General features: G+C 37.6%; 1 pseudogene; it reads right to left on the bottom strand.

Annotated features, from left to right (window-relative positions):
* Positions 1 to 143924: 143924 nt before the first annotated feature.
* On the bottom strand, positions 143925 to 270469 carry LOC120878836 (annotated as a pseudogene).
* Between the last annotated feature and the right edge of the window lie 17889 nt (positions 270470 to 288358).

Below are 288358 nucleotides of genomic sequence, written 5' to 3'. Positions count from 1 at the left end.
AAGCTATAGAGGATTTGACTAGCATTCTATAGCTTTCCTTTTAATTTCTTTTATGATGTGCTGCTTCATACCTTCCCTTTATGAATAATGTAGCCTTGGATATAGTTCTTTTAAATCTTTCATGCTTAAAAAAACCTTGAAAATATATCAGATCATATACAAATTGCTATCTGAAAATGCTTCACAAGCTCTTCTCTTATGAATGAAATGAAATACAGGAGTTGATTCATGTTGACATAAATGAAGAATATTGACAGTATAAAGTGGTTTGAATCACCATGAAATTATAGAATTATAAGATAATAAAACTATAAAGGCCTTGAGAAATCTTCTGTTCAATCTGCCTGTCTTTAGACAGGTAAATGTCTAAAATACTTTTGATAACATTTTTTTTTAGACTCTTTCTGAATATCGCCAAGCAGAAAAACTCCAAAACCCACCAGAGAACCTCATTAACTGATTTTGATTACAAAAGGGAAAAACAAAAAACAGAACTTTTATATATAGCAAAAATGTCTCCTAATTTCTGCTACATGACTATTTTTTCCCCTTTGACTAAAGGAACACAAATGTTTTCATACTTCTTAAGACTTCACTATTATTTTTTTATTATTATTTTTTACTTGTCACTATCTCTTTCTAGTTTTTTCAAATAGAATAGCCAAAATTGAAATTTTTACTATTCAATTCTTGTAGAGTGATGTTACACAGTAATATTGCTCAGTCAGTGTGCATTATGGTGATTCTGAATAAAAATTAAGCAAGTTTTGCTACTTTATATATTCCTTCCAATTTTTGTCTAACCTTAGTGTTCCCACTATACTAACTATTAGAGCTGAAATGCTCTCAGGATAACTAGACTTCAGTGGTGATAAAAAGTTATTTTGATCAAAACCAAATTTGTCTAGTTACCGTCACATCCTATGTATTTTTTACTGTCTTTAGGATGCTCACCTATGGCTTTATCAGAATATAACATCGAAATGGTTAGAATTTGCACTTGGAGAATGACATAAAAAATGTGTTACTAACAGTGACACCCTCAATTAACATTCTAAGTCTTGTCACATAAGTTTAATAACATTCTTGCTTCTGCTTTATGTTTTGTTTTTCTTTCTTTTTTTTTTTTTGGTTTGTATTTTCCCTCCTCTCACAAATTGACTTTAGCAAGTTCCTGTTGAATATTTCCAAAAAGTTATTACACAGCTACCTCAAAGTCAACAAATTCAAAACTAAGCTCACAATTTTCTTCTGAAAATTATCTCTTCATCATGTGTTTTGCTGCTTAGCTGATGGCATCATCAATCTTAGAAGTTATGCTTATTTTCCTTTTGGTTCCCAAGTTTAAAATCCTGGGAAAAAAACACCATGTCAAATTTCATAAAGTGTACCTAGGGTCAATTAGTACAGTCAAGACATGGGCTATAAAAATATGACAGCTGTCATAAATTTGAAATAGGCAGTGGGGTAATAAATGATATTCCCAGAAGTTGGGAGTGGAATCAGGATGATAAATTAATTAATGTCATCTGCTGCTGAAGTCCCGATTGATTAATTTCACCAAGGTAGGAAAAAGAGTGAGTTTAAAGGAAAGATGCTAAATGTAGTTTGGGATAAGTTGAACTTTCAGTTTCTGTGAAAACACAGATGGACATGTCTAAGAAGACACTAGATATTTAGAATTCAAACATTAAGGATTAGGATTTGGGTGTTAAAAAGAGTGAAAACCTTCTAAGTTATGTAAATTAGACTGTGCCAGAAGTTTATAAAAACCCAGTGGGAGAATCACAGGGATAGTCAGGACTCAGAAACATCTAGAATCCAAACACAAATGCCATAAGCATTCTTATCATCCATATTCCATCTCTTATTTGTATGAAAGTCATTCTGTGGAAGTTTTCTTTCAGTTCAGTTCAGGTCTGTCGCTCAGTCATGTCTGACTCTTTGCAACCCCATGGACTGCAGCAGGCCAGGCCTCCTGTCCATCACCAACTCCCAGAGTTTACTCAAGCTCATGTCCATTGATTGAATCGGTGATGCCATCCAACCATTTCATCCTCTGTCGTCCCCTTCTCCTCCTGCACTCAATCTTTCCCAGCATCGGTCTTTTCAAATGAATCAGTTTGTCTTGCCAACAAAAGTCTGTCCAGTCAAACCTATGGTTTTTCCAGTAGTCAAGCATGGATATGAGAATTGGACTATAAAGAAAGCTGAGAGCTGAAGAATTGATGTTTTTGAACTGTGGTGTTGGAGAAGACTCTTGAGAGTCCTTTGGACTGCAAGGAGATTCAACCAGTCCATCCTAAAGGAAATCAGTCCTGAATATTCATTGGAAGGACTGATGCTGAAGCTGAAACTCCAATACTTTGGCCATGTGATGTGAAGAACTGACTCACTTGAAAAGTTTTCTTTGGCAGATTGTATTTTTCAAAATCTACTTCCATATTGAAGTAGATCCCAACTTACAAGGTGTTTTTTTTTTTTATATATAAAGTTGATGCCTGCTCATCAAAAAGTATATATTCCCTCATTTTGAACATAGCTGACCTTTGCAACTGTTTTGAATAGCAGAATGGAATAAAAATGAGACTGTATTATTATATAGAGAGGGTAGGTCACAGAGCTCCATGTGAAACATTCCTGCTCTCTTTCAAAACACACACCTAGGGAATTTGGAGCCACATGAGTATGGTTTCTATATTGCTGATCCTGTTAATGATACCCACTGTCTCGTTGTTCACAGAACCCAGGGTAGGAAATGCTAGAGATAAGAGGCTGAAAGAAAACAGGAGGAGCAGTAGGAACTGCAGACACGTTCAGTCTCTCCTGGCTGACACAGCAGCCGTAGAAGCAGCCACAACACAACCACAAGAGAGCCACGACGTACCCTCATATAACACAGCCGTGATGCTGCGCCAATGTCGCTCCAGCGCAGCAGCAGCCAGGGCTTTCACAGTGAAGCTCATCCAGGCGAACCTCACAAAGCAGCCGGTGAGCAAGTGAGAACCTCGTGGCGTGCATGCGCAGTGCTGCACGTGATCTCAGCTGTGACATCACGTTATCACAGAATGTGGAGCGAGGGAGAGCAGCCGTGGGATGAGGCCGTCTGATGATGCCATCTTGGCTAATTTGCTCCTTCCCTACAGCTACCCTGATGCCATAGTACTTGAGACATCTGCATTTCGGAGAGAAATACAGGGAAACTCGGCTGTTCCAATATTCTCAGACCAAGTTCCAGACGCGGGACAAATCTTTATGATGAGCCCAGGAATGGCCGCCATCTTCAACTCATGAGAGACCCTGAGACATTCGTATGTATTTACTCTCTTGCAGGTAGAGTGTGTTTCTGACATCACCAAAATTTCTGCTTCCTCTGGTTTCCCACTGCCCTCTAGTTTCATATCTATTGAGCACTGAGTGGTCTTCATTCTTTTCTGACTGGGGCAAGTATAGTGGTTGGTGAGAATGCCTTAAAAGCTGAACAATACCAAGTTCCCCTCTGACAGGTATGAGGATTTTCTGGAAATGTAGTTTGAAAACTGACTTGCCCATTGAATTCATTTTGTTTGGGGGAATTCCACTGGATAATATGTAAAGTCAGAAATCTTGTACTGATATATAAATTTGGATTTTGTTTCTCTTCTGATTTTAAGTAAATAAGAAGGTATGATATTATAGATATGAGTTCTATCTATAATTTTCCAGTTTAAATGTGACTTGTTTTATCTTTGAGTATTAGAAAATAAGATATGTAGATGTGAAATAAAGCTTTTTTTTTTTTTATAGAAAGCTACTCCTGAGTAATAAGAATAAGGTGCAAACTGGAGATGCTAGATCGGCATATGTAGAACAGAACACATTCTCAATTTCTCTGACTCTTCCAAGGTAATGAACACATTTAAAGTTCTAATACAACATTTCTTGCTGGGCAAATCACCCTTCCCAGCACAAAAACAAAACAAATAACAAACAAAAAAAACATGATGTTTTTTCTTTTAACCTTCAACAGTCATTGATCCTCAGTTATAGACATAAAATAGCTTCACAAAAATGGTATATGCTCTCTTAGCCTGGTATTTTCCATCTATTTCAGATGAATTAACTATATTCTTTGATATTGTGTTATAGCAGTTCTATTAAAAGCCACATAAAATAGTTACTGTCATAGAGTTTCAACTTCCATGAGTGTGATAAATATCAAAAGATGTCCCTTTTACCAACTGCTAACATAACTTTAAATACTGTACTTTCTAGTACATAGGCATAATAATAAGTATTTACAACAATAAATCAGCTGACTGCCAGATTTAGTGCTATTTAATATAAATATATCAAATGACTGAATTTAGTCTATCTTACATCATAAGGCATGAGAATTATTACTATGCTAATTAACAAAGAAAGGAACTTGGGTTTGTCCAAAGTAAAATGGCCAACAATCCTGACTTACCCAGTACTGGGTAGTTTCTCAGGACGTAAGATAGTCAGTGCTAAAACTGAGACTTTCAATGGCACCCTGATATGGCTTATTGGTATATCAGTAGTTTATGCAGAGTGAAAAACAGCTTTACTGAATCCAAAGGCCAAGAATGCAATTACTAGGCAATTTTATTTCCTAAGAGATGTAAGGATAGTCACTATTCCCCTTTCATTTTGAATTTAATCATTTATGAAATTTTTATCATCTCAAGTGAAATTTTCTGATTCCAGAAGCCAGTTTCTCTCTCAGGTAGGATTTGCTGTTGCCAGTAATCAAAACCCAACAAAAACGAGCTTAATTCAAGGAGGCTTTAGTATTTCATCAATACTGTTAAATACTAAAAAGAAACTAAATGATATAATATCCAAGATTCATTGAAATATTTAATTAAGCATTTACAAGAGTGATTTTTTAAACTTTAACTTTTGAGTCAACACTTTGTCAAATAAAAAACAGTTGAACCTCCAAATTAATAATGATTAAACTTGCAATGATTTTGCTCAATAAATATTTTTAAAAGTTCCCAGTCAGTGGTTATAATCTCCCAGTTTTTTTTTTTGTTTTTGTTTTTTTTTTTCCCTCAGCTCAGATTCCTGTTCTGATATTTTCTATTTTGCCTGGAAATTCTTTAAGCTTCCCCAGTGCTGGTTTTACAGAGAAAATACAACTGGAGGGAAACAACCTTCCCTGACCCAATCCAGACATTGACAGAAGTTTAGCTACTGAAGCTGGGAAAGGGGAATTACAGCACATGGGGATTAGATCTCAGTTATTACTTCTCACAAAATCTACTGGGCATGTCCAGTTCAAAAATGTTCCCCACTATCCTAGCTTTGCCCTCAGCTATGACACGCTAGAGTCCTGCTCCCGTTCAGTTCACAGTCTTTCTCACATTCCCTGCCCTTGAGGCCCAAACACCTGAGTAACCTACAAGTCAGTTATCCCTTCTACAGTGAGACACCCAAGGGAAACACCTCTTTATCATTATATTGTTACTTGCCTCACCAACTATCTTTCAAACTAGATTATCCTTTAAATATACAAAAAGTTCAATAATGTATTTTCAAAATTAGGGTTAGACATCACTCAAATTCTGCTTTTCACAAGACGAATTTTAAAATTTCTTATAACAGGAGGAAGATAAATTGCTTTGATTTTGGTGAAAGCAGCCAGGGAAAGTAAAAAGAAATTGGACTACACTTGCAAGAAGCTTGGCTTAGATAAAAAGCATATAGATTTGGCATTGTCTAACAGGGGATACGTTTTTATTCAAGGTTTTTTTTTTTTTTTCTCCTTTTCTTTTCTTGCTTCTTTTCTTCACTTTGAAATATATGGGAGACATAAATTATATGTTTAAGTTAAAGACAGGAAAGTACAGAATGTGAAAAGTGAAGTAAAAGTGAAAGTGTTGGTTACTCAGTCATGTCCAACTCTTTGGGACCCCATGGACTGAAGCCCACCAGGCTCCTCTGTCCATGGGGATTCTCCAGGCAAGAATACTGGAGTGGGTTGCCATGCCTTCCTCCAGGGGATCTTTCCAAGCCAGGGATTGAATCCAGGTCTCCTGTGTGGCAGGAAGATTCTTTACCATCTGAGCCACCAGAGAAGGCCAAGAATATTGGAGTGGGTAGCCTATCCCTTCTCCAGGGTATCTTCCCAACCCAGGAATTGAATGGGGGTCTTCTGCATTTCAGGTAGATTCATTACTGGCTGAGCTACCAAGGAAGCCCAGGAAACCCTATGTAAATACATATATGCCACCTCCTTATAGAACCTGCATGTCATACAATTATAAAGCTTGTTTCCATGAATGAACTCTAAAGTTGTCAATCAAATTTTTGGGTCATATTATAAAAATCACTGTTCTGACAGAAAATATCCTCCATTGAAATTATTACCTATTAATGTGATATAATCATTTGGAAAGTCAAATGCAATCAACATTTTGTTAGTATACTTTGAGTTTCAAGTAACCAAATCTCCTGCTACTAAAGTATTTGCTCACAGCATTGTATTGTTAGGCAGAAGGGCTCCAAAATTGAAGAATTCAGCACTCTTTCCATTCAGTCATTCTCAGCATGTCAGTTCAGTCCTCAGAGACCAAGTTCCTTTAGCAGATTTATTCTTCTCTCAGATTTTACTCTCTGAATTTGGGGATATGATGAGACTCTCACGAAATGCAAGTCTCTATGAAAAAGGTGTTTATCTCTGGAAACCTGCTGTTATGCTGGAAAGATGAAGGGAGGGAATGTAACTTGGATGAGAAGATATCTTTTTTGCCAGCATCCAATCTGTAGAATTGAGAATTTGAGTAGCAGCTGATCCAAGAAATAAGACAATTGGGCAAATAGAATGCAGGAAGACTGGAAATAGAATATTTTGTATGGGACCAGAAGCAAGAAGCATCCAGGAATTCCCTAGAAGTCTTTAGTTAATGGAATGCTTTATACAAAATTAAAATGGAAAGTATGAAAACAAAAAGCAGGAAAAAACAACAGAAACTTCAGAAATAGAGATTTGACCCACCATCATCTGAGATAAAGTATGTTGAATATTGGTTGATTGATTCATATAAGAATAGTGAGAATAGTACAGGAGCAAGTAGCAACATAATTTAAGAAGCCGGAAAACAGATGGAAGAATTTTAAGTGGCATTTTAAGTGGCATTTAAATTTAATTAAATTTAAATTTAATTCTTTTAAATTTTAAAAGAATTTTAATTTTAGAAGACCTAGAAATATAAACTATAAGAGTGAAGAAAACCAAAATTTAACTTTTCTTTAAAAGAGAAACCTCAACAGGTTTGGTAGCTGACACTTCTGGATGATTCCTGAGAGGGTATAGGGAGAGTGCTAAAATTAGGATAGCTCTTTTAACAGCTACTACTTAAGAACTTAAAGTCTTAGATTCCCTTCTACACTTTGGTGGTTGGTTTTTCCTCCTTCATGGCAGTAGAAGTCTAAATATTTTTTCCTAGTAGAGGATAATGAAGGAGGTCATTGGGCCCAGGACACCATCAGGGACTTTGAGAAGTGAAAGTCGCTCAGTCCTATCCGATTCTACATGACCACATGGACTGTAGAGTCCATGGAATTCTCCAGGCCAGAATACTGGAATGGATAGCTGCTCCCTTTTCCAGGGAATCTTCCCAACTCAGGGATCAAACCCAGGTTCCCTGCATTGCCGGTGGATTCTTTACCAGCTGAGCCACCAGGGAAGCCCAAAAATACTGGAGTGGGAGCCTATTCTTTCTCCAGCGGATCTTCCTGACCCAAGAATCCAACTGGGGTCTCCTGCATTGCAGGCGGATTCTTTACCAACTGAGCTATCAGAGACTTTATATCATATCAAAAAATTTTTTAAAAATCCCACAATAAAGGACATACATTTCCAGGTATTGGTTGTGGTGGTGGTTTGGTCGCTAAGTCATATCCGATTCTTGCGACCCCATGGACTGTAGCCTGCCAGCCTCCTCTGTCCATGGGGATTTTCTTAGCAAGAATACTGGAGTGGGTTGCCAGTTCCTTCTCCAGGGCATCTTCTTGGCCTAGAAATCGAACCCAGGTCTCCTTCATTGCAGGGAGATTCTTTACCAACTGATCTACAAGGGAAGCCCTTCCAGGAATTAGGATGTCCAACATAGGAAGGGCTTCCCCTGTGGCTCAGTGGTAAAGAATGTTCCTGAAATGCAGGAGATGAGAGTAGACCCTGATTCAATCCCTCGGTTGAAGACCCCCAGGAGGAAGAAATGGCAAACTACTCCAATATTCTTGGTGAGAAAATTCCATGGACAGATGAGCCTGGTGGGCTACAGTCCATAGTGCTGCAAAGAGTCGGACATGAGCGAGCAACTGAACAGAGCCCAGCACACATGGGAGAGAAAAGAGGGCTCTCTAGGATGGTAACCGAAGGGCTCTTTAGTATGATTGGGTCTCCATTACTCTGTAATAAGAAAAGAGGCCAGCCTGTTCTGTTTAGATAACATCTGTTATAAAACAGGTTTGCTGAAGGCTATCTTCACATTGCCTTCGTCATTATATGTCAAATTTGTAACATAATTAAGTTAGGAGTTTGCATTCACCAAAACAGGGAGTAAATAAAGACAAAGGCGAGGATAAGGTCCAGAAAAACAAAAACAAAAAAAGGAAAAAAACCTCTCATTTAGGGAAGAGAGAAAGGAAACTGTTCCAGAATGATAGAGAAGGAAATATTGTGACACCATATTTATAGCAGGCCTGGAGAACAACAGAAGTGCACAGAAGTAGAATGCAGTGTACAGGACGATGTCTCAGAGAAAAGAAAGAAGCTGTAAAATGCCTGATGGTATTTCCCTTAAGGAGGAAACTGCTGAGAAACAAACAAGGGAGGGAGTTACAAAGAAGGATAGTGATGGAAAACAAAAGAATTATTGACTTTAGGAAAAGAAGACTTCTACTAGGATGGATATTATGAGTGTAACAGCAAGAAGTGTTAGTAAGAATGCAGAGAAATTGTAAACCCCACAGGATACTGGTAGTGATGCAGAAGAGTGTAGTGGCTGTGAAAAACGGTTTATTATTTCCTCACAGGTTAAACATTGAATTATCATATGACCAATAGCAATTCCATGCCTGCTGCTGCTGCTGCTAAGTTGCTTCAGTCGTGCCCGACTCTGTGTGACTAAAATGAATTATAAACAGGTGCTAAAGCACACAGCTGTACATGAATGTTCATAGAAGCAGTATTCAAATAGTCAATTTGTAGGAAAATAATGTACATAAACAGCTAAATAAATAAAATGTGATACATACACATAGAACATTACTGTTTAATAAAAAGATCAAAGTACTGATATATGGCACATCATGAATAAACTGCAAAAACATTATGCTAAGTGAAATAATCCAGACAAAAAAGATCACATATTTTATGATTCTATTTATATGAAATAGAATAAGTAAGTCTATAGAGACAAAAACCAGACTTGTGGTTTCTAGGGATCTCAGTAAGGGAGTGGGAATAGTCATTAATTGCTTAAGGGGTACAGGATTTTCTTTGGTGGTGATAACAATATTTTGGAAATAGTGGTGGTGGTTTCACAATCTTGTGAATATACTAAAACCGCTTTTTAAAATCATCCATTTTGTGTTATATGAATTTCAACTCAATTTTTTAAAACGGGAAAAAAAGAAAAACAGAAAACAAGAAATAAATGAAATCATGATGTGCTACAATCTAAGTATGAATCACAATGTTTGTACAAATATAAGTAATAAGAGGCCAATAGAAAATTTCTAAAAATAATGATTAAAATGGTAACAGAATCATGTTACCAGAAATTTAGAGGTGCATAAATGCACTAAAAAGTGAAAATGATCCATCTTTTGGGGGAACTTAGGGGAATGTGAAGGAATGGAGCAGAAGCTGCTAGATTTTCTATAAGCTTTTGGTAATATATGATTTTCTATATAATGCACATTTATTATAACAGTAGTAACAATTAACATTGTATTAATCGCTAAATTATTAACTTTATGTAAGAGTCATAATGTTGACATCATAGTGTTTTTAAGCTAAAGCAAAAGAAAAGCACCATAAAATTATAACTATTTTGAAAAAGACTAATATCCTTTGTGATATTAGTTCACATAAAAATTCAAAGCATTGAACATGCAATTCATGGAGACACATTTCAAGTCATCAAGCTGTGAAAATCTTCTCAACTTCTCTGACAATTAAATGAGTTTATTTTGTTCAATGATGTGGAGCTATAACTGTTTGGAATACTACAAAATGAAAGAAATATTTTGAGAGAAACTGGGTAATATCTACTAAATCTTTGTGTGTGTACGTGCTAAGTTGCTTCAGTCATGTCCAACTCTTTGCAACCCTATGGACGGTGTAGCCCGCCAGGCTCCTCTGTCCGTGGGGATTCTCTAGGCAAGAATACTGGAGTGGGTTGCCGTGCCCTCCTCCAGGGGATCTTCTCAAGCCGGGGACAGAATCCACATCTCTTGTCTCCTGCATTGCTAGGTGGGTTCTTTACCACTAGTACCACCAGGGAAGCCCATTAAAATCCTTAACATCTTCAAACTTCAAACCACTTTCTAAACTGAATCTCAGTTATACATGCAGTCCCTTATAAACAAATTCTACACCTTCCTTCAAAGTCCGTGAATACTGTCTTACAAGTAGATAAACCCTTAAAGATAAGTATTTTTTTCAATATTGTTTTGTAACAGGGTACTGATTAAAGTCAATCATTCAGTAGACTACCGTGCAGTCATTTCAAGGATGCTCCTTAAATGGATGTACTGACAACAGAAAGTGTGAAAGCAAGTTACTCAATAATACCTATTGTATGAGTCCATTCATCGTGTCCAACCCTTTGTGACCCCATGGACAGTAGCCTGCATCAGGCTCCTCCATCCATGGGATTTTCTAGGCAAGAGTACGGGAGTGGGTTGCCATTTCCTTCTCCGGGGAATCTTCCCAACCCAGGGATCGAACCCAGGTTTCCTGCATTGTAGACAGACGCTTTACGGTCTGAGCCACCAGGGAGTATTCATGTACATAATGCCATTTAAATATTTTTAGATAATAGTGTAAAGAAAAATGCAATTAACAAATGCTACTTAAAAGGGACAGGCTATGAAGAGATTAGCAAATTTTCCATACAAATTTGCAAGGTTTTCCCAATGACGATGTGTTGGTTTTCTCAGTGAAAACAAAATAGCTATGGAAAATAAATTATTCATGTTTCTTAAGTCAGTCTTGGAAAGCTCACAAGACTACATCACATAGATATGAGCAATTAGTCTGTATTAATGTACATTTAGTTCATATCGATTACTTAATAAATGTGATCACATAGAAGTAAAGGTACAAGGAAATTAATTGACTGCTTGTTCCAAGAAAGCAGAAAACCATAGTCATGAAGTGAATTTTCAATTACCAGGTTAAACAGAAGCAGCACAGTTCACATCCTCACATACTCCTGTCACAGTTTTTGGATCTATCTTTTTATTTTTAACTTAGATTCCTCTGATGTAATTAAATCATTGACCTAATTTTGACTTATTTCCCTTAAGTCTCCCCACCAGAAAAGCAGTTATTTTGTTCTTAAATAAATACCGGAAACAAATATTACATGCGGTGTCCCATTTTCAGATTATTTAAAAATTTCAAAGAATCTGAAGGCTCCGAGGATGTTAGTGACTAAACATCACCTAAGACAACTATTCCCTGTTACCTAAAATCAGAGAAATAATATTTCTTGAAACACATTTTGGCTGGTTTATCTCATCACAAATATTCATTCACTCAGCCTTTATTTGTCTTCCATTTCTCACACCATGTGTCTCCAGTGCTTGTGGAGAAATTGATCAAATGATCTCAATTTTACATCAGAAATTTGGGGTACTGGTCTTCTATAATCTCAAAAATACCAAGAGCTGTGTTGCTGCTGCTGCTGCTAAGTCGCTTCAGTCATGTCCGACTCTGTGCAACCTCATAGACAGCAGCCCACCAGGCTCCCCCATCCCTGGGATTCTCCAGGCAAGAACACTGGAGTGGGTTGTCATTTCCTTCTCCAATGCATGAAAGTGAAAAGTGAAAGTGAAGTCACTTAGTCGTGTCCAACTCTCAGTGACCCCATGGACTACAGCCTACCAGGCTCCTCCATCCATGGGATTTTCCAGGCAAGAGTACCAGAGTGGGGTGCCATTGCCTTCTCCGAAGAGCTTTGTTAGGGAACCTAAAATAATTGACTGGGAAATTAAAAGTTTCTAAACTTACATAACTGGTTATAATAGTTACCAGACAAAGAAATAACAATTTGAAGCAATCTTTTTTTATTAAACTTAAAACATATGCTCAAACCACCGTGATTTGCTTTCTAGTGCTTTGTAAAAACAAATCTGCTTTCTCATGGATATATAAGCCAGCAGAATAAAATGCTTTTCTTGGTCAGAAGCCTTATGTAATATTTCAAACTTATTCTCTGTTGTACACCCAGCCCTGTTACAACACAACTGTCCTCTTTTGTTCATACTCAAGAACTCCTAGTTCTTATTCAGGAAACCAGCCTTGAAATAACTTATGACAGTTCTAAGGGTTTTGACTATAGGTGGAGTTAGGCTGTTTTGACTTTTAAAGGCTAAAGTTGATGTCGTTTTGGAGAAATGCTTTGAATTTCAGCTTGTTTTCTCTAAGCCTTCTGTCTTTGATTATGCACAAAATGAAATAACTAAACAAACTCTTTTATCTGTGCTTCTCCTGAAACAACGCAGGTTTATATGTGTGCATGTGTGTGTATACATATCTGGCTTCAGTCTAACCCCCATCCCTCAGTATTTCTTTATAATTAGAACAGAAAATAGAGATAAACTGATATAAGGTGAGACTGAATCAACAACATTGTCAGTCTACCCTTTGGCATTTATATTCCATTCATTCCAGTTCATTTCCGTTCTTCTGGCAATCAACAGTATTCAGTAAGGTTGTGCCTACCGCTTTCTAGCTTTTAAAGAGCAATATACATTTTACAATTTCTATGCTTCAGACCTTTCTTATTTAGTATCTTTTCAGATTAGGTTCCTTACTAATTGAACATAATTATTTCTTGTTCATTTTAAAGTTCCAAAACTCTTCTAAAAAATTAGATGCGATGTTTGTACAATATATAAATAGTTTTAGAAGACAATTGGTGTACTTTCCTGTAAAATGCAATTTTCTAGCTTTCTTAATTTAATTTTGATTCCATTAGAATATATATTTGAATATATTGAATTTAATCACTAAATTGAAGTCAAGAACTTTCTTCTTTTTTTTTTTTTCTAGATGAAAGTCATTAAAACCTAGTCATAGAGTCATTTGGAAAGGCATATTAAAAAGCCGAGACATTACTTTGCCAACAAATGTCCATCTAGTCAAGGCTATGGTTTTTTCAGTGGTCATGTATGGATGTGAGAGTTGGACTATAAAGAAAGCTGAGCACTGAAGAATTGATGCTTTTGAACTGTGGTGTTGGAGAAGACTCTTGAGAGTCCTTTGGAGTGCTCCAACCAGTCTGTCCTAAAAGAGATCAGTCGTTCATTGGAAGGACTGATGTTGAAGCTGAAACTCCAATACTTTGGCCACCTGATGCAAAGAATTGACTCTTTGGAAAAGACCCTGATGCTGGGAGGGATTGGGGACAGGAGGAGAAGGGGACGACAGAGGATGAGATGATTGGATGGCATCACTGACTCCATGGACATGGGTTTGGGTGGACTCTGGGAGTTGGTGATGGACAGGGAGGCCTGGCGTGCTGCAGTTCATGGGGCTGCAAAGAGTCGGACATGACTGAGTGACTGAACTGAACTGAACTGAACTGCATACAAATTTAAAGGAATCCATGAAATTATAAGAACATTTGAGCAGTTTCCATAAGTAATCTTGATACCTCAGAGGTCTCAAAATGCGTTAGCATTTTAAAAATTTGAGAGTAGATGGCTGCAAAATCTAAATGTATCATATGTTTCCCACTACCCTATTTTACATGGGCTTAGTATGATTTAAATATATTTTTGACCTGAATCCTTGAAGAATCTGCCAAGTTCTTTTTTAAAAACAAATTATTTGTTACAAAACACTTCATCACTTCCTCCCCCTTAACATCATTTTTTATTGATGATCTATATAACTTGAATCTCCGAAAATGATCTTAATAATCACGTCTGTGATTTGTTTTACATCATCTTTTTTTTTCCTAAAAAGGCTTTAGAAGATGTGCTTGATCCTAGATATGTAATAGTCCTTTTTTTACAGTTTCATCCACTTATGAGCTACAAAGAAAATGAATGTGAAAGGCGTGTACTTCTGCTGGCCAGATGTCAGAGTGTGGTGGAGATAAGCTTATTGGTATGATAAGGATTTCCATTATTTTTTATTCACATATTTCACACATCCTTAGATACTTATATAGGCAACATTTCAAATGAACCATATTTGAAACATGTACCTTAGGCAATCAAAAATTTTGACATTGGTTATAAAATAGATATCATTGATTCCACTTTCGGACATTAAAGAGTTTCCAATGAAATAAAAATCAGTTTGGACTTGTGGCTTATCTAACTACTGGCAGTGCTAAACAAAACAAAACTCCCCATTCTTGATTTTTCTTATGTGCAAATGTTGTTTGTCTAACACAATGTTTCTCAAAAGATGGCACTGTTTTCAGAAACATCAACATCATCTGAATCTTACTAAAATACAAATTCTGGGACCCCACCACAGCCTGACTGTATCAGAAATTCTAGGAGTGGGACACAGAAACATGCATTTTAAAAGCTCTTCATGTGATTCTAATGTACACTTCAGATTGAAAAACATTATTATGATAAAATTCTTAAAATAGATTTTAGTTTTCCTAAATATTCATGCGAAGAGTTGACTCATTGGAAAAGACTCTGATGCTGGACGGGATTGGGGGCAGGAGGAGAAGGGGACGACCAAGGATGGGATGGCTGGATGGCATCACGGACTCGGGCATGAGTCTGGGTGAACTCTGGGAGATGGTGATGGACAGGGAGGCCTGGCGTGCTGTGATTCATGGGGTCACGAAGAGTTGGACACGACTGAGCGACTGAACTGAACTGAACTGAACTGAAATATTTATTGGGAAGCTTCCTGGAAAAGACATGCTAAAAGAGGATGATGTCACACACCTAAAATCATAGGTAGCATTGGTAAAGAAACTGTTTTTTCACCACAAATATATCTCCCCGAAGATAGAAGTTTAGATACTCCAGATACTCTGTTTACAGTTTGTGAACTGATTCACTGAACCAGAAATTTTGGAACCATTATATTTTAAGTGAACAACTATGGCAGTGAATGATTAACTTGTAGTGTATAGATATTTCAAACTGCAGATTGCATTTTACATGCATGTTTTTTGTTAAGCTGTAGAGGCTAAAAATTTATAACTATTTTCAGACATCTTGATAAATTATCATACTGAAATTTATTAAGTACAAAATGCTATGACCCAAAAATATGTTTCATGTCATAAATAAACATGGGAACAAAATTTCTAAATCATCATTTTTCAAAAGCTTAATCCTTCCCTTTTATATATATATTATATTCCATCATAATCCATATAATCAATGACTTTATTGCTCTGAAATAGTTTGTGTCCATTTTGGCAAAATAAGCTATGGAAAAGAAAATAGTTTTTCCATATATTAAAATATAGTTCCATATGAATCTTTAATCTTATCAGTATGTGAGCTGTCAATTTAATTGAATTTGTCTCTAGCTATCTCATTTACTTCTTCAGTAAGAAATACAAGAAATCACTGTGTGAATCTGCATGCTAAAAATGTATATCACAGCATAGTAGTATTTCTACTAACATATATTTGAACTATTAGGTTTTGTAATAGCAAAAGTTTCATTTTCAAATACATAATACAATTTTGAAATTGCATTTACTTTGAAATTGGCTTTATACTTTGAACACTGAAGGTTTAGATGAATATGTATTCATTTATTTATTATTTTTATTGGAATATAGTTGATTTGCATAGAACTATTGGTTTTTAGTAGATCAGTGATTAATGTGAATTAGTTTAACAAATAATCTTTGCACCAAATAGTAAAATATTGTTTAAATAAGTGTTTCATGTTTTATTAGGTAAAAAGACCTATAATTCCAATGTATATTTATTAATGTCCCTAAATCTTGACTTTAGAATAGACATAATATACACTGCCAGGATTATTATAAAACTTGATCAACAGACTCGAGATCCAATGAATATGAGTTACATCAGTTCTATTCAGTTCAGTTGCGTCCGACTCTTTGAGACCCCACAAATTGCAGCATGCCAGGCCTCCTTGTCCATATAGTATATTAAAAATGGTTGAGCACATCACATAATGCTGTAAAATAGTGATGAGTGGAAGCCTGCAAATGTATAAAATAACAGGGCAGATAATCTATTCAACAATGCCAAAAAATATTGAGAAATAAATAATGTGTCTCTGAAAACAAAGGTGTGTATATATAATAGAGCTAAGCATATAACATTAAAGAGGGAGGCCAGGGAGTTTGGACGGTAAAACACAAAAATAAACATGGGAAACAGAAATGAAAAAATGGTAGAAGAATGCAGGTGTGAATAATTAGTAGATGATTAATCGATGTTACTTTATATTAGCAGATGATTTTATAATTCGCTAAGTGACCGAATGGTTACCAAGATGTGAGATTTGTTGATGTTATGTCTCAGTGGGAAAGGAGATAGTCAGAAGGGAGCCAACTGTTTATTATGTAAGGATGAAAGGATTTCCAACTCTCAGCCATTTGTGAGGTCTCTATTTTTAAGCCTTTCTCTTCTGTTTTTAAAGTCTCTGGGTTGATGTTATTCTTCCATTTGGGTTTCTTAAATAAAACAACCACAAAGAATAAATCTTAAAAATAAGAGACTTATTTTAGGGTGATGAGAAAAAAATATTGTCTCAGCAACTATACAATGTATTCGTGTAATCAAGGTGTTATTCTTATCCCTAAATATCTATTTTTTTATTTTTGAATGATTACTAAGGTCTATATTTGTCCACATTTCATGTGATGGACAGTCATTGAGGATGGGAGGCTGTGTCTTTGTTCGCTGAAGAACTGGATCTCAATTCTCGTCACAGTTGGTTCAGAAACTACTTTTAAGAAGTCTATGCTTCAGCAACACTTTTTTGAGCAGAACTGGGCTTGCCATTATTTCATGAAATGATTTGATCATGTCATCTGGTTGTTCTGCTAAACACTAACAAGCAAGGAGCAGGAAGTGGAGTCATCTTTTGCTGGATGGCAGATATCAGAGAATACCATAAATTGTTGGCCGTCTGGTTTTAAATTGGTCGCCCTTGGAATCTTCTAGTGAATAGAGGCATGTATGAAAACAACTGCTTGTATTGTATCTCTGCTTTCATCTTTGATAGGTAACATAAAATAAACCTTTGGTTTGAGACGTCAGGAGACTTGCTACTAACATTGTCTACATATTAAGGAAGGGTAAGAACCTAGAGCTGGCTTCCCAGTGGTGGCAGTGGTAGAGAACCTGCCTGCCAATGCAGGTTAAATGTAAGAGACACAGGTTCAATACCTGGGTTAGGAAGCTCCCCTGAAGGAAGGCACTGCAGCCCACTCCAGTGTTCTCGCCTGGAGAATCCCATGGATAGAAGAGCCTGACAGGCTGCAGTCTGCAGGGTCACACAGAGTCAGACATGACTGAAGTGGCTTCGCACACATGCACGCAAGGACCTAGTGCCACGAGTGGCTCTCTAGGAGAAAGTCTAGGGGAGAAGCAGGGTGGCAGATGGAGGCAGAAGTGAGGAAGAAGGCAAGACAAATAGAAATAAGTGTCGGAAAAAAACACTTTCTTACCATCATGAGGGTCTTGGGTTAGTGAACAGTAAGTTATTATTTAATTTTTCCAATTTAATTTTATGAAAGAAAAGAATGGAAAAAAGTTGAAAAAAGCAGACTTCAAATTTCTTGTACCCCTGTGTTAAGAAGGCAGTGCTGAACTGAGAAAAAACTCTTCTGTAACTTACGTACACCACTAAAAAGTTAGTAGATTCTCTAATCCTCGATTTCTTCCATTGTATCTGAGTTCATATACTTGTTGTGGGAGAACATGAATAGATAATGTGAAAAACTTAGATCAGTGCCTGACACTTATTACTTAATAAATGTTTATTACTATTTTTCTCTTATATATTTAATTTATCATATATTCACTACCTATAATGGCACACTGTATGAACACAACAAATATTAATACCTTTGTCTCAAGATAGGTTTCCCAGAAAATAGATGTGGTTGAAATTTTATATACAAGAAGATTATTGGAGAGTATATTTAAGTATTAAATTATAAATAAGTAGTACTGTTCACAAGGACCCAAATATAGTATTGCTTGCCTCAAGTGTATAGTAGGGTCATGCAAGTGACCAGATGATCAGGACCAGTTACCCCTATCAGATGCGATTTCATTTCTTCCCTTTTGGTCTCTTGAAACAGACGGCTAAAGTGACCAGTAACAACCATAGCTTACTTAAAGTTTAGAAAAAGTCTTGCTGCAGTCCCTGGTGGGAAGAATAAGGAACTCTAGACCGATAGAGCCCGGAGTTTCAGGAAGCCTAAGTTCGTCAATTAGATCATCGTTAATAATTAAGTGGAGCCATTCCTATTTCCAATCCTTGGTTACGAGATATGAGTGTTGTACCCATGGGGACACACACAAAATAATATCATCAATTTAGAGTATATTGTTTCATAGAGGATGGTACCCCGTCTATACACTGATATTCCCAACCGGAAGCCCTAGCTTTGCCTTCAAATAGCTATTCCGTTTAACTGTCAGGCTGGCAATTTCTGAGTGGTGGAGTTTGCAATGGATCTAAAGCAGGGGTTCCCAGCTTCCAGATCATGGCCCGTGAGGAATCCAGTCGCACAGCAGAACTGAGCAGTGGTGAGTGAGCTAAGCTTCACTTAGCTTTAAGTGTATTTAAGCTGCTCAGATCTCTAGTGTTAACCGCCTGAGCTCCGCCCCCTGTCGATCAGCTTTGACATCAGATTCTCCTAGGAGCATTAACTCTGCTATGAATTGCACACACAGGGATCTAGGTTACTTGTTCCTATGAGAATCAAATGCGTAGATGATCTGAGGTGGAACTAGGGCAGTGATGCTAGTGCTGGGGAGCGGCTGCAAATATTAATTATCATTAGCAGAGAGGTTTGACGGCAAAGAGACCATAATAAATCAATTCCTTGCAGACGCATATCAAAGCCCAATCAGGGAAAGGCAAGTGGCAATTAAACTACATCTGGTGACAGGTTTTATAGCAGCAAGCGAGTTGATGGACTCAGTTGTACAGCTGCATCTGGTGGCAGGTTTTAATTTGGAATGCAACACTTAGTCTGTGCAGAGTCCATCCACTCTTTTATTTACTGGTTCCATCTGTGCCTCTTTCCTGCACCATGCACTTATCTCAGTAACCATATTCGTAAGCCTGTAAGCTAACCGTGGCCAAAATGATTAAAAAACAAACATCACTGGAGAGCTTCTTTGAAAGGGGGGAAGATCCATTGATGAGACAGCAAAAGACTCTAAAACTGCCAACAAAAAGAAAGCTGCATTTAAAAGAACATACAGAGTCCTACTTAAGAGTTCATTCCAACAGGTGATTCCCATTCCCCAAGCCAGCTTGTATAATCTGTGGTGACCAGCTATCCAACAAAGTCATGAAACCTTCAAAACTGCTCTGTCAAATGGAGACCAAGCACCCTGTGTTAAAACATAAGCCTTTGGGGTTTTTTCAAAAGAAAAATATGTGAACATCAAGAACAGAATCACTTATTGAAGGCCACTATTTCAACAAATGTGTCTGCACTGAGAGCATCATACTCACTGGCTTAAAGACACTTGCCCCTTGAAGGGAAAGCTATGACAAACCTGGACAATGTATTAAAAAGCAGAGACATCACTTTGCCAACAAAAGTCCGTATAGTCCAAGCTATGGTTTTTCTAGTAATCATGTACCGATGTGACAGGGGGTGAGGGGTATAGTCACCTCATTGTGTCCAACTCTTGCAACCCCATGGACTGTAGCCTGCCAGGCTCATCTGTTCATGGGATTTCCCAGGCAAGACTACTGGAGTGGTTTTCCATTTCCTTCTCCAGGGGATTGGATCATAAAGAAGGCTGAGCACTGAAGAATTGATGCTTTTGAATTGTGGGGCTGAAGAAGACTCTGGAGCATCCCTTGGACTGCAAAGAGATAAAATGAGTTTATCCTAAAAGGAAATCAACCTTGAATATTCATTGGAAGGACTGATGCTGAAATTGAAGCTCCAATACATTGGCCACCTGATGCAAAGTGCGGACTCATTGGAAATGACCCTGATGCTGGGAAAGATTGAAGGCAGGAGGAGAAGGGGCAAAAGAGGATGAGGTGATTGGATGGCATCACTGGCTCAATGAACATGAGTTTAAGCAAACTCCAGGAGATAATGAAAGACAGGGAAGCCTGGTGTGCTGCAGTCCATGGGGTTGCAATGAGTCAGACAGGATTTGTGACTGAACAACAGCAATTGACCACATTGCTAAAGTTAAGAAGTCCTTTACTACTGGCTTAGAGCTGAATCTGCCTGATTCTAGGGACATTTGTTGAAAACTTTTAGAAGAGGCTGCAGTTCAAATGGTGGCATGTATTCACCTTTTGGTTGGCACCATTATTAGATGAGGGCTTCCCAGATGGCAATGGGTAAAGAATCCAGCAGCAATACAGGAGACAGAGGAGACTCGGGTTTGATCCCTGGGTTGGGAAGATTCCCTAGAGGAGGAAATGCCATGCCACTCCCATGGACAGGGAGGCAAAGAGCTGGGCATGACTGAGTGACTAAACAGAACAGAATAATTAGGTGAGTTAATGAAATAGGAGAGAATAGTGGGGCACAATTGCCAGAGAGGACTATTGAGTCACAGTGACATGCAATCCAGGTTGCTGGGTCTATGGATGTTGACAACAAGGCAACAATGCTGGGGTTTGTGAGCTCTATTTTCAGGAGGATGTGCAGGAGGAAATGTTATGTGCACTTTCGTTGCCAACTAATACCACAGCTGGAGAGCTACTCAAATCTTTAAATGATTACATATCAGGAAAACGGAATTGGTCATTTTGTGTTGGTATACGCATGGACACAGTGGTGGTTATGACTGGATAGCTCTCTGGTATCATTCTTTGAATCAAAGAGGTCACTTCTGAATGTGAGTCTATGTGTTGTATCATCTATAGGGAAATGTTGGCGAACCACAAAATACCACCTGAACTGAACAATGTCTTGCAGGATGTGATTAAAATTTTCAACCGCATTAAAGTCCATGCCTTTAATTCAGTCTGTTTGTGCAGCTCTGTGAAGAAATGAACACGGGGCACGCTTCTTGTCTTGTATATAGAAGTGAGATTGCTTTCTAAACGCGTATCACCGGCCAGAGGTTTTGAGTTAATGAGAGCCACTCCAGAGATTTCTTTTAGAAAAACAATCACCACTGACGGCAGATTTCAGTGGCATAGATTGGGTTGCAAAACTTGCTTACTTGTGTGACATATTCAACCTGTTCAACGAGCTCAGTCATTTCAGGGGAGAACAGCTGTGTTCAAGTGGGCAGATAAAGTGGCCGCACTCAAAGCCAAACTGGAATTATGGGGGCAACGAGTGAATATTGGGATTTCCAACACTAGCAGAGATTTTGAAAGAGGTTGATCCAGTGAATTCTTTCTCCCAGACAGTGCATGATCACCCATCTCAGCTTTCAAAAGAGTTTGAGCATTACTTCCAAACAGTAAAGCGTCTGTCTACCATGTGGGAGACCTGGGTGCGATCCCTGGGTCAGGAAGATCTGCTGGAGAAGGAAATGGCAATCCACTCCAGTGCTATTGCCTGGAAAATCCCATGGACAGAGGAGCCTGATAGATTACAGTCCATGGGGTCGCAAAGAGTCAGACACGACTGAGCAACTTCACTTTACTTTCACTTTCCAAACCACAAAGACCTTCGAGTTGGGAAGAAATGAATCCATGACCCATTTGAATCCAGGTGAATCAACTCTATCTGTGTTAGAAGGGGATCAACTGCTTGAGATCACAAATGACAGTTTCCTGAAAATTATGCTTGAGACAATTTTAAATCTCCATATGTTCTGGATTAAACTCAAGGCAGACTATCCTGAGACTGCCACAAAAGCCCTGAAAAGCCTGGTTCCATTTCCAACATCGTATATTTGTAAAGCAGTGTTTTCTCTAGTGACAGCAACCAAATGAGATTATGGAGTGGATTGGATTTAAGAGGCACACTTTGCGTGTCACTGTCTTTCCTCACCCCCAGAGGGGACGGTCTAGTTGCAGAAAAACAAGCTCAGGGCTTCCACTGGTCTGCATTGTGATGAGTTGTATAATCGTGTTTTATGTCACAAAGTAATAATCATAGAAATTAAGTGAACAATAAATGCAATGTGCTTGAATCATCTTGAAACCTTCCCCCAAGCCTGGTCTGTGGAAAACTGCCCTCTACAAAACTGGCCCCTGGTGCCAAAAATGTTGAGGCCACTGAGCTAGAGGAGCTCTTGAGTGTATACTCACTGAAGTCTGCTGCTGCCAAAAAGTAGGACCCATGGTCTGATCTAATATTGAATTGGATACTACATTGGCAAATCTGATGCTCTAGAAAGTAGTTCAAATATTCTTCATCCTATTATTCTGAAGCAAGCTGAGAACTTGCAGGCAAGGAAGGTAAATTTATTTGTAAATATATGTGGCTTTCCAGTAAAAAATAAATCTTCACCTCTTCTAGGAATAAGAAAGGTTCAGTTTGGGGAAAAATGGATACATGTATATGTAGGAATGAGTCCCTTTGCTGTTCACCTGAAACTACCACAACATTGTTAATCTGCTACACTCCAATAGAAAATTTAAAAAAAAATTTTGAAGTTAAAAAAAGACTTGATGTAATTACTCAAGTGCTTAGTATCTTCCAGAGGTGGTGCCATACTTAGGACTCAGCATAGGTTTCTTTTGGGGCTTTCCTGGTAGCTCAGCTGGTAAAGAATCTGCCTGCCATGTGGGAGACCTGAGTTTGATCCCTGGGTTGGGAAGATCCCCTGGAGGAGGCATGGCAAACCACCCCGGTATTCTTGGGCTTCCCTTGTGGCTCAGCTGGTGAAGAATCCACCCGCAATGCAGGAGACCCCGGTTCGATTCCTGGCTCAGGAAGATCCCCTGGAGAAAGGATAGGCTACCGACTCCAGTATTTTGGGGCTTCCCTGGTGACCTATGATGGTAAAGAATCTGCCTGCAGTGTGGGAGATCTGAGTTTGATCCCTGGGTTGGGAAGATCCCCTGGAGGAGGGCATGGCAACCCACTCCAGTATTCTTGTCTGGAGAATCCCATGGACAGAGGAGCCTACAGTCCATGGAGTCGCAGAGTCAGACATGACTGAGCACCTAAGCACAGCATAGCATTTCTTCTGCTAGTAGTTGGACTTTCAGCTATGGAAGCCTTGCAATAACCTCTATCATTTCCACTGCAGCTGCTCTATTAGTCTGACCATTTACCACACTGGAGTTGGCTCATGTTAAACAGCAAAGTCATTCTGTCTGCCCGACTGTTCAATGTATCAGCACAGAATACGCTCTTTGGTGAGTGCTAACATGTGAAGCTTAGATTTTCTCACTTCATGACCAAACCCATATGTTCATCTACATATTTCTTCTTTGAAACTCTTTATCCCTAGCCTTCCAATATTTTTCCTTCGAAGACTCTGAACAACCAGCCAAGGCATTAGTCACTGCTTATGAAACTGTATATATTTTTATTTAAAGCCAATTCTCTTTCCACACCAAGTAGACGATGAAATATACTTCCTGAAGTTTGCCGATTAAGAAGATGTTCCTTCTTGCTGATCTTTGAGCTCCTTTTGTGGGGGGTCTAATAGAGCAGCAGCCTGTTATTAGTCTGGACACATACACCTAGTTAATGAAGCCTTTGTGAACCCAAATCTGAATTTTCCTTTTCTGCTGACAGACCATAAGAAACCCTCCCTACAGCAATAAGCATAGAATGAGGGCTACTTGTCAGTGCAATAGTAGTAGATGGCATGAGAATTCATGCCAGCTTAACTTATCTGTGCCTTCTGATCCTGTTCATGCTTAATCTATATGTGCACCAATTTCATCTTCACTATGTTGCTACTGGGCCTGCATGACCTTATGACTTGGTGGTTCAGACAGAGGGTAGTGCTTCATTGGTACTTGGTATCTTGTAGTTAGCTGCTCCATTTCTTTGCGAGAAGTAGAATGTCAAAGTCAGTTTCATATTACCCTCCTAATATAAACTCAAATTAGGTTTATTTGCCATTTTGTATATCACTGAACTTTGCATTTAGAATTGTGAAAACTGGCCTACAATTTTCCTCTCTTGTACTACTTTGTCAACTTAAGACTGAAGTTATGCTTGCTTATATACTCTTGGGAGTTTGTATAATTTCTTCCTTATTCTTTGGCAGAGTTCACTGCTAATGCTATCTGGACCCAGATTTTCTTCTGGGGAAGAGTTTTTATTATAGCTTTAATGTATTTAATTGCATAAGAGTAATCAGGTTTAAGAGTAATCAGGTTTTCTATTTATATTTTAGTCACTTTAAGAAGTTGTGTTTTCCACAATGAATTACTACACTACAGCAGTCAGAATGAAATCATTAAGAAAATCTACAAATAGCAAATGCTGGACAGGATGTGGAGAAAAGGGAAACATCCTACAGTGTTGGTGTGAATGTAAGGTGGTGTAGCCACTATGGAAAACCGTGTGGAGCGTCCTCAGAAATCTAAAAGTTGAGTTGCCATACGATCCAGAAAAAGCATCAGCTTCCCTGGAGGCTCAGATGGTAAAGAATCTGCCTGCCATGCAGGAGACACGGCTTCAGTCCCTGGGTCTGGAAGAGCCCCTAGCGGTAGAATTTCTCTTCCTCTTCTCACTCCTATCCTTGCATTAGCTCATTGCTCCCCGGAGCTTCTCTAGGAAATGACTCATGTGATTCTTTTCTTCACTTCCTGTTTCCTTCAATCCAGTCTCGAGTTTCGTTTTTATTTTGTTCTTTTGGGACATAAATTGGATCAGTTTGTGATGTGAATGAAATTATCAATTATCACCAAGTACTCTGAAGTTTGTTGCTGTCAGTCCCTAAGTCATGTCTGACTCTTTGTGACCCCAAGGACTACAACATGCCAGGCTCCTCTGTCCTCCACTATCTCCCAGAGTTAGCTCAAATTCAAGTCCATTGAGTCGATGATGCCATCCAACCATCTCATCCTTTGCTCCCCGCCTTTCTCTTTTTGCTTTCAGTCTTTCCCAGAATCAGGATCTTTTCCAATTGGTTCTTTGCATCAGGTGGCAAAAATATCAGAGCTTCAGCTTCAGTCAATAACTCTAGTAATTGCTTGCTTTGACTTTTCTTACTCATGGAATCAGGTCTCTCATTCACCTTAAATATTTTGGATAGTGTGGACACTTCATGCGAAGAGTTGACTCATTGGAAAAGACTCTGATGCTGGGAGGGATTGGGGGCAGGAGGAGAAGGGGATCACCCAGGATGAGATGGCTGGATGGCATCACGGACTCGATGGACATGAGTCTGAGTGAACTCCGGGAGATGGTGATGGACAGGGAGGCCTGGTGTGCTGCGATTCGTGGTGTCGCAGAGTCGGACACGACTGAATGACTGAACTGAACTGAACTGAATTGAATAGCATTTAAAAAATATTTTTCACATCAGTGTGAAATATATTCTTGCAAGAACACCAACTTCTTGCCTCTCTATCCCCATTCCATTGTGCTTCTCACACTTTGTATTACTGTGAAAATGAAACTTTAAATGATTGTCTGTCTAATATTTTTTGCTAAGAAAAATTTCCACGAATATTATAACTTCAGACTCCTTTCACTTGAATCTATAGATCCTTTATAGAATGTTTACTACTAAACTTTGTCATAAAACCTTTCGATTATGTCAAAATCAGCACAAATTTTCCTGAGAAATTAGACTGATAAAATGGGTTTGAGTGGAAGATATTCTTCATACAATTTTCCCTCAAAATGGACATATCTTTTCTTTGCTGCTTTTCCTTGCTATGAAAGCTGCATCCTCAGTCCAATTACTTGGTGGCGGACACTTACATTACACTTGAATAAACCATGTAAATTCAGATAATTAATCTAGCCAGCTTATCATAATTTTTAGTTATTATAATACTCAATTATAGTTTGAGAAGCATGCATGACTTCAGTAACAGAATGTTTAGAAAAGTCCTAGTGTTTTTAGACTTTTGAAACTTTCTAGAAAATCTTCCAGACTCTAGGAAGATTGAAATCGCAGTTAGTTTTCCTTCACTGGTTCACTCAACACATATGTGTAACAGCTATGTATTAGTAACTGAATATGTGGGGGTAAGCAAAACTTCAGTGATACTTGACAGAAGATAAGAGGTATCATAGACATTTCATGAGAAAATAAATAATTATAAATCTTAATTTAATTTCTTTTTTTAAACTTACTTTAGTGGTGTGGTCCTGAGTTATAGGGAATGGCCTTAAGCTGTTCCTTCAAAAGAACTGCTAAACATAGTCTTGGTGCGAGCATGCTCAGTTGTTTCAGGCTCTGCGACCTCATGGACTATAGCCCACCAGTCTCCTCTGTCCATGGGATTTTCTAGGCAAGAATATTGAAATGGGTTGCCATTTCCTTCTCCAGGAGAAAATGGTCTACACTAGACCAACTCAGTTTCATTCAATTTATGCCCATTAGTAAGTGGTTACTAAATGTGTTAGCCACTGTACAAAGCTATGGAAGTCATTGCTGATATTACTTAAGCTCTTCTAGTGTTTTATAACTGCATAGAACTGAGAACACTTTAAGAGGCATTTATGCTTATCTGCAGGAAACTTCATAAAGGCTCTCAGGATTAAATTTAGAATTGCACAAGAAAGACTGTATGAACTGAACTGATACCAGACAGCTATCTCAAGGAAAGAATTTTTATTGTTTAGTCAGTCATATACAACTCTATTTCAACCCATGGACTGTAGCCTGCCAGACTCCTCACACTGTGAGATGTTCCAGGCAAGATTACCAGAGTGTGTTGCCATTTTCTCCTCCAGGGTATCTTCCTGACCCAGGGATCGAGCCCACATCTCGGAGTCTCCTGCACTGCAGGGGGATTCTTTGCCTCTGAGTCACCCACCAGGGAAGACCAATAAAATATTAATTATATATATATATAATATATATATATACACTTGAGGGAAACTGGTCTGGAATCAATATTTATAGAAATAAAAGGCAAGAATAGAATGAGAAAGACAGTTTCATAGAAAAACAAATATTAGAAATCATTAAGCTTGACTATGGGAATAAGGGAATATATATATATTATGCTGTTGTAAACTCAAGGAATGAAAAACGCAATGTTCCCACATTTCTACCACATTTAATATTTTTATTCAATCAGCTTGAAGACAGAGTTTGGATTTAATTTGCTTTATGGGAATTTGTGAGTCTTAATTGTAAAAGACATAAAAAGAAAGGGGCAATTCCTTTGTATATATTTGATTATGTAGGAATGATCTTTCAGAAATGATGCATTTCCAGGGAAGGCTCAGGGCCAAGAAAAGAAAAGAGTTGGTGGTTTGAGACAGCTGGTTATATTTATCAAGCCTGGGGTTCCTCTTGTGTGGTGGCCTTGCCCGAGTTTTTAGTTGTGTGGTTAGCTAATAATATGAAAACACAATATAATGGGAAGGCCAAAAATGTTCATTCTATAGCCAACAAATGCTATACTTGTGCCAAAAGATATAGCTTTTTTTACATCATACATTATAAAAATATGATATCATTTCAAATAAATAGTGTGGAAAAAAAAAGAAAATGCCTAATAACAGATCTTGATGACACATACAAGGAATATTTCTTTATTAATGAAAGCCTGTGCTTAGAAAAAAAAAAAGAATAAACCATCCATTATTTTTAATCACTGAAAATTAGTCACAGAGAAAAACAAATTGGTTTTCTGTCTACATATACATTTTTCATTATAATCATGGAACATATATTTTTTTCACTAACAGTTTGATTTCACTCAAGGCCTGCAAAATGCCTTAAAACAATTTTTATGAGTTTTTTCCTACAAGACATGTATGTATGTGAGGGGGGATGTATGTGATAAATGGCCACATTGGGAGCTTCAGCCAGGGGAGAAAAGATGAGGAGGATTCTGAAATCTTGGTCTTTAATGAATAGGTTTGATTTCATAAAAGAAAAGTTACACTGTAGCAATTCAACCTTGTCATGCAGGGTTTATAACTCATGTCCACTTTTTATCTTCCAACACTTACTTTTGTGGAGGAGTGCCCTGGATATTCTCTGTTGGTTCTAAGAACATTTACAACCCATCTGTGATTTCCTGAGTATTAGGAGCTGAATGTCTGTAATACTTCCAAAAATCTTTGCCTCCAGTGTTACATGTACAGTTTAGGTCACACCAATAAGATGCATTCACAGGAAGTGTGGTGGGCTGAAAAGAAACAGACACCACTTTCTTCCTTCTAAGGCCGTAGGCTGACAGTGGGGAAGCTGTGGTGCATCAAATCGCTGACCCCTCTGCAATAAATTTGAAGTTGGTGGTAGATCTAATTTTTACAACTTGGAATTCTCCAGTGTGCAACAATTTTCTAAATATCTAAATGCTTGAATAACATGCCTTGCTTTGTTAAAATCAGAGATCATTTCTCTATTACAAATTGAGCCAAGAGTGATAGATTTGCCTATCAGTTCAGTTCAGACGATAAGTCATGCGTGTCCAACTCTTTGCAACCCCATGGTTTGCAGCATGCCAGCCTTCCCTGTCCATCACGAACTCCCAGAGCTTGCTCAAATTCATGTCCATCCAATTAGATTTGACCATAATTTTACATAAAATTAAAGAAAGTCAATGTAGTATAGCCAGTCTTTAACCTCAAATATAAAAGCCATTTATGAATTAAGGCTAGTTGAAAGTTGAAAAACCACAAATAATTTCTACCATATTAAAGATGTGTCAATAATCATGTCATAATATATTATCAGCTTTTTAAAAAAATCAATTCCTGGTTATATGCTGTATGGAAAAGTTTTCATTACTAAAATGCATTTGAGTTGTCACTTTGGAAGACACATGGTAAGTTATTTACTATAAGCTATTTTTTATTTTTTAAAATAAAGTAAAACTAAAATATTATTGAAACATTTTATGCTTTCTTAATATTATGTTTTGTTTTTAAGTGAAAGCAATTATATTTAATTATAGTGAATACAAAAAGTTTGGTTCTAATATCTTTGTACTCTCTGGCATTTAACTAATATAAAAGCTGACTACACTATGCCAGAATACATTATTTGCATCACTAATATAAATACAATAGCTCTGAAAAGAGAATATCTTTACCTGGAATGGATGTGGGCCATGTGAAAAGAACAAATTATATTAAGTTAAAAATAGAATACATTTAAAGTACAAAAACTGTGTCTGTACAAGAAGACAACAGTCTAAGAAATATAACTGCGCTTACTATCTCATGTCAGAAGAATAATTACAAATAAGAACTTCTAAATATGCTGTTGTATTCACAAAAATATGTGTAAATTGTAGTTCTCCCGAAAAAGAGAAGTTATCATTCAGAATCAGTGGGAAGCTTGATCTCCTAGAGACTAAAGGAAACATTTAAAATTTGGGAGCAATTTTTAAGTGAAAACTGTCTTAACTCAGGCTTCAATAATAAAACCCCAGACTAAGTGTCTTAACACGCATTATTTTTGAGCAGTTCTGGAGGTTGGGAAGTCCCAGGTCAAGGTGCCAGCAGACTGGAGTTTTGGTGAGGGTTCTCCTGGTGGGCAGACTGCCATCTTCTCAGCATATCCTCAAATGATGGCGAGAAGGCAAGCTCCAGACTCCTCCTCTTCTTATAAAGGCCGGAAGCGCATCATGGCAACCCACCTCCTCTAAATCTAATGATTTCTCAAAGGCCCCACCTCTAAACACCATCATATTGGGAGTTAAAGCTTCAACATATAAACTTTGGGGAGACAAAAACATTAGTTCACAGCCACATGTCTACTTACAAAGTGGTTACTAAATGCAGCTATATTTTTAGTGCCGTCATATGAACTTCAGAATGCATATTTAGACATAAATTATGCTATATCAAATTATTTGCCAAGGATGACGCAGGATGAAGAGACTGTTAAAGAATACAAATGGGCTTCCCTGGTGGCTCACTGGTAAAGAATCTGCCTGCCAATTCTGGAGACCTGGGTTTGATCTGCCTGCCAATTCAGGAGACCTGGGTCTGATCCCTGTCCGGGAAGACCCCACCTGCTGTGGAGCAACCAGGCCCAAGTGCCGCAACAAGTGGGCCAGCAAGCGCTCTAAGGCCTCGGACCAGAGCCGCAAATCTGAGCCCATGAGCTCCCGCGTCTAAGAGTCTCCCTAGAGTCAGGGCTCCACGAGAAGCTGGTCCATCGCAACTAGAGAATAGCCCCCACTCTCCGCAACAAGGGAAAAGCCCGAGCAGCAGTGAAGACGCAGCGCAGACACACATGCATAAACAAATTTTTTAAAGCAACAAAAAACGCTTTTAAAACAGAATACATTTACCAATAGATCTCTTACGTTTACATTGGTGAATGGTGTTTTTTAAAGCATTTTTTGTTTGCTTGCCTTTTTTTGGACATTCTGTGTATTTGTTTATGCATTTTTGTCTGTGCTGGGCCTTCGCTCTCTAGTTGTGGTGCGCAGCCTTCTCTCCTGGAACGCTGGCTGTACGGCCTGCGGGCTTCCGCGGTTGTGGCACACGCGCTCAGTAGCTGCAGCTCCCGCCTCGGGAGCGCTGACTCCGCAGTTGTGACTCACTGGCTTGGCTGTTCTGAGGTGTGTGGGATCTTCTCGGATAAGGGATCAAACCTTTATCTCCTGGGTTGGTAGTGTTGTGTGAAAGTATAAAGTTTAATTATGTTGAATTTGTTCATAGTGCTTTTCAGATCTACTATATCTTCCTACTTTTAAGTCTAGTCATTCTACTAATTTTTGAGAGCTTGATATTGAAATTCTAACCAAAAGTCTTATCTATTAAAAATACTGGTTATATATAGTGGAACTGTATGTAACTTTGTTCTGTATTTCCCAAGTCTCTTGTAAATATGTTATCATACTTTCGTAATTTAAAAAAAAATTGTAATAGAAAAGAATACGAACATGTATTTAATATGTAAACAAACACCTGGAGAATCTTATAAAGTATAAAAAGGTAATGCATTTGAAAAGGAACCACTGATAATAAAGTTTCTTCAAAAGGAATGTAGGAGATGGGGCCAGTTATAATATCACCACATTTCTCTAATCACATTTCATTTCTTCGGCATGAGATTGTAGGAATTTTTTACACCATAACGTCAATAAATTGCTCAATTAAAAAAAACAAAGCAAGATGGTAGTCTTCTGGATGAGCTTTTATTTCTAGTGCTTTTGCAAGGGAGACAGAGTAGTCCTTATTTTCCTTCTTTCATTTCTCTTTATTTCATTGTCCTGTCCGTTTTTGAATAGATGTAAAAATAATTAAACACATATGTTTAAATGGTTATTTGTTTTCAGAATATCTATTTCAGTCTGTTCTGGTATTTTGTCATTTTCCCTTTGGGTGTTATTCCTTTATTTGAATACTTTCTTTTTTTGGTAAAATGTGTTATCAATATATTCTTCCACTGTGTGACTTGTTTTACTCTTTACGAAAACTTACAAAGAGATTTTAATGTATCATTACTTTTTTGTTTAGCGTTTCTTAGACCATGTTTATGAAATCTCTGTAATCATACAAATATTCTTTATGATACATTCTAAAGTTTTATCATTTTACTCTTTATATACATCAATCTATATATTTATGTATGTATGTGTATATAATATCTATCTCTTGATATTTTAATTTCCTAATCTTTATGCACTTTGAATTCCTGAGAAGTAACCAGTTTTATCATAATGCCTCTTATCATGTGGTATTATGGCGGGCCACTAATCTAATGGTGTCCTTGGAAAAGGAGAAATTTAGAGACAGACGCACATGAACAGGGAGAATGCCAGGTACAATGAAGGCAGAATCGGGTGATGCGTCAACAAGCCAAGGGCCAGCAAAGATTGCCAGCAGCTACCAGAGGCTAGGGGAGAGACAGGGGGTAAATTCTTCCTCCCAGCCCTCAGAAGAAACCTTCCCCTCCCTGCAGGTGGCAAATCAGCTGTCACTCCAACCACAGCTCATTTGAAGAGAATTTATATTTTTCCTCAGAGTGCTTTAGAAAGTTTTCTTTTTTACTTTTCCTGTAGGAAGTTTCACTATGAAATGGTTAGACTTGTATTTCTCCTTACATATTTGATTTGGGTTTCTTTGGACTTCTTAACTTTGTGACATAAGGCCTGTCATCAGTTATGGAAAATTTTCAACTTCTATCTCGTCAAATATTTTATTGGAACCATTAATCTCCTTCTTCTGAAATTTCAATTAACTAGTCCTTTGTCCTATGCTTGTTTTGTCTAAAATATATCCTGCATTGTCCACTTTTCCCTCATGCTGAATTCTGGATTATTTATTTTAATTTATTTTCTAATTCAGTAATTCATTCATTTAAGTATTTTTAACCTGCCTTTATATCCACCAATTGAGTTTTTAATGTTTATTTTAATTTTTTTTTACTTTTAGAAGTTGTATCTTATTCTTTACCACTTTTCCTATGCTGCTTGTTTTAGTTGCTATTTCCTATTTTTAGTTTAAAATGTATTCTCTATTTCTTAAAACATATAAAATGAAGTTATTTTGTAGTCTATGCCTGATTCCAATATATGAAGTCTTTGCAGGTCTATTTATGTTGTTTTCTACTGAAAAGTGAAATTCATTCAGCCGTGTCTGACTCTTTGCGATGCCATGAACTATATAGTCCATGGGATTCTCCAGGCCAGAAAACTGGAGTGGGCAGCCTTTCCCTTCTCCAGGGGACCTTCCCAACCCAGTGATGGAACTCAGGTCTCCTGCATTGCAGGCAGATTCTTTACCAGCTGAGCCACAAGGGAAGCTTAGCTTCTGCTAGTTATGTTATTATACTAGGTATGTTTTTATACTAGTTATGTCATTATATGTTTGCTGTGTTTGTGAATATTTTTACTAGATATTGACAGTTATGAATAGTTTTAGAATTAATTGATAGCTAGAGTGAAGATAACTTCCTCAAGAAACAATTTGTGTTACATTCTTCCAGAAGAGCTTTAAGACATATACCTTGAAAGATGCCCGAGTTTCAAATCATGTGAAAACTTCTCCATTTCTTATCTACTCTCAACCTCAGTGTATTTTTGTAGACACAACTTATTGTGAGAGCACGTCCTCTTTCACTCGTTACCTTTCGTGAATAAATAGCTTTGATGTTTTGACCCATTCACTGGTTTAAGGTTGTAAAAATAAAAGTTCAGAACTTTCAGTTCAGCCAATATGTCGTGGGAAGAGTACTTTTTTTTCCTCATTTGTATCTATCTCTGAATTCTCACTTCTACCTCAGGATAAGTTTGGTGATTTCTTACAAATATCTGACCATTAGAGGCTCTTAAGAATTTTTTCCTAAATGTCCTTTAAAACAAAAAACTTTGGTAACTAATTTAATCTCTTCTCACAAGAAATGAAAATCTCCCTATTAATCTTTTTAATGATGCAATTTAAGGTTTTGAAGGAGCAGCTAGGCACATTTTTACAACTGGGATAACATTTTTTTGCACAGGTATCAAAGATTAATATGTTTTGTAGTAGACATTAGAATAAGTAGATTTCCCCATTTAATGACTAATTTTATAGTGAAAAAGCCCTTTGTCTTATGCATTTTGTACTTACCTCTTTGAATAATACTTCTTCTTCTCTAATGTAATTATTTGCTTGCGTGTTGTACAAGGCACGTAGCCCTCTAGGGAGACCTATGTTTTGTTCTTGTACAAACTATAGCAAAGTGGCTATGTGCACTACCCTGGAGGTAGAACACTTGAAATCTAACACTTTCACTGAGCCCTCTGTGACCACTTTACCTCTCTAGGACTCAGTTTCTTGTTTATGAAATGAGAATGCAATTTATCATGTAAATAGTTGAGGATTAAATTGATATAAGTGGAGCAGTGACATCTCCCAATCATATAATAAATATCAATCATCATTATTTTAAGTATGTTCTTTTATAGAACACTGTACTTTTGGAAGAATGTTCAATAAGTACTTGATTAATGATAGATCAGCTATAATTATTCTAATACTGCCAAGCAATTGCATGGTGGAATGCCGTGCGTACTTTTTGAAGAGCAGAAATTTATTCCTGCAAATTGAGACAGTCCTCAAGGAATGGTATTGAAAGCAGTTAATCTATTTTTAAAGCTGGTAACCTAAAAAACAAGTTACTGTCAATGAATGCTAAAGAACATATTAGAAACCCATGACACTGATAGAAGTTTTCTTAAATTGCTTATGCATGTAATTAATGATATTCATTTTTGGATTGTAAAAAGAGCTCATTGAAATATATTGCAGCCCTCTTCCATTACAAGATTCACAGGATGCCAGGAAGTCTGTTATACTTAGGACTGCATAGAAAGGTCTGATTTCATGTAGCTAAAGTTCACATCTGATAAGCAGAATTAATTTTAGGCAATATCATACAAAACTTTTAAATGGGCATTTTATAATTTCCTTACCCTAGTACAGATATGTCTCAGGGAAAACAAAGAGAAGACCTTTCTCAGCACAAGTCACTCCTAGCTATTGTCCCATGTTAAGCACAAGCCGTTCTCTTATCTAGTCAAACTATTTTTGGTCAAATATGGAAGTTTAATTAAAAATATATAAAGAAAAATGACTATCATTTTTTAACAAAGCACCCAGCCAGAGGGAAATTTTATCATTTTTGCAGAGAGGTAAAGTAAAAGAAGACGAAGAAACAGATTTTGACCATATCCTTTCTCTTTTATAAAATAATCCAAACTGATACCATGTCATAACTGTGGTCCAATTTAATTTTATTTCAGCTTTTATCTAACTTAACATCAAATCCCCAAGAAGAGAATATCTAGCCTGCATTTCCAAATCATACATTTTAACATGGAATTCTTTTGTTCCAATTGAATTTTTCTTAAACATGTATTAAGAAACTCAATGTAGAAATTCACTATTATTTGTTTGAAATAGATGTTCACTTTTGTGGTGAGGTAACTTCCTCATTCTTATTTTTCTAAAGGTTTTGTCATTATAAGTTTACTTTATTTAACCTGCTGCCATGATATATTCTTATTAGACTGATTAATTCAAATCCCCATTGAGTTGAATTTTTTATTTTGCTCATGTTAGATTATTATCTTAATATTCAGTTTAATTGAATTTAATATATTTTCATTTGTAATACTCTTTGGATCTTGTAGTTGAGGGCTGTTTTACATATTTTGGTATCAAGATGCTACCAATATTGGAAAATGCATATGAATATTTGAGCATTTTTTCTGTCCTTTAGCTCTTATCTTGGACTTTTAGAAGTTTCTTACAAAAGTAGTTTTCAAATTACTGGGTCTGTTATATGAGTGAGACAATTTTTTTTTTTTCCAGTAACAGTTGAAAAATTCTGAAAACAGCTTCTTGGTAAACACTGAGGAAATTTTAACTAATTACAGTATTTTAAGTAAAATAGGTATTTGTTAAGAACTGTGAAATATCTTTTGAGATTTTACCATGCTTGTAAGCTAATTTAGTCTTCTAGAATTTCATGGATGCTGAAGGAAGACACAAGACCCCAGGATCAAAGACATAGGACTTATTACTCAAGGCATGGCAGGCAGAAGGAACTCCGTTTGTATTACTTGCCTCTGCCTATAAAATCCAATAGGAACAATGTGGAGCAGCCTAGATGGGTGTATACACTCAGTGGGTCATGCCACAGCTGAGTTTAGGGAAATTCTAATTTATGAAGAGTTGCTGACAAATGTGCCCCAACTTTGTCTCAGAGGGAGACATCTTTTTTATTTTGGAAATCAAACACGTCTGCCTTTTGCCCCACTGGGAAATACTATCTCTGTCCCTCATGTGCTATGCTTAGCCACTCAGTCGTGTCCCTTTCTATGACCCCATGGACTGTAGCCCGCCAGTATCTCTGTCCGTGGTGGTTCTCCAGGCAAGAATACTGAACCAGATTGCCATCCCCTCCTCCAGGGGATCCTACCAACCCAGGGATCGAAGCCAGGTCTTCCGCGTTGCAGGTGGATTCTTTACCAGCTGAGCTACCAGGGAAGCCCCATCTCTATCTCTCCTACCCATTCACTATAAAACACATTCTCTAAAAAACTGCCTGTTCAGTGACTTAGAAGCAACTCAAAAGCTCAGAAGGTGGGAAGAAATGCCTATGGATAACTATCTTAGAATAGTTGCTTTATCGCTATGTTTCCAAATATATCTTAAGTTTTGTCTCCAGTATATAAACTACCCTTTGCTTATGTCTTTTATCATTCTTGCATTTAATTTGTTGCTTTATGACTATTTCATGATTAATGCAATCTAATTTCTCTTGTTTATGCAGAGAACTCAATGCTCAATGAAAATTTTGCTCACCATTCTGCTGAGTGTCACCTTTGTGTATATCTTGTCTGTGCATTATCTATTTCTTTGTATTCTAGAAAGTACATTTTTACTTCTGAAACACTGTTTTCCTTTTTATCTTATGGTATTTTAAATTAGACAGCTTATTAATTTCCTCTACATTAATAACCAATAGAAATCATAAAATTAGTTTTCTGGCCCACCTACAGAAAGATGAGTGTCTTTGTGTAATGCTTTTAAATATTTACAAATAACTTCAATTTGCTCTTAACCTTTGGTTTTCTTTCCCCTTTTCCCCCTGTGTGGTGAGACATAAGTAGGCTAATAATTATTGATATCTGACTTTAGTGCAGTGTAACAAAATAGTGTAGCATGCAAAAAATCCTCTAAGCACTGGTAGGAACAGGATAACAGAAAATAAGGTCTTTTCCCTTGCAAAGTTTGCAAAATGGTGTATATCCACCATAGAAGTTTTTAAAATTGCAATTTTGCAAAATTTTCTGAGGTTAGTATGATTTTCATTAAGATGTTGATTTTCAATATTGTGTTAGTTTCAGGTGTAGAGCAAAGCGTGTCATTTATATACATGAATATGTATATGAATATATATATTCAGATTATTTTCCATTATAGGCTAATATAAGACATTGAATATAACTTTGTTACACAGTAAATTCTTATTGCTTATCTATTTTCTGTATAGGCATTTGTTATCTATTCATTTTATTCCATATTCCTAATTTATGCCTGCCCCCTCTTTCCCTTTTGCTAATCATAAGTTTGTTTTCTATGTCTCAGAGTCTATTTCTATTTTCTATATAGATTCATTTGTATTACTTTTTAGAGTCCGCATATAAGTGTTATTATTTTTACTATTTATTTTTTAACATATTCTTCACTGAACTGTAAGCTCCATAAGAACATTGACTATACTTCTACCCACACATTGCCAAAATGTAATTCTATATCCTTATAACACATAAAATTAGAACTTCTTCGTATTTTAAATTATTTAAGTTTTAGTTCTTCAAACAAAATGGCCTTGTTGCCTCAGTTTCTTACAGCTTAGCTAATATATTTGGCAAGCTATTCCCAGTTTTCTTAAAAGAGAGTCAGAACTTCTCTGAGGTGGAAACATGCCAGAACAATTATCACACACATAAAAATATTACCCCTCAACAATCATTTAGTTTTGCAAGATTAATTTGAGTCTCTTTTCTTGCTCTTAACTCATTATGACTACTCAACTCACTTGGATTATTTCTTGGGAATATTATTTATTGCTTGGTAACCATAATTCTGTGTTTTTTAAATAAATAATATCATGTGATTATTTTAAAGACTTGGGCATTCCTTGCCCATTACTATATTTCATTCCAAGGACAAAGTTCAAGATTGTCTACATTAAACTCCATACAACTTTCTTGAATCAAAGCACCACTTCTGCAGCTATTCTACGTGTACCTTGTGCTCCAGCCACTGATGGTAATTTTTACTTTTTAAAATTTATATGTTTTTTATGCTTTCGTGTTTTTGTCCAGAAGAGATGACAGGGAAAGCAAGTTAACCAAAATAGTGTAATTAACAACTGTTATAGTGTTCAAGCTTTTATTGCTCATCACAGAATAAGCCAGTAAATCAAGAGATGAGGTGTTGGGCCAGGAATAGCACCTTTATTTGGAAAGCCAGCAGACCAAGAAGATGGGGGACTAGTGTCCCAAAGAACCATCTTAGCCAAACTAGAGTCCAGGCTTCGTTTTTACTAAAAGTGGAGAGGGTATGGCTGGTTGTCAGAAATTTCTTGGTGTCAGAATCCTTTGTTCTTGCCACTGTTCACAGGGGTCTGGTCATATATTGTTCTCTGCTCTGAATGGAAAAGGTCAACCCTGGAAAGCAGAGCATTAACAAAGTGCTATTATGTATGAAAGTGAAAGTGAAGTTGCTCAGTCGTGTCCGACTCTTTGTGACCTTAGGGACTATACAGTCCATGGAATTCTCCAGGCCAGAATACTGAAGTGGGTAGCCAGTTCCTTCTTCAGGGGATCTTTTCATCCCAGTGATCCAACCGAGATCTCCAGCTTGGCTGGCAAATTCTATACCACTAAGCCCCCGGGGAAGACCCACTATTATGTATATTTGGGGCTATAAACCACATTCTTTTATAAAGGGGTAGAGTAAGCATGACTAAGCAAGGAAACAGAGCACAAAAGAGCTAAAGGAATAGGTCTAAGGTGGAGTCCTTTGCTCTTCTCTGTTACAGAACTATAGTAAACAGGCAAATTGAGTGATATAAAGTGAAAAAGTGAAGAGTGAACGTGCAGTCACTCAGTCGTGCTCAACTCCTTGTGACCCCATGACTGTAGCCCTCCAGGCTCCTCTGTCCATGAAACACTCTGGGCAAGAAAAATGGGTTGCCATTTCTTCAATTAATGGAATACACATAGATAGCCTTTGTAAATAGGTTAAAGGAAGATAAATAATTGCTTACATTCACAGAAATAGGAGGATTCAAAGAATATTGAATTCCTTGAACTGTCTGGAAACCAAAGAACTAAAGCAATAACCAGAAAGAAGAGATGAAACAATGTAAGTAACAATTATTAAAATGTTAAAAAAGTTATTCCCAAGAGCTATTATGAAAGCTGTAATTTGAAATTGGGCACATAGCCATGAGTGTGGAAGCAAGATTCCCTAGGTAATTACAGGAATTCACCATCAAGTTCACAGGATTCCTGCTGTATAAAATATAAGTTGGAGAAAAATGCAGAAGGTTATTTTGTCTTAAAAAGAGAAAGAAGTGTCAACTATGGCTGCCTTTATATATTACTTTCAAGCAACTTAGTGCATCAAATGCTAAAGCAAATCAAAAGAACAGGGTTATATTGTGATCATCATTTATTACTTAGGAACACTTTCAGCCACAGTATATTCTTTGAAAAAGTAAAGCATTAAAATGAGTTAAAAAATGGAGAATTAAACATTACTTTTATTAATTTAATAAATATAGGATTGCATTATTTTCAGTCAGTTTATCTTGAAAAAATAGGCCAAATATGTTGTCACTATGAATAGTACTGAAAATCTAAGCTATCTTTTCTAAAGATAAGGCATGTTGAATGGGATGCAAAATAGCATAACAGGGAAGAATAAATCTGACTCCATATTTGATCTCTTACTTTTACTTTACCTTTATGCCTTCTTGCCTTAGTCATGCTAGCTCTGTGTGTTTTCTAAAAGAATATGGTCTGTCAGTTCAGTCGCTCAGTCTTGTCTGACTCTTTGTGACTCCATGGACTACAGCATGCAGGCCTCCCTCCATCACCAACTCCCAGAGCTTACTCTAACTCATGTCCATTGAGCCGGTGATGCCATCCAACCATCTCATCTTCTGTCATCCCCTTCTCCTCTCACCTTCCATCTTTCCCAGAATCAGCGTCTTTTCAAATGAGTCGGTTCTTCGCATCAGGTAGCCAAAGTATTAGAATTTCAGCTTCTGCATCAGTTCTTCCAATGAATATTCATGGCTGATTTCCTTTAGGATTGACTATTTGGCTCTCCCTGCAGTCCAAGGGATGTTTGAGAGTCTTCTCTAACACCACAGTTCAAAAACATCAATTCTTTCATGCTCAGCTTTCTTTATGGTCCAACTCTCACATCCATTCATGACTACTGGTATAACCATAACTTTGACTAGATGGGCATTTGTTGGTAAAGTAATGTCTCTCCTTTTTAATGTGCTGTCTAGATTATAACATTATAGGAAATGAAGATCTTTTCTGTAGAGTTCTGTGTATTCTTGCCATCTCTTTTTAATATCTTCTGCTTCTGTTAGGCCCAAACCATTTCTGTCCTTTATTGAGCCCATCTTTGCATGAAATGTTCCCTTAGTGTCTCTAATATTCTTGAAGACATCTCTAGTCTTTCCCATTCTATTATTTTCCTCTATTTCTTTGCACTGATCACTGAGGAAGGCTTTCTTATCTCTCCTTGTTATTCTTTGGAACTCTGTATCCAAATGGGTATATCTTTTCTTTTCTCCTTTACCTTTCACTTCCCTTCTTTTCTCATCCATTTGTAAGGGCTCCTCAGACAACCATTTTGCCTTTTTATGTTTCTTTTTCTTGGGATGGTCTTGATCCCTGTCTCTTGTACAATAGCATGAACCTCCATCCATAGTTCTTCAGGCACTCTGTCTATGAAATCTAATCCCTTGAATCTATTTCTCACTTCCATTGTATAACTGTAAGGGATTTGATTTAGCTTCTATCTGAATGGTCTGGTGGTTTTCCCTACTTTCTTCAGTTTAAGTCGGAATTTGGCAATAAAGGGTTCATGATCTGAGCCACAGTTAGCTCCCTGTCTTGTTTTTGCTGACTGTATAGAACTTCTGCATCTTTGGCTGCAAAGAATATAATCAGTCTGATTTTGGTGTTGACCATCTGGTGATGTCCATGTGTAGAGTCTTCTCTTGTGTTGTTGGAAGAGGGGGTTTGCTGTGACCAGTGCATTTTCTGGGCAAAACTCTTTTAGCATTTGCCCTGCTTTGTTTCGTATTCCAAGGCCACATTTGCCCGTTACATTCCGTGTTCTTCTGAAATATTGCTCTTTACAGCATCAAACTTTACTTCCATCACCAGTCACATCCACTTCCATCACCAGTCACATCCACAACAGGGTGTTGTTTTTGCTTTGGCTCCATCTCTTCATTCTTGCTGGAGTTATGTGGTCTATGGCCTAAAGTATATAGGATAGCCCATTTCTCAAGACTTTGACCTTTAAAAGTCCATTCACATAGAGATAAGTTGCCAAACAGAGAATAACATTCGTTGTGTTGTAGGTAAGCGTTCTTGAACCAAGACATTTACCACAACTAATCATGTTCTGCATTCACCATGCCTTTAAAAATGCTTTGCTGGAACTCTTCTGGGAGTTCAGGGTTTGGGGTTTTGGAGCATTGAACCCACCCTTTTTTCTTTTTTCTTTTTTTTGCACAACCCTATAATAGAACCTTCTCTGCTCCAAACTCTGACTGTAGGTTTATTTGGCCTCACTAAATATCAAACACATGAACTTGTGTTTGGTAACAATAGTACATTCTAAACAAGACAGTAGGCTACCTAATTGACTCAAGTGTTAATTTTGATCATAATCTTCATGGGATATCTAGAGAAGAAAATAATAACTGATTGAAAGATGCATGTGACACAAATATAGAGCCTGTTTCAAGGAGGAGTCAAAGTAAATATTCAAGTAGAATCTCATTTCATTAAATTTTTTGTTCCTAGTCTCTAGAGCCTTAACACGTACCTGTTGATTAATAAGTATTCAGTAATACCTGCATAAATGTTGGTTGAAATAAAACTCAGATCCATACTCTTAAGAGTTATAATATATTTATTTGTGGTTTGCACATTGAGTGTGTTATTTTTGTGGAGTAAATGAGTTCACGACTAATAATAAGCACTATTAAATGTATGTACATCCATTTCTTTTCTTTCTTCTCTGTCTCTCCCTTTGCCTTTTACTAGAGAAAGGATTTGCAGCAATTTTCAGAGAAAAGAGAGAGTTTTGCAGAATTAGATAACAAGTGTCTGTTTCACAGACACTTCCAGTGTAAGCCTGATTTGCTCTAAGCCTTAATATGATACCTTCATCCTATAATGTTATAATATATACAACTACATCAAGGCTGTATGTGACTAGCAAACAAGGAACAAAATTAGCATTCAGAGTTCTAGCACCCTTTACTTTACTCAATGCACTACTACATATTTATACATATATATATATCTTAAAATAATTTTATTATTCAGTTTGTAAAAGGTAATCTAATTTTGATTTATTTTAAAAGCAGAAAAAATGGAGCAATGTCTTCAAAATAAATTCTTCATCACAGGAACATTAAATTAGGGGTTTTAAACAAAGTAGGATATGACAGAGCATACAACTATGAAAGAAATTTACATTTTACCAGAGTCCTATTCTTTGCATCCTCTCCTATAGTTCTGTTTAAACAGATGTATCACAGATGTGGAAACATCTGGCAGGTCAACACAATTCTGCCATGATCATATACAAGTTAGGATTGTGCATTTTTTGATATCTGATTATTAGTAAGTTCCTTTCTCTGGACAAATTTTGGTACATTGCATCAGGTGATATATTTCCACTTGGTTTTCCTTTCTTTCCAGTATTTTCACATGTGTTCACTGGAAATGTTTCGGTGGCCATGGTTACTTATTATTTGTTTTAGAAGTATATGTATAATTCTCATTGACCTTTAAGTAATCACCTACTCAATTGTTAAGAATAGGCTGGATTATAATCGATAGATTTTAATTTTATTTTTTATTCTCCAAAGACTTTTGTGGACCTTCTCAAATTATAAGGAAATTGCTTCAATTGTGCATGATTAATTATACCAATCCATCAAGTTCTTGAGTATTCCTTCTTCACTTAGACTGCATATGTTAAGGAAATGAATGAAACTTCTTTTAACCTTATACATATCCAAATAAAAGCCTTCACTTTCTTTCATTAACAATATAGAGTATCGAGTATATGTATATGTGGTTAGTGTTTATACTATATGTTTGTAACTTTAGGAATTTTTTTTTTGGTAGAGAAGAGGATAAAAATTAGAAGATTATAGATTTTGAAATTTTATTTTTGTAGTACACATTTGTAAGTCCCACAATAAAAATTTACAATGCTTGCTTTAAATTATCTGCTTATTTTTATGAGCCAAGAAATATTTATGAGACTAAACAAAATATTTTACAAAGTTCAGGGCCTAAATATCTATAGCATTTACCCAAATCAGAACAAACTAATAAGACTGAAAGCACTTTACAGAGAGTGTAGATCCTGAGGGGAAAAGCAGGTTGTACCATTTGGTCCAGTGCTGGCCATTTGGGGGATATATGGTGGCAATAAGAGCCTTTTCCTTCCTGAAAGGACTGAGGCTGTGTGACCACAGGGAGAAGCAAGTACCGTGGGATGCTTGAAACCCCATCTACTGTTTATCAAGATGTGAAATATATTGCAAACAGCCCAAAATCATACACCACAGAAACAACTTTAGCCTGGGAATAGAAAAGAAAAACAAGGAAAATATGATAAACTAGGTTTTATGCTATATTTCTCAGCTCTATTTCTATCCGTTTATCAACTGTTTCTTTATTTTTCTAGTTACTTTAGAATTCCTTGTTGAAGAAGGTTTATTTTCAAGTGCATCATGAAGTATCAAAATTGAAAGGTCTTTGTTTGATCATTGTCCTTCAAAATATGCATTTTTCCTAAAAAGACGATTTTATTTGTGTGTAAAATGAACCACTCATCTACATTTTAATCAGGTTATTGTCATCTTAAATATGAACTCTGAATATTAGCTCAGAAATTCATGACCACCCCACATCTGCTTGGAAGACCAACAAACCTAATAAAGTGTCTCCACAGGACAAGAGCAGCATGAGGGAAGGTATGAAGTTCTGAATATTCTAGTCTCCTAAAATGGTCCATTATACATATTCATTGAAAACCTTTTTTTTTTTTTTCATGCAACCAGAATATTGTTACAGAGTTTCACTAAAGAGGTCCAGAATTCTCACAAAACTATCTGCATGGCAACCAGCCTACAATGGGCTTCTGATTCCTTCACCAGCGAGGCCAAGCCTACTTTCAAGTTTCCAACCACGGTGTCTGCAACGTGCCTCCTACTTTGACAGCTGTTGAATGCCACAAGGGTTACAATAGCGTATGCTGGTAGGACTCCAGATGTCTTCCCACAGTGGTGGGTCCATTTCTCATAAAAGACAATGAGAGAGAAAGACTGACATAATATTTATAGAAACTTCTTAATCTCTGGTGCGTTGTAAATGTTTACAGCTCAAGGTGGTGAATCTGGCTGCTTACCAAATGTATTCTTTCACCCTGGAGTTTAACATCAGATTCGATTTAAATATTTCTAGTCCCTATCACTGTCCGTATTTAAGTCTCTTTCTCAATTCTGAATCAGTCTCTTTCTCTTTCTCCCTCTCTTTCTCTTATTCTATAAATATTTACTGTGCCATTTTTTCCAAGCTTTATTTAAACTCATTTCTGCCTATCTTGGGCAAATAAGAGAGTTTCCATTCTTTGCACCTGTCTTTGTACCAAAAATACTCGACTGACTCAATCCAACATTGGCACGGTTTCTAAATTATTAAACCATATGGAAAGAAGCTTTATTGAAATGCTGAAGCAATTTACTTCCTAAAGAGTACTTTCCATTGGACCTATTTGATTTTGAACACAACCCATCTGTGTAGAGATGTTTCTTTGGTCTTGCCCTCCTCATACATTCTAAGAGGTGAATGAAGAGAGAACTGTTTTAGTCCAATTGTTTAATTAAAAAAAAAGAGGAAAGATAAGAAATTAGTAAAAGATGCTGAATAAGTTGCAAATTTATTTTGAGAAAGTGGGAAGTGGAGTTCTGTCTCTCTTGTAAAAGGAGAGAATTCAATGATTTTCTTTCTTTCTTTCTTTTTTTTTTTACAGTTTCTTCCAGTTCTAATATTTACTAATCTGTGGTCCAAATTTTTCCAAGCCCTCCTGCTTTCTACAGCTCTCATGTTACTCCTCCACTTTAACATCTGATGTCATCTTTCATTATTTCTTTAAAAATAATCTTGTCCCCATGAACTCGCTTTCCTTCAACCACATCAGAAAATGAAAGTAGAGAGAAAAAAAACTGATAATAAAAATTGAATAAATTTTGGTAGATCATGCTATTTTCTAGACTGAAATACTAAACAAGGAGTATCCTTTGACAACTTTCTTTTGCAGTTTCAACATTTTCTTAATTACTCAGGACAGAAAAAGCTACTACATGAAAAATAAGCAAATTGTGCTTTGATTTTAGCAGCAAAGTCTATTAAAACAGCTAAAGAAAAGTTTAAGTAGAGCAAAATTCAGATTTATTGCATATGCTACTAATTTGTATTTATTTTGATTAATGTTAACACAAACGTTATGGCTTTCCTGGTGGCTCAGATGGTAAAGAAACTGCCTGCAATGCAGGAGACCTGGGTTTGATCCCTAAAATGGGATGATCCCGGTGCAGAAGGGAATGACTACCTAATCCAATATTCTTTCCTGGAGATTCCATGGACAGAGGAGCCTGGCGGGCTATAGTCCATAAGGTCACAAACAGCTGGACACGACTGAAGCACTAACACACACAACATATAAATTAGTGAACGGTTAGAAAACCATTAACTAAATGGTTTTCTTTTGCTTAATAAAAGCTATTTTGTTTTAAATTTAAGTATAGTTGGAAGTACACATTCTTCTCTTGTTTTGCTCCTTCGTAAGATTTTTCAACTCAGAACTGCTCCATAAGAATGATGACTCAGCCACCACTTACACATTAAGAATGCTTTGTGATTTGTATTTTAAGTAAATAGGCAAGGTACTTTACTTTCTAAAAATCTTTCTCTACCACTTCTTTTGTTAAATGCTTTGGTTATGAACAGTAGATCTGCCCGTTGGTAAATTAAGTATCTAAATTTGAAAACTCATGCTATGACATTTTAAGACAAATATACAATTAGAAGAAAATCTAGCTAAGTATCTAAATTTGAAAACTCATGCTATGACGTTTTAAGACAAATATACAATTAGAAGAAAATCTAGCAGTATTAAATTTTTGAATGGGGAACAACTAAAGTCTAGTCTCTTAGCAACTTTGTAACTGGTAATAGAGTTGTCCTTCATTATTGAGGGTGATTGCTTGCCAAACTCCCTTGGATAGCAAAATTTAAGAACTCTCAAGACCCTTTTTAAAAAAATGGTATAGTATTTGCTAGTAAAAGCCGAATTTAGAAAAGGCAGAGGAACCAGAGATCAAATTACCAACACTCCTTGGATCATAGGGAAAGCAAGGGAATTTTGGAAAAATCAGCTTCATTGACTATGCCAAAGACTTTGTGTGGATCACAACAAACTGTGGAACATTCTTAAAGAGATGAGAATACCAGACTACCTTTCCTGTCTCTTGAGAAACCTGTATGCAGTTCAAGAAACAAGAATTAGAACCAGCCATGGAACAATGGACTTGTTCAAAATTGGAAAGGAGTACAATAAGGTTGTGTATTGTCCCTCGGTCTATTTAACTTATATGCAGAGTACATCCTGTGAAATATGGGGTTTAATGAATCACAGGCTAGAATTAAGACTGCAGGCAGAAAGTGAAGAGGAATCAAAGAGCCTCTTGATGAGGGTGAAAGAGGAGAGTGAAAAGCTGGCTTAAAACTCAATATTAAAAAAAAAAAAAACTAAGATCATGACATCCAATCCCATCACTTCATGGCAAATAGATGGGAAAAAGTAGAAACAGTGACTGGTTTTATTTTCTTTGGCTCCAAAATCACTGCAGATGGTGATTGCAGCCATGAAATTAAAAGACGCTTGCTCCTTGGAAGGAGAGCTATGACAAACCCAGATAGCTTATTAAAAAGCAGAGATATCACTTTCTGACAAAGGACTGAAAGGTTGCTGCTATGAGCCATGTGCTACGCCAGGATTTGTGACCTCTGGAGAAGAGGATTTTGACCTGGAGCCAGAGATGAGGCTTGACGACCAAAGCTCTTTGTGTAACAGAATTTTATTAAAGAACAAGAGAGAGAGACAAAGCTTCTGACACAGACATCAGAAAGGGGCAGAAAGAATGTCAGTTTGCTAGTTTTTAGCAAGGTGTTTTATGTCTGTTGGCGAGCTGCTAATCAGATAACAGAGACACCTCAAGGCTGAGGGAGTTTCACCAGGCCCCTCTCCCACAAGATACATTTTTGAGAGAGAATGGCACTCTCTGGCATGCCATCCCTTGCCATAAAACAATGGACATGGATAGTGGTTTGTTGAGTCGTTATCAACCCAAGGTTTGAGAAAAGAAAATAAGGTTAGTCTTAGGCAGAACCTGTTTGAAGAAAGGCAGATTCCAAAGCAAATCCATAGTTTCATTAACATAGCTTAAGAAAAACATTTCCATAAGGAAAACCATATTGATTAGCTCAAGGCAGAACCAGGTGCCATCAACACAGAATTAAAAGAAGCCTCTTTGAATTCTGTGTTGGGAAGAGGAAAAAAAAAATAATGTCTGCCACTTACAGCTTATTTCCTCCAAAGTTTCGGTTCTTCTGGTCGTCATGTCTGGATGTGAGTTCATCAAGAGGACTTAGCACCCAAGAATTGATGCTTTTGCACTGTGGTGCTGGAGACGACTCTTGAGAGTCCCTTGGACTGCAAGTAAATCAACCAGTCAATCCTAAAGGAAAAAAATAAAAATAAAACCCTGAATACTCATTGGAAGGACTGATGCTGAAGCTGAAGATCTAACATTTTGGCCACATGTGTGAAGAGTCGACTCACTCGAAAAGACCCTGATGCTGGGAAAGATTAAAGGCAGGAGAAGAGGGCTACAGAGGATGAGATGTTTAGACAGTCTCAAGTACTCAATGAATAAGAATTTGAGCAAATTCTGACAATGGAGGACAGAGGAGCCTGAATTCTGAAGTCCATGGGGTCACAAAGAGTTGGACATGACTTAGTGACTGAACAGTAACAAAATAGTATTTGCTTATAACCTACTCACATTCTCCCATATACTTTAAGTTACCTCTTAATTTTCTTATAATACTGAATACAGTGTAAACACCATGAAAATAGCTGTAAATACAATGTAAATGCTATGCAGATAGTTGTAAGCTTGCAGGAAATCCAATTTGTTTTTGTTTGTTTTGAATCTTTCTAGATAATCATTTTCAATGAATGTTTACAATCAGCAGTTGGTCAAATCCTTGGATATGAAGCCTGCTAAGATGAAGTTTCAAGGGTACAGTATTGTGGACTATCGTCACTATACTCTGCCTAACCCTCCAGGATGCATTTATTAAGTAGCTCTAAGTTTGTCGCCTTAAACAGTATATCCCCATTGTAATTTGAAGAAATTTAAGACATGAGATGAATTAGTTTATCCAACATTGGAAGTATAAGAATAAACATGATTCTAGACATCTGTATCTCTTTTGCTGTCTCGCATGCTTGGGGTTGGTGCACTGGGATGACCCAGAGAGATGGTGTGGGTCCCCTCCCACCTCCCTCCGTACACCCGTGGCGGATTCAGGTTGATGTATGGCAAAACCAATACAGTATTGTAAAGTAAAAATAAAAAAATAATAATAAAGATTAAAAAAAAAGAATAAACATGATTATTGTTTAAAAAAAAAAAAAGAGAAAAAAAAACCCGGTAGGGCTTCCCTGCGGCTCAGTGGTAGAGAATCCACCCGCCAGTGCAGGAGACGCAGGTTCAATTCCTGGTCCAGGAGGCTCCTATATAATGGAGGAGCAACTGAGTCCACATGCCACAAGTGTTGAGCCTGTGCCCTAGAGCCCAGGAACTGTAACTGCTGAGCCCAGAACTGCAATTACTGAAGCCCCAAGAGAAGCCTGTGTGGGGCCGAGAATAGGAGCACTCTCCCCTCCCACTCATCACAACCAGGGAAAGCCTGAGTGCAGTGACCTCACACAGCCAAAAATAAATAAATAAATATTTTTATATGAAACTTTCTGAAGAGTATCTTTTAAAAAATAAAGGTATCTGAGCCGACCTTTAAGGCTCCTATTTAGAACTTAATTTAAACAAGGAACTGAATTTAAGGCAGCTTCCCAATGGAAAATCACTTCACCATAGCCAGTAGCCAGGAATCTAATATAATAAGGAGCTTAATATTTTGCTTGGACTTGCCTGGTGGCTCAGATGGTAAAGTGTCTGCCTACAATGCGGGAGACCCGGATTCAATCCCTAGGTCGGGAAGATCTCCTGGAGAAGGAAATGGCAACCCACTCCAGTACTCTTGCCAGGAAAATCCCATGGATGAAGGAGCCTGGTAGGCTACTGTCCATGGGGTCGCAAAGAGTCTGACACGACTGAACGACTTCACTTTAATATTTTGCTTGTCGTCTGCCCATGCTCTCCTCCACTTTCCAGGAGTGGGAATTCTACCCTGGGGTAAGAACAGGATGAAGTACTGATGTCTAGAGGTAGATTATAGTACAAAGATACAGAATTAGTGGGAAGAAAAAAAAAATTTTATACAACCCATTTGAAATGGGGTTTATTCCCTATACTAATTAATTTTTAATAATTTGTATTTAATAATCCAAAGCAAATTGCTTTATTGTTGTTTTGCATTGATTATTTATACCATCTCCAATAAAACAAGATTAGAGTTCAATAAAAGCTGGTCTTTAGTGTAGAAGGCAACAGTAGGAATAACAGTTGGAAATTTCTCACTATTAAAATCACTGTTCAGACTGAAAGAACAGATATTTAACATGGATGCACAAGCTGAAAAGTGGAAATTCCTAGATCTTTAGACTACAAGTTTGAGAAGCTGATGACTAAGAGCTGATTAGAAGTTATCTAGTTCAACATACTTACATTATTGTAAAAGTATTGTCAGGAAATGGGGAATGATTTTCCTTAAACCTATATCAGATAATTATCTTCTGCAAAAACTTTTATTTAGTAGACTGCTGGAGTTCATTTAGCAGAATGACTGGCTTTGTCATCATCATTTCATCTATGATCTCAACAACTTCATTACCCTAAGTAATTCATTAAGAAATAGAGGAAAACAACAGATTGGGAAAGACTAGAGGTCTCTTCAAGAAAATTAGAGATACCAAGGGAACATTTCATGCAAAGATGGGCTTGATAAAGGACAGAAATGGTATGGACATAACAGAAGCAGAAGATATTAAGAAGAGGTGGCAAGAATACACAGAAAAACTGTACAAAAAAGGTCTTCATGACCCAGATAATCATGATGATGTGATCACTAATCTAGAACCAGATATCTTGGAATGTGAAGTCAAGTGGGCCTTAGAAAGCATCACTACCAACAAAGCTAGTGGAGGTGATGAAATTCCAGTTGAGTTTATTCAAATCCTGAAAGATGATGCTGTGAAAGTGCTGCACTCAATATGCCAGCAAATTTGGAAAACTCAGCAGTGGCCACAGGACTGGAAAAGGTCAGTTTTCATTCCAATCTCAAAGAAAGGTAATGCCAAAGAATGCTCAAACTACCGCACAATTGCACTCATCACACATGCTAGTAAAGTAATGCTCACAATTCTCCAAGCCAAGCTTGAGCAATACGTGAACCATGAACTCCCTGACGTTCAGGCTGGTTTTAGAAAAGGCAGAGGAAACAGAGATCAAATTGCCAACATCCGCTGAAACATGGAAAAAGCAAAAGAGTTCCAGAAAAACATCTATTTCTGCTTTATTGACTATGCCAAAGCCTTTGACTGTGTGGATCACAATAAACTGTGGAAAATTCTGAAAGAGATGGGAATACCAGACGACTTGACCTGCCTCTTGAGAAATCTGTATGCAGGTCAGGAAGCAACAGTTAGAACTGGACATGGAACAACAGACTGGTTCCATATAGGAAAAGGAGTACGTCAATGCTGTATATTGTCATCCTGCTTATTTAACTTATATGCAGAGTACATCATGAGAAACTCTGGACTGGAAGAAACACAGGCTGAAATCAAGATTGCCGGGAGAAATATCAATTACCTCAGATATGCAGATGACACCACCCTTATGGCACAAAGTGAAGAGGAGCTAAAAAGCCTCTGGATGAAAATGAGAGTGGAGAGTGAAAAAGTTGGCCTAAAGCTCAACATTCAGAAAATGAAGATCATGGCATCTGGTCCCATCACTTCATGGGAAACAGATGGGGAAACAGTGGAAACGGTGTCAGACCTTATTTTTTTCGGCTCCAGAATCACTGCAGATGGTGACTGCAGCCATGAAATTAAAAGACACTTACTCCTTGGAAGGAAAGTTATGATCAACCTCGATAGCATATTCAAAAGCAGAGACATTACTTTGCCGACTAAGGTCCGTCTAGTCAAGGCTGTGGTTTTTCGTGTGGTCATGTATGGATGTGAGAGTTGGACTGTGAAGAAAGCTGAGCGCTGAAGAGTTGATGCTTTTGAACTGTGGTGTTGGAGAAGACTCTTGAGAGTCCCTTGGACTGCAAGGAGATCCAAGCAGTCCATTCTGAAGGAGATCAACCCTGGGATTTCTTTGGAAGGAATGATGCTAAAGCTGAAACTCCAGTACTTTGGCCACCTCTAGAGAAGAGTTGACTCATTTCATTGGAAAAGACTCTGATGCTGGGAGGGATTGGGGGCAGGAGGAGAAGGGGATGACCGAGGATGAGATGGCTGGATGGCTTCATGGACTCGATGAATATGAGTCTGGGTGAACTCCAGGAGGTGGTGATGGACAGGGAGGCCTGGCGTGCTGTGATTCACGGGGTCACAAAGAGTCGGACATGACTGAGCGACTGAACAGAACTGAAATAAGGATAATGATAGCTCCTACTTTGTAGAACTGACATTAAGCTTAGACGTGTAAAGAATTTAAAGAGTTCAGGTCAGTTCAGTTCATTCACTTAGTCATGTCTGACTCTTTGTGACCCCATGGACTGCATCAGGCCAGGCCTCCCTGTCCATCACCAACTCCCGGAGTTTACTCAAACTCATGTCCATTGAGTCGGTGATGACATCCAACCATCTCATCCTCTGCTGTCCCCTTCTCCTCCCGCCTTCAATCTTTCCCAGCATCAGTGTCTTTTCAAATAAGTCAGCTCTTCACATCAGGTGGCCAAAGTATTGGTGTTTCAGCTTTAGCATCAGTCCTTCCAATGAACACCAGGACCGATTTCCCTTAGGATGGACTGGTTTGATCTCCTTGCAGTACAAGAGGCTCTCAAGAGTCTTCTCCAGCACCACAATTCAAAAGCATCAATTCTTCTGGCACTCAGCTTTCTTAATAGTCCAACTCTCACATCCATATATTACTACTGGAAAAACCATAGCCTTGACTAGACAGACTTTTGTTGGCAAAGTGATGTCTCTGCTTTTGAATATGCTATCTAAGTTGGTCATAACTTTTCTTCCAAGGAGTAAGCATCTTTTAATTTCATGGCTGCAGTCACCATCTGCAGTGATTTTGGAGCCCCTCAAAATAAAGTCTGACACTGTTTCCAGTGTTTCCCCATCCATTTCCCATGAAGTGATGGGACCAGATGCCATGATCTTCGTTTTCTGAATGATGAGCTTTAAGCCAACTTTTTCACTCTCCGCTATGTAGGTTGGTCATAAAAGAGTAAAGCATAATAATTTTTTGAGTAAAACAATAAGTGTTGGTTATAATTAATCCTATTAGAATGTATATTCAAATTTTTTTAAATTTATTTTTTATTTTACCTTACAATTCTGTATTGGTTTTGCCATACATTGACATGAATCCACCACGGGTGTACATGCATTCCCAAACATGAACCCCCCTCCCACTCATTTAAAATAACTTGTTTTAATTTAAATTCAGTTAATTATGAATGGGAAATAATATAAAGTTCATAAATGCCAATATTCTTATAGTTGAGGCAACAAAATCCTAGAGCTGTTTACACTCCCAGAAAATCCAAGATATACATATAAAGCAGTGATGATATGGGCAATTATTTTCATTCTGCCTACTAATATTTCAAGGAAAAAAAAAGCCCTTTACTTGTTTAATGCCATATTTAAATATATTTACTTTAATTGGGAATTTTTCTTCCTATTCATCAAACTACATTGGTCATTTTAAAATACTATTATCTTTACATTCATTTTTTTAAACTTTATTGAAAATTTTGCAGCATCTTCAGTATATTTCCAAATTTTCATGTTTTTTTTAAACAACTGGTAATACACTGATAATTATATTCAACCCCTTTATTAAATTCAAAGCAAACCAAAAACTCACTGTTTTCTAAATGGGTGCTTTTGTTTCATTTTTATACTAAGTAAGAATAATAATAGCATTCTGAATTTAGTACTTCTTTTTAGTAACCTGTTTGTTTATGATGATCTAAAATTTTCTTTATTTTTAAAGTACATTTACATTTTTAAGTCATTCTTTGTGCAGAAGCAGATGAGTTGTTTTGCTTTCTACCCTCTTAAAATTGTTCTTGTAGTACACTTCTTGAAATATCAAACCTATCATCATACTTTGGATTGATCTCTGTTTGCTTTGGCCTACCACAGCTTAAAACAGGAATTCAGGTTCCCGCCAGAGACTTAAGTTAGGCCAATGCAATGAGAATGCTGAATCCTAACCATTAGACCTCTAGGGACCAGTGTCCAGTGGTGAGGCCCTGGCCTGTCAGCTCTGTAGAAATGAATTTTTACATGGAGACAGGAAGTAGTGAAACGGTAAAGTATTTATCAAGAGGAAAAGGACGCATGTGGATAGACATATGGGCGGGTTCAGAGAGAGGGATACGCCCCTGTGGTAGTTTGAGTCACTCATATGGGGCATTTCTTCCTGGTTTCCTTTAGCTGGTCATCTTGCTTTGCCTGGTTCTAAGCCCATATTTGGTTTATCTACGGCGGCTTCCCTGGTGGCTCAGAGGTTAAAGCGTCTGCCTCCAATGCGGGAGACCCCGGTTTGATCCCTGTGTTCTTGCTTGGAGAATCCCATGGAGGATCCCATGGACAGGCAGGCTGTAGTCCACGAGGTCGCAAAGAGTCGGACACGACTGAGCAACTTCATTTCACTTCACTTCACTTCAACCGTCCTCCATGTGTGTATGTACATCACTTGGTCCAGATGGATTCTAGTGAAGAATGGGTAGGGTAGGTTGGCATCACTTATTTTAGGTAACCTGCACTTTAGTAGGCAGGTTGGTGCCCCCTCCCTTTTTGTCCTCCAAGGAGCCTTTTCGAAAAGTTCTCCTTGAAGTCAAGAATGAGGAAAATGTGGCCTCTATATCTTATACTGAGCGACTTCCCTTTCACTTTTCACTTTCATGCATTGGAGAAGGAAATGGCAGCCCACTCCAGTGTTCTTGCCTGGAGAATCCCAGGGACGGGGGAGCCTGGTGGGCTGCCGTCTATGGGGTCACACAGAGTTGGACACGACTGAAGCGACTTAGTAGCAGCAGCAGCATATCTTATCTCTGCAGAGCTCCCCTCTTGCTTCTACTATCTTCAGAGTGTCGGTCTATAGGTAACGAACTCCTGATACTCACCCCAGGGGCCCATCCATATCATGTCTCAAAATAATTTCAGTGTTGACAGTTTAGGGGGAGCACTCATACTACATCAGTGAATTATTGAGAGACAAGATGTCGGATATCTGTTGTAATTTAAGATCCACTTTTTTGTCACATGTTTTTCTATAAAGCTGCAATAGAAGAATGAAAAATCCTGGCCAAAACAAGTCTTCAAACAAATGCTTCTGGTAATACAGAAATATTTTTTGTTCTATTAAATGATTCTTCAATAGCAAAGTAGATTAAAATTAAGCTACAGTTTAGATTGTAATCAAACTTTAAAGAATTTTAAAGTCAAAGCATATTTTGCAAGAATAGGTTAAAGGATTCATCACCTAAAGCTTGGAGATTAGAGGGTATTCTCAATAGCTCAGTCTGGTTCAAGTCACTCTTTCAAAAACAATTTTCTATGGCCAAAGAGACTTCTCTGATGGTTCACACAGTAAAGCGTCTGCCTACAATAAGGGAGACCTGGGTTCAATCCCTGGGTCAGGAAGATCTCTTGGAGAAGGGAATGGCAACCCACTCCAGTATTCTTGGTCCCCCCCCCAAAAAAAAAAAAGAGAAGCAAAAAGCAAGGAGAAAAGGAAAGATATAAGCATCTGAACACAGAGTTCCAAAGAATAGCAAGGAGAAAACAACAATGCAAAGAAATAGAGTAAAACAATAGAATGGGAAAGACTAGAGATCTCTTCAAGAAAATTAGAGATAGCAACGGAACATTTCATGCAAAGATGGGCTCGAAAGGACAAAGGGACAGAAATGCAAAGGACAGAAATGGTATGGACCTAAAAGAAGCAGAAGATATTAAGAAGAGGTGGGAAGAATACACAGAAGAACTGTACAAAAAAGATATTCATGACCAAGATGATCATGATGGTGTGATCACTTATCTAGAGCCAGACATCCTGGAATGTGAAGTCAAGTGGGCCTTAGCATCACTACCAACAAAGCTAGTGGAGGTGATGGAATTCCAGTTGAGCTACTTCAAATCCTGAAAGATGATGCTGTGAAAGTGCTGCACTCAATATGCCGGCAAATTTGGAAAACTCAGCAGTGGCCACAGGACTGGAAAAGGTCAGTTTTCATTCCAATCCCAAAGAAAGGCAATGCCAAAGAATGCTCAAACTACTGCACAATTGGAGTCATCTCACACGCTAGTAAAGTAATGCTCACAATTCTCCAAGCCAGGCTTCCATAATACGTGAACTGTGAACTTCCAGATGTTCAAGTTGGTTTTCGAAAAGGCAGAGGAACCAGAGATCAAATTGCCAACATCCACTGGATCATGGAAAAAGCAAGAGAGTTCCAGAAAAAAACATCTATTTCTGCTTTACTGACTATGCCAAAGCCTTTGACCATGTTCAATTCAGTTCAGTCTCTCAGTCGTGTCCCACTCTTTGCGACCCCATGAATTGCAGCACGCCAGGCATCCTTGTCCATCACCAACTCCTGGAGTTCACTCAGATTCACGTCCATAGAGCCAGTGATGCCATCCAGCCATCTCATCCTCGGTCGTCCCCTCCTCCTGCCCCCAATCCCTCCCAGCATCAGAGTCTTTTCCAATGAGTCAACTCTTCTCATGAGGTGGCCAAAGTACTGGAGTTTCAGGTTTAGCATCATCCCTTCCAGAGAAATCCCAGGGTTGATCTCCTTCAGAATGGACTGCTTGGATCTCCTTGCAGTCCAAGGGACTCTCAAGAGTCTTTTCCAACACCACAGTTCAAAAGCATCAATTCTTCGGCACTCAGCATTCTTCACAGTCCAACTCTCACATCCATACATGACCACGAGAAAAACCATAGCCTTGACTAGACGGACCTTAGTCGGCAAAGTAATGTCTCTGCTTTTGAATATGCTATCTAGGTTGGTCATAACTTTTCTTCCAAGGAGTAAGCGTCTTTTAATTTTATGGCTGCAGTGACCATCTGCAGTGATTTTGGAGCCCCCCAAAATAAAGTCTGACACCGTTTCCACTGTTTCCTCATCTATTTCCCATGAAGTGGTGGGACCAGATGCCATGATCTTTATTTTCTGAAAGTTGAGCTTTAAGCCAACTTTTTCACTCTCCTCTTTCACTTTCATCAAGAGGCTTTTTAGTTCCTCTTCACTTTCTGCCGTAAGGGTGGTGTCATCTGCATATCTGAGGTTATTGATATTTCTCCCGGCAATCTTAATTCTTTGACCATGTGGATCACAATAAACTGTGGAAAATTCTGAAAGAGATGGGAATACCAGACCACCTGACCTACCTCTTGAGAAACCTGTATGCAGGTCAGGAAGCAACAGTTAGAACTGGACATGGAACAACAAACAGACTGGTTCCAAATAGGAAAAGGAGTATGTCAAGGCTGTATATTGTCACACTGCTTATTTAACTTCTATATAGAGTACATCATGAGAAATGCTGGGCTGGAGGAATCACAAGCTGGAATCAAGATTGCTGGGAGAAATATCAATAACCTCAGATATGCTCTGAAGAGAAGCTAAAGAGCCTCTTGATGAAAGTGAAAGAGGAGAATGAAAAGGTTGGGTTAAAGCTCAACATTCAGAAAACGAAGATCATGGCATCTGGTCCCATCACTTCAAGGGAAATAGATCGGGAAACAGTGGAAACACTGTCAGACGTTATTTTGGGGGGCTCCAAAATCACTGCAGATGGTGACTGCAGCCATGAAATTAAAAGACACTTACTGCTTGGAAGAAAAGTTATGACCAACCTAGATAGCATATTCAAAAGCAGAGACATTACTTTACCAACAAAGGTACATCTAGTCAAGGCTATGGTTATTCCAGTAGTCATGTATGGATGTGAGAATTTGACTGTGAAGAAAGCTGAGCACCAAGGAATTGTTGCTTTTGAACTGTGGTGTTGGAGAAGACTCTTAGGAGTCCCTTGGACTGCAAGGAGATCCAACCAGTCCATTCTGAAGGAGATCAGTCCTAGGTGTTCATTGGAAGGACTTATGCTGAGGCTGAAACTCCAGTATTTTGGCCACCTCATGCAAAGAACTGACTCATTGGAAAAGACTCTGATGCTGGGAGGGATTGGGGGCAGGAGAAGAAGGGACAACAGAGGATGAGATGGCTGGATGGCATCACGGACTCGAAGGATGTGAGTTTGAGTGAACTCCGGGAGGTGGTGATGGACAAGGAGGCCTGACGTGCTGCGATTTATGGGGTCGCAAAGAGTTGGACACAACTGAGTGACCGAACTGAACTGAACTGATGGCCAAAGAGGCAAAAGAATCCTAAGAATACAGTGAGGGAAGGCACAATTTACTGAAGAGGGGTGGTTTTGTTGTTTTGGAAGATGAGATTGATAGAAAACAAAAATTAATAGGACTAGTCTACTCTAGTCCAATGTTTGACTTCCCAGCAAACACACATTTACATACAAACTGATAGAAACTCCCTACAATATTTCCAAAAATACTCTCACCCAACATGATGCAATGTGCATCACTTTTTCAAAGTGAGATATCCCAAACTCATTCCAAGCTTAAATCCTTGTGAATCAGTGATTTGATATCCCAGATTTTCTGACATTCATTTAAGTTTATTTTATACTATTCAATAGTATGGGTTAGGGACAGGGAAACCTGGTGTTCTGCAGTCCATGGGGTTGCAAAGAGTGAGACATGACTTGGCAACTGAACAACAAAGTGCTATTCATCTTGGGCAATTCCAGACCTTACTTCTAATAAATTCTGCAACTAGTGAGCAATAATGCAACTAGAGAAATCCTGAACACACTTGACAATATAAAAAAAATGAAAAATATGCATTAAATATTTATATGCTACTTCATATCCTCTCAAGTAAGTCGTACCAGAACGCAATTTGCAGTAGAAATTGATTCCTCTGATTCATGAAGGAGTTTCTCTATGTCTCCTTTCCTTATCCAAGATCCTACTATTTCCTATTTTACTCATTAACTTTAGGATCTGACAAAGAATCTATCTTCTGCAGTTAAGTAAGGTGTAAGTCCTTAACAGCTGCACCTTCCTTGTTTCAGGCAAACATGTCCCTGAAAAACTTACATGCTTATTTTCCTCTTGTCTCTCTGCTTTTAAATATACCAGCTGAGACACGAGCTTGTTCCTTTCTTGTAATATCTCAAGAAAGTTACTAGAAATTTGTTGAGCACTACTCCCCAGTTTTCATGATGTATGGTGTTCCTTGCACACTTCTGTACCAGCTCCCAAAGAAGAGATGGAATAAGGAACCACCTCTGATGCATTTGTTCATTTGGGTGAAATAATCTCCTAATGACTTAATGGCTTAAGCATTAGGAGATTGCTTTCCCTCGTTTCCTGTCCACATCAACTGATGGAAAATGCAGACTAGGTTAAGCTGCTACAAATTCAAATTTCTTTTCTGGTAGGTAATTCCAGCATCAACAGTGGGACACAAAGCATTAGTAAATGTCGTCTAGTCATCACACTTAGCTGTACTCTGTCATCCAGGCTTAATAAGAAGTAAAGAAAACATTTGTCTTTTTTATCTAATGACTATTTCGTATTGTCTCATATTTGATTCAGAATTTACGCAAGAAAGAGAAGTGGTATTTATGGGACTCTCAAATACTAAAATTTGAAGGAAATTTATGGAAATATTTAAGCAACTTTACTGAGGGTTTGGGATATCAATTCCACTAGTTTACCTAATAGGGGCTTTCCAGGTGGCATTATTGATAAAGAAACTGCCTGCCAGTGCAGGAGACACAAGAGACACGGGTTCAATCCCTGGTTCGGGAAGATTTCTTGGAGTGGGACATGGCCACCCAGTCCAGTATTCTTGCCTGGAGAATCCCATGGACAGAGGAGCCTGGCAAGCTTTAGTCCATAGGGTCACAGAGAGCAGACATGACTGAAGCAACTGAGCATAAGCTTAACTAATAGGTACCGATCATTGTCTCTGCACAGCAATATATAGAGAAAACTTATTCAAATTACGGATACGACTGAAAATTAGGGAAATATTTTCTTTATTCTCAAATAGAACTCATATTTTCTGTTTGGGGGTGAAGCAAGAGAAAAAGTTTTGCAATGCTGGAGGCGTTTTTTAATCTGTCTCAATCTAAATAGTTTGATTGTAAGCATTTTGCTTCTATTTCCACTCAAAGGTCATTTCATTTGTCCATTACATTTGGAGGTAGAAGTGTGGATGGAAAAAACTAGAAGGTGGAAGACCAGATATAGAAGAAACATAACACTATTACAGTTCCCCTTTTCATGTAAAATTTGCCATTTTACTCTTTCTTTGTCCCTTTGAGTTCTATTTTGGTAATGTAAGACAATTTTATGCATGAGTATAGTTATTTTCCTTTCATTAAAATCGATCTAACACTTGATCCATGCATCAGTTTCATCTATAATCATGACTTCAAAGAAAATTGGAGAACAAAGTCAATTATTCAAATAATCTAGAATCACATTTTTATACTCACTGTCAAGATAATTGACAAAAGCATCACAGACTTCAATTACCTCGAAAAATGTACATTGATTCTCTTCGTCATTTGGGATGTTGTGATGTGGCTTTGCATTTAATCCATTTTATTTTTATTATTTTATTGTTATTTTTAAAACATATTTTATCATTGCTTTTTATCCTTTTGTGAATATGTAAGCATCTTTTGTGAATGTTTTGCCTGCTGTGCTTCTAAAATCCAAAATGAGTATAGAAACGACAGGTCTGTTATAAGAAACTTTAGATTTTTTAGTGCACTTATTTTTTCTTTCTTAAGGTTTTCTGCAATTACAATGAGTCACTATTCTCCTACTATCCCCCAAGTGTCTATTTTTCTAGTGTTACATCTACCAAGATGAGGCAGAAAAGTAAAAAGGCAAAAGAAAATTATCCATAGAGGCGCTTTCAGGAAAGGAGCAAAGAGGAGACAGTGTTTCCATCAAGGTTCAGTCTCTATGAATCAGTCAGCAGGAGTGAGAAATCTGAAAGAAAATATATATTGGTTTTGTTGCCATATTTAAAAATCTTATTTCAAGTACTCATTATTATCAAATGAATGAAAAGGAAATGACTGAGAAATATCCGCCTTCCAACAGAAAAGAAGGATAGAGAAGATATCATTCTTTGAGGGCAAAAGTACACAATTTTGCAGGGAAGTAATTACTTTCACTTCAGCCTCAGGGTCTGACACCAGCTCTCCTCCAACGGCACTAAATAGCAACAGTGACTCCATCATGCAATGCTGAAAATAGCTCTGCCCCCAAATGCTCCTTCCGGTGAATGCATGACACAGAGCAGTAACCAAAATTTTGGTGGGGGTTTGTATCCCCCGCATATCTTGCACATCACTGCTGTGTTAGTACCAGTGACAGGACTCCTGCAGATACAACAAAAGTACTCATGGGATCAGTTTCCGTATGGGCTGAACATGACGCTTCCTGAGGCCAGTTGCTGAGACACAGTCACATGTTTGCATATAAGGCATCATTTTCCCTCTGGCTCTTCACTTAGTATAAACAGTCAAGGGAATTGTTTGAGCAATAATGAACTGAATCTCTTGCCTTAGCAACACTCTAGATTTTTTAAAATAAATATCAGTATTCTACTTTTAATAATAATGTGAGTTTTTTTTCTTCTGTTTTCCTTTTAGTCTGCCTATTCTGAAAAATCATGTTTCATTACTATAAATCATAAGAAACTGCTTTACATCTCTCCTGCATTAACATTTCAAGAGTAACAGTATGACTGTGTATAGAATTTCAAATGTTGCTATCTGAGTAAACTGGACATTGCTTTAAGGAAACATTACAGTTTGTATAATACAAATCCCGGGACCCAAGCTAAATAAGAATATGCCACTACTCATACTAACGGTGTCGAATAATTTACATTTTATGCTTTTTATTTATCCTTTTTTTTAAATTTGTTTGTGTTCTGAGGTCTTTTGAGGGAGCAGAACTCCATCAGTACAGCCCTGACTACCTTTAGCTGTGTGAGTCTCTGAAGGGCTCAGTTATCCATTTATTGCCTTTGGTGGAAAACAGTGAAAGTGGATAAATTGCAATGATGCAATCTTGAAATAAACATGTATCACATGACATTATAAGATATACTTGATCATGAAGAAAGTAAGCTATCAAAAAATTAAGCTATCAAACAAAGTACAAGCTATTATTTTGGAGATGTTCAATTATTTTGTTTTATAACAGATACAACCTTTTAAAATAAAACATTATTAAAATTAATAACTCTTTACCCACTTTCCTGACATTTAAAAAAACAATCTTATGTTTAGTTTTAATAATGAAACATCTTTGTTCAGTTAATATAATATTATCAGTCTTCTAGAGGAATATAGATTGAGGTGTTAGATAACATTGAGTAACTGAAGGGAGATGGAATTTAAGATTTAGATGAGGTCAAAGCAAATTCTGAAGACAAATTGAAAATTTTAACCAAGTGCTTGAAAGAAGAGAAAATTTTACAATAACTATAACTGTAGTCTTTTCAAATAGAGGTTACTACTAGTTACAATTAAATTTTTCAAAGACTTAACTTATATATCACAGAATATAGAAACAGAAATGACCTCAAAATAAGTCTAAGCAAATGAGTAAATCAAAGAAACTTTCTATTAGAAAGAATTGAAAGTGTCTATATCTTTTTATCAGCATCACCTTTTGCCTACAAATAATTTTTTTTTTTTAATTTCAGCATCCTAACACCATCCATTCTTCATGGAGCTGTGGTTTCATGGGGACTGGCAGTTCCCAAAGCCAGAGAAGAGATCCTAATCCATGTAGACACTCATTCCAGCTCCGTTTCCCTTTACCTGTGGATGGCTTAGAACTGGGCGTGGACTCTAATTGTGGCCAGCGGTGTGAGAGGAGAATTTTTCTTGGGGTCTTTGAAAGTATATTTCTTTATCTTCCAAAAAAGCTAAAAGAAAAACTCTCTTCTTCTTTGGAGATTGCTGTCCTGGGAAATGTTATCTAGAACTGTTGTAGCTATTTTGTAACTCTTAGAAGAAGGAATATGAAGGGCAAATACTTAACACAGTGACAGAGTAGAGACAGGAGGTAAAACAGGATTCTCAGTGTTATTAATAAACTTCAGATTAGACCAGGGCAAACGCCTGCCTTAATTCTGGTCTTTTTCTTTAGTGAGATGAATAATGATGATAATAATATTGTTCTAGACAACTTGAAGTCATATTTCTCTCTCTTGTCAAAATACTCCTAAAATATACAATTTCTTACACATACCCACACATACACACTGTCTGGTGACTTGCAGGAAAGTCACCAGGCAGGTGACTTTTAATTATAAACATAAAAGGACTAAGAATTCACAAAGTGAAAGAAAAGAAACAATACTGAGACATTAATTCATGATTGTTTGGTTACCCCACGAATAACCTAGTACTCGTATTCTCACCCACTTATATGCACAGCCTGGAAAGAGAAAAGATCTAATTTCAGAATCTTTCCCCAAAGCATCTGGTAATGCCAAAATAATTAGTTACTTTGCTGGCATTTGTATAGGAGCATTTATATAAATTTATATCATGCAGACCAATCAGTATATTGTTTTCATTCCAAGTGTTTTGGCATAATGGGGAATAATCTAGGAAACTTTTGAAAGTTTGAGACAAGAATTTCATTTCTAGTTATCCAGTGAAAGATATTGATTGTGTATATCATATCTCATATTGTCTGAGAAGTACCAAAACTAGAGAAGTGAATAAAACACAGACCCAACTGTAAAATCCCAACATGTAATTCAAGGTGTTAGCACCAATAATATCTCAGGTCTCTCTCCAAGGTACGGATAAAAGAAGGTGAAGTAATTCTCCTACACTTATTTCAGATATAATCTGTGTTTCCAAAGCAACAATCAAAATGGAAGATTTTAAACTAAATATGTTTACCATCTAGGTTTTTGGAGAAAATAATTTGTACAGAAATCAGTTAACAGGGCTATTGCAGGTGATCTAATTAATAGCATGATTGTTTAATTTCACTTTCTAAGTCTTTTTTAATGTCTAATAGAATAGACATAAAAATCTAATTCAATCATTTGTTTTTATTAAAAACCCACTGCCGAAAAAGCTTCTGTCTTCATGTTATCCCATAGCATCTGAAGATCCATTTTGGCTCACATAATTTTAGCACAAAGAGCTTGAAATGCATTTCAAATAAAGTGTCCATGGTATGTCAGCATTAAAAATGTTAGACTATTTATTGTTGTGAGGAGCTCAAATTTGAAAGGGACAGCTGATAAAGATGTAATTAAAATCTTGCCTGTTAAGGAATCTTATGAATTATTAAAATCCAGATTCTATTCTTCCTTCTTAAATTATTCTTTTCAACTTCTTGTTGCCACATGCACCACCCTCCCTCCAGTCTTAAGCAATTACCCTTTCTAAGGTCAAAGAAGCACCTATAGGGCCCGTCTGGAAAGCTGAGATAAGGGCCTGTGGTTCAGCTGAAATAGCTGTTGGACTGAAACATTACAATCAGGCTGGGGAGGAAGCCATTACCTTGGGGCTCTCAGAACAGCTAAAAGAGATTTATTCGAGTACACTTTACATCAATTCTTGAATGTCTGTCTTTATATTTATACAGCTTCATTTTCATCTAGCTACAAAGTGTTGACTTAGTATTGATTTATGTGCAATGCTAGACTGAAAATTGGAGACAAATTTTTAGACTTAAAAATATATTTTATGAAAGATGGATTAACTGTCTGTTAATTTCATTAAAAATGTTCAGTAGAAATGATCCTTATTCAAACTGTTCATACTTGAGGTTTATTTTAAAGCAAAATTTCTTTCATGTATTTATTTTTTCTTCTGAAGAAATTTTCTGTGCATTTCCAGAGGAAAGTTTTATTTAATCAATGCTTGAGTTTAAAAATACTCATAAACATTCCATCAAAGGAATTTGCTGGGTTAATGTTATGATTGGGTCTTTATGGAATCAAGGACACAAATATTTATATTATAAATCTGTTCTGTTCTTTTATCTATAACACTGAATGTTTGCAGGGACAAGTTAAACCTTGGTTTCTGGCCTGTTTAGACAGAGAGAGTCATGTCAGCACCTTCACTGATGCTGGATTCTTAGATGCTGATGATAGATCGTCAGCCAGGGTGGAGTGGGGACAAGCAGTGCCACTGCACGACCACAGCAGAAGTTTATGAAAGTAAACATTTTGCTCTGGACTCAACCCTCCATCAGAGTAATTATAAAGAATCACTAACAAGCAGTTTTGATTTTCATCATACATGGGTAGCAGCAGAAACATTTCTAAGTATTCCAGAGCTAAAGCAGATGGGGCTAAAACACTTCATTATGCCTTCAGCTGGATCAAAGCAAGAAGAGAGGTGGTATATAAAATCACTGGTGAAAATATGCAATACATTTACATAGTCATCTGAGCATAGACCTTACAGATAAATGCTAATATGATAGTGTGGATTATTATTTTTTTTTTAGCCAAAGTCCCAAATCTGCAATGGCTGTTTAAACCATTGGGCTTCCCTGGTGGTTCAAGTGGTAAAGAATCGACCTGAAATGCGGGAGATCTGGTTTTGATCCCTGGGTCTGGACGATCCCCTGGAGAAAGGAATGGCGACCCACTCCAGTATTCTTGCCTGGAGAATCCCGTGAATAGAGGAGCCTGGAGGGCTACAGCCTATGAGGTCGCAAAGAGTTAGGCACAACTGAGCAACTAAGCACATTTAAACCATTATGCAAGAATTCTTTAGACGTGCACTACTAAATTTTCATCCGTGTGTATACTGTTTATTCTGTTATAAAAATATATGGCACTTAGAACAAGTCTTAGTGAGTTACGCAATGCAACAGGGAGCAAGAATAAATTTATATATACATAATTCTCTCTATATATAATTTCATATATTATTTTGATATATAATTTGTGGGTTATGTATATATACATTTATTAATAATTTTCTGTATCATGCCAGGCACTGAACTAAACATTTTCATGTATTATCCCATTTAATATTCTTTAGAATGTGTAGAAAATAAGTAATGTTATCATTACTGTTTTTCAGAGTGGAGTCTGGGTAGTTTTAAGTAATGTTACATTACATGGCTAGTAAGCAGAGGGATTATGATCCTTACTCTTGCAACAGAGAAAGTTGTATATTTTCTGGAATAAGTGAGTTTTGTCTTCTACTTACCTGTGAGGTCAGTAATAAAAGAGGAACCATGTAATCATGTGATATTTATTAATAAATTTAAATACATTCTAAAGCAAAATAGTCATGATTATATCATAATGATTGTTTCCTTTCTTCTTTTTTGTTTTTAATTTTTTAAAGGGTGTTGTCATAATTTCAAAATCTAGTGTGACCTCTTCTAGTTCCTCTAGCCCAAATTAGACACTAAAAGATCCGCATTTACTTATTTTAAATTATTCTATGTATGAGCATAGAAAACTTGAGGAGCTGATTTCTTCTTTAATTTGGGGGATAAGGGAAGGCTGTTGAAAGTTCTTGCAAAACAAATTCATATCAATTCATTTATCAATTTCAACTCTTCATTTGTCATTCAAGGAGAAAGATAAAGAATCTTATTTAGGAAAAGAAAAACTGGCTGAATTAGTTCAATTGTCTTTACAGAGTTGAAACCATGCCATAATCAAAATCTGAAATGAACATTCTCAGTGTCTTACTGATAATAAAAATGCCATTGCCATTCTGCTCATAATCCATGTTGTTTGAGAGAAAAGTAGGAAAGCTTTCTAAAAGTAAATAACAGTAATGTTTACGGAAATAATTACTTCATGAAAGGACAGAGCCATATTTTGGGGGGCCTGAAAGTTATAAAATATGGAAGCCTTTTTAAAGAAAACACATACAGCATTCCACAAATTATATAATCACGGTCAATTCAACAGCCCTGGATGTGAGAAGTCATATACAGAATGCCCTTCTTTCGGGGGATTGGGCACTTCTAAGTAAAACGCCTAGATGCTTAAACTCCAAAGGCTTCAGGTATATTTCTCTTTGACTGAAGGTTTAGACTCTGCATTGAGCTTATTTAACCTCCATATCAAAAAAATGAGAGTGGAAACTGAGGCCTGGAAGGACTGAATAAGCTCCCCAAGAACCAAAGATGCCCACTCGTCGTTCAGATGCCAAAACACATGCATCTGACTCCTCTAGGTACTTTCTGTAGATCTTATCAGTATCTGCAAATAAATTTTATAAACAGCGTGGAGAGAAAAGGGACAGTTGGTTAACACTGGTACTTTCATGAAGGCTCTGAAAATTGTGTATTTTTATGTTATTTTTTCTACCGAGATTTATTTACACTGTTCCCCAAAGTAAACAGTTTGTTGGCATCAGATCCTGCATTATGGTAGTAATGTGTTAGTAACAACAGCAAAAAGAAAAATCAAATGGAACCAAGAAATGTTTTATAGAACAATATGATAATTGTCTGAGGAATGGAGACATTTTCACATTGAGAAGAAACTAAATCTTAAACGTATATTATTACGTTTATTATTCAGTATGAAGAGATATGGAAGGTCATAAAAACCTGATATTTTTTACATGGAATATTTAATAAATAATTATTTATACCACTGTATAGATAAACAGGACAAAAGGGAAAATAGTAATGCTATGAAGAGATGAAGCCAAACAAGGAAAATAAAATACCTCTTATTCTTTGAAGTAGTGGGAGGTAAAATAATACAATATGTTATCCTAGGAAAGGGATTTTCAAAATGTTTTCATTGGAGTTCTAGGAATTTCAAGACATTCCTGAACACTGCCTCTCTACCTCAGACACATCTCCACCAATATCATGTATTTTAGACACACATTTTTTTTAAAGAAAGTAAAGAAATGGAAGCAGACTGTGTTTATGGAGGAGACCCAGGAATCATGTCCTACAGGTACAAGTAAGGGAAAAGAATAACTTGCTGCTTTTAGAGGTTTATTGATACATGTGGAACCAACTAAAACCAAATCAACACAAGTTTTTCTTATACAAATAAACCCCTACTGGGTATGTGTGTAATGGACCGATGGTGCTCTTAGGAAACCTATATTCAGGTCAACCAGAATGAAGACTAGTTCATGAGGAAGAAGTCCTATGATGGTGAAACATCTTTTGAGCTTAGAATTGAAACAACTGGAAAATTCTCAGACATCAAAATTTACTTTCTAATACCTTATCAAGTTTGAAAGTTTGTTCTTAAGTCTTGGTTTAAATGTGACGAAAGAATACTAAATCACTGCCACTTACAATAAGAGTAGAAATGCTAGTCCAAAGCAGGGGAATGGGAGAGCACAATAATGTTAACTGAATGAATAAATTAATGATTAATTAAATCAACTTACCTATAGGGAAAGTGCTATTCTTTCCTTGAAATTCACTGAGAAAGCTTAGTAACTGTGGCAAGCATAGATAGCTTCATAAACACTGACTTTTGAACTATGATTCCAAGATGTCACAGAAGTGATTTTTACATTACTTTGAAGAAGCCTGGGGGTCTAGGAGGTGTGGTTGGTTGGTTGGTTTTTAATGCTGATGAAAGATTTAAACTTGATTTAAACTTTTCAAAGAATCCATTGTTTTTTAATATTTCATGAATTTGCAACTCTAAGTAAAATTTCAACATAGAAATATTTATGTCTTAAAAGATGAAAGTCACCATCCTAAGATCCTTGAGTACATGTGTGATAACTGCAGAATCTCATTAATGGGGTAAAGAAGGAGTTTGCAAGGGGAATGAGGGTACTATAATCGCAAGTAAAACCTTAACCAGCTTAACCAGCACACGCGCTCTATTATACAAAAAGCAGGTAAGGCCTGGGAAGTTTAGATTATCAGAAAGATGCAGTTCACTTACTCTTCCAGGTTTATGGATGTTGAATGCCGCATAGTGATATGTGGCGGTGGTACATATCACATATCTGAAGCCTGTGGCAGAAATTAGTCCTTGGGCTTGAGTACAAGGTATTCAGTGAAACTAGAAGAATTACTTCTGAAACTAATTATAGCCACAACATGCTGCTATTATTAAATTTGTAGCCATTTATCTGTAAGCTCGAGAAGCTTGGTCCCGGTTAACTGCGTGAGTGAACGAGAGCAAGGAGTATCAGGGTACCATACTCTACCTTCCATGGCCTTACTAGAACAACTGTGTGTACACATGAATTGCCTTTTGAATTGTGGTGGGCCTGCTGAGAATTAGGTTGGGGAGTGAGAGGCATTTTGCCTCCGTACACACCAAGGTTCTCACAATATTTAGCTTTTAATAAAGCAAGGAAAATTAAACCACAACATGAGTAAAACTTCTGTAGAATTTTTATTTAAAAAGTGATCCTATTTTCATTCTTATGGAAAAGGAAGCTATTCAATGCCTTATGGGTCCCACACAATAATAGGCAGAATCCTGCAGAGAACATTGTAACAACTTGCAATTTGATATTTACTGAGCACAGAAACATGTCGGACCCTGCCTACCGGCTGAATTAGATGAACCTTTTGCTTAGAGAGGTTATAAAATAAGTTAACACACATTTTAAGAGAAAAGACCTAAATGTGCATGACTTAGTATATCCATTGTCCAAGCAGAAAACGGCTCTTATTTTTCCTGTTGAGTTCTGTGTTTTATAACAAAATATCAAGTTCTATTTTGAATATTATGTTAAGTATATTAACATTAATGGCACATGTTAGGTAACCATGAAATATGATTTAGTCATGTTTTGTCAAGGTATCCCAGATGAGTAGTTATGTATTCAGAAAATACTGGGTGAGTGAATGTTTAAATTAAGGAATAAAAATTTTTGACTCCTTCTTTTCGTTTAACATTATCCTCAAAAAGATCTTACACGAACTTTGTAATTTAAAAGGTGCCAACACACATTAGTGTGTAAATGTAGTCATATACATATGTCCGTCTTGTGTCTGAAAGACAAAATTTAATTATTTATTAAGATCTTCACGACTCAACCATTTAACTGAATTGATTATAAAACACATTATACTGAAATACGCAAAAGATTCCTAACCAATGTTTCCATATTCACAATATACAGTGTACTATAGGAATGTGCATAGACTGTGAACTTAGGAAAGGTACAGAAAATTAATAACAGAAAATGATTCTGTTTTAATTCCATTTCAAATATAAAAGTTACTAAAGAGATACTATATACTGAACATCATGTAATACCCTAAGAATCCAAGCTGTGATGAAATTGTGAAGTGATGATATCAATAAAGTTATGACTGTCAAGCAATGAACACCTCAGTCACTCTGCAAAGAGAATACTAAGGATCTCTAAGCATTGTGTTCCTGAGGTTAAATTCTTAAAAAGAGGTAGAGGCACTTGCCTCCTTCAATGCTGATAGAAAGTTCAATTTAAAAAACTCTGTTTACTTAAAAACTGTGTTTTCATCAAAGAAAAATGAAAATTGAAAACCTTTTATAAAGACCTATACTCACTACCTTGGTTCTGTTCCAGTTGCTCTGCTTTTAATCCATCAAACCGTTCTCTTTAATATTCACTTATTATATCAGTTTTTGAGTCCATTTAAATTAAAAACAACAGAACAATCTTCCATAAACACTTAAGCACTGTGTCACTAAATAGATCTATATTTGTTCATGGTATTTTCTGATACAAAATCAAAATAGAGTAAAATGCTTGAGTATATATTCTCAGTAAAATGTTTTGAAGATACCCAATACTAATATAACATCCAAAAGTGCTCCCTTTTACCACTGTTTCTGCCCTAATGCCCACAAATGACTGTTCTGATAATTTCTCAAGATAAATTTTGCCCGTTCCAGGATATCATAAACATGGAATTATGCAGCTTATTTTGTGTGAAGTAAAATTTGCTTAGAATAGCATCTTCTAGATTCGTCCACGTTTTTGCCTATATCAATATGTTATTTCTTTCTTTCTTTCTTTTTTTTTTTTTTTTTTTTTGCTAAGAGAGAGTATAGATATTAAAAAGCTAGTTTTTGCTGTTTTTCTGATGACTATCTGGGTTGATTTTTATTACAGCTATTAGAGATTAAACTGCCATGGAACTCCTTATACAAGTCTTTTTATCCATACATGCATTTCTAGTGTGACTATGTCACTTTGTGTTTGTCCCACAGTGCATGAGTGATCCAGTTTCTCCACATTCTCAATACACTAAAAAATAAATTAGCTATTCTGGCTGCCTCTGAATGTCATTTCTAAACAATAGTCTGACTTTTGATATTGCTCAATTCTATTGGCATTCTATTGACCATCCTCAGTTTAGTTCAGTTCAGTTCAGTCGCTTAGTCATGTCCGACTCTTTGCGACCCCATGAATCACAGCACACCAGGCCTCTCTGGCCATCACCATCTCCCGGAGTTTACTCAGACTCACGTCCATCGAGTCCGTGATCCCATCCAGCCATCTCATCTTCTGTCATCCCCTTTTCCTCCTGCCCCCAATCCCTCCCAGCATCAGAGTCTTTTCCAATGAGTTAACTCTTCACATAAGGTGGCCAAAGTACTGGAGTTTCAGCTTTAGCATCATTCCTTCCAAAGAAATCCCAGGGTTGATCTCCTTTAGAATGGACTGGTTGGATCTCCTTGCAGTCCAAGGGACTCTCAAGAGTCTTCTCCAACATCACAGTTCAAAAGCATTAATTTTTCAGCGTTCAGCCTTCTTCACAGTCCAACTCTCGCACAGTCCAACTCTCGGAAAAACCATAGCCTTGACTAGACAGACCTTTGTTAGCAAAGTAATGTCTCTGCTTTTGAATATGCTATCGAGGTTGGTCATAACTTTTCTTCCAAGGAGTAAGCATCTTCCAATTTCATGGCTGCAGGCACCATCTGCAGTGATTTTGAAGCCCCAAAAAATAAAGTCTGACACTGTTTCCACTGTTTCCCCATCTATTTCCCATGAAGTGATGGGACCAGATACCATGATCTTCGTTTTCTGAATGTTGAGCTTTAAGCCAACTTTTTCACTCTCCACTTTCACTTTCATCAGGAGGCTCTTTATTTCCTCTTCACTTTCTGCCATAAGGGTGGTGTCATCTGCATATCTGAGGTTGTTATTTCTCCCAGCATTCTTGATTTCATCTTGTGCTTCCTTCAGCCCAGCATATCTCATGATGTAGTCTGCATATAAGTTAAATAAGCAGGGTGGCAATATACAGCCTTGATGTACCCCTTTTCCTATTTGGAACCAGTCTGTTGTTCCATGTCCAGTTCTAAATGTTGCTTCCTGACCTGCATACAGATTTCTCAAGAGGCAGGTCAGGTGGTCTGGTATTCCCATATGTTTCAGAATTTTCCACAGTTTCTTGTGATCCACACAGTCAAAGGCTTTGGCATAGTTAATAAAGCAGAAATAGATGTTTTTCTGGAACTCTCTTGCTTTTTCCATTATCTGGCGGATGTTGGCAATTTGATCTCTGGTTCCTTCCTCTGCCTTTTCTAAAACCAGCTTGAACATCAGGAAGTTCACAGTTAATGTATTGCTGAAGCCTGGCTTGGAGAATTTTAAGCATTTCTTTACTAACATGTGAGATGAGTGCAATTGTGTGGTAGTTTGAGCTTTCTTTGGCATTGCTTTTCTTTGTGATTGGAATCTAGAGAGCATATTAAAAAGCAGAGACAATTTTGCCAACAAAGTTCTGTCTAGTCAAAGCTATGTTTTTTCCAGTCATCATGTATGGATGTGAGAGTTGGACTATAAAGAAAGCTGAGTGGCAGAGAATTGATACTTCTGAACTGTGGTGTTGGAGAAGACTCTTGAGAGTCCCTTGGACTGCAAGGAGATCCAACCAGTCCATCCTAAAGGAAATCAACCCTGAATATTCATTGGAAGGACTGATGCTGAAGCTGAAGCTCCAATACTTTGGCCACCTGATATGAAGAACTGACTCATTTGAAAAGACCCTTATGCTGGGAATGATTGACGGTGGGAGGAGAAAGGGACAACAGAGGATGAGATGGTTGGATGGCATCACCCAATGGACATGAGTTTGAGTAAACTCATGGAGTAAACTCCAGGAGTTGGTAATGGAAAGGGAAGCCTGCCGTGCTGCCGTCCTTTGGGTTGCAAAGAGTCAGACATGACTGAGCAACTGAACTGAACTCTCCACTTTGAAAGTGCATATTTATTCTGTGACTGTATGTTACATTATTTGCTTATTGTTACACCTACTACTACCACTAGAGGGCAGGAATCTTGTCTATCTTCCCCACTGTATTGCTTCTGCCTACTGTATAACACCTAATGAAAGTGAAAGTGAAAGTCGCTCAGTAGTGTCCAACTCTTTGGGATCCCATGGACTGTATAGTCCGTGGAATTCTCCAGGCCAGATTACTGGAGTGGGTTGCCATGCCCTCCTCCAGGGGATTTTCCCAACCGAGAGATTGAACTGAGGTCTCCCATACTGCAGGTGGATTCTTTACCAGCTGAGCCACCAGGGAAGCCCATAACACCTAACAGAAATGCATAATTATTTAATGCTAATATGCTTTCTAAATGTGTTGATATCTTGAAATGCAATTAATAAATATATGATTTATATTTTAAAAATAAGTGTTTTAAAATCATGTCAGAGTATGCTATAATATTTTTGTGCATTGGCTAAACTCATTTTTATCACATGTACAAGAGTTAGAAAGGCCTGAGTTAACTCCTGCTGGGTTTTTTAATATCAGAGAAAATTATATTCTTGCTCAAAAGAAAATCTTTTCTTCTTTAAAACATTTCTAGGAAAAACCATTTTTTAAAGCTCTAAAAATCAAATCTTTACTACCAATAAAAATAACTCTTTTCTATAATTTCATGTTTTATAACTCTGGTAGAAAATTTTTAGAGTAATTCAATATCCTTTATTTCAGACACAGTACAGAAAAAGTTCCCCCAAGAAGGACTTAAATCATACTTTAAATTTTTCAATGAAAAAGATTGAATCATCTATGTATTACTCCCCATTCTTAATTTGTGATCCATTATACATATTTGATTTTGTCCATGCCTTGCCCCTATGTTCTTGCCCTACTCTACCACAAGGCAGATTCTTCTTAGCACATGTGTTTTTGCCTGAGTAACTGCCCTTGCTGGTAATGTCTCTTTGCTATTTATATAATAGACTAGTGTTGCTAGAGAATGAACTCTGAATGTTATGCTCTTACAGGGACTGATGGCAGTGGTGTAAGAACATTGGCTCTCAGAACTCTCCCAGCAGGATTAAGCTCTAGGAACCAACAATGCACAATTGCTTGGAAAAAAGCACTTTATTAGCAGAATTACTTTCTCTCTCTTACTTTCTAATCCTAACAACTGATGCTCTTTGGAATCACCTCCAAAATAAATAACTTGGATTTTAATCTTTTTCTCAGGGTCTCCTTCTGGGGGACCCAAATGTAGAATAAAATCCCTATTTGGATTAGAAAATGATAGGTTTTTGCTATCCAAATATTCCTAATTCTCATGAATGTAGCACAGCGAAGTTAATGAGTGAGCTGGACTCTGCCAGGTGCAAATAGAAAGCAGTGTTGTTATTTTTCTCCCTCACTACAACCCTATTGAATTTATGTTGCCAGTTCTTCCTCATCTCTACATAAAAGTTTGTGAAATTCTCATAACTCTTGTGTTCACTTTCAAGTTTAATGAATAGTGTCATATTTAATATTAAAGTCTGTGATTTTTGCAACACTAACTAGAAATTGATTAGGCTCAGAAATAAGCATTAGAGAAAGAGGCAAAATTTTTTTAACTGTTTATCTGCTATTTGGGAGCAAAATTTGCCACCCCAAAATACCATTACTAGTAGTTGCAGCTTGTTCTGCTCACTGTACAACAGGCCAATGAATCTGAGAGACAAGGTGTTAATGCAAGGAAAACAACTTTATTCGGAAAGCTGGCAGACTGAGAAGATGGCAGACTAATGTCTCAAAATAAACAGATTGTTGGGGACTGGTGCCAGGTTCTTTTATAGAACCAGAGAGAGAAGCAGTGAGGAGCTGAAGACAAAATAGAGAGGGAGAGGCAGTGAGGAAGTAAAGTAAAAAGGGTCATCAATCTTGCAAAACATCTCCGCGAATGGCCAGCATCAGGGAAGGCATGTATTAATCTCTTCTTTCTTGCAGCTATTCACAGGTGGGCAGGGATTTATTATCTCTCTGTGAGCTGAATGAAGGTACTTTAGCAGTTAGGCAGAGGGGTGAGTTCCTCTGAGGCAGGTCATTATGTATGATTAAAATAACAACAGCAATGAAAAGCAAGTCAAATAAACAGTTCCAACATGGAGTCGGAATTGGTTCTTCTCTGAAACAATATGTCTCTTTGGCATGTTAAGAATTTTAAACTGGTTATTTTATAAGAAACAATAGGCATGGAAAAAACTCTGAAAACTAAGTAGGGGTTGCTGCTGCTGCTGCTAAATTGCTTCAGTCGTGTCCGACTCTGTGCGACCCCATAGACGGCAGCCCACCAGGCTCCCTCATCCCTGGGATTCTCTAGGCAAGAATATTGGAGTTGGTTACCATTTCCTTCTCCAAAGTAGGGGTTACCCTTTAGTAAAATATATATATATATATATATATATATATATATATAGAGAGAGAGAGAGAGAGAGAGAGAGATCTATAGATACATCTACATTTTGAAGGGAAATCATTTCATAAGGGTATTCCCACACTGTATCAGGAAGAGGTTGACCAAATCGCTAGGAACATATCAATGTAAAGCCTTTGACTTAAATCTTCATAAAAACCTTACCCTTGTTTACTGGGCTTTTCTTGGTAAACTCCCATAACTGCCTCCTCCACCTTCAACATCCTCATTTGTCTTTAGCTGGAGGATGGTATTTAAGGTGAGGACTTTGGCCATTTTGGAGAGTTCGTGCGTTTTCCTGGGCCTCTTCCTTGTATGAAGTGAAAGTGTCATTTGTTCAGTCATTTCTGACTCTGCAACTCCACGGACTGTAGCTGACCAGGTTCCTCTGACAATGGATTCTCCCAGCAAGAATCCTGGAGTGGGTGGCCATTCCCTTCTCCAGGGTATCTTCCTGACCCAAGGATCAAACCCTAGTCTCCTGCACTGCAGGCAGATTCTCTACCATCCAAGCCATTGGGGAAGGCTTCTTCCATACATACATACTATTCAACAGTTATTTGATACGTTTCTTGTTTATCTGTCTCATTCAGTTTACTTCTTAGACCAGCCAGAGGGATTTAGGGGAGTAAGGAAAAAGTTCTTCCTCCCAGCCACCATATTTCTCATCTCCTCCTCACCTTCCTCCTCCTCCTCCAGTCACTGTGCTGTCTCTGGCTCCTCGGGGTTGGAGCAGAGAAAGAAGAGAGAGGACACGGACAGAATGCTATAATCCAGAAGGGTGTGGCTAATGCTTTAATGCTGGCTCTTTCTCTTCTTGGCGCTATGGAGGGTGGGAAATTGCCCCATCTTTGCTGCAGATCTTGCTTAGTACTAGGGCCTGAAGTTAAGAACGTAGTCCCCAGCTGGGACTTTCCACCTTTGCTGGCTGCTTCTGCACTGGCCACTACACCCCCGACTCTTTCAGCCAGGATCATCTTTCCTCAGGAAGAGAGCCCTTGGGTTTTTCAAGACTAGATAGCTTCTAGAGCTCCATGAAGTCTCATGCATCCCTGCCTGTGGTCAGCGAAAATTGAATTTGCTCCCACCAAAGCCCCCTCTGCAAGCCCACCAGTCAGGCAGCTATAGGCAGCCCAGTCCCTTGGAATCAGACTTCTCCAAGAAACAGTCAACACCAAGCATGTTCCCCCAACTCTGACAAACCAGGTCAAAGACTAAGGGTGTCGGGGGAGTGTGTAACTCCCTCCATTCTATCTCACTGCAACAAAAAATTGAAACGGCATATCAGCGTTACAGTGTATAGCTCTGTTACACTTCATAGTTTTATTTCCCAAAGTACACCCTTGAGGCATGAGGGTGGGCTGTCCCCAAAGGAGAAGCCCCAGCTGGTCTTGGCTTCCTCTTTTTATACATTTTGTCTCCTCAACCCTGAGCTTGCCATATGCAAAATAGGGCCAGCCAGAAAGGAGGTGTTTGTTGCACCTCAGGTTCTCACTCAGGTCCACGAATTTTTCCTTTGTTCCCTTTTTGCGGGCTTTTCCCTTTATCTTTAGCCACTGTCATTTTGGACCCCTTTTTCCTATTCTAACGACCTAACAAGGGTCTCTCCATGCCATTGCCCAACCTACTGATGATAAACACGGCTATGCTCCCTGAAGGGATTTCTCAGTTTCCTTACTGGGCTCCAGATAAGGAGTAAAAAGGAGAAATGTACAACTCTTCCCACAGAGACCCATTTCTTATGATCTTGGTGCTTCCCTTTATATTGCCTTGAGGAAGCTCATAGAAAAGTGTTTATCCATCTGTCTTTTGGGTCACCCCTTAGCAAGTTCTATACAGCTGGTCTGGTACCTCACTTTCAAATTAGTCAGTATTCAACACCCATTCTTCTAATCTTTGTGACCTCAGCTAAAATTTTGAGATAGCATAGGTCTCAAAATATAATATATTTTATATGTAATATGTAGTGTCTCAAAATATAATCCTGCTACAGCTATAATTAAAAATCTAAGTAAAGGAACTGAAATTTTTAGGGCTCACATTAGTCCAAAATTTGTCCTACATCTTGATCATACATTCAGTCCAGTTCAGTTCAGTTCAGTCACTCAGTCCTGTCCGACTCTTTGTGACCCCATGGACTACAGCATGCCAGGCAACCTGTCCATCACCAACTCATGGAGTTTATTATCCTGTTATTGACTTATTTTATATATCATTTGATCATTTTCACTAGTGACACCCAAGTTAAGAATTTAATTTACAAATATTTTCTACCAAATGAATTTTTAGACATTGAGACTAATTTATGAGGATTTATTGGGAGAGTATATTTATTAAAACACCTGGGCATTTGCAGTTATTTTCAAGAATTGATAAAAAATGTCTTACATGTAAAATATACTATGAATTCTAAAATGACAAAGGAAATATTGCATGTCATATTCTGTAAGCTCTCATTACCCAAATTAATTACAGATTCAACATCAAATATCATTTTAAAAGTCTCCCTTCTATACTTTTCTATATTTTCAATAATGAACATATATTGAGTGTGTTTGAAAATTACTTTTAGAAGTGAAATTAGCTAAATCAGAATGCAACTGTGTTTTAAGAAATCTTCAAAGAGTTGACATTCTTAAAGCCAGCTTTGCATTAGGCAGATTAGTGAAGTGAAGTGAAAGTTGTTCAGTCCTGTCTGACTCTTGTAACCCCATGAACTATACAGTCCATGAAATTCTCCAGGCCAGCACACTGGAGTGGGTAGCCATTCCCTTCTCCAGGGGATTTTCCCAACCCAGGCATTGAACCCAGGTCTCCTGCACTGCAGGTGGATTTTTTACCAGCTGAGCCACCAGGGAAGCCTCAGGGAGAAGAGTTCAGTTCAGTCACTCAGTCGTGTCTGACTCTGTGACACCATGAACTGCAGCACGCCAGGCCTCCCTGTCCATCACCAACTCCCATAGTCCACCCAAACCCATGTCCATCGAGTCGATGATGAAATCCAACCCTCTCATCCTCTGTTGTCCCCTTCTCCTGCTCTCAATCTTTCCCAGCATCAGGGTCTTTTCAAATGAGTCAGCTCTTCGCATTAGGTGGCCAAAGTATTGGAGTTTCAGCTTCAATATCAGTCCTTCCAATGAACACCCAGGACTGATCTCCTGTAGGATGGACTGGTTGGATCTCCTTGCAGTCCAAGGGACTCTCAAGAGTCTTCTCCAGCACCACAGTTCAAAAGCATCAATTCGTCAGTGCTCAGCTTTCTTTATAGTCCAATTCTTACATCCATACACGACTACTAGAAAAACCATAGCCTTGACTAGACAGACCTTTGTTGGCAAAGTAATGTCTCTGCTTTTCAATATGCTACCTAGGTTGGTCATAACTCCTTTCAAGGAGTAAGCGTCTTTTAATTTCATGGCTGCAATCACCATCTGCAGTGATTTTGGAGCCCCCCCAAAATAGTCTGACACTGTTTCCACTGTTTCCCCATCTATTTCCCATGAAGTGATGGGACCGGATGCCATGATCTTAGTGCTCTGAGTGTTGAGCTTTAAGCCAACTTTTTCACTCTCCACTTTCACTTTCATCAAGAGGCTCTTTAGTTCTTCACTTTCTGCCATAAGGGTGGTGTCATCTGCATATCTGGGGTTATTGATATTTCTCCTGGCAATCTTGATTCCAGCTTATGATTCCTCCAGCCCAGCGTTTCTCATGATGTGTTCTGCATATAAGTCAAATAAGCAGGGTGGCAATATACAGCCTTGACGTACTCTTTTTCCTATTTGGAACCAGTCTGTTGTTCCATGTCCAGTTCTAACTGTTTCTTCCTGACCTGCATACAGGTTTCTCAAGAGGCAGGTCAGGTGGTCTGGTATTCTCATCTCTTTCAGAATTTTCCACAGTTTCTTGTGATCCACACAGTCAAAGGCTTTGGCATAGTCAATAAAGCAGAAATAGATGTTTTTCTGGAACTGTCTTGCTTTTTCCATGATCCAGCAGATGTTGGCAATTTGATCTCTGGAGAAGAGTAGCATCAGTTAATTTAGTTGGTCATTATTTAACATTATAATTACTCTAATTACTGGACAAAAACAGTTGGCTATTTTACTGTTAGGGTTCACTTCATGATTTTTCTAAACCAATGAAACATCTGTAAGATGTTCATATTTTATTTCAGGCTGAAATAGTGATCTAAGATGTGGTTGCAAAGACATTGGATCCAGAGGCATAGTGTTTTTGTGCAGATATTAAGAATAATGGTTTTCATAGAAACTCATAAACTAGGGATACATGCATCATCTTTTTCTCTTATCTCAAGTTTGGAAACAGCTTTTCTTAAACCAGAAGACTATTTAAGTCATTCATCTCACTGAAAGTCAAAATGATTATTTGCCCAAGGGGAATTCTGCTTTATAATAAATAAATATGGGCTTCAGAGATTTACAGAATTTGAGGTGGCACTTGGTAGTATAAATTTTCCCACTTTCTTTGAAATAAGAAATTTCTCGAGATGCTTAAAAATCAATTAATTTTAGACTGTAGTTTGCAATAGTATTAGAATTTATGATATTTTTCTGCAGTGGAAACTTAAATTGTCCTCTTAGTTGTAGAAATTAAATGATCCTTAAAAAACACTCTATTTAAAAGGTGTTATTGACTTATTACATACAAATGATTAGTATGTTTTTGCTGAAAAGCAGAATCATATGCCTTTAGCCAGTCAATAACATTTCTCTGTTTGCAAATAAAAAGTTTCCTTTTCTCATGGCAGGCAGTGAACTGAACCTGAATTCTAAGAATCACTCTGCACTTTTTCTCATTCACATCACAGTAGTAGCAAGGTTCTGGAGTTAGAGCTCAGCGGACAATTTGGTTAACGAATGCAGCACAAAAAGACTTTTGATTGCTCTTAAACATCTGCATCATCGGTTTTCTATAGTATAAGCAGCATTTAGCTTTTCTTCAGGAAATAACCTAAAAATAGAGGAAGGAACTTAGATAATGATGGCCTCACATTTAAGATGTGTGCTAACATTCTCAGGGTGATACACAATGAGAAAAAAACAAAAACCAGGAAGAATGGGAGGCAAGAACTCCTCCAAGGCTATATGGGGAGGGTGAGTAGTCCTAGCCTGGATCTGAACAGCTTAATAAGGATAGAAGGAAGAGAACGCACATTGCAGGGAGAAAGCCAATTTTGATTCCATGTTAGAAACTTTTTCTTTGACTTGCTTCTCATTGTTTTTATTATAGTCATACTTACTAGCTTGGCTCAGAGGACCCTGCCTCTCTTCTTAACTGTAAATGAAAGTGCCTTTGTTGAGCTCATAGAGAGATAATTTGTCCCTGATTGATGATTTTGAACTGTGGTGCTGGAGAAGATTCTTGAGAATCCCTTGGACTGCAAGATTTTCCTAAAGGAAATCATCCCTGAATATTCATTGGAAGGACTGATGCTAAAGCTGAAACTCCAATACTTTGGCCACCTGATGTGAAGAGCTGACTCATTTGAAAAGACCCTGATGCTGGGAAACATTGAGAGCAGGAGGAGAAGGGGGCAACAGAGGATGAGATGGTTGGATGGCATCACCGACTCAATGGACTTGAATTTGAGTACACTCCAGGAGTTGGTGATGGACAGAGAGGCCTGGTGTGCTGCAGTCCATGGGGTCACAAAGAGCTGGACATGACTGAGCAACTGAACTGAACTGATATTAGAGATTCAAAATAACCATGATTTATCTAAAAAGAAAAAATAGATAAAATAAAAAGATAAAATAAAATTCATTTTTCTTTTACATAAGTTTACTAATGGAATGATTAGTATCATTATATTTTAGATGTTAAAACTAATTACTTCAATGAGCAACAGATGTTATTAAAAGATGAGTTTGTTTCCATTTTAATACCATCATAAATTTCTAAAATAGTCTGGGCTTCTCAGGTGGCTCATTGGTAACAAATCCACCAGCCAATGCAGGAAACTTGGGTTTGATCCCTGGGTTGGGAGTGTCGGGGGAGTTTGTAATTTCATCAGTTCTGTCTCATCAGAACAAAAATTTGAAGCAACCGATGGACCAGTGTCAGCCCTCAGAGGGACCAGGGTTGCAGCTCAGTTTTATTTAGAAAGTAAAGGAAAATACATCCTCGTGGCATGAGGGCATGCCGACCCAAAAGACGTGAAAGGAAGAGAGGCTCCCAGCCTAATTTTGGTCCTCTTTTTATATGTTTTTTTCTCCTCCCCCTGGGTCTGCCCTATGTAAATTGGGCGAGCCAGGAGGGCTCTTTGTTTTACCTGAGGTCCTCACTCCAGTCCTCGGATCTTCCTTTGTTCTATTTTCACGGGCTTTTCCCTTCCTTTCTTTTAGCCACCACCATTCTGGACTCCTTTTTCGTATACTAACTACCTAACAGGGAGATCCCCCGGAGGAGGAAAGGGCAACCCACTCCAGTATTCTTGACTGAAAAATTCCATGGACAGAGGAGCCTGGAGGGCTACCGCCCAAGAGGTTGCAAAAAAGTCAGCCATGACTTAGTGACTAACAACAACGTGGATGCACTGTTGTTACCGAGCCCAAGCTCGCCTTGCTCAGTGCTCAACAGGCCAGTGAATCTGGGAGACGAGGGGTTGAGGCAAGGAAGAGACTTTAACTGGGGAGCTGGCAGACCGAGGAGCTGGCAGACTAGCCCCTCAGAGTAACTACTTATTGGGGTCTGGACGCCAGATTCTTTTATAGGTCAGAGGAAGAAGCAACGAGGAACTAAAGTCAAAAGGCAGAATAGAGAGGGAAAGGTAGTAGGGAGGAAATTGAAAGGTTCTTCACTCTTGGCAAAGAATCTCCTAAGGAATGGCCTGCCTTTCAAGGCGGTGTGTTAATCTCTCCTGTTCACAGGTAGGCAGGGACAAACTATCTCTGCATGAGCTGAACAAAGGCACTTTAGTTTACAGTCAAGCAGAGGGGCACGGTCCTCCAGGCAAGCCATTCTTTATGATTATAATAACAAAGCAATGAAAAACAAGTCAAGGAAACAGTTTCCAACATACAGTCAGAATTGGCTTCCTCCCCGCAACATTACGGAGAAGGCAATGGCACCCCACTCCGGTACTCTTGCCTGGAAAATCCCATGGATGGAGGAGGCTGATGGGCTACAGTCCATGGGGTCGCTAAGAGTCAGACACGACTGAGCGATCTCACTTTCGCTTTTCACTTTCATGCACTGGAGAAGGAAATGACACCCCACTCCAGTGTTCTTGCCTGGAGAATCCCAGGGACGGCAGAGCCTGGTGGGCTGCCGTCCCTGGGGTCGCACAGTCGGACACGACTGAAGTGTCATCGCAACCAGTCATTTATATCACCTTGTGCTGTGCTGTGTTTAGTCGCTCAGTCATGTCTTACCCTTTGTGACCCCATAGACTGTAACCCGCCAGGCTCCTCTGTCCATGGGGATTCTCCAAGCAAGAATACTGGAGTGGGTTGCCATGCCCTCTTCTGGGGGATCTTCCAAAGCCAGGGATTGAACACAGGTCTCTTGCATTACAGGTGAATTCTTTACCAGCTGAGCTACCAGGGAAGACCTTATGTTGCCATAGTACTGAGAAAAATTAATTTCTGAAATGAAACAAGAAAAATAAAAGCAAAGCCTACTTTTCATCCATTTGTATTAGTATCACATAGGAACAAGCTGCACTGAGAATAGTAACTTGCAATGAAATCAATTGCAACAATTTTTTTTTTTTTTGGAGGATGTTAAAAGGTAATATGAGTTCTTGGCTAAATGGGCATAGCAATGTATTTTTAAAGTTTTATGAGAAACTGAAGCTCCACAAACACCTTAATAGACAAAAATAATAAAGTAATTCTTAAAAGTTAAACTTTAATAAGAATAACTTGTGATTTGAAAAAGTATAAAGAGACAGAATAAGAATAAAGTATCTTGGGAGACATCTATTCAATTTTCTTTATCTGCTGGTAGAGAAATAGCATGTTAATACTGTAATATCAAGATGCTAATTACATCTCAAAATGAATAAATCACATTGTATAGAGAATAGTTTTTCTAAAGGTAGCTGGGGTTATGACATTCTGGGTTATTCAGAACACACCTGAACATTAAGTACAATTTTGGACACAGTAGCAAAAAGGCATGTTTAAGCTGGAGCACTTCCAGAAGAAAATAAACCAGCAAGTGAAAGTCAGACTGTGCCAATTTGGAAGCCAGAACTGTGGCCTCTTGGAGATAAACATGTAAGAAATGTGGCAGCTGTCTTAAAATACCTAAAGGTTATCAGGGTACAGGAGAGTAAACCTAGTTCATGTAGTCTCAAGAGACAGTACTCAGGCCAGGCGAGGTTTTGGTTCAATATATAGTCAATATCTTTCTAATAACTAGAGCTTTTTGGAAGTAGAATTGACTTCATCAGTAGGAAGTGAATGACCCACCACACAATTGTACCTTCACAAACCAAAGCTTCCCTGGTAGCTCAGTTGGTAAAGAATCTGCCTGCAATGCAGAAGACCCTGGTTTTATTCCTGAGTCAGGAAGGTCCCCTGCAGAAGGGATAGGCTACCCATTCCAGTATTCTTGGGCTTCCCTTGTGGCTCAGCTGGTAAAGAATCTGCCTGCAGTGCTGGAGACCTGGGTTCAATCCCTGAGTTGGGAAGATCCCCTGGAGAAGGGAAAGGTTACCCACTCCAGTATTCTGGCCTGGAGATTTCCATGGACTGTGTAGTCCATGGGGTCACAAACAGTCGGACACAACTGAGCGACTTTCACTTTCATTTCAAACCAAGGGTATATTTTCTAGAAACATTTCTAGAGAAGACTTATGTCTGTTCTTAGATGTTCTCTAAGCCTCTTTGACCAATCACTCTTATAATACTTTTAAGTAGAGCATGAATGACACATTCATACATGGCATCCTTATTCATTGATTCGTACTATTCTACTTCTCAGGTTTTGGGGATGCTGCATTCTTTTAGCCAGTACATTAGGAGAATTCTGAAAATTGCAGAATTTTAGCTAAGAAAAAAAGGTATGTTTTGACTATTACTGGTGGTAACTCTATGATGAAAAATATATCTTATTGGTACCCTGATGTTAAATATAACACTGAACTCAGGACCTCAAGTGAAATGGTGTTAACATGATAGCCGTACCATTCATTCTCACAGATCCTTGCAGGATTTCCTTCTTTCCTTGAAATAAGAGTGACTAAGATTGCCAATTTGTGATTGCCAAAAATACACCATAAAATTCCTTAAAAAAAAAAAAGAAAAAAGTAAGAGAGAATGTCTTGTGGCTCAGATGGTAAAGAATCTGCCTGCAGTGGAGGAGACCCAGGTTTGATCCCTGGGTTGGGAAAATCCCCTGGAGAAGGGAATGGCAACACACTCCATTATTCTTGCCTGGGAAATCCCATGGACAGAAGAGCCTGACCAGCTACAGTCCATGGGGTGGCAAAGAGACAGATGCAACTGAGTGGCAAACACTATCATTTTTTTTCACTAAAATCCCTAAAGTGTTATAAGAAGGAGGACTCCTGAAAATGAGGAATGCATTGTGTAATAGGTAGGATCTGTTTTGTTTGAAATAGCTCCAGCTCAAATGGTTAGCTTCTATAATACCAGTGTTCACATCAAGAGAAAAAAGAAGCTAGATAACACATACACACATACACACAAGCAACAGAAAACAAGGAAAAAAGCTGTTTGAAGGCCTTGGAAGAACAAGAAAGCTAGACTTAAAGGACTAAGATGTCAGGAAGAAAGGAAATATCTTATGGTGAGTCTCAAAGTGTCTGTTTGCCCATCCGGAAAACGCTGAACAAGGAGAAAACTGCATCGCAGTGTCTTCCAGAAGTCCCATGTGAGTGGGGAAATAAGAGCAAGAATTCATGACCTTCCAAAGAAAATGGGCTCTGGTAATCAAACCTAGATTTTCAGTTGAGACTTTTAAAGGACCACACCCTACCACTAACAGCAGACCAAAATAAAGAAACCTTTAACAAGGAACCATCATCTCCCACTAATTTAACTGTTTTCCAAAAGAAACATAGATTCTCTCTTAGGAAAACTGGCATCATTCAAAGGCTAGATATATTTTTATGCACAATGTCTGGGATTGATGTACTTGGTACTTTAGAATAAACTTTTTTTTTTTTTCCCTATGATGACTGCTGGATGGTATCTCAGATGCTTTGAAACAGAAATGAAAATTTGTGTGATTCCTTTGAATGAGCTCTGAACTCTAGGCAAAAATTTTGTCTAGTTTCATATTTGATTTTTATCTATTTCAGTTCAGTTCAGTCAGTTCAGTTCAGTCACTCAGTCGTGTCCAACTCTTTGCGACCCCATGAATCACAGCACGCCAGGCCTTCCTGTCTATCACCAACTCCCGGAGTTCACTCAAACTCACGTCCATCAAGTCAGTGATGCCATCCAGCCATCTCATCCTCTGTCGTCCCCTTCTCCTCCCGCCCCCAATCCCTCCCAGCAACAGAGTCTTTTCCAATGAGTCAACTCTTCGCATGAGGTGGCCAAAGTACTGGAGTTTCAGGTTTAGCATCATCCCTTCCAGAGAAATCCCAGGGCTGATCTCCTTCAGAATGGACTGGTTGGATCTCCTTGCAGTCCAAGGGACTCTCAAGAGTCTTCTCCAACACCACAGTTCAAAAGCATCAATTCTTCGGTGCTCAGCCTTCTTCACAGTCCAACTCTCTCATACATGACCACTGGAAAAACCATAGCCTTGACTAGATGGACCTTTGTTGGCAAAGTAATGTCTCTGCTTTTCAATATGCTATCTAGTTTGGTCATAACTTTTCTTCCAAGGAGTAAGTTTCTTCCAATTTCATGGCTGCAATTACCATCTTCAGGGATTTTGGAGCCCCAAAAAAATAAAGTTTGACACTATTTCCACTGTTTCCCCATCTATTTCCCATGAAGTGATGGGACCAGATGCCATGATCTTCGTTTTCTGAATGTTGAGCTTTAAGCCAACTTTTTCACTCTCCTCTTTCACTTTCATCAAGAGGCTTTTGAGTTCCTCTTCACTTTCTGCCATAAGGGTGGTGTCATCTGCATATCTGAGGTTATTGATATTTCTTCTGGCAATCTTGATTCCAGCTTGTGCTTCTTCCAGCCCAGCGTTTCTCATGATGCACTCTGCATAGAAGTTAAATAAGCAGGGTGACAATATACAGCCTTGACATACTCCTTTTCCTATTTAGAAAACAGTCTGTTGTTCCATGTCCAGTTCTAACTGTTGCTTCCTGACCTGCATATAGGTTTCTCAAGAGGCAGGTCAGGTGGTCTGGTATTCCCATCTCTTTCAGAATTTTCCACAGTTTCTTGTGATCCACAGAGTCAAAGGCTTTGGTGCAGTCAATAAAGCAGAAATAGATGTTTTTCTGGAACACTTTTGCTTTTTTGATGATCCAGCGGATGTTGGCAATTTGATCTCTGGTTCTTCTGCCTTTTCTAAAACCAGCTTGAACATCTGGAAGTTCATGGTTATCTATTTAGTGAATATAATTAGCTCACCAAGACTAAATCAAAGACATAAGGGAAGCATTTCAACCAGAGAAAAAGTTATATTGAGGGGTGAATGTGACAGAAATAAAGAGAGAGAAAAAGAATAAAGGAAAAGAGGGCTGGAGGGAGAGGAGGAGAGAATAAAGCAGCCTTAATGTGAAGAGATCCCGATAATAGCTAATACAGGGAAAATATCTTCAGTTTCTTTAAACTTAAAATGTCACCCAAAAGTCATTTGGGGAGTTGTTTTGCCAGTAAATGTCATTATCTGTAAGGAAAAAGACTAATAGACTCTCTGAACTGTAATGGCCTCAGTAAAATATATAGTCAATTTTTATAAGACATAATACATTTATCTCAAAATTATAGTGTTTCTGATAAATAGTTCACTTACTTTTGTCTTTGTTACAGTATTTAATACTCTGTATATTGTGGGATATACACCAAGTTTACAAGACTTGGGTAATGAGAATTGGTAAAAACCTGAGGCTAGCTTTATGATCCTATTTAACATTTTCATTCAGGAGGGATGCATGCAACTTTGGCACACAGTGCAATGTCAAAAGGCAGATACATCCATACAACCCTTATCTCTTTTATCACACATCTATATGGAAATGAGGGTCACTGAGGCACAGTGGTCCTGAGATTCCAAATTCAATATATATCCTCAAGTCTCCTGGAGAGATTTCAACTTTTCAGATCCAGTAGACTGGCCACTGAAATCTCCAGGCAGTTATTCTTTAAATGGAATATCAGTGCCTCAGCTTAGGCAAAAAATTTTGATGAGTTCTCAGAGATAATTAATCTTCAGTTTTAATGGCATCATCAAGAAACAAATATTAAGGGACTAACTGTACAGGAAGTACACTGAGATAATTATTTCAAATTGCTTCTCTTTAAGAGCTTATACCACACAAACAGCAATATGTCAATGGTAGATGGTAAACTCTTATTTATCTTCCAGTTATCAATGGAAAGGTCACTTGTACAAAGATGTATTTTTGTATTTTCCAAACTAATATGAATCCCCTACTTAAAAAATTCTCATAGCATAAGGTCCTTCTAGTTTCCTGTAGGACTTATTGCATTGGAATTTTACCCTTATTTCAATAGTTACTGGATAAATATCAGTCTTTGACAAGTACCATAAATGATGTGAGGAAGGGGAATATGTCTAATTTTGTCCACCTTTGAGTCCCAGAGAAGTGTTTGTGCTACCACATAATGGATGTTGAAAACTATTTACTGAATGAATAAATCAATGAATGGAAGATTTAATAAAACAATAGCCAATGAAAGAGAGTGAAAAGGCTGCCTTAAAATTCGACATTCAAAAAATGATCATGGCATCCAGTCTGATCACTTCATGACAAATAGATGGGGAAACAATGGAAACAGTGAGATTTTATTTTGGGAGGCTGCAAAATCACTGCAGATGGTGATGCAGCCATGAAATTAAAAGACACTTCCTCCTTGGTGGAAAAGCTATGATCAATCTAGACAGCATATTAAAAAGTAGAGATATTACCTTGCTGACAAAGGTCCATCTAGTCAAAGCTTGGCTTATCCAGTAGTCATGTATGGATGTGAGAGTTGGACTATAAAGAAGGCTGTGTGCCAAAGAATTGATGCTTTTGAACTGTGGTGTTGGAGAAGACTCTTGAGAGTCCCTTGGACAGCAAGGAGATTGAACCAGTCCTGAATACTCAATGGAAGGACTGATGCTAAAGCTCAAGCTCCAATACTTTGGCCACTTGATGTGAAGAACTGACTCATTGGAAAAGACGTTGATGCTGGGAAAGATTGAAGGCAGGAGGAGAGGGGACGACAGTGGGTGAGATGGTTGGATGGCAACACCAACTTGATGGACATGAGTTTGAGTAAGCTCTGGGAGTTGGTGATGGACAGGGAAGCCTGGTGTGCTGCAGTCCATGGGGTTGCAAAGAGTCAGAAAGGACTGAGCAATGAAATGAATAAATTATAGAAGGCGTATAGTTATAAAAAGTATCTAAATGCTTTGATTTGGGGAATATAATCACAATAATCTTTTTTTTAAATGCACTTAATCAGATTGTTCAATGCATTTAATTAAAATATTACAAACAATCCTTTGTTAGGAATTTTCTTTTTTTAACGTTCCTTTTAAAAAACTTTTATTTTGTATCGAGGTAGGAGAAGGAAATGGCAACCCACTCCAGTGTTCTTGCCTGGAAAATCCCAGGGATGGGGGAGCCTGGTGGGCTGCTGTCAATGGGGTTGCACAGAGTTGGACACGACTGAAGAGACTCAGCAGTAGCAGCAGCATAGCTGATTAACAGGGCTTCTCAGCTGGTGCAGTGGTAAAGAATCAGTCTGACAATGCAGGAGACACAAGAGACATGGGTTTAATCCCTGGGTCAGGAAGCTTCCCTGGAGGAGGAAGTGGCAACCCACTCCAGTATTCTCACCTAGAAAATTCCATGGACAGAAGAGGCTGGTGGGCCACAATCCTGAGTGTCATAAATAGTTGGACATGACTGAGTCAATGGCACACATAGCTGGTTAGCAAGTAATGTTGTGATAGTTTCAGGTGAGCAGTGAAGGGACTCAGTTATACATATACGTGTTTTCAGTCTCCTCCAAACTCCCCTTCCATCTAAGCCCCCACATGACACTAAACAGAGTTCCCTGTGCTTTACAGCAGGCCATTGTTGGTTATTCATTGTAAATATAGCAGAGTGGGTATGTCAGTCTCAAACTCCTTGGCAACCACAAGTTTGTTTTCTGAGTCGGTGAGTCTATTTCTGTTTTGTAATATAAGTTCATTTCTATCATTTCTTTTTAGATTCCACATATAAGGGATATGACACAATATTTCTCTTTCCTGTTTGGTTTATTTCACTGAGTGTAACAATGACTAGATCTATCCACGTTGCAGCGAATAGCATTATTACATTCTTTTTAATGGCTGAGTAATATCCCACTATATATACAATATATACCACATCTTCTTTACCCATTTCTCTGGATGGACATTTAATTTGCTTCCATGACTTCGCTACTGTAAACCATTCCACCTCATACACTGGGGTGTTTGTATACTTTCAGATCATGCTTCTCTTTGGCTATATGCCCAGGAGTGACATTGCAGGGTTATATGGTAGCTCTATTTTTAGCTTTTGAAGGAACCTCCTTTCTGTTCTCCATAGTGGCTGTACCAATTTGCATTCCCACTAACAATGTAGGAAGGTTGCCTTCTCTCCAAACCCTCACCAGCATTTGTTGTTTGTGGAGTTTTTGAGGATAGCCATTCTGGCTGTTGTGAGGTGATATCTCATTGCAGTTTTGATTTTCACTTCACTAATAACTAGCAATGCTGAACAACTTTTCACATGCCTCTTGGCCATCTGTATGTTTTATTTGGAAGATTTAGTAAAATAATAGCCAATACATTACAGAGGACCTAACAGATTTTCAAAAAGTAAGTATCTAAATGCTGTGATTTGGGTAGTACAATCAAAAGAATCCTCTTTAAAAATATACTCAATCAGATTGCTCAATGTATTGAATTAAAAATATTAGAAATAATCTCTCCTTAGAAATTTTCTGATAAAATGCAATTATCCATATGTGAAGTCAAGGCTATGGTTTTTCCAGTGGTCATGTATAGATGTGAGAGTTGGACTGTGAAGAAGGCTGAGCACCAAAGAATTGATGCTTTTGAACTGTGGTGTTGGAGAAGACTCTTGAGAGTCCCTTGGACTGCAAAGAGATCCAACCAGTGCATCCTAAAGGAGATCAGTCCTGGGTGTTCATTGGAAGGAATGATGCTGAAGCTGAAACTCCAGTACTTTGGCCACCTCATGCGAAGAGTTGACTCATTGGAAAAGACTCTGTTGCTGGGAGGGATTGGGGGCAGGAGGAGAAGGGGACAACAGAGGATGAGATGGCTGGATGGCATCCACTGACTCGATGGACCTGAGTCTGAGTGAACTCCAGGAGTTGGTGATGGACAGGGAGGCCTGACGTGCTGCGATTCATGGGGTCACAAATAGTTGGACACGACTGAGCGAGTGAACTGAACTGAAGATACTGCATTAGATATTAATTCTATTGCTGGGTTGTTTAGGGTCAATATTTCGAGATATGTCAATGAATGGGAAAATTTTCACAGGTGTTCCTTTTCAGGTTAATCTTCATGGCCTGATAATAAAGAGAATGAGTGAATGGGTATGTGAGGGAGTGTGGTAGGAAGGGAGGGAAGCAACGAAAGAGCAGAACTTGGCACAAACATAGTGTAGTGGTTTAGATCCTGGCATTAGCTCTAGACGATTGGAATTTATAAACCTCTCTCTAAGGTGGGTTCACTCTGTGTCTTATGCAACGTTTTAAACCTCATAAGGGACTCAGTTTTTTTCAACTGAGGTCTTATTAACGTGCCTATACTGTCAGGCAATCAACAGGATAATTACAATAATGTATACAAAGTGTCTAAAATTGTGGTAATCATCACCTGTAGGTGCTATGCAAGCATTCACAATTAAGTTTTCACCCTTCTCAAACTTAATATATTTCAATCCCAGAGGGATATTGTTGCATTTTTCAGAACCTTAACTCTTTAGAATTTGACCTTCTTAGAATATAAATTTGTGGTCCAACATTTAGGAAATACTGTGTAAGGTAGTTTGCATATAAATATTCCTATTGACTTTGCAGCATTTGTATTTCATGTAGTAAACACTAAAATGTGTTAAGATAGAGAGCAAAACAGAGAAAGCGATTTGATTAAAAAATTTTTGCCACATTTCTTTTCCTATGTTCCAAGTATTCTATATCTATATTTATATTCCTTAAAGGATAATTTAACAATAAGCAAGAATACAGATGCTATAATTTTTTAAACCTACATATCTACACACATACATACACACACACACAAGTGAAGATTAGAATCTCTAATACAAGCTGTATCTGCCTCATTACCCTTTATGGGATCAGAATAGCCCCCAGGTAGCACTTGGATTTCAACTGATAATGCAAATTAGATAAGGCATCTAACTTCCACCAAAAGATTATTATTTCGATGGGAACACCAGACCACCTGACCTGCCTCTTGAGATACCTATAGGCAGGTCAGGAAGCAACAGCTAGAACTGGACATGGAACAACAGACTGGTTCCAAATAGGAAAAGGAGTATGTCAAGGCTGTATTTTATCACCCTGCTTATTTAACTTATATGCAGAGTACATCAAGAGAAATGCTGGGCTGGAAGAAGCACAAGCTGAAATCAAGATTGCCAGGAGAAATATCAATAACCTCAGATATGCAGATGACATGACCCTTATGGCAGAAAGTGAAGAGGAACTAAAAAGCCTCTTGATGAAAGTGAAAGAGGAGAGTGAAAAAGTTGGCTTAAAGCTCAACAATCATAAAATGAAGATCATGGCATCTGGTCCCATCATTTCATGGGAAATAGATGGGGAAACAGTGGAAACAGTGTCAGACTTTATTTTGGAGGCTCCAAAATCACAGCAGATGGTGACTGCAGCCATGAAATCAAAAGGCATTTACTCCTTGGAAGGAAAGTTATGACCAACTTAGATAGCATATTGAAAAGCAGAGACATTACTTTGCCAACAAAGGTCCATCTAGTCAAGGCTATGGTTTTTCCAGTGGTCATGTATGGATGTGAGAGTTGGACTGTGAACAAAGCTGAGTGCCGAAGAATTGATGCTTTTGAACTGTGGTGTTGGAGAAGACTCTTGAGAGTCCCTTGGACTGCAAGGAGATCCAACCAGTCCATTCTGAAGGAGATCAGTCCTGGGTGTTCTTTGGAAGAAGAAACTCCAATACTTTGGCCATCTCATGGGAAGTGTGACTCATTGGAAAAGACTCTGATGCTGGGAGGGATTGGGGACAGGAGGAGAAGGGGACGACAGGGGATGAGATGGCTGGATGGCATCATCGACTCGATGGACATGAGTTTGGGTGAACTCCTGGAGTTGGTGATGGACAGGGAGGCCTGGAGTGCTGCAATACATGGGGTCACAAAGAGTCAGACATGACTGAGCAACTGAACTGAACTGAAACCTTGCTATAGTGCAGAAGAGCTTTATCCCCTTTTACCTGTCTACACATTTGGAGGTTCCATAAACTGAGTCTTTACTCTACAGTCAAATTAATGCTCAAGTTCCCCAGCGTGCTCAGTGGTAAAGAATCTGCCTGCCAATGCAGGTGCTACAGAAGACACAGGTTGTTCCCTGGGTGGGACGATCCCCTGGAGGATGAAATGGCAACCCTCTCCAGTATTCTTGCCAAGATAATCCCATGGACAGAGGAGCCTAGCGGGCTACAGTCCATGGTGTCACAAAGAGTCAGACATGACTGAGCACACACGCACACACTTTTAAATACAGTTTTAATCATATATGCATATTGGTTCTATTGCAATACAAAAATTATTTTGTTTTCATTCTGTAGCCCCAAATGCTTTTAGGAAAGAAATTGTCTTCAAGATATTCCCAAGATACCACCAATTTTAATATCAATTCTCCTATATTAAAATTGAAGGGAAACATCATCATAAAGCTTAAAATTTTAAAAATCAGGATTAAAACTTTCTGTACTCATGTTATGCTTTCTATAGTCATTTGTTTTTAACATTAAAGGATGTGTTATTAATATCCATCAATGTTTACTATGATTTTCTAAAATCTAAATTATCCATAACCTCTCTAAATCTTCCACATTCAAATAGCAAGCCTGGTGTAAGAGGAGCATGGTTCAGTAAATAAGAAAGGAGTCATAGAGTCATAAAGCAAATACATTGAACTTTCTGTTTCAGGATTGAATCAATCTGAGGAAATTTTCAAATGTTAGAAAATGCCAGTATACTAAAATTATTAAATAAGGCATAGGCATTAAAAGGATAATTCATTCTCAACAAATACTTTATACCAATCCAAAAAGCATACATGATTCAAGGCTTAAATTTATTGAAATTTGTCTGCATTTGAAACTAGGCAACTGCATCTATCTATCTATGATAGATAGAGTGCCTGATGAACTATGGATGGAGGTTCGTGACATTGTACAGGAGGCAGGGATCAAGACCATCCCCATGGAAAAGAAATGCAAAAAAGAAAAATGGCTGTCTGGGGAGGCCTTACAAATAGCTATGAAAATAAGTGAAGTGAAAAGCGAAGGAGAAAAGGAAAGATATAAGCATCTGAATCCAGAATTCCAAATAGCAAAGAGAGATAAGAAAGCCTTCTTCAGCGATCAGTGCAGAAAAATAGAGGAAAACAACAGAATGAGAAAGACCAGAGATCTCTTCAAGAATATTAGAGATACCAAGAGAACATTTCATGCAAAGATGGGCTTGATAAAGGACAGAAATGGTATGGACCTACCTGACAGAAACAGAAGATATTAAGAAGAGGTGGCAAGAATACATGGAAGAACTGTACAAAAAAGATGTTCATGACCAAGATAATCATGATGGTGTGATCAATCACCTAGAGCCAGACATCCTGGAATGTGAAGTCAAGTGGGCTTTAGAAAGCATCACTATGAACAAAGCTAGTGGAGGTGATGGAATTCCAGTTGAGCTCTTTCAAATCCTAGAAGATGATGTCGTGAAAGTGCTACACTCAATAGGCCAATAAATTTGGAAAACTCAGCAGTGGTCACAGGACAGTAAAAGTTCAGCTTTCATTCCAATCCCAAAGAAAGGCAATGCCAAAGAATGCTCAAAGTACCACACAATTGCACTCATCTCACATGCTAGTAAAATAATGCTCAAAATTCTCCAAGCCAGGCTTCAGCAATACATGAACCATGAACTTTCAGATGTTCAAGCTGGTTTTAGGAAAGGCAGAGGAACCGGAGATCAAATTGCCAACATCCGATGAATCATCGAAAAGCAAAAGAGTACCAGAAAAATATCTATTTCTGCTTTATTGACTATGCCAAAGCCTTTGACTGTGTGGACCACAATAAACTGTGGAAAATTCTGAACGAGATGGGAATACCAGACCACCTGACCTGCTTCTTGAGATACCTACATGCAGGTCAAGAAGCAACAGTTAGAACTGGACATGGAACAACAGACTGGTTCCAAATAGGAAAAGGAGTATGTCAAGGCTGTATTTTATCACCCTGCTTATTTAACTTATATGCAGAGTACATCATGAGAAATGCTGGGCTGGAAGAAGCACAGACTGGAATTAAGATTGCCAGGAGAAATATCAATAACCTCAGATATGCAGATGACACCACCCTTATGGCAGAAAGTGAAGAAGAACTAAAAAGCCTCTTGATGAAAGTGAAAGAGGAGAGTGAAAAAGTTGGTTTAAAGCTCAACATTTAGAAAACGAAGATCACGGCATCTGGTCCCATCACTTCATGGGAAATAGATGGGGAAACAGTGTCAAATTTTATTTTTTGGGGCTCCAAAATCACTGCAGATGGTGCCGGCAGCCATGAAATTAAAAGATGCTTACTCCTTGGAAGGAAAGATATGACCAACCTAGACGGCATATTCAAAAGCAGAGACATTACTTTGCCAACAAAGGTCTGTCTAGTCAAGGCTATGGTTTTTCCACTGGTCATGTATGAATGTGAGTGTTGGACTGTGAAGAATGCTGAGTGCCGAAGAATTGATGCTTTTGAACTGTGGTGTTGGAGAAGACACTTGAGAGTCCCTTGGACTGCAAGGAGATCCAACCAGTCCATTCTAAAGGAGATCAGTCCTGGGTGTTCTTTGGAAGGAATGATGCTAAAGCTGAAACTCCAGTACTGAAACTTCACCTCCTGTGAAGAGTAGACTTATTGGAAAAGACTCTGATGCTGGGAGGGATTGGGGGCAGGAGGAGATAGGGATGACAGAGGATGAGATGGCTGGATGGCATCACCTACTCGATGGATATGAGTTTGGGTGAACTCCTGGAGTTGGTGATGGGCAGGGAGGCCTGGCGTGCTGCGATTCATGGGGTCGCAAAGAGTGAGATACAACTGAGCGACTGACCTGACCTGAACTGTATCTATAGTTCTTTCATTGCATCTTCAAAAATATATTAAAGACCTACTCTCTGTCCATCAGAGTTCTATATTTTGGGGATAGAAAAGTTAAAATGAGGTCTTAGTTCATAAGTGACTTACATATGTTAGGTTCCATGGATATTGGTCAATAAACAAGTAAAATAATTCTGAAAATTGTAAGTTATATAAAGCAGAATTCCCAAGACAGTCAGAGGCCAAACTTTTGAAGAACTTATATTAGGATAAGATATGCCTGACGAGGAGTAAAAACCTGCATAAAGTTTTACAGGGAATAGTTATAGACAGAAAAATCACCCAGTGCCAAAGCCTTGGCAAAGTAGATACCTGGGTTTGGCATGTGTGTACACCAACAAGAAAGCTTTTATGGCTGGAACTCAGAATATATTTATTAGAGAGAGAGAGAAGTAGGCTAGGACTAGACAGTAAAAATCTTAGGAAACATTGGAGTACAGCTTAGACTGTCTTTATTATCATCAGTGTATGATCATAACTGATCAGGACAGTGCCAGAATCTGAATTGCAAGATAACTTTGGTTGCTACTGAAGCAATTTAGATGGGACATAATGTTAGATTATAACGATAGCAGTAAAGGTTGAAGGCTAAGAAAAGGAAAAGGTTGAAGGCTAAGAAAAGGAAAACGTTATGGAACAATGGCAAGGTTTTGATTTAACTAATTGAGTATATCAAAATAAGATTTACTAAGGAAACTTTGAAGAAGAATACAATTGGGGAAAATCAAGAATTTTACTTTTACCATGTTATATTTCAAATTACTATTAGACCTCCAAATTTAATTTTTAATTAAATCAATTAGATACATAGCTCTGGGAGAAAATCTAAAATGGAGATACACATCTGAAAAAGTCAGAATTGGAGATGCACACATATGGAACTCACTAGTTGATGGAGAAGAGCAAAAGCTTCAGTAGCAATATCAAGGTCATGCTGACATTGTTGCTTGAGCAGATGAGTAGAACCTTGTAAAAGGGAAAGGGGTTGCCTTTATGGTATGAGTTGTCTGATAATTGGCCTTGGGGTAATTAGGAAAATGAATACTGGCTTTGAGTTTAAGAGTCCTATAGGAGCCTGATACAGGAAGTGTTTGGGGTATGGGGTTTGGATTTATTGGTTCGTGAAAGGCACGTTCACAGAGGAATCATTTTTTATCTTTAGGAATTAATCAGCCCTGGAAGGGGCAGACTATTCTAGATGAGTAAGGCCTTAAGTTATCAAGACATCAAATGATACAGAAAATGAAGAACACGGTTAATACATAAAGTTTCCTAAGTATAAAAGAAAATAAGGAAAATGTGATATGAAAGAAAAAAATGAAATGGCAAGAAATAAGGAATTTTTAGTTATGTCAAAAATGACTGAGAATAGACAAAGTTGAGAAGAGGAAAGTTACCATTGACATAGTCAACACAGATCTTCCGATAACCACAATAATAACAATCTCAAAAGAGCTGTGAGATCGAAGCCTGTCAGAGTGAGTTGAGGACTCAATGGGGGCAGATGAAAATTTTGAGATAACTCTTGGTAAGAAGAGAACAAAGCAATGATACATAAGATCACTTAATTTTGTTTTACCACTCAGGTTTCAAATTTGCTTGGTGAATTCCATTAAAGAGGACCTTGATGTTGCCAAATGAATGCTGAATGCTGAACTTGCTCCCAACTCTTTTTGCTCTCTCAGTTCTCAGAATAGACAAAAGAGCCTTAAAGTTGAGGCTACATATTGGAGTTTTCCAGACAAAGGGGAAAGACCTAAAGATAATGGCATTTCGTTCTCTGACAGATGGCCTCCTGAGGTGATCTTACAGTGGAGCTCAGATTCATAGTTGAAGCTACAATATCCAGAGCTTCCAAAACAGAACATTCATGATTCTTTCTTTATACAACCATGTATGATATTTCAATGGAAATAAGAGTTTATGATATTCAAGATTCTAGATTTCAGATCTACACTGTCTGGATTAAAAGCAAAACATTATTACTATCTCTGTGGGTACCTTGGGTAGTATATTTAATTTCTTTTATCTCTATAATGAATACTATTTACTTACTACTGCATAGAGTAACTAATAAGCAAATAGGAAAGATATTCTTAGTAAGCATTATATCAATGCCAACAATTCATGTTATTGTTTTATGACTATGAAAAAGAGTGAAAATGAAAGTCACCCAGTCGTGTCTGACTCTTTGTGACCCTATGGACTATACAGTCCATGGAATTCTCCAGGCTGGAATACTGGAGTGGGTAGCCTTTCCCTTCTCCAGGGGATCTTCCCAAACCAGGGATCAAACCTAGGTCTCCGCACTGCAGGCGGCTTCTTTACCAGCTGAGCCACCAGGGAAGCCCAAGGCTGGATAGCCTATCTCTTCTCCAGCGGATCTTCCTGACCCAGGAATTTAACTGGGGTCTTCTGCATTGCAGGTGGATTTTTTTTTTACCAACTGAGCTACTAGAGGAGGTGATAGCAAAAGAAGAAGACAAAGAATGAAGTTAGATAAATATGATGGCAAAACAAAAGGATAATGAATGAAGATATATAAATAATAGTATTGAGTAAAAACTGAAAATAAAATTACTCTAATTTTCTAAAAGATAAGACTGAATAAAAACAAAAAAAACCCATAGAAATATTGGAAGATAAAGCTGAGAAAATATTAGAAAAAAAAAAGTAGCAGAGAGACAATGAGACAGTACAGGGGAAAAAATTAAAAGAATTGGAAAATCAGTTGAGTAGGTTCAATATAAATTTCTTCTCTGGCATCTTAAATAAAGAGGATGCTGAGAAAGGATATTTAAAAATCATGGAAGAAAGGAAATGATCAACAGAAACATACCAAGTGATTTCCCAGATATGAGGGGTTTGAATTTCCAGAATAATAATAATAATAATAATTAAAAAAAGCTGAGTTTTGGGCACAGTAGATGAAATAGATCCACACATTATTCTATTGTAACAGAATGCAATTTTCACACACATGTGAAAAACTAAATTTTAATATGTACATTTCAAAATTTGAGTTTCAAAAGTGAGAAAGGACTTTACCTTGAGTAAAATCAGTAGAAACTTCACGAGTAAGGCTGTAGTGAGTATGAATAGAACATGAATAAGGAAGAAATAGAGGCAGATCTCAAAATTCTACAGTCATTGCTCATTCCTGAAGGACAGTCCTCAGTAGCTCCTGAACGGGAGTTACTGCTAACAGGAGATGGACATGTACAAGATGCAGGAGATCGACATGTACAAGACGCAGGTGGGGATGGATATGTGAAAGTGCCCTGGGTCACCGGCACTGATACAGGTTAGTCAAATGGAGTCTTCAGATGGGCAAGCTTCTTAAAGTAAACACATAAACATTTTGTGTCTATGTCAATCAGCACTTTCCAGGGAGACAGAACCAGTAGGAAGTATATTGATCTTTCTTTTTTAATGTGAAGTCTTATGAGCTCTAAGCAAGGATCTGTGCTTTGGCGTTTTCTAACTGCTAGAAATTGCTTTCGTTGCTTGCCCCTCTGCACCTCCAAAGCCAGTTATGACCAGTGGAGTCAGGCTCACATCGCATCATGGTGACACCGACTATCCTGCGTCCCTCTTCCGCACTAAAGGACCACCGGGTTACACTGGGCCTGCTGCACTGTCCAGGACAGTTTTCTTCTTTTAAAATAGGTTGATTACCAACCTATTTCCATCTGCTGTTTTAATCCCTTTTTGTCATGTAATGACAAATACTCAGAGGCTCTGGGAATTGGGATACAGACATCTTTATTCCACCTATCACAGCCATGATCTCCTACAAACAAGCAGCAGCTGCTTTTTAGACAGTTCACATGTACCCTGCAACTCTCAACGAGTCCTTTCCCACTCATTTACAAGTTACTAAGAGTTGACTCATTGGAAAAGACCCTGATGCTGGGAAGGATTGGGTGCGGGAGGAGAACGGGACAACAGAGGATGAGATGGCTGGATGGCATCACCGACTCAATGGACAGGAGTTTGGGTAAACTCCAAGAGTTGGTGATGGACAGACAGGGAGGCCTGGTGTGCTGCAGTTCATGGGGTCGCAAAGAGACAAGACTGAATGACTGAACTGAACTGCACTTGGTCTTTATGGGTATCTGAGGCTGAATTACTTGTTATAAACATGTATGTGTTTGTGAAAGGCATAAAGCTATTTTTTAGAAACTAGATGATTATTCAATTTTCATGAGCCCAGAAATTAAAAAAATCTGGAGTGACTCCTACATTTCATTCGAAGACTTGAGTCCCTTTTCTCTTTCTAGTTGACCACAGTCCAAAAATGTCATCACTGATAAGAAATCTAACATTTTAAAATAACTACTAGGAATTAGCAACTCTGCTAAGTGCTTACATGTACAATCAGAAAATTTTGGTTGACTTGAAATGGATTAAGATTACTTTGCCACAAAAGCTTGCAAAAGATTCAATTGAAAATTGAGTTGTATCTTAGTTCCAAAGCTGAGAAGACATTAATATCAAAGAATAGGAAATGTTTTCAGATGTAATTTCATTCAACTACCAAACTGAGAATAGGCATGAACAAGTTCTTTGTGAGCAATGACCAGACATCATCTTTTGTGGTAGAGATTGAAACAATATCTATTTTCATTTTTTTTCACTTTGTTTTGTTGTGTGTGTATATATAAGTTTTCCTAAATTGTTTATTTGTGTTATAGAGACAAAACATTCCAATATCTTTTCATAGTCTGTTAAATCTGGGATCTTGGGAGGAGAAATGTATCCATATGCAGAGACACAGAGAGGAAAGAGAAGAATAAATACTAAATTCTCAGGATCACCCCCTGCTAAGGGAAAGCTAAACTTCTAAAATTAACACTTATTTTGCTGCAGAGCAAGGAGCTGTGTAATTCTGCTAATCTGGAAAATTTCTAAAGCAGTCAGGACAATGTACATGTTCTTTTCCAATGTCATTATGTACAGCAGGGACAGAGGAATGCATTGTGGAACCATTAAGCTTAAATTAAAATTACACCTTAGAGTGAAATTCTGCACTAATGTACATTATGTTACTTGAGGGTGCCTTTGCTTCCTCCTCTCTTCGTTGAGTTAAACATGAACTTGGTTTCATTTGGAGATCTAAGGAGGGAAAAAAAAACCTCATTACATTACCATTTGTATTCTGTTTTGTGCAGGGCAGCCTTGGGGGCCTAACATTTTGTGAGGATTCTCTTTGGGTCTTCTGCCTTTGTTCCAACTGTGTAGGTTCTAGGAGGTAAGAGAAGGAGTTGTAACCTGCTGTTCAGTATCTCCTTTAAAAGGCAAAACTGTAATGTAATATACTTGAAAAAGTCTTTCTCTCATGATGCCTAATTACAAAGGAAATTTTATGGAAATATGTGGATTATTTAAAGTTACTAAGCATATGGTCCAGATTTCCTTTCTGTATGATTCAATCTGGAAGCCTACATGAATGATTTCCTTTGAACCATATTTTACAATGAAATATAACATGCTGTGTACTCATATTATATACCTCATAGTATATAGTAAGTAGAATGACATAGTAGGCAACATGAATAAATATTCCATGTATTTGGGAGGTTTCAGCCCTTAGCTATAGTTACCTAGCATTTCTTCCTCATATGTCATATCTGCATGTAAATATATATATATATATATACACACATACATATACATATATATAATATACACAAATGAATACTTTTATGTACGTATATACATATATGCTTTACACATGTGAATAATTTTACCAGCATGTGTAGTTCGATCTCGTTTATTTCATAGGGAATAGCCTACTCATTTGCAGGTAGCTTCTCTGACTTGCAAGTGTTTTATTCAATAATGGTCCACACTAAACTTATTTTAAAAAGGAATTTTACTATTGAACTAATTAAATTTTTTTTCTTTAATGGCCAAGATCTGATTTTACCTGTTCCTCAACTTGTGAAACTATTGTTCAAAATTTTACTTTTACTAATAGAATGAAATTATGGCTACTTTTTTGTGAAAGTTTTTGAATATGTCTTTATTATCTCTCCTCATTTAACTTATAAACCTAGTTCTATGTGAAGAACTGAATGAGAGAAGTAATTAGAATCATTATTTCTGTATATGATAAAGTTTTTTAAAAAAATCATAATATATCTGCTAAAAAAGTATTCAACATATATAAAACTTAAAAAAATAATTTTTAAAAGCAAGCTTTTAAAAATATCTACTGTTAACTATCATCAGCAAGGAACCAGAAAGCTTAGTTAGGGCCTATTTGGCTTTTTGTAAAAATCTACAAAACGTAGGGCAAAAAGTATCCTTTTTAAACTTGGTCCCTTCTTTGAAACCCAAGTCCCTTCTTTGAAACCCAAGTCCCCGAAAAGAACTATTTAGGTAACTGGGTTTTCCTCCCAGCTAGAATCCCTATTCTTTCCCCTCACTACATTTCATCTTCCATCCTGAAGAAAATTCATTTCCTAAAAACAGATATAGTATATCAGCTCTTGTTTTATAGCATTGGTTTACCCTGAGGCTTTTCACTGAGGTAAGGCAGAACTGTACGAATATGTCAGTGTTAACAAAAAAGCCTTTTGTACCTCACTTCCTATCATCAGATAGGCTTGAGGTCATTACCACCCAAATGGGACACATGTGAGGGAAAAATTAATAATTACCCTGGGACAACAGACAAAAGCTATGGTTTTTCCAGTAATCATGTACAGGTGTGAGAGCTGGACAATAAAAAAGGCTGAGCACCAAAGAACTGATGCCTTCATACTGTGGTGCTGGACAAGATACTTGAGGGTCCCTTGGACTGCAAGGAGATCAAACTAGTCAATCCTAAAGGAAACCAACACTGTAACATTTATTGGAAGGACTGATGCTGAAGCTGAAGCTCTGATATTCTGGCCATCTGATGTAGAGAGCTGACTCATTGGAATAGACCCTGTGCTGGGGAAGATTGAGTGCAAGAGGAGACAGCGGGGACAGAGGACAAGATGGCTGGATATCATCACTGACCTGATGGACATGAGTTTGAGCAAACTCTGGGAAATAGTGAAGGACAGGGATGCCCAGCGTGCTACAGGTCTTGGGGTTGCAAAGAGTCAGACAAGACTGAGTAAAACTGAACAACAACAGGCAAATTGGAAATGTTTGCTGAGAGTTTGCAGTCTGTTGCATCCAAAAATCAGGGTTAAAAAAAGAGAAAAGTCCCTTTATGACTTATTTAGTTTTCAGCTAACTGTATATACATTTACTCAACAAACATTTGTGAATGCTTACTCTATGCCAATCATTCTGCCAGGAGCTGTGACTACAAAGATGAGCAATTTTCAATGCCTGTCCTTCAAGTTAAGGACAAGCACTTGAAAAATTGCTGCATTAATGGCAAAGTCCCAATCACTTTCTTTACACAGGTCTCTCAGAAAGTACCTTACACTCTGTGGAATTGCCTTACTCCTTCTGCTGGCTTTATTAAATTTTGGGGCAACGACCTCAAATTTCCTTTGTGAACACATTTACATAATGAGTATTAACCCTCAATATTTCATTTTAGCCACTGATAAAGTCAAGAAAACACACCTAATTATACTTTTGATGGTATAGGCAAAATGCAGTGACAATTGAATGACTATTTTTGAGGGACGGGAAATTCAATGCAGTTCAATCGCTCAGTCGTGTGCCACTTACGCAACCCCATGCACCGCAGCACACCAGGCTGCCCTGTCCATCACCAAGCCCCGGAGTTCACTCAAACTCATGTCCATTGAGTCAGTGATGCCATCCAACCATCTCAACCTCTGTCATCCCCTTCTCCTCCCGCCTTCAATCTTTCCCAGCTTCAGGGTCTTTTCCAATGTGTCAGCTCTTCGAATCAGTTGGCCAAAGGATTGGAGTTTCAGTTTCAGCATCAGTCCTTCCAATGAACACCCAAGACTGATCTCCTTTAGGATGGACTGGTTGGATCTCTTTGCAGTCCAAGGGACTCTCAAGAGTCTTCTCCAACACCACAGTTCAAAAGCATCAATTCTTCGGTGTTCAGCTTTCTTCACAGTCCAACTCTCTCATACATGACCACCGGAAAAACCATAGCCTTGACTAGACCGACCTTTGTTGGCAAAGTAATGTCTCTGCTTTTCAATATGCTATGTAGGTTGGTCATAACTATTCTTCCAAGGAGTAAGCGTCTTTTAATTTCATGGCTACAGTCACCATCTGCAGTGATTTTCCAGCCCCCTAAAATAAAGTCTGACACTGTTTCCCCATCTATTTCCCATGAAGTGATGGGACCAGATGCCATGATCTTTGTTTTCTGAATATTGAGCTCTAAGCCAACTTTTCCATTCTCCTCTTTCACTTTCATCAAGAGGATTTTTAGTTCCTCTTCACTTTCTGCCATAAGGGTGGTGTCATCTGCATATCTGAGGTTATTAATATTTCTCCCAGCAATCTTGATTCTAGCATGTGCTTCTTCCAGCCCAGCATTTCTCATGATGTACTCTGCATAGAAGTTAAATAAGCAGGGTGACAATATACAGCCTTAATGTACTCCTTTTCCTATTTGGAACCAGTCTATTGTTCCATGTCTAGTTCTAACTGTTGCTTCCTGACCTGCATATAGGTTTCTCAAGAGGCCAGTCAGGTGGTCTGGTATTACTTTGCCATAAAAGATCTATCTAGTCAAAGCTATGGTTTTTCCAATAGTCACGTATGGATGTGAGAGTTGGGCCATAAAGAACTGATGCACCAAAGAATTGATGCTTTTGAACTGTAGTGTTGGAGAAGGCTCTTGAGAGTCCCTTGGACTGAAAGGAGATCCCACCAGTCAATCCTAAAGGAAATCAGTCCTAAATATTCATTGGAAGGACTGATGTTGAATTTGAAATGCCAATGCTTTGGCCACCTGATGTGAAGAATTGACTCATTTGAAAAGACCCTGATGCTGGGAAAGATTGAAGGTGGGAGGAGAAGGGGACGACAGAGGATGAGATGGTTTGGTGACATCATTGACTCAATGGACATGAGTTGGAGCAAACTCCAGGAGTTCACGATAGATAGGGGAACCTGACATGCTGCAGTCCCTGGGGCTGCAAAGAGTCGGATATGACTAAACTACTGAAATGATGATGAGTTCATGATGGCACAGCATTGGTGGCACTGTGAAAGTTAGCGTGACCCTTTACGGCTATAGTTAGGTAATAGTTTGTGTGACGTCAAAAATGATAGCATGAGTGAACTTTTGGGAAGTACGTTTGCACTCTAGACAAAAATTGATTGTGACATGATACTATAACTTTAAAAAAATATCAGTCATGTTTCTTGAGATAGGCTTGTATTGCTGTAAATTTCCCTTTTGGCACTGCTTTTACTCCATCCCACAGGTTTTGAGTTGTGTTTTCATTGTCATATGTTTTCTAGGTTAATTTTGATTTCCTTTGTGATTTCTTTAGTGATCTATCAATTATTCAGAAGCGTATTGCTTAGAGTTCATGTTTTTGTGTTATTTATGGAATCTAGAAAGATGGTACAGACAAATCTATTTGCAGGGTGGAATCGAGATGCAGACATAGAGCACAGACTTGTGGATACAGTGAGTGAGGAGACAAATTGAGAGAGTAGCATTGAAGCATATATGTTACCACATGTAAAACTAGATAGCCAGTGGGAATTTTCTGTATGATGCAGGGAGCTCAGATCCGGTGCTCTGTGACAGCCTAGAGGGGAGAGATGGGATTGGAGGTGGGGAGGAGGTTCGAGAAGGAGGAGACATCTGTACACCCAGGGGTGATTCATGCTGATGTATGGCAGAAACAAGTCGTTGTTGTTGTTCAGTCACTCAGTCGTGTCCGACTCTTTGTGACCCCACAGACTGCAGCAACCCAGGCTTCCCTGTCCTTCACTGTCTCCCAGAGTTTACTTGAGCTCTTGCCCATTTTGTCGATGATGCCATCTAACCATCTCATCCTCTGTTGTCTGCTTCTCCTGCCTTCAATCTTTCCCAGCGTCAGGGTCTTTTCCAATGAGTAGGTTCTTTTTGTCAAGTGAACAAAGTATTGGAAATTCAGTTTAAGCATCAGTCCTTCCAATCAATGAATATTCAGGATTAATTTCCTTTAGGATTGACTTGTTTGATCTCTTTGCTATCCAGGGACTCTCAAGAGTCCTCTTCAGCACCACAGTTTGAAAGCATCAGTTCTTTGGCACTCAGCCTTCTTTAAGTTCTAACTCTCACATCCATACATGACTACCGGAAAAACCACAGCTTTGACTATACAGACTTTTACTGGCAAAGTGAGGTCTCTGCTTTTTAATACTGTTGAGATTTGTCATAGCTTTTCTCCCAAGGAGCAAGTGTCTTTTAATTTCATGGCTGCAGTCACCATCCACAGTGATTTTGGAGCCCAAGAAAATAAAATCGGTCACTGTTTCCACTGTTTCCCCATCTATTTGCCATGAAGTGATGGGACTGCATGCCATGATATTAGTTTTGTGAATGTTGAGCTTTAACCCAGCTTTTTTACTCTCCTCTTTCACCTTCCTCAAGAGGCTTTTTAGCTCCTCTTCACTTTCTACGATTAGGGTGGTGTCAACTGCATATCTGAGATTCTTGATATTTCTCCCTGCAATCTTGATTCCAGCTTGTGCTTCATCCAGACCAGCATTTTGCGTGATGTACTCTGAATATAATGAATAAGCAGGGTGACAATTTACAGCTTTGATGTACTCCTTTCCCAATTTGGAACCAGTCCATTTTTCCATGTCCAATTCTAACTGTTGCTTCTTGACCTGCACACAGGTTTCTCAGGCGGCAGGTAGGGAGGAAGAAACCAATACAAAATTGTAAAACAATTATCATCCAATTAAATATAAATTGATTTTAAAAATAACAGTCAAATACATACAATTTTGATAGGTTAAAGAAGACTCTGCTGCTGCTGCTGCTAAGTCTCTGCAGTTGTGTCCGATTCTGTGTGACCCCCATAGACAGCAGCCCACCAGGCTCCCCTGTCCCTGGGATTCTCCAGGCAAGAGTGCTGGAGTGAGTTGCTTTTGCCTTCTCCCAAAGAAGACTCTATAAATTAACAAATAGTTGTCTACATCCACTGGCAAAATATACTCTTCAGAGTTGTAGACATACAATGTTTTGATTTAGTTGACATCTCCTTGCTTAGTGGGTGAGGCCTGGAAAGACAAAACAGACTCGAAGGCAGGATTCAAATTCTCAGCGAGCTTATATTCTTAAAGCAAAAACAATACCACCAATAAGGCAATACTCAAAAGCAACACTTACAAGCAATACTTGTAAGGTGACCAAACAAAAAATGAGAGCGATATTACAAAACTTGAAGGGGGATACCCCCAAAATAGCATCATTGAATGGTTAAATTCGCATATATATAATTTTTATTATTATGGATATGACTTTTGAATTTCCTTTGTAACCATTATGCAAATTATAAGACTATAATATTTGACCTCAGACGTATTTCTCTTTTACTGTAAAATCTTGCACTCAAAAGCAGTGAAAAAGGTACTTTCTTATTTAATATCTAGTGCAGAGAAAAATAACATAAAATGAGGACACAGAGAAGTCTTCCTTCTTTCTTTGCAGCTTTGTGATTATTTTTAAAATTACACCATAGATTTTACCCTTATTTTAAATTCTTGTTGATTTAAAAACATATAATAGTTTTAAGCGAACTGATTAGAACAAAGATCTAACTGTATATATCAAAATAAAAATGGATAGTTTTTATAACTCTTGAGTTTGATGGCTTCCTGAAGACACCTTTGAGAGGAAATCCAACAATATACCAATTCTGATGCTCTTTGTTTTAATAGTTGCAAACTCCACAGTTTCCACTGATATTTTGCAGCATTTCCAAAATGTTTTCATAAGATAAATAGCTCCTTTGGATATTAATAAATATTTGTTTGCTATCATTGTTCTTGTTTTTATCCCTATGAGTAACAAGTTTGGGAAACATTGGGATTTACATAGTTAAAAATACTTCTTTACTACAAGACTTTTTTAAAGTTTTTAAATATTTTTTCAACCCTTCTAGAAGGTGATAGGATGCATTATTCCTCAAAATTAGATAACGAAGGAACCCATTCTTACTGTGACTGGGGAGTTGGTGTCCAGTGGGGAAATTTTTTCAGGGGGCAAAACTATCTGGGAATTTTACTTTGAAATACACTTACCTGAGTATCAAAGAACATGCTGAGCATACTTAGTTATTATTGACTTGGATACAGCCAAAATCTACTATAGTGTCTCAGTCAGAATGATGAGCATGATTAATGGATGATCCCCTTGATTATTTTTTGATAATTTGGCAACTTCTTACAATTGAAGAATAGTTTGTTTACAATGTTGTGTTAGCTTCAGATGTACAGTGAGGTGATATATTTATTCTTATTCAGGCTGTTTCTATTATAGGTCATTACAAGATAATAAGTATAGTTTTCTGTGGTATACAGTAGGTCCTTGTTGTTTTCTATTTTATATGCTTTAGTGTGTACTGTCAATCCCAAACTCCTAACGTACCCCTCCCCGACATTTACCCCTTGGTAACTGTAAGTTTGTTTCCTATGTCTGTGAGTCTGTTCCTGTTCTGTAACTAATTTCATCATCTTTTAGATTCCGTAAATAAGTGGAATATAAGTGGATATAAATGGATATAAATAAATGGATAAGTGGATATAAAAATATCATGTGATCATTTTTCTTTCTCTGACTTCACTTAGTATTTCAGTTAGTATGGCAATCTCTAGGTCCATCTTTGTTGCTGCAAATGTCATTATTTCATTCTTGTTTTATATATACTTCGTATATATGTTTATATCATGTATTCTTTATCCATTCCTCTGTAGATGGACACTTAGGTTGCTTCCACATCTTGGCTACTGTAAACAGAGCTGCTATGAACAATGAAGTGCATGTATGTTTTCAGATTAGAGTTTCCTTTGAATATGTGCCTGGGAGTAAGACAACTGGGTCATACGGTAACTCTACTTCTAGTTTTTTAAGGAACCTCTATACTGTTTGCCATAGTGACTGCACCAATTTATATTCTTGATTTCCTTTTCTGATCTGTATTTCCTTTTGCTGTTCTGATTGGATGATTTCAATTATGTAACTTCCAGGTTGCTATGGATTCTACTGTATCACCTGGTCTGCTGTTAATTACTTCTGGTGTGTTTTTTTTTTTTAGTTACTATATCTTCAACTCTGATTGGTTCTTTTTTATATTGTCTATTTTTCTTGCTAAAGTTCTCATTGTGTTCATCTATCATTTCCCCTAATTCGGTTAATCTTCTTATTACTAATGCTTTGAATTCTTATTTGGTAAGGAGTTTTTCTGACAGTCTTGTTAGGTTTTAGTGATGATTGTTTCACTAGATATATTTTTGATACGTTGAGTGGGGAAAAATGAGTTCTACATCCTCCTATTCCTCCTTGATCTCTTCCCCAATAATTTGGAAACTTTTACACAGTTATCATATTTCTTCATGTTATAAATGGCTTACATTATTTCTAATTTCAGCAGGTCATGTGGTCTCTTTTAGATTTCATTTGAAATTATGAAAATATTCATCTGAAAGAAAATTCAGTAAAGTGTATAAAATCATTTTTGATGCTTATCAGTTCCATCTAAATGTTATACTTTAATTTCTTCATGGGGTAAGAACACACACCCATGCATTGCTGAGATATTTACTTAATTTAGAGTTACTACTAAATAGAAATTTGTGATTGAAATTATAACAATACATCTGTAAGGCAATCATTCTATCTGACAGAAGAAGGTATTCAATCAAAGTAACTATACCAGAATTGCATCAGCTATAACAACCTCCAAGAATAGGAATAGTTATATTTAATACTAATACTAATTTTACATAAATAATTTACCTTTCCACCTAGTCAAGCCTGTATATTTGCAAATGTTCCTGAAAAGGCTATTTATTATATTTGCCTTTGTATTTTATTTTGGTGGCATAAAGTAGTGCTGTAACTCAATTTAAGAATTTAAACAAGAAGAAAATATATAAACAGCTAAGTTTAATAAAATAATAAATACAATATGACTATTATAAAGAGTCACTGTTCTGCATATTCAAAACATATAACTATGTGATTTCTAAAAACATTACTATGACACTGTATCTCCTTTCTACCATATCTAATTTATGTTTCTATGCAGAGCCATGATATTATGAAGGATCAGTGTTCTTGTTTGGATTGGTCTAAAGATAATGACAATTTTACTACCCACATCTCAGAACTACAATTTCCAAACTATCATTTCCTCACAAAAAATTCCTTTTTGGAAATGGTTTCTTTTCATTTTCTTTTTTAAAATCATCCATATACCATATTTATTTTGAGCACATGTTTCTTCTTTTTCATATGTTTATAAGCAATTGAGAATTCTAATTCTGTACTCAGGATAGATAGTAAGGCTTTCTAGAAAATAATAATAATTAAAAACATAAGGCATAGAGAAATTTCTCTATCACTTAAAAGGGAGAGAGCAGAAAATGTACTGTTGAATCCAGTTTGAAAATCTTTCTGACAAAATGACCTTTAAATCAACTACTACTGTATAATTGATCTTTCCTATTGACCAGACCCCAAGGTCTTTCCTTGATAAGATTCCACTTCAAAGCATGAAGTCTAAATTTTCTTTTAAATGAAATTTATACTTTATTTTACTGTGCAAGTTGTTTTTAAATTGTCCTGATCTGTATTGTGCTTTATGACATATCTGCTCTAGCTGCATTCAGCAACAGAATTAACAGGTCCAGATTCATAAAAGAAAATAACTCCTAAGAGCATAGTATTAAAATATTTCAGGTTGTAAAATAATTAAAACACTTTGCCCATTAAATGAGTATAAATAATGCATCAAATTTGAATCTATCTGAAATGGGGTGCATTGGGAAATAACCTAGGTGTCTGTTTATTAACTCTTTTCCACATGTTCATTGGTTTTCTAGTTATTAATTTTTTAGCAAACAAGATATTATTAGGAAGAGAGCATAAAGTCAAAAGTTTGGTAAACTTATATATAGCACCACTTAAGAGTCACCAAAAATCCTTACCCACTCAAATCTTGAATAAGGGTGCTTACTGTTTCTTAATACTTGATTTTTGCTGAATGTCATGAATTGCTCTCCAAAATGTACCTATAATTTTGGAGTAAGGAATTATATCCCTCAGTTCAGAAGAGAAACATATCTTCTTCATTTATCCTCAGAAACAATGGCATTTTGATTTTAGCAAGATTTCCTGACTTCAGCTGTACTTGCCAACAATAAAGTCAGTTAAGCTATAACTTAAAACTGTTAAAGTAATCAGGAGCAAGAGCACAGAATAGATTTATCTCAGAGAAAGGTTAAGAATATAAAGCAATTTCTTTTAAATAAGCAAATGAATTAACTAGCAGTTATTCTGAGAGTAACATGAAATGTTTACACACCTAACCAAGGCAAATAGAGTATATATCCTTTAAAGTGTCTTTGTACATTTGTAAGGTTTATGGTCCATCTTATTAAGTTACTAAATTGATATGACTATCAGTAAAAATATTATTTTTCTTGTCAAGGTGTTAGTCACATTACTAACTACCAGAATTCTGAAAATAAATAAAAGCTATCATATGAACACATCTTAACATCTTAACATATGATTTAATTTAATCATAGGTCAAATTATTTCTGATCAACATGTATTGATCATCATTTGATCAATAAAGTAAGTGTGAAAACACCAGCTGGTACTGCATCCAGTGTCATTTCAATATAGTACTTTACTCTTAGCTTGATAATTAACAATAAAGTTATACTTTTTACCACCAAAGAGATAATTATTGCTATTAGACTAAATAAATGAGAAAACTTACTATTTTGCACGAGTTCAGTTCAGTTCAGTCAATCAGTCATGTCCACCTCTTTGTGACCCCATGAACTGCAGGATGTCAGGACTCCCTGTCCATCACCAATTCTTGGAGTCCACCAAAACCCATGTCCCTTGAGTCGGTGATGCCATCCAACCATCCCATCCTGTTGTCCCCTTCTCTTCCTGTCTTCAATCTTTCCCAGCATCAGGGTCTTTTCCAATGGGTCAACTATTCGCATGAGGTGGCTAAAGTATTGGAGTTTCAGCTTCAGCATCAGTCTTTCCAATGAACACCCAGGACTGACCTCCTTTAGAATGGACTGGTTGGATCTCCTTGCAGTCCAAGGGACTCTCAAGAGTCTTCTCCAACACCCAGTTCAAAAGCACCAATTCTTTGGCATTCAGCTTTCTTTGTAGTCCAACTCTCACATCCATACATGCCCACTGGAAAAACAATAGCCTTGACGAGAAGGACCTTTTTTGGCAAAGTAATGTCTCTGCTTTTCAATACACTGTCTAGGTTGGTCATAACTTTCCTTCCAAGGAGTAAGCATCTTTTAATTTCATGGCTGCAATCATCATCTGCAGTGATTTTGGAGCCCAGAAAAACAAAGTCAGCCACTGTTTCCACTGTTTCCCCATCTATTTGCCATGAAGTGATGGGACTGGATGCCATGATCTTAGTTTTCTGAATATTGAGCTTTAAGCCAACTTTTTCACTCTCCTTTCTCACTTTCTTCAAGAGGCTCTTTAGTTCTTCTTCACTGTCTGCCATAAGAGTGGTGTCATCTGCATATCTGAAATTATTGGTATTTCTCCCAGCTATCTTGATTCCAGCTTGTGCTTTTCCAGCCCAGTGTTTCTCATGATGTACTCTGCGTATAAGTTAAATAAGCAGGATGACAATATACTACATTGACGTACTCCTTTTCCTATTATGGAACCAGTCTGTTGTTCCATGTCCAGTTCTAACTGTTGTTTCCTGACCTGCATACAGATTTCTCAAGAGGCAGGTCAGGTGGTCTGGTATTCCCATCTCTTTCAGACTTTTCCACAGTTTCTTGTGATCCACACAGTCAAAGGCTTTGGCATAGTTATAAAGCAGAAATAGATGTTTTTCTGGAACTCTCTTGCTTTTTCGATGATCCAGCAGATATTGGCAATTTGATATCTGGTTTCCGCTTGATGAGGAAGAAAGATAATCCATTGAGAAATGATCTCCTATGGGTCAAATAGCAAATTATCTCTGAATTTCAATCAACTTTAAATTCTGTTTTTGTTGCTGATGAGTGCAAAACAAATTGAGGATCCCATGGATTGCTTTGCCTATTCATTTCTTGAAATGTTAAGATACTTCGAGATTATGATAAATTGAGAAGTTTCACTACTATTGTCCTCAAACTGAAAACATACAACCTTTGGTAAGTTGCATGCCACTGATGCAGTAAGAATACAATTAATTTTAAAATTTCCTGGCTGATCACAAAAGAATTCTAAGGTGATCTATCAGTTCTCTCTTGTAGGAAAACTGACCTCTCTGCAGGGAAATTCACTGCCTTCATGAAAGAGTATCTTCAGCCCTGAAAAATCCTGTGTCCCACCTTTATTTTTTAAGATTGCACCATGACCGACCAGAATTGCAAGTCAAAGATTTATAGTTTATCCATGTGGGCAGTGTGTATTTTTGCATGTAAATATACTTCATTATTTTACCTAAAAAGAGTACAGTAAAGCAAACCATGAGAAACAACCTCTCTTCTACCATTTTTATCTTAATTAATGCAACAACAAAAAGCAAGATAATGTTGGTAATTAACACCATTGGGGGGTGGTAGTATTTTCTAGCAATTAAAAATACTTCAAGAATTTCTGTATGAGGACTTCTCATGGAAACTGAAAATGATCTTTTATTTAGAGATCATCTTTCATTACACTGAAAATGAATATATTTCCAGCAGTGCAGAGAAGAAAACTCAGCCTTGACATTTATAATCCTTGTCTGTATTATTATTCTGTGGAGGGGTAAAAAGAGTAGCTGTATTGCACTGGGGAGAGAATTATCATATTTTGTTCTATATTCAAATAGACTTGCTATATTTGATACAAAGGCTCAAATTTACCCTGAAATGAAATTTAGGGTCCCTGCTAATTTTACATGATGTGTTTTTCAATAATCCACTTTATGATATGCAAACATTTAGTATCATTTTCAAATAGAGCTTTCTCTAGGGGAGAGCTGAAACTATGACCCCTGAAGAATAAATCCCCTCCACTCAATGGTCACTTAGATGTCACTTCTCTCCCAAATGATGCAGCTGTAAAAAGGTTTCTGTTTTCCTTGGCAACAAACTCAAATTGTACCCAACAAGGAATTAAAAAGCATTTAAATGGGAACTACAGATGTGTGAGCCATTTGGAGAAATAACTTACACTGACTTAAGTGAAACTTATGGAAATTTTTTGAACTAACTTGGAACCATTTTAAAAGTTTAGATCATAGTTGAAATATCTTACCACACTATTTTATATTACCCTCTTTGGCTGCCTTTTGATTTCCATAAGTACGTTTAGTCCCTGTGAAGTTACCAGAAACTCATTCCTAGGGATAAAAGACTACTCAAAGTGCAAACAATAATGTAAAGAAAAGAAATATTTTATTCTGTTCAGGTTTTAGGTATGCATATAATTTGTATCTATCTATAAGTATATACAGACATAGTTAAGTATATATATTCTTTGGTGAAGAATTGGTGCTTTTGAACTGTGGTGTTGAAGACTCTTGCAAGTCTCTTGGACTGCAAGAAGATCCAACCAATCCATCCTAAAGGAGATCAATCCTGAGTGTTCATTGGAAGGACTGATACTGAAGCTGAAACTCCAATACTTGGGCCACCTGATGCAAAGAGCTGACTCATTGGAAAAGACCCTGATGCTGGGAAAGATTGAGAGCAGGAGAAGGGGATGACAGAGGATGAGATCCTTGGATGGCATCACCGACTTGACGGACATGAGTTTGAGTAAGCTCTGGGAGTTGGTGATGTACAGGGAAGCATGGTGTACTGTAGTCCATGGGGTCACAAAGAGTTGCATGTGACTGAGTGACTGAACTGAACTGAACTGAAGCAAGATATGGCAAGTTTGAACATTGACATCTAAGGAATCAGTGAACTAAAATAAATAGGAATGGTGAATTTAATTCAGATGACCGTTATATCTACTACTGTGGCAAGAATCCCATAGAAGAAATGGAGTACCCCTCATACTCAACTAAAGAATCCAAAATGTGGTACTTGGATACAACCTGAAAAGTGACAGAATGATCTCAGTTCACTTCCAAGGCAAACCATTTAACATTATAGCAATCCAAGTCTATGCCCCAAGGACTGATGCCAAAAAAGCTAAAGTTGATCGGTTCTGTGAAGGACTACAACACATTCTAGAGCTAACAATAACAACAACAACAACAACAAAAGCTCTCCTTGTCATCATAGGGGATTGGAATGCAAAAGTAGGAAGTAAGGTGATGCCCAGAATAACAGCCAAGTTTGGCCTTGGAGTATAAAATGAAGTAGGGCAAAGGCTAGAAGAGTTTTGTCAAGAGAACTGCTGGTCATAGCAAACAACCTTTTCCAGCAACCCAAAAGATGACTCTACACATGGACATCACCAGATGGCCAATATAGAAATCAGATTGATTATATTCTTTGCAGTCAAAAATGGAGAAATCCTATAAACTCAACAAAAACAAGACCTGGTATTGACTGTGGCTCAAATCATGAGCTCCTTATTGTGAAATTCAGGATTAAATTTGACAAAGTAGGGAAAACCACTAGGACATACAAGTATGACTTAAATCCCTTATGATTATACAGTGGAGGTGACAAATAGATTCAGGAGATTAGAGCTGGTAGACTGCCTGAAAGACTGTAGACAGAAATTCATAACATTCTACAGGAGAAAGTGACCAAAACCATCTCAAAGAAAAAGAAATGCAAGAAGACAAAATGGTTGTCTGAGGAATCTTTACAAATAACTGAGGAAAGAAGAGAAGCCAAAGGTGAGGGAGAAAGGGAAAGATACCCAAGTGAATGTAGAATATCTGAGAATAGCAAGGAGAGATAAGAAGACCTTCTTAAATGAACAATGCAAAGAAATAGCAGGAATCAATAAAATAGGAAAGACTAGAGGTCTCTTCAAGAAAACTGGAACTATCAAGGGGACATTTCATGCAAGGGTGGGCAAAATAAAGGACAGAACCTGTAATGACTTAACGGAAGCAGAAGAAATTAAGAGATGGCAAGAATACACTGAAGAACTATACAAAAATGGTGACCCACATAACATGATGGTATGGTAACTCACCTAGGGCCAGACATCCTGGAATGTGAAGTCAAGTGGGCCTTAGGAAGATTTGTGAAAAGTGAAATTGTTAGTCACTCAGTTGTGTCCCCCTCTTTGCAAACCCATGAACTGTAACCCATCAGCCTCCTCTGGCTATGGAATTCTCCAGCCAAGAATACTGGAGTGTGTAGCCATTCCCTTCTCCAAAGGATCTTCCCAACCAAGGGATCAAACCTGGGTCTCCTGCACTGCAGTCTGATTCTGTACCATCTGAGACACTGGGGAAGACCTTAAGAAGCAATACTAGGAACAAAGCTAGTTTAGGTTACAGAATTTCAGCTGAGCTATTTAAAATCCTAAACGATGATACTGTGGAAGTGCTGCCCTCAATATGACAGAAAATTGGAAAAACTCAGTAGTGGACACAGGGCTGGAAAAGATCAGTGTTCATTTCCATCCCAAAGAAGGGGAATGCCAAAGAATTTTCCAACTACCATACAACTGCACTTATTTCACAGGCTAGCTGAAAATTCTTCAAGTTAGGCTTTAGCAGTATGTTAACCAAGAACTTCAAGATGTACATGCTAGGTTTGGATGAGTCAGATTACTCAGAGATTAAATTGCCAACATCAGTTGGATCATAGAGAAGGCAAGGGAATTTCAGAAAAAATCTACTTGTACTACATCGGCTATGCTATAACCTTTGACTGTGCGTCACGACAAACTGTGGAAAATTCCTAAGAGATGGGAGTATCAGACCACTTTTCTTATTTCCTGAGAACCCTGCATGTGGATCAAGAAGTAGCAGATAGAACTGAACTTGAAACAGCTGACTGGTTAAAAATTGGGAAAGGTATACAAAAAGGCTGTATTCTGTCACCCTGCTTATTTTACTGCATAACTATTTCTGCATAATTATTAATAATTTACTGCATAATTATTTCTGCATAATTTATATGCAGATTCCCTCATGCAAAATACCAGGATGGATGAATCACAAGCTGGAATCAAGATTACTGGGAGAAATATTAACAATCTCAAATATGCAGATGAAACTACACTAATGGTAGAAACTAAAGAGGAAGTAGAAACTATGTCTCTTGATGAGGGTGAAATAGGAGGAAGAAATAGGAGAAAAAACTGGCTTGAAACTCAACATTAAAAAACTAAGATCATGGCATCTGGTTCCATCACTTCACAGCAAATAGAAGAGTTTTAGTGGAAACAGTGACAGTTTTGATTTTCTTGGGCTCCAAAGTCACTGCAGATGGTGCCTTCAGTCATAAGATTAAAAGACACTTGCTCTTTAGAAGGAAAGCTATGACAAAAACCTAGACAGTGTATTAAAAAGCAGAGACATCAGTTTGCCAACAAAGGTCCGTCTAGTCAAAGCTATGTTTTTTTTCAGTCAGCACTCATGTACAGATGTGAGATTTGGACCACAAAGAAAGCTGAGTGCTGAAGAGTTGATGCTTTCAAAGTGTGGTGCTAGAGATGACTCTTGAGAGTTCCTTGAACAGCAAGCAAATCAAACCAGTCAGTGCTGAAGGAGATCAACCCTGAATATTCATTGAAAGGGGTGATTCTGAAGCTGAAGCTCGAGTACTTTGGCCACCTGATGTGAAGAGCTGACTCTGGAAAAGATTCTGATGCTGGAAAGATTGAAGGCAGAATGAGGAGGGTGTGGCAGAAGATAAGACAGTTAGATAGCATCACTGACTCAATGGACATGAATTTGAGCAAACTCCTGGAGATCATGGAGAACAGTGGGGCCGGGCATGCTGAGGTCCATGGGATCACAAAGGTTTGGACATGACTTAGTAACTGAAAAACAGGAAGTAACAAAAAGCATGGTTACTTTTTGAAATTATGCCAACATTCTTAATTCTTCCTAATGATTCTATCCCTCTTTCTCTTGTATGTCCCAGTTTGAGTCTCAGTTTCTCAGTGGATACAATTGAATCAGGTGAATTGTGGTCATGTAACCTAAAACCTGACCAGTCTAAGAACCAAAGTCTAAGAAAGTCCGAGGTCACATGCTTTCACCATTTGTATTTTGTCATAATCAACGTGCTATGAAAATTGTTTGAATAGGCATATGTTGGCATTAGTGGATGAAGTCGCTCAGTCGTGTCTGACTCTTTGCAACCCCATGGACTGTAGCCTACCAGGCTCCTTTGTCCATGGGATTTTTCAAGCAAGAATACTGGAGTGGGTTGTCATTTCCTATTCCAGGAGATCTACCCAACCCAGGGATTGAACCCAGGTCCCCTGCATTGTAGGTAGATGCTTTACCACCCATCTGAGCCACCAGGGAAGTCATTATGTCAGCAGTAATTTTTATTTTTGTTAAGACCTACCAAAGACATCAGGAAGGAAGCAGAATCAGGTTTAATTTTTTGTTTGTTTGTTTTATATTTGGCATTAAACACTGGCCAATAAGTGAATAAAATTTATAGTCTCTTTTTTTTCTTTCTTTTTGTAATTATTTTTTAATTGAAGGATAAATGCTTTACAGAATTGTGTTAGTTTCTGCCAAACATCAACATAAATCAGGAATTCTTTTTTTTTTAAATTTATTTATTTATTTTTAATTTTTACTTTACAATTCTGTATTGGTTTTGGCATAGATTGACATGAATCCACCACAGGTGTACATGCGTGATGTTCATAATCTTTTTAGAGTTTCTGGGGTTATGCTTCCCTTTAATTGGCTTTTCTTTGTCTAGACCAGCTATATAGAATTGGGTTATCTGAAAAGAGAAAATAAATTATTTCAATAACTTTGAAAAATGATTGCACACAAATGGAAAACATTCAGCACTTTGTAATCTAAATAGGGGCCTTCCTGGTAACTCAGTGGTAAAGAATCTGCCTGCAAATGCAGGAGATGTGGGTTCAACCCCTGGATCAGGAAAATATCCTAGACAAAGAGATGGCAACCCACACCAGTAGTCTTGTCTGGGAAATCCCGTGGACAGAGGAGCCTGGCTGGCAACAATCCATGGGGTGGCAGAAGAGTTGGAAATAACTTAGAGACTAAATAAGAACAAATAATCTCATTATTATGGGACACTCCTATGGATGAACAGTGGCAAATTTCTAGTTTATTATATCTATTTTTTTAATTGATTTATATGCAGACTTAAATTATAAGAAACTGAAAAAGGATTTTTAAATAGACAAGACTAATGTTTGAAAACAAGTCAAATATCAATAATCTAGTGAATTCTTTTATAGTTAAATCTATATTATTTAACAGCAGGAAACCTAAAAAAATCACAATTTATTAAGCTGAAAGTGATAAATATCATAGCTTATAATGAAGGTTTTTTCAGTTAATTTAGGTTTTGGATATGTTTTGAAGCTCACATTCTTTTTTAAAAAAAAATCAATTATTCATGACATTAAATTTAGGGCTTCATGTATTTTAAAATACTATGGTAACTTTAATACCCCAATAGTAATTTTGAGGAAAAGATTATTGGCAAAGCACTTAGGCAGCAAGGAGATCAAACCAGTCAATCCTAAAGGAAATCAACTCTGAATATTCATTGGAAGGACAGATGCTGAACCTGAAGCTCCAATACTTTGACTACCTGATGCAAAGAGCCAACTCTTTGGAAAATATCTTGAAGCTGGGAAAGATTGAGGGCAAGAGGAGAATGGGCCAGTAGAGGATGAGTTTGTTGGATGACATCGCTAACTCAACAGACAAGACTTTGTGCAAGCTCCAGGAGATGGTGAAGGACAAGGAAGCCTATCGTGCTGCAGTCCATGGGGTCACAAAGAGATGGACACTGTTTAGCTATTTTTAATGAGAATTAAATATTAACGTTAAAAGAAGTAGACAGAATTTTATCTACCAGAGTGCCTACTCACTTACTACCTATTTCTCATGGCAGCGAAGATGCATAATTCTCTTTTTGTTTTTATGAGGTAAAGAAACAATTTTAACTTTCCTTGGGGAAGTGGAAAGCAGATTTGAAGATTTATAGTGACTATTTCTTAAAGGCCTTCGAGGGTTATGTGCACTTTGCTGCACTCTGCATGATTTGCTAAGTTTTGTTTCACCTACTGCTTTGCTTCCTCATTTCTCAGGAAGAAGAACTCTATGTTGCAGTATTCCATCATCATCACGCTTTGTGTCTTTTCTTTGAGTATTTCTTCTTGAATTTTATGAAGTTGCCTTATTTTTATTTTTAACTCTTAAGCATCTGGAAGATCAATGATTAAATAGTCATATAAAAAGAGAATGAAAAAACTCTAAAAGCAGAGATTTGGGGTAGTCAAAAAGTACAAAAATGTTTACAATTAATTCAATAATGGTAACAAATGCTTTGGCCATCTGAGGCAAAGAACTGACTTATTGGAAAAGGCCCTGAACCTGGGAAAGATTGAATGCAGGAGGCAAAGGGGAGGACAGAGGATGAGATGATTGAATAGCATCACTGATTCAATGGACATGAATTTGAGCAAGCTTCAGGAGTTGGTGATGGACAGGGAAGCCTGGCATGCTACAGTCCATGGAGTCACAAAGAGTGGGACACAACTGAGAGACTGAACTGGACTGGACAAACGCTTAATTAAGACTTACTATGTACAAGGCAATTAATGGGTGCTCTATTAATGTATTTAATTCTCCAAAAAAATTTTTCTTTCATTTAAAAGACAAGAAAACTGATTTTAAAGCCTAAATAGTTTCCAACAGTCACTTGTAAATACTTTTATACATATAAGTGGTCAATTATATATTGTCTTTGCCTATATAGCTCTTGAAATATGGGAATTTTCATTTAGTATTTGTAAAATAAATACAATAGTTAACAAATTAATAAACTTTAATCAAGTTTAGAAATCAGAGGATAGAAGCTATTGAACTTTATAAATGGAATGCTGACTTTATTATTAACAAAATTAAAGGAGCATTCATGAAATATAGCAGTAGTGACCTTAGAATTCAGCATTTGATGGTAAAGTGGGTAGAATAGAGCAAAGTGGAAAGAAGACTTTCAGTTCAGTTCAGTCGCTCAGTCGTATCCGACTCTCTGCGACCCCATGAATCGCAGCACACCAGGACTCCCTGTCCATCACCAACTCCCGGAGTTCACTCAGACTCACGTCCATCGAGTCAGTGATGCCATCCAGCCATCTCATCCTCTGTCGTCCCCTTCTCTTCCTGCCCCCAATCTCTCCCAGCATCAGAGTGTTTTCCAATGAGTCATCTCTTTGCATGAGGTGGCCAAAGTACTGGAGTTTCAGCTTTAGCATCATTCCTTCCAAAGAACACCCAGGGCTGATCTCCTTCAGAATGGACTGGTTGGATCTCTTTGCAGTCCAAGGGACTCTCAAGAGTGTTCTCCAACACCACAGTTCAAAAGCATCAATTCTTCAGTGCCCAGCTTTCTTCACAGTCCAACTCTCACATCCATACATGACTACTGGAAAAACCATAGCCTTGACTAGATGGATTTTGTTGGCAAAGTAATGTCTCTGCTTTTCAATATGCTATCTAGGTTGGTCATAACTTTTTTTCCAAGGAGTAAGCATCTTTTAATTTCATGGCTGCAGTCACCATCTGCAGTGATTTTGGAGCCCCAAAAAATAACAAATAAAATAAATAAAATTAAAAAAATAATAAGACATTACAATGAAATCAGGAAATTTAGATTAATGAATGCAGAAATGCTTGCTCCTACATTACAGTCACACAAACATGAACTTCTAACAGATTGAAGACTTAAATGCAAAAGCTAAAACTATGAAATGAATGGAAGAAAATATGGGATATACCTTAATGGGAAAAATAGGAGAATATCTTCTTGATATAAACATATTTCATAATAAAAAAATTTTGAAAACAAGCTATGAGATAATTTGCTGGATTAAATTATATCAAATTTAAGGATTTTTAAATATTTTTTATGATAATGGTCACTATCTACATATCCATCAAAAATTTCCTAGCCTCTCCTGTAGCTAGATTTGGGAACTGTGTCTTATTTTGGGCAATGGGCTGTATGCCAAATTAACATGTGTTACTTCTGTTAAAACACACTTAGAAAAGAGTATGGTTAAACCATAATTTCTATCTCCTTTTCTCTGTATCAGTGGAGATCATATTTAAAATGGTAGTGCCAACAGATGGAGACCTCTTAAACTCCTAAGTCCCCACTCTGAAAGGACTCTGCATGGCCAGAACTATCACAAACTTTGGATGATATTCTATGTTAAAACACTTAGATTTTGAAATTGTTCATGAATAGCCTACTCTCTCCTGACGATTATACCCACCAACAAAGGCTAGAAGATGATTTTCTGTCTGAAACCAAAAGAAAAAAAAAATGTAATATAAAATGAACTCCTAGAAGTCAACAAGAAAGGAATAGGAAATATAATAAAACCAAGGAACAAAGGACAGTAATATAAAATTCAAAACACAGAATAATGAAATTTCTAACAAATATTTGATTCTAATTCACTAGGAAGTTTATCATTGTGAATTTTAAAAATGGTAATGCTGAAGACAAATATTGGATTGTAAGTGTTAGGTGGAAGAAATATTGAAAGTTTCATATACTTCTATTGACAGTTTAAATAGTTACAGTTGTTGTAGAAAGTGCTTTTTCAGAACTTAGTAAAATACTATGTGTATAATTTGGTGTCCAGAAATTCCACTCCTGGGCATAGATTCCCACTCTGTCCAGTAACTCCTTCTTGTCTGTTTGTAATAGAAGATTCTCATTCTCTATGGAATGGATTAAAAAATGTAGCAAATGAAATAATAGAATATTGTTAGTAGGTAGAAACAAACACTATATATCTGTGTGTATGTATATAGCAAAGTCATAAAAACATAATATTGTTTGAGAAATGAAATATTTAGATACAAATATCAATAGCATTTGTGTTGATTTTAAAATATGTACAATAGTATATTTAAAGGCATATATCAAATAATGAGCATATACCTATGTGGGAGGAAGCAATGGGAGTATGGCATAAGAATGAAAGAAAAGATTTTTTTTTTCATCAGTGTTTTATAGTTTTCTATATATAGGTCTTTTGTTTCTTTAGGTAAAAATTTTCCTAGGTATTTTATTCTTTTCATCACAATGGTGAATGGGAATGTTTCCTTAATTTCTATTTTCTCATTGTTAGTGTATGGGGATGCAAGGGATTTCTGTGTATTAATTTTATATCCTGCAACTTTACTATAGTCATTGATTAACTCCAGTAATTTTCTGGTGGTGTCTTTAGGGTTTTCTATATAGAGGCTCATGTCACCTGCAAACAGTGAGAGTTTTACTTCTTTTCCAATCTGGATTCCTTTTATTCCTTTTTCTTCTCTGATTGCTGTGGCTAAAACTTCCAAAACTATGTTGAGTAGTAATGGTGAGAGTGGGCACCCTTGTCTTTTCCTGGCTTTAGAGGAAATGCTTTCAATTTTTTTTGCCATTGAGGATAATGTTTGCTGTGAGTTTATGGCTTTCATTATGTTGAGGTATGTTGCTTCTATAACTGCTTTCTGGAAAGTTTTTATCATAGTGGGTGTTGAGTTTTGTCAAAGGCTTTCTCTCCATCTATTGAGATAATCATATGGTTTTTATCTTTCAATTTGTTAATGTGGTGTATCACATTGACTGATTTGCAAATACTGAAGAATCCTTGCATCCCTGGGATAAAGCCCAGTTAGTCATAATGTTTAATCTTCTTAATACGTTGTTGGATTCTGTTTGCTAGAATTTTGTGAGGATTTTTGCATTTATGTTCATTAGTGATATTGACCTGTAGTTTTCTTTTTGTTGTGGCACCTTTGATTTTGGTATTAGGGTGATGGTGGCCTCATAGAATGAATTTGGGAGTTTACCTTCCTCTGCAATTTTCTGGAAAAGATTGAGTAGGATATGTGTTAGCTCTTCCCTAAATGTTTGGTAGAATTCACCTGTAAAGCCATCTGGTCCTGGGCTTTTGTTTGTTGGAAGACTTTTGATTAGCTTAGATTTCTGTGCTTGTGATGGGTCTGATAAGATTTTGTCTTTTTTCTGGGATCAGTTTTGGAAAGTTATAATTTTTTTTAATTTAAATTTATTTGTTTTAATTGGAGGCTAATTACTTTACAATATTGTACTGGTTTTACCAAACATCAACATGAATCTGCCATAGGTATACACACGTTCCCCATCCTGAACCCCCATCCCACATCCCTCCTTGTACCATCCCTCTGGGTCATCCCAGTGCACCAGCCCCAAGCATCCTGTATCCTGCATCAAACCTGGACTGGTGATTCATTTCTTATATGATATTATACATGTTTCAATACCATTCTCCCAAATCATCCCACCCTCTCCCTCTCCCATAGAGTCCAAAAGACTGTTCTATACATCTGTGTCTCTTTTGCTGTCTCACATACAGAGTTATCATTACCATCTTTCTAAATTCCATATATATGCATTAATATACTGTATTTGTGTTTTTCTTTCTGGTTTACTTCACTCTGTATAATAGGTTCCAGTTTCATCCACCTCATTAGAACTGATTCAAAGGTATTCTTTTTAATGGCTGAGTAATACTCCATTGTGTATATGTACCACGGCTTTCTTATCCATTCATCTGCTGATGGACATCTAGGTTGCTTCCATGTCCTGGCTATTATAAACAGTGCTGTGATGAACATTGGGGTACATGTGTCTCTTTCAAATCTGGTTTCCTCAGTGTGTATGCCCAGCAGTGGGATTGCTGGTTCATAAGACAGTTCTATTTCCAGTTTTTTAAGGAATTTCCACACTGTTCTCCATAGTGGCTGAACTAGTTTGCATTCCCACCAACAGTGTAAGAGGGTTCCCTTTTCTCCACACCCTCCCCAGCATTTATTGCTTGTAGACTTTTGGATCACAGCCATTCTGACTGGTGTGAAATGGTACCTCATTGTGGTTTTGATTTGCATTTCTCTGATAATGAGTGATGTTGAACATCTTTTCATGAGTTTGTTAGCCATCTGTATGTCTTCTTTGGAGAAATGTCTATTTAGTTCTTTGGCCCATTTTTTGATTGAGTTGTTTATTTTTCTGTAATTGAGCTGCAGGAGTTGCTTGTATATTTTTGAGATTAGTTGTTTGTTAGTTGCTTCATTTGCTATTATTTTCTCCCATTCAGAAGGCTATATTTTCACCTTGTTTATAGTTTCCTTTGTTGTGCAGAAGCTTTTAATTTTAATTAGGTCCCATTTGTTTATTTTTGGTTTTATTTCCAATATTCTGGGAGGTGGGTCATAGAGGATCCTACTGTGATTTATGTCAGAGAGTGTTTTGCCTATGTTCTCCTCTAGGAGTTTTATAGTTTCTGGTCTTACATTTAGATCTTTAATTCATTTTGAGTTTATTTTTGTGTATGGTGTTAGAAAGTGTTCTAGTTTCATCCTTTTACAAGTGGTTGACCAGTTTTCCCAGCACCACTTGTTAAAGAGATTGTCTTTTCTCCATTGTATATTCTTGCCTCCTTTGTCAAAGATGAGGTGTTCATAAGTGTGTGGACAACTTGGAAGAAATAGACAAATTCTTAGAAAAGTACAACTTTCCAAAACTGAACCAGGAAGAAATAGAAAATCTTAACAGACTCATCACAAGCACAGAAATTGAAACTGTAATCAGAAGTCTTCCAACAAACAAAAGCCCAGGTCCAGACGGCTTCACAGCTGAATTCTACCAAAAATTTAGAGAAGAGCTAACACCTATCCTACTCAAACTCTTCCAGAAAATTGCAGAAGTGGGTAAACTTCCAAACTCATTCTATGAGGCCACCATCACCCTAATACCAAAACCTGACAAAGATGCCACAAAAAAAGAGAACTGCAGGCCAATATCACTGATGAACATAGATGCAAAAATTGTTAACAAAATTCTAGCAATCAGAATCCAACAATACATTAAAAAGATCATACACCATGACCAAGTGGGCTTTATCCTAGGGATGCAAGGATTCTTCAATATCTGCAAATCAATCAGTGTAATATACCACATTAACAAATTGAAAAATAAAAGCCATAGGATTATCTCAATAGATGCAGAGAAAGCCTTTAACAAAATTCAACATCCATTTATGATAAAAACTCTCCAGAAAGCAGGAATAGAAGGAACATACCTGAACATAATAAAAGCTATATATGACAAACTTACAGCAAACATTATCTTAAATGGTGAAAAATTGAAAGCATTTCCCCTAAAGTCAGGAACAAGACAAGGGTGTCCACTTTCACCACTACTATTCAACATAGTTTTGGAAGTTTTGGCCACAGCAATCAGAGCAGAAAAAGAAATAAAAGGAATCCAAATTGGAAAAGAAGAAGTAAAACTCTCACTGTTTGCAGATGGCATGATCCTCTACATAGAAAACCCTAAAGACTCCACCAGAAAATTACTAGAGCTAATCAATGAATATAGTAAAGTTGCAGGATGTAAAATCAACACACAGAAATAACTTGTATTCCTATACACTAATAATGAGAAAATAGAAAGAGAAATTAAGGAAACAATTCCATTCACCATTGCAACGAAAAGAATAAAATACTTAGGAATATATCTACCTAAAGGAACTAAAGACCTATATATAGAAAACTATAAAACACTGGTGAAAGAAATCAAAAAGGACACTAATAGATGGAGAAATATACCATGTTCATGGATTGGAAGAATCAATATAGTGAAAATGACTATACAACCCAAAGCAATCTATAGATTCAATGCAATCCCTATCAAGTTACCAACGGTATCTTTCACAGAGCTAGAACAAATAATTTCACAATTTGTATGGAAATACAAAAAACCTGTAATAGCCAAAGCAATCTTGAGACAGAAGAATGGAATTGGAGGAATCAACCTGCCTGACTTCAGGCTCTACTACAAAGCCACAGTCATCAAGACAATATGCTACTGGTACAAAGACAGAAATATAGATCAATGGAACAAAATAGAAAGCCCAGAGATAAATCCATGCACCTAAGTTATACTTTTCTAAGAATTCATCCATTTCTTCCCAGTTGTCCATTTTATTGGCATATGGTTGCTGACAGTAGTCCCTTATGATCCTATTTATTTCTGTTTTGTCTGTTGTGATTTCTCCATTATCATTTTTAATTCTGTTGATTTGATTCTCCCCACCCCCGCCACCTTTTTTTTTTTAATAAGTCTCGCTAGCAGTTTTTCTATCTTGTTTATCTTCTCAAAGAACCAGCTTTTAATTTTGTTGATTTTTTGCTATAGTTTCCTTTGTTTCTTTTTTCATTTTTTTCTGCTCTGCTTTTTATGATTTCTTTCCTTCTACTAACTTTGGGGTTCTTCATTTCTTCTTTTTCTAGTTGCTTTAGGTGTGAAGTTATTTATTTGATTTCTCTGGTTTCTTGAGGTTAGCTTATGTTTCTATAAAACTTCCACTTATCACTCCTTTTATTGAATCTCATAGGTTTTGGGTTATTGTATTTTTATTTTCATTTGTTTTTATGCATATATTTTGTTTTTTTATTTCTTCTGTGATCTGTTGGTTATTCAACAGTGTTTTGTTTAGCCTCCAAATGTTTGTATTTTTAATAGTTTTTTCCTGTAGCTGACATCTAATCTTACCACATTGTGATTAGAAAAATTCTTTGAAATGATTTTCATGGATTGGAAGAGTCAATATAGTGAAAACGAGTAGACTACTCAAAGCAATCTATAGATTCAATGCAATCACTATCAAGCTACCAACCTTATTTGTATGGAAACACAAAAAAACTCAAATAGCCAAAGTAATCTTGAGAAAGAACAGAACTGGAGGAATCAACCTGCCTGACTTCAGACTATACTACAAAGCTACAACCATCAGGACAGCATGGTACTGGCACAGAGACAGAAATATACATCAATGGAACAAAATAAAAAGCCCAGAGATAAATCCAAGCACGTATGGACACCTTAACTTTGATGGAGGCAAAAATATACAATGGAGAAAAGACAATCTCTTTAACAAGGGGTGCTGGGAAAACTGGTCAACCACCTGTAAAAGAATGAAACTAGAACACTTTCTAACACCATACACAAAAATAAACTCAAAATTGATTAAAGATCTAAATGTAAGATGAGAAACTATAAAACTCCTAGAGGAAAGCATAGGCAGAACACTCTCTGACATAAATCATATAAATCCTCTATGATCCACCTTGAGTATGGAAATAAAAGCAAAAATAAACAAATGAGACCTAATTAAAAGCTTTTGCACAATGAGACTGTAAGCAAGGTGAAAAGATGGGAGAAAATAATAGCAAAATGAAGCAACTGACAAAGAACTAACTCAAAAATATACAAGCAGGTCATGAAGCTCAATACCAGAAAAATAAATGACTCAATCAAAAAATGGCCCAAAGAACTAAAAGACATTTCTCCAAAGAAGATATATAGATGGCTAACAAACACATGAAAAGATGCTCAACCTCACTCCTTATCAGAGAAATGCAAATCAATACCACAGTGAGGTACCATCTCATGCTGGTGAGTATGTCAGCTATCAAAAAGTCTACACACAATGAATGCTGGAAAGAGTGTGGAGAAAAGGGAACCCTCTTACACTGTTGATGGGAATGCAAACTAGTGCAGCCACTATGGTGAACAGTGTGGAGATTCCTTAAATAACTGGAAATAGAACTGCCATATCACCCAGCAATCCCACTGCTGGGCTTGCACACCGAGGAAACCAGAATTGAAAGAGACAAGCATACCCCAATGTTCACCACAGCACTGTTTATAATAGCCAGGACATGGAAGCAACCTAGATGTCCATCAGCAGATGAAAGGATAAGAAAGTGTGGTACATATGCACAATGGCATATTACTCAGCTATTAAAAAGAAAACATTTGAGTCAGTTCTAATGAGGTGGATTAAACTGGAGCCTCTTATACAGACTGAAATAAGTCAGAAAGAAAAATACCAATAGAGTATATTAATGCATTTATATGGAATCTAGAAAGATGGTAACGACAACCCTATATGCAAGACCGCAAAAGAAACACAGATATAAAAACAGATTTTCGGACTCTGTGGAAGAAGGTGAGGGTGGGATGATTTGAGAGAATAGCATTGAAACATGTATATTATCATATGTGAAATATATGACTAGTCCAAGTTTGATGCATGAAACAGGGCCCTCAAAGCCAGTGCACTGCGATAACCCAGAGGAAGGGGGTTGGGAGGATGGAGGAGGGACACATGTACACCCACAGCTGATTCATATCATTGTATGTGAAAACCACCACAATATTGTAAAGTAATTAGTCTCCAATTAAAATTCAGTTCAGTTCAATCGCTCAGTCAGGTCTGACTTTTTGCGACCCCATGGACTGCAGCATGCCAGGCTTCCCTGTCCATCATCAACTCCTGGAGCTTACTCAAACTCACGTCCATCGAGTTGATGATACCATCCAACCCTCTCATCATTTGTTGTCCCCTTCTCCCCCTGCCTTCAATCTTTCTCAACATTGGGGTCTTTTCCAATGAGTCAGTTCTTCGCATCAGGTGGCCAAAGTATTGGAGTTTCAGCTTCAGCATCAGTCATTCCAATGAACATTCAGGACTGATTTCCAGTTAAAATTAATTAATTTAAAAAAGAAAAAGAGAAGTTCTTGACTTAAATAAAAATGATAATAAAGTATGAATTGGAAAACATGGTTAACTAAACACTCTGCAAGTGAAGCCAAAGAGAAAAGAGATAATAAAGTACTGGGGAAATGAGAGTAATAGGAAGAATTAAGAAATTCCCAACTGTGACCTTCATTGAAACGTTTGATTTTTTAGGCTTATGAAAATAATATGAAAAAGAATGCTAATGAGTGCAAAATCAGTCAAGAAAATAAGCCCTATTTGACCCAAATTCTTATTCTGATGTCTGAAGCACAAAAAGAAAGTCACTTATTATTCCTTGTAGTTCTATGTTCAATAATTTTATTGAATTAGGCTTCAACATTAGGAAAAGTCATGAAGAAATATTTCTGGTCTTTGAAGTGTTTCTCTTTTTTCTTGTAAAATCACAACACCAAGAGAGAGAAAAATATTTTTAATGCCATACAAGATAAACTGGTATTAAACATAGCTTTCTTTGGCAAGGCTTATTTGTAGTAGATTTTCATATGTTTATTAAAATGGAAGTACAAATCCTACAGAGTCACCCACACAAAATAAACCAGCTTGCATGATGACATAAGGAAATACAGTATGAGACAGTACGTGGGTATAATTTTGTTCAGACATTCAGTAAAACAATCACCACAGAAAGTACAGCTGAGATTGGAGTCCAAGTTCATAAATCCTCAGGCTTCCTAATGGCATCTTAAATAGTTTGCATACTAAGTAAAAATAAAGGGACAAGCCCATATTTTATAACCTTTTGTGAATCTAACATTGCTTATGTGTTGAAGTAAATTTGTGACAATTTTATGGACAATACACAGTAAGATTTGTGACAACAGTCAATAACAAAAGTTTTTATTCTAAACAGTTTGCTGATTTTTGAACGTGAAACTATATATGCTCATTTCTGTTCAGCTTTAGGTCAAGAAAAGGTCATTTTATAGGAGTTATGGTTGATTATATGTTAACATTCACAGGAAACAGACTATGGCTATTTTAGAATCAAAATGACAGCTATATGAAATGATAATGTAGCTATATTGGGAAACATAATTAAACTACCTTTGTGCTTTGAATGATAATTGCAATGAGACTGCTTGGTGAAAATTTGATGATGAGACATGGAAGTTGAAATGTTACTGACTCCAGTCTTATTTAGAAACACAAAATTTAATCCAGTCTGGTGGAAACTATATGATTCTAAGTGTTAAGTGAGACACCAGTTAAAAATTGTTCTTTCCTCTTAAGTCAGCAAACTGTACTGTGACAACTGCCCTTCTCCAGACTAGAGAAGAGTTTCTTTTTGTACAATTGAGCCAACAGCAGGTCAAATTTTTTGCCTCATATATACCATTCTTTTATAGACATTAGGCAGGAAACCAGAGCCCGGCTGCTAAGCACAGTCTAAAAAGGGCCTGAAGACCCCAGAAGACACTCAGGCTGCTTATAGCGAAAGGCCAGGTGGCTCTGGAATCAGAACAGCCTCACAGGGTGCTGCCCTTGCATGTGAATTTTTTCATTGACTTAGGATACTGCAAGCTACTTCTGTGGATTTCCTGAAGTTAAACCGCCCTGCATTTCTGGAAGAAGACAACTTGCAAATTGTATGTTGTCAAATCAATGATGTATATTTTAAAACAATTTATTACTTTTAATTTAATACATCTTGCATGCAATGAGACAATTGCTTATTGTTAAGTTTGAAACAGTTTTCTTTATTCTTAACATGTTATGGGAAAACTCAAATGGACTTTTTGCCTAACACAATAATTCAATATAAATGCAAAGATTACAAGAATTGTACTGTAACTCCTTGAATAGATACTGTTATATATATATCATTCCCTTCTCCGGGGGATCTTCCTGACCCAGGAGTTGAACCTAGGTCTCCTGCATTGCAGGGGGAATCTTAACCATCTGAGCCATAAGGCAGGCCCTAGTTTTATAGTTTTTTTTTGGTACAGGGATGTATATGTGTGTATGTATGTGTGTGTGTGTGTATACAGCTTTAGGTATATAATCTTTTTTCACTGCCATTGCATCAAAGTGGATTATTTTGCTCTAAACATTTAGATATAACAATTTATACTGCATGTTTGTTTAATTTCTCTAGCAGTCAAGTTCTGCTTCCATCTCAAGACTCTGATAATCTATATAAAGTGGATCATATCTCTTCTACAGCTATCATCTTTCTTGATCATTTTTTACTCTTGCTATTTCTTTTTTAAAGAACTTCTCTATTTCCCAACATCATTGATATAATTTTCTATTATATAATGAAATGCTTTCTTTCTTGGTAACTTATAATGAACATTAGTTTGCTATTGTATTTTATTACCTTTTTTTCATTATCTCTGTTCACCCCTCTTAATTTAATTGTATAACTCAAAAAGAAAGTTCCATTCACATATCAGTTTTTTTTTCTATTTAATATGTTTTTGTTATTTTATTATACTGAAGATATATCATATGTATTGAAAACATTCTTTTGTTTTCTGTAGAAATCCTTTATATAGGTATAACTTCTTCTGCAACTTAAGGTCAGTAATTTACTTTTTACTGTGGTTGTCACCTAACTAAAACTTTTTCCTTCGTTATTCATCCTTGAAAGAAAGATGATCTATACTGCTTAATGTTTCTCACCAACAGGTATGTGTAATCCCTTTGAACCATATCACAATCACAAGAAATACCTTTGTACATATTTTTGTCTAGAAGATAACTGTCAGTGTAGTTCTCCTGGTATAGCCAGATATTTCCTTTTGCTACCAGTTGCTAGTCCTTGGAGTTTAATGAAATGAATTTTTATGTAGATTATTTGCAATAAGTTATAGTTATCCATGGTGCCTCAGATGGTAAAGAATCTGCCTGAAATGCAGGAAACCTGGGTTCGCTCCCTGGGTCAGGAAGATCCCCTGGAGAAGGGAATGGCTATTCACGCCAGTATTCTTACATAAAGAATTCCATGGACAGAGGAGCCTGGCAAGCTATAGGCCCTGTGGTCACAAAGAGCTGGACACGACTAAGTGAAAAACACTTTCACTTTCATAGTTCTTCTTTAGAAATAATGCATTAAATAATACATTAATTCCCAGAGTATACACTATTGCAACTCTCTTTGTAAACCTCTGCTTAACTTTACATCAAAGATATGTTCTTTTTACTAAGGATGTATCACTGAATTTTCAAGAAAGGATAAAGAATCTCAAAGTTTTTATTTTTAATTCTAAACTTTATCATTGGAAATTTTTAATATAATAGGATATTTAAGTTTTTAAATTGGTATTGGTTTGCTCATAGTCAGTCTCAAAAATGAAAGGAAGGGCTACATTATCAGTTAAGGCCTGATGTCATAAAATATGACCGACATAAGATTTCACTCATCTTTGAAGTGTCCCAGTCATTCTTTGCATTTAAACAATGGATAGTTTTTTGTCTAAGAAAAACAACATTATTAAATTATCTCCAGTAATTGAAAAGGAAGACTATCTGAGTTGCAGGAAGTCCAGAGTAAAATAAAATCATATGAAGTAAACTAAACTTATCTTATAAATACCATATGTGTAGACTCTGACAATGGCTTTTGTTGATTTAGTATGAAAGTAATAGAATAGGAGTTTGAATCATTGTCTGAAACAGAAAAAGTTTGAAACATTTTGCAGAATTAGCTTTTTATTTTTTAATCCTACACTTCACTTAAAAAGCACTCCCTTTATTTTTTAAATGGTAACTTAGTTGGAATAATAAGAGATCTGACCAAGTTTTTGTTGTTGTTCTTGGATCATTGTTTGGAAGCTCGTGGAAAATCCCTTTACCTCTCTGCCAGAATTTAGATTTCTGTCCTTGGTATATTCCTGCAATGACCAATGGCGATAGTTACTGCAAAACTTGGAAAGAGTTGTCTTTCACATGTGTGGAAGTTAATGAATCATATTATCTCCAGGGAAGGGATACTAAACACTGAGACTCTGGAGGTAAATTTATTTTGTATTTTGAATTTTGAACACTTTCAGTGTCTACATTGATTATCTGTTTGTATGGCCAACTCCTGAGATAATTAGGAAAGGTAATAAATTCATTTCTGAAGTCCTTTCTTGACTCTTTCTGAACTTTTTCTTTTCTTTTCTTTTGTTATAGCCATATTCCAGGGATTTGGTAATTTCAAAATTTCCACTTCTCTAATCTCTCTGTCAGAAGAGAATATATAACAGTTAAGTAAATATTAGCATCATAATGTGAACTTTTTCAGTGATAAATTCCCTACAACCATTCTCTGCAGTTCTTTTTGAGAGTTATGAGAGTTACATATGTCATGTAGGGGAGAAGGTGAAATAAAGCAGACCTGGATCAAGATTTAACATTTTATTTTTATAGGATGAAACTTAAAAATTACTTCAGTTTTTCCATCCTCAATTTTTAAATTAATGATTTCTGTAATTAATATCATAAAAATTAAGTGATGAAACCATATAAGGGAAGTAATTTATTACTTAATAAGCACTCAAAACATGTATTTATGTATAAATGATGTGTAAATGTAGAGCTAGAAAACCTGAAAAGAGAATATTTGAACATATAGGTAATTATATAATCTTATGTGTAGTGTCATTCTCACTTTTAAAGACTGTGAATCCTAAGCAATTATTTTAGGAAAAAAAGGATCTTTCCATGCTCTTGCTACTTACAAAATAAAAACTTGTATCACCTTGGGAGTATTTGAAAAGTGATTTCTTCTTTTCCTTTAATTTGCTCTTCCCATTGAAAATAAGTGACAGAGATTTATTTATTCAGATAAGTTATTTTGGTGCTTTTCCTTAATTAACTAGATATAATAAAACAGTGACACCATCATATTACAAGTCTTTCATGAATAAATAGATTCTGGATTGGACAAGGTCAGTACTTTTAAAATATTTCAGTTGCAAATAGTTTTTTTTTTTTAAATATGAAATATTATGTGCAAACATCCTATATAAAACAGATAAGAAAATGGCTGGATAGTTTGGGGTGTGAGGAGAGATAAGCATATCACTGCACTGATAGGGTTTCAGATTGTGCATTGCAGCTTTTAAGAAACTTCCACTTAGTAGTTTTGATATAGCATCAAATAAAGGAATCCAGTTATTAAATAAAATTCCTCTCTTTTCCAAGTACATACTCTCTGAGGCTGGATTATATGGAAATATTGTTGTTGCTATTCAGTGGCTCAACCGTGTCCAACTCTTTGTGATTTCATGGACTGCAGGGCACCAGGCCTCCCCATCCAGCACCAACTCCCAAAGCCTACTCAAGCTCATGTCCATCAAGTCAGTGATGCCATCCAACCATCTCATCCTCTGTCGTCCCCTTCTCCTCCCACCTTCAATCTTTCCCAGCATCACGGTCTTTTCCAGTAAGTCAGCTCTTCTCATCAGGTGGCCAAAGTGTTAGAGCTTCAGTTTCAAGATCAGTACTTTCAGTGAATATTCAGGGTGGATTTCCTTTAGGACTGACTTGTTTGATCTCCTTGAGGTCCAAGGGACTCTCAAGAATCTTCTCCAACACTGCACTTTGAAGGCATTGGTTCTTTGGTGCTTAGCTTTTTATATCGTCCAGCTCTCGCATCCATAAATGGCTACTGGAAAAACCATAGCTTTGACTAGATGGACCTTTGTAAAGAAATAATGTCTCTGCTTTTCAATGTCCAGGTTTGTCATAGCTTTTCTTTCAAGGAGCAAGTATGTTTTAAATTCATGGTTGAACTCAATATTCACAGTGATTTTGGAGCCAAAGAAAATTAAGTCTGTCACTATTTCCATTTTTTCCTCATCTATTTGCCACGAAGTGATGGGACTTGATGTCATGATCTTTGTTTTTTGGATGTTGAGGTTAAAGCCAATTTTTTCACTCTCCTCTTTCACTTTCATTAAGAGGCTCTTTAATTCCTCTTTACTTTATACCATAAGCATGGTGTCACCTGCATATCTGGGGTTATTGATATTTCTTGATTGCATCGTAGATTCATCCAGCCCAGAATTTTGTATAATGTACTCTGCATATATGTTAAATAAGCAGAGAGACAATACACAGCATTGACATACTCGTTTCCCAATTTTGAACCAGTCTGTTGTTCCATATCTGATTCTGACTGTTGCTTCTTGACCTGCATACAGGTTTCTAAGGAGAGAGGTGAAGTGGTCTAGTATTCTCATCTCTTTAAAAATTTTCCACAGTTTGTTGTGATCCACACAGTCAAAGGCTTTGGCATAGTTAATGAAACAGAATTAAATGTTTTTCTGGAGTTCTCTTGCTTTTTCTATTATCCAACAGATGTTGGCAATTTGATCTCTGGTTCCTCTTGCCTTTTCTAAATACAGCTTTTACATGTGGAAGTTTTCAGTTCACATACTATTTAAACTCACCTTAGAGAATATTGAGCATTACTTTGTTAGCATGTGAGATGAGTACAATTGTGCAGTAGTTTGAACATTCTCTGGCATTGCCCTTCTTTGGGACTGGAATGAAAACTGACTTTTTCCTTCTCTCTGGCCACTGCTGCATTTTCCAAATTTGTTGGCATATTGAGTGCAGCACTTTCACAGCACCATCTTTTAGGATTTGAAATAGCTCAGCTAGAAATACATCACCTCCACTAGCTTTTTTTGTAGTGATGCTTCCTACGGGATCTTCCTATGGATGCTTCAGCTCTGGGAGTTGGTGATAGAACAGGAATCCTGGCATGCTGCAGTCCATGGGGTCACAAAGAGTTGGACATGACTGAGCGACTGAAATGAATGGATGCTTCCTTAGGCCCACTTGAATTCACACTCCAAAATGTCTGGCCCTAGGTGAGTGATCACACCATTGTGGTTATCCAAAACATTAAGATCTTTTTTTGCACAGTTCTTCTGTGTATTCCTGCACCTCTAACCTCTTCTGTTTTTGTTAGGTACATGTTGTTTCTGTCCTTTCTCGTACCTATGTTTGCATGAAGTGTTCCCTTGGTATCTCTAATTTTCTTGATGAGATTTTCTAGTCTTTCCCATTCTATTGTTTTCCTGCATTTCTTTGCATTGTTCACTTAAAAATGCTTCCTTATCTCTCTTTGCTCTTCTTTGGAACTCTGCATTCAGATGACTGTAACTTTCTTTTTCCCCTTTGCCTTTCACTTCTCTTCTTTTCTCAGCTATTTGTAAGGCCTCCTCAGCAACCATTTTGCCTTTCTTTTTCTTGGCAGTGGTTTTAATCACTGCCTCCTGTACAATGTTATGAACCTCCATCCATAGTTCTTCCAACACTCTATCAGATCTAATCCCTTGAATCTGTTTGTTACCTCCACCGTATAATTATAAGGGACTTGATTCAGGTCATACCTGAATGACCTAGTGATTTTCCTTACATTCTTCAGTTTAAGCCTGAATTTAAGTATCTTTTGCCTGGCAAAGCAATAAAAGCTATTCTTTTCTCCTTCACCAAAAACTCTGTCTGTGCATTTCTCTTTGGCAACAGTGAGCAAAGACATTTTGGCAGCACCATTTGCAACCATTATAGCAGCGTTCATAATGGCTGCTACACAGCTCCGTGCTGGTATCAGCTTGTTTGCTATGTCTACAGTGACTAATGTTTCCTGCAGTGAAGACTAACTAGCCTCCAGTGAGGGCTATGTACCGTTCACCCAACTCATGCAGGAGCCACCCCAGCACCTGTGATATCCCACTTTATGTCCCGACACCTGTAAAACCTTTCAACTCCCTTAAGTTATGGATAACCGCTTTACTCTAGGGATGTCAGTATTTGTGTCTTTTTAACCAGTGAGGCAGATGGATGGTTGTAGTTCCCATTGTTACTGTTCAGTCCCTAAGTCATGTCTGACTTTGTGACCCCATGGACTGCAGCACACCAGGCTTCCCTGTCCTTCACGACCTCCTAAAGTTTGCTCAAACTCATGTCCATGGAGTCAGTGAAGCCATCTAACCATCTCATCCTCTTCCACCCTCTTCTACTCTTTCCTCAATTTTTCCCAGCATCACGGTCTTTTTCTCAATGAGTTGGCTTTTCACATTGGGTGGCCAAGTATGGGAGCTTCGGCTTCAGCATCAGTCCTTCCAATGAATATTCAGGATTGATTTCCTTTAGGATTGACTGGTTTGATCCCCTTGCTATCTAAGGGAATCTCAAGAGTCTTCTCCAGCACCACAATTCAAAAGCATCATTCTTCAGAGCTCAGTCTTCTTTATGGTACAACTCTCACTTCTTTACATGACTACCAGAGTAACCATAGCTTTGATGATATGGACATTTTTCTGACAAAGTGATGTCTCTGCTTTTTAACATTTGTTATTAAAATCATATTGGCTATTGTTTTTATTAAAAAGTACCTTTCCTGGTGGCACAGATAGTAAAGACTCTGCCTGTAATGTGGGAGACCTGGGTTCAGTCCCTGGGTCAGGAAGATCCCTTGGAGAAGGGAATGGCTACCCACTCCAGTATTCTTGCCTGGAGTGGTCCACAGACAGAGGAGCCTGGTGGACAACAGTCCATGGGTTCAAGAAGAGTCAGACAGGACTGAGTGACTAATACTAACACTTTCCACCTGGAGGCTTCATTATCTCCCAGCCTCGTGTATAGAGCTCCCCTGTTCCCTGAAATCCCTAGGCCCCCTCCAATCTCATTTTTTGTGAATAGATTATTAAGAAAAAAATTGCCTTCTAGTGTATGCCAGACAGAGGAGGTCTGGCTCTGGATTGGTTAGTTTGCATATCAAAGCCATACTGTGGGCCTAGTCCTCTGCCATCTCTAAGAACTGGTTAGCCCCAGGAAGGGCAGTCTCTTCCCTGCCAGAAAGGTTTTTTAAGATGTCAAAACATCACAGTACACAAAAAATTAAAATATATGCAGTACTGTTACTGAAAGGTGTGTGCAGTCTGGCTGCTCACTGCTCAAAAGCAAATAACCAGACCAGGTTGGTACAAAGGAAAGTTTGGTTTATTTCAGATGCTGACAACTGGTGGTGAGAGTGGGTGAACATCTGTCCAAAGATCAACCTCTCCCCTCTGGCAACAAGTGGGGCAAATCCTTTTATAGAGAGAAGGTTGAGGTGATAGAATTCCAGCTGAGCTATTTCAAATCCTAAAAGTTGATGCTGTTAAAGTCCTGCACTGAAAATGCCAGCAAATTTGGAAAAGTCAGCAGTAGCCACAGGACTGGAAAAAGTCAGTTTTCATTCTAATCCCAAAGAAGGGCAATGCCAAAGAATGTTCAAACTACCAAACAACTACACTCATTTCCCATGCTAGTAAGATTATGCTCAAAATCCTTCAAGCTAGGGGTTCAGTAGTACGTGAACCAAGAACTTCCAGATGTACAAGCTGTATTTAGAAAAGGCAAGAGGAACAGAGATCAAATTGCCAACATTCACTGGATCATAGAGAAAGCAAGGGAATTCCAGAAAAACATGTACTTCTGCTTCTTTACACTAAAGCCTCTGACTGTGTGAATCACAACAAACTGGAAAATTCTAAAAGAGATAAGAATACAGACCATCTTACTTGTTTCCTGAGAAACTTGTACGCAGGTCAAGAAGCAAGTTAGAACCTTACATGGAACAACTGACTGGATCTAAATTGAAAAAGGAGAACAACAAGGCTGTTTGTTGTCACCCTATTTATTAAACTTATATACAGAACACATAAGGCTGTTTACTGTCACTCTGTTTATTAAAGTTATATGTAGAGCACATCATGTGAAATGCCAAGCTGGATGAGTTACAAGCTGGAACAAGATTGCTGGGAGAAATAGCAATAACCTCAGATATGCAGATGATACCACCTTAATGGCAAGAAACAAAGAGGAGCCTCAAGAGCCTCTTGATGAGGATGAAAAAGGAAAGCTTAAAGCTCAGTATTAACAAAACTAAGATCATGACATTTGGTCCCATCACTTCATGGCAAATAGAAGGGGAAAAGGTGGAAGCAGTGACAGATTTCCTCTTCTTGGGGTCTAAAATCACTCAGATGGTGACTGCAGCTGTGACATTAGAAGACAATTGCTTCTTGGCAGGAAAGCTATGACAAACCTAGAGTGTATTAAAAAAAGGAAAGACATCATTTTGTCAACAAGTTCCACATAGTCAAGGTTATGGTCTTTCCAGTAGTCACATATAGATATAAGAGTTGGACATTAAAGAAGGCTGAATGCAGAAAAAATTGATGCTACTGAATTATGGTGCTGCAAAAAGACTCTTGAGAGTCTCTTGGACTGCAGGAAGATCAAACCAGTCAATCCTAAAGGAAATCAGTCCTAAATACTCATTGGAAGGACTGATGCTGAAGCTGAAACTCCAATACTTTGGCCACTTGATCCTAAAAGCCAAAGCCAACTCACTGGAAAAGACCCTGAAGATGGGAAAGATTGAAAGCAGGAGGAGAAGTAGATGACAGAGGATGAGATGGTTGGATGGCATCACCGATTCAAAGGACATGAATTTGGGCATACCTCAAGAGATGGTGAACGATAGGGAGGAAGCCTGGTGTGATGCAGTCCATTGGGTCGCAAAGAGTCAGACACAACTCAGTGACTGAAAATCAACAATAACTGTATAAGTTTAAAATGTAGATCTTAATGATTTAACTTATGTACATCATTAAGTCATTGCTACTGCAATTTTAGTGAAAATCCATTATTTCATACAGATTCAAAATTAAAGAAATAGAAAAATATTTTTTCATTGTGATGAAAACTCAGAATTTACTTTCTTAACTTTCATATATAACTTACAGCAGTGCTAATTATGTTAATCGTGTGTGTGTGTGTGTGTGTGTGTGTTAGGGTCTAAACTATATCTCATCCAAAATTCATATGTTGAAACTCTCATGATTAGAACCTCAAAATGTGACTAATTTTGAGAAGAGGCCTGTTATACTGGAATGTTATACTGGAGCTAATCCAATTTCACTGGTGTCCTTATAACAAGAGGAGATTTGGAAATGCATAGTGACACATCAGATGCTCATGAATAGAAACAAGACCATGTGAAGTTATAGGGATAAGGTAGCCATCTGCAGCCAAGGAGAGAGGTCTTAGGAGAACTAAAACCTGCCAACACCTTGATCTTGGACACCTCATCTCTGGGCCTTCTCAAGTGGATTTATAATTAATGGGTGAAAATTTCATCATGGAATACAAAAGAGTAATAGCTTTATGAAAGCATGGATTAAACTTTCATTTTCTCCTGTGTTTCAATTTTTGTCATTTTATGATTTTTATATTTAATTTGTAAATGTGCTTTGCAATTCCCATGCTAAAATTCAATAAATGGCTTGTTGAAGCACATATCACAAGACTATATAGTAGAAGTGTCTACTAAAAGTAGAAAGAAGCATCTTAAAAAGTTCACATATTCAACATTATATATTTGCAAAACTTCACACTTAACATTCCATCTACAATTATCTGCATCATAGTGAAATTCCTGTATTGATTTTGGATAATTCTTGATGCAGAAAAGAAAAGGAAAAATCAATACTTTGAAGAAAAACTAGATACAACTATAAATACTATGGAAAAATTTTTGGAAGACCTAGTTAAAGAAAATCCTAAAATCTCAAGTAATCTGGAATTTTCAAAATTTCATTGAACTATTAAATAAAGAATGCTAGAAATCCTTACATAGTAATTCTTTATTGTCTCTCTTACATGGAAAACAGAATGGTTTCATTTCATGTTGTAGAGAGAAATTTTTAACAGGTAAGATTTCAAATACAGTTATGACAGGATGGGGTCGCTAAGAGTCAGACATGACTGAGTGACTTCACTCTCACTTTTCACTTTCATGCATTGGAGAAGGAAATGGCAACCCACTCCAATGTTCTTGCCTGGAGAATCCCAGGGATGGGAGAGCCTGGTGGGCTGCTGTCTATGGGGTTGCACGGAGTCAGACACAACTGAAGCGACTTAGCAGCAGCAGCAGCAGCAGCAGGAGTTAAGCAACACGAGAGGGCGAGGGTGGGATGATTTGGGAGAATGGCATTGAAACATGTATAATATCATATGTGAAATGAATCACCAGTCCAGGTTCGGTGCATGATACAGGATGCTCGGGGCTGGTGCACTGGGATGACCCAGAGGGATGGGATGGGGAGGGAAGTGGAAGGGGGGTTCAGGATGGGGAACACATGTACACCCATGGCAGATTCATGTCAAGGTATGGCAAAACAATGCAATATTGTAAAGTAATTAGCCTCTAATTAAAATAAATAAATTGATATTTTTTTTTAATTTAAAAAAGTTAATTACTTATAGGACACCCTCTTAAAAACAGGCACATACTAAAGTGTGTTTTCATATTTTAGGATATTGATTGGAATGTATTTAATGTCAATATATATAAGCAGTTGAAGTGCTTAGTTGACCCATAGCCTGTTTCCTAGAGGCAGAGTTAAAAATTAGAGTTAGAAGTCTCTTCAGTCTTTCTCGTATGCAGCCCACTGATGAAGAGTAAGTTTTGGAACTTAGGGCCATAGTGCATTATATTAATTTTTCCATCCTCTGATGTTGTTTCTTCTTTTTATATATTGCTGTCCCCATATATTAATAATAAAGACAATCTCAGTAGCATCAAAATCCTTGCTATCACTTATGCAACTTTTATTACTCAGTATTCAGAAAGAGGAAATTACATTTCATCATACTTAATCTAAACTGGTAATAAAATCAAAGCATGTAAATTACTATACTATGTGAATTTTTATGACCTTGATTTGAGTTAAAATACTTATCTTTCTCTAATGTACCATAATGTTTCATTAGCTAAAACTTTTGCACTCTTCTTGCTTCCCTCTTAAAAACAGGCCTCTCCTTTCTTTATTATTTCTTTTTCCATCATCAAAAAGAAAGTTTGGAATGGTTTAATGTTCTTCTGGTTCCACACTGCCTATCAACTACTATTCTGTTCACAGCACCTCAAGTACTCCCACTTTGTATCCTTGTCACAATTATCTATTAACTTTAGAGTCTCAACTTGATATTTTACATAGAGTATTACACTTGACTCACTTTCTTATCAACTTCATAGGCTACCATCATCAGAATATCCGTATGCACTACTATCACCATTGTAGCCAGCCATATGGTTAGATCCCGCCATTTAATGTTTTTTAAATCATTTCTCTACTTTGGAAGAATTTTCATATGACTACAAACTGGATGAAGGCTTTCACACTATTTTCCACATATTGAAACTTAAAATTTCTCTCATCAGATCATCCTTCTTTTACCCTCTTTTCAATCACTGCATTGAATTCAGTCTTCAAAGCTATTCATTACATCTTCTTAAATATAGCCATCTTCTAGTTACTTTAAGCTTTCAATTGCTTTTTTTTCAGATGTTTAGCTCATTCTCAACAGAATCTCATATCCCAATTCTTTCAACTATACTTGCTTTTGCCAGCTTCTAACTGTAGTTCTAACCAATGGTCTATTTGCATTATCTGGATAAAATTATATAATCTGGAAAACCTGATAGTTTTTAACCTGAAATAAACCCTCAACTGCTGCTTAGTTGTCTTTTCACTAATTCCTAGTTTGTTAAATTTTCTGTTTTGCTCTGTGGCTAATCTTAGCCACTTCCTTTCACTCAGTGAAGCAAAATGAAACAAACAAACAAAAAAAACTGTGCCATTAAAAAATGAACATATTTGAGACTTGCTCAAACACAACTATAGGTTCACTATTCATAGAAAATTTCTCCACAGCCTCAGAAAATAAAATGTGCTCCAACTCCAGCCGAGGCATTCATGTCCATTTGTACCACTACCACTGCATCTGAAACTCACAGCCTCGTTATCCTTTCCTTCTTTCCACCATCACCACTTGTCCATCTCAGTAATCCTAAAAATGTTCTCTGTCCAAAAGAAGATATTAATTTTTAAAATTCTCCTTTACTTGGGAATAAAGTAAGGAAACATGGCAAATCCTACATCAGCCACGAGACCAAGTTCAGAATCAGCTGTCATAAACCACTTTGATAGTACTATGTAACACTGATATGATATGATGAAAATGACAGTTTTACTCTGTGATTTACATTCCCTTAAAGCATAATCCCAGTCTACTTTTGAGAAACTCTGCTCCTCATACTGCAAGTTCATCTTAAACAATAAAAGTCAGAGAAATTATCACACTAAAAGAAGACTAAAGAGATATAAGAACTAAATATGATGTGGTACTCTATATGAAACCCTGAAAGAGAAAAAAATTAGGTAAAATAAGCAAACGTGTGTGTGTGTGTGTGTGCTCTGTTGCTTAGTCGGGTCTCTTTGTGACTCCATGGACTGTAACTCACTAGGCTCCTCTGTCCATGGAACTTGCTCGAGGGCACCTTGGCAACCTAGGGATTTAACCAGTGTTTCTTGAAGGCCCTCAACTGGCAACTTGATTCTTTACCAATATGCTACCTGGGAAGCTCAAACAAACCTTCTCCAGGGGATCTTCCTGACCGAAGAATTGAACACACATCTCCTTCATTGGCAAGTGGATTCTTTACTCATGAACCACCAGAGAAGCCCCAAATACCACCCCACACACACAAACACACAGGTTAATCAATTATTAATATATTGCTATGGCAATTACTCACAGTTGATGAATGAATGACACATTTTGTTAAATAGAATTTAAAGTTTATATAAGGAAACCTGAATAAGCTAAAAATTCTATTTAATAAAAATGTATCAATATTATTTCATCAAATATAAGTAAGAAATGTAAGGAGAAAGGGAAAGATACCCCCAAATGAATGAAGAGCTACGGAAAATAGCAAGGAGAGATAAGAAAGTCTTAAGTGAACAATGCAAAGATAGAGGAAAACAATAGAATGGGAAAGGCTAGAGATCACCTCAAGAAAATTGGAAATATCAAAGGAACATTTCATGCAAAGATGGGCACAATAAGAGAGAAAAATGTCAAGGACCTACCAGAAGAAGAAGAGATTAAGAAGAGGTGGCAAGAATACACAAAAGAGTGTACAAAAAAGATCTTAATAACCTAGATAATCATGATGGTGTCATCACTCAGTGAGAGCCAGATACCCTGGAGTAAGAAGTCAAGTGGGCCTTAGGAAGTATGACCACAAACAAAGCTAGTGGTGGAATTCCAGTTGAGCTATTCAAATCCTAAAAGATGATGGTTCAAAATTGGGAAAGGAGTACGTCAAGGCTGTATGTTGTTACCCTGTTTATTTAACTTATGTTTAGCGTACATTATGTGAAATGCAGGGATGGATATTTCACAGGCTGGAATCAAGGTTGCTGAGAGAAATATCAACAAACTCAGATATTCAGATGATACCCCTTTACTGGCAGAAAGCAAAGAAGAACTAAAAAGCCTCTTGATGAAGGTGAAAAATGAGAGTGAAAAAGCTGGGTTAAAACTCTACCTTCCAAAAAACCATGATCATGACAACCAGTCCCATCACTCCATGGCAAATAGATGGAAAGAAGTGGAAACAGTGACAAATTTCATTTTCTTAGGCTTCAAAATCACTGCAGACAGCAGTGATGAAATTCCAAGACGTTTGCTTCTTGGTAGAAAAGCTATAACAAGCCTTGTCAGAGTACAAAAAAAAAAAACAAAACCAAAGACATCACTTTGCAAACAAAGGTCCATATAGTCAAAGCTATGGTTTTTCCAGTAGTCATGTATGGATGTGAGAGCTGGACCACAAAGAAGGTTGAGTGCTGAAGAATTGATGCTTTTGAACTGTGATGCTGGAAGTCTCTTGAAGGTCCCTTGCAATAAGAAGAGATCAAACCAGTCTATCCTAAAGGAAATCAACCCTGAATACTAATTGAAAGAACTGATGCTAAAGCTGGACCTTTAATACTTTGGCCACTGGTTGAAGATTCAACTCATTGGAAAAGATCCTGATGCTGGAAAAGACTATTACCATGATGAAAAAGGAGAAAAGGAGGATGAGATGGTTGGATGGCATCACTGACTCAATGGGCATGAGTTTGAGCAACCTCTTGGAGACAATGAAGGACAAGGAATCCTGGCATGCTGCGGTTCGTGGGGTCTCAAAAAGTCAGACACAACTTAGGGACTGAACAAAAACAAGGGAGTTTACGGGGCTTCCCTGTAGCTCAGCGGTAAAGAATCCTCCTGCCAATGCAGGAAGTGTGTGTTTGATACGTGGGTCAAGAAGATACCCTGGAGAAGGAAATGGCAACCCACCTGCAGTATTCTCACCTGGGAAATCCCATGGACAGAGGAACCTGGTGGGCTACAGTCCCTGGTATCACAAAGGAGTGGGCCACGACTTATGGATTAAACAGCAGTAGCAGAAGATAGATGGTAAATTCTTTTACTATCTGTATATTTTTCATTGTTGTAAATATGAAACTGTGCTATAAAAATCAAATCTATTAAAACAAGGAAAGCCAATCAGGATTTAGGTCAATGGAGATGATACAATCACCTGTTTTGATAGTAAGCCTCATACTCACCTTTGGAATTACACCTTAATTGAATACCCATTATGTATCTCCTGACTCTAACCTGCAGAATTTCTCAGAATAATGAACAAACTGATGATTACCATGAATAAAATTGAGGCTTCTCCATGTTGAAGTACCTCTGTAAATCTTAACAGCATGAAAGGATACAATTGAGCAAACCAGAATTGCTTACTCTCTCTGGACAGCTGGCTCTCAAGAGTTAAGAAAGTGGTCTTGTTTTTACATGTCAGCTTCTATTTTCAAAGATAACACTGAAATTCTACAGAAGAGGGTGGAATGAGAAAGTTTATGGACACGATCAGGATTATATCTATTTGAGGTCTCTTGTTACAGAAACAAGGGCAGCGTGGGATTTCCGTCTACGACTAAATCAGAGGACTAATCAGAGAAGAACCCCATCCAATGTTCTAGTGTTATAAAATCTTATCTCTGGAATATCCCAAGAGGCTTTCTGATGTGCATTCAGTTTGCAAATCCTGAACAGCAGAGACAGCATGCTCTGAGAGGTGTGAAATTCACTCTTAGAAGTACAGTCCACATCAAGCCTGTGGACACCAAACTTCTTAGAAGACAGGTCTTGCACATCAGCTCACAGTCTGAAACTGTTCCAAGACTAAACTGCCAAGTTTTTCTTTTCATATAAGAAACTATTTTTTACTTATTTTTTGAACAATGTATTTTTTCAGTTTATAATAATATGTTTATTGATGATAACTCTAAATTTAGAGAAAAATTAAAAGTGCAAAAGTGAACAGAAACTTTAATTGTAATCTGACCACCACAGTATGATCAAAACTAAAATATGGACCTTTTACCACATATATGCCCCCCCTAAGTTTACATGCTGTCTAACCTTATTTTTCAAGCATAGATACATTTGTAAATGTAAGGTTTCCAATTCTGTTTCTCTAAGTAACTTTTGGGTTCAATACATCCAGCTTTTTTCGCCCACCCACCATTTTGTCAAAGTTGCTCTTATCAGGATAATCAATAACACTTAGATTGCAAAATGTATTAGGTAATTTTAATCTCTTGTAATATTTCTGCACCACAATAATACTGGTGGTGGTTTATTCATTGATGTATATAATATATATAATCTATAATAATATATAATATAATATATATTTATTTTTATATAATATATATTATATATAATATATAAACTATATATTATAAATTATAATTTATTGGTAATTTTGTATTTTATTTATATTTTATATTTTATTTACTATAAATAGATCCAATTTACTGTGTTTAATCTATAATTTTATTATGGACTATACTTCAACATAGACTAGATTAAATATTAAGAATGTATATAATATTCTATATTTAATCTTTGTAAACATTTTGCCATACTGCATTAGTAATGAATTCATAATACAGTATTTGAAACACTGTTATTTTTTAAAATATGGTAGAAAACATTTTTAGAGCTTCATCAATTGCTGACAGTGCATTTTTTGATGTTGCAGTATCTTTGGGCAGCATCATGGATGTAATGGTCCTGTTTCAATGCATCAAGGGAGGCATATGCTTTGTCACATATACTACTTACAAGGGAATACTTATTTCTTAGTGCTGGTGCCACATATCACCTGTCCACTAGAGATTGTTCCTACATGAAATGGATAAAATATTTATTGATGGCAAAATATGTATAAACAAATACAAAATGGATTTTGCCATTCCTTTTGTTCAGATAGTACATCATTTTAAGAATGAAAAAAAAAAAAGCCTCAAGTTCTGCATAATTTGACTCTTACCTCATTTTCTAACTTTAACTTTTATAACAGCCCATTTGTTCTGTGTTCCAGGGCCTTCTGTCTGTCATGACCAGATTCTTACTTCTGCTCCCATGGGGCTTTTGCACATACTACTTAATTCTCTCTTCTTCAAGCCTGCCCTTGATGAACACAAGCAACAATTTTCATCTTTCTATCATTAAGTTATTTCTTCAAGGAAGCTTTGAATGACTCTTTTATTATGTCAAATTTTTTTTACTGTATGTTTAAGATATAATGTGTTGCTCTTTCTAGCATTAACCAAAGTTGTAAATACGTGTGACTTATGATTACTATCTTTCTCTACTACTAACTTTTAAGCTCCATGACAGCATAGACCTTGTCTACTTTGATTCACCATTTCATTCTCAGCATTTAGAATTATTATTCAATCAATATCTGTAAGTGAATGAATCAGTCCAAGAATAAACAATAAATATACAAGATAGGATAATTCTTATTTTACAAATGAGAAAACTCATTTAGAGAAGTGTGTTATTTTCCATAAAATCATGTGATTAGTAATGACACATTTGATCCAGGTTTATCTGATTTAAAATGTGCACCTTTCCAGACAAAAAGAGATAGGCAGTAATGATAACCATAGAAATGCATTCAAGACAGAACAAGCAGTTCAGTCATCTATAATACTTAGAAAAGACATCTGAACTCTTCTTTATATATAGGTTTCATTTCTTAGAGAATTGAAACAACTAATCTACAACAAGTCAGCCAAGTGGAAATTGCCTGTTTCAAGATATTGTCAACTTTGGAATACAAAGTACAGGACAAATCATACATTTTTCAAAGTAGATCTTTAAACAATAATCTCAATTATTTTCCCATTGCAGCAGCTGCTGCTGCTAAGTCACATCAGTTGTGTCTGACTCTGTGTGACCCCATGGACTGCAGCACAGCAAGCTTCCCTGTCCATTACCAACTCCTGGAGCTTGCTCAAACTCATGTCCATTGAATCAGTGATGCCATCCAACCCTCTCATCCTCTGTTATCCCCTTCTCCTCCTAGCTTCAATCCTTCCCAGCATCAGGGTCTTTTCCAATGAGTTGACTCTTTGCATCAGGTGGCCAAAGTATTGGAGCTTGAGCTTCAGCATCAGTTTTTCCAATGAATATTCAGGACTGATCTCCTTTAGGATGGACTTTCAAGAGTCTTCTCCAGCACCACAGTTCAAAAGCATCAATTCTTCAGCACTCAGCCTTCTTTATTGTCCAACTTTCCCATCCATACATGACTACTGGAAAACCATAGTCTTGACTAGATAGATCTTTGTCAGCAAATTAAATTTTAGGAACTATGAATTGAATTATCAATGGAAATAAATTGTTCCCACTTATCACTGTAAATACTTTGACAGATCACTTAATTTCATTCTTTATCCAGATAGCTTTTTTTTAGGTCTAGCAGTAGCAATCAGCCAGCCATTCTTTCTCCCAGGTATCCTTTGGCCCTCTGTTGTCCTTATAATCAAATTTTAAAAAGGTCTTATGTGCTTCTGTGTCTTCTACATTTCTAACTTTATTCTATTTTTCTAATTTTTAAAATTCTCAGAGTTCATGCTTGTAGAATATGAGAAATTATTCTCATACTTGTTCCTTGATATCATTCAGTTAGAAAACAGTGAAGGCATAGAATATACATTTTTCCTACTGAATTTAGTGTATTTGTGGTAGCACAACAGTAAGGCTCATCCTATTTTTCATTCATGGTTTTCTCACTTTGTGCCAAGTTTTTTCCTTGGTTGAACTTACTCTTCTTGGTGTCTATCCCTTTAAGCCTACACACCATGTTCCACGTATTTAACAAATCCCTTTTCCCACTGACACTGTGACTTACATTATTCACAGCCTTGCTACTAAAAATACCACTTCCTCTGCCTTATTTCTCTCAGTTATTAAATTGAAATACTTTCCATTTCAACTGTACCACCAAAGATAAAATCAACTAAGAATATTGAAGTACTTCAAAAGATATCAATTCATCTAATATAGCTACTATAACTGCTGATTATTCTCAGGGAGTTATTTTCTCAATAAAACTTAACAAATTAAGTGCAGACTTACACTCTGTGTCTCTACTCTGAGACTACAAGTGTCTTTGAAATACTGAACTAAGTCGAATATAATTAGAAAGTCAGACTTCTCTTCAAACACCCAAGAGCTATTTCAGCTTCAGTTATAGGCATCTCTGACTGGTTTCTTTTTAAAGTTTGTGTGTGTGTGTGAAATATAATTGATTTATAATGTGCTGGGTGTATAGCAGATTGATTCAGTAGTGTATGGCCATGTTATTGTTCAGTTTTCTAGTCATGTCTGACTCTTTGCAACCCCATGGACTGCAGTACACCAGGCCTCCCTCTCCCAAAGTGTGTTCAATTTCATGTGCATTGCATCATTGATATCATCCAGCCACCTCATCCTCTGACACTCTCTTTTCCTTCTGCCTTCAATCTTTCCCAGCACTGGGCACTTTTCCAATGAGTTGGCTGTTTGAATCAGGTAACCAAAATAATGGGGCTTCAGCTTCAGCATCAGTCCTTCCAATGAATATTCAGGGTTGATTTCCCTGTAGATTGACTGGTTTCACCTCCTTGCTGTCCAAGGGACTCAGGAGCCTTCTCCAACACCATAGTGTGAAGGCATCAATTCCTTGGTGTTCTGCCTTCTTTACAGTCTTGTGACAAACCTAGAGGGTGTGTTGAAAAGCAGAGACACTACTCTGCCAACAAAGGTCTGTATAATCAAGGCTATGGTCTTCCCAGTGGTCACGTACAGTTGTGACAGCTGGACAGTATATATATAGATGTATATATGTTTATGTATGTTATTATAATATATTAAACATAGCTGCCTGAGCTGTATGGTAGGTCCTTGTTGTTTATATAGCAGTGTGAGTCATTAATCCTAAAGTGATAATTTATCCCTCTGCCACCTTTCCACTTTGATAACCGTATTTTTTCTACGTTTGTGAGTCTGTTTATGTTTTGTAAGGAAGTTCATTTCCATTTTCTTTTGATTTCACATATAAATGATTAGCCTATGATACTTCATTTAGTATGATAACCTCTAGGTCCACCCAAGTTGCTGCAAATGGCATTGTTTCAGTATTTTTCATGGATGATTTCTTAAAGTCTACCCCTGTCAATCATCATATTCCACTTGGAGTGTTCTCTGTGAAACACAGACCTGAACTTCTCCTGGCCCATGTATCCTTCCCATATTCAAAATATTTGAATAATTTATTGTTGCTCCGAGGTCAGGGGCAACGGCCGAGAGGAGCAACCCCATGTCCAAGGAGTGGTGGCTACGCGGGTGCAGGAGGGCCGAGAGGAGCTACTCCACGTTCAAGGTCAGGAGGGGCAGCTGTGAGGAGATAGCCCTCGTCCAAGGTAAGAGAAACCCAAGTAAAATGGTAGTGTTGCAAGAAGCCATCAGAGGCCAGACACACTGAAACCATAATCACAGAAAGCTAGTCAATCTAATCACATGGACCACAGCCTTGTCTAACTGAATGAAACTAAGCCATGCCATGTGGGGCCACCCAAGATGGGTGGGTCACGTTGGAGAGGTCTGACATGTGGTCCACTGGATAACCACTGGCAATGGCAGGGGTCCAATGGCAACCACGTCAGGATTCTTGCCTTGAGAACCCCATGAACAGTATGAAAAGGCAAAATGACAGGATACTGGAAGAGGAACTCCCCAGGTCAGTAGGTGCCCAATATGCTACTGGAGATCAGTGGAGAAATAACTCCAGAAAGAATGCAGGGACAGAGCCAAAGCAAAAACAATACCCACCTGTGGATGTGACTGGTGATGGAAGCAAGATCCAATGCTGTAAAAAGCAATATTGCATAGGAACCTGGAATGTTAGGTCCATAAATCAAGGCAAACTGGAAGTGGTCAAACAGGAGATGGCAAAAGTGAACATCGACATTCTAGGAATCAGCGATTAAAATGGACTGGAATGGGTGAATTTAACTCAGATGACCATTATATCTACTACTGCAGGCAGGAATCCCTTAGAAGAAATGGAGTAGCCATCATGGTCAACAAAAGAGTCTGAAATGCAGTACTTGGATGCAATCTCAAAAACGACAGAATGATCTCTGTTCATTCCCAAGGCAAACCATTCAATATCACTGTAATCCAAGACTATGCCCCAGCCAGTAATGTTGAAGAAGCTGAAGTTGAACAATTCTATGAAGATCTACAAGACCTTTTAGAACTAAAACCCCCAAAAGATGTCCTTTTCATTATAGGGGACTGGAATGCAAAAGTAAGAAGTCAAGAAACACCTGGAGTAACAGGCAAATTTGGCCTTGGAATACATTGGAATGAAGCGGGCAAAGGCTAATAGAGTTTTGCCAAGAAAATGCACTGGTCATAGCAAACACCCTCTTCCAACAACACAAGAGAAGACTCTACACATGGACATCACCAGATGGTCAACACCAAAATCAGATTAATTAGATTCTTTGCAGCCAAAGATTGTGAAGCTCTATATAGTCAGCAAAACAAGACTGGGAGCTGACTGTGGTTCAGATGATGAAATTCTTATGGCCAAATGCAGACTGAAATTGAAGAAATTAGAGAAAACCACTAGACCATTCAGGTATGACCTAAATCAAATCCCTTATGATTATACAGTGGAAGTGAGAAATAGATTTAAGGGACTAGATCTGATAGATAGAGTGCCTGATGAACTATGGATGGAGGTTCGTGACATTGTACAGGAGACAGGGATCAAGACCATCCCCATGGAAAAGAAATGCAAAAAAGCAAAATGGCTGTCTGGGGAGGCCTTACAAATAGCTGTGAAAAGAAGAGAGGCGAAAAGCAAAGGAGAAAGGGAAAGATATAAGCATCTGAATGCAGAGTTCCAAAGAATAGCAAGGAGAGAGAAGAAAGCCTTCCTCAGTGATCAATGCAAATAAATAGAGGAATACAACAGAATGGGAAAGACTAGAGATCTCTTCAAGAAAATTAGAGATACCAAGGGAACATTTCATGCAAAGATGAGCTCGATAAAGGACAGAAATGGTCTGGACCTAACAGAAGCAGAAGATATTAAGAGGTGGCAAGAATACACAGAAGAACTGTACAAAAAGGATCTTCACGACCAAGATAATCACGATGGTGTGATCACTTGTCTAGAGCCAGACATCCTGGAATGTGAAGTCAAGTGGGCCTTAGGAAGCATCACTATGAACAAAGCTAGTGGAGGTGATGGTATTCCAGTGGAGCTATTTCAAATCCTGAAAGATGATGCTGTGAAAGTGCTGCATTCAATATGCCAGCAAATTTGGAAAACTCAGCAGTGGCACAGGACTGGGAAAGTTCAGTTTTCATTCCAATCCCAAAGAAAGGCAATGCCAAAGAATGTTCAAACTCCCACACAATCGCATTCATCTCACACACTAGAAAAGTAATGCTCACAATTCTCCAAGCCAGGCTTCTGCAATACGTGAACCGTGAACTTCCAGATGTTCAAGCTGGTTTTAGAAACCAGCAGACGAACCAGAGATCAAATTGCCAACATCTGCTGGATCATGGAAAAAGAGAGTTCCAGAAAAACATCTGTTTCTGCTTTATTGACTATGCCAAAGCCTTTGGCTGTGTGGATCACAATAAACTGTGGAAAATTCTGAAAGAGATGAGAATGCCAGACCACCTGACCTGCCTCTTGGGAAACCTGTATGCAGGTCAGGAAGCAACAGTTAGAACTGGACATGGAACAACAGACTGGTTCCAAATAGGAAAAGGAGTACATCAAGGTTGTATATTGCCACCCTGCTTCTTTAACTCATATGCAGAGTACATCATGAGCAATGCTGGTCTGGAAGAAGCACAAGCTGGAATCAAGATTGCTGGAAGAAATATCAATAACCTCAGATATGCAGATGACACCATCCTTATGGCAGAAAGTGAAGAGGAACTCAAAAGCCTCTTGATGAAAGTGAAAGAGGAGAGTGAAAAAGTTGGCTTAAAGCTCAACATTCAGAAAACAAAGATCATGGCATGTGGTCCCATCACCTCATGGGAAAGAGGTGGGGAAACACTGGAAACAGTGTCAGACTTTATTATTTTGGGCTCCAAAATCACTGCAGATGGTGATTGCAGCCATGAAATTAAAAGACACTTACTCCTTGGAAGGAAGGTTATGACCAGCATAGATAGCATATTCAAAAGCAGAGACATTACTTTGCCAACAAAGGTCCATCTAGTCAAGGCTATGGTTTTTCCAGTAGTCATGTATGAATGTGAGAGTTGAATGGTGAAGAAAGCTGAGCACCAAAGAATTGATGCTTTTGAACTCTGGTGTTGGAGAAGTTGATTGAGAGTCCCTTGGACTGCAAGGAGATCCAACTAGTCCATTCTGAAGGAGATCAGTCCTGGGTGTTCTTTGGAAGGAATGATGCTAACGTGGCTAAAGCTGAAACTCCAATACTTTGGCCACCTCCTGCAAAGAGTTGACTCATTGGAAAAGACTCTGGTGCTGGGAGGGATTGGGGGCAGAAGCAGAAGGGGATGAACGAGGATGAGATGGCTGGATGGCATCACGGACTCGATGGACGTGAGTTTGTGTGAACTCTGGAATTTGGTGATGGACAGTGAGGCCTTGCATGCTACAGCTCATGGAGTCGCAGAGTTGGACACAACTGAGCGGCTGAACTGAACTACTGAACTAATTGTTGCTCTGAAGTGAAGCAAAACATACTTAATATCTCAAAGTATGCATTCCATGTGGGGTCTGTCACATGATCCTTTTTCAGTTATTGAATATCTGTCACTCCTTGCCACAGGGCCTTTACATATGTTGTGTTCTGTTTTTGAAAGGTTTTTTCCTTTATTGTCACAATTTATGCAAGATCACTTTCTCTTCCTTCAGATCTAGTTCAAACTTAACAGTTATATAAGAAGGTGTACATAAATAGCTTTATTATCACATTGTGTTCATTTATATGCTCTCAGAATGCCACAGTTAATATCTAGTCCTTCCACTGGAACCATTGTCCACCATTAATTATCCAGCATAATGAATCATGTGTGGCTAATGAATAAATAGAAAATGAGTGACTAAATTTGATTACAATGCCATTTATACATAGAGAGGGAACAATCAATAGCACTCACAAATCACAAAGAGATAACTGATAGCTGGTATAATAACGCAACTAGTACAGCCACTATGGAGAACACTGTGGAGATTCCTTAAAAAACTGGAAATAGAACTGCCTTATGACCCAGCAATCCCACTGCTGGGCATACACACCGAGGAAACCAGAATTCAAAGAGACACGTGTACCCCAATGTTCATTGCAGGACTGTTTATAATAGCCAGGACATGGAAGCAAGCAACCTAGATGTCCATCAGCAGACAAATTGATAAGAAAGCTGTGGTACATATACACAATGGAGTATTACTCAGTCATTAAAAAGAATACCTTTGAATCAGTTCTAATGAGGTGGATGAAACTGGAGCTGATTATACAGAATGAAGTAAGCCAGAAAGAAAAACACCAATACAGTATACTAACACATATATATGGAATTTAGAAAGATGGTAATGATAACCCTCTATGCGAGACAGCAAAAGAGACACAGGTGTGTAGAACAGAATTTTGGACTCTGTAGGAGAGGGAGAGGGTGGGATGATTTGGGAGAGTGACATTGAAACATGTATACTATCATGTAAGAAACGAATCGCCAGTCTAGGTTCGATACAGGATATAGCTGGTGCACTGGGATGACCCAGAGAGCTGGTGCACTGGGATGACCCAGAGAGATGATATGGGGAGGGAGGTGGGAGGGGGGTTCAGGATTGGGAACCCATGTAAACCCGTGGCAGATTCATGTCAATGTATGGCAAAACCAATGCAGTATTGTAAAGTAAAATAAAGTAAAATTAATAATAATAATAAAGCTAGGACTATGGAGCTTCTGTAATATGTACCATCTTACAGAAAAACTAGAATGAACTTTTGGTCAACCCAAAATTTTTATGCAATTCTAGCATCTGGCTAGTTCTTCTGTGTAACTAAGCTTGTTCTTTATAACAGGAGCATGGTAAATGGAATTCAGCTCATCCCAGATTTATGATCATGATCAAGAGCATTTAATACATGCCTTTAAATTTGCTTTTAGGGACTTCCCTAGTGGTCCAGTGGTTAAGACTCTGCATTCCTCATGCAGGGATCACAAGTTCCATCCCTGGCTGGGGAATTAAGATCCCCATGCCCATGGTGTGGCAAAAAAAGGAAAAGAAAAAAAAAATTTGCTTTTGTGTCCATAATGTACAGTGGCAATTTAACTTTTAGCAAGTATTTGATATGACACAGGAAGAAATACTACTTTATACATAGGCTGTGTTGTATAATATAAAGAATAAAGAAAGGGCAATTCAAGTTTATCCTTGACTTCTGAGTTGGAAACATATGAAGTATTCGCTAGGTGACTAGGAATGAACCATGTTACATTACCTATCTGATGCAGTTATCGATAGTGGTAAGGAACCCACCTTAAGAGACACAAGTTAGGTGCCCTGGGGCCCGGAAGACCCCATGGAGGGCATGACAACCCACTCTGGTATTCTTGTCTGTAGAATCTCATGAAGAAAGGAGTCTGGTGGCTACAGTCCATAGCATCGCAGAGTCAGAAAGGACTGAAGCAACTTAGCATGCACGCACACACTGTTGTTAAATGTTGATATGATCATGATGACGATATGCTCCTCTTGCTGGTATTAGCACTGGGTGAAACAAGATCGTCTTATATGCAGAATAGAATATTTCAACAGTACATGTTATCCAAAATAAACAATTTAAGATATTACCATTTTGTATACAATTGATTTTTTAAAACATATTTCCTACATGGATTTGTTTCCTTATAACTGAAACACTCATTATTTTGTTTATGTATTTATTTATTCATTTTTATTTAGGGCCACCATGCTTCCTCATGCGCCGGGTACCAGCCGCAGGATCTGTAGGAAGCACAAGGGGCTCGGCGCCAGCAGCAGAGAATCCGCTAGCTCACCGCAGGCTGGTGGCCGCCCTCATCGTGACTCCCCACTCACTATTTTAAATGGAGATTTCCTTCCCTTTTTTCCCACCAAAGACATTTTCTCTGGATTATGGAACTATTGCAACCTCACCAGTTTTCTGATTAATCAGGAAAAACAAGTGATCAATACTGAGTAGCTTAAAAAAAAGCAATGAAATTCATTAAAATCAATGTTTTTAATTTGCAATCATTTACACTGCATGTTTACAAAAAAAAAAAAAACAAAGCTTAGTTCATTGAAGCTTCCACTGAAGTCAGGAAAAATTGTGTGCAGGAATTATTTAGTTTCATTTCATTTTATTATTTTTTTAAATTTAAATTTATTTATTTTAATTGGAGGCTAATTACAATATTGTATTGGTTTTGCCATACATGAACATGAATCCACCACAGGTGTACATGTGTTCCCAATCCTGAACCCCCCTCCCACCTTCCTCACCATACCATCCCTCTGGGTCATCCCAGTGCACCAGCCCCAAGCATTCTATTTAAATGTGGAAATGGAAACAATTTTTTAATTTATTTTTAAATGAACAATTTGTTCTACTTTAATTATAAGTATATTAAAATATTTCATTGAACATGATTTCAAAATATGCATATATTAAATTAATTCTGAACTTGTGAAAAGTGGGATATATGTTTTCTTGAAGGTAATAGACCAATTGTGTATTTGTCATTTTTATTTTAAATTTGAAGTGGATAAATATTATGATACATATAAACCTTCAGTTTCATTTTTTCAAAAGATCTGAGAAAACAGTGTTAGATGGGAAGAAAAAGTGGTAGTTTCTATCAAAAACAAAGTAAAATATAGAAAATAACAGGTAAAAATATTTATGAAATCTGTCTTGAGAGAAGATTAGGTAAGTTTTTGAAGTTTCACCAAATTAGCTATGAAGCAAGGGAAAGATATACCCAACTGAATGCGGAATTCCAGAGAATATCAAGGAGAGATAAGAAGGCCTTCCTCAATGAGCAATTCAAAGAAATAAAGCAAAAGAATAGAATGGGAAAGTTTAGAGATTTCTTTTAAAAAATTGAAGCTATCAAGGGAATATTTCATGCAAGGATGGGCACAATAAAGGACAGAAATGGCAAGGACCTAACAGAAGCAGAAGAGATTAAGAAGACATGGCAAGAATATGCAGAACAATTATACAAAAGAGGTTTTAATGACTTGGATAACCACGGTCGTGTGATCACTCACCTAGAGCCAGACATCCTGGAACATGAAATCAAGTGGACCATAGGAAGCATTTTTATGAACAAAGTGAGTGGAGTTGATGAAATAACAGCTGAGATATTTAAAATCCTAAAAGATATTGCTGTTAAAGTGCTGCACTCAATATGTTAGCAAATTTGGAAAACTCAACAGTGGCCTCAGAACTGGAAAAAGTCAGTTTTCAACCTGATCCCAAAGAAGGGCAACGTCAAAGAATGTTCAAAGTATCATTCAATTGTGTTTGTTTCATGTGCTAATAAGGTTATGCTCAAAATCCTTCAAACTAGACTTCAGCAGTATGTGAACTGAGAATTTCCAGATGTACAGCTGGGTTTAGAAGAGGCAGAGGATCCAGAATTCAAATTGTCAAAATTCACTGGATCATAGAGAAAGTAATGGAAATCCAGGAAACAAAAATCTGCTTCACTGACTACTCTTAAACCTTTGACTGTGTGTCACTACAACTGTAGAAAATTCTTAGAGATGCAAATAGCAGACCACCTTACCTGTCTTCTGAGAAGCATGCATGTGGGTCAAGAAGCAACAGTTAGAACCAAACATGGAACAACAGACTGGTTCAAAATTGAGGAAGGAGTATGACAAGGCTGTATATTGTTATCCTGCTTATTAACGTATATGCAGAATATGCCATGCAAATCCTGGGCTGAATGAATCACAAGCTGGAATTCAGATTTTTGGGAGAAATATCAACAATCTCAGCTAAGCAAATGACACCGCCCTAATGGAAAAGAAAAAAAGAAGAGGAACTAAAGAGCTTCTTGATGAGGGTGAAAGCACAGAGTAAAAAGCTGGCTTAAAACTTATCATTAAAGAACTAAGATCATGACATCTGATCCCATCATTTCTTGGCAAACAGAATGGGAAAAACTGGAAGTAGTCACAGATTTTATTTTCTTGGGTTCCAAAACCACTGTGGACATTGACTGCAGCCATGAAATTAAAAGATGCTTGCTGCTTGGAAAGAAAGCTGTGAAAAACCTAGGCAGCATATTAAAGAGGAGAGACATCATTTTATCAACAAAGGTGCATATAGTAAAAGCTATGGTTTTTCCATTAGTCATGTACAATGTGAGAGTTGGACCATAAAGAAGGCTGAACACTGAAGAATTAGTACATTTGAACTGTGGTGATGAAGACTCTTGAGAGTCCCCTGGACTGCAAGATAAAACCAGTGAATCCTAAAGGAAATCAACACTGAATATTCATTGGAAGGACTGATGCTGAAGCTGATGCTCCAATACATTGGCCACATGATGGGAGAGCTGACTCATTTGATAAGACCCTGATGCTGGGAAAGATGAAAGGCAAAAGGAGAAGGCAGTGGCAGAACATGAGATGGTTAGATAGCATCACTGATTCAATGGACATGAACTTGAGCAAACTCCAGGAGATACTGGAGTACAGAGGAGACTTGAGTGGTGCAATCTATGAGGTCTATGAGGTCACAAAGAGTAAGTCACAACTTAGTGACTGAACAGCAACAAAGTTGTGAGGCAAAAGAAAAGACACTGTTATCCTTCTTATTAGTCATAATACTCTTACATTTGAAAAATACTTCAAATAATCCAGATGCTTTAACACACATGAACAAACTTGATTTCTTTATCAACATAATGAAGTTAGCAAAAGAAGCCATTATCACCTCAAAGAGGTTAAGTAAGATTTTGAAATTGTGATAATTTGAACTAAGTGGCCAAAAGCCCTTCTTTATTCACTGCCAATCTAGTTCTCATCCCATGCTACTACAAATCCTCTAATATTTTGTATGTATATATTCAGTTCAGTTCAGTTCAGTTCATTCGCTCAGTCGTGTCTGACTCTTTGCGACCCCATGAATCGCAGCACGCCAGGCCTCCCTGTCCATCACCAACTCCCAGAGTTCACTCAGACTCACATCCATTGAGTCAGTGATGCCATCCAGCCATCTCATCCTCGGTCATCCCCTTCTCCTCCTGCCCCCAATCCCTCCCAGCATCAGAGTCTTTTCCAATGAGTCAACTCTTAGCATGAGGTGGCCAAAGTACTGGAGTTTCAGCTTTAGCATCATTCCTTCCAAAGAAATCCCAAGGTTGATCTCCTTCAGAATGGACTGGTTGGATCTCCTTGCAGTCCAAGGGACTCTCAAGAGTCTTCTCCAACACCACAGTTCAAAAGCATCAACTCTTCGGCGCTCAGCTTTCTTCATAGTCCAACTCTCACATGCATACATGACCACAGGAAAAACCATCGCCTTGACTAGAAGGACCTTAGTCGGCAAAGTAATATCTCTGCTTTTGAATATACTATCTAGGTTGGTCATAACTTTCCTTCCAAAGAGTAAGCATCTTTTAATTTCATGGCTGCAGTCACCATCTGCAGTGATTTTGGAGCCCAAAAAATAAAGTCTGACAGTGTTTCCACTCTTTCCCCATCTATTTCCCATGAAGTGATGGGACTGGATGCCATGATCTTAGTTTTCCTAATGTTGAGCTTTAAGTCAACTTTTTCACTCTCCTCTTTCACTTTCATCAAGAGGCTCTTTAGTTCCTCTTCACTTTCTGCCATAAGGGTGGTGTCATCTGCATATCTGAGGTGATTGATATTTCTCCCGGCAATCTTGATTCCAGCTTGTGCTTCTTCCAGCCCAGCGTTTCTCAGGATGTACTCTGCATAGAAGTTAAATAAGCAGGTGACAATATACAGCCTTGATGTACTCCTTTTCCTATTTGGAACCAGTCTGTTGTTCCATGTCCAGTACTAACTGTTGCTTCCTGACCTGCATACAGATTTCTCAAGAGGCAGGTTAGGTGGTCTGGTATTCCCATCTCTCTCAGAATTTTCCACAGTTTCTTGTGATCCACACAGTCAAAGGCTTTGGCATAGTCAATAAAGCAGAAATAGATATTTTTCTGGAACTCTCTTGCTTATTCAATGATCCAGCAGATGTTGGCAATTTGATCTCTGGTTTCTCTGCCTTTTCTAAAATCAGCTTGAACACCTGGAAGTTCATGGTTCACATATTGCAGAAGCCTGGCTTGGAGAATTTTGAGCATTACTCTACTAGGTGTGAGATGAGTGCAATTTTGCGACAGTTTGAGCATTCTTTGGCATTGCCTTTCTTTGGGATTGGAATGAAGACTGACCTTTTCCAGTCCTATTAATATTACATAATTATATGTTTATATGTTTTGTAAATACATTTAATTATATTATAGTATATAATATTTAATATTAATGTAAATTTAATTAGTACCTAATACACACAAAGAATTTATATTTAAGCTGGTGAAAAATAAGTACAGTATTTTCCATATTTTCTTGTGGGGGAGGAAATTTGAATTGTGACTTTGAATTTATCAGTAAGAAATATAGTAAAATTTACTGAAAATTCAAAATTAATTTATGATTCTGGATTCAAAACAACTTTAAATCTGTAATTTGATACTTTTAACTTGAACTGCTCTCCTCTAGCTGCCATTGCCAAGGAGGCTTACACAGAGGGAGTGGAAGCAGCTTATGACTACTGCTCCCGCACCTTGGGCCCAACTCCACATACGGGAGGTCACAGACTGTCATTGAGCCCAGGAAAAGCCCCACCTCACACATGACTCTAGCCCTAGCCCCTGCATCTCTAAAACCTCCATCAGTATGGTAGCTGCCAGCACACCCTAGAGAAAAATGTGGCTTGTGCTCACTTCAGACCAGCCCTCCCACCAAAAGGTACTGGATATGTGCAGACTTCATAGGGATGGGCCACACACGGACATCACCTCAAGACTGGGATAGGCAACCTTTTACCTAGTTACTAAAAGGATCTTGCAGAAAGTACCAAAGGGTCTTCTTTAATTGTAAGAGAAAAGAAGAAATTATGGGAAAGGAAAAAGCCTGCTAGTAAAGGCAAATGTACAGTAAAGCCTGTACACTAGATGCTAGTACAAAGATTACAAGACAAAAATTATAAAATCATCAATAACTACAATAAACAGTCAAGAGATAGAAGATGTGAATTTGACATCAAAGAAACAAAGCATGTGAGAGAAGAATAAAAAATGTAGATTTATTAGAATGTGTTTGAGTTTAAACGCCCATCAGTTTAAAATATGTGGATCCAGTTATAGGTCAACAACACGAACTCCATGATCATCACACATATTTTGCAAATGGAAGCAAAAGGAAAGCTGAGGTATCAATCCTCATATCAGCTAAGGTAAAATTTAAAGCAAAGTCTATATTAAAAAGATAAAGACAGGCATTATAAAATGATAAAAGGATCAATACAAGAGGATATTAACCTTTTTAACTTTTATGTATCTAGTATCAGTTCAGTGAAAAAAAATATGAGTGAGACTACTAGCTCTTGAATCTAGACTTTGTAGTGAAGAAAACTGGCTTATTCTCTGGATTTATGCAAGTATATTCTACTTCTAGATATCTGACCAAAGAAATAAGGCATCCCTTTTCTCAAGAGACAAGTCTGACTGACACTGCAGTATTCTTACATATCTCACATGGTGTATGTCTCTTTGAGAGGGCCTTCTGAAAAGGCATCAAAGAGATACTCACTTTCCTGGCCAATAGGACACAATGAAAAACCATTCTACAGTTACATAGTGTACTTGAGAAATAAAGAGTTAATTCAACCTGTAAGAGCTGAAGTAGCATTTTAGATCTGTTTTTGATGTAACTTTGGGTATATTTATTTCCATAATCATTTCATAGAGTAGTTGCTCAATATAGCCAGATTTCAGACTTTCTCTCTTGCTTAAATGGTCCAATGAATTGATTCAATTTATCCCAACAAAGGTTTGAAGCTATTTTATTTTCCTCTGAATGACTAGTTGATTTTTGTCTTGATGGAAATCTCAGTTCAAAAATATTTCTGCTGAATCAGTATCACCACTTCCTTTAGTTAGTCATGAAGCTAATTTCAGCAGAGGTTTGGGATTAAGCAAGAAAACGTAGTGTACTGACAATCTGGCCCAGACCTTAATTTATAGTCTTGTTTAAAATTAAGGTTGGCTTTGCCTTTGGCCTCAAGACCAGAGACACAATTCATGCTAGGTCTATCATTAGGTCAACCAAAAGAATGTAGCTAAATTGCAGCTATATTTGTCCTTGGAATCATTCATTTTCTTTACTTCTCCATACTGCCTGCTCCTGCCTATACATAGGTACTTTAGGGTTTCGTTGTACATGTTTCAAATCCATAGTGGAATGGACCTCTCCAGGCTCCTCTCTTCTATCACTGCCTCTATGTTAGAACTTTTCTCCTACTTTCCACCAAGATGTATTTGCCCAAAGAAAATTATCTCAAATAATTGCAAAAAATGCACTGCTTTTCAATCTAGAGAAGATTTTAAGAAACATAAGCTGAGATAGAATTTTAAGTACAAGAGGTAGGATTAATACTTGAAAAAAGAAGGGTAAGGAGGTAGGATTAGGCAGGGAAAGACATTTAATTGAAATGAAGGCTGGACAACTTCAGCTGACTCAGCAGGAAACTCTGGAAAAAACACTGCCCACAAGAGCTGTGCTGCACTGGGCCTAAATGACCAAAGTCCCATCACTTCATGGCAAATAGATGCAGAAACAGTGGAAACAGTGTCAGACTTTATTTTTTTGGGCTCCAAAATCACTGCAGATGGTGATTGAAGCCATGAAATTAAAAGACGCTTGCTCCTTGGAAGAAAAGCTATGACCAACCTAGACGGTGTATTAAAAAGCATAGACGTTACTTTGCCAACAAATGTCCATCTAGTCAAAGCTATGGTTTTTCCAGTAGTCATGTTTGGATGTGAGAATTGGACTATAAAGAAAGCTGAGCACCAAAGAATTGATGCTTTTGAATTGTGGTGTTGGAGAAGACTTTTGAGAGTCCCTTGGACTGCAAGGAGATCCAACCAGTCCATCCTAAAGGAAATCAATCCTGAATATTCATTGGAAGGACTGATGCTGAAGCTGAAACTCCAATACTTTTGCTACCTGATGCAAAAAATTGACTCATTTGAAAAGACCCTGATGCTGGAAAAGATTGAAGGCAGGAGGTGAAGGGGATGACAGAGGATGAGATGGTTGGATGGCACCACTGACATGATGGACATGATTTTGAGCAAGCTTGGGAAGTTGGTAATGGACAGAGAGGCCTGGCATGCTGCAGTCCATGGGGTAGCAAAGAGCTGGACATGACTGAGCTGAACTGAACTGACTGACCAAGTTTGTACCTCCACCTTATTTAATTACCATCTGCAGTCTCCCCTAGGAGCTGTGAACTTGTGTATAGCACTGTCTAGAGCTGTCAGTCAGAGGCAGTGTGCTGACTGCACTCTCCACGGCTGTATAGAAGTCTGTGTACCTCCATGAGCCTGCTCAAACTCATGCCCATTCAGTCACTGATGCCATCCAACCATCTCATCCTCTGTAATAACCAGAGGAAACAAAATGAATATTTCCCAAATATATGTATTTACAGAAACTTTAATTTTCTTCCAATAATGTAGTTAATATCTTTCAGAACATTAATAATTTGGACTATCATATTAAATAAATAGCTGCTAACTATTTGGTGAACACTTAGTGAAATTTTTCCTCAAATTAATCAAACCAAAATAATATAATTTTATTTTAAATTGTTATTTAATTGTGAGATTAATATAATGTAAATATTGTTAAATATTTGACAGATATAAGCTATCCTAGGTAATAGATTTTCTGGTGGGTTATATGACAAAATATTGACTGATATTAATTTTATTCTGTAAGATCCTCTGTTTGAATAATTTCCTAAAATTTTTGATTAATTTTTGATGCTCAGCTGGAGAAAATGTTACACTGATATGGCACTGAGCTCTATATTTGATCTTATTTTTATAAAATAAAATAAAATACCTATTTTATAAAATAAATAGTTATAAAATAAAATACTTATTTGGTATTTCTATCAGTAACTTTAATAAAAACATTGATAGCATGCTTATCAAATTCTCAAGCAATGTAAAACTAGAGGATTGAGTTTATGTACTGAAATTCAAAATCCAAATTAGAAATAAGCACTATAGCTAAATGTATGGCCACAAACTGAGATAAATTTAACAGGAATATACAATAATCTGTATATTATTTTCCAAATTCCTTGCTCAAGTATATGCTGGATATTATCAGAATTTAATAAAGCTCATATGCAAAAGATTGGTAAGATTTAGTAGATTACAAACACTATATTTCAACACCTTAATAACTGTTTTAAAGGCTCACACAATTACTACATGGAGATAATAGAATTGTTTTCTTCAGAGATTAAATTCAGACATACTTTACTTTCCCTTGGATAGCCCACATCTGGAATATGTTTAGTTTTGGTTTGCTGTTTTAATAAGGGGTTGACAAACTGTAAGTCTTTGAGGTACAGAAACCAAGATGTAATTATATGACATCAAAAATGTTGAAAGGAACTGTTGATTTTAGCTTAGAGAAGGCCAAACTAAAAGTTGAAGGTAGGCACTGGATGAACTGTCATATGAGGAGGGAGTAAACTGATCATGTGATATTCCAGAGGAAAATAAATAAAGAAAGCTATTTTTGTATGGTTGAGTATTAACTTTCTTGGACTACCGTAACTAAAATTTTTACAAATTTGGTCACTTAAAAACAATAGAAATATATTTTCTCATAATTCTGGAGGTTAGGAGTCCAAAACCAAGGTGTCGAGAACGCCGTGCTCCCTCTGAAGACTAGGGAAGAATGTTTCCTCGTCCCTTCACTTTTGGCGGTTGTCAGAAACCTTTGAATTCTGTGACTTGTGGCTACATCACTCCTATCTGTCTCCATCATCACATGGCATCCTCCCCTCCTGTGTCTTCATGTGGCCTTTTTAAAGGACACCAAACAACATCTTAACTAATTACACCTGCAAACACCTGATTTCCAAATAATGTCACATTCTTCAGGTTTCAGGTAAACATACACTTGAGAGGACAAGATTGACCCCCGTATAGTCTGCCCACCTCCCAGTTCACATCTGTCCCATAGGCAATGTTCACTCTATTCCAATAACCCCCAAAGTCTTCAGCTATTTCATCAAAGTTACATGTCTCTCCATCAAAATCGCACAGATCAGGAGTGGGTGAGACTCTGGATATGATCTATCCTAAAGCAAAATTCCTCTTCATCTGTGGACTTGTGAAACTAGAAAACAAGTTATCTATCTGCTTCAAAATGCAGTGGTGAGACATCAAGAATAGATATTCCCAGGGAGTAAGGGGAAAGATGGAGCTGTGTCATCCCAGTCTGCCTTCTGTGATCACAGGGCTACCTTCTCTTTGCGTCTCCACATGTCCTTCATGTAAAGAGCTTCCCTGGTGGCTCAGAGGTTAAAGCGTCTGCCTCCAATGCGGGAGACCAAGCATACCAGTCATTGGATTCAGGGTTCTCCATGGCGGCAGAGCTGGTAGCTTTGGAAATAAAGAGATGGAAAAACTGTAATTTTCACAATCACTTTAAACATATATTTTTAACTGTGCCAGTTTCAGATCTTGGTGAAAAATCCTTGGTCAACATGTTTGTATTTTCTGACCACAAACATACCTTGTAGTTTTCATTTCAAGGTGACTTTCACTTTGTGGGTAAGGAGTAGATGTATTTTTGAAATTTGCTGAAAGGCATGGGTTAAGCTAGAAATGAGCAATGATTTCCAAAGAAATTGATGCCACTGACAGAAAAGTGTTCCTGACATAATGGATGTTAAGGAATTGCTACTCACAGTTTCTGTCTCCTTTTCATCAAGTATTGACTATTCAGTGTAGAAAGATGATAGAAAAAAAACTTGGACATAGTATATAGCTTTTGTTCATTTATTTGCCCCCTTCTTGTGTTTGTCCATGCAAATCTATCCTGAGGAATCAACTGCGACTTAGAAGAGATTTTTTTTTTTAACCTAAAACAGTTGGATATTTCTGGGGGAAAATCCTCTGAGTTAAAGGATAAAATGAATAGAAACTAATTATGAATAACCTCCACTCAGGATTTACTTTTATAAATCCTCAAGTTTTACAAAAATAAAAATCAAAGAGACAGGTGCTAGCTAGGGAATGCTACCCAATCCAATAACTAACCAAATTCATCAGTCCTTAAATCTATTGGTAATTTTGCATAAGAAAACACCCAAAATTCAAACAGCTTGTTTTGTTTATGGATTATCTGGATTAAGTAAATCACTGTTCTATTTTACTTTGACATTAACATGTACTCCTTCTGTGCTACTCTGAGGAATACTTAGATTCCAGATGAGTGTAAATGGTGAAGCTTTAAAATATATGCCACAAATATCCCTTTAACAGAGAATATTTTATTTATGGAAAAGAAGATTAAAGTTGTACATGATACCTATCATTTAACACCTGAAAGATGATCATGACAAAAACAATTTACATTATGGCCTGAGAAGAAATCAAAAGTTCTACAAATTCTGGGATCATTGCTTGTTTGTCTGTTTCCTAATGTACCCTTAGGACCTAAACTGTGATTGGAATATGATATTCACTCAATCAACGTGCTGCCTGGCATGTTACAGTTCATAGGGTTGCATAGGGTTGCAGTTCATAGGCTTGCAGCATTGGACATGACTTAGTGACTGAACAGCAACAACAATCACTCAATATTTGTTTGATAAATGAACAAAACCATAAGGTCACACTTCACTTTAATGTGAAGATGTTTTTTTCATAGGCATGTTCAAAGTTAGAAGTAAGCTGCCTATTACTGGATGAGTTAACTATTGAAATGGTTGACCATTTGGCTAACCAATATTTAAATATTAAATGAGCAGTTCCACAAAATACACCTACAGTTAATTTCAAGCAATTTGTGAAAGTATGTCATTTTCAAATACTATTCCCCAAAGATGACTTAGATTATATGACAGGTATCATTGTACAGTACAGGAGAGTTTGGAGTAGTTGCTGACGTCAATGGCTGAAGAACATGTAAGAGGAAAGAAATAGATTGTCTGTGACATCTGAGTAAGAAGACATTAGTTTAATCATTCAGGTAAAAAAGTGTCAAAGGAGAAAAAAGAAGGGAGAGAGGGAGGAAGAAGGAAAATCAAAAGAAAGGAAAGAAAAGAGAAGGAAAGAGGGAGGGAGGAAAAATTATATGAGAAAGTGTGCAGTGTTTATCTATGTAGATCAGAGTTGATTCACATAGTTCCAATATTTTCTGAACCCACAAAAATTTACATTTCTCCCAGTTTCCTTACCTATATGATGAAGATAAGAATACTAAATACCTCAACAGGTGGTTTCATGCATTAAATGAGATAATTTATAGAAAGAATTTAGAAGATGTTCAGTTCAGTTCAGCCACTCAGTCATGTCCGACTCTTTGTGCCCCATAGACAGCAGCAGGCCAGGCCTCCCTGTCCATCACCAACTCCTGGAGTTTACTCAGACTCGTGTCCATTGAGTCAGTGATGCCATTCAACCATCTCATCCTCTGTCATCCCCTTCTCCTTCCGCCTTCAATCTTTCCCAGCATCAGGGTCTTTTCAAATGAGTCAGCTCTTCACATCAGGTGGCCAAAGGATTGGAGTTTCAGCTTCAGCATCAGTCCTTCAAATGAATATTCAGGACTGATCTCCTTTAGGATGGACTGGTTGGATCTTCTTGCAGTCCAAGGGACTCTCAAAAGTCTTCTCCAACACCACAGTTCAAAAGCATCGATTCTTTGGTGCTCAGGTTTCTTTATAGTCCAACTCTCACATCCAAACATGACTACTGGAAAAAAACATAGCTTTAAGGGCCCTGGCTGCAGCAGACCCAGGTCACACAAACATGTGGCATAATCCCTCTTGGGGGAGGTCTCCATCAGCCCCACCATAAAGCTGCCAAGCAGACTCCCACAAACTGCAGAACAATTATACCAAAGAAATTCTCACACTGTTAAGAAAGTTCTAGGACCCACAACAGATTCTCCAGCCTTGGGATCCAGCAAAGGGACTGAAAACCCCCAGGAAATTTGATTCTGGACGCCAGTGGGATTTGATTACAGAACTTCCACAGGACTGGGGAAACAGACTCTTGGAGGGCACAAACCGAACCTTGTGTGCACTGGGAGCCAGGAGAAAGAAGCAGTGTCCCCATTGGAGACTGAGTCAGACTTGCCTGTGAGTGTCTGGGAGTCTCCAGTGGGTCAACAGTTTGGCCTCAGGCCAGATAAGAGGGAGGGGACACAACCCTGCTCATCAACAGAAAGTTAGAAGATTTACTGAGCATGGCCCCGCCCATCAGAACAATATCCAGCTTTCCCCACAGTCAGTCTCTCCTATCAGGAAGCTTCCATAAGCCTCTTTATCCTTATTCATCAGAGGGCAGACAGAATGAAAACCGCAATCACAGAAAACTACCCAAACTGATCACAGGGACCACAGCCTTGTCTAACTCAATGATCTGAGCCATGCCACGTAGGGCCACCCAAATGGACAGGTCATGGTTGAGAGTTCTGACAAAACGTGGTCCACTGGAGAAGGGAATGGCAAACCACTTCAGTATTCCTGTCTTCAGAACCCCATGAACAGTATGAAAAGAAGATCTTCAGATATAGAATATATATATATTTATTCAGGTATAGAATATTCTGTAAATATTCATTGTGAACATCAGCAGTATAATGTGTTCATTTTCAGGAAAGTAACGGGACATGGACATTGGTTTCTGCTTTCCCACCATAACAGCAGAAGGCCAGGTGGTTTCTGCGACCACCTGACCACAGACCAAGGGAGCTGGACCTTCTGCACTCCCAGCTCTGGGAAAGCCTTGTGTGCATGGACTGATGGAATAAAGATTTCTTAAATTTTACATGCTATTGATTTTAGTACATTGACAATAATTCCTGTTCCATGTTTCAACAACTTGTTTTGTTGAGTTGAAATAATAATAACGGCATTATAGAAACTACTAACTATGAAAGTTGGAGCTTTGGTCAGAGTTAAATTTTAAATGAATAATTTGAATTTCTTCTTCTTCCTTATAATAACCTTCCAATGGTTTCATTTTCTTTTGTGCTACAGTGCATTGTGAGAGACAAGCAAGTTTTTCTGTGTTTATACCATCCAAGCAAATAAAAGACTTTTCCCTCTAACATTTGAGGTTGCACAAAATACAACTATCTTTCTTTTAATTTTACAAGTATCTTTTTTTTAAATTAAAAATCCTAGTATATGCTATAGGAAGTGTATTTTACATCTAATGACTGATCGATATTCAAACCATCATTTGGTAAAGCTGCTTGATATTATTTTTTGGATAATTTTATGGTGACTTTTTAAAAATGAATGCACTTTTGCTAGTCAGAAATTAATCTGAACCCTCAAGGCTCAATTTCAGATTTGAATTTCAAATTTCAAGGTTTGATGTCAGCCTTGCAAATTTCATCCCTCAGGGTCTATCTGCATAAACCATTTATACTACATTATATCCGAGCAGATCCCACGTAAAGAAAGATTATGGTTCTTAAGTTGTCAAAAAAAAAAAAAATGTGCTCTCAAAAAAGACTACTTAAGATTCTAGACTATTATCTCATAATAAAAGTCATGGTATTTCTTTTTTCTTTTTTTACTGTGATTTTCAATAATAAACACCTTTCATGTTTTGTTATTGTTTTTCTCCTTCCCTCTCTCTCTTTCAGACACACACAAACATGTAAGTAAACAAAGCAAAACAATAATGAAACAATACTTACATTTACAAATGTGCCTTTAAAGGTAAATGTGCCTTGACATTTTCTTTCTATTTTTATTTTGTCCTATATATTCGATTCTACTGCAGTCTTTTCTATTTAAAATAAAACATGTATCAATGCTCACCAAATTGGATTTATGACCCATTTATGGTTACAATAGGCAATGAAATGTGAGAACACCAAACAATTTTTCAGAAATTACAGCTAAGTAGTGACCAATCAGTTCATCCCATGCTTACTGCCAGAAAGAGGAAAGTCTCATTCTAAATAACACTGAGCAACAGAATGTCTGTTGTTAGAGCGTGGGTGGCAAATTTCTTAGAGGCCAGATTCTTTTAGAGATCTGCACTCTTCCAGGTATAAGGAGGAGATAGTTTTGGCTTTTTCCTGCTGACACCGATTTAGTCCCAACCAATTTAGCCTTTTTCAGTATTTTTCACTTTATGAAAGTTTTATAATTAATGCACCATAGTTGTAACAGAAAATCTTCTGAAATGGATAACATAATGGATTAGATTTTTCAAGAAGATTTACATAAATCTAAGATTTTTACTTAACATAAATATTTACTAATAATTTGAAGAACATAAGCAATTGAAAATGTATGGGTTTTCCAATGCAGTTCCCCATGTCTTTTTTTGCTACTGCTAAAATACAGTCTCAATATACAGTATCTTATACAGAAAAAGTCATTTTGGTCAGAAACATCTCCATTCATTCTCACATAATTACATATTTTCTGTGACATTTTTCAGGGAATCATACTCTGTAAAACTGTAGATTCCAGATTTGTTTTCCAAAGTAATGCTAAATAAATGAGATTTATCCAGTTAAAAGCATTCTAAAAGTAGAGACTCTCCAGAAAAAAAAAAAAATTATTTACCAGTAGGACTACATTGCCATATTTTATAAGGAGATTTGTCGGGGTCAAATTCTTTCTCTCTTGAGAATGCTTCTTCCATTTAAAAGAAAGTATAGATTGTGGTTCAGCATGCTAATCATTTACTTCTCAAATATTTTTGATAAACCTCCATTTTGCATCTCCAGGTTCTGCCACAAATGTGAGATGTATGTGAGATGTAATGGGCTTCAGTTTAACAGGGGGAAAACCTACAAAGGAAATTGGGCTCACTTTCTTGATTTGACCCATTTAGCATCATAACTAACACTTCCCTTTCAAGAATGGCTGTTCAGATACTCATCAGCACAAATAGGTCAGAAAAGCTAGTACCTTCTGGTCTTTAGTGGGACTAGGAAGCATTCAATGCTGCTGTTCCTTCTGACTCTTTGAGTGCCAGCTAATTTTACTGTGGCTTATGCCTACCCATCAGACGAACAGAACTGCCATCCCCATTGTCTGTGTGGTCAGTCAAGAATGTGTTGGGTATATGGGAATTAAATGTTGGGCAGTCCTGTCTTAGACTGTATCTACATTATCTTGCTACAAATATTTTGTCAGATATTCCATAGTTAAAATCTAAATATCTTTTATTTTCATTAACATTTTATAAACTTTTTATGCAAGAATAAGCCTTAAAACTGCATGTTTAACTTTAAAATGCAAAATTTTCATTTCTAAAGAAAATTGGTAATGACTGTGTGATTTATGTAAATTGTCTGTCATCATTAACACATTTAATACCCACTAAAGTGGGAGGGAGGAAGCATGCTAGCATCATGTACCACGTGAAGGCAAAATTTAAGGAAGATGCATTTGTATCTAATTGAAAAGTTAGTAAATATTTTAAGAAGATTATTAAGGGAGAGAAAGTACAGGTATACAATTCATGTTTAGTAATACTCTGTGAAGTAAGAATTTTATTTAGCTCAAATACTATTTTAAAATTAATTTTGTTCCTTTATAATGGATGAACAATATGATTCTTCATTAGCAGAAAGCAACATTTACATGATACACACTTTACATTCATGTCATTAGATGCTTCAAATAAAAAATCTATTTAATATTGAAAATTGTTCATTTTTCATCAAATTTTAAATCAAATAAATCTTTTGGTATATTATTCTATTTATGTTAAATGCCTAATATTACTGCAATTATGATTCTATAGCAGATGATTGCTTTTCAATAATAAAATTTTTGGTGATCCAGTTTCATGGTATAAATAAGATTATTAATAAGTTAAATATAAACTACTAATTATATGTCAAAAGTCAGCAAAAGTTTACTAATTGAAATTAAGGCCACTATATCAAAAATTATATGTTATATATATATTTATAATAATTAAACTTCAAAGCTAAACTACGTTAAGAAATTGATGCTGAAAATAAAAATAACTTCAGGAAGAGCAATACTGCTATGATTTTTTTCTTTCTTTGCTGCTATTTATCAGTTAAGGCATAGATATGTTTGAATCTTTGAGTAATTTTGTAAGTCAAAATGTCTTATATGTCTTCTAAATTTTTATGTCTTGTTTATGTATCTCCTAAACTGTATATAGTTTCTAAAGTTTAGTCACATTTGATCAAATGAATTGGAAATTTGCAACTAAAGTAATCCAGAAAAAAGTAAACCAAATTTAAGTTTTTTTAACTTTAACCAAATTCAGTATCTAAACAATATTTGAAAACTGCAAAACACTCAAACTTATCAAAAGGAAAACAGGGACCTGAAGAAATTAAATCATGAATTCTGAAATGGAATATACATTTAATTTGAATTTCTATAGTTGCACTCCAGAATATTTTGATTTTATGAGGAAAATCTGTTAGAGCACTTAGTTTTAAGTGTATACATTGATCATTGACACTGGAAATGAAAAACATTGAGAAAGTCTATGATTTTTAAGCATCTACAACATTGAAAAGAAATGCAAACAATAAAATATTTCATAAGATCATTTTTTTAAAAATTGTCAAGAACAGTTACTCAAATGGTGACCAAAAAGAGTACCTACAAAAAACATTTCACCTAAGATATTTACACATTAACTACAAAATAAAATTACAATTTATATAAATTACTTTTAGAAGAATTTCCCTTGAGTTTTCAAGGCATATAAAAAGTATAATTTCCTTAGAAATGTCACAGTTAACAGAAAAAAATCAATAAAATATTTCAATAATTTCAAATATATTACTCACAAAATGTAATTATGAAAAAATGTGTAATTTCATAAATGATTTTAAAATAATGACACCATATTAAAATACATTCATAAAAGACATTAGAAAAATATAGCTAATAAAATAATCAAAATAATATGAATTTGAATGAAAAATAATTTTTCTATTGTATTTTTTAAAGTACAAATAATGGGTAATATGAGAGGTGTTTTACTACAATGTCTTTGCATATACATTAATTTTATTTTATTAATAATGTAAGTTTAAAACTCATTATTGAATAGAATAATTTTATAGGTCCACAATAAAAACAAACTTGTTGGTTCAGTTCAGTTCAATTCAGTTGCTCAGTCATGTCCAACTCTTTGCGACTCCATGAACCGCAGCACGCCAGGCCTCCCGATCCATCACCAACTCCCAGAGTTCACCCAAACCCATGCCCATCGAGTTGGTGATACCATCCAGCCATCTCATCCTCTGTCATCCCCTTCTCCTCCTGCCTCAATCTTTCCAGCATCAGGGTTTTTTCCAATGAGTCAACTCTTCGCATTAGGTGGCCAAAGGATTGGAGTTTCAGCTTCAACATCAGTCCTTCCAGTGAATATTCAGGACTGATCTCCTTCAGGATGGACTGGTTGGATCTCCTTGCAGTCCAAGGGACTCTCAAGAGTCTTCTCCAACACCACCGTTCAAAAGCATCAATTCTTCAATATTCAGCTTTCTTTATAGTCCAGCTCTCACATCCATACATGACCACTGGAAAAACCATAGCCTTGACTAGACGGACCTTTGTTGGCAAAGCAATGTCTCTGCTTTTTAATATACTGTCTAAGTTTGTCATAACTTTCCTTCCAAGGAATAAGTGTCTTTTAATTTCATGGCTGCAATCACAATCTGCAGTGATTTTGGAGCCCAAAAAAATAAAGTCTGACACTGTTTCCACTATTTCCCCATCTATTTCCCATGAAGTGATGGGACCGAATGCCATGATCTTCATTTTCTGAATGGTGAGCTTTAAGCCAACTTTTTCACTCTCCTCTTTCACTTTCCTTAAGAGGCTCTTTAGTTCTTCTTCACTCTCTGCCATAAGGGTGGCGTCTTCTACATATCTGAGGTTATTGATGTTTCTCCCGGCAATCTTGATTCCAGCTTGTGCTTCCTCTAGCTGAATGCTTCTCATGATGTATTCGGCATCAGTTCAGTTCAGTTCAGTTCAGTCGCTCAGTCATATCCGACTCTTTGCAACCCCATGAATCGCAGCACGCCAGGCCTCCCTGTCCATCACCAACTCCCAGAGTTCACTACAAATTAAATAAGCAAGTATGTGTTGGTTAACCAATTAATATTTCAAAGTAATATTTATTTAAATGCCTTCATTCAATCCACTTGGAATATATATATATAAATGTTTGTGTGGTTTGTGTGTTTCAGTCACGTACAGCTCTTTGTGACCTCCTGAACTGTAGCAAAGCAGGCTCCTCTGTTCATGGAATTCTCCACGTAAGAAGAGAGGTGTAAGCAGCTATTCCCTTTTCCAGGGTATCTTCTTGACACAGGTATCAAACCTGGGTCTTCCATATTGCAGGGAGATTCTTTACCATCTGAACCACTATGGAAGTTTCTTATAACATGTTTCTGTGGTATATCCTATGGAAAATGTACTTCAGAATAAAAAAAATTGGAAAGAAATTTTCTTCCCTTGAAGATTCACAATCAGAATAATATGGTAATTATTCTGAGAAACTTGTAGCAATTTATTAAATTTGAGTTAGCCAAGACATCCCAAAATACATTTTTGAACAAAGATATAATTGGGTCTATGTAAAATTTCTGGAATCTGTTTTATAGAATATTTTGGAAGCTAGAAGAGCATGCTATTTATCCACTTTAGCTAATCAACCCACTGACAGAATTCCTTTACATCTTTGAACTTTAGCTAGGAAATTTAACCAATAATTGCATTCATCCTAGACAGCATATTAAAAAGCAGAGAAATTACTTTGCCAACAAAGGTCCATATAGTCAAAGCTTTGGTATTTCCAGTAATCATGCACAAATGTGAAAATTGGACCATAAAAAAAGCTGAGTGCCGAATAATCGATGCTTTTTAACTGTGGTGCTGGAGAAGACTCTTGAGAGTCCCTTGGACTGCAAGGCGATCCAACCAGTCCATCCTAAAGGCAATCAGTCCTGAATATTCACTGGAAGGACCGATGCTGAAGCTGAAGCTCCAACATTTTGGCCACCTGGAGCGAAGAGCTGACTGTATAGAAAAGATTCTGACCCTGGGAAAGATTGAGGGTGGGAGGAGAAGGGGACGACAGAGGATGAGATGGTTGCATGGCATCACAGACTCGAGTCTGATGTCGAGTTGCCATCACTCGACATGAGTTTGCGGAAGCTCCGGGAGTTGGTGATGGGCAGGGAGGCCTGGCGTGCTGCAGTCCACGGGGTCGCAAAGAGTCAGACACGACAGAGCAACTGAACTGAACTGAAGAGAACAGTTATAAGGGTGTATTTTGAGATGATAACCTCTGAGAGAAGAGGACTTAGGTTTGGAGGTTAGTTTCTATCATCCTTCCTCTTTTTCTAGTTTTCCATAAATCCTTTTTGGGTCAGTTCACGGGCTGACTTACATAGGTTCTGTGTGAGGCAGTTTGCTTCTGGTCAGTTTCCTTCCCACCCACACCATGTGAGATGGGTCAAATCTGTTAGCATTCTTGAATGACACTAAAAATGAAAATATATACTTGATTAGAATAGAAGTATTCCTAGGTCAAATAATGACACATAGATTATACCCAGATTTATAAATTAACAATATTCTGGACAAATACCTGTATGTTATGGTGAGAAATCATTGTCCTAAGGAAGCTTTAGTGTGTGTTCCATTTAGTTTCCTAACAGGTTTTAGTGAGACAAATGGTCCCCCCATCTTCCTCTATCACAGCCACCAGTCTGCTTGTCATTTTGACCCTCACTTTTTTATTTGCAGGATACATTATCTGTAGGGAGTAAGAAAGTCAGGGCTAAGGCAAGTGTCAGGTTATTCAAGGGGACAAGAGTTAATTGGGGACCAAATAAAAGCCTGTATCTCTCTAAGGCCCCAGTTACCTCCATGTTTTTCTCATCACCATATCCCTCCTCTGCTCCCCCCATTCTGCCCTGTGGACTCTTTCGGGTGAAGGGATGGGATAAGAGGTCTTTCATTTCTGTTCTTTCATGTTATTCGTCTTTATCAAGGAATGCAAATGGCTAATTGCTTGAATAAGGAGTGATTGTGGGAAATTGTAAAGGAAAAGTAGAGAAGAGTGAGGGGAAAAGTGTAGTATCAAGGCCAAAAAAAAAAAAAAACCCATGATTTGATACCTTTTAAATTTTATCTTGGTCTTAAGAAAAGGAAATGTCTCCCAAGCAGACAAAATATGCATAAAGGTACTTTGGAATGGAATAGATGTTCTATTTAGAGTTCCATAAATTTCAGATTATTTTGACTATTTCACTAACAAGTGATGGCAGGACACTTAGACTTTATTCTAAAAATATGGAATATTACTCAGCCATTAAAAAGAATACATTTGAATCAGTTCTGCTGAGATGGATGAAACTGGAGCCGATTATACAGAGTGAAGTGAGCCAGAAAGAAAAACACCAATACAGTATACTAACACATATATATGGAATTTAGGAAGATGGCAATGATGACCCTGTGTGCAGGACAGCAAAAAAGACACAGATGTGTATAGCGGACTTTTGGACTCAGAGGGAGAGGGAGAGGGTGTGATGATTTGGGAGAATGGCATTGAAACATGTATAATATCATGTAAGAATCGAAATGCCAGTCTATGTCTGATGCAGGATATGACACGCTTGGGGCTGATGCGCGGGGATGACCCAGAGAGATGTTGTGGGGAGGGGGGTGGGAGGGGGGCTCATGTTTGGGAACGCATGTACACCTGTGGTGGATTCATGTCAATCTATGCCAAAACCAATACAGAATTGTAAAGTAAAAATTAAAAATAAATAAATAAATTTAAAAAAAAATAAAAATAAAATAAAAATAAAATAAAAATAAAAATATGGAGGTATTAGTGAAGTTTTTCAAGCAGAGAAATCATTTTTGTTTTGAAAGATCACTCTGGATGCTGAGTTGAGAATATATTGTAGGAGGGTAAGAACTGAGGTTAGCACTGTGGCTATAAATATTTTTTAAAAAATGTGGTCTGATTTGAGCTATATATTGATGAGAGAATCTAAAAGGACTTGCCTGGTGAAGTGGATGTGAGATGTAAGGAAAATGTAGGAATGAATAATAATTTCTTATTTGATACCTTTCCCGAGTAAATAGAGAGAGATGGAAATGGAGATACTTTGGAAAAAGTAGATTTGGGTGTTGGAAATTGTATTCCATTCAGAAATGTAACATTTGCCAATGGAATTGAGAATCTACATGAAGATGTTGAGAGAAATGCTTGATATTCATTCAGAAGATACAAATATAAGGGACATCAGCATATAAGCACTATATGAAGTAATACAACAGAGTAGCTCACCTAAGGGGAAAGCATAAAAAGAAAATAGAAGAATCAAGGACAAGACTGTAATAGAAAAGTAGCTGGTGAAAAAGCCACCAAAATAGAAAACCAGATGATATTATGTATTCAAGAATTAGGGAATATTTAAACTATCAAAGTTGCAAGTGTAAGTAAGAAAAGGACAAGAAACTGGCCATTCATTTTGGCAAGTTGGAGGTCATTGGTGAGAGTTTTCAGAGGGGAGAGAAGAAAGAACAGCCAGAGTTATTAATGAATAGATTGAGATGGCACCCCACTCCAGTACTCTTGCCTGGAAAATCCTACGGATGGAGGAGCCTGGTAGGCTACATTCCCCTGGGTCGCAAAGAGTCGGACATGACTGAGCAACTTCATTTCACTTCACTTCAGGTTGAGGAGTAAATAAGATATGAAGAAGTGTGTAAAGGCAATACCACCTAGGAGTTTCTTTGAAGAAGAGTTGAGAAATGGAGAGTAACTGCAAAGAAATGTAAGAAAAAAATAAGATGGATAACATTCATGCAGAACAGCAAGGTGATGAGAATGTTCTAGAACATGGAGAAATAACTGAGGCTAATAGCAAATTGAGTTCCTGCTTTATGAAACTGAAGTTAATTCAGAACTTAGCCAAAAAAATAAAAGACTGGTGATTAAAACTTTTTGATGTCCCTTTATGAACTTTTGTGGCATTTAAGAATGATTTTCATTACATCTTGACATCATGGGATATTTTCTAACATTTTACAACTGGAGAGATAAAGATAGAAAAATATGAGAAGACTTAATAGACATCTGTCACTCTAAATATCACTTGAGTTTTTTTTTTTTTAATCAAACCTTGTAAAAATCCTCGAAGTTAATAGAACATTACAACCACTTCTGAAAGGTGAGGTGAATTTAATGTCTCCTGCCTTAAGAGAACAGCGGCTGATGATAGTATTTGAAAATCTCAGAAAATGCATTTCACAAAATCAAATGGTGAAATATAAAAGCCTTGCTATAAACTAATGAAGGACTGAGAGTTGAAGCTTAGGGCCATTTAAGGGGGAGGTGAAGCTTCTCGCTCATGCGTGCCTTAAGCCATGTGCATCCGTGGATCTTTCCCGAGAACTGGCCTTTCTTTAGGTCCCGAGCTAATGCATACACAGCGCAAAGTCTTACTCATGGAAATACTTTTCTTAAGCTCTATGTTAACGATTATAATTGTTACAAATCTTGCGTGGGAACCTGTCTCTCAAGACTTGTACCCCTGATGACACAGCAGCAGTGTATCTGGACCAGAGAAGTTTGCTCAGAACCCATTCTCCCTGGTTAATCTTGTGGCACAGTTATCTCAGGATGTATGCCTTTGGAAGGGGTCTGGTGGAACTTTTACAACCTTGAAGTGTTCTTTTTATCTATTCTCAGCAACCAGTTGAGGAGTATATAAACCTTGCTTAAGTTAGTGAAGCAGGTACTCTCCTGCCCCCTACCAGTGTCTCTCTCTCTCTCTCTCTTTTTAAAATGTATTTATTTAAATTAATTGAAGGCTAATTACTTTAGAATATTGTAGTGGTTTTTGCCAAACATTGACATTAATCAGCCACAGGCACACATGGGTTCCCCATCCAGAACCCTCCTCCAGTGTCTCCTGCTGCAAGCTTTCTCTAATTCCTGTTACTTTAATAAAATCAACACAAAACTCTGAGTGACTGAGAGTATCTTTGGTCCTGGGGTTAAATCTTTCCCTTTGGAGACCATGAATCCAGCGGCACGTCAACTGTAAGCTAAGATCAAGCCTTGGGAAGTTGGAAAGACTTTTTTTAGTAGTAGATTATTAGTGTGTGCAATTGGCTACTGAAGAAAGCAATAAAATCTTTAACAATGAACACACTGAAAATGATTTATGCACTTGAGTGTACAGTTGACAGCCTTTAAACATTAGTTGTGCAAGTGGAAAGATCATTAAGCACCATATGGGTTCTTTCTTTGAAAAAGCCCTATTTCAGAACAGCAAAGGATGGAAAAGAAACAGGATTTCTGTTTCAAAGCACAAATTACTTTCTTCATTTTAAGACAAGGAAAATATTAAATGAGTAAAATCTATTTTTATAGTAATCAAGGTAATAGTGGAAACAAGTTAGCCAGAAGAACTTTCATCATATCCTGGATTAGTGAAACATGATCTGCTTGCAGTAATCCAAGGCCAAGGAAGGAAAAAAGTAGTGTTATTCAGGAAACTGAAGGACTATGGAGCAGTAGCATTTTACAATGACGATGATAATATGGATTAGCCGAGCTTAACTAAGTATTCCGGAGAAGGCAATGGCACCCCACTCCAGTACTCTTGCCTGGAAAATCCCATGGATGGAGGAGCCTGGTGGGCTGCAGTCCATGCGGCTGCTAAGAGTCGGACACAACTGAACGACTTCACTTTCACTTTTCCCTTTCCTGCATTGGAGCAGGAAATGGCAACCCACTCCAGTGTTCTTGCCTGGAGAATCCCAGGGACAGGGGAGCCTGGTGGGTTGCCGTCTATGGGGTCACACAGAGTCGGACACGACTGAAGCGACTTAGCAGCAGCAGCAGCAGCAACTAAGTATTCAGCAATTTTATCATGATGCAGGTTTTTTCTCTTTTTTTGGACATTTATAAATGTGACAGCACAGAATGCTGACAATACCTTCTTATACACTTGCAGACTGAAGAAGACTATAAAGGAAAATAGTTGAATACTCAAAGCCCCCCAAAGCCCATTATCTATAATATCCAGGTCGTTGAACTAAACTGTGCTTTATTTACCTCTTGCTGATAGTTACCATGCTGCTTAATACTCCTCAATATTAATCATCCATGAATTACCACCAGCTTCCAGTTCCAGTTCCTTTTATTTTATTAAAAAATAAAAAGTTAGATACAAGGGAATCCGTACAACAGAAGAAAAACATATTGTGCTCATCCATTGGCAAACATCTATTCCAATATCACGAGGCTTTTCTAACAAATTAAATGCTAAAGTCACAAGGCTGTGTAATTTTGATACCTCTGAGGGCTTGTTAACATTCTGATTTTTATGCTATAGAAAATATTTTCTGCTCTAGAAATATTTTAAAATTGGCTTTTTTACTGGAGAGAAAAAGCAAGAGCCCCTCCCCCTTTTTTCCTTTACATTGAATAGGATTATAATATTAAGAAAGGACTTACAACCATATTTCCAAAGAATTCGTCTGATTGAAACACATATAATCTCACTTAACCAACTACCCAAAAAAGATGTGGACAAGAAATGTGCTGTGCTTAGTCACTCAGTCATGTCTGACTCTTTGCAACCCATGGATTGTAGCCCCCCAGGCTCCTCTGTCCATGGGAATTCTCCAGGCAAGAATACTGGAGTGGGTTGCCATCTCCTCCTCCAGGGGATCATCCCAATCCAGGGATCGAACCCAGGTCTCCTGCATTGCAGGTGGATTCTTTACCAGCTGAGCCACCAATGGACAGGAAGTACTCAGGATCTCATCATGACCTGTGATAAAGCCGAAAGACAAAGCTCAGTGTAACTTAGGTGTCCAGGCAATAGAAATAGTGCAAAAATAGACCTTCTGATACAATAGGGTTTGATTTGCAGATCAACTCACACACCATAATAAATTTAGGTGTGATGTCAAAGTAAAGTGGAAGTCACTTAGGTTCACATGGATTTCTGTTTTCTAGTTAGGATTGTGGAACAGGAAGTATTCACACTGAGCTAAACCTAACAAGCCGTGAAGGAGAACTATGTCCACAGATGGCCATTCACCTCCAGTGTTTGGGCTCAATTCAGTAGTGTGTTCTGTCCAAAAAAGTTTTATTCTGTGCTTCTTTCCAATTTGGGGGCATTTAGGGGCATCCCCTGCATTTCCATAGTTCAATGGCCTCAGCCCTTCCTTATACTGCTTTCCAGTGAGCCACAGTCATCTTTTTTGAAAAGATAAATTTCTGCATTTATTGTTGTCTTTATTTATTAGAAATTTAATACATCTTTTTAACTGTGCTAGTGTTTTCATTGATATATTATGTTAGCTGGGACTCTGATTAGAACATCACTTAGGTTCTGAAAGCTCTGTCCTTGATTTTATTTATCCCATAAGCTAAATTATTATCAGTGTATATGCTTTTTAAAAAAGATATATATTGCCACATATCAAAGTATCTGTAATAATATTTAGACTCATAAGATGGAACACTAGAGATAGAAAAAAAAAACTCATTGCCCTTGGGACATGCCCTTCTTTCTGAGTCTCTTTTAACAAGAGAACAGGCAAGAAGGTCAGGGTATCCACATTCCTCTGATAAGTCTTTGATTTAAAAAAAAAAAATTGTGTACGTGTCTGTGTGTGTTGGTGGGAAATAGAGATAGAGAGAGAGACAGAAAGACAGAGAGACAGAGATAGAGATATAAACAGAGGTAGAAAGAAAGAGACAGAGAGAAAATTTTGCTTCAGAGACCCAGGAGCTAAAATACATGGAGACATTAGTTCTTGCTATTTTAACCCAAACAATCACATCCTGTTTAATCAACATTCAAAGGTTGCAAATATTCACAAAAGAACCAAGGTTTTGAAGATTGGGAAATCAGGCCACATTTAGGCATTAAAATGTGGTCTCATATTCAATCAACTTTTTAAAAGAAATATAAGCGAGAAATGCCAAGTTACTTTTACAAATATGTTTATATATGTTAGTGGAGGAGAGTCTGGAGACCTCACCACACATGAAGTTTAGTTTTGGGTAAGGAAAGATGCAAAGAAGAATCTAAGGTCTTATCTGTTGCAAGAAAGTTTATTGATGATAAGCAAAGAAATAACAGAGAGAACACCTCAAGAGAGACGTGGGCCATGCCAAGGGAGGCAATGGCCCTGCAGGGCTGGAGTACATGGTATTTAAGGCAAGGTCATTTGCGTAATCCTGTGGGTCCTTGATTGATAGTCTTGACTGACAACTGCAGGTTATATAACAAGATGTTCTACCACGCATGTCCTTCCCATAATTCAGTCTGTTATAATTTGATGCACATGTTCATAGAATATTTATGAGCAGCTAATGAGTCCAATGACCACCAAAGGTTACTTTAGTACATGATAATGTGTGGTATGGACATATACTAGAGTAGGGAAAATCACCATCCGTCTACCAGTAGGGAATTTTTTTGGCCCCCTGACTATCCCAGATGTTTAGCTGAAGGGGCTATCTCTCATCGCTCTCATCTAACTTTTCTGCCTAATATATACAGTTTGTAAAAATGAGAACATGCAATTCAGTTAAGGAAGAACCAAGAAGATTGCTTTGTCTCATAAAGTTGCAACAATTGAATATTATCTTTATTCTTTATGTCTAACTGATAGAAACAGAGGAAAGGGACAAAATAGGTGATTACATAGTTAATCTTACTCGGGGGTTATAAATTTAAAAACATAGGCGATCCCTGTAAGCTAATAATTATTCAAGAAAATAGGTTTGCTTAACCACAAAACTATGCAGGCTTGCTTAGCAACAAAACCATGAAACACGAGACACAGCCCCAAACAACAGAACAACGGTTGCATGAGACCCGCATGCTGCCCAGTGAGCTCAGAAAGATGATTCTTAGGACACACTCTCTGCACACACAAGAAACAATAATTTGTGGACCTAGCTTGACAGCACAGGGACGAGAAAACTCCCCTTCTCAACCTGGTGAAAGAGCGGATGATAGAAACGTGACATGACATCCACTCAAAAAAGAGCAAAAAGTTGTTCTCTTAACCCAACTTTTTCTTTGATTATAAAACTGTAGCCCAGTATGTTCCGAAGGCATGGCATCCTCTCACTTGTCTGCTTATAAGCCTCAGAAGAGTTCAACTCTAATAAATCACTTTTTATCTATCACTTTGCCTCTCATTGAATTTTCCTTGCACGGAGAAATAAAGGACTGTTACCAGAGCTCTTCAGAGCCTCCGGAAATGATACCAATCTGTTTCAAAACTTTGTTGCTACCATTCATATATCACATCATAGATATCCTCTTAATATCTGCCTTTCCCAAAAGGAATTTGAGCCATTTCAGAATGGGTAATATGCCTTACACATTTTTGTATCCTTAACACAATGGTGGTGGTGGTGGTTTCATTGCTAAGTAATGCCCAACTCTTGTGACCCCATGGACTGTAGCCCACCAGGCTTCTCTGTTCATGGGATTTTCCAGGTAGGAATACTGGAGTGGGTTGCCATTTCCTTCTCCAGGGGAAGCTTCCTCACCTAGCAATTGAACAAGCGTTGTACTCAGATTCTTCAGCACCAAGTCACCAGGGAAGCCCTAATTTCACAGAGCTTAGAAATCAAAGGCTTGTTGAGAGAACAAATAAATTAAAATATTTTTGATACAAATATTGATCTCTTTCTCATAACTTTCAAATGCTAATTTGAAGTATCAGGACCTTACATACTATCTGCAAAAGACATCCCCCTCCATAGTATTTATTACTACTTCTATTAATAGTACTTATTATGGATAATATTCTATTGCATGTCCTTCTTCATATGCCCACTATTATAACCAGATAGGGAACTTTGGAAGATATTTTTGCCTTCTTTTTTTTGACATATAATAGATGGTCAATAAATATTTCCAGAATATAATGTATTATTTGAAGATATTAGAGACAAATATATATATAAATTATCATAAATAAAAAATTTCACTAATTTTGAAATGCAGAAATCATATTCTAATATTTGAAATGATCTCTAGATGAAAGACTATTTTAGTGAGGGATTTCAAGATGCAAATAAACTGTAAAGAACTTTTTAAAATACTTTAAATCATAAATAACTCACTAGTTACAAAACTAATACTTAGCTTCAAGTTTTTGAAGATTAAGAAATAAATGGAGACATTTTCTTAAGACAGCTTGCAATCTAAAATACCAAAAAAGAGATTTTGGACTGCTGTTTTTTAGAGTGCCTAAATTCTCAGAGGTTGGAATTATTCAACCATGCTTAAAAATGAAGCACAACTAGTGGAAATAAAAAGATGAAGAAAATTTTGATTGAAAAACAAATTTATGCTGTGTGCTATGACATGCTGCAATTCAACACGAGGCAATGTTGATGTTGGTTTTCCCTTTGTATTTCTCTCTGCTCCTTTTCTCTTTGTTCTTATAATTACAAGCTTCAGTGATGTATACTGGGGGTATCAAATCACAGGTTTTGAAGCAAAAGTGCTACATTGGAACAGTCCACTCATTCACAACATCTTCTGGTTACAAAGAAGTGATATTGTTTAAAAAAAGAAAAAAGGAGGAAAACAACAACAACAAACCTCTCAACACCACTTTAAAAGGAAATGCCTTAGTGAAGGGCATGTCCTATACTCTATTAAAAAGGTTGAAACCAGTCATCTTGACTTCTAAAAGATCCACTTGCTGAAATGCTTCTACTCTCTGTTAAAGCCAGCTAAGTAGAGAACTCCACAAAGAAGTGTATGGTAGTCCTGGCCATCTCTGGTATGCGAACAAGTGCCCTCATCAGCTTCCTTGCCCCTGAAGCTTAAGTTTCATTTAAGCTTTTTGGTGGTGGCATAGATCAAGCTATTCATTTTTCCCAGTTTGATTGAGATATGTTGAGACATTATGTAGGTTTAAGCACAGTGTGCTGATTTGATACATGTATATATTGCAAAATAATTACATTTAGTTAATACTTATATACATTTAGTTAATAATTACATTTAGTTAATACTTATATACAATACTTATATACAATACATTTAGTTAATACTTATATCTCCTTACTTTTTTGGTGTGATGAGGACATTTAATATTCTACTTTTTTGCAACCTTCAAGTATACATTATTCTTAACTATAGTCACCATGCTATATTTTAGGTCCCTAGAACATGTACCTATAAATTTGTCCTCTTTGACCAACATTCTCTCTTGATAACTGCCATTCTATTCTCTGCTTCTATGAGTTGTTTTTGTTTGTTTGTTTTTTTGGATTTGATGTATGTATAGTGAACTCATACAGCATTTGTCCTTCTTTATTGATTTATTTCATTTAGCATAATGCCCTCAAGATCCGTCCATATTGCCACAAAATGGTGGCATTTCCTTTTTATAGATGAATAATATTATGTTGTAAATATGCACTATATTTTCATTATGCATTCATCTACTGAATAGTTGAGCTGCCTAAAGATTTGAATGTATCAAATAGAAACACCATGCCTCATGACCAAAAGGACAAAACACAAAAAGTAACAGAAACAATATTGCAATAAATTCAATAAAGACTTTAAAAATGGTCTGCATCAAAAACCATCTTTTTAAAACAAAAAAAAAACAAAAATATTCTATTTTCAAATAAAAATGAATACTCAATAAGCCTCAGGAAAACTCTCTATAGTTTCCATATATCAAGAAGGTAAAATATTTTTATTTTTATTTTTATTTTTATTTTTTTTTTTCAAGAAGGTAAAATATTTTTAAAGAAATTTAACAAATGAAATTCTTAGCTATTGGGGTTTTGCATTAACTATATAGGAATCAATTCTATGGGTATGTTAAGAAATATACCAATTCTCTACACTGAAGCTGAGCTTCCAGTTTCCCTAAGATTGCCCAATTTGTACTAGTTTCTTCCTCAAAGGAAAAAAGGCCATCATTGCAAAGTGATTTTGTCACCTACTAGATAAAAGTGTTCCATAAATTTGGATTCACCAGTGTGAGGCTATAATGGGGAAAGCTGCACACAGTTATTTATGTACTTCCAACTTTATACAATGCATTACAGTGAACATAAGCCACTCTTTCTTACTTAAATACTTCACTTTAAGTTATGAAGCAGTTCAAAACCAGAAGGCTTAAAGACATTGAAAAAAGTACTTTTTGCTTCTTCTTCTTCTTCTTTTTTTTTTTTTTTTAACATAGCAATTTGCAAGCTTTACCCTCAGCAGAGATTCAGACAGGATTGATGTAGTTTGGGCATCAGTACACTTTTAAAGCACCCCTGGCCATTCTAATGTGTAGTTAAGATAGAGATCATTGTTTCATAATGTATCATTGACAACATTTTCTACAAATCTGAAAGATCAATGTGATTGATTGATCACTATTGAAAAATCAGTAATCTATGTGACCTTTAATAACAATGTTTTAAGTCACCAAATAAATTTGCTTGATTACAAACCTTTTTCACTATTTTTTTAATTATTAAATCATATTAATACAATTATCCATATGATCAGGTAGATCCCTGATTACTCCCAGGCTTCTACACTCTCCATGAAAGTGAAAGTGAAAATCGCTCCGTTGTGTCCCACTCTTTGCGACCCCATGAACTGTAGCCTACCAGGTTCCTCCATTCATGGAATTCTCCGAGCCAGAATATTGGAATGGGTAACCATTCCTTTACTCCAGGGGATCTTTCCAACCCAGGGATCGAACCAAGGTCTCCCACATTACAGGAGGATTCTTTACTGTCTGAGCCACAAGGGAAGCCCACATTCTCCACAAAGCCTCATCTAATCAAGAGATGTTCAAAAGGCACATACGTGTATAGGTATGAGGAAGAGAGGGAAAAAATTTAACTGCAGTTAAAGGACATCTTATATTTTATGCATGATTTGTAAGAACATTTCTTTAAGAAAAAGAATCTGAGGAACTCAAATCCTTTCTCATCTGAGAAGAAAAAATAAAGGGTTTGTATAATTTTAAATTAAAGTATAAAAATGTCATAGATTTATACTAATTCCTCTTGCTATCTGTAAGATTAAGTTTCATCAGATAACAGAAGTTTTTTTGTAGTAAGCTGGAAATGCTATTGTTCAAAATCACTAGGAAGTTCTTAGTTCTATTTCCTTATTTCTTGTTTCTTATGTTTTTTTTTTTTTTTCCTTGCAGGCACAGGCTGCAATGATGAAGTAGGAAGGAAAGAAGAAAAAGAGAGAGAGAAACACATTGGAAAGGACCGTACTGTCCCTTGTTGATCTGAAGCAAATGGCATGCTAGGTATTTCTTTAGCAATGATGGATTTATTCAGGATCAACAGTGAATTTCAATTCGGGATTTGCAAACATGGCAAGCCACCTGTGAGTCTCCGCAGAGCCAGAAAAGGATAGCACGTTTATAGAGAGGAAGAGGCAGTTGGGAAAGAAAAGCCCATGGTTTTTCTTGGCCAAACCCTTGCCAGGAAAGAAGAGGAGTCTTTCTTTTTCCTGGTGGTCTTTCTTCTTTCTTCTTTTCTCCTGCTGTCTTCACAGGGCATGAGGAATTCCAATTTTCTCTTATCTTTTAAGGTTTGTTTACTTAATATTTGATTAAAATTTATTTTTATTATTTTTTACAAATTCTGTAATGCTTTTACAGAAACTACAAACTTGAAAACTTTACTCCTTGTGTCTTTTTGTTTGTTTGTTTGTTTATATCAAAAGAGAAGTAAGGGCATCACATTGAAATCAGTTTCCTATATCCCCAAAGTATGTTGCAAATATAAATAAGGAAGGTTCATCTCAGTTGTCTCTCATCATGTCTGACTCTTTGTGACCCCATGGACTGCAGCACGCCAGCCCTCCCTGTCCTTCACCAACTCCCAGAGCTTGCACAAACTCATATCCATGGAGTCGGTGATGCCATCCAACCATCTCATCCTCTGTCGTCCCCTTCTCCTTCCGCCTTCAATCTTTCCCAGCATCAGGGTCTTTTCCAATGAGTCGACTCTTCGCATCAGGTGGCCATAGTATTGGAGCTTCAGCCTTAGTATCATTTCTTCCAATGAATATCAGGACTGATCTCCTTTAGGATGGACTGGTTGGATCTCCTTGCAGTCCAAGGTACTCTCAAGAGTCTTCTCCAGCACCACAGTTCAGAAGCATCAATTCTTCAGCTCTCAACCTGGAACAGAAACTAATGTCAGCTACCACCAATACATTCCAATTATATAACACAATAAAAGAAAACATAGCTGCCACAAATCCCAATCTGTAGATGATCATGAGGCCTAAACTGAAATCGCAATTCCTCTCTTCTACCGTATAGTCGTGTGCTCCTTATCCTCTTCCAGCACTTCAACTGGTTTATTTATTTATTTCACTTAGTGGAGCAAAATCTTCATTCTCATTATTCTTTTCACTCAAAAGCATGTTAAGGGGGTTCAGGATAGGGGACACATGTACACCCATGGCTGATTCATGTCAATATATGGCAAAAATCACCACAACATTGTAAAGTAATTGGTATCTCATTAAAATAAATTACTTTTTAAAACTCAGGTAAATACTTTTGTAAAAATTGGCCAAATAAATGATTGAATGTTTATTGAACTCTTCACATATACAGTCACTGTAACAGAGCTTATTATCTTTTTAAACCTTTTAAACAATCCCAATATTTTCCATTTTTCATATGAGGAAGCAAGTTATGAATATTTTAATAATATGTAAAAGTTTCTTATCTAATTTAGTGGCATATATGTCAGCAACAAAGAGTCAAACACAACTGAGCAACTTTCACTTTCACACTTTCATATCAAAAACAACAAATTATCTAATTCAAGAACTGACTCATTTGAAAAGACCCTGATGCTGGGAAAGATTGAGGGCAGGAGGAGAAGGGGACGACAGAGGATGAGATGGCTGGATGGCATCACCGACACAATGGACACGGGTTTGAGTATCACGGGTTTGGTGATAGACAGGGAGGCCTGGTGTGCTGCATTTCAAGGAGTCGCAGAGAGTTGGACACGACTGTGCGACTGAACTGAACTGAACTGAACTGAAAGCCTACCGCGTTTCTCATGACCGATAGAGCTTTTGGACTCTCACATACCCCCTAGAAAAACATGTTTCTTCTATTTTGTAACAATAAAAAGCAAGCACAAATAGTACTCAGATTATAAGATGACATTAATATTGCATACATGATTAAACTTTGACAATAAAAAACTGGATATTCATTTCTTTCTATACATTCTTGTAGGGTTATGTGAGCATTTGCTAGAGAATTCCAGAAAGACAACTACTTCTGCTTCATTGATTATGCTAAAGCCTTTGTGTGGATCACAACAAACTGTGGAAAATTCTTAAAGAGATAGAAATACCAGACAACACTCCCTGCCTCCTGAGAAACCTGTATGCAGGCCAGAAAGCAACAGTTAGAACCAGACATGGAACAATGGACTGGTTCAAGATTGGGAAAGGAGTATGTCAAGGCTATATATTGTTACCCTGTTTATTTTACTTATATGCAGAGTATATCAAAGGAAATGCTGGGCTGGTTGAAGCACAAGCTGGAATCAAGACTGTTGGGGGAAATATCAATAACCTCAGATATGCAGATGACACCACCTTTATGGCAGAAAGCAAAGAGGAACTAAAGAGCCTCTTCATGAAGGTAAAAGAGGAGAGTGAAAAAGCTGGCTTAAAACTCAACATTCAAAAAACTAAGATCATGACCTCTGGTCCCATCAGTTCATGGCAAATAGATGGGGAAACAATGGAAACAGTGAGAGACTATTTTTTGGGGCTCCAAAATCACTGCAGATGGTGCCTGCAGCCATGAAATTAAAAAACGCTTGCTCTTTGTAAAAAAGCTACGACCAACCTAGAGAGCAAATTAAAACCAGAGACATTGCTTTGCTGGCAAAGGTCCACATAGTCAAAACTATGGTTTTTACCAGTAGTCATGTATGGTTGTGAGAGCTGGATCATAAGGAAAGCTGAGTGCCGAAGAATCGGTGCTTTTGAACTGTGGCGTTGGAGAAGACTCTTGAGAGTTCCTTGGACTGTAAGGAGATCCAACCAGCCAATTGTTTGTGCAAGCTCTGGGAGTTGGTGTTGGACAGAGAAGCCTGGTGTGCTGCAGTCCATGGGTGCTCAAAGAGTTGGACATAAGTGAGTGGCTGAACTGTGCTGATACACATATAATATTATCTAGCCTTAAAAATAAGGAAATCCTGTCATTTGGGACATGATGAACCTGGAAGGCATAGTGCTAAGTGAAATAAGCCAGATGAAGACAAACACTGCATAGTGAACGTATGGAATCTTTAAAAAATTTTTTAAAAACCAAATTCATAGAAGCCTAAAGTAGAAAAGTGGTTGCCTAGGGCTCTGGAGGGGGAGAAATGTGAAGAGGTCAATAAAAGTGTACATACTATCTTTAAGTTATAAAATAAATAAGGCCTGAGGATCTAATGTTTAAGCTGATAACTATAGCTGATAACACTGTTGTATAACTGAAATTTGTGAAGAGAGTAGAAAAGTGTTCTCACTGATAAAAGGAAGAAATAATATTTTAGAAATATAACTCTCTCTCTTTCACACACACAGACAGTTTTGCCATCTTATAGGAAAAGAGGAGATATAATGAGACCATAAACATGGAGCTCACTTGTTTTCTTTATTCTATAACCCAGGAGCAACTGGTTTATCCCACTAATTATATTGGGGAATAGGCTTTTGAATGATCAACTAAAGTGCCAGCCCAGGAAAAAAACCTGGGAATCTGGAGCACTTTGTGTTGGCCTTTGGTACCTGTTGTGAACCCAAAGCTGTTAAGTGATTACATGTCTCCAGTAGCTAAATAAAAGGGCCTTGGAATCAAGGTCTGAAGGAGGATGGAACCATGTGTCCTAGTGACTTACTCATAGAATTTGTGCTTCTAATCCGTTCTTCCTTAGAGTCTTCTGGATTCTTCTGGAGCTCCAGATACTAAAGCGGGGAAATGTTTCCTCTAAGGGATACAATAAGAGTCTTCCTAAATTGGACATTGACTACATCTGCTTTATGGGATCTTCACTCCAATATACTCACAAAAAAAAACACTGACTAGACTAGATGACAAGGATGGCTAGAAAACCTAACTGACCATAATAGCAAGACAAATCAGTATGCAATAGGGACCAGGATAAATGTGTCTGGAATAAAGAGGGCTCTGTTGGCATTGCTTGTTGCTTCCATGCCTGGTAAAAACTGTGAACAGATCATGGGAGCAACCACAACATCACAAGGGCCAGTTAAACAAGGCCCAGACTCCTTATGTACAAAGATATGGACCATCTTGCTAGACATTTTAAAGTAAAGATCATGAATAAATAAAAAGATTTTCCAAGGTCAGCTGCAGCAGGGATGATTCCACTTCAGTTTGTTTGATTGTTTTGCTAACTAACCCACTTTAAAGTTTTTTGGGGGGACTTCCTTGGTAGTCAGTGGTTAAGACCCTGTGCTTCCACTGCAGAGGACATTGGTTTGATTCCTGGTCAGGGAACTAAGATCCCACATGCCACATGATGTGACCTAAAAAATAAATAATGGCCACTCTTTGAAGAACTTTACTTACATTTCTCCTCTCCAAGAAGAAAGAATATTCTGTTTTCATAAGTTAGTGTGAACTTACTGGAATGGCTCAGGGTGTATACTACAGCAGGTCCAGTTTCTGTGGGTCTCCAGGTCCACTTAGACCTACCTTCTCCCAAGATCTTGGCTTCACACTTGGAGCTTCCCAACAAAGGAATGGATGTGAAAGTTGGACTGTGAAGAAAGCTGAGCGCTGAAGAATTGATGCTTTTGAACTGTGGTGTTGGAGAAGACTCTTGAGAGTCCCTTGGACTGCAAGGAGATCCAACCAGTCCATTCTAAAGGAGATCAGCCCTGGGTGTTCTTTGGAAGGAATGACGCTAAAGGTGAAACTCCAGTACTTTGGCCACCTCGTGCGAAGAGTTGACTCATTGGAAAAGACTCTGATGCTGGGAGGGACTGGGGGCAGAAGAAGAGGACGACCGAGGATGAGATGGCTGGATGGCATCACCGACTCGATGGACATGAGTCTGAGTGAACTCTGGGAGTTGGTGATGGACAGGGAGTCCTGGTGTGCTGCGATTCATGGGGTCGCAGAGAGTCGGATATGACTGAGCGACTGAACTGAACTGAACAAAGGAATGGCAACCCACTGCAGTACTCTTGCCTGGAAAATTCCATGGATGAAGGAGCCTGGTAGGCTGCAGTTCATGGGGTTGCAAAGAGTTGGACACAACTGAGCGACTGCACTTTAACTTTTCATTTTCATGCATTTGGAGAAGGAAATGGCAACCCACTCCAGTATTCTTGCCTGGAGAATCCCAGGGATGCGGGAGCCTGGTGGGCTGCCTTCTGTGGGTCTCACAGAGTCAGACACGACTGAAGCAGCTTAGCAGCAGCAGCAACAAAGGAATGATGTAGCATCAAGTAATAAACAGAGGTAAATTTATATTTCTATCATACCATCCAGCAATTTCATACCTGAGTATTTACCTACAGAAAATGAAAACAAAAATTAGAAAAGATAGGGGGAGAGTGGGAAGGAGGTCCAAGAGGGAGGGGATGTATGTGTACATACAGCTGATTCACTTCCTTGTGCAGCAGAAACTAACGAAACACTGTAGAGCGACTATACCCAAATACAAAAGAGGCATGCACCCCAATGTTCATAGCACTCAGTATTATTTACAATAGGCACGATACAGAAGCAACCTAAGTGCTCATTGACAGATGAATGAGTAAAGAAGATATGTTTATGTATGTGCATATATATAGAAGTGGACATATATATATGTCTTCCCAGGTGGTGATAGCGGTAAAGAACCCATCTGCCAATGCAAGAGATATAAAATATCTGGGCTCAATCTCTAAGTCAGAAAGATGAAAATCCCTTGGGAGGGCTTGACAACCCACTCCAGTATTCTTGCCTGAAGAATCCCATGGACAGAGGAGCTGGTGGACTATAGTCCATAGGGTCTCAAAGAGTCAGACACAACTAAAGCAACTTAGCATATGTGCTTAAGTTAGTAAAGCTAACTGAGTCTTGAAAACTGGTGAAACCGTGTCATATGTGACACCATGGATGGACCTCGAGTGTATCATGATAAGTGAAATAAGTAGGATAGAGAAAGACAAACACCATATGTTTTCACGTGTATGTGGAATCAGAAAAATCAAACAAATGACTCACAGATACAGAAAACAAAATATTAATTACACAGAGGAGAGAGATGGGGGAAGGGTGAAATTGATTTAGGGGATTCAGGGATATAAACTGCCAATTATAAGATAAATAAGCCTAAAGCTGAAACTCCAATACTTTGGCCACCTCATGCGAAGAGTTGACTCATTGGAAAAGACTCTGATGCTGGGAGGGATTGGCGGCAGGAGGAGAAGGGGACGACAGAGGAGGAGATGGTTGGATGGCATCACTGACTTGATGGACGTGAGTGTGAGTGAACTCCGGGAGTTAGTGATGGACAGGGAGGCCTCGCATGCTGCGACCCCTTTATGGGGTCGCAAAGAGTCGGACACGACTGAGAGACTGAACTGAACTGAAGGATGTAATGTACAGCACAGAAAATATAGTCAATATTCTATAGTAACTGGATAGAGTATAATCTCTAAAATTTTTGAATAACTACAGTATGCATCTGAAACAAATATAATATTGTAAGCCAGTTATGCTTCCATTAGAAAAAAAAGTTTATCTCAGCCTTCCCCACGTATATGGATTAATGCTCACCAACACCTCTATCAGGATATTCTCAGTGGAAGCCCCAATAATTCCAGTATCCCAAACTCATGGTTAGCTCTATCATCTCAGCAACTGCCTAATATAGCCAAGTAATACAACCTAGAAGTGGAGAAAGCTCAAACCCTATAGAAAAATTGTTGACCACTGAGACACAAGAGACAATAAGAGACCTGCAGACCAACTGCTCAACCATGGTCTCCATCCTGATGTCAGTGCATTGAATTATGTGACTGATTAAATACCTGAGTGTTCTTGTAAGGATGTGATCAATTTGGTAATACATAACTTAATTTTGGCTTTCTCTCCATCTCTGCCTCATCTTTCTCCCATTCTTCTCCCATACTCTCCCGGATTATAACCCCCCAATAAAGCATTAGTAAATAAGCATAGTCTTAGTCTATTTTCTAGAGAACCCAGGGTCAGAAATCTTCCTCAGCAAGTCCTCTGACGTCTATCCCTAACCCTTGTTGCCAGCAGAGGTAGCCGCTGAACTTCAGTTAATGGACTTATGAAAATATTTTACCTGTGTATGTTTCTTAAAGAACACTGAGATCTACCTAAGGATGAAAATCATAAAGAGTCTCTAAATTCCTTTTTAAAGAGTCTTATTGAACTTGCTTTTCAGCAAAAGAAAAAAAAATTAGTTTCAAACAGTATAAAATTTTGTGCAGATGTATGAGTGCTTGGCATACATGTTTGCCAAAGATTAAAAAAAAATCAATAGGTGAAAAGAGGAAGAAAAGTACATTCAGTTCAGTTCAGTCACTCAGTCGTGTCCAACTCTTTGCAACCCCATGAATCACAGCACTAAAGGCCTCCCTCTCTATCACCAACTCCTGGAGTTCACTCAGACTCACGTCCATCTAGTCAGTGATGCCATCCAGCCATCTCATCCTCTGTTGTCCCCTTCTCTTCCTTCCACCAATCCCTCCCAGCATCAGAGTCTTTTCTAATGAGTCAACTCTTCGCATGAGATGGCCAAAGTATTGGAGTTTCAGCTTTAGCATCAGTCCTTCCAAAGAACACCCAGGATTGATCTCCTTCAGAGTGGATTGGTTGGATCTCTTTGCAGTCCAAGGGACTTTCAAGAGTATTCTCCAACACCACAGTTCAAAAGCATCAATTCTTCAGTGCTCAGCTTTCTTCACAGTCCAACTCTCACATCCATATATGACCACTGGAAAAACTATAGCCTTGACTAAACGGACCTTTATTGGCAAAGTGATGTCTCTGCTTTTGAATATGCTAAGTTGGTCATAACTTTTCTTCCAAGGAGTAAGTGTCTTTTAGTTTCATGGCTACAGGCACCATCTGCAGTGATTTTGGAGCCCCCCAAAATAAAGTCTGACACTGTTTCCACTGTTTCCCCATCTATTTCCCATGAAGTGATGGGACCAGTTGCCATGATCTTCATTTTCTGAATGTTAAGCTGTAAGCCAACTTTTACACTCTCCTCTTTTCACTTTCATCAAGAGGCTCTTTAGCTCATCTTCACTTTCTGCCATAAGGGTGTCATTTGCATATCTGAGGTTATTGATATTTCCCCCAGCAATCTTGATTCCAGGTTGTGATAGTTCCAGCCCAGCATTTCTCATGATGTACTCTGCATATAAGTTAAATAAGCAAGGTAACAATATACAACCTTGACGTACCCCTTTTCCTATTTGGAACCAGTCTGTTGTTCAATGTCCAGTTTGAACTGTTGCTTCCTGACCTGCATACAGGTTTCTTAAGAGGCAGGTCAGGTGGTCTGGTATTCCCATCTCTTTCAGAATTTTCCACAGTTTATTGTGATCCACACAGTAAAGGCTTTGGCCTAGTCAAAAGCAGAAATAGATGTTTTTTCTGGAACTCTCTTGCTTTTTCAATGATCCAGCGTTTGTTGGCAATTTGATCTCTGGTTCCTCTGCCTTTTCTAAAACATCTGGAAGTTTACGGTTCATGTGTCAACATAATGCCATAGTAAACATTACTTGATTAAGCCTCATGTATATGAGAACAATAGACCTTTGTTGTGAAATATTTAAACAACATATGAGAAAAATAAAAATGAATGGGTAAAGTATAAACTTTTGAAAAGTTTTGACAGAAGAGTGTCAGATACAGAAAGTGAGAAAGATAGAGAAGGAAACACATGGCATAACAATGAGTATCAAAAAATTTAGAACATATTTTTATAAATAATATATAAAACTTATTTAATAATTCATTAGCTCCTTTTTCCCCCCTCACACCTAGCTTCCTAGATCCTCATTTTCTCCCTGTAGAGTTGATAAATTTGGTGATTTGAATATAAAAACTGTCCTGCCAAGCAACGGATTTGCTTTGTAGTCACTATCAGTCAGCACTAAAAATTCTTGCATTTATTCTTATTTAATGTAAAAATATTCATTCTTATTAAAATTAAACTATGTTTTTAATATTAATGGCAACCATTTTAATATGCACGTATAAAGATCACAGGACTTTGACAAATATGTTATTTTATAAACCGTCGTTTAGTTTTTAGGAAGAACATGAAGCCAAGAGTTTGACTTGCTCAAAAACACAATTACACAGCAGATCTACTCATAAGTTCTGATCGACAGGCTACAGTTTCGCCATCATTTTACATTTCATACGCTTTTCCCAGGTTGGTCACTCAGTCCTGAGGCTGTTACTTATTCTCAGTTCTATGTATAAAGACACTGAATTCTTCTTCAAAAAATCAACATTTTGTATTAAAATAGAAACTCGAAACATCAATCTTAGTACCAGCTTCTCCTTGCCCTGCAGAGGCTATTAATCTTTTTAATTGCAGATAATTACATTAGGAGAAACAATGTCATATAGCACAAGAATTACTAAGAAGCAACATCTTTAGTGTAACAATTTTTTGTAGAAATAATTTAAATTAATATTTTTAAAAGAATAATACTACTGGCAAAAGAATTGGCAACATATTTTTTGACTCTCAATCAACATCAACTATAGATGTTAAGATTGTAAACGTAACTTTTTCTAAGTGTTTATTCATTAATACCTCAAATATTTACTTACTACATGCTAGGAATTAAGCTTGCTGCTGAGGATATAAGAGCAAAGGAAGCAGGTTTGTTACATTCACTCAACAGACACTGATAGGATGGTATCAGGAGATAACCGTTACAAAAGAACCAGAAGGAACAGCAGTTTTCATAACTGCTGTAAACTTGGGACCATGATTTAACACATTCCAAGAAAAAGATATCATTTTTTGGGTAGTGTTTCTAAGCACAGTTTGGACAATTTTACTTAGCGTCACAAGTCAGTCCACTGGCACAAGTTTTAAGAGGTAGACAGTCCCAAATGCGTTATTAAAGGAATATGTAAGGGAACTAGGTACAAGTCTCAGTGGCCAAAACAGGAGCCTCATCTATGGATTGCTTAGCATTTGTCCTGTGATCCACCAACTGATCTCAACTGCTTTTAAGACTTGTGTGTGCTCAAGGTATACTATTAAGTGAGAATCATTAGGAGAGGTAATTCACTCTCTCTCAAAGAACTGGAGATTACGAAGGAAAATATCTATCAGGCTAAATAAGTGTTTTGTTTCTTTACATCCTAAATATTTTTGCCTAGTAGTGACTTACAAGAAAAATACGAGATTTGATTCTGATAGGATTTACATTTGCTAAAATTTATCTATTTACTTTGTCTTTTATTGAAAAGCATTGAGATTGCAGCATTTGATAGTTTAACATAATTTGCTTTGGCTCAAGTGTTAAAGAATCCACCTTTCAATGCAAGAGACACTGGAGATGAGGTTTTGATCCCCTGGAGGAGAAAATGGCCACCATTCCAGTATTCTTGCCTGAAAAATCCCATGGGCAGAGGAGCCTGGCCTGCTACAGTCCATGGGGTTTCAAAGAGTCAGACACGACTGGGCATGCATGCATGCAGGTATCCAAGAACATCTGAAGAGCTCTTGTTCATGCCTTCAGGCCAGGACTTCAGTTCTCCTACTTGCTCAACTTCTGGAAAGCTCCATTAATCTAAAAAGAAATTATACAAATGCAGTTACCAAACAGAGACTCACAGATTCGAAGAATGAACTGATAGTTGACTGAGGGGAGGGTGTGGGGAGGGCAGGAGGGAAGCATGCGGGGAAGGGATAGTTAGGGAGCTTGTGATGGACAAACACATACTGTTATATTTAAAATGAATCACGCAGAACAAATAAACTGTCAGACATTTTTCCAGTAAAGACAGATCTATTCAGGATCAGCAACAAATTGAAATTCAGTATCGGCAAGCATGTCAAGCCATGAGCAAGTCCCCCCAAGGCAATGGAAGGAGAAAAGCTTCTAGAGAGATGAAAGCAAGTTGAGATTTAGAGTTAAAAAAAAATAATTTAAGATGGTTTCTGTTCATTAATTTTTCATGTTATAAAACAACAAGAGCAAGTAACAACAGTAAGTAATAATACTCTTTAGATGTATATAAGTCATCATAATACATAAATTGTTAGATATATGAAAAGCCAGAAATATATATCCTATTCTCAAAAGAAAAGACACAAAATGAGGTTCAATTTCATGACAACTCTTATCTGGGAATGAACACCCTAGGATCTAAAGCAGCTATTATAAATACACTCAAAGAAATAAAGAAAATTATCCTTGAGCAAATTAAAATATAGGAAATCAAATCAGACAAATGGATATTTTAAAAACCCAATGGAAATCTCAAAAGGAACATATATAATATAATGAACCAAAAAATGTCACTGGAACAAATCAGGAAAGGCAAAGATAGATCCATATAGAGTATCCAGTCTGAAGAAAGGGGAGAAGAAAACATTGGGAAAGCATGCAGCATATTGAAATGTCTTCAGTATTTGTAATTAGCTTCCTGGATGGACAGGGAATGAGAATGGGATAGAAAAATTCTTTCCTAGTGTGTGAAAACAACAAATTTGGTGAAAGACATAAACTTGTAGATTCATCAAGTGAAGTAAACCCCTAGCTCGGTAGCCTCCAAGAAGGATGGAATGAAGAAACTTAGGTCTATCACATTACACTCAAACTGCTAAAAATAAAAAAATAAAGATAACTTACTGAAAGCACCCAGAAAAAATAGCATGCTACATAGAGGGAGTAGCAATTTTAAATCCCTATCCTTGCATCAAAAACTCTGGAACCTACAATACAGGTGGCGCTAGTGGTAAAGAACCTGCCTGCTAATGCAGGAGACTCAAAAGATGTGGGTTGGATCCCTGGGTTGGGCAGATTCCCTGGAGAAGGAAATGGCAACCCACTCCAGTACTCTTGCCTGGAAAATCCTGTGGACAGAGGAGCCTGATGGGCTACAGTCCTTGTGGTTGCAAAGAGTTGGACACAATTGAACACACACACACACACACGAATATTCCATTTTAGAAATTCTGGAGCCTGCAATACAATAGAACAACATCTGTAAAATATTAAAAGCTTGCAATTGTGAGCTGTGAGCTATGCTGGGATTTGTGACCTCTGGATGTGACCATCTCGATCCTGAGTCAGACGAGGCTTGATCACTTGAAGCTTTTGTGTAATAAAGTTTTATTAAAGTATAAATGGCTAGAGGAAGCTTCTGACATAGACATCAGAAGGGGGAAGAAAGTGTCACCCTTGCTAGTCTTTAGCAAGGAATTATATATCTGTTAAAGACTCACCTCAAAACTGAGAGTTGCATCAGGCCCCTCTCCCACAACATGCATTTTGAGATAACTCTGGCACAAGGCGAGTCATCCCAGGCCATAAAACAATGGACATGAATCTTAAAGAAAGGCAATTTCCAAGCAAATGCATAGTTCCATTAACACAGCTTAAGAGAACATCTCCAAGAGTAAGAAATACTGATTGTAGAGCCACTTTTGGTTCATGCTTTGCCAATGATTTGAAAAAAAAGTAGATTCTAAGGCAAATACATAGTTCATTAACGTGTCTCATGCACAGAGGAGCCTGGTAGGCTGCAGTCCATGGGGTCGCTGAGAGTTGGACACGACTCAGTGATTTCACTTTCACCTTTCACTTTCATGCATTGGAGAAGGACATGGCAACCCACTCCAGTGTTTTTGCCTGGAGAATCCCAGGGATGGCGGAGCCTGGTGGGCTGCCGGCTCCAGGGTCGCACAGAGTCGGACACGACTGAAGCGACTTAGCAGCAGCAGCAGTAATGTTACTTAAGAAAACCTATCCATAAGAAAAATGTATTCGTTAGCTCAAGGTTTGAGAAAAGTTAAGTTCAGGCAGAACCAGGTCTTGTCACAACCACACGGAATTTAAAAGAAACCTCCTTTTAATTTTGTCCAGAGGAGGAAAAAACAAACAAACGTCTGCCACTTGCAGTTTGCTTCTTCCTGCCACTTAAGAGGAAAAAAAAAGAAAAATGTCTGCCACTTGCAGCCTATCTGCTCCACGTGGGGACCTGTAGCCTTCCTACCTGTTAGCTTTTCACTATATAAACAAACAATAACAAAAAAATCCTGTCAACCAAGCATTCTGGTTTATGTGGTCTATGAGGGCATGGCAACCCACTCCATTATTCTTGCTTGGAGAATCCCCATGGACAGAGGAGCCTGGTGGGCTACGGTCCATAGGATTGCAACTGAAGCAACTTAGAACACACACACAAACACACACACACACACATGAGCTCAAATAGTGTGGGGCTTTCCTGACTTATGCAAATTTATGTATGCATATTAATTATATATCCATGGCATTAAATAATGGTTCATGAGAAAAACTCTGCCTTTAAAAACCTTAACATTTAAGTGAGGGGGCTATAGTAACTTAAACAATTGAATGCCCAGGACAGAGATACTCTCATTGGAACTAATCTGTTCCAAAGAAAGAAGTCCCAGGAAAAAAGGTGTCTGGCATAAAGGGAAGCTAAATCTATCCTTGGAGAACACTTCTAATAAGCTGAAGCAGGCACAGAACATACACGGCTCACAGACATAACATAAGTTATGAGATATCTGGAGAGGAAGAGGACCCAGCTCCAACTCTGAGAGAGAGAATGAGATAGAAACGATTAAGGAGGCTATATACGAAGTGGGTGGTGGGGGAAAGAACAGGAAGTATTTAGGGGAAAGAGGGAGAGGTAGGTAGAGAGAAGGAGTTGCCTTTATGTTAAATTTTATTGTATGTTTAGTTTAAAAAAGATTCATTTCATCCCGCAGTGTCAACGTGTTTTGACAAGCTTTTTTACTTCTTCTGTTGAACTAGGGACTTAGCTAGCCCAGCACTTTAGCTTCAGTTTCTCCTTTCCTGCCTTGTGGACTCTGCCACAACTATTTTCTATATCAGCTAAGCCCACAGTCTGACCCTGGACCTGGGCACAAGCTTAAACCTTCTCTTACTGTTAAGAAAGTTTTTCTTATCCCATAACCTCACCCTCCTATCACATGACCTCAAGGAGAGAAATAGTCGAATTATTAGATAGGACCTAATAAATGCCAAGTCAGTGATTAAATAAAATTCAAAGAAAGACTATTGGTACCTCGTATTTTAGTTGTATTAGGATTCTTCCGTGGCTTCCCTTGTGGCTCAGCTGGTAAAGAATCTGCCTGCAATGCTGGAGACCTGGCTTCAATCCCTGGGTTGGGAAGTTCCCCTGAAGAAGGGAACGGCTACTCACTCCAGTATTCTGGCCTGGAGAATTCCACGGACTGTATAGTTCACAGAGTCACAAAGAGTGGGATATGACTGAGTAACTTCCACTTCACTTCACGTCAATGAATGTCAAGTCAGCTATTAAATAAAATTCAAAGAAAGATTATCAGTACCTTGTATTTTAGTTGTATTAGGCTTCTTCTAATTTCTGTTTAATTATATCTGGGTTTTCAATCATTTAAGCGTGAGATTTTATGAAGAGTGGCATAATCAGATGTTACAAAAAGGTCAATCCAAGCTCTGGTGGCTACCTCAGGTGGTTTTGTGAGTAACGTGTGTGCATGCATGCTAAGTTGCATCCGTCCTATCTGACTCTTGGTAACCCCATGGACTGTAGCCCTCCAGGCTCCTCTGTCCATGGGGACTCTACAGGCAAGAATACTGGAGTGAGTGGTTGTGCCCTCCTCCAGGGGATCTTCTTGACCCAGGGATCAGACCCACATCTGTATGTCTCCTGCACTGGAAGGCAGTTTCTTTAACCCTAGCATCAATTGGAAAGTCCTTTTACGAGTGAGAGAAGCATTCAACTTGTTACTTTGCTAATAGGTGTAGTTAATATTTTGTATATATTAACAGTGGAAGCAAATTACTTCACTAAACATTGAATTAAATTGCACTTGTCATTTTGGATAGGATTGGCAGAAGTCTGTAATAATGAAAATGTATGTATATGTTTGTATATACACACAACTCTAATAAAATATATTTCTTTAATGTATTTTTATTAAACCAAGACTTTATAACAAAATTAGCAATTTTGGATAAAACCTAATGCTCTTTTTCAAAGTTTATACTATCATCTCATACATCTTGCTATATCAACTTTCATATTTTCATCCACTGTCTCTATACCCATTGGCTTTTTTCCTATCAACATTCAAATATTTTGAAGTCTCTGAAAAAATAAATAAAATGTCCCATAAATTAATCTCTCCATTCAAACAACAATAATTTGTGTCTACTGTGTACCAAACACTGAACTAACTTTAGGACAAAACAGCATTAAACATGAATAATATGATCCCTTATGACCTTGTTGCCTAATAGGGAAAACTGAAATCAAACAAATATAAGACACGATGCTACTGAGACATATACCACGGTTACCCATGTTCCTTCCATATATAACTCTTAATTCCCCTCGCTTTTGTAACCAAATTTTTTGAAAGAAATGCCTTTACCTACTGTCCCCAGTTCTTCTCCTTCATATCACTCCTCGTCTGACTATAATCTGACTCCTAGCAAACCATTCAGTTGGGACTGTTTCACCAAAGTCTTAAAAGACTTCTTGTTTCTAAATCTCACAGACCTAAATTAAACAAAATGATTGAGTCTGGCATGGGATGATCAGGGAAGGTGTCACAGATGACGTGAAAATCCTTCTAAATGTAAAAATTAAAATCTCCTACCAACTGTTAAACAAGATGAATAGAAAAAAAAGTCATTAACTTAACCAAAGCAATAAAAGCACTCAAAATAAGAAAGATAAATCCAAGACCTCTCAATCTTCCAGAGAAAAAATGAAAATAACAATATATTCACAGAAGAAAGAAGAAAACTGTCACCAAACTTCTGATCAGTGGGACGGTGCATTCATTTTCTCCGAGGGACAATGATTTAAACTAGAATTTTAATCTAACTATTACTTAGAAGGTGATAGAGAATCAGATGGTTGGATGGCATCACCGATTCAATGGACATGAACTTGGGCAAAGTCTGTGAGATGGTGAGGGATAGGGAAGCCTGGTGTGCTGCAGTCCGTGGGTTGTGAAGAGTTGGGTGTAACTTGACAACTGGACAACAATAAGATGTGAAAGTAGAATAAAAATATTATCAGGATTCAGAGATCTTTCTCACTAATGAGCTTGGCGATATAAGCCAGTAAAATGCGAGAACAAAATGGAACGAAACAAAAAATACATATGATTTAGGAAATAGCTAACAGAAACCAAGAAAGCTTTGAGGGAAATTCCAAGACATCTACACTCTTCCTTTTATAAAAGTAAAAAGTCAAGATTTTGTAAATGGGGATGGGGAGATTTAGGAGTGTGTCTTCCAAGGCCAAAATAAAAGAAAAAAATGCGTTTTATAAAATAAAGATTCAGGGAAACATTTAAGCTATGGTAATGACACAAAACAGCATGAAAAGGAGAAAACTGAAAACAATCAGGTAAAAGACACTTTGTTAAATGGCAGAATCCTGGATGGAAGACGCCTGAGTCGCCGAATCATCTGATCAGGTATACCTAAGTTTGGTTGCTGCTAAGAAGCAAACTATTATATAAGTTTCTAAGATTTGGGTCGTATCTGTTACAGAAGCTAATGTTTCTTTAGCACTTTGCTCTGTGTAATGCTTTTTTTTGGCCTAAATTTCACCTTGTGTGATACTTCAACCCATTTCAATTTTTACCCATTACTGCTTTTTTGCTTCTCACTCTTTATTTTTATCAATTCCGCTCTTCTCTCCTCTGCTTTTTCCTTTCTCCTTTTCTTCCTCCTCCTACTTCTCATCCTTGTTTCCTCACTATTTGATTTGTCTTCTTTAACTTTTAACTCCCACTTTTAAAACTCACTTTTGTTTTGGATTTACCACTGTGCACAATAAAAAATCTGGGGTTTTGTATAGTAAAAAAAATAAAGCTCTTTATTTTAATAGATGAATATAAACTTATTTTTATTAATATAGCAATTCTGTTCTTCAGTTGGACATGACTGAGTGACTGAACTGAACTGATTCTGTTCTTATATATTTCTTCATCATTGAAACTCTTTATTATGTGATATGCTTTCTGCTTTACCTCTCTGATATTTTGAATGGTCTGCCTTTTCATTTTAGATTTACCTTTGTAGTGAAAACTTAACCTCCATATATTTCTCTTATCCTTTATATGTAGTATCTATTATTTCCTTAGTAAGAACAATATTGAAATTAACACATCTTTTCTTTTTCCCATCCTCTCATTTTTTCTACTATGAAATTTTATACAGCAATATTTTCTTCTATTGTCTTTATCCTTGTATTACCAATGATTCTATTAGAAATATGTTGAGTTACTTGATCTTTTTGCCTAGTTGTCTAAAGTATTATCTATCTATATTTGAAGATTTGTATTGATAGCAATAGTGTATTTGTGTTGATCATCTTAACTTAAATCCCTATCTTACATTTAAGGTGCTATTTAAATATTTATATAAAAGACATACTTTATGTCCATATAAAATTATATTCAATATTAGTCTGTAATTTACTTTCTTCTTTTTTGGAGACTACAACTCTCTTCTTGTAACTTGGTGCATCTCTTTGCCTTTCTTTTACCTCATTTTCTTCCTAAAAGTTTTAATATTTTCTATATGCCATTTTGTTTTCTTCAATTGTCTTTTTTCTCTTTTCTATATTTCTGAGGTTCTGAAATGTTTGCTCTCACAAATGCTTTTTTCCACTTTCTTCATTTTTTAAATTTTTTTCTAAACTTTATAAGTTCACTTACCACTTCCTACCACTTTAGTATCATTTCTTTTCTACTTCTTACATTTCTGTTTCATGGATTTGCTTTATAAAAGTTGTCTATTTCCTTATCATTGTATTTATTTTCTCCAGGGCAACATACCCAAGGTCTTATTAATAATCACACTCGTATTTATTTCTTACATTATTTTTTATCTATACCTTTCTACATCATTTTTTATTTCCTTACCTATGGATGACTAGGGTATTCCTGAAGCATGGCTTTGCAAGAGTTTTAGAGGAAGAGCATAAAGGATGAAATCAAAGGGGCATTTCAGACTAACAGTTTTCTTAACACAAAGGTGCTCTTTCTCTTAAGAGACTAAAGATATGCTGAGAAAAGGGTTTGTCGGGGTGATTTTATTATAGCCTTCCATCCTCAGCATTTCAACGTCCTATTGTGTTCTGGGCAGCACCTTACGCCAGCTCACTTCAATTTTCACCTTGATGTAAGAAAACATAAGGCATAAGTTTTTTGCCTCATGACGAGTCCTTCGTTTTCTATATGCTTTTTGTGCTAGTGCTACTTTTCAAGATACGCTTCTTCTGGCCTTTCTCAACGCTATGATTTCCTTGCTTAGCTTCTCAGCTTCATTTCCTCCCACATACTCTGCTTCATTTCAACTCTATTGGCAGCCTTTACCTTTCATCCAAAACCTGGGGATTATATTGTCTCCTCATTCTGCTGAATATAGAACAGTGATAGTCTTGTTTTTGAGCAATTTCAAGGAATAGAAGGGACAGTGGTTGATGTATATAGTATAATTCTTACCAGAAATGCATCTCCATATATTGACAACTCATTTGAATCCTATTTACATACTTTCCATTTGTAGAAATTGTTTTGAAATTTTCTAAAATGGAAGAAAAAGTTCAAACACTCTTTTAAACATTTTCCTGAAATTAATTGCCTCACTAATTTTTATTTGCTTACTTATTTTATTATGTACCTGTCGCTAATTCACTCTCAACTATTTTGTGTGTCTCTCTTCTCTTTATCTGGATATATAGATTTGATTTTTTTAATGAAATAATCCCTCTGGATCCCTCTATCTTTATGCTCTCTTGCCATTTGTATGAACCCTAGGCCTATTTTTTCTTTCTTCTTAGGATTTCCCTTCATTCTCACTCTTAGAATTCTCTGAGTTCTTTTCTTAATGGATTTACATGTATTTCTATTTGTAAGTTACATACACACTCCCCAGGAACTTTTAAAATTATTTTATTATACTTTGATTAGTACACTGACCAATGTAGCAGGCAGAATTCAAAGATGGTTCCCATGATTCCTGCCTATGGTATACACTGTCTTTAAATTTCTCCCCTGTTGATATCCACTCTCACCACTTTTATTCAACATAATTTTGGAAGTTCTAGCTACAGCAATCAGAGAAGAAAAAAAGTAAAGGGAATCTAAACTGGAAAAGAAGAAGTTAAAGTGTCACTGTTGGCAGATGACGTGATGCTATACATAGAACATTGTAAGGATACTACCAGAAAACTACTAGAAATCATCAATGAATTTGGTAAAGTTTCAGGTTACAAAATTAATACATGGAAGTGTGTTGCATTTCTATGCACTAATAACAAAAGAACCGGAAGAGAAACTCAAGAAGCAATTCCATTTACCATTACATCAAAAAGAGTAAAATACCTAGGAATAAACCTGAGGAGACAAAAGGCCTACACTCCAAAATTTATAAGATGCTGATGAAAAAAATCGAAAAAGACATAAACATATGTAAAGATGTACCATCTTTGTCGATTGGAAGAATCCATATTGTTAAAATGACTATACTACTTAATGCAATCCCTATCAAATTACCAATGGCATTTTTCACAGAACTAGAACAAAAAAATCTCAAAATTTGTATAGAGACACAAAAGATCCTGAATAGCTAAAGCAATTAAGAAAAAAAAAAGAAAGAAAGAAATTCATTTGGAGGAATCAGGATCCCTGACTTCAGACTACACTAGAAAGCTACAGTCATCAATACAGTATTGTACTGGGACAAAAAATAGAAAGAAAGATAGATCAATGGAACAGGATAGAAAACAGAAATAAGACCATGTACCTATAGTCAATCTATGACAAAGGAGACAAGACTACACAATGTTGGAAAGAAAATCTCTTCAACAAATGATGCTGGGAAAACCAGACAACCATACGTAAAAAACTGAAATTAGATCTTTCCTTAACTCCATACACAAAAATAAGCTCAAAGGAGATTAAATAACTAAATGTTAGACTACACTATAAAATTCTTAGAGGAAAACATAGGCAGTACACTCTCTGACATAATCAGAGCAACATGTTGTTGAATCCATTGCCCAGAATAATGGGAATAAAAGCAAAAATAAACAAATGGGACCTACTTAAACTCAAAAGCTCTTACACAGCAAAAGAAACAAGGAACAAAACAGAAAAAAAGACAACCCACAGACTGGGAGAAATATTTGCAAATGATGTGACTGATAAGGGGTTAGTCACAAAATTTACAAACAGCGTATGACACTTAATAGTATCAAAACAAACAACCCATTCAAAAAATGGGCAGAAGATCTGAACAGACATTTCTCTAAAAAGTACATACAGATGGCCAATAGGCACATGAAAAGATGTTCAAATCATTAGTTATTAGAGAAACACAAATAAAAACTAATAAAATATCACCTCACGCTGGTCAGAATGGCTATCGTCAAAAATCCACAAACAACTAATGCAAGAGAGGGTGTGGTGAGAAAGGAACCCTCCTGCACTGTTAGAAGGAATATAAGTTGGTACAGTCACTATGGAGAAATGTATAGATGTTCTTTAAAAAACTAAAACCAGAGTTACTATATGGCCCTGCAATCCCACTAAGGGGCATATATCCAGAGAGAACCATGGCCTGAAAAGATACATGCATCCCAATGTTCATTGCAGCACTCCTTACAGTAGCCAAGACATGGAGGAAACCTAAATGTCCATCAACAGAGGAATGGATGAAGATGTGGGGTGTGGAATATTACTCAGCCGTGAAAAAGAATGGAGTAAGGCCATTTGCAGCAAAATAGATGGACCCGGCGAGTATCATACTGAGTGAAGTGAGTCAGACAGAGAAGGAGGAATGTCATATCACATCCTTCATATGTCATATCACATCCTTCATCACTCTAAAAAAAAATGATACAAATGAACTTACTTACAAAATAGAAAGAGACTCACAGACTTAGAAAACAAATTCCTGGTTGCCATGAGAGGAAGGGATAATTAAGTACTTTGGGAAGGTCATGTACCCACCACTATATTTAAAATGGATAACCAACAAAAACCCATTGTATAGCACATGGAACTCTGCTCAATGTTATGTGACAGCCTGGATGGGAGGGGGCTTTGGGGGAGAATGGATACATATGTATGGTTGAGTACCTTCACTGTTCACCTGAAACAATCACAATATTGTTAATTGGCTATACCCCAATATAAAATGTTTTAGGTGTTAAATAAATAAATGTAAAAAAAAAAAAAATCCCCCCCCCCTTGAATGTGACAGAGGCCTGTGAACACTATGGGATATCACCCTATGTTTAGGTTATATTGTACAGAAGAAATAGTTTTTCAGATGTCTTATGGTTCCTATAATTGGTTTATAGCTAATCTAAAGGGATATTATTCTCTATGGAACTATTTAAGTGACTCTGTTAGAAGAGATCTGAGAGACTTTAAATGAGAGATTGACCTGATGGCCTTGAAAGAGGAAACTTCCTTGCTGTATATAGGACTCAAGATAAAGAGCAGTGGGTGAACACTAGGAGCAGAGAATAGTCTTTTGCTAAAAATCAGTCAGTGGGAACCTCAAACCTATAGTCACAAGAACTGAATTAGCCAATAACCATTGACCTTGAAAAAGGACCCTGAACTTCAAATGAGATCACAACCCTGGTTGAGATTCCAGTATTCTTGCCTGGAAATCCCATCCACAGAGGAGCCTGGCGAGATACAGTCCATGGGGTTGCAAAGAGTTGGACATGACTGAGCAGGCACTCATGCATTGATACTAAAACATTCTTTTAAGTATCACACATATTAATATTGGGAAATTGGCAAAGAGACCAATAATAGCTTGCTGCCATCAGAAATAAAGGTAAAAAATATATTAATGTGTGAAAAATAAAAGTGAAACTGATGGGAAAGACAGATAAATGTTGAAATTTTTAAATGTAATGATGTGAGCCGGGATTTTGTTATTTTTCTCTCTTAAATTTTTAAATTCCCATTTGGTGTCTGGCTTAGTTTGAAAAATAAAACCTTTTTACAAAGCTACCAAATAAATTCTTTTGATATTTTTAGCTAAATCAAAACCAGGAAATATCCTTAGGTGGGAAAGTCTCCCAAAGAGTGCATGGATTTTTGATCAATTTCATAAACATACAGACTCTGGAGGGTCTGGCCATCGCATTTTTGTGTATATGCAAACAATGCAATGTTGGAAGAATTAAGTCCACCTATAATCACAGTGCTTATATCTACCAGTCACTAAAAAATGTCATTGAAAATTCATCTTTAATTTTGAAATTTTTAGGTAACAATATAGATCATAAAATTTACTTTCCAAAATAATTGCCATCCCAACAAAGTTTTCTAGAATAAATCTATTGTCCTGATTGTTAATAATGTAAAAAAGTGGGTCATAGCAAAGCCAATACTTCTGGAAGATTTTTAGGAAAGAATCAGTAATTTTGCCAAAACAAAAATAGATAAAATTCACTTAAGTTTAGTAAAGTAACATTTGTAAACAATTTATACATAAATATATCTTTTGAATACTTCTAGGAATACAATTCTGAATGTCATTGGTAAGATTAAAGTAGTTATGTGCTATATTGAAAAATCTGAATTGAACTAAGTTGTTTAAAAAAAAAAAAAAACTTATCACAATAACCCAATTCTGCAGGCAAGCACACAAAGAGAAACAAATAGAAAAAGTAGAACATACTTCTATTTTGCTAGTTGTGTCTTTATACTCAGTTTAAAACTGAATCTAAACCAAAAATGATGAGAACTAATAATTAATATAATTGAGGGTTTTATAAACTATATTTTTAAAATTAGTCATAGTAATTATATCTTTTCAGTAGTTGATGTGGGATCATAGATAGAATGGCACTGTACTTAAGAACAGAGAATATACTAACCCAAGAGATTTCAATGAAAGTCATCTCTTGTTTTTATTTTGATGGCATGTGTGTCTAACTGGCCAGAAATTACCTTGTTTTCACTTAGATATTGATCAGTACTTTTGCTCCTAGGATGTATCAAAATGTTATGACACTGCTATGTATCTTTTATATATGAAAGTCTTCATTTCTTTATGTAACTAGATTTTTTGATTATTAAAAAAATAAGTAAAAAGTAAGACGTTTTTCTCCTCTTTTACTCATCTTGGGTCATACAGTAATCTTTTGTATTAATAACTTATTACTTTCTGCGCCTCTCATGTACAAATTTCCCCAGGCCTAGTGTTATTCAAAATTTAATCTGATTTACATCTTAAGTTTCAAAAGGTAGGCATACAAACTATCTGAGAGGAAACTCAGAGGTATCATCAATATCCCTAGCTATAATGTCTAAATAAACACATTTCAACCTTTCTCTTTAAACTCTTACTCTCACCATCTTCTTCTCAGTGAGTTTTGCTTGTACCTGTCTGTTAAATATTTCACTGCTTTTTTGTCAGCTTCTATTCCTTAGATCCTTTGACTTTTTGATGTTCTCTAATGTTAGATATTAGAACTGGACATGGAACAACAGATTAGTTCCAAATAGGAAAAGGAGTATGTCAAGGCTGTATATTGTCACCCTGTTTATTTAACTTATATGCAGAGTACATCGTGAGAAACGCTGGAAGAAGCACAAGCTGGAATCAAGAATGCCGGGAGAAATATCAATAACCTCAGATATGCAGATGACACCACCCTTATGGCAGAAAGTGAAGAGGAACTAAAGAGCCTCTTGATGAAGGCGAAAGAGGAGAGTGAAAAAGTTGGCATAAAGCTCACATTCAGAAAACTAAGATCATGGCATCTGGTCCCATCACTTCATGGTAAATAGATGGGGAAAGAGTGGAAACAGTGGTAGACTTTATTTTTGGGGGCTCAAAAATCACTTCAGATGGTGACTGCAGACATGAAATTAAAAGACGCTTACTCCTTGGAGGAAAGTTATGACCAACCTAGACAGCATATTGAAAAGCAGAGACATTACTTTGCCAACCAAGGTCCGTCTAGTCAAGGCTATGGTTTTTCCAGTAGTGATGTATGGATGTGAGAGTTGGACTATAAAGAAAGCTGAGTGTTGAAGAATTGATGCTTTTGAAGTGTGGTGTTGAAGAAGACTCTTGAGAGTCTCTTGGACTGCAAGGAGTTCCAACCAGTCCATCCGAAAGGAAATCAGTCCTGAATATTCACTGGAAGGACTGATGCTGAAGCTGAAACTACAATACTTTGGCCACCTGATGGGAAGAATTGATTCATTTGGAAAGACCCTGATTCTGGGAAAGATTGAAGGCGGGAAAAGAAGGGGACGACAGAGGATTAGATGGCTGGATGGTATTACCGACTCGATGGACATGGGTTTGAGTGAACTCCAGGAGCTGGTGATGGACAGGGAAGCCTGGCATGCCATGGTTCATGGGGTCGCAGAGAGTTGGACACGTCTGAGCAACTGAACTGAACTGAACTGAACATTCTTTCACACACCTCTATTCTTATTCTGCAGATTCTCAAGAAATTCATTTTTACCCAACTTTTCAACCTAATCTATATAAAGATCTCAAATATGTGTTCTCAATTCAATCCAAACCTCTAAGGATTAATTTTGCTAGAAACTTTCTGCCAGATATTCCACGGATACCTCAAGCTTAGCACAATCTTTATATGCAGGCCAGAGAAGCTTTCCTCTTGGGAATTTCATCTCCACATTTTATTATCTTCAAAATAAAAAGGCCTACACTGGAATGCCATTGTATTATGGGAGACAGACACTACTTCAGAAAGGAGAAACGGTTAAATGAAAGAAATGACAATTTAATCGCCCTGTAAAATCCTACTTCCGAATATCTAAAAGATTAGCATTTTCTGTAATTGAAAAAAAATTTTTTTTCCCCCATTTTTTTCCTAAGGATTCTGAGGCATTAGCATGGAATTTGCAACAGTCCCATATGGAGACTGAGGAATTGCCTGTATGTAGAGCTACACGATTTGCATGAAATATGATATCAATTTTTGTTGACAACAAAATGAATACCACATGTCATAAATACAACAAAATTTTAATAAAAAATTTTAAGACTAATTAAATTCAAAAATTTTCAGCTTAATTGTAATAATTTCACTTTAAAATTTGGTACACATTTATTATACTTTGATTTTCAGTTTTAATAATCTTAGAAAAAGTTTTGAAACATTTTTTTGCATTGATTTTAATTTACATTTTTGATGAAGATCTATTCAAATTCTAGACATTTGAATAGAATTCTATGTTATTTTCAATCATCTAAATCACTCAATGAATACAATTCACTGTCATGATAGTAATTAAAAGTATAAAAGTATAGCCCAGAAAAGGAAAAAGACAAAAAAGAGACAAGAAACACAAACATTTTCTACATGAGGCATATTTTTCAAACGAGGATAATAGGGTGTATCATTTTTAACAATTTGTTGGCTTGACTTATAACTTAAATACTTAGAAATATGGCACAGGCACACCGGTTGGTACTCTTTCCATAAGCCCTAAAAATGTTAGGGGTGGGACTCCCAAATTCTTTGTGTCCACAACCGAACTTAACTTTCCCTTTTAAATCTACTTTCCTTCATTGATTTTCTGTCTTGATGCCTGACACAACCTACCACCTGATGACTTAAACCAGAAGCCTGAATGTCACTCTAATTTTTCACACTGAACATCTACCTATCAAGGTTGTATTTACTTTTTAGTTCATTTACATAATGTCTTTAAAACTGTCTCTTCCTCAGATATCCTCCTCTAGCCCCTACAAAGTGGCCTCTCCCACTCTTTCATCCAGTGACATCTTTCCTCTAATTTCTTCATTGTGCTTATTAGTTTGGGTAATATTATATGTATGTACTTATTTACCCATGATTAATCTCCACCCCTTTACTTGAAGATAAGCTTCAAGGTTTATCTAGATCATATTTGTATTTAGGGAGCTTAGCATAGTATCTGGCACATGACAGCCACTCAATAAATAACCTATTAATGAATAAATTTTCTTTATCCACATAGAGTGTTGTGATTGGCTTTATTAATGCATTTAGAATATTTTTTCACTGACTGTTTAGAGAATCATTCTCTTAAATAATTGGATTTTCTAAGCTACAGTGGTGATTAACATTTCAACAAGAAAACTTAGGGTAGGTGATGAAAAATGCCTGAATCCTGGAAGAATTCTCCCCATTTGACAGTCTTCTGAACTTACTTTATCCTTGAAAATGCCATTCTTTTAATAACACATGATAATTATTTTTAACAGGCTTTCCTTTAATTACAAAAGATAATTTTTATCAATTATCAGAAAACAATTAAACTATAAATCTACAAATACAGATATTATTTAATGGCTCACTTGGTTCTGAAATTTATTTGGCCTGTATGATCAATTTTTTTTAAATTTCTATATTCTAAACATTGGTGTTTCTTGACATTGATAAAACAAACATATGAGGTCAAAGAATGTGCAAGTTACTCATATTAAACACAACCTTGAAATGATATCTTGATTAATGTATGTGGTTGTAGACACATGTCTTGCTTTTCTCCAATTATATTCTTTGTCAGAAGTAAGGGTTTTCAACATTTCCCGTGGAATTCTATTACGTTTTTTCATTCTCTTTCCCATGGGGAGAATACATGACATTTTTTTTCTCAATTCCCTGCTTTGGCTGTATTATTTTAGTCTATGGAACAGATGGCTTTCAAATTATTGAGCTTGCTCTTGAGAAATGTCTTTAGAAATGCAAACTTAGTCAGAAAACCTTTAAGCAATTTTTCATGTGGTTTTCACAGAGTTAGTCTGTGTGACTTGTTTTGAAAATGGATAACATTCTTCATATCTAAGATAGTATAAATTCAACTTCATTTATATTTTTCTTAATGTGTAAAATACTTTAAAGGCAGCTAAAAGACTACACGTGGTAGATCGGTAAATACAAGCAAAACTTTAAAATGAATTTAAATTAATTCAAGAAAGCAGAAGAAAGCAACTGTTTTTAATTCTCATCAAGAAATATTCACTTTCTCTTAGTTTCTTAATAAATTCTTTGTTTTTAGAAATGATTTTTCCATACCCACATTTGAATTGTGAAGAAATATTTCTGTGTCTGCCCTTAATCTTCTGGCTAAACCCCTCAAAGCACACCAGTTATCTTTGCAATACTGCAACAGTACATCTTTCTAAAACTTGCTATTTTTTGAGTCACTGTGTTGATCAAAAAAATCTCAGAAGCTTCAGCGTCCATTGATGGCATCCATAGACCACTCTTTGAGCCCGACCTGAGTTCATCTCTTGGTTAAACATTTGTGTGATCTTTCAGGCCTCGTCATAAGTAATCAAAAAGGCTTTCCCTGACAGGCCTCATGGGCAAAAGTGCCCTCCCCACACCCAGCTTTGTGCATAGCCAAAGCACTGTGGTCATTGAAGGGTGAAGCATATTGCAGTTTGTAGGCACCAAGATTTGCTACCCCAAAAATGTGTCCGTTTGGCATGAGCATTAATTTAGTCTGAATTTTAAAGAAACAGAAGACTCAGGAAGTCTTTCTGTTTTAACTTCCCCCTTGCTGTGCTTAGTTGCTCAGTCCTGTCTGACTCTTTGTGACCCCATGGACATGCCCACCAGGCTCTTCTGTCCATGGTCAGTCTCCAGGCAAGAATGCTGGAGTGGGTTGCCATGCACTCTTCCAGGGGATCTTCCCAAACTAGGGATCAAACCCAGGTCTCCCACACTGCAGGAATATTCTTTACCTTCTGAGTCACAAGGGAAGCCTTAGAATACTGGTGTGGGTAGCCTATCCCTTCTCCACGAGATCTTCCTGACCCAGAAATCAAATCGGAGCTTCCTTCATTGCAAGCGGATTCTTTATCAGCTGAGCCACCTTCTCCATGGACATTTAGTCACTAAGTCATAAACACCATATATTACCACATAGTAAGAGAGGGGGGAAAATGTCAAGGCACACCATGGTTTTCAACGATTTCTTTGTCTTGTTGGACATTCATATTCTTTTAGCTTTGCTACTTTATAAAATATATGTATCGGGTCTTGTTGAGAAAGTCCCTGAACACTGCATCTTAACATTACAGAATCGACCACCTAACTCTCTTCTTATTTGTTCTTATTCTCTAATGCTGGTTTCCTCCATAAACAGGAAGAAACAGAAAAGGAACATTATATTTGTGAAAGTTCTGCTTAAATATTCCCTTTACACTAAGATCATAACTGCCTTAAGGAATAACAAGAGATAAGAAAATTTGTCTCACAAACTTTCCTAAGAATCCAAGAAACAAGGGAAAAATTCTTCATTATAAATAATATGACACAAAGTTTATAAAATAAATAACAATCATTGTTTAAGAGGTATACAAGATAAATACAGAACTTTTAACAATATCAAGAAATAGTTGTGTCCATCCCCTTATTGTTGAAGCCTATACATACTACCATCTTCTTGACCTGTGAACTATTAATGTATTAAAAGATAACTCATCACATAGTAAAAGTTGCTTATCTTTAATTTATGATATAAAAATGTGGCCAGGAAAACATGAAAAAAAATGGACCAAGTTATAGTAGGAGGGATTTATGCTACCTATAATAAAATATGATGAAAGTAAAATGCGATGCTGCAAAGAACAGTATTGCATCAGTTCAGTTCAGTTCAATCACTCAGTCATGTCCAACTCTTTGTGACCCCATGAACTGCAGCATGCCAGGCCTCATTGTCCATCATCAACTCCCGGAGTTCACTCAAACTCACGTCCATTGAGTCAGTGATGCCATCCAGCTATCTCATCCTCTGTCATCCCCTTCTCTCCTGCCCCCAATCCCTCCCAGCATCAGAGTCTTTTCCAAAGAGTCAACTCTTCGCATGAGGTGGCCAAAGTACTGGAGTTTCAGCTTTAGCATCATTCCTTCCAAAGAACACCCAGGACTGATCTCCTTTAGAATGGACTTGTTGGATCTCCTTGCAGTCCAAGAAACCCTCAAGAGTCTTCTCCAACACCACAGTTCAAAAGCATCAATTGCATAGGAACCTGAAATATTAGGTCCATGAATCAAGGTAAATTAGATGTGGTTAAGCAAGAGATGGTAAGAATAAACATCGACATCTTAGGAATCAGTGACCTTAAATGGATGGGAATGGGTGAATTTAATCCAGATGACCTTTATATCTACTACTGTGGGCAATGATCCTATAGAAGAAATGGAGTGGCCCTTATAATCCACAAAAGAGTCCAAAATGCAGTACTTTGAGGTGCAACCTCAAAAATGACAGGATGATCTCCGTTCATTTCCAAGGCAAGCCATTCAACATCACAGTAATCCAAATCTGTGTCCCTACCGTTGGTACCAAAGAAGCTGAAGTTGATCAGTTCTATGAAGACCTAGAAACCCTCTTAGAACTAACACCAAAAATAGACGTCCTTTTCATCACTGAGGATTGGAATGCAAAAGTAGGAAGTCAAGAGATACCTGGAGTAACAGACAAGTTTGGCCTTGGAGAACAAAATGAAGGAGGGCAAAGGCTAACTGAATTCTGCAAGATAATGCATTGGTCATAGCAAATACCCTTTTCCAACAACACAAGAGATGACTTAACATCTGGAGATCACCAAATGGCCAGTACCAAAACCAAGTTGATTGCATCCCTTGTAGCTGAAGATGGAGAAGATGTATACAATCAGCAAATACAAGACCTGGAGCTGACTGTGGCTCAGATCATCAGCTTCTCATAGCAAAATTCAGGCTTAAGCTAAAGAAAGTGGCGAAAATCACTCGGCCAGCCAGGTATGACTTAAATCAAATCCCCTATGAATATGCAGTAGAGATAATGACTAGATTCAAGGGATTAGATCTGGTGTCAGAGTGCCTGAAGAACTATGATGGAGGTCTGTAATATTGTACAGAAGTCAGTGAACAAAACTATAGCAAAGGAAAGGAAAGCAAGAAGGCAAAGCGGTTATCTGAGGAGGCCTTGTAAATAGCTAAGAAAAAAGAGAAATGAAAAGCAAGGGAGGTGGGAAAGGTCCAGTTCAGTTCAGTCACTCAGTCGTGTCTGACTCTTTGTGACCCCATGGACCTCAGCACGCCAGGCCTCCCTGTCCATCACCAACTCCCGGAGTTCACCCAAACCCATGTCCATTGAATCAGTGATACCATCCAGCCATCTCATCCCCTGTCATCCCCTTCTCCTCTAGCCTTCAGTCTTTCCCAGCATCAGGGTCATTTCAAGTCAGTCAGTTCTTCGCATCAGGTGGCCAAAGCATTGGAGTTTCAGCTTCAATATCAGTCCTTCCGATGAACACCCAGGACTGAGTTCCTTTAGGATGGACTGGTTGGATCTCCTTGCAGTCCAAGGGACTCTCAACAGTCTTGTCCAACACCACAGTTCAAAAGCATCAATTCTTCAGTGCTCAGCATTCTTTATAGATTATCAAATATTTTTCGATTTTGGGAGAACAACTCAGAGAGAAAAGAAGGCCTTCTTCAATGAACAGGGTATAAAACTAGAGGAAAACAATAGGAGGAGGAAGACTAGAGATCTCTTCAGGAAAACTGGAGATATCAAGGGAACGTTCTGCCCAAACATGGGCACAATAAAGGGTATCAACGGTAGAGACCAAGTAGATGGAGGAGATCAGGGAGCAATGGAAAGAATACGTGGAAGAACTGCCAAAAAAGATCCAATGGATCAGGTTGCTACAATAGTGTGGTCAGCCACCCGGAGCCACATTCTGGGGTTGCAGTCAAGTGGGCCTTGGAAGCACTGCTGTTAATAAAGCTAGTGGATGTGATGGAATTCCTGTAGAACCGTTCAGGACCCTAAAAGCTGATACCATCAAGGTGTTGTATTTAAAATGTCAGCAAATCTGGAAGACCCAGCAGTGGCCACAAGACTGGAAAAGAGCAATCCTCATCCCAATTCCCAAGAAGGATAGTACTAAAGAATATGCTAGCCATCAGACAATCACACTCATCTCCCATGCTAGTAACGTCATGCTTAAAATCTTGCATTCTAGGCTTCAGCATCATGTGAACCAAGAATTTCCAGATGCCCAAGCTGGGTTTAGAAAAGGAAGAGGAACCAGAAATCAAATTGCAAGCATTCCTGGATCACAGAGAAAGCTAGGGAATTTCAGAAAATCATCTACCTATGTTTCATCAACTACACCAAAGCTTTGACTGTGTGGATCATTATAAACTGTGGAAAGCTCTCAAACAGATGGGAATACCAGACCATCTTACCTGTCTCCTGAGAAACTTGTATGTGAATCAAGAAGAAAAAGTCAGAACCCTGTATGGAGCAACTGACTGGTTCAAGATTGAGAAAAGATTAAACAGGACTGTCTGCTGCCACCCTGTTTGTTTAACCTATACTCTGAGCACATCATGAGAAATCCCAGGCTGGATGAATTACAAGCTGGAATCAAGATAGGTAGGAGAAACATCAATAACCCGGATATGTGGATGATAACACTCTAATGGCAGAAAGTGAAGAGGAACTAAAGAGCCTCTTGATGAGGGTGAAGGAGGAGAATGAAAGAGCCAGCTTAAACCTAAATAATACAAAAACTAAGATTATGGCATCTGGCCCCTTTACTTCATGGAAAATCGAAGGGGAAAAGGGTGGAAGTAGTGACAGATTTCCTCTTCTCTGGCTCTAAAATCACTGCGCATGGTGACTGCAGCCATAAAATCAGAAGATGTTTGTTTTTTGGCAGAAGAGCTATGACAAACCTAGACAGTGTGTTAAAGAGCAGAGACACTCCTCTGCTGACAAAGGTCCATACAGTCAAAGCTATGGTCTCTCCAGTGGTCACATATGGTTGTGAGAGCTGGACAGTAAAGAAAACAGAGTACCAAAGAATTGATGTCTTCAAACTGTGGTGCTGGAGAAGACTCCTGAGAGTCTTCTGGACAGCAAGATCAAACCAGTCAATCATAAGGAAAGTTAACACTGAAGACTCATTGGAAAGATTGATGCTGAAGCTGAAACTCCAGTATTTTAATATTCTGATGTGAACAGCGGACTCACTGGAAAAGATCCTGATGCTGGTAAAGATTGAGGGCAAAAGGAGAAGAGGGTGTCAGAGGATGAGATGGCTGGATGGAATCCCCAGTGCAATGCACATGAACTTGGGCAAACCCTGGGAGATGTTGAGGGACAGGGAGGCCTGACAGTCCATGGGGTCACAAAGAGTCAGACATGACTAGATGACTGAACAACAACATAATAAAATATATTACAAGGTCCTGTTAATACAGGGAAGCTATGAAATGCATTTCCTTAAAAAAGTCAATTCATTTAGGATTCATTTCCATCTACCTGGGATGGAATAGACATGATCTCACGTAAAAGCAAGGTGGATAGAAAATGACTTGTCACTCCAGTCAGTGTATGCCATTTTTTTAAAAAATGTAGTACTTTTAATTTAGTCTTTCCTTGGAAAACAAAAATAGCCAAGTTTGGTCATCCAACTGGTGAAACATTATGTGGAAATGAGGGTGATGCATTATTCTCTTCTCTCCATACTTGATAAAATGTCCATGTTCTCTATTTAGGTGATTTTTTTCATCGCAGCTGGGAGAATTATACAAATGCCAAGTAAATACAGGTGAGACTGTGCCCATGATTAGTATTCTATGGAAAGGTAGGCTTTACTGTTGCTACCTTAAATGTTAGATATTTTTCAATTTAATATGTAACCTTTTCATTCTCATTTTCTTATTATGGTCCGCTAGTTCTCCTATTTGTTATTTTTAAACACAGATTTTACTCAAACATCCTGCAATTCAATAGGTCAGCTTTCACTAAAATTCTTAGAGAACCAGGGAAGTTAGCAAATGATTCAAGCAGATGATCTGAATGATGAACATTTGACCTGTGTATTCTAGTCAAAAATCATGAGCTTTGTTCAGCTTTTGTCACAGTTTCAAGGTATTAACATTTTTTAGACAAAATACCATTGAAGATTCATGGAATGTAAAAGTAAAAATTTTGCACAGAACGCTTCACTGTGCACCAAGAAAAACAAAACGAACAATCATATTGATATGAATTAGTGCCTAAAAATGTGAAGTGAAGTGAAGTCACTCAGTCATGTCCAACTCTTTGTGATCCCATGGACTGTAGTCTACCAGGCTTCTCTGTCCATGGGATTCTCCAGGCAAGAGTACTGGAGTGGGTTGCCATTTCCCTCTCCAGAGGATCTTCCTGACCCAGGGATCAAACCCAGGTCTCCTGCATTGCAGGCAGACGCTTTACCCTCTGAGCCACCAGAGGAATTTGAATTAATTTTCAACTCTGAGGAGAGGAACCCCTTGCCCCTCTTCTTCAAATAGAATCTGGTAAAGTGAGCATCCAAGCCAGAGTGTGTACATGTGGGAGGCAGAGGAGCACTGGGGCATGAATAGGGGTTGGCACCAGCTGAGCTTATGTTTTCCACTAGTGAGTGTGAGTGGGTTGTGGGTTGGTAGAAGAGGAGGCAAAAGGTTGCCTTCTGCTTCCCAGTAACTTTCTCTGCTTCTTACTTCTTTTGTTACCTTTATCCCCATCACTTCCTAATACTGAAGTGTCTAACCAGGTAAATGTGACAAGGGGTGACTCATAGGTTCTAGCAGTAAAAGACTGAAGCTTGAATCTGACTCAAGCCCTTTCTGCTTGTACATCTTTGGACATATTAACTAAACTTCCTAATGTTCCTTCATTAAAAAAAAAAAATGAGGAAACAATGCACACCTTAGAGGATTGTGGGCGTGTTTGTGCTGAGTTGTGTCCGACTATTTGTAGCCCCATAGACTGTAGCCTGCCAGTCTCTTCTGGCATGGAATTTTCCAGGCAACAATTCTGGAGCGGGTTGCCATTTCCTACTCTAGAGGGTCTTCCCAACCCAAAGATCAAGCCTGTGTCTCTTGCATCTTCTAAACTGTTGTTGTTCAGGGGCTCAGTGGAGTCCCACTCTTTGCAACCCCATGGAGTATAGCATGTCAGGCCAAGTCATTCACCATCTCCTGAAGCTCACTCAAACTCATGTCCATCAAGTCGGTGATGCCATCCAGCCATCTCATCCTCTGTCATCCCCTTCTCCTCCTGCCTTCAATCTTTTCCAGCATCAGGGTCCTTTCCAATGAGTCGGCTCTTAGCATCAGGTGGCCAAAGTATTGGAGTTTCAGCTTCAGCATCAGTCCTTCCAATGAACACTCAGGACTGATTTCCTTTAGAATGGACTGGTTGGATCTTCTTGCAGTCCAAGGGACTCTCAAGAGTCTTCTCCAACACCACAGTTCAAAAGCATCCATTCTTTGGTGCTCAGCCTTCTTCATGGTCCAACTCTCACATCCATACATGACTTCTGGCAAAACCATAGTTTTTACTATATGGACCTTTGTCAGCAAAGTATCTCTGCTTTTTAATGTGTTGTCTGGATTTGCCATAGCTTTTCTTCCAAGAACCTAGCATCATTTTCAATTTTAATTTCTTACATTGACAGGCAGATTCTTTACCACTAGCACCACTGGGAAGCCTTGTTGAAATATTTAAGTGAGTTAAAATGTCTAAACTATCTAACTTCATGTGAACAGTTGTTAGGTGTAAGAAAATGCTAGTTCACTTCTCCCTAAAGGATACCAGTGCCTGTTCTTGTGAAGACCTCCATTCTCTCCCTTGCAAAATTGTTTCCACTTTATCAATCCAGTCACCTGGGATGTCTTCAATCCTGTATTTTCAGGTCCTTTAATTTCATGCCTGAATTCTTTCAATAGTCTCTTAACTCGCTTTGATCTCCAGGTTCTTCCCCCTCCCATTTCTCTTGTTCACTTTTCCAAACTAATCTCTCTAAAGCGTCATTCTGACTCTATCATTCTGCTGCTTTAAAATATTTAAAGAACTTCTAACAGACACGAGGAACGTTGAAAACTGCTCACTGACATGGCAGACCAGGCCTCGACCTAATATAAACTAGCTGGCATTTGTTTCTTAGTATCTGTTAAATTCCAGGTGCTTTGCATACATTTCCTCTAATCCTTACAACAATATGGCAAGACAGGCATCATTATTCCCAATTTACACCAATAGGAAATAGAGGATCAGACAGGTTTTAGTACTGGCTAAAATTCAACAACCACGAGGTAAGGGTGTCTGAACTCACATCTGGTTCTGCTTCCCTGTAAAGTCAGCATATACTACCTCCCATACAATTGTATCCCCACGGTGGGCTGTCTATAGACTATATTCTTACACTTCACATGTTTCCAATTATGTGGTTACATGTTGGCATCTGCCATGAGCCATGAGCTCTTCCCCTGGAGGGACTATGTCCCTTTCTTCTGGGTGTCTCTCAGCAGCTGCCTGGCACAAAAGGGACACCCAGGAAGGAATGTACTCTGAATGAAGGGATTGAAGTGGGCTTTTAGGGAAAGGAGCAACCAGAGTGCGGTGCGGGTAATCTGATTTTGAAATCGAGGCACACATTCACTAAAAGTTGTGCAGGCAGTGTGGAATATCAGATGAGAGCATGAAGATGAAAGTGTGCTTACATTTCAGCTGTACCTTTACTCTCTTCCACAGCAATGAGAGCTTGCACTACTGTGTTTCAAGCTTCCTTTCACATCTAAGACTATACAAAGTACATTTTCTCTTGGCTTCACAGTGATGCTTCCCCAGTCTCATTTCCCTGATGAGCAACTGAAGCCAGGCCTCTGCAGTGAAAGCACTGAACACTGACCACTAGGCCACCAGGGAACTTCCTACACTGTGTATTTTTTTTTAATTACATGCATTATGAATTTTGCTTCTCCTCATGTTGTATTCTGCACTTAATAGTCGTTGTAGTCACTTTATATGAACAAGTGACTTTATTACTTAAGGGTAGCTCATAATTATAGCTTTGTTTTAGAAAGAAATAATGTCGTCTGCCCAAGGAAACACAAATAACTTTTTGGTACTCAACTGTGCCACTCAAGGTCTAATTCTGACCATACACAACATAGTCTCATTTAAAGCTTATTATATAAATATGAGTGTGTGTGATTTAATTCTCCTTGGGTGGCTGAGAAATCATGAGTACATTCATTTTTGCATTTAGGATTTATGGATATGTTTATAAAGAATAACTTCATATCAAAAAACAGGTAGAAAAGGGTCTAAGCAAATCAATTTAATCAGTCCAGGGACTTAAATTTGAAAAGGAAAGGATAGGTAGGCTCAAAGCTTAGCTCTAATAAAAGGTAAGCTTACTTCGGGCTTTAAAATACACAAGTAAAGCCCAACTACATACTCGTACAACAGTGTATTGCAACCTAGATGGCCATCAGCAGACGAATGGATAAGAACGCTGTGGTCCATATACACAATGGAGTAACACTCAGCCATTAAAAAGAATACATTTGAATCTGTTCTAATGAGGTGGATGAAACTGGAGCCTATTATACAGAGTGAAGTAAGCCAGAAAGAAAAACACCAATACATATACTAACGCATATATATGGAATTTAGAAAGATGGTAATGATAACCTTGTATGCGAGACAGCAAAAGAGACACTATAGAACAGTCTTTTGGTCTCTGTGGGAGAGGGCGAGGGTGGGATGATTTGGGAGAGTGGCACTGAAACCTGTATAATATCATATGTGCAATGGATCACCAGTCTAGGTCGATGCAGGATACAGGATGGTCGAGGCTGGTGCCCTGGGATGACCCAGAGGGATGGTACGGGGAGGGAGTGGGGAGGGGGGTTTAGGATGGGGAACATGTGTATACCCATGGTGGATTCATGTTGATGTATCGCAAAACCAATACAATATTGTAAAGTAATTAGCCTCCAATTAAAATAAATAAATTTATATTAAAAAAACTATTTTGCTGAATTTGAGCAGTTTCTTTGCAGATGCCTATATTTTTGCATTTTTCTAAGATATGAATTTTCCAAGAAGTAGATAATTGTCTGCAAACCCTCTCACTATTATTTGCCTTTCAGCAGCACAATGATTAGTGGAATAAGTTAAGTACAATTACCCTTGGAAAACCAATTAATACTTTAATACTAGTCAAGAAGAGAATGCTTGAATTAAACTTAACTGACAAGCAGTTCCCAGGACTTGTTGATATGTGTGATGATAAATAAAGGACAAAGAAACAAATGTAAAAAAAAAAAACAAAAACAGGTAATGGCAGAAATAGCAATACAGAATTAAAGATTAGATTCAATGTTGATTAGGATTTGGTAATTCAATTTCAATACTGGCATTTAGATTTTTGGTTATTTTATGTCAGAAAGAGTGGATAAGGTAAAAACACCATGAAGCAATAATGGCTTTTTATCATAATAGTAAAAATGATTTTATTTATTTTACTAGGCAATTTTCCATTCTCTTTATGAGAGGCAGTACATGTCTGCATTGCTACATAATTGGTTTCGGCTGCTAGCCATCTGACAAAGTTAATTATTACATGTCTGTGTGGAGGTCCTAGGAGAGGTTCCAATATCTACAGAATTCAGTTTGAAGCAGCTCTATCAGGTAGCAAAGGGAGAGTGAAATCTTTTTGCTTCCTTTACGCAAGAAATGTGATCAATTTCTACTACGAACACAGTAGAATTTAGCTTTCCATTTAAAATATTTTTATTTCTCCTTCCAAAAAGATAGGTAACATCTAAGAAATCTTTTAAAAATGCAAACTAAAATGGTGGTCTTTTAATACACTAATTTACAAAAATATTTTCTTATTGGTCTCATATTTTGTGGTGGAAGAACTTGGCTCTTATTCTTGGTGCCTACTCTCAATACAATTGTTAGTGTGTGTGTTTGTGTGTGTGTGTGTCAACAAGAGAAATATGTTTCTAAGTGTAAGCAATTATGGCTGCCAATTAAAAGAAATAAGGAAAATCCTACCAGACAACCCTGGGAAAATAATAATACCACAAATATTTACTTAAGATGACCATATAATTTCTCATTGAATGCAGGCGGCCTTGAGAATAAAAGGAGATACTATTAATACTAGGCTAAAGTGTTAGTTGCTCAGTTATGTCTGACTCTTTGTGACCCCATGGACTGTAGCCTGCCAGGCTCCTCTGTCCATGAAAATTGCTATATTTATTTGTCAAAATGGTTAAATATTGACAATTTTATTTGGTTCACCTTATGCTTACTAGGGTCATTTTGGGGCCTTCCCTGGTGGCTCAAGGTGGTAAAGAATATTCCCACAATGCAGGAGAACTGGGCTTGATCCTGAGTTGGGAAGATCCCTTGGAGAAGGGAAGGGCTTCCCAATCCACTATTCTGGCCTGGAGAATTTCATGGACTATACAGTTCATGGGGTCGCAAAGAGTCAAACACGACTGAGCAACTTTCCCTTTCTTTCACTATGCTTATTAGAAGACAAAGAAGAAAACAAAAAAGCCCTAAGTAAGCTGGAATGTTTATATACCATATATGTCTTTCTAGACATGTTTTGATTCACAAAGCATGACCTAGCTTGTATCAGGCACAGAATCATATGAGGCTTGGTGTTGTGAACTAATCACTCACTGTGTGTCTGAGAGATATCTGTTACCACTGGGCTCCTCTCTGCAACTACTGTTAGTTTAAAAATGGCAAGTTTGCCTATATTTCTTTTTTTGTTTGTTTGTTTGTTTTAAGTGTTTCATTTTATTAATTCATTTAGTCTTATAGAGAGGCATTCCTATATTTCTTATCGTACTTTTATGCAGTAACAGTTCCAGGTTAAAACAAATAATCTTTCTTGCTTTGCCGGTTGTATCTCTCTTTGCCTATGTACTACTTTTAATGGTCTCCTTCCTTTTGCTCATACTCTCCCATGGTATATACTATACCTAGCTCAGCTTTCAGCCATTCTCCATTAAAACTTACATGTCCTCTTGCCACAGGGACTGGCTAAGTGAGGCTATGCTTTGCTTAGTCACCCAACAGTTTCTGACTCTTAAACTCATAGACTGTAACCCGCCAGGCTTCTCTGTCAATGACGGTTCTCTAGGCAAGAATACTGGAGTGGGTTGCCATGCATTCCTCTAGGAGATCTTCCCAAACCAGGGATCAAAACCCAGGTGTTCCACATTGCAGGCAGATTCTTTACCATCTAAGCCACCAGGGAAGTGATTGACTATACAAACTATTAACTTATACTAAAATGCCAGTGAATAATTCAAATCTAATTTGTTGATCTTGGAGATGAACAGAGATCATTCTGTCGTTTTTGAGATTGCATCCAAGTACTGCATTTTGGACTTTTTGTTGACCATGATAGCTACTCCATTTCTTCTGAGGGATTCCTGCCCGCAGTAGTAGACGTAAGGGGCATCTGAGTTAAATTCATCCATTCCAGTCCATTTTAGTTCGCTGATTCCTAGAATGTCGATGTTCACCCTTGCCATCTCTTGTTTGACCACTTCCAATTTGCCTTGATTCATGGACCTGACATTCCAGGTTCCTATGCAATATTGCTCTTTACAGCATCGGATCTTGCTTCTATCACCAGTCACATCCACAGCTGGGTATTGTTTTTGCTTTGGCTCCATCCCTTCATTCTTTCTGGAGTTATTTCTCCACCATTCAATATCACAGTTATCCAAGTCTATGCCCCAACCAATAACGCAGAAGAAACTGAAGTTGAACGGTTTTATGAAGATCTATAAGATCTTTTAGAACTAACACCCAAAAAAGATGTCCTTTTCATTATAGGGGACTGGAATGCAAAAGTAGGAAGTCAAGAAACACCTGGAGTACCAGGCAAATTTGGCCTTGGAATGCAGAATGAAGCAGGGCAAAGACTAACAGAGTTTTCCCAAGAAAATGCACTGGTCATAGCAAACACCCTCTTCCAACAAAACAAGAGAAGACTCCATACATGGACATCTCCAGATGGTCAACACCAAAATCAGATTGATTATATTCTACGCAGTCAAAGATGGAGAAGCTCTATACAGTCAGCAAAAACAAGACCGGGAGCTGACTGTGGCTCTGATCATGAACTCCTTATTGCCAAATTCAGACTTAAATTGAAGAAAATAGGGGAAACCACTAGACCATTCAGGTATGACCTCAATCAGATCCCTTATGATTATACAGTGGAAGTGAGAAATAGATTTAAGGGACTATATCTGATAGATAGAGTGCCTGATGAACTATGGAATGAGGTTCGTGACATTGTACAGGAGACAGGGATTAAGACCATCCCCATGGAAAAGAAATGCAAACAAGCAAAATGGCTGTCTGGGGAGGCCTTACAAATAGCTGTGAAAAGAAGAGAGGTGAAAAGCAAAGGAGAAAAGGAAAGATATAAGCATCTGAATGCAGAGTTCCAAAGAATAGCAAGAAGAGATAAGAAAGCCTTCTTCAGTGATCAATGCAAAGAAATAGAGGAAAAGAACAGAATGGGAAAGACTAGAGATCTCTTCAAGAAAATGAGAGACACCAAGGGAACATTTCATGCAAAGATGGGCTCGATAAAGGACAGAAATGGTATGGACCTAACTGAAGCACAAGATATTAAGAAGAGGTGGCAAGAATACACAGAAGAACTGTACAAAAAAGATCTTCATGACCCAGATAATCATGATGATGTGATCACTAATCTAGAACTAGACATCTTGGAATGTGAAGTCAAGGGGGCCTGAGAAAGCATCACTACGAACAAAGCTAATGGAGGTGATGGAATTCCAGTTGAGCTGTTTCAAATCCTGAAAGATGATGCTATGAAAGTGCTGCACTCAATATGCCAGCAAGTTTGGAAAACTCAGCAGTGGCCACAGGACTGGAAAAGGTCAGTTTTCATTCCAATTCCAAAGAAAGGCAATGCCAAAGAATGCTCAAACTACCACACAATTGCACTCATCTCACATGCTAGTAAAGTAATGCTCAAAATTCTCCAAGCCAGGCTTCAGCAATACGTGAACTGTGAACTCCCTGATGTTCAAGCTGGTTTTAGAAGAGGCAGAGGAAACAGAGATCAAATTGCCAACATCCGCTGGATCATGGAAAAGCAAGAGAGTTCCAGAAAAACATCTATTTCTGCTTTATTGACTATGCCAAAGCCTTTGACTGTGTGGATCACAAGAAACTGTGGAAAATTCTGAAAGATGGGAATACCAGACTACCTAACCTGCCTCTTGAGAAATCTGTATGCAGGTCAGGAAGCAACAGTTAGAACTGGACATGGAACAACAGACTGGTTCCAAATAGGAAAAGGAGTACGTCAAGGCTGTATATTGTCACTCTGCTTATTTAACTTCTATGCAGAGTACATCATGAGAAACACTGGACTGGAAGAAACACAAGCTGGAATCAAGATTGCCAGTAGAAATATCAATAACCTCAGATATGCAGATGACACCACCCTTATGGCACAAAGTGAAGAGGAACTCAAAAGCCTCTTGATGAAAGTGAAAGAGGAGAGTGAAAAAGTTGGCTTAAAGCTCAACATTCAGAAAATGAAAATCATGGCATCTGGTCCCATCACTTCATGGGAAATAGATGGGGAAACAGTGGAAACAGTTTCAGACTTTATTTTTGGGGGGCTCCAAAATCACTGCAGATGGTGACTGCAGCCATGAAATTAAAAGACACTTACTCCTTGGAAGAAAAGTTATGACCAACCTAGATAGCATATTCAAAAGCAGAGACATTACTTTGCCAACCATGGTCCATCTAGTCAAGGCTATGGTTTTTCCTGTGGTCATGTATGGATGTGAGAGTTGGACTGTGAAGAAGGCTGAGCACTGAAGAATTGATGCTTTTGAACTGTGGTGTTGGAGAAGACTCTTGAGAGTCCCTTGGACTGCAAGGAGATCCAACCAGTCCATTCTGAAGGAGATCAGCCCTGGGATTTCTTTGGAAGGACTGATGCTAAAGCTGAAACTCCAGTACTTTGGCCACCTCATGCGAAGAGTAGACTCATTGGAAAAGACTCTGATGCTGGGAGGGATTGGGGGCAGGAGAATAAGGGGACCCCCGAGGATGAGATGGCTGGATGGCATCACTGACTCAATGGACGTGAGTCTGAGTGAACTCCGGAAGTTGGTGATGGACAAGGAGGCTTGGCGTGCTGCGATTCACGGGGTCGCAAAGAGTTGGACACGACTGAGCGACTGAACTGAACTGAATTTGTTGATCTACCTAGATTACACAGTTGCATGTTAACAGAACCCTTTAATAGCCAAAAGCCCAGTGATGTTGAACAGTTTCATATGCTAACTGGCAAAATATCTTCGGATGAAAGCACGTTTCTCTACCTTTATATCAAATCTTAGACAATTGACTACCAACATATGATGTCAGCCTTGTAATTGCTCTTTCATGTTCTTTTCAATGTAGCACATAGGTGTGTCATAGTTAATCAGTCCTAAATAGAGACTCAGCACGCATAGCACATTCAGAGTGTCCCTTTAATACCATTACAAAAATAACTGTTCATCATCATTCAATACGTTGGGCAACAAATTCTATTTCTCTTACCATAGACTATCATGAATGATTTCTATATCTTACAAATAATTCCCAAGTGGAACTATATGAACATTCAATTCAGAAAAACTTAGTTCCTAAAGTATTAAATCAGATGATATATTAGTTTACTAGGGCTGCCATAACCAAGGTACCACAGACTGGGTGGCTTCAGTTCAGTTCAGTTGCTTGGTCATGTCCGACTCTTTGCGATTCCATGAACCACACCATGCGAGGCCTCCCTGTCCATCACCAACTCCCGGAGTTCACCCAAACCCATGTCCATTGAGCCAGTGATACCATCCAACCATCTCTTCCTCTGTCGTCCCGTTTTCCTCCTACCCTCAATCTTTCCCTGCATCAGGGTCTTTTCCAGTGAGTCAGCTCTTTGCATCAAGTGGCCAAAGTATTGGATTTTCAGCTTCAGCATCAGTTCTTCCAATGAACACCCAGGACTGATCTCCTTTAGAATGGACTGGTTGGATCTCCTTGCAGTCCAAGGGACTCTCAAGAATCTTCTCCAACACCACAGTTCAAAAGCATCAGTTCTTCTGTGCTCAGCTTTCTTTATAGTCCAACTCTCACATCCATACATGACCACTGGAAAAACCATAGCCTTGACTAGATGGACCTTTGTTGACAAAGTAATGTCTCTGCTTTTGAATATGCTATCTAGGTTGGTCATAACTTTCCTTCCAAGGAGTAACGTCTTAATTTTATGGCTGCAATCACTATCTGCAGTGATTTTGGAGCCCAGAAAAATTAAGTCAGCCACTGTTTCCCCATCTATTTGCCATGAAGTGATGGAATCTAATGCTATGATCTTAGTTTTCTGAATGTTGAGCTTTAAGCATAATTATTTTTCTCTTAATTCTACTGGCTAGAAATCTGATGCAGGGTGTCAGCAGAAATGGTTTCTCTAGGCCTCTCTCCTTGGTCAGTAGATGGCTTTTGTTTCCCCATATTTTTACCTGGCCTTCCGTCTGTGTGTGTCAGTGTCTTTCACACCTTTGCTTATAGGACACCAGTCAGAGTTGATAAACCTCACCATAATCACCTTATTTTCCCCCAACTGCCTCTTTAGAGACCCTACCTCCCAACAGGTTTACACTGTGAGCTACTGAGGGTTGGAATTTCAGCACATGAATTTAGGGAGGAATGGATGAGACACAATTCAGCCCATAACATATGGTATCGAGTCTTAATAGTCTTAATTATTCTTCCAAACAAAATCCATAATTTAGTTTGAAAATCTACCACAATTCATTGCCAAATCTAGTTTTCAGGACTAGACAAACCCTCTCTGAAATATTAATAGGCAGGGTTATTTTAAAGCAGTATCACCAGTCAATTTTCTGTGACTGCAGTAGACTACGTAAGTCATATAAAAATCTATTTTCCGTGGTGGATTCATGTCAATGTATGGCAAAACCAATACAGAATTGTAAAGTAAAATAGAAAAAAAATCTATTTTGATATATAGCTTCAAGCTTGCTTTACTATGAAAAATTGCTCTAATAAGCTAGTGTAAATTCTACATATCTCGTGCATTTTCCAGTTGACATTTGACTCAGGGTAAGAATGGTTGCACTGTAGAGTGGAAAGAACTTTGGTAAAAAGGGTTTCTAGATTTCAGGACTCTCTCTAAGGTTAGTTCTAGCCTGACCTGTAACTGACCTAATTTTTAGCTTTCTTACTAATAAAATCAGGATAACATTTCTACTTTGAGTTATTTTGAAAATTATATTATATTTTGTTTGACAAATATTGCAATCCTTAGTTTTATAGCCATTCAAATAATTCTGCTCTCCTTTTTAAAATATTTCATTCAGTTTAGGCAATATTCAAGTGATCCATACATACTGAAAACTCAAACAGCTTCCAAAGGTGTCTCTTTTTAATAAGCAATACCATAGGCCTTGAAAAAAATCTGGCTCAACGTATACAGCAATAATATCCTGCAGTATGGAGAACATAAATGTATTTTATTGTTTCTCCTCTGAAAAAAAAAAAAAAAAAAAAAAAATTGCCTGATTTTATGGTTACAATCTGAGAAAAGAAAATCCAAGGTCAGGACATACATACTTTCACACATACACTGACAGAGAAATTAAGTAACACAGACTTACATTTTGAGGAAGTCAACCAGGCATGAAACGAATCGCCAGTCCAGGTTCAATGCATGATACTGGATGCTTGGAGCTGGTGCACTGGGACAACCCAGAGGGATGGTACGGGGAGGGAGGAGGGAGGGGGGTTCAGGATGGGGAACACGTGTATACCTATGGCAGATACATGTTGATGTATGGCAAAACCAATACAATATTCTGAAGTAATTAACCTCCAATTAAAAAAAAAAGCAATGAGTCTACTAGATTGTTTATAATCACACAAATTCTCCTGGAGGTGATGTGATCAACACTTAACAAATGAACAACTGAACCCATCAGGATGTATGTCTGGCATACCACATACATGTGTGACACGTTCACTTTCAAGAGTTAAGGAAAACATACCTGCAATGCACTGATTAGTGCCCACATCCACCTCTGAGGATCAGAATGAAATTCTAGGCCAAAGAAAGATAGAGGAAGCCTTCAAACTGAAACTCTGGCTTTTGTCTTTACTTTGAAGGATCTATCCTGTAATAGCTGCAGAGCTGTAAGAGGATGTTGGTCCCAGAGGAAAATGTAGCTTGAGTTGAATCTGAAGTTTGAGTATATGATGTTGTCTAGAAAAAAACATTGGCAATGTAAAAAAGGCACTATCTTTCCCTTCAGTTCATTTCAGTCACTCAGTCATGTCTGACTCTTTGTGACCCCATGGACTGCAGCATGCCAGGTCCCTCTGTCCATCACCAACTCCCGCAGTTTACTCAAACTCATGTCCGTTGAATCAGTGATACCATCCAATCATCTCTTCCTCTGTCGTCCCCTTCTCCTCCCACCTTCAATCTTCCCAGCATCAGGGTCTTTTCAAATGAGTCAACTCTTCGCATCAAGTGGCCAAAGGATTGGAGCTTCAGCCTCAGTATCATTTCCTCCAATGAATATCAGGACTGATCTCCTTTAGAATGGACTGGTTGGATCTCCTTGCAGTCCAACGGACTCTCAAGAGTCTTCTCCAACACCACAGTTCAAAAGCTTCAATTCTTCGGCACTCAGCTTTCTTTATAGTCCAACTCTCACATCCATACATGACTACTGTATGAAACGTCTAGTCAAAAAGCTATGAAAAACCATAGCTTTGACTAGACGGACAATATGGACTAAATCACATCTAAGTCAACTGCAATAAGTTCTGTGTTTACATGATGCTGTACAATATAGTTTTATGTAAGACTCCTCCTTTTTTTGTATTTTTAGTATTTTTTTATCTTGGTTTCTGTTTACTAGTGTAGAGACACTTGGGGATTTCAAAACAAAGAAAGCTTATGAGTCAAAATAAAGTGCTATTGATTTCAATAGAACAAACATAACATACAAATTGATAAAAAGCATTCATCTCTTATAAATGTGTTTTCAAACAAGGCTTTTACCTTCAGTTCAGTTCAGTCGCTCAGTCGTGTCCGACTCTTTGCGACCCTGTGAATCGCAGCACACCAGGCCTCCCTGTCCATCACCAACTCCCGGAGTTCACTCAGACTCACGTCCATCGAGTCAGTGATGCCATCCAGCCATTTCATCCTCTGTCGTCCCCTTCTTCTCCTGCCCCTAATCCCTCCCAGCATCAGTCTTTTCCAATGAGTCAACTCTTCAAATCAAGTAAAGATAATTCAAGCTTCTTTTTGAAAAAATTTGAAAAAGGGTAGGGAAATAATTAATGTACTTGTATAGATGTCCTTAGACTCTGAATTTCTATAATTTATGGGGGTAGCTGCAATGTAGGGAGTATTCTTTTTTTTTTAATTTTTATTCAGTGTTAAAAATGATAAAATTTAAGACCAGATTCTATAAGATTTCCATTCTAGTGCAAATGATCTGATATGCATAGTATATGAAACTAAATAATTACTGTGTTCTTTTTTACCATTTCCCAGTAGTAGAGAAATATGAAGCAAGTAGTACACTAAAATTAACATCGTATTAGAGTGCTTCAGTTATAAATCAAGGAACAAATGACATAACTAGTAGGCTGAAAAAATTTCCAAGAAAAAAATCAATATTCCACAGTTCAAATTTAAGAGATAATAATATCAAGATATGTACTAAAAAATGATTTAAAAGCCATTTTGCTGTTCATGTATTACAGCAGTTTATTGAAAACTTTTCCTGTTGCTCATTCTTTGATTAATTCTACCATCTGGAGATACAGTTACAAATGCCCTTCGTAATTAACAGATAATCCAAATAAGGGAAATATTTAAATTAAAATAGAAAAACATTTGATTTCTATTGTTGCTTCAGTCACCAGCAGAGTAAGATTATTGATTACACACACACACACATATTCAATATTGATGACAGATTCCCAAAGTCTAAAAACGATTAGAAATTAGTTAATACATTATTTCCTTTTGCATCTTCCTCTTGTTCATTGATTCTGAAAACTATAACAAATCTTTTTATTGAACCTCTTTATCCTTTGGATGTTTTCTTTGATTTCAGTTCTATTTTGGTATTCTAAGAGAATACCTAGCAGCGCATGGGTTATGAATTCTTGATTTCATTACATATTTATTAAAATCTTACCATGTGCTGTTGTAATTACTACATGGCTAAGTTCCATGCAAACACATTGAACTTATTATTTTAAATTTGTTCATAAGTAGCTCAGCACCTACTTATGTCTATTCCTTTAGTAACAAAACTAGGCTATACATTTCTGTTGGGGGGATTATACATATATTTTTATTATTGGTAGTTACTCTTAAATATGTGGCATTATATTTAAAGGAAGATAATTGCTTAAGACAGAATTACACCAAGGAAATAGAAATGCCTGAATGCTTTGAGCAGGTTTTCTCTTCTCAATATACTTGATGAAAATACATTCACAGGTTACTAGGGCCAAACATTTTTTATTATTTGTAAGGGTTTTGGTGTCAAACCATGGTAGACATAGAGCTATCATACAGAGCTATGCTAGACCTATGAAGAACATCTTTCTCTAAACTAAGTAGGCCTAAAAGTTCAAGGCTCAAAATAGGGCATGCACTTTTCTCTCTGTCTTCACATCAGAACCCAAAGTCTTAGATCTCCGAGCAGATCGAAGAGCTGCCACCCAGAGAAAAAACCAAAGCAAGGGAGTGAGAGTATCAGATATAAGACAAATATTCCCCCTAATTTCAAGAGAGGAGTTCCTCTAGGCTGCCGGATCTAGATTTTCCAAAGGCAGATAAGATGAACAGAAAGAAAATGGCAGTTTTTCAGAAGAATTTACCTAGGAAAAGTGAAAATTCTAGAAGGACCTTTATTATCTGTAAACTACATAAGCGATTGCACTTATAAGCACAGTAGTGAATGTGTTAGTCACTCAATCATGTCTGACTCTTTGCTAGGTTCCTCTGTCCATGGGATTCTCCAGGCAAGAATACCAATACAAGAAAGTTGTCATTCCCTTCTCCAGGGGATCTTCCCGACCCCGGGATTGAACCCAAGTCTCCTGCATTGGAGGCAGATTCTCTACCCTCTGAGCCAAGAAGGAAGCCCAGTACAAATCCATAGCTCTATACTCTTCCTTAAGAGGGAGTGTTCTCAAGTCCCCAGTAGAAACTGCTTGGGAAATACCAAGAGACAAAGAAGAGCTTAGAAGTTCTCCTCCCTGAAGACCTAGCAACTATAAAATCCATGCTAATATGGAGAAGAGATTACCTAAACATGATAAATTTAATTCTGCACTTTCTTGAAGAGTCTATATAGATCTATGAGTCTTAGAAATGTGTATATCAAGTCTAATTCTTTTATCTTTCAAGATTTATTGCTTGGATGTGCTACAATAATTTAACATTTTCTTGTATATTCACTTTTTTTTCTGGCACAGCTTGCCAGATCATTTCCTTGGAAAGATTTGGAAGATTATTCAGAATTTCTCATACTCTCTAGACAGGATAAATAAATTATATGATAGTGCTTTTATAACATTAAAAATGAGAGCCAAATCTTTTTTATATAAGAGCAAATACATTCAAATACTCATCCAAAACTGTAATTTAATGCTCTCTTTGATTTCTAGCTATTCTGGTTTAAGATCGAAGAACTTTAGCTTCAGCATAAGTCCTTCTAATGAATATTCAGAGTTGATCTCCTTTAAAATTGACTGGTTTGATCTCTTTGCTGTCCAGGAAATTCTCAAGAGTCTTCTCTAGCACCACAATCCCCAGACATTAATTCTTTGGTCTTCAGCATTCCTGATGGTCCAACTCTCACATCCATAAATACTATTGGAAAAATTATGGCTTTGGCTATACACACCTTTGTCTGCAATGTGATGTCTTTGCTTTCTAATGCCCTGTCTAGGTTTGTGATGGCTTTTCTTCCAAGGAACAAGTGTCTTTTAATTTCACGGCTGCAATCACTGTTTGCAGTGATTTTGGAGCCCAAGAAGAGAAAACCTGCCACGATTTTCACATTCCCCTGATCGATTTGCTATGAAATGATGGGACCAAATGCCATGATCTTTGTTTTCTGAATGCTGAGTTTTAAGCCAGCTTTTTCTCTCTCCTCTTTTATACTCATTAAGAGGCTCTTTAGTTCCTCTTCACTTTCTGCCTTTAGAGTGGTATCATCTACATATCTGAGGTTGTGGCTATTTCTTCTAGCAATCTTGATTCCAGCTTGTGAGTCATCTAGCCCTGCATTTTGCATGACGTACTCTGCATATAAATTAAATCAGCAGGGTGACAAAATGTAGCCTTGATGAACTTCTTTCCCAATTTTGAACTAGTCAGTTGTTCCATGTCCAATTCTGCTTCTTCTTGCCCTGCATACAGGTTTCCCAGGAGACAGGTAAGGTGGTCTGTTATTCCCATCTCTTTAAGAATTTTCCACAGTTTGTTGTTATCCACACAGTAAAAGGCTTCATTGTAATCAAAGAATCAGAAGTAGATCTTTTTAAAAAAAAAAATTCTCTTGTTTTTTCTATGATTCAATGGATGTTGGCGATTTGATCTCTGATTCCTCTGTCTTTCCTAAATCCAGCTTGTACATCTGGAAGTTATTGGTTCATATATTGTTGAAGCCTGGCTTGAAGGATTTAAATTAGTCTTATCAAGAAAGCATTGTTAATTTTTACTGCAAACCAGAAAAACTTACTTGAAACATTTCCTTTTAAGATGTAGGTCTTCTCGAAAGGATATTTAATTGAGACTTCTTGAATTAAAAGATAGTAATATAAGGCCACTAGCCCAGTCACAGATATGAGCCTTCTAAACTTGTGTTTAGCACTCACTTGATACTATTATTTGAAGAGAAAGAGGGGGAAAAAAAGAGACAGAGAGAAAGAGGAAGAGGGTGAATATATCTAGTGTGGATTAGAAATAAACTAGGCAAATCGCAAGGAGAACTGGAAATGTCAGATGTCTCCCTTCCAGGCGCTGCATCATACATTCTCATCATCAAAGTGAAACATTCTCCAAAAGCTCGGTTTATGACATCTAATTTCCAGACCTTGTTTTCTCTCTACTATGAACTACATGTTTATGTCTTCTCAAAATTTAGATTGTAAAGACCTAACCGTCCATGTGAGTGTGCTTGGAGATGAAGCCTCTTATGGAAGTCATTTAGGTTAAGTGTGGTTGTAAGTGCAGGACTTTAGTCTTCCAGGTGTGTCCTTATAAAAGAAGGAAGGAATACTAGAGCTTTCTGTCTCCGTCAAGCGAAGGCACAGCAAGAAGGCTGCCATATGTAAGCCAGGAATACAGCTCTTAGCAGGAAGTGAACTGGCCAGCACCTTGATTTAAGAATTCCCAGCCTCTGGAGCTGTGAGAAATAAATTTCTTTTGTTGAAGCCACCCACCTCTGGTATTTGGTTATAGTAACCTCAACAGACTAATGCACACTAATCTTCCAGTTCCAATATCTCCACTCCAAAATTTTTTCATGATTTCAACCCTTTTGACATCTGTAATAGATTTACTTCACATCACCAGTCTCCTGTCGTTTTCTTACTTAACCAGGGTGATGTTAGACAGTCTTGTCATACTCCTTTCCCAATTTTGAACCAGTCCATTGTTCCACGGCTGGTTCTAACTGTTGCTTCATGACCTGTATATAGGCTTCTCAGGAGACAGGTCAGGTGGTCTGGTATTCCCATCTCTTGAAGAATTTTCCAAAGTTTGTTGTGATCCACACAGTCAAAGTCTTTAGTGTAGTCAAAGAAACAGAGGGAGATGCTTTTCTGGAATTCCCTTGCTTTTTCGATGATCCAGCAGATGTTGGCAATTTGATCTCTTGATTTCTCTGCCTTTTCTAAATCCAGCTTGTATATCTGGAATTTCTCAGTTCAAATACTGCCGAAGCCTGGCTTAAAGGATTTGAGCATAACCTTGCTGTCATGTGAAATGAGTGCAATCATGTGGTCGCTTGGACATTCTTTGGCATTGCCCTTCTTTGGGACTGGAATGAAAACTGACCTTTTCTAGTTTTGTGGTCACTGCTGAGTTTTGCAAATTTGCTGACATATTGAGTGTACCACTTTGACAGCATCCTCTTTTAAGACTTGAAATAGCTCAGTGGGATTTCCATCACCTCTTAGCTTTGTTTGTAGCAAAGCTTCCTAAGGCCCATCTGACCTCACACTCCAGGATGTGTGGCTCTAGGTGAGTGATCACACCATAGCGGTTATGCAGTTCATTAAGATCTCTCTCTCTTTTTTTTTTTTTGTATAGTTCTATGTATTTTTGCCACCTTAATCCCTTCTCTTTCTGTTAGGTCCTTACCAGTTTTATCCTTTATCATGTCCCTCCTTGCATGAAATTTTCCCTTGCTCTCTCCAGTTTTCTTGAAGAGAATGCTAGTCTTTCCCATTCTATTGTTTTACTTTGTTTCTTTGCATTGTTCACTTAAGAAGGCTTCCTTATCTCTGTTTGCTCTTCTCTGGAACTCTGCATTCAGCTGGGTATATCTTTCTCTTTCTCCCTTGCCATTTGCTTCTCTTTCCTCAGCTTTTTGTAAGGCCTCCTCAGACAACCACTTTGCCTTCTTGTATTTCTTTTTCTTTTGCATGGTTTTCTTCACTGCCTCCTGTACAATGTTTCGAACCTTCATAGTTCTTCAGGCACTCTGTCTACCAGATCTAATCTCTTGAATCTATTTATCACCTCCAGTATATAATCATAAGGGGTTTGACTGAGGTCATACCTGAATGACTTAGCGGTTTTCCCTACTTTCTTCAATTTAAGCCTACACTTTGTAATAAGGAGATCACGATCTGAGCCCCAGTCAGCTGCAGGTCTTGTTTTTACTGACTGTATAGAGCTTTCCATCTTCAGTCACAAAAAATATTATCAATTTTATTTCAGTATTTCCACCTGGTGATGTCCATGTGTAGAGTCATCGCTTGTGTTTGTGCTGTTGGAAGAGATTGCTTGCTATGACCAGTGTGTTCTCTTGGCCAAATTCTGCCAACCTTTGCCCTTTTTTTCCATTATTAAAATATGTGAAGACTTCATGACCTCTTGTCTACAGTGCTACAACAGATTTTCTCATGACTTTCACTCTTGATACTTCAAAATCTATTCTGTGCACAAATACCAGAGAGTACATTTTTAAATAAGTAAAATTTTAAATAAGATTACCTTCCTGCTCAAATCTCTCCAATGCTTTGGCATTTATCCAGAATGAAGACAGACTTAATGGTCAGCAGTACTGTATATGGCCTGGAAGTGGAAGTGCTAGTCACTCAGTCCTGTCCCATTCTTTGCCACCCCAAGGACTGTAGCCCGCCAGGCACCTCTGTCCACAGAATTCTCTGGGCAAGCATACTGGAGTAGGTTGCCTTTTCCTACTCCAGGGGATTTTCCCAACCCAGGGATCAAACCCAGGTCCCCGCATTGTGACTTACCATCCCAGTCCCCAGGGAAGCCCATATGATCTGAGTTCTGTTTATTTTTCTGACTTCTAACATTGTGCTTGTCACTCATCCTGCCCAAATTGGCTGGCATTCAGAATGTTTCTTGAATGTGCACAGCTTGTCCCCATCTGAGTGCCTTTCAACTTGTCATTTCCTCCACCTGGGATTAGTTTCACCAATTGCTGGTCTCACTCCTTCACTTTATTCAGGTTTCTGCTTAAATCCTGTTTTGTTAGTGAAGACTATCTGGATTGAATTTTAAAATCACCCTCCCATATACATCTTGTGCTGTCCTTAGCTGCTTATTCATGTCTGACTCTTTGCAACCCAATGGACTGTAGCCTAACAGGTTCCTCTGTCCATGGGATTCTCAAAGCACTGGAGTGTGTTGCCATTCCCTTCTCCAGGGATATGCATCCTAGACACACAATTTATTTTGTTTTAACTTTCTTTATAATTCTTTACTACTTTTATAAACTTACCTAAACAATTTTTGCCAAATTCTTGCATTCCCTGTAGTACAAAATGGCAGACACTAAAAGCAGATACAAGAAAATAAAGGTGAACCACTTCCTCACAGTCCTACAGTGTCATGAAAATCTCCAGACTAAATTCTGCAACTCATCCAAAGTTTTGTTAAATAAACAATTTACTAGAAAGCAAGTACCAAAATAATTATAAATTGTTCTGTAAATTATAAAGTCCTATTGCTCTGTCTTCTTAAATAATTTGATAGCTACCTTTTATTAAAGGCTCATCTGAAGTAGACAGGATACTTTTAGGCCAAGCTAGTGATCCTTTTTATTTATTTATTTATCTTGTTGTGTTGAGTCTTAGTTGTGGCACTCGGATTCTCTCTAGTTTTGGCACGTGGACTCTGGATGTGGGCTCAGTAGCTGTGCCTCTTGGGACAAACCTCCTCCATGGCACTGAGACCTTAGTCCCCTGATCAGGGATTGAGCCCGCATTCCCTGCCTTGGAGGGGGATTTTTAACCTCTAGACAACCAGGGAAGTCCCAGGCAAGACTAGTAGACTAGTTACTCTTTCATTGGAATCAGACAAGTAGAAATCCATCCAATCAGTAGGACAGAGGACTATTTATGGACTGACTCTTCTCCCCTATCTCTAAAGGCAAAGGATATTGGGTTTGCAGGACTCTTATACTGAGTATACAAATGTGGGTGACTCTTTAAAATATGTAACCCATCAAAACATTTTGAATACCTTTAATTTCATCAATAGGAATCCACCATGGTCATTACTAAAGCACTGAGTATTTATAAAGCCTTCTTTATATGTCTTTATACTGAAGTACCATGATGATTATGTAATCATATAATCATATAATGATGAGAGAGTTAGATGGCATCATCGACTCAATGGACATGAGTTTGAGCAAACTCCAGGAGATGGTGAAGGACAAGGAAGGGAAGCTTGGCATACTGCAGGTCATGGGATTGCAAAGAGCTGGACACGACTGAGAGACTGAACAATAACAACAACTTATAAAGACCTCTATAACCAAACTCCTGTTTTGCCTCTACAGTTCATATTTATTATCTTCTGACAATTCATGGAGTATAATATTTTAGTGTCAGCAGCTAACTGGTGTAGAGTTGAGTTTTGAACAAGGTATCACATATATATCATGGCACTGTCAATTTCAACTTTTAAAAATTATAAATATTACAATAACCACATGAAATAATAATATAGATTTACTTCCTTGTTTAGTTTAACACTAAAATAAAACCTCTTTTAGGGCAAGACTTTGGTGGTCTTATTTATTTTCATTTTCCAAAGAAAGCTGAGCACCAGAGAATTGATGCTTTTGAACTGTGGTGTTGGAGAAGACTCTTGAGAGTCCCTTGGACAGCAAGGAGATTCAACCAGCCCATCCATCCTAAGGGAAATCAGTCCTGAATATTCATTGGAAGGACTGATGCTGAAGCTGAAACTGTAATACTTTGGCCACCTGATGGGAAGAACTGACTCATTTGAAAAGACCTTGATGTTGGGAAAGATTGAAGGTGGGAAGGGAAGGGGATGACAAAGGATAAGATGGTTAGATGTTATCACCGACTCGATGGGCATGAGTTTGAGTAAGCTCTGGGAGTTGGTGATGGACAGGGAAGCCTGGTGTGCTGCAGTCCATGGCGTTGCAAAGAGTCAGACTTGACTGAGCGACTAAACTGAACTGAAGTGAATATGTATAACAGTGGCTGGGCTTCCCTGATAGCTCAGTGGTAAAGAATCCACCTGCAATGCAGAAGACCCTGGTTTGCTTCCTGGATTGGGAATATTCTCTGGAGAAGGTATAGGCTACCCACTCCAGTATTCTTGGGCTTCCCTTGTGGCTCTGCTGGTAAAGAATCTGCCTGCAATATGGGAGACCTGGGTTCAATCCCTGGGTCAGGAAGATCCCTTGGAGAAGGAAATGCCAACCCACTGCAGTATTCTTGCCTTGGAAATACAATGGACAAAGGAGCCTGGCAGGCTGCAGCCCTTTGGGTCTCAAGAGTCAAACACAACTTAGCTACCAATTGATCACCACCATAACAGTGTCTAGCACATAAGGAGGATAAAATTTCTTGAAAGAAAGAATGATAAATGAATGGGTACAGGATACAGGATGCTTGGGGCTGGTGCACTGGGATGACCCAGAGAGATGACATGGGGAGGGAGGTGGGAGGGAGGTTCAGGGTTGGGAACTCATGTACACTTGTGGTGGAGTAAAGTAAAAAAATAAATTAAAAAAATAATAAAATTTAAAAAGAAGAAAAAAAATAAAATGCTACTATGAGATAAAAAAATGAATGGTAGATTAGATAATAGAGAAATAGTTTAGGTTAAATTTAAATAAATTCACTTTATTCTACAGACTCTTTGAATAAATCTTGACAATTAGTCGCCCTTTGGGTAAACCTTGACTCTGTATTTTCAAGTTGTTTTTCTTTGCTTTAATTGACCACAGATTCAGAAATTAAAGTATTCTCCTGGAAAGACACGTTTATTTGATCTCATAAATCTCACAATGAATTTTCTTACTGGCTTCTATATATAAACACTTGTTCTCAAATCTCTACTTACTTTTTAAATTGTTTATCTTGAATATTGAAAGCCTAGAGAATAATTTATTCTTTTCAATAATGTCATTTTTTATGAAGCTTTCTTAAATTTATGACCTAGAAGGATAAATGTTTACAAAAGATGATTCATAAATTAATATCATCATTGAATATGATATTCTAGAATTGGTAAAATGACTTCTTACTGAACAATTGCCCACCTCAACTTTATTCCACTCCAACTTTCTCTCCCCAAATTTACCACAATTCAATTATGATTAATATGAATTCTAATAATTAGATTTTATTTCAAAGTGTTACTATGCTCAAAATCTGTGTGAATTACCTAAAGAAACTAAAATTACTTCTCTATCCTTTACCTGAACATTATCAATACAATTGTCACATAGCAAGAACAGTATAAGTATACATATAGATTAATTTTTTCACACCGTTAGGATTTACTCATTTTATTATAAATTAAGCATTTTTTTAATTTTAACATTACCCTGAAAGGGGAAGAATGCTCTGTATTTAGCAATCAGGCAATCTAGACACATTCTAAAACTAAAATAAAGAGACAGTTGTATTTTTCTTAGTGGTTTCATGAATTTCTACCTGGAAAAAATTTACTATATTTGATGCTATTATGAATATCATACACAATTAATCATTTAAAATATCAGGACTGGTTTCAGCACTTTTAATAATCACTTCCTCTGGTTACACACTCTTTATTGGGCTTGGGATTTGTTCCAGGAAGTAGCTTTACCTTCTTTTTTACTTTTAATTTATTTCTAAATTGGAGGATGTTGCCTTACAATGTATTAGCTTCTGCCTTAAAACAATATGAATCAGCCATATCCCTTCACTTTCTTCCCACTCACCCCATCTCACCCTCTAGGTCATCTCAGAGCACTGGGCTGAGCTGTCTGTGTTATATCTCAACTTTCCACTCACTAGCTATCTATTTAACACATGGTAATGGACTTCCCTGGTGGTTCAGTGATAAGGAATCCACCTGCCAAAGCAAGAAATGTGAGTTTGATCCCTGAATCAGAAAGATCCCTTGGAGAAGAAAATGGCAATCCACTCCAGTATTCTTGCCTGGGAAATTCCATGGACAGTGGAACCTGCTGGGCTGCAGTCTATGGGGTCACAAAAGAATCATACACAACTTGGTGACTAAACAAGAGCAATAACAATGGTGTATCTATTTCAATGCCACCCGCTCAATTTGTCCCACCCTCACCTTCCCCATTCTGTATATATGTCCACTGTCTATGCCTGTGTCTCTGATCCTGCCTGCAAATCAGTTCATCAGTACCATTTCCTAGATTCCAGATATATGTATTAGCAGACAATATTTGTAGAGCCTGTTATTCAGAGTGAGTTTTCCAGGTGGCGCTAGTGGTAAAGAACCTGCCTGCCAATACAGGAGACATAAAGACTTGGGTTTGAAAGAGAAAAACAAATATCACCTTCATTGTGATCAAAGCCATCCCCAAGAAAAAGAAATTCCAAAAGTCAAAACGGTTGTCTGAGGAGGCCTTACAAATAGCTGAGAAAGGAGAAAAGTGAAAGGCAAAGGAGAAAAGGAAAGATAAACCCATCTGAATGCAGAGTTACAAACAATAGCAAGAAGAGGTAAGAAAGCCTTCTTAAGTGAATAATGCAAAGAAATACAGGAAAACATTAGGATGGGGGAAAACAGAGATCTCTTCAAGAAAATTAGACATACAGGGGAATATTTCATGCTAAGATGGGCATGACAAAGAACAAAAACACCATGGATTAACAGAAACAGAACATATTAAGAAGAGGTGGCAAGAACACACAGAATAACTTTACCAAAAAAGGCCTTAATGACCTGGATAACCAAGATGGTGTGATCACTCGCCTAGAACCAGACATCCTGGAGTGCAAAGTCAAGTGGGTCTTAGGACGCTTTCCTACAAACAAAGTTAGTGGAAGTGATGGGATTCCAACTAAGCTATTTCAAATCCTAAATGATGATGCCGTTAATGTTGCATTCAATATGCCAGTAAATTTGGAAAACTCAGCAGTGGCCACCGGACTGGGAAAGGTTAGTTATCATTTCAGTCTCAAAGAAGGGCAATGCCAAAGAATGCCCAAACTACCACATAACTGCACTCATTTCACATGATAGCAAGATCATGCTCAAAATCCTTCAAGCTAGGTTTCAGCAGTATCTGAACTGAGAACTTCCAAATGTCCAAGCAGGATTTAGAAAAGACAGAGGAACCAGAGATCAAATTGCCAACATCCTTTGCATCATAGAAAAAGCAAGAGAATTCCAGAAACACATTTACTTGTGCTTCATTGACTATGCTAAATCTTTGTGCAGATCACATCAGACAGTGGAAAATTCTTCAAGAGATGGGAGTACCAGACCTCCTTACCTGCCTCCTGAGAAACCTATATGCAGGTCATGAAGCAACAGTTAGAACTGAACATGGAACAATGGACTTCTTCAAAACTGAGAAAGGAGTACATCAAGGCTATATATTGTCACCCTGTTTACTTAACTTACATGCAGAGTTCATCATGTGAACTGCTGGGCTGGATGAAGCTCAAGCTGGAATCAAGACTGCTGGGTGAATATCAATAACTTCAGATATTCAGATAATGTCACACTAATGGCAGAAAGTAAAGAGGAACTAAAGAACCTCTTGATGAGGGTGAAAAAACTGGCTTAAAACTCAACATTCAAAAAATTAAGATTATGGCACCTGGTCCCATCACTTCATGACAAACAGATGGGGAAAAAATAGAAACACTGACAGACTAGGGCTCCAAAATTAGTGTAAGACATGTGACTGCAGCCATAAAATTAAAAGAGCTTTGCTCCTTCAGAGAAAAGCTATGATAAACACAGAGCATTAAAAACCAGAGACATCACTTTGCTGGCAAAGGTCCATATAGTCAAAGCTATGGTTTTTTCAGTAGTCACGTATGAATGTGAGAGTTGGGGCTATATAGAAAGCTGAGCTCTGAAGAATTGATGGTTTTGAACTGTGGTGTTGGAGAAGACTCTTGAGGGTCCTTTGGACTGCAAGAAGACCAAACTAGTCCATCCTAAAGAAATCAATCCTGAATATTCATTGGAAGGCCTGATGCTGAAGCTGAAGCTCCAATCCTTTGGCCACCTGATACAAATAGCCAACCTATTAGAAAAGACCCTGATGCTGGCAAAGACTGAAGGCAGGAGAAGGGAACAAGAGAGGATGAGACGGCTGGATGGCATCACCAACTCAATGGACATGAATTTTAGCAAGTCCCGGGAGTTGGTGAAGGACAGGGAAGCCTGGCGTGCTGCAGTCGATGGCATTGCAGAGTCGGAGACGACTGAGTGACTGAACAACAATCTCATACAAGAATTCCTACAAAACTTAGAGGAAATCAATATGTATACAAAATAGTTTAATTTGTCCAGAATCCAGAAATGATAAGGAAACTGAGTTTGTAATAAATATTAATTAACTGGTTAGTACTAGTTGTATGATTTTATTTTCAATATAATCTGACATTGTAAGATTTTACTTACCATTTTTAAGCTTATGCTTCACACAATTCACAGAAAGATGCTCTTACTTTTATTGAGTTCTAAAAGAGATAAGACACAATTACCATGAAGTTAATAATATTAAAAGACTATGAATTTTTTAAATCTAATTATTTTACTTATTTTTATTGAATTAAAGATTTTTACAACTCTTTATAATTTTAAAACATTTCATACTCATATTTCCATATATTCCCATTATAACATTTTTCTTCCTGTCCCTGTGTTTCTGCTCCCTCTTTCCTCTCCCTACTGGTAGCCACCAATTTGTTCTCTATATCTGTGAGCCTGCTTTTGGTTTATTCACTAGTCTGTTATATTTTTTTAGATTTCGCACATTAGCTGCATCATACAGCGTTTGTTATCTGTCTGACTTAGTCACTTAGCACATTGCCCTGTTGCTGCAAATGGCAAAGTTTCATCCTTTGTTCTGGCTCAGTAATATTCCATTCTCTCTCTCTCTCTGTATATATATATATATATATATATATACACACATATATACATATATACATATATATATATACACACACACCACATCTTCTTTATCAGTTCATCTGTTGATGGACATTTTAGTTGCTAAGAGATAATATGAATCAACATAATGGATGAATCTCATAAACATACTGTTAAGCAAAAAAGGGTATATACAATAATGTATCTACTATACGATTCCTTTTATATCAAGTTCATTTACATGCAAAGTTACTGTAATGTTATTAGAAGTCATTATCACAATGACCTTGGGAAAGAGAGTAGTGACTTGAACATGAGATCAATCCCAATATTCTGTTAAAGGTCTGTTTCTTTTTTTTTTGAAATGCAAATATGTTTATTTTTTGACTCTTTTTTAAAGTTTATTTTATATTGGAGTATAGTTGATTAACAATGCGGCGTTAGTTTCAGGTGTGTAGCAAAGTGCTTCAGTTATGCGTATAAATGTACCTATTCTTAATCTGAATGTAGGCTATAGAGATATGTTCACTTTGTGAAAATTCATTAAATTTGTGACTTGTACACATCTATAGCTGTTATGATTTCATTAAACATGTATCTTATATTTTTCTAGTAAAAGTTTGACCAAAAAGAGAGGAAAACGAAGTTGGAAGAGCTGTAGAAAACAGTCCATGGCTTATCATTGGTTGAGTCCTTATCAGGAAAGAAAAGGAGTCCTTTTTTTTTGGTCTTGTTTGCTGTCCCTGCAGGGCATGAGAGCTCCCCTGTGTGCTCTCCCAGCTCTACTTCGGTGAGGTTTGTGCTTACCATTTTTCACAACACTAATCCCATTCATGAGAACTCCATCTTTATGAGTGACACCTAGTCATCTCCTAAAAGCTCCATCTTTTGAGAACTTCATCTTGGGAATTAGGATTTCAACATACATGTTGGGGGTTGGGGACATATTCATGATTACAATCACCAATGCAATTATACAGGAACTCGGAGGCTCAGTCAATCACTAATTAGATTTTGTTAAGAATATTTATTGAAAACCAAGAAAAATGTAGAATATATAAAATAATATATTTTATTTGACCCTTTATTGATATATGTTATAACGTGCTGCATTATGTTTAAGATTTTCATTAAAAACACATTTTAATCATCTTGTGACAGAAATAAAGAATATCACAAAGCTTATCATGACACTACTTGAAAAAGTAAATTGACACTTGGATTTGGCATATTTAGTCAGTTTTTACTTCAGTGCTTAGAAAGAATGGTGTTAATCTCTCTTTTCTTGTCACTGCATGCTATATCAGGAACAGCCAAATTGCTTGTATAAAGTTCAAACTAAATATAAAATCATTCTGTACAGAACATGCCTTTACTCAGTAGTTAGGTGGCATTTTCTAAATGAGCCTTCTAAAAGTACTGGGAAAATTTTCTCCAGAACGGTCCTTTCTACTACTTGAAAGGTCACTTTTTCTTGAAAATTTTTCTATAAGAGGGCATTATTTACCTGCAATTGGGCTTTACTATTTCCACCTAAAAATAAATTGGTATTTTTATTTATTTATTTTCATCATAAGCTACATCTGCTCATTACTAAGGAGTGACAATTAATACAGAGTAGTTTTATATTGAAGACATTATGAGGGAAATTAGGATATTAATTTGCTGCAGGAGCACTCTTGATGTTCTAGAATGGGTTCTGCTTTCCGTCCAGTAGTCTCCCATTATAATCAAGAATGATAATGCAGTTATTAAGAGAATGTAAAGAACTCAAGAATGATGATGGTGAAAAACAAGAGTGAAAAATCCAGTTTGAAACTCAACATTAAAAAAACCAAGATCATGGCTTCTTGTCCCATCACTTCATGGTAAATAGAATGGGAAAAAATGGAAGCAGTTACAGGTTTTATTTTCTTGGACTCCAAAATCACTGTGGACTGTGACTGCAGCCATGCAATTAAAAGACACTTGCTCCTTGGAAGGAAACCTGTGACAAACCTAGATAGCAGATTAAAAGCAGCTACATCCCTTTACTAATAAAGGTCTGTATAGTCAAAGCTAGGACTTCCCTGGTGGATCAGACAGTAAAGCATCTGCCTATAGTGCGGGAGACACAGGTTCAATCCCTGGATCAGGAAGATCTCCTGGAGAAGGAAATGGCAACCCACTCCAGTATTCTTGCCTGCAAAATCCCATGGATGGAGGAGCCTGGTAGGCTACAGTCCATGGGGTCGCAAAGAGTTGGACACAACTGAGCGACTTCACTTTCACTTTCATAGTCAAAGGTATGGCTTTCCAGAAGTCATGTATGGATGTGAAAACTGGACCATAAAGAAGGCTAAGCACCAAAGAATTGATACTTTCAAATTGTGGTGCTGGAGAAGACTCTTGAGAATCCCTTGGACTGCAAGGAGATCAAACCAGTCAATCCTAAAGGAAATGAACCCTGAACATTCATTGGAAGGACTGATGCTGAAGCTGATGGTCCTACACTTTGGTCATCTGATGTTGACACATTGGAAAAGACCCTGATAGCTGGGAAAGAATGAAAGCGAAAGGAGAAGGGGACGACAGAGAATGAGATGGTTAGATAGTATCATTGACTCAACGGCCATGACCTTGAGCAAACCTCGTGAGATAGTGGAGGACAGAGAAGGTGGAGTGTTGCAGTCCATGGGGTCGCAAAGAGTCGGACATGACTTGGTAACTGAACAACAACAGCAAACTGATGGCAGAGCTCTTTGCCAGGCCAGAGCTGCTCTGCAGTCTTGATGCAAATAGGCCGCAACCCTTCACACAGCAGGCAGGATGGCTGAGCAGCAGCTGAAGACAGGGGTTTCAGTGTGCTGTGGAAGCAGGAGTACCATCGTGGGCTAGAAAATTAGGAGACAGGATGTTCTGATATGAGGAGATGCTCTTCTCCCTGCAATGTCCTTCCAGCACCCTCTCTTAAGAAAAGTTAATGTTTGACTAACTTTGGAGAAAGAAAAATGCTTTAGAGAATTCAGGCCATTATAAGCAATAAGGTCTAATGTTCCCCTCACTTTGACTAACCATTTTTTGGGAGGTTAAATAGTATATTTTTAATTTTTTTTTTCATTTATATTTGAGTGTAGTGGATTTACAGTGCTGTATTAATTTCAGGTGCACAACAAAGGATTCAGTTATACATACTAAGACATATGTCCATTCTTTTTCAGAGTAATTTGACTAAATTTTTCTTTATATATATATATATATATATATATAGTGTTGAAGTATAGTTGACTAGTAATGTTTCAGGTACACAGCAAGGTGATTCAGACACATATATTATTACTGAAATTATTTTCCTTTATAGGTTATTACAGGATATTGACTATAGTTCCCTGTGCTATAGAGTAAAAGCTTGTTACTTGATACATCTCTACTTTTTTAATTGGAAGTATAGCACTTTATTCATATTATGTCAAGCAAGTGGAATCAACAGGTTATTTCTTTTTTATTTAGGCAAAAGTTCATCGGTTTTCTAAAATATATACTATGCATATTATTTACATATATGTATACAAAAGCTTTTCTACTATGCTTGATAAAAGCTTGAGAAAGAGCATAAAAAAGAAGAGGAGGTGGAGATATTGGGAAACATAAGCTAAATGAAATGGGAGCACTGAATATGAAATAGGAAAAGTGAAACAAATTAGATATAAGTAAAAGATCATCATATAGTCCAATAAAACATGACTGCTCTTTATAAACATCTGGAACTCTGGACAAAAAAACTGGCAATACTTGGGCATTTGTAATTTTCAAACAATTTCAATATAACTCTGATATACATCTGGATTTTAAAAAGTGATTACAGGTTTTTCTATTAAATTGTAGTCCTGGTGATATAGAGTTTTATTATTTTTCTGTTAACCAATCATGATACCATGGTTTTAAGTGAGTAATAGTTACATAACCACAATAGTAAAAGATGCTTATCAGTTTTCATAATGAATACCCAGATAAAAAATAAAAAATGATTACAATTGCAAGCCATAATGGAAACATGATTAACCTAACAATATAAAATAATTACATGCAATTTGGGAGATCAAGCAGAATGATGTGGTAAGTGGCAGTGCAAATGCACGTTTTCACCTGCCTAGCCAGTCTATGTTTTTTCATTGGTGTATTTAATCCTTTTACATTTAAGGTAATTATGGATATAGGAAATCAATCCTGAATATTCATTGGAGGGACTGATGCTGAGACTGAAGCTCTAATACTTGGGCCACCTGATGTGAAAAGCTGACTCATTGGAAAAGACCCTGATACTGGGAAAGATTGAAGGCAGGAGGAGAAGCGGATGACAGAGGATGAGATGCTTGGATGTCATCACTGACTCAATGGACATGAGTTTCAGCAAGCTCTGGGAGCTGGTGATGGACAGGGAGGCCTGGCGTGCTGCAGTCCATGGGGTCACAAAGAGTCGGACACGACTGAGCAACTGAACAGCAACAACATGATCCTCTTACCTTTTTCTTAATTGTTTTGGTTTTATTTTCTGTTGGTCTTTTCCTTCTCTTGTGTTGTGTTTCTTGTGTAGAGAAGTTCTTTAGTATTTGTTGTATTGCTGGTTTGGTGGTGCTGAATTCTCTTAACTTTTGCTTGTCTGGAATGCTTTTGATTTCTCCATCAAATCTGAATGAGAGTCTTACTGGGTAGAGTATTCTTGGTTGTGAGTCCTTCTGCTTCATCATTTTAAATATATCACACCATTCCCTTCTGGCTTGTATTGTTTCTGTTGAGAAATCTGCTGATAACCTGATCGGAGTTCCCTTGTGTGTTGTTTGTCATTTTCCCCTTGTTGCTTTTAATATTTTGTCTTTGTCTTTAATTTTTGTCAGTTTGATTACTGTGTGTCTTGGTGTGTTCCTCCTTAGGTTTATCCTGCCTGGGACTCTCTGTGCTTCCTGGACTTGGTTGACTATTTCCTTTCCCATGTTTGGGAAGTTTTCAACTACTATGTTTTCAAATACTTTCTCAGGTCCTTTCTGTCTCTCTTCTCCTTCTGGGTCCCCTATAATGTGAATGTTGATGCATTTAATGCTGTCCACGATTCATGGGGTCGCAAAGAGTTGGACACGACTGACAGTTCAGATCAGTTCAGTTCAGTCACTCAATCGTGTCCGACTCTTTGCGACCCCATGAATTGCAGCACGCCAGGCCTCCCTGTCCATCACCATCTCCCGGAGTTCACTCAAACTCATGTCCATCGAGTCGGTGATGCCATCCAGCCATCTCATCCTCTGTTGTCCCCTTCTCCTCCTGCCCCCAATCCCTCCCATCATTAGAGTCTTTTCCAATGAGTCAACTCTTCACATGAGGTGGCCAAAGTATTGGAGTTTCAGCTTTAGCATCAGTCCTTCCAAAGAACACCTAGGACTGATCTCCTTTAGAATGGACTGGTTGGATCTCCTTGCAGTCCAAGGGACTCTCAAGAGTCTTCTCCAACACCACAGTTCAAAAGCATCAATTCTTCGGTGCTCAGCCTTCTTTACAGGCCAACTCTCGCATCCATACATGACCACAGGAAAAACCATAGCCTTGACTAGACGGACCTTCTTCAGTCAGTCGGTCAGTTCAGTCGCTCAGTCTTTTCCGACTCTTTGCAACCCCATGAATCGCAGCACGCCAGGCCTCCCTGTCCATCACCAACTCCTGGAGTTCACCCAAACCCACGTCCATTGAGTCGGTGATGCCATCCAGCCATCTCATCCTCCGTCGTCCCCTTCTCCTCCCGCCCCAAACCCCTCCCAGCATCAGAGTCTTTTCCAATGAGTCAACTCTTCGCATGAAGTGGCCAAAGTACTGAAGTTTCAGGTTTAGCATCATCCCTTCCAGAGAAATCCCAGGGCTGCTCTCCTTCAGAATGGACTGGTGGGATCTCCTTGCAGTCCAAGGGACTCCTTAGGCTGTCTTAGTTTCTTTCCATTATTTTTTCTGTATTCTATTCTGAGGTACTGAATTTCCACCGTACCTGTCCTCCAGGCCATTTACCCATTCTTCTGCCTCAGTTATTCTGCTATTGGTTCCTTCTAGTGTATTATTCATCTTGGTATGTTTGTTCTTTAGTTCTTGTAGGTCTTTGACAAACATATTTCGCATCTTCTCCACTGTTTTCCACTGGATCATCTTCACTGTCATTTTTATGAATTCGTTTTCTGGAAGTCTGCCTATCTCCACTTAATTTAGTTGTTTTACTGAGGTTGTATCTTCTCCCTTCATTTGGGGCATAACTTTCTACTTTTTAAAAAAATCTTTATTAAGTTTCTGTAATGTGTTTTTTTCTTCTTGATTGCAAACCCCTGACTTCTATTGTCTTAGAGCATTTATTAAAAAAAAAAAAAAACTTGCAATAGTATTTTTCTACCCTTTGATATGTTAATCATCTCCCAGACTCTTGCCAATTTGAGAACTCAGGAATGTCTTTTTCAAGGAAATGAGGGTCATTCTACTGAATTGTTATAATCAAGAAAGATAGTGCCCCTATCTCCCAGTCTCTGTGCAAGTGTATGAGACTAATTGTGATCAGTAAGTTAGCAAACACATATGGCCTAATCTAACTGACAACTTTTCTCCAAATTTTCATCCAGTCCAGTAGCTCACACTAGTGTTTAAAACCTCTCTGACCTTATGTTTCAACAAAGTTAAATTCAGCCTGTCTTCTCTTATGCGAGGGTTTTGAATAAAGCCTTCCTTGCTTATTTAAAGCATTCAGTACAGCACTTTGACAGCATCAACTTTTAGATTTTAAGTAGCTCAGTTGTAATTCCATCACGTCTACTAAGTTTCTTCATAATAATGCTTCCTAAGGCTCACTTGGCTTCACACTCCAGGATATCTGGATCTCAATGAGTGACTACCCATCATGAATATCTGAGCCATTAAAACATTATTTATATAGTTCTTCTGTGTATTCTTGCCACCTCTTCTTAATCTCTTCTGTTTCTGTCAGATCCTTGCCGTTTTGGCCTTTATTGTGCCCATCTTTGCGTGAAATGTTCCCATAATATCTCCAATTTTCTTCACGAGATCTCTAGTCTTTCTCATTCTATTATTTTCCTCTATTTCTTTGCACTGTTCACTTAAGAAGGCCTTCTTATCTCTACTTGCTATTCTCAGGAAATCTCCACTCAGTTGGGCATATCTTTCCCTTTCCCCTTTACCTTTTGCTTCTCTTCTTTTCTCAGCTATTTGTAAATCCTCTTCAGATGACCACTTTGCCTTCTTGAATTTTCTTTCTTTTGGGATGGTTTTAGTCACCACCTCCTGTACAATCTTTTGAACCTCTGTCTGTAATTCTCCAGATACTCAACCAGGTCTAATCCCTTGAATCTCTTTGTCACCTCCACTGTATAATCACAAGGGATATGATTTAGGTCGTACATGAATAGACCAGTGGTTTTCCCTACTTTGTTCAACTTAAGCCTGGATTTTGCAGTAAGGAGCTCATGATCTGAGTCACAGTCAGCTTCTGGTCTTGTTTTTGCCGAATGTATAGAGTTTCTCCATCTTTGGCTACAAATAATATAATTCACCTCACATCAGAATTGATCATCTGGTGATGTCCATGTGTAGAGTCTTCTCTTGTGTTGTTGGAAGAGGGTGTTTGCTATGATGAAAGTGTTCTCTTGGCCAAACTCTATTAGCCTTTACCCTACTTCATTCTGTACTCCAAGGCCAAATTTGCCTGTTACTCCAGGTGTTTCTTGACTTCCTACTTTTGCATTCCGGTCCCCTATAACGAAAAAGACATCTTGTTTGGGTGCTAGTTCTAGAAGGTATTGTAGGTCTTCATAGAACTGTTCAACTTAAGCTTCTTCAGCGTTACTGGTTGGGGCATAGACTTGGATTACTGTGATATTGCATGGTTCACCTTGGAAACAAACTGGGTTCATTCTGTCATTTTTGAGGTTGCATCCAAGTACTGCATTTCAGACTCTTTTGTTGACTCTGAGGGCTACTCCAGTTCTTTTAAGTGATTCTTACCCAAAGTAGTAGATATAATGGTCATCTGAGTTAAATTGGCCCATTCCTGTCCATTTTAGTTCACTGACCCCTACAATGTTGATGTTCAACCTTGCCATCTCCTGCTTGACCGTGTCTAATTTACCTTGATTCATGGACCTAACGTTCCAGGTTCCAATGCAATATTGTTATTTAGAGCATCAGATTTCACTCTTGCCAAAAGACACATCCATGACTGAGTTTCATTTCCATCTTGGCCCAGCCTCTTCATTCTTTCTAGAGTTATTTCTCAGCTCTTCCCCAGTAGCATATTGGACATCTACCGACCCGGGGGGCTCATCTTCCAGTGTCTTCTTTTTTTGCCTTTTTACACTGTGGGGTTTCTTGAGGCAAGAATACTAAAGTGGTTTGCCACTCCCTTCTCAGTGGACCATATTTTGTCAGAACTCTCCACCACAACCTTGCCATCTTGGGTAGCCCTGCATAGCATGGCTCATAGCATTTCTGAGTTACACAGGCTGTGACCCATGTGATCATTTTGGTTAGCTTTCAGTAAGTGTGATTTTTATCCTGGAGGATGTGGGATTGAGATTGCATCCAAGTGCTGCATTGCAGACTCTTTTGCTGACCATGATGGCTACTCCATTTCTTCTGAGGGATTCCTGCCCACAGTAGTAGACATAATGGTCACCTGAGTTAAATTCACCCATTCCAGTCCATTTTAGTTCGCTGATTCCTAGAATGTTGATGTTCACTCTTGCCATCTCTTGTTTGACCACTTTCAATTTGCCTTGATTCATGGACCTGACATTCCAGGTTCCTATGCAATATTGCTCTTTACAGCATCGGACTTTGTTTCTATCACCAGTCACATCCACAGCTGGGTATTGTTTTTGCTTTGACTCCATCCCTTCTTTCTTTCTGGAGTTATTTCTCCTCTGATCTCCACTAGCATATTGGACACGTACTGACCTGCAGAGTTCCTCATTCAGTATCTTATTATTTTGCCTTTTCATACTGTTCATGGGGTTCTCCAGGCAAGAATACTGAAGTGGTTTGCCATTCATTTCCAAGGCAAACCATTCAATATCACAGTAATCCAAGTCTATGCCCCAACCAGTAACGCTGAAGAAGCTGAAGTTGAATGGTTCTATGAAGACCTACAAGACCTTGTAGAACTAACACTCAAAAAAGATGTCCTTTTCATTATAGGGGACAGGAATGCAAAAGTAGGAAGTCAAGAAACACCTGGAGTAATAGCCAATTTGGCCTTGGAATGCAGAATGAAGCAGGGCAAAGACTAATAGAGTTTTGCCAAGAAAGTGCACTGGTCATAGCAAACACCCTCTTCCAACAACACAAGAGAAGACTCTACACATGGACATCACCAGATGGTCAACACCGAAATCAGATTGATTATATTCTTTGCAACCAAAGATGGAGAAGCTCTATACAGTCAGCAAAAACAAGACAGGGAGCTGACTGTGGCTCAGATGATGAACTCCTTATTGCAAAATTCAGACTTAAATTGAAGAAAGTAGGGAAAACTGCTAGACCATTCAGGTATGACCTAAATCAAATCCCTTATGATTATACAGTGGAAGTGAGAAATAGATTTAAGGGCCTACATCTGATAGATAGAGTGCCTGATGAACTATGGACTGAGGTTCATGACATTGTACAGGAGACAGGGATCAAGACCATCCCCATGGAAAAGAAATGCAAAAAAGCAAAATGGCTGTCTGGGAAGCCTTACAAATAGCTGTGAAAAGAAGAGAAGCGAAAAGCCAAGGAGAAAAGGAAAGATATAAGCATCTGAATGCAAAGTTCCAAAAAATAACAAGAAGAGATAAGAAAGCCTTCTTCAGCAATCAATGCAAAGAAATAGAGGAAAACAACAGAATGGGAAAGACTAGAGATCTCTTCAAGAAAATGAGAGATACCAAGGAAACATTTCATGCAAAGATGGGCTTGATAAAGGACAGAAATGATATGGACCTAACAGAAGCAGAAGATATTAAGAAGAGGTGGCAAGAATACACAGAAGAACTGTACAAAAAAGATCTTCATGACCCGGATAATCACGATGGTGTGATCACTCATCTAGAGCCAGGCATCCTGGAATGTGAAGTCAAGTGGGCCTTAGAAAGCATCACTATGAACAAAGCTAGTGGAGGTGATGGAATTCCAGTGGAGATATTTCAAATCCTGAAAGATGATGCTGTGAAAGTGTTGCACTCAATATGTCAGCAAATTTGGAAAACTCAGCAGTGGCCACAGGACTGGAAAAGGTCAGTTTTCATTCCAATCCCAAAGAAAGGCAATGCCAAAGAATGCTCAAACTACTGCACACTTGCACTCATCTCACACACTAGTAATGTAATGCTCAAAATTCTCCAAGCCAGGCTTCAATAATATGTGAACCGTGAACTTCCTGATGTTCAAGCTGTTTTAGAAAAGGCAGAGGAACCAGAAATCAAATTGGAAACATCCGCTGGATCATGGAAAAAGCAAGAGAGTTCCAGAAAAACATCTATTTCTGCTTTATTGACTATGCCAAAGCCTTTGACTGTGTGGATCACAATAAACTGTGGAAAATTCTGAAAGAGATGGGAATACCAGACCACCTAACCTGCCTCTTGAGAAATCTGTATGCAGGTCAGGAAGCAACAGTCAGAACTAGACATGGAACAACAGACTGGTTCCAAATAGGAAAAGGAGTACGTCAAGGCTGTATATTGTCACCCTGCTTATTTAATTTCTATGCAGAGTACATCATGAGAAATGCTGGATTGGAAGAAACATAAGCTGGACTAAAGATTGCCAGGAGAAATATTAATAACCACAGATATGTAGATGACACCATCCTTATGGCAGAATGTGAAGAGGAACTAAAAAGCCTCTTGAAGAAAGTGAAAGAGGAGAGTGAAAAAGTTGGCTTAAAGCTCAACATTCAGAAAACGAAGATCATGGCATCCGGTCCCATCACTTCATGGGAAATAGATGGGGAAACAGTGGAAACAGTTTCAGACTTTATTTTTGGGGGGCTCCAAAATCACTGCAGATGGTGACTGCAGCCATGAAATTAAGAGAGGCTTACTGCTTGGAAGAAAAGTAATGACCAACCTAGATAGCATATTCAAAAGCAGAGACATTACTTTGCCGACTAAGGTCCATCTAGTCAAGACTATGGTTTTTCCTGTGGTCATGTATGGATGTGAGAGTTGGACTGTAAAGAAGGCTGAGCACCGAAGAATTGATGCTTCTGAACTGTGGTGTTGGAGAAGACTCTTGAGAGTCCCTTGGACTGCAAGGAAATCCAACCAGTCACTCATAAGGAGATCAGCCCTGGGATTTCTTTGGAAGGACTGATGCTAAAGCTGAAACTCCAGTACTTTGGCCACCTCATGCAAAGAGTTGACTCATTGGAAAAGACTTTGATGCTGGGAGGGATTGGGGGCAGGAGAAGAAGGGGACGACCGAGGATGAGATAGCTGGATGGCATCACTGACTCGATGGACATGAGTGTGAGTGAACTCCATGAGTTGGTGATGGACAGGGAGGCCTGGCATGTTGCGTTTCATGGGGCTGCAAAGAGTCGGACACGACTGAGCAACTGAACTGAACTGAACTAAACTGGCTGTTGGATTGTAGTTCTTGCTTCTTCTGTCTGGTCTCTGATGAATGAGGATAAGAGGATTGTTCTATTTTTCTGAAGGGAGGGACTGGCTTTGGAGGAAAACTGAGTATTGTTCTGGTGGGCAGGGCCATGCTCAGTAAACCTTTAACCCAATATTCTGTTAATGGGTTGGGCTGTCCTCCCTCTCTGTTAGTTGTTTAGCCTGAGGCAGAATAAACATCTTGACAATACAGTACTCTTCTATTTGCTTTATTTTTGATTTTATTTGAACAAATAGCTACAGTAGGTATGCCCAGCTTTGAACAATAAGAACAATTTCATTATCTTTGAAGTTTCAAAAAACATTTCACATGTATTTTTATTGATTGTTAATTATATCTAATAAGACAGAAGACAGACATTAATTTTGCCCAAGAATCCAGAGCCATTTTCTTGGTAAGTACTAGCAACTATTATGGCATAAAGCTGTATTTTTATATATTAACTCAATTTTATAGTAAAAATATTTTATGTACAACTGTAAGGAAACTGCTGCCCAGATAGTTCCAACATAAAAATTGATTATATTTTAAAAATTCATTGAGTTGTTGGATACATAAATTGGAAAATACTTTCTCTGTAGAAAATAGTAAAAATTATATTATTTCCCAGGCTAGCCCAACAAGCCTATTTAAACCATATAGTAATTAAATTATACATTTATAAATATGGCTTGAATTCTGGGATCCAGGAGAAACTTTGGCTTCATTTATTGACATGGTCAGGTTGTCTTAACCCATGTAAAGTGAAATTCCCATTAATCTTCTTTACTCTCTGATTATTTCTTCCTAAAGGCCAGGTACACTGCCCTTTCAATCTACTTGATAAACCAACCCATTTCTAAGCAAACTTAAATGATTTGGTTGCTATTTAAGTAAGCTTAGTATCTCAGCAAAGTCAGAATTTAGTAAAATGTGATCCATAAGGCAAGAGTTGTTGGTCATCAATTACCTAACTCCCTCTGGTTTGATGGGAAACCATGAGGAGTTCAAGCAATAACATTGATAAGTGGATGAAAGAATAAAAGAGAAGGGAACGTGAGAACAAAGAGACATGCAGTCAGGATTCAAGGACAGAACTGAAGTCTAAACAGAGAAAGAATCCTGCCTCAAGAATCAAGGAACTTAGTTGGCTTTTGAGCCAACTGTAAAGGTGATTGAGTAAGAAGCAGTTGGCTATAAAAACCCAGTGAGAGAAACCGGTATCTAGAAAGATTTCAGTTGTTCAAAATAATTAAGTGAAAATAAGACAGGCCATGTGTTTGAATTCCTCCTATCATAGTTTATTTCTCAAGGTTCCCAGTACAGAACTTAAAGGAATTAAGACATTAAGAAAATGCTTCTCTCAAGTTCCTGTATCATGTGCAAAGTTTCCCAGAGAAATATCACTTGAGAACTCAGAGCAATACCCACCTTGGGGCTATATTAGGTTCTTCTATTCCCTCAGATCAACAACCTAAAAATAACCATATAGTTTGTTCTTAAAAAGAAGTCTCTAGGTAGCTTCAACCTTTCAGCTAGCAGTAAGAGTAGCAGTCTAACAGAAAGAGATCCTATATTGTAATATAGGAGCTAGGCTTTAAGAAACTAAATTGGATCATTGTACCTAAAATCCCTAGCTTGGCCATTAGAAGTTGAACTCTAGAAACATTAATGAACAATTACGTTTTCACTATTACAAAAGAGTTTCATCATGCACCTTCACTTACCCTTCTCTTTGTTCTCAATACATATGAATGTCTCCTTCTCACATGTAGAAAATATTTTCAGTGATTTTCTGACTCCAGCAATGCAACACTATGCCCCTACTCTCTTCTTGGTAAATCATGTTAATCTTCCAATAGGAGATGGAGTACATTATAATCAAGCACCATTTATTCAGCCTCCTTATTTAGGAAGAAAGTTATGGAGCCATGTAAAATAATTTCTAGTAAACTACTTGTACTTACACATACATATATTTTTAAAATCTGTGAAGAATTAACTGAAGCATGAATCACCTTATATTGAGAAGCTAAAATGTATCAAAATACACATAACAATGGCTAAACTAAATACTATCTCCTATTAAATATATCAGTTCAGTTCAGTCTCTCAGTCGTGTCCGACTCTTTGCAAACCAATAAATTGCAGCACATCAGGCCTCCCTCTCCATCATCAACTCCCAGAGTTCACTCAAACTCAATGTCCGTTGAGTCGGTGATGCCATCCAGCCATCTCATCCTCTGTCATCCACTTCTCCTCCTGCCCCCAATCCCTCCCAGCATCAGAGTTTTTCCAGTGAGTCAACTTTTCACATGAGTTGGCCGAAGTACTGGAGTTTCAGCTTTAGTATCATTCCTTCCAAAGAACACCCAGGATTGATCTCCTTCAGAATGGAATGGTTGGATCTCCTTGCAGTCCAAGGGACTCTCAAGAGTCTTCTCCAACACCACAGTTCAAAAGCATCAATTCTTCAGTGCTCAGCTTTCTTCACAGTCCAACTCTCACATCCATACATGACCACTGGAAAAACCATAGCCTTGACTAGACAGACCTTTGTTGGCAAAATGATGTCCCTGCATTTTAATATACTATCTAGGTTGGTCAAAACTTTCCTTCCAAGGAGTAAGTGTCTTTTAATTTCATGGCTGCAATCACCATCTGCAGTGATTTTGGAGCCCCCCAAAATAAAGTCTGACACTGTTTCCACTGTTTCCCCATCTATTTCCCATGAAGTGATGGGACCGGATGCAAAGATCTTAGTTTTCTGAATGTTGAGCTTTAAGCCAACTTTTTCACTCCTCTTTCACTTTCATCAGGAAGCTTTTTAGTTCCTCTTCACTTTCTGCCCTAAGGGTGGTGTCATCTGCATATCTGAGGTTATTGATATTTCTCCTGGCAATCTTGATTCCAGTGTGTGCTTCTTCCAGCCCAGCGTTTCTCATGATGTACTCTGCATATAAGCTAAATAAGCAGGGTGACAATATACAGCCTTGACATACTCCTTTTCCTATTTGGAACCAGTCTTTTGTTCCATGTCCAGTTCTTTTTTTTTTAATTTTTATTTTTACTTTGTTTTACTTTACAATACAGTATTGGTTTTGCCATATATTGACATGAATCCACCATGGGTGTACATGCGTTCCCAAACATGAACCCCCCTCCCACCTCCCTTCCCATAACATCTCTCTGGGTCATCCCCGTGCACCAGCCCCAAGCATGCTGTATCCTGCATTGGACATAGACTGGCGATTCATTTCTTACATGATAGTATACATGTTTCAATGCCATTCTCCCAAATCATCCCACCCTCTCCCTCTCCCTCTGAGCCCAAAAGTCCACTCTACACATCTGTGTCTCTTTTGCTGTCTTGCATACAGGGTCATCATTGCCATCTTTCTAAATTCTAACTGTTGCTTCCTGACTTCCATATAGATTTCTCAAGAGGCAGGTCAGGTTGTCTGGTATCCCTGTTTCTCTCAGAATTTTCCACAGTTTATTTTGATCCAAACAGTCAAAGGCTTTGACATAGTCAATAAAGCAGAAATAGATATTTTTCTGGAACTCTCTTCCTTTTTCCGTGATCCAGCAGATGTTAGCAATTTTATCTCTGGTTCCTCTGCCTTTTCTAAAACCAGCTTGAACATCAGGAAGTTCACGGTTCACATATTGCTGAAGCCTGGTTTGGAGAATTTTGAGCATTACTTTACTAGTGTGTGAGATGAGTGAAATTGTGTGGTAGCTTGAGAATTCTTTGGCATTGCCTTTCTTTGGGATTGGAATGAAAACTGACATTTTCCAGTCCTGTGGCCACTGCTGCGTTTTCCAAATCTGCTGGTATATTGAGTGCAGCACTTTAACAGCATCATCTTTCAGGATTTGAAAGAGCTCAACTGGAATTCCATCACCTCCACTAGCTTTGTTCATAGTGATGCTTTCTAAGGCCCACTTGACTTCATATTCCAGGATGTCTGGCTCTAGATGAGTGATCACACCATCGTGATTATACAGGTCATGAAGATCCTTTTTGTACAGTTCTTCTGTGTATTCTTGCCATCTCTTCTTAATATCTTCTGCTTCTGTTAGGTCCATACCATTTTTGTCCTTTATCGAGCCCATCTTTGCATGAAATGTTCCCTTTGTATCTCTAATTTTCTTGAAGAGATCTCTAGTCTTTCCCATTCTGTTGTTTTCCTCTATTTCTTTGCATTGACCCCTGAAGAAGGCTTTCTTATCTCTTCTTGCTCCAAATCTAGAACATATGCTGGTATAAGCTGTGTTCTATCACAGTTAAGTGTGAAACCTTGCTTCAAAATATTGCTCACTGTTAATTTTCAGAAGATCCATCATAGGACCATAGGAGTAATTGGTAGGCAAGTGACTGAGGAATACCAATTAGAGAACAAAGTCTTGGGTGATCAAAGTGCTTCTCTAGAAACTGTTGCATTCCCCATGATATTTAGGAAGGATACTATTAAAAGTGAGTGTGAGTGATAGTTGCTCAGTCCTGTCTGACTCTTTGCAACTCCATGGACTGTAGCCCACCAGGCTCCTTTGTTCATGGAATTCTCCAGGCAAGAATACTGGAGTGGGTTGCCATTTCCTTCTCTAGGGGATCTTCCCAACCCAGGGAATTGAATACAGGTCTCTGGCATTGCAGGCAGATTTTTTACCATCTGAGCCACCAAGGGATGCCTACTGTTAAGAGACATTTCTAAGTATAAAGACAGGTCAATTTAAAAAGTATCAGCTGATACTTGCTTGACTTTATCCTACAATCTATAGACAATACATTAGAATATGTAATGAATCCATACACCTTTTCCAAAGGAATACCCAAGACAGAAGTAGCAATAAAGTTATAAATGACAGTCATCAATCATATGAAATATTTTAGATGAAGTTTACCTCTCTTGAATAAATGGGGACTGGGCAAGCGGCCAGGATGGAGATACAATGTGCTTTTAACTTTGCATGAAAAATAATGTTCAGTTCCATGTTGCTGAACATAGTTCTGTTTTTGCCAAATAAATTCTCTACTTTAAATTACTGTCTGAATGCTTTATTAAAACTCTGCCTCTGGTATTTGTTTTGGAATCTGTAAGTTTTGTTGCTTCCCTACTAGGCTTCCCTAGTAGCTCAGACAGTAAAGCATCTACTTGCAATACTGGAGACCCAGGTTCAATCCCTGGGTCAGAATGGTCCCCTGGAGAAGGAAATGGCAACCCACTGCAGTATTCTTGCCTGGAGAATTCCAAGGACAGAGGAGCTTGGTGGGCTACAGTCCACGGGGTCATAAGCAGTCGGACACGCCTGAGCGCCTTATACACTCTTTTGTTGCCGCCTCCTGGTCGCTGTCCTCTGAAGATTCTACTTCTTTCCCACTGTCCTCTGACACCTCGGCTGCCCTCGGAAGTTGCGATATCCTTCCCCTGGTCCTTCTTGCTCTGACTGCTCCGTAGCCACAGAAAATTGCCAGCACCATGAATCACGCCACTCCTCCTGTACTTCTGTTACTGGCGCAGTAGGGATGTCAAAGCAAACACCCTGCTTTCCTTCGAGAACGACTATTCCCTTCACTTTGGCATCAATATTCTCACTCAGGAGCTCTTCAAGTTCTTTCCAAGCAGAACTAACGTTCGGCATTTCAATCGAGCACTGCAGATCATGGTCACAAAGCCTGCATTTGAGTTGCTCAAGGAGCGCTGGTCCACCGACGTGGCACCGGAGAAGTGGGCCAGGGCTGCTGCCGGGGCTTCCAGGGCTCCCTGCTCCCCTATCAGGTTCATTAGCTGACTGCTCCAAGTGACCAGTCGCAGTGGGAGGCTCAGAGTCCAAGAGCCTGATGGCATCTTTGCTAGAAGCTTTTATTATCTCTGTTGCAGAACGAACACCCATTCGCTTAAATATAATTCCCACTTTTTGCTCCATTTTGGCTAACTGGTATTCTTCTTTGTGCTGGGAAAAGCAGATGCAAATCCCGATCATTCCAACTCTACCTGGTCACCCAGAACCATGAACGTAGGGACTCCACATCCTTTGGTGGAGAACTTTGAACAACCAGGTGAACCTCAGGGATGTCTAACCCATGTGCAGCAACATTGTTGGAACCCAAACTCCAAAATCACCTTTTCTAAAACCTTTCCTGGTGATTTCCCTTTGCTTCTGTGGGTTGTCTCTGTGTAATAACAGGATCTTGCCTTATGGCCACATTCTGCGACAACTCCTGGGCTTCTTTCTTCATTTCACAAAATACGATAGTGCGCCCTTGAAAACCACTATCTCCAATAACTGTGGCCCTCTGAGTCCTGTGGCACTTGATAGCCAGATGCTCTACAGTTATTGCTGTTTTCTGCATCTGTTTACCAACCAGGTCCATTTATTCATATGTAGATTTCATGTATTTCTTAGCAACATTACACAACCAATGAGGGTAAGTTGCAGAAAAAATAATGTTCTGGGTTCTCTTCTGAATCATTCTTGCATGCCATGGATAAAATCTCTTCCACTTGATCAGCAAAGCCCTTGTCCAACATTTGGTCAACCCATCCAGGACAACACACTTAAGTTTGGTGAGATCTAGCTTGCCATTCTGCAGGTGGTGTTTTTTTTTTTAAACTAATTTATTATTTTTTAATTGAAGGATACTTGTTTTACAGGATTTTGTTGCTTTCTTTCAAACATCAACATGAATCAGCCATAAGTATACATATATCCCTCCCTCTTGAACCTCCCTCCTATCTCCCTCCCCGTCCCACCCCTCTAGGTTGATGCAGAGCCCCTGTTTGAGTTTCCTGAGACATACAGCAAATCCCCATTGGCTATCTATCTTACGTATGGTAATGTCAGTTTCTGTGTTACTCTCTCCATGCATCTCACCCTCTCCACCCCTCTCCCCACGTCCATAAGTCTGTTCTCTATCTCTGTTTGTCTGTTTCTCCACTGGTGCCCTGCAGATAAATTCATCAATACCATCTTTCAACATTCCATATATACGCATTCAGTTCAGTTCAGTTCATTTCAGTCACTCGGTCGTGTCCGACTCTTTGCAACCCCATGAATCGCAGCACCTATATGATATTTATCTTTCTTTTTTGACTTACTTCATTCTGTATAACGGGCTCTAGATTCATCCACCTCATTAGAACTGACTCAAAGGTGTTCCTTTTTAATGCTAAGTAATATTTCATTGTGTGTAGGTACAACTTCAGTATCCATTCATCTGTCAGTGGACATCTAGGTTGCTTCTATGTTCTAGCTGTTGTAAATAGTGCTGAATAAGACCAGAAACTGTAAAACTCTTAGAAGAAAACAGGCAGAACACTCAACGACATAAATCAAAGCAAGATCCTCTATGACCGACCTCCTAGAGTAATGGAAGTAAAAAAATTAAACAACTGGGACCTAATTAAGCTTAAACACTTTTGCATAGCAAAGGAAACTATAAACAAGGTAAAAAGGCAACCCTCAGAATGGGAGAAAATAATAGCAAATGAAAAAACTTACAAAGGATTAATTTCCAAAATATACAAGCAGTTCATACAATTCAATACTAGAAAAACAAACAACCCAATCAAAAAGTGGGAAAAAGACCTAAACAGACATTTCTCCAAAGAAGACATACAGATGGCTAACAAACACTTGAAAAGATGCTCAACATCACTCATTATTAGAGAAATGAAAATCAAAAAACTACAATGAGATATCACCTCACACTGGCCAGAATGACCATCATCAAAAATTTTACAAACAATAAATGCTGGAGAGAGTGTAGAGGAAAGAGAACCCTCTTGTACTGTTGGTGGAAATATAAATTGATATCACCACTATGGAAGGCAGTATGGAGATTCCTTAAAAAAAAAAAAAAGTTAGAAACAAAACCACCATATGACCAGGCAATCCCACTCCTAGGGATACACCTTGCTGCTGCTAAGTCACTTCAGTCATTTCTGACTCTGTGTAACCCCATAGATGGCAGCTGACCAGGCTCCCCCGACCCTGGGATTCTCCAGGCAAGAACACTGGAGTGGGTTGCCATTGCTTTCTCCGATACACCCTGAGGAAATCAAAATTGAAAACGACACAGGCAGGTGATCTTTGATACGACCTGATGTCCCAACCAGGATATCAACCCCATTCCTCATGCATTCAATTTGCCCTCCGTAGGATGTTCCACCATAAAAACAAGCAGTTGCCAGCTTTTTTGTGATGTCGCTGAATTCTCTGCTTACTTGACTTGCCAACTCCCTGTGGGTGCAAGAACCAGTACTGAGGGGCAGGGCCTCTCTTCCAGTCTTGCAGTTCTCCCTGAAGTTTTTCAACCAAAGGGAAAGCAAAGGAGAATGTCTTTCTGGTACCTGTCCATGCCTGTGAAATCAAATCCTTCCCACTATAGACTTGGTGAAACGTCTTTGCTTGTATGGGAAACAGGAAGGTCACTCCACGGGCTTTGAGAAGTTTAATAGTTTCTTCAGATATAGGAAAATTAGAGAAAGCTCTTTTTTTTTTTTTTTTTTTTGCTCCACAGTCATTTCCTGCTCTAACTCACTGTCTTCTTCACTGGTAGCTTCCTTGGATTTGGAGTCAGATCCAAAATCAGGGAACCTATTCTTGAAGTTGCGGCTTTTCTCTCCAGTTTCTTCATTTGTCTCTTTTTCTTTCTTCATCTTTTTGGGCTTAGGTGCATCAACTTTTCCTCAGTAGGCTCTTCATTTTTTATAACTTTTTTGGTTTTACTAGAAACAATTGTCTTTTCACGGGGCTCCTTCGATTTTTTTGAACTTTTGTTTTTAGGAGAAATAATGTCATCTTGAGACGGCTCCTCTTTCTTTTTAGCCTTTTTGGATTTAGGAGAATTCATGTCAACCTCAGAAGGCCCTGCTTTCTTTTTAACCTTTTTAACTTTAGGGGGTCAATTGCCAACATCCACTGGATCAGGCAAAAAGCAAGAGAGTTCCAGAAAAACATCTATTTCTACTTTATTGACTATGCCAAAGCCTTTGACTGTGTGGATCACAATAAATTGTGGAAAATTCTGAAAGAGATGGGAATACCAAACCACCTAACCTGCCTCTTGAGAAATCTGTATACAGGTCAGGAAGCAACAGTTAGAACTGGACATGGAACAACAGACTGGTTCCAAATAGGAAAAGGAGTACATCAAAGCTGTATATTGTCACCCTGCTTATTTAACTTCTATGCAGAGTACATCATGAGAAACACTGGGCTGGAAGAAACACAAGCTGGAATCAAGATTGCCAGGAGAAATATCAATAACCTCAGATATGCAGATGACACCATCCTTATGGCAGAAAGTGAAGAGGAACTCAAAAGCCTCTTGATGAAAGTGAAAGAGGAGAGTGAAAAAGTTGGCTTAAAGCTCAACATTCAGAAAATGAAGATCATGGCATCCGGTCCCATCACTCCATGGGAAATAGATGGAGAAACAGTGGAAACAGTGTCAGACTTTATTTTTTTGGGCTCCAAAATCACTGCAGATGGTGACTGCAGCCATGAAATTAAAAGATGCTTACTCCTTGGAAGGAAAGTTATGACCAACCTAGATAGCATATTCAAAAGCAGAGACATTACTTTGCCGACTAAGGTCCGTCTGGTCAAGGCTATGGTTTTTTCAGTAGTCATGTATGGATATGAGAGTTGCACTGTGAAGAAGGCTGAGTGCCGAAGAATTGATGCTTTTGAACTGTGGTGTTGGAGAAGACTCTTGAGAGTCCCTTGGACTGCAAGGAGACCCAACCAGTTCATTCTGAAGGAGATCAACCCTGGGATTTCTTTGGAAGGAATGATGCTAAAGCTGAAGTTCCAGTACTTTGGCCACCTCATGCGAAGAGTTGACTCATTGGAAAAGACTCTGATGCTGGGAGGGATTGGGGGCAGGAGGAAAAGTGGACGACGGAGGATGAGATGGCTGGATGGCATCACAGACTCGATGGATGCGAGTCTGAGTGAACTCCGTGAGTTGGTGATGGACAGGGAGGCCTGGCATGCTGCGATTCATGGGGTCGCAAAGAGTCAGACACAACTGAGTGACTGAACTGAACTGAACTGAACTGAAATGAACTGAACTTTGGGGGAAATCATTTCTTCTTTTTCTTCTGCTGCCTCTTCAGTCTTATGAGATTTTGGCTTTTCTTTTTTACCTTTCCTCTCATTTTGCTTTACCAGCATCTCCACTTTCTCCATGGCTGTGTCTGACACCAAGTCCACATCACTAAGAAGTTTCCTCGGCATCACTCAGCACAAGTGTACACCAAGTGGTCTTGTCTATCACATAGAGAGGAAGAGGCACGGCCATTTTTGATTAGGAGAAGAAGAAGCCCAAGCCCATGACAATTCTAGATTTGATCCCAGAACAGAAAAGTGATGTGAATGAGACAGAGAAAAATTTGAATGAGAGTGAATTCTCACACTGTTGCATAAGTTCTAGGCCCCACAATAACCTGATCATCTGATCCCACAAAGGCCCTGGGAGTTCCCAGGGAATCTGACTTTGAAGGACAGTGGGATTCTATTACAGAACTTCCACAGGACTAGGGGAAACAGAGATTCTTGGAGGGCACAAACAAAACTGTGTGTGCACAGGACCCAGGGGAAAGGAGCAGTGACCCTGTAAGAGACAGAGTCAGACCTGCCTGTGAGTGTTTGAGGGTCTCTTGCAGAGGACTGGGTCTGCAGTGGCCTGCTGCAGGGACAGAGGAACTGGCAGAAACAGTCTTGGAAGGTGAGGTTTGGCATAAGTCCTTTTGGAGGTCACTTTTAGCCAACTGCATCTATAATAGCTTTAGAAAGATTAAAATTTAGCAAAGGAGGTGAAAGATTTGTACATTAAAAACTATAAAACCTTGATGAAAAAATTTAAGAAGACAAAAATAAATGGAAAGATATTTCATGCTCATAGACTGAATAATTAATATTGCAAAATCCCCATACTACTCAAAGCAATCTACAGATCCAATGAATTTCCTATAAAATTCCAATGGGATTTTTCACATAAATAGAAAAAATAATCTTAAAATGTATATGGAGTCACAGAAAGCACTGAATATATAAAGGGATATTGAGCAAGAACAAAGCTGGAAGCACCATACTTCCAGATTTCAAATTATGTTACAAACTAATGAAAAAACATATTTCATAAAAACAGGCACATAAGCCAATGGGACAAAATAAAAGACCTAGGTGGAAGCCCACATATCTATGGTCAACTAACCTTCTACAAGGGTCTCAAAAATACAATACAATGAGAGGAAAGGATAATCTCTTCAATAGATTGTTGGGAAAATTTGATATCCACATGCAGAAGAATGAAACTGGATACACAAAACCAACCAAAATCAGATTAAAACCTAAATCTATCATCTGAAACCACAAAATTCCTAGGCGGTGGGGGGAAATATGTGGAAAGGGCTCCATGACACTGTTCTTGGCAACGACCTTTTGGATGTGAGACACAAAGGCACATGCAACAGAAGTAAAAATTAACAAATGGGATTAAAGAAAAAACTAAAAATCTTTTGCAGGACAAAAGCAACAATCAGCAAAATGATAAGACAATGTACAGAATGGGAGAATATATCTGTAAACCACATGTCTAGTAATTGATTTTATCCAAAATATATAAGGGATTCCAATAACTCGGTAGCAAATAAACAAACAATCCAATTTAAAAAATGGAAAGAGGCCCTGAATAGATATTTCTCAAAAGAAGAGGTTAACAGTTACATTAAAATGTGTTTAATATCATTAATCATCAGGAAAATGCAAATCAAATCCACAGGACCTATTGCTTCATAATTATGAGAATGATTATTATCAAACAAAAGATAACACGTATTTGGCAATCACGTGTTGAAAAATAAAGAACCCTGGTACATTGTTGGTAGGAATGTAACTGGTACAGGCTTTATGAAAAACATATGGAGATTTCCCAAAATACTTAAAAACAGAATTACCATGTGATCCAGCAAGCCCACTTCTGGGCATTTATCCAAAGAAATTAAAATCAGGATATCTGCACTATCATATTCATTCCAGGACTATTCACAATTGCCAACATATGGAAACAATCTAATATTCATCAGTGAATAAATGGATAAAGAAAATGTTATACACACACAGACATACACACAATGGAATATTACTCAGCCTTAAAAAATAGAAAATTCTGTGATTTGTGAAAACTTGGATGGAACTGGAGGACATATGCTAAGTGAAATAAGACAGAGAAAAATAAAAACTGTATCATCTCACCTATATATGGAACCTAAAAAAGTCAAACTTCTGGAAGAAGAGAGTAGAATGGTGATTAGCAGGGGCTGATAGGAGGAAATGAAGAGACAGTGGTTAAATGGCACAGTTTCAGTTATGCCAGATAAGTAAATTCCAAAGATGTATTCTGCAGCATGCTACTTATAGCTAATGATACTTTATTATAGATTTAAAATTTGCTAAGCCTGTAGATATTAATTTCAGACCCTAAAAATTCCTCGGAAAACTACTAGAACTGATAAAAAAAAAAAAGGAAGCAAAGTAGCAGGATACAAGGTTAACATACAGAAATCACTTGCTTTTATTTACACTAACAATGAAATATCAGTAAAGGAAAGTAAAAAAGAAATCCATTTTTAAATCACATTTAAAAAAACTAATGACCTAAATGGGGAAAGAACTTGAAAAAAAAATCATGTATATGTATAACTGAATCACTTTGCTGTACGCCTAAAACTAACACAACATTTTATTAATAAATCAACTATAGTCCAATATAAAATAACTTTTTTTAAAAATTTAAGCATTTAGTGATAAAGCTGACTGAGGAGGAGAAGGACTTATATGCTGAGAACTATAAAACACTGGTAAAGAAAACTGAAGCTGATTCAAAGAAATTAAAACATATCCCATGCTCTTGGATTATAAAATTAATATTGTTATAATAGCAATACTAACCAAAGCAATATACAGATTTCATGTGATCTATCATATTACCCAAGACATTTTTCAGAAAATTAGTATAGATAATCCTAAAATTTATATGGAATCATAATAGTCTAGAGTTGCAAAAAATCCCTGAAGAAAATAGAAAAAAAATTGATATATAACCACCCCAGACTTCAGGCAATACTGCAAAGCTACAGTAATCAAAACATCATGGCTTTAGCATAAAGACAGTCATCTGGATCAATGAGCTATCTCAATCAATGGAATAGAAAACAGAGCCCAGAAATAAACTCATAAGCCTACAGTCAATTAATCTTTGACAAAGGAAGCAAGAATATATTAAAACAGTAGAAGAAAAACAGTCTCTTCAGTAAGTGGTGCTGAATCAATAAAGTTAGAACACATGCTCATCAGTTCAGTTCAGTTCAGTTCATTCGCTCAGTCGTGTCCGACTCTTTGCGACCCCATGAATCACAGCACGCCAGGCCTCCCTGTCCATCACCAACTCCCGGAGTTCACTCAGACTCATGCACATCGAGTCAGTGATGCCATCCAGCCATCTCATCCTCTGTCATCCCCTTCTCCTCCTGCCCCCAATCCCTCCCAGCATCAGAGTCTTTTCCAATGAGTCAACTCTTGGCATGAGGTGGCCAAAGTACTGGAGTCTCAGTTTTAGCATCATTCTTTCCAAAGAAATCCCAGGGCTGATCTCCTTCAGAATGGACTGGTTGGATCTCCTTACAGTCATGCTCATACCATACACAAAAATAAACTCAAAATGGCTAAAAATTTTTTAAGAGACATGACACCATGAAACTTCTATAAGGGAGCATAAGAAAAACTTGTTGACATAAATCATGCCAATGTTTTCTTAGGTCAGTCTCCCAAGGCAATAGAAATTAAAGCAAAAAATAGATAAGTGTAACTTATTCAACTTAAAAGCATTTTCACAGCAAAGAAAGCCATAAACAAAATGAAATGACAGCTTACAGACTAGGAAAAAGTATGTGTAAGTGATACAATTGACAAAGGACTTAATTTCCAAAATATGAAACAGCTCATGCAACTCTAATAGCAAGAAAACACTCAATCCAATCAAACCATGGGCAGACCTAAATAGGCATATTTTCCAAAGACATAGAGATAACATATGAAAAGATGCTCAACAGTGCTAGTTATTAGAAAAATGCAAATCAAAACCACATTGTGGTATTGTCTCACATTAGATAGAATGGCCATCATTAAAAATTCCACAGATAGAAAATACTGGAAAGAATGTGGAGAAAAGAGAACCCTCCAGTATTGTTGGTGGGAATGTAAATTGGTGCAGACACTGTGGAAACTGTATGATGATTCCTTATAAATCTTATAATAGAGTTGCCATGTGATCTAGCAATCTCACTCTTGGACATATATCTGGAGGAAGCTATAATTCAAAAAGATGCATGCACCCTAATGATCACAGTGGCACTGTTTACAATAGCAAACTATGGAAGCAACCTAAATGTCCATCGGCAGATGGATGTATAAAGATGTGGTACGTGTGCACCATGGAATACTACTCAGATGTAAAAAATAATGAAACTATGCCATGGGCGAACCTAGAGACTATCACACTAAGTGAAGTAAGTCAGACAAAGACATCTGCTATACTGAATCATTTATATGTGGAATCTAAAACATGACACAAATAAACTTACTTACAACAGAAACAGAGTCACAGACATGAAAAATGAGCATGGCTACCAAAAGGGAAATGGGGGTGGGGAAGGAATAAACTATGAGTTTGAGATTGCAAATACAAACTACTATACATAAAATAAACAACAAAGTCCTACTGGATAGCTCAAAGAACTATGATCGGTGTTCTGCTAACCATAGAGAAAAAGACTGTGTAAACATATGGGTATCTGAATCACTGTGCTATACACCAGAAACAAATGCACGCAACATTGTTAATCAACTATATTTCAGAACGCATGTACACCCGTGGTGGATTCATGTCAATGTATGCCAAAACCAATACAGAATTGTAAAGTAAAAAAAATAAATTAAAAAAAAATTCATTAGAGCCAAACAATTGTGGCATTTTATCCTGTATTTGTAACTTAAATGCTTTTAAAACGTGTATTGAAAAATCTCTCAGTTCAGTTCAGTTCAGTTCAGTCCCTCAGTCATGTCCGACTCTTTGTGACCCCATGGACCACAGCTCGCCAGGCCTCCCTGTCCATCACCATCCCCCAGAGCTTCCTCAAATTCATGTCCATTGAGTCGGTGATGCCATCCAACCATCTCATCCTCTGTCGTCCCCTTCTCCTCCTACCTTCAATCTTTCCCAGCATCAGGATCTTTACTAAGAGTTAAAGAATACATTTATTTTGTGTACTCAATTCCTTCACCTCTTTATTTCAATATTAATGTTCCATAAAAGTCGCCCATATAAACTGCATAATGCAGTAATTTTTAATGTTTGCAAATTGTACTGCAGCCATCACTACTTTATAATTTTAGAACATTTTCATCACCTTAAAATTATGGGTGGTTGTTTCTCATTCTCATCTACATGTCAATTCCAAGCATCTACTTTCTCTTAAGGTTTGTCTATTCTGGATAATTTATATAGATAAAATCATAAAATATGTGGTTTTATGAATAGCTTATCATAATGCTTCACTTAGCATAATGTTTTTAAGAACCACCCATGTTGTAGAATTTTGACATTTCATTTCCTTTCATGATAGAATAATATTCCTTTGTACAGATGTATAATATTTTATTTATCCAGTCATCAGTTGGTGGACATTTGGATTACCTTTTGGTGTTATTAATAATTTTGATATGAACATTGTTCAAGTTTTTGTGTAGAGATATATCATTTTTCTCTTGGCTATATATACCTAATGATGAGATTTCTGGTCCTATGGTAATTCTGCTTAACATTTTGAATAACTTCAACTATATTTGCCAAAGAAACATAATTTTACATTTCACCACCAAGGTAAGAGCTTTCCACAACCCCACCTAAATGTATTAATTTTTATTATCGTGGCATTCTAATAGGTTATGCAGTGATATCTCACTGTGGTTTTGATTTGCATTTTGCTATTAATTAATGATGCTGAATATATTTCTTATTGGACAATATTCTTATTTGTCCATTTTTATCAGCTTTGAAGAAATGTTTGTTCACCCGTTTTTAATTGGGCTATTCATCTTTTATTATTGTGTCACATATAGTCTTTATATAATCTGGATACAAGCTCACTGTTACATATTATTAGCAGTTAAACATCATTCTTCTCTAAAGAGACATTAAAGCCCTAACACTCAGCACCTCAGAAGAGGATCTTATTGGTAAATAGCATTGTTGAATATGCAATTGATTAAATTGATATGATATACTGGAATAGAGTGGGCCTTTAAACCAAAATGACTGATACCCATATAAGATGATGGCCATTTCAGATGCTGAAACAAATACCTAAAAATGTTTAAGTGACTATGAAATTGTATAACGGGTAGAGGCTAGAGACACATAATATAAAAGTCTAGACTGTCTTGAAGACTGCTTGTATAAATATTGATAATAGAGGTAATTCATGTAAAAGCTTAGAAAGAAAAAGAATTTAATAGAAAACTTCTATCTTCTTAGAAAATACATATGTTAAGACATACTTGTCTGTGGTTCTGTGTGCATGAGTGCCTACATGTTTATTATTAATTGTCCAATATCTCCCTGATACTGAGATATAAAATATAGCATATGCATCAAATTATCTTTCTAAAGTCAAAAATAAAAGTTAAATTCTCAAATACACCTGCACCTAACAATTTCAGATAAGACATGTACTTAGATAGGTTGAATGTGTTTAGATCTTATAGCCTAGAATTTACATGTACACACAGTCACAGTCACACATTTACAAACACATATACACACACAGTTGTGCACAGGTCCTAGAAAAACTCTTCATATGTGATTAGGAATCATAAAAGAATACTCATGATAACATTTTTCAGTGACAAAATATTTAAACAAGTAGATATTTGAGACAACAGCATCTTATAAAGCAATAAATATATTTGAATTAGAGCTATATGTGACTATGTAAGTGTTCTCCAAACTTAAATTTGAGAAATAGAGCAAATTATAGATGAAAACACACTGTATGACCCTTAATATAAGGTACAAGCACATTAAAACCTGGCCTATGTATCATTTATAAATATGATCATATGTAGTAAAAGTATAAAGAAATTCAAGTTCAATAGAGTGAGGAAGAGGAAAGCAAAGGTTAAGAGTTAAAGAGAAGTATAGACAGGGGCTTTAATTTTCTGACTGGTTCCCAAGTGTTTATCAAATTAATATCTGTGTTGGATGAGGCTAGTTTCCACAAAAATCTAATCTTTTCCTTCACAGAGTAAACTTTCAGCCAGGATTATATGGAGACTACTTCTGCTAGATTCCAAGCAGTAAGCTGTAGCTATGTGACTAAAGTCAATAGTCAATAAAATGATTTCCAGGTCAAACCATTAACAGAGAAGGTATGCTTAATCCATGATCCATACCTCCTTTCTTTTACAATGGGCTCCAACTAGCACGTGCCATTGGTCCAGCTTCAAATATGGTGGAGAAAAAAAACAGGAATGAATTTTAGGACCTTCTGAAAGGCTCTAAGCAGAACTATCTGCCAATTTGTAATAGCTCCTTTGTAATAGTAATAGAAGAGGGGTACCCAACCTTCTATCATTTATATCAGTTCTTTGTGTGTCTATACAACATTTCTTTATGTTTACCCTGACTAAAACAATGTCTATATATTTTATATGTCTAAACTAGTCTATAATATAAAATGAAAAAAGTGTGGCACATATGGTATTCTACTATTTCTAATTTTCTTGCAATGTACTATATTTTAAAATGGCCTTAAGAATCAAAATTTATCAAAGGAACACATAAGAAAATATTGTTTTTTCTATGTACATAATTTTTATGTATAATTATGTAAGTGATTGAAATTTTTATTAATTAGTTGCCAAGGTAAAAAAGCAATTAACTCTGTTAGAAAGATGAGTTCTTATTTCTAACTCATACGCTGTTTCTCTCCTTCATTAATCTCTCAGCAAATTGATAGACAGATCTAATTCAGTGAGTTAAACTGAACATGACTGCTCTTTGTTAAAGATAAATGTTAATAAAGCTTTAAAATATGTCTCCAACAAGTAAACGTACCTCCATTGGACAATGCAATTTATTTCACTTTTTACAAACAGTAAAAATAAAAATACTTACTAGCATAGTTCTTTTGTTGTAGATGTCTTACTCTTCTAACATAATTTTTATTCCTTTCTTTCAAAAACTTCCACTTTTCCGTTGTTTGGAACCCTCGTGATAGACAAGGGGACCAATCTATGCTGTAATTATGGGGGTACTTCCTAAGGCTGAGTTTAAACACACTCTTTTTTTTTCAGAAGTGGGCAAATAATCTAATGAAAAAAATTAATGTTTACCTGGAAATATTGAGAACGGATATTGCAAAGTGATCCCTTGTTTCTGTTCTTTCAGAATAACAGCTGTAAGGGATGCCCTACGCTTATTACATCCCTCAGTATTCTGATAGGAAAACAGAAGCTTTCCTAGGCATCTCAAGCAGTAAAGATTCCAATGCAGGTTATTAGAGGCTTACACAGCTTTTGAAGGGCTGGAAAGTAAACATGAGAGACCATTGTTAGATTTTGAGAAAATCAGAAATGCAGGATTTACAGGAAATCGTTTCAGTCATTTCAGATGCTGCAGAAACAATGTGGGAGATTCCATTACAACAGGATGTTGGGAAGGTAATGGCAAAACCCACGTGTGTAAACTCTCTCTGCCCACACACCTGCCTACAAGCTGAAGAATAATGGCTTCTCCTTCTCTTAGGATTTTCAAACATCCTGAAAATGTGCTACTTGTTAGACTCTAACAGGAAATTCTGCTAACAAGAAGCTCTGGAAAATATAGTTCTCAGACGTCTTGCTTGTGAACTAGAGGAGGGTAAGGAAGGCAGCAAGGATGATACTGTGTCACAACAGGAAATCTGGAAATAAGACTTGTCCTGTAGCCATCTGGCTTCTACACAGAGGAAAACCATCTCCAAGTACAGGTCATTAGAGTCATACAGATCTGAGATGGAATTCTAATATTCTTAACCTCAAGATTCAGCCGTCCGTTAGACTTCTCAATTACCTAAACCAATTAATTCTTGTATTGCATTAAAAGATCCTTCTACTTCATTAAAGTGCTTTTGGCTTTTTTGTGTTTTTTTTTTTTGCATTGAAATTCCATCTGTAGAAACCAAGAGGATCTTCACTAATGCAAACAGAAGCGGAACGATTGTGGACTGTGATCTTAATCAACCTGTCTTTTCTTTGATTATGGGAAGATAATGCCTCACAAACGAATGGTGCCTTAGCTTGGGCTGCCATAACAAAATGCCATGCAACAGATGGCTTAAACAATAGAAGTTCACTTTCTCATAATCCTCGAGGTTAGAAGTTTGAGATCAAAGGGACCAATGGGTTGGTGTTCTTACGTGTACTCCTATCCTGACTTGTAGACTGGTGCCAACTTGCTACGTGCACACATGGGCATTCCTGAGGACGCACTCATGGAGGGTTAGAAAGACAGTAAGCTTTCTGGTGTCCCTTATAAGGGCACTAATCTTATCCTAGGAGCCCCCTTCATGACCCAATTTAACTTTAATTATCTCCTAAAGGCTGCATTTGCAAATAATAATACATTGGGTCTTAGGGCTTTAAGATATGCATTTTGAGAGACTTAATGCAATCCATGCTATTCCACCCCTCTCCTCCCCCACCAAATGCATGTCCTCTCACATTCATTCTATCCCCACAGCAAGCAAAGTCTTAACACATTCCTGTATAAATTCATATAAAGGGTCATCAAAATATTATCTAAATTCAGTGTGAATGAGATTTAAGATACAGTTCTTCATGAGGTAAAATTCTTCTGCAGCTGCGACCCTGTGAAATCAGACTGAATAAAAATAGATGAAAAATGGTCAAACTCCTAAGCAGACAACTTACCAAAAGGCATTTAAGCATATGAAAGGATATTCCACATGATTTGTTATTAGTGAGTTGGAAATTAAAACAGTGAGTTATCATTATAAAGCTGGAACACAGAAACACTAAATCCTGGTAAAAGTGTGGAGTAAAAGAAACTCATTCATTGCTGACGGCAATGAAAGAATGGTACAGCCAGTTTGGAAGACAGTTTGGTAGTTTTATACAAAATTACACACATTTTAGCATACAATATTGCTACCACAGTCCTTGGTATTTATCCAAATGGGCTGAAAACTTATTATGTCCACAAAGAGTTCTGCATGCAGGTGTTTGTTGAAGCTCTATTTATAAGTGCCAAAGCTTGGAAGCAATAAAGATGTTCTTTAGTAGGTAAGTGATTTAACAAACTGTGTTAAATGCAGACACAAATATTATTCGGTGATAGAAAATAATTTATCAAGTTATGAAAAGATATGGAGAAAATTTATCTGCATATAGCTAAATGAAAGGAGACCAAAAAATGGATATTGTATTACTCCAACTATATGAAATTCTGAAAGATAATAATCATGGAGACAATGAAAGATCAGTGTCTGCCAGAGATTGGAGAGAAGGAGGGAAAACAGTCAGAACAGGAAATTTTTAGGGCACTGAAAACATTGGCTCTCTGTATGTTTATACAATGGTAAATACATGCCATTGTGCATCCCTCAAAACCCACAGAATGCAGAGCACTTAGAAGGAACCCAATATAAACTATGAACTTTGGGTGACAATGTCAACATAAGTTCATTGATTGCAACAAATGTACCATTGTAGTAAGGAATATTGGTAGTGTATATTTGTGAGGATAAGGGATTCATCCTATCATTCACTATACCTTTTGCTCAATTTTTCTGTGAACCTGAAACTGCTCTAAAAATAAAATATATTTTTTATAAGTTAAACACATACTTAGTGTAACACCCAAGTCCACTCCTAGTTATGTTCCTAAGATATTAAAGCATACATTCACAAAGATTTGCCTGCAAATGCTCATAACAGCAACATTCTTAGATGCTAAAAATTGGAAACAATCTAAATGTTCATCAACATGTTATTGGATAAATTGAATCTGATTATCCATTGAATTAACATAATTAACCAATAAAAAGGAAGGAAATACTGATACACACTACAACATGAAAGAATTTCAAAAACATTATGCTAAGTAAATGAAGTTTGATGTAAGCCATACATTGCATGATTCCATTTATACAAAACATCCAGAAAGGGTAAACCTAGAAAAAACAGGAAAATAGTGTTCTTTAGAGATGGATTAGGGATGGAATGCAAACAGATAAGAGGAATATTTTGGAAGTGATGAACATATTCTAAAACTGAATTTTGATGGTTCTCCAAATCTATAAATTAATTTAAAATATTTCAATCACACATGCAAAAAGTGTGAACTTAATGTTGTGCAAATTTTTACTCAATAAAACTGTTTAAAATGACAGCATTTTTTTTTTTTTGGCAATTTCCAAGCTTGATTATAAAATTCACAGTAAAATTCAAAGGACCTAAAATAAGAAAGGAAAAAAAAAAAAAAACTTTTGAGAAAGAACAAAGTCTGAGAGCTAGTACTAAATGATTTTAAGATAAAACAAAATTAAAGTAACAATACAGCACAACATTTTGCATCAAGATGGAGAAATAGATCAATGGAATTAACTATGGAATATGTTAATATGTTCACATGAATATAGACAAATGGGTCTTGACAAAATAAAAAACAATTCTGTAGATAAAGAAAGCCTTTCAGTATACTATTTACTAAAATAATTAAATTCCATATGGAAAAGGTAAATTTTGAACAATATCTTGCACCAGATAAACAAATTAACTTAAAACTGATTCTATACCTAAGCATAAAAACCTGACAGCTTTCCCAGTGGCTCAGCAGGTAAAGAATCCATGTGCAATGCAGGGGACACGGGAGACCTGAGTTCCATCCCTGGGTCGGGAAGATCCCTGGAGGAGGAAATGGCAACCCATGCCAGTCTTCCTGCCTGGAGAATCTCGTGGACAGAGGAGCCTGATGGGCTACAGTTCAAGGGGTCGCAAAAAATCAGACATGACCAAGCACAGAAGCATAAAAGCTAAAATAATGAAACTTTTAGAAGAAAGCATGAGAAAATGTTTGTGACCTTGGATTAGGTGAAGGATTCTTAGATACGATATTGAAAGCAAAAGCTCTACAAGACAAATAATAATCTAGACTTCATTAAAGTTCACTAAAGTGTGAACATTAAAGTGTCTTCATTAAAGACACTCACAGGAGACTGAACACAACTGGGAAAAAACTTTGCAAAACATAGATATAATAAAGAATTGTATTCAGATTAAATAGAGAACATTAAAAATCAAATAAAAATGATGACAACAAAACTTAAAAAATGACCCAACGTTTGAGCAGATACAGTGTCAAAGAATATTGGATTTCAAACAAGGACATGAAAAAGTGCTCAACACCATGAGTGTAAAGTAAAGGAAAATAAAAAGAAAAGAAAACCATAACATACTGCTATGTAACTATTGCAGTGTCTAAAGTTGGAACACTGACTATATCAAGTGTTGCCCAGATTGTAAAGAAAATTGAACTCTCACACACAGCCGGTACAGATCCAAAATGATATGCTGCTGCTAAGTCTCTTCAGTCGTGTCCGACTCTGTGCGACCCCATGGACGGCAGCCCACCAGGCTCCCCCAACCCTGGGATTCTCCAGGCAAGAACACTGGAGTGGGTGCCATTTCCTTCTCCAGTGTGTGAAAGTGAAAAGTGAAAGTGAAGTCGCTCAGTCGTGTCCGACTCTTAGCAACCCCATGGAGGGCAGCCTACCAGGCTCCTCCATCCACAGGATTTTTTTTTTTTTTTTTGTCTTTTAATTTTATGGCTGCAGTCACCATCTACAGTGAATCCACAGGATTTTCTAGGCAAGAGTACTGGAGTGGGGTGCCGTTGCCTTCTCCGAAAATGATATAACCACTCTGGAAAACAGTTTGGCAGGTTAACATGCTAAGCATACCCCCATTATTTTTCTTCTATGTATTCTCCCAAGAAGAAAGATATGTCTATACAAAGCCTTGTGCACAAATATTAATAGCAATTTTATTTGAAATAGGCAAAAGCTGGAATCAGCAAAATTGTTCCTCAACAGGTGCACAGAAAAATTACAGTATATTTATGTAATGGAATTTTACTTGGCAATGATAAAAAGTGAGCTATTGATATACAACTTGGATGGGTGGGTATAAAATAATTATGCTAAAGAAGCTAGATAAAAATATTATACACTGTATTATTGCACTGTTATAAAGCTCTAGAATGTACAAACTAACCTGCAGTGATAGCCAATCATTGTCTTCCCACAGAGAGAGGGATTGCCAAAAAAGTTAGAAAAACTTTAGAAAGTGATAGATGTTTATTATCTTAATGATATTGATAGTCCCACAGGTGTATAAGGACATAAAGCCTATCAAATTTAAAGTTTTAAATCCATGCATTTACTTTACGTCAGTTACATCTCAATAAAGTATTGAAGGAACAAGCAGTACAAGATAAATTTAGAGGAGGTCGGGACCCAAATTAGGCAGGCTCAGCAAGTTTGTACAAATTTCAAATTTTTAATGAGAGAGGGAAACTTTTGAAATGCTTTCAGAAGGAAGGATATATTTTAATTTGCATATATTTGTTGATGAAATTAGGAGAACACAGAATGTGACCCAGGACAGATCATTTTACTTAACAAATAGAGCGATCATAGTGTTGGAAGACTGTTACAATCCACCAGGAGCTGCTGCTGTGAAACATGACCCACCAAAGGGTTTGGAGCTCCTACGGAGCATTAACAGATACATTAATTAATGTAAGGAGGCTAATAATTACCAATATAAGGAGAGAATTGACTAACTACAGGGTTTTACACCAATAGTATATGCATGTGAGGGTAGAGAGAACTAAAGATCGGTAAAGAATGATTAAGGCTGGAGAGTGCATAGAAGAAGCTGCCTAAATTCAAAATTTTGTTAATGCCCTACTCTCAGTGGTCAGTGCAAAGAAGTAGAGGAAAACAATAGAATGAGAAAGACTAGAGATCTCTTCAAGAAAATTAGAGATGCCAAGGGAACATTTCATGCAAAGATAGTCTCAATAAAGGAAGAAATGGTATGGACCTAACAGAAGTGGAAGATATTAAGAAGAGGTGATAAGACAGAAGAACTGTACAAAAAAGATCTTCACGACCCAGATAATCACGATGGTGTGATCACTTAGCTAAAGCCAGGCATCCTGGAATGTGAAGTGAAGTGGGCCCTAGGAAGCATCACAATGAACAAAGCTAGTGGAGGTGATGGAATTCCAGTGGAGCTCTTCCAAATCCTGAAAGATGATGCTGTGAAAGTGCTGCACTCAATATGCCAGCACATTTGGAAAACTCAGCAGTGGCCACAGGACTGGAAAAGGTCAGTTTTCATTCTAAAACCGAAGAAGGCACTAGCAAAGAATGCTCAAACTACTGCACAATTGCACTCATCTCACATACTAGCAAAGTAATGCTCAAAATTCACCAAGCCAGCCTTCAGCAATAGGTGAACCATGAAATTCCAGATGTTCAAGCTGATTTTAGAAAAGGCAGAGGAACCACAGATCAAATTGCCACTGGATCATCGAAAAAGCAAGAGAGTTTAAGATAGCATCTATTTCTGCTTTGTTGATTATGCCAAATCCTTTGACTGTGTGGATCACAACTAACTGGAAAATTCTGAAAGAGATGGGAACACCAGACCACCTGAGGTGCCTCTTGAGAAATCTGTATGCAGGTCAGGAAGCAATAATTAGACCCAACATGGAACAACAGACTGTTTCCAAATAGGAAAAGGAGTATGTCGAGGATGTATATTGTCACCCTGCTTATTTAACTTATATGCAGAGTACATCAAGAGAAATGCTGGACTGGATGAAGCACAAGCTGGAATCAAGATTGCCGGGAGAAATATCGATAACTTCAGATATGCAGATGACACCACCCTTATGGCAGAAAGTGAAGAGGAACTAAAGAGCTGCTTGATGAAAGTGAAAGAGGAGAGTGATGTTAAAACTCAACATTCAGAAAACTAAGATCATGGCATCCGGTTCCATCACTTCATGGCAATTATAGGGGGAAACAGTGGCATACTTTACTTTTTTGGGGCTCCAAAATCACTGCAGATGGTGATGTCAGCCATGAAATTAAAAGACGCTTACTCCTTGGAAGGAAAGTTATGACCAACCTAGATGCCATATTCAAAAGCAGAGACGTTACTTTGCCAACAAAGGTCCGTCTGGTCAAGGCTTGGTTTTTCCAGTATTTATGTATGGATGAAAGAGGAGAAGAGGATGACAGAGGATGAGATGGTTGGATGGCATCACCAACTCAATGGACATGAGTTTGAGTGGACTCTGGGAGTTCATGATGGACAAGGAGGTCTGCTGTGCTGTAATTCATGGGGTCGCAAAGAGTCAGACATGACTGAGCAACTGAACTGAACTGAACTGAACACTTCTCAAGTGCCCCACAATCCCCAAATATCTTTTCAAATCTTCTTTGTCCTACCATATTCCAGTAAGTCTATTTGGGCAATTTTTGTGTGATCTAAAGAGATACCTAGTATTGCATCAATTTTACACTAACTAACAATCATGTTTCTCAATACTCTTGTTTATTCTTTAGTGTAATGGACTTGCCATGGAAACACATGGCAAATTGAAATTTTTTCTTTAAGAATATAAGAATATATTAAAAATTAAAATTAGCAGTAAGCCAAAAGGAAGACACTGGAATATAGAGATTATGAACTAGAAAAAACACAGATGAGCAAAAGTGGAAATTCAGAAATTAATGACAAGTTAAACAGATTATGATGTTCAAGCTGGTTTAGAAAAGAAAGAGGAACCAGAGATCAAATTGCCAACATCCGCCAGACCATGGAAAAAGGAAGAGAGTTCCAGAAATACATCTACTTCTGCTTTATTGACTATGCCAAAGCCTTTGACTGTGTGGATCACAATAAACTGTGGAAAATTCTGAAAGAGATGGGAATACAAGACCACCTGACCTGCCTCTTGAAAACCTGTATGCAGGTGATAAAGCAACAGTTAGAACTGGACATGGAACAACAGACTGGTTCCAAATAAGAAAAGGAGTACGTCAAGGCTGTATATTGTCACCCTGCTTATTTATCTTCTATGCAGAGTACATCATGAGAAACCCTGGGCTGGAAGAAGCACAAGCTGGAATCACAAGCTGGGAGAAATATCAATAACCTCAGATATGCAGATGACACCACCCTTATGGCAGAAAGTGAAGAGGAACTCAAAAGCCTCTTGAAAGTGAAAGAGGAGAGTGAAAAAGTTGGCTTAAAGCTCAACATTCAGAAAATGAAGATCATGGCATCTGGTCCCATCACTTCATGGGAAATAGATGGAGAAACAGTGGAAACAGTGTCAGACTTTATTTTGGGGGGGCTCCAAAATCACTGCAGATGGTGATTGCAGCCATGAAATTAAAAGACGCTTACTCCTTGGAAGGAAAGTTATGACCAACCTATATAGTATATTCAAAAGCAGAAACATTACCTTGCCGACTAAGGTCCGTCTACTCAAGGCTATGGTTTTTCCTGTGGTCATGTATGGATGTGAGAGTTGGACTGTGAAGAAAGCTGAGCGCCGAAGAATTGATGCTTTTGAACTGTGGTGTTGGAAAAGACTCGTGAGAGTCCCTTGGATGGTAAGGAGATCCAACCAGTCCATTCTGAAGGAGATCAGCCCTGGGTGTTCTTTGGAAGGAATGATGCTGAAGCTGAAACTCCAATTCTTTGGCCACCTCATGTGAAGAGTTGACTCATTGGAAAAGACTCTGATGCTGGGAGGGATTGGGGGCAAGAGGAGAAGGGGACGACAGAGGATGAGATGGCTGGATGGCATCACTGACTCGATGGACATGAGTTTGGGTGAACTCTGGGAGTTGGTTATGGACAGGGAGGCCTGGAGTGCTGCAATTCATGGGGTCGTAAAGAGACACAACTGAACAACTGAACTGAACTGAAACAGATTATTAAATTTTTTGTACAGTTTTGAAATACTTAGGTAAATCAGCTACATAAAGTCATACTGACTCATCCATCAGTAGAATAATTTTCCATATTCTCTTTCCTGCCAGTTTACTCAGAATACTGTTTTTTCCCCAAGTACAGAAAAAAAAAAAAAAAAAAGACATTCCTCCTAATGAAAGCCATTTGTAATGTGAAAGGATCTTTACTTAAGAAGCAAGTTAAAGGTTCAATAAGGTAATTAGAAAGCTAAAAATGCTTTTTAAATTACACCTTGTGAAGACTTCACTTGAAGTTCTTTGCATTCAAAGTTGATCATTTATATCCTAGGCATATGGAATCGCTTTCTGTCCTCAAATATATATGCAAGGTGCTACTTGCTCATCAGATCTAGGAATTTCAGGATTTGACTTACAAAGTGAAGTGAAGTAAAGTAGCTCAATTGTGTCTGACTCTTTGACTTACAAAATAAAAGCTAAAATATTAATCCTATTGCCACTCCATTCACTACCACAAAAATATGCCTTTCCCAGTAATGAAGCTAGAAATGTTAATAATGAATTGTGTTTTTTTAAAAAAAGAAATTTTCTAATTAGCAAACAGGACCCCACCAAATACAGATAAAATTTGGATCTCCACTTAAAATAGGCGAGCATTCATTATATTTTTAATGACATCTAAGAGCTGTGTTTTAGGTAGTGAAGGGGATTTTTCATTACATTTATTCTGTTTAAAAGAGATAGCATTTTAAGTTTTTGAGTTGAAAGACCTGGAATGATCAATGTAGTATTTAATGTTAAGAGCACAGTTGGAAGAATGATAACACCTAAGAGTTATTGTAAAGCTACAGTAATAAAGACTGTAGTCGAAGAATAGACAAAAAGATCAATGAAAGGTAGGGCTCCCAGAAAGTATGAATATGGTTAACTGATGCTTTGTAAGGGAGCAAAGACAATATAATGGAGTAGACAGTCTCTCAACAAA

Source organism: Oryx dammah, unplaced genomic scaffold (assembly GCF_014754425.2).
Source record: "Oryx dammah isolate SB20612 unplaced genomic scaffold, SCBI_Odam_1.1 HiC_scaffold_19, whole genome shotgun sequence".
NCBI lineage: Eukaryota > Metazoa > Chordata > Mammalia > Artiodactyla > Bovidae > Oryx > Oryx dammah.
This window is presented reverse-complemented; position numbering and strand designations above follow the sequence as displayed.